General features: G+C 49.2%; 84 non-coding genes and 13 pseudogenes across 84 annotated transcripts; 40 read left to right on the plus strand and 57 right to left on the minus strand.

The window, feature by feature from the left end:
• The first annotated feature begins 135 nt into the window (after window positions 1-135).
• On the plus strand, window positions 136-323 carry LOC137503500 (U2 spliceosomal RNA). The gene has a single exon (XR_011019183.1). It is a non-coding gene; the product is annotated as a U2 spliceosomal RNA (small nuclear RNA).
• Window positions 324-1,184: 861 nt separating this feature from the next.
• LOC137503541 (U1 spliceosomal RNA) lies at window positions 1,185-1,346 on the minus strand. Its single transcript, XR_011019211.1, has one exon. It is a non-coding gene; the product is annotated as a U1 spliceosomal RNA (small nuclear RNA).
• A 591-nt stretch (window positions 1,347-1,937) lies between these two features.
• LOC137503475 (U2 spliceosomal RNA) lies at window positions 1,938-2,130 on the plus strand. Its single transcript, XR_011019158.1, has one exon. It is a non-coding gene; the product is annotated as a U2 spliceosomal RNA (small nuclear RNA).
• An 862-nt stretch (window positions 2,131-2,992) lies between these two features.
• Window positions 2,993-3,154, minus strand: LOC137503542 (U1 spliceosomal RNA). Its single transcript, XR_011019212.1, has one exon. It is a non-coding gene; the product is annotated as a U1 spliceosomal RNA (small nuclear RNA).
• Window positions 3,155-3,745: 591 nt separating this feature from the next.
• Window positions 3,746-3,951, plus strand: LOC137503507 (U2 spliceosomal RNA; annotated as a pseudogene).
• Window positions 3,952-4,093: 142 nt separating this feature from the next.
• Window positions 4,094-4,268, plus strand: LOC137503502 (U2 spliceosomal RNA; annotated as a pseudogene).
• An 861-nt stretch (window positions 4,269-5,129) lies between these two features.
• On the minus strand, window positions 5,130-5,291 carry LOC137503543 (U1 spliceosomal RNA). The gene has a single exon (XR_011019213.1). It is a non-coding gene; the product is annotated as a U1 spliceosomal RNA (small nuclear RNA).
• Window positions 5,292-5,882: 591 nt separating this feature from the next.
• Window positions 5,883-6,075, plus strand: LOC137503476 (U2 spliceosomal RNA). The gene has a single exon (XR_011019159.1). It is a non-coding gene; the product is annotated as a U2 spliceosomal RNA (small nuclear RNA).
• An 861-nt stretch (window positions 6,076-6,936) lies between these two features.
• Window positions 6,937-7,098, minus strand: LOC137503544 (U1 spliceosomal RNA). Its single transcript, XR_011019214.1, has one exon. It is a non-coding gene; the product is annotated as a U1 spliceosomal RNA (small nuclear RNA).
• Window positions 7,099-9,175: 2,077 nt separating this feature from the next.
• LOC137503477 (U2 spliceosomal RNA) lies at window positions 9,176-9,368 on the plus strand. The gene has a single exon (XR_011019160.1). It is a non-coding gene; the product is annotated as a U2 spliceosomal RNA (small nuclear RNA).
• An 861-nt stretch (window positions 9,369-10,229) lies between these two features.
• LOC137503545 (U1 spliceosomal RNA) lies at window positions 10,230-10,391 on the minus strand. The gene has a single exon (XR_011019215.1). It is a non-coding gene; the product is annotated as a U1 spliceosomal RNA (small nuclear RNA).
• A 6,892-nt stretch (window positions 10,392-17,283) lies between these two features.
• LOC137503501 (U2 spliceosomal RNA) lies at window positions 17,284-17,472 on the plus strand. The gene has a single exon (XR_011019184.1). It is a non-coding gene; the product is annotated as a U2 spliceosomal RNA (small nuclear RNA).
• An 861-nt stretch (window positions 17,473-18,333) lies between these two features.
• On the minus strand, window positions 18,334-18,495 carry LOC137503547 (U1 spliceosomal RNA). The gene has a single exon (XR_011019217.1). It is a non-coding gene; the product is annotated as a U1 spliceosomal RNA (small nuclear RNA).
• A 591-nt stretch (window positions 18,496-19,086) lies between these two features.
• Window positions 19,087-19,290, plus strand: LOC137503506 (U2 spliceosomal RNA; annotated as a pseudogene).
• A 142-nt stretch (window positions 19,291-19,432) lies between these two features.
• On the plus strand, window positions 19,433-19,622 carry LOC137503496 (U2 spliceosomal RNA). The gene has a single exon (XR_011019179.1). It is a non-coding gene; the product is annotated as a U2 spliceosomal RNA (small nuclear RNA).
• An 861-nt stretch (window positions 19,623-20,483) lies between these two features.
• LOC137503548 (U1 spliceosomal RNA) lies at window positions 20,484-20,645 on the minus strand. Its single transcript, XR_011019218.1, has one exon. It is a non-coding gene; the product is annotated as a U1 spliceosomal RNA (small nuclear RNA).
• Window positions 20,646-21,236: 591 nt separating this feature from the next.
• On the plus strand, window positions 21,237-21,429 carry LOC137503478 (U2 spliceosomal RNA). Its single transcript, XR_011019161.1, has one exon. It is a non-coding gene; the product is annotated as a U2 spliceosomal RNA (small nuclear RNA).
• An 862-nt stretch (window positions 21,430-22,291) lies between these two features.
• Window positions 22,292-22,453, minus strand: LOC137503549 (U1 spliceosomal RNA). The gene has a single exon (XR_011019219.1). It is a non-coding gene; the product is annotated as a U1 spliceosomal RNA (small nuclear RNA).
• Window positions 22,454-23,044: 591 nt separating this feature from the next.
• LOC137503479 (U2 spliceosomal RNA) lies at window positions 23,045-23,237 on the plus strand. The gene has a single exon (XR_011019162.1). It is a non-coding gene; the product is annotated as a U2 spliceosomal RNA (small nuclear RNA).
• Window positions 23,238-24,098: 861 nt separating this feature from the next.
• Window positions 24,099-24,260, minus strand: LOC137503550 (U1 spliceosomal RNA). Its single transcript, XR_011019220.1, has one exon. It is a non-coding gene; the product is annotated as a U1 spliceosomal RNA (small nuclear RNA).
• A 591-nt stretch (window positions 24,261-24,851) lies between these two features.
• On the plus strand, window positions 24,852-25,044 carry LOC137503480 (U2 spliceosomal RNA). The gene has a single exon (XR_011019163.1). It is a non-coding gene; the product is annotated as a U2 spliceosomal RNA (small nuclear RNA).
• An 860-nt stretch (window positions 25,045-25,904) lies between these two features.
• Window positions 25,905-26,066, minus strand: LOC137503551 (U1 spliceosomal RNA). The gene has a single exon (XR_011019221.1). It is a non-coding gene; the product is annotated as a U1 spliceosomal RNA (small nuclear RNA).
• A 591-nt stretch (window positions 26,067-26,657) lies between these two features.
• On the plus strand, window positions 26,658-26,850 carry LOC137503481 (U2 spliceosomal RNA). Its single transcript, XR_011019164.1, has one exon. It is a non-coding gene; the product is annotated as a U2 spliceosomal RNA (small nuclear RNA).
• Window positions 26,851-27,695: 845 nt separating this feature from the next.
• LOC137503552 (U1 spliceosomal RNA) lies at window positions 27,696-27,857 on the minus strand. The gene has a single exon (XR_011019222.1). It is a non-coding gene; the product is annotated as a U1 spliceosomal RNA (small nuclear RNA).
• Window positions 27,858-28,448: 591 nt separating this feature from the next.
• Window positions 28,449-28,641, plus strand: LOC137503482 (U2 spliceosomal RNA). The gene has a single exon (XR_011019165.1). It is a non-coding gene; the product is annotated as a U2 spliceosomal RNA (small nuclear RNA).
• An 861-nt stretch (window positions 28,642-29,502) lies between these two features.
• LOC137503553 (U1 spliceosomal RNA) lies at window positions 29,503-29,664 on the minus strand. Its single transcript, XR_011019223.1, has one exon. It is a non-coding gene; the product is annotated as a U1 spliceosomal RNA (small nuclear RNA).
• A 591-nt stretch (window positions 29,665-30,255) lies between these two features.
• LOC137503484 (U2 spliceosomal RNA) lies at window positions 30,256-30,448 on the plus strand. Its single transcript, XR_011019167.1, has one exon. It is a non-coding gene; the product is annotated as a U2 spliceosomal RNA (small nuclear RNA).
• An 861-nt stretch (window positions 30,449-31,309) lies between these two features.
• LOC137503554 (U1 spliceosomal RNA) lies at window positions 31,310-31,471 on the minus strand. The gene has a single exon (XR_011019224.1). It is a non-coding gene; the product is annotated as a U1 spliceosomal RNA (small nuclear RNA).
• A 591-nt stretch (window positions 31,472-32,062) lies between these two features.
• LOC137503485 (U2 spliceosomal RNA) lies at window positions 32,063-32,255 on the plus strand. Its single transcript, XR_011019168.1, has one exon. It is a non-coding gene; the product is annotated as a U2 spliceosomal RNA (small nuclear RNA).
• An 861-nt stretch (window positions 32,256-33,116) lies between these two features.
• LOC137503555 (U1 spliceosomal RNA) lies at window positions 33,117-33,278 on the minus strand. Its single transcript, XR_011019225.1, has one exon. It is a non-coding gene; the product is annotated as a U1 spliceosomal RNA (small nuclear RNA).
• A 591-nt stretch (window positions 33,279-33,869) lies between these two features.
• Window positions 33,870-34,062, plus strand: LOC137503486 (U2 spliceosomal RNA). Its single transcript, XR_011019169.1, has one exon. It is a non-coding gene; the product is annotated as a U2 spliceosomal RNA (small nuclear RNA).
• Window positions 34,063-34,922: 860 nt separating this feature from the next.
• On the minus strand, window positions 34,923-35,084 carry LOC137503556 (U1 spliceosomal RNA). The gene has a single exon (XR_011019226.1). It is a non-coding gene; the product is annotated as a U1 spliceosomal RNA (small nuclear RNA).
• Window positions 35,085-35,675: 591 nt separating this feature from the next.
• Window positions 35,676-35,881, plus strand: LOC137503508 (U2 spliceosomal RNA; annotated as a pseudogene).
• A 142-nt stretch (window positions 35,882-36,023) lies between these two features.
• LOC137503503 (U2 spliceosomal RNA) lies at window positions 36,024-36,198 on the plus strand (annotated as a pseudogene).
• Window positions 36,199-37,059: 861 nt separating this feature from the next.
• On the minus strand, window positions 37,060-37,221 carry LOC137503558 (U1 spliceosomal RNA). Its single transcript, XR_011019228.1, has one exon. It is a non-coding gene; the product is annotated as a U1 spliceosomal RNA (small nuclear RNA).
• Window positions 37,222-37,812: 591 nt separating this feature from the next.
• On the plus strand, window positions 37,813-38,005 carry LOC137503487 (U2 spliceosomal RNA). The gene has a single exon (XR_011019170.1). It is a non-coding gene; the product is annotated as a U2 spliceosomal RNA (small nuclear RNA).
• Window positions 38,006-38,866: 861 nt separating this feature from the next.
• On the minus strand, window positions 38,867-39,028 carry LOC137503559 (U1 spliceosomal RNA). Its single transcript, XR_011019229.1, has one exon. It is a non-coding gene; the product is annotated as a U1 spliceosomal RNA (small nuclear RNA).
• Window positions 39,029-39,619: 591 nt separating this feature from the next.
• Window positions 39,620-39,777, plus strand: LOC137503513 (U2 spliceosomal RNA; annotated as a pseudogene).
• Window positions 39,778-45,613: 5,836 nt separating this feature from the next.
• Window positions 45,614-45,798, plus strand: LOC137503499 (U2 spliceosomal RNA). Its single transcript, XR_011019182.1, has one exon. It is a non-coding gene; the product is annotated as a U2 spliceosomal RNA (small nuclear RNA).
• Window positions 45,799-46,655: 857 nt separating this feature from the next.
• Window positions 46,656-46,817, minus strand: LOC137503560 (U1 spliceosomal RNA). Its single transcript, XR_011019230.1, has one exon. It is a non-coding gene; the product is annotated as a U1 spliceosomal RNA (small nuclear RNA).
• A 591-nt stretch (window positions 46,818-47,408) lies between these two features.
• On the plus strand, window positions 47,409-47,601 carry LOC137503488 (U2 spliceosomal RNA). The gene has a single exon (XR_011019171.1). It is a non-coding gene; the product is annotated as a U2 spliceosomal RNA (small nuclear RNA).
• Window positions 47,602-48,462: 861 nt separating this feature from the next.
• On the minus strand, window positions 48,463-48,624 carry LOC137503561 (U1 spliceosomal RNA). The gene has a single exon (XR_011019231.1). It is a non-coding gene; the product is annotated as a U1 spliceosomal RNA (small nuclear RNA).
• A 591-nt stretch (window positions 48,625-49,215) lies between these two features.
• LOC137503489 (U2 spliceosomal RNA) lies at window positions 49,216-49,408 on the plus strand. Its single transcript, XR_011019172.1, has one exon. It is a non-coding gene; the product is annotated as a U2 spliceosomal RNA (small nuclear RNA).
• Window positions 49,409-50,269: 861 nt separating this feature from the next.
• Window positions 50,270-50,431, minus strand: LOC137503562 (U1 spliceosomal RNA). The gene has a single exon (XR_011019232.1). It is a non-coding gene; the product is annotated as a U1 spliceosomal RNA (small nuclear RNA).
• A 591-nt stretch (window positions 50,432-51,022) lies between these two features.
• Window positions 51,023-51,215, plus strand: LOC137503490 (U2 spliceosomal RNA). Its single transcript, XR_011019173.1, has one exon. It is a non-coding gene; the product is annotated as a U2 spliceosomal RNA (small nuclear RNA).
• An 861-nt stretch (window positions 51,216-52,076) lies between these two features.
• LOC137503467 (U1 spliceosomal RNA) lies at window positions 52,077-52,238 on the minus strand. The gene has a single exon (XR_011019150.1). It is a non-coding gene; the product is annotated as a U1 spliceosomal RNA (small nuclear RNA).
• Window positions 52,239-52,829: 591 nt separating this feature from the next.
• LOC137503491 (U2 spliceosomal RNA) lies at window positions 52,830-53,022 on the plus strand. The gene has a single exon (XR_011019174.1). It is a non-coding gene; the product is annotated as a U2 spliceosomal RNA (small nuclear RNA).
• An 861-nt stretch (window positions 53,023-53,883) lies between these two features.
• LOC137503468 (U1 spliceosomal RNA) lies at window positions 53,884-54,045 on the minus strand. The gene has a single exon (XR_011019151.1). It is a non-coding gene; the product is annotated as a U1 spliceosomal RNA (small nuclear RNA).
• A 591-nt stretch (window positions 54,046-54,636) lies between these two features.
• LOC137503492 (U2 spliceosomal RNA) lies at window positions 54,637-54,829 on the plus strand. The gene has a single exon (XR_011019175.1). It is a non-coding gene; the product is annotated as a U2 spliceosomal RNA (small nuclear RNA).
• An 861-nt stretch (window positions 54,830-55,690) lies between these two features.
• Window positions 55,691-55,852, minus strand: LOC137503469 (U1 spliceosomal RNA). Its single transcript, XR_011019152.1, has one exon. It is a non-coding gene; the product is annotated as a U1 spliceosomal RNA (small nuclear RNA).
• Window positions 55,853-56,443: 591 nt separating this feature from the next.
• Window positions 56,444-56,601, plus strand: LOC137503510 (U2 spliceosomal RNA; annotated as a pseudogene).
• A 5,910-nt stretch (window positions 56,602-62,511) lies between these two features.
• Window positions 62,512-62,699, plus strand: LOC137503497 (U2 spliceosomal RNA). The gene has a single exon (XR_011019180.1). It is a non-coding gene; the product is annotated as a U2 spliceosomal RNA (small nuclear RNA).
• Window positions 62,700-63,547: 848 nt separating this feature from the next.
• LOC137503470 (U1 spliceosomal RNA) lies at window positions 63,548-63,709 on the minus strand. The gene has a single exon (XR_011019153.1). It is a non-coding gene; the product is annotated as a U1 spliceosomal RNA (small nuclear RNA).
• Window positions 63,710-64,300: 591 nt separating this feature from the next.
• LOC137503493 (U2 spliceosomal RNA) lies at window positions 64,301-64,493 on the plus strand. Its single transcript, XR_011019176.1, has one exon. It is a non-coding gene; the product is annotated as a U2 spliceosomal RNA (small nuclear RNA).
• Window positions 64,494-65,348: 855 nt separating this feature from the next.
• Window positions 65,349-65,510, minus strand: LOC137503471 (U1 spliceosomal RNA). Its single transcript, XR_011019154.1, has one exon. It is a non-coding gene; the product is annotated as a U1 spliceosomal RNA (small nuclear RNA).
• A 3,400-nt stretch (window positions 65,511-68,910) lies between these two features.
• On the plus strand, window positions 68,911-69,103 carry LOC137503495 (U2 spliceosomal RNA). The gene has a single exon (XR_011019178.1). It is a non-coding gene; the product is annotated as a U2 spliceosomal RNA (small nuclear RNA).
• Window positions 69,104-69,955: 852 nt separating this feature from the next.
• LOC137503473 (U1 spliceosomal RNA) lies at window positions 69,956-70,117 on the minus strand. Its single transcript, XR_011019156.1, has one exon. It is a non-coding gene; the product is annotated as a U1 spliceosomal RNA (small nuclear RNA).
• A 591-nt stretch (window positions 70,118-70,708) lies between these two features.
• Window positions 70,709-70,866, plus strand: LOC137503511 (U2 spliceosomal RNA; annotated as a pseudogene).
• A 5,910-nt stretch (window positions 70,867-76,776) lies between these two features.
• Window positions 76,777-76,964, plus strand: LOC137503498 (U2 spliceosomal RNA). The gene has a single exon (XR_011019181.1). It is a non-coding gene; the product is annotated as a U2 spliceosomal RNA (small nuclear RNA).
• Window positions 76,965-77,816: 852 nt separating this feature from the next.
• Window positions 77,817-77,978, minus strand: LOC137503474 (U1 spliceosomal RNA). Its single transcript, XR_011019157.1, has one exon. It is a non-coding gene; the product is annotated as a U1 spliceosomal RNA (small nuclear RNA).
• Window positions 77,979-78,569: 591 nt separating this feature from the next.
• On the plus strand, window positions 78,570-78,727 carry LOC137503512 (U2 spliceosomal RNA; annotated as a pseudogene).
• Window positions 78,728-84,415: 5,688 nt separating this feature from the next.
• LOC137503504 (U2 spliceosomal RNA) lies at window positions 84,416-84,603 on the plus strand. The gene has a single exon (XR_011019185.1). It is a non-coding gene; the product is annotated as a U2 spliceosomal RNA (small nuclear RNA).
• A 19,285-nt stretch (window positions 84,604-103,888) lies between these two features.
• Window positions 103,889-104,046, minus strand: LOC137503517 (U2 spliceosomal RNA; annotated as a pseudogene).
• A 6,327-nt stretch (window positions 104,047-110,373) lies between these two features.
• On the minus strand, window positions 110,374-110,562 carry LOC137503509 (U2 spliceosomal RNA). Its single transcript, XR_011019187.1, has one exon. It is a non-coding gene; the product is annotated as a U2 spliceosomal RNA (small nuclear RNA).
• Window positions 110,563-111,233: 671 nt separating this feature from the next.
• Window positions 111,234-111,395, plus strand: LOC137503466 (U1 spliceosomal RNA). The gene has a single exon (XR_011019149.1). It is a non-coding gene; the product is annotated as a U1 spliceosomal RNA (small nuclear RNA).
• Window positions 111,396-118,509: 7,114 nt separating this feature from the next.
• On the minus strand, window positions 118,510-118,646 carry LOC137503515 (U2 spliceosomal RNA; annotated as a pseudogene).
• Window positions 118,647-124,460: 5,814 nt separating this feature from the next.
• LOC137503524 (U1 spliceosomal RNA) lies at window positions 124,461-124,622 on the plus strand. The gene has a single exon (XR_011019194.1). It is a non-coding gene; the product is annotated as a U1 spliceosomal RNA (small nuclear RNA).
• A 7,835-nt stretch (window positions 124,623-132,457) lies between these two features.
• On the plus strand, window positions 132,458-132,619 carry LOC137503535 (U1 spliceosomal RNA). Its single transcript, XR_011019205.1, has one exon. It is a non-coding gene; the product is annotated as a U1 spliceosomal RNA (small nuclear RNA).
• Window positions 132,620-144,398: 11,779 nt separating this feature from the next.
• Window positions 144,399-144,560, minus strand: LOC137503546 (U1 spliceosomal RNA). The gene has a single exon (XR_011019216.1). It is a non-coding gene; the product is annotated as a U1 spliceosomal RNA (small nuclear RNA).
• A 1,836-nt stretch (window positions 144,561-146,396) lies between these two features.
• LOC137503557 (U1 spliceosomal RNA) lies at window positions 146,397-146,558 on the minus strand. Its single transcript, XR_011019227.1, has one exon. It is a non-coding gene; the product is annotated as a U1 spliceosomal RNA (small nuclear RNA).
• A 1,837-nt stretch (window positions 146,559-148,395) lies between these two features.
• LOC137503472 (U1 spliceosomal RNA) lies at window positions 148,396-148,557 on the minus strand. The gene has a single exon (XR_011019155.1). It is a non-coding gene; the product is annotated as a U1 spliceosomal RNA (small nuclear RNA).
• Window positions 148,558-151,938: 3,381 nt separating this feature from the next.
• LOC137503483 (U1 spliceosomal RNA) lies at window positions 151,939-152,100 on the minus strand. Its single transcript, XR_011019166.1, has one exon. It is a non-coding gene; the product is annotated as a U1 spliceosomal RNA (small nuclear RNA).
• Window positions 152,101-153,940: 1,840 nt separating this feature from the next.
• Window positions 153,941-154,102, minus strand: LOC137503494 (U1 spliceosomal RNA). Its single transcript, XR_011019177.1, has one exon. It is a non-coding gene; the product is annotated as a U1 spliceosomal RNA (small nuclear RNA).
• A 1,838-nt stretch (window positions 154,103-155,940) lies between these two features.
• On the minus strand, window positions 155,941-156,102 carry LOC137503505 (U1 spliceosomal RNA). The gene has a single exon (XR_011019186.1). It is a non-coding gene; the product is annotated as a U1 spliceosomal RNA (small nuclear RNA).
• A 7,251-nt stretch (window positions 156,103-163,353) lies between these two features.
• On the minus strand, window positions 163,354-163,515 carry LOC137503516 (U1 spliceosomal RNA). Its single transcript, XR_011019188.1, has one exon. It is a non-coding gene; the product is annotated as a U1 spliceosomal RNA (small nuclear RNA).
• Window positions 163,516-165,355: 1,840 nt separating this feature from the next.
• LOC137503519 (U1 spliceosomal RNA) lies at window positions 165,356-165,517 on the minus strand. The gene has a single exon (XR_011019189.1). It is a non-coding gene; the product is annotated as a U1 spliceosomal RNA (small nuclear RNA).
• Window positions 165,518-167,357: 1,840 nt separating this feature from the next.
• On the minus strand, window positions 167,358-167,519 carry LOC137503520 (U1 spliceosomal RNA). Its single transcript, XR_011019190.1, has one exon. It is a non-coding gene; the product is annotated as a U1 spliceosomal RNA (small nuclear RNA).
• A 1,840-nt stretch (window positions 167,520-169,359) lies between these two features.
• On the minus strand, window positions 169,360-169,521 carry LOC137503521 (U1 spliceosomal RNA). The gene has a single exon (XR_011019191.1). It is a non-coding gene; the product is annotated as a U1 spliceosomal RNA (small nuclear RNA).
• Window positions 169,522-170,146: 625 nt separating this feature from the next.
• Window positions 170,147-170,304, plus strand: LOC137503514 (U2 spliceosomal RNA; annotated as a pseudogene).
• Window positions 170,305-177,367: 7,063 nt separating this feature from the next.
• On the minus strand, window positions 177,368-177,529 carry LOC137503522 (U1 spliceosomal RNA). The gene has a single exon (XR_011019192.1). It is a non-coding gene; the product is annotated as a U1 spliceosomal RNA (small nuclear RNA).
• Window positions 177,530-184,457: 6,928 nt separating this feature from the next.
• On the minus strand, window positions 184,458-184,619 carry LOC137503523 (U1 spliceosomal RNA). Its single transcript, XR_011019193.1, has one exon. It is a non-coding gene; the product is annotated as a U1 spliceosomal RNA (small nuclear RNA).
• Window positions 184,620-186,459: 1,840 nt separating this feature from the next.
• On the minus strand, window positions 186,460-186,621 carry LOC137503525 (U1 spliceosomal RNA). The gene has a single exon (XR_011019195.1). It is a non-coding gene; the product is annotated as a U1 spliceosomal RNA (small nuclear RNA).
• Window positions 186,622-188,461: 1,840 nt separating this feature from the next.
• LOC137503526 (U1 spliceosomal RNA) lies at window positions 188,462-188,623 on the minus strand. Its single transcript, XR_011019196.1, has one exon. It is a non-coding gene; the product is annotated as a U1 spliceosomal RNA (small nuclear RNA).
• A 1,840-nt stretch (window positions 188,624-190,463) lies between these two features.
• On the minus strand, window positions 190,464-190,625 carry LOC137503527 (U1 spliceosomal RNA). The gene has a single exon (XR_011019197.1). It is a non-coding gene; the product is annotated as a U1 spliceosomal RNA (small nuclear RNA).
• Window positions 190,626-197,557: 6,932 nt separating this feature from the next.
• On the minus strand, window positions 197,558-197,719 carry LOC137503528 (U1 spliceosomal RNA). Its single transcript, XR_011019198.1, has one exon. It is a non-coding gene; the product is annotated as a U1 spliceosomal RNA (small nuclear RNA).
• Window positions 197,720-199,559: 1,840 nt separating this feature from the next.
• On the minus strand, window positions 199,560-199,721 carry LOC137503529 (U1 spliceosomal RNA). Its single transcript, XR_011019199.1, has one exon. It is a non-coding gene; the product is annotated as a U1 spliceosomal RNA (small nuclear RNA).
• A 5,506-nt stretch (window positions 199,722-205,227) lies between these two features.
• LOC137503530 (U1 spliceosomal RNA) lies at window positions 205,228-205,389 on the minus strand. Its single transcript, XR_011019200.1, has one exon. It is a non-coding gene; the product is annotated as a U1 spliceosomal RNA (small nuclear RNA).
• A 1,840-nt stretch (window positions 205,390-207,229) lies between these two features.
• LOC137503531 (U1 spliceosomal RNA) lies at window positions 207,230-207,391 on the minus strand. Its single transcript, XR_011019201.1, has one exon. It is a non-coding gene; the product is annotated as a U1 spliceosomal RNA (small nuclear RNA).
• A 6,928-nt stretch (window positions 207,392-214,319) lies between these two features.
• Window positions 214,320-214,481, minus strand: LOC137503532 (U1 spliceosomal RNA). Its single transcript, XR_011019202.1, has one exon. It is a non-coding gene; the product is annotated as a U1 spliceosomal RNA (small nuclear RNA).
• A 1,840-nt stretch (window positions 214,482-216,321) lies between these two features.
• On the minus strand, window positions 216,322-216,483 carry LOC137503533 (U1 spliceosomal RNA). Its single transcript, XR_011019203.1, has one exon. It is a non-coding gene; the product is annotated as a U1 spliceosomal RNA (small nuclear RNA).
• A 1,840-nt stretch (window positions 216,484-218,323) lies between these two features.
• On the minus strand, window positions 218,324-218,485 carry LOC137503534 (U1 spliceosomal RNA). Its single transcript, XR_011019204.1, has one exon. It is a non-coding gene; the product is annotated as a U1 spliceosomal RNA (small nuclear RNA).
• Window positions 218,486-220,326: 1,841 nt separating this feature from the next.
• On the minus strand, window positions 220,327-220,488 carry LOC137503536 (U1 spliceosomal RNA). Its single transcript, XR_011019206.1, has one exon. It is a non-coding gene; the product is annotated as a U1 spliceosomal RNA (small nuclear RNA).
• Window positions 220,489-221,152: 664 nt separating this feature from the next.
• Window positions 221,153-221,310, plus strand: LOC137503518 (U2 spliceosomal RNA; annotated as a pseudogene).
• Window positions 221,311-228,740: 7,430 nt separating this feature from the next.
• LOC137503537 (U1 spliceosomal RNA) lies at window positions 228,741-228,902 on the minus strand. The gene has a single exon (XR_011019207.1). It is a non-coding gene; the product is annotated as a U1 spliceosomal RNA (small nuclear RNA).
• A 1,840-nt stretch (window positions 228,903-230,742) lies between these two features.
• On the minus strand, window positions 230,743-230,904 carry LOC137503538 (U1 spliceosomal RNA). The gene has a single exon (XR_011019208.1). It is a non-coding gene; the product is annotated as a U1 spliceosomal RNA (small nuclear RNA).
• Window positions 230,905-232,744: 1,840 nt separating this feature from the next.
• Window positions 232,745-232,906, minus strand: LOC137503539 (U1 spliceosomal RNA). Its single transcript, XR_011019209.1, has one exon. It is a non-coding gene; the product is annotated as a U1 spliceosomal RNA (small nuclear RNA).
• A 1,840-nt stretch (window positions 232,907-234,746) lies between these two features.
• On the minus strand, window positions 234,747-234,908 carry LOC137503540 (U1 spliceosomal RNA). Its single transcript, XR_011019210.1, has one exon. It is a non-coding gene; the product is annotated as a U1 spliceosomal RNA (small nuclear RNA).
• Window positions 234,909-239,885: the final 4,977 nt, after the last annotated feature.

Consider the following 239,885-nt stretch of genomic DNA (forward strand, 5'->3'; position numbering starts at 1 on the left):
ACTATATATTTTTCTCTCTTTGTACATACAAATATATTTTTATATATTAATGCGGCCACACCAAGAAGACATAGACTTTGAACTGATAACGGCCAGTTATGACAAATTTATCTACTCTTAAACTACGCTTGAAATGTAAATTTTATTATTTGTGAATAAAACACTTTAATCTGTTCTTATCAGCTTAATATCTGATACGTCGTGCATCGCACGACCAGAATATTAAACTTATTTTTGGAAATCGACGGAGTGCTAGGGGCTTGCTCCACCTCTGTCACGGGTTGGCCCGGCATTGCAGTACAGTCGGGATCGGCCCACCCTAAAAGAAAAAAGCAAAAATAAGTTCAATATTCTGGTACTTGTTCATTTTATTACTTGTTTATTAAAATGTTGTATTATAATAATAATAATAATATTATTATTATTATGTATCGATGTAAGATATGTACTGTGGCCTATGTCTTTGTTTATTTCCTTGTATGTTTGTTGGTCTGACTTTTTTCTCACTACTGTAATGTTAAACACGTATTCTGTGTACCCTAATTATTATAATGTTATGTATATATGTATGTATGTATGTATGTATGTATGTATGTATGTATGTAATAATAAAATATGTATGTTTGTGGTTGTTTTTCATTGTCACCACTCCTGCCCTCAAGCTCTTGTGGGTAAGTCACCAAATAATAATAATAATAATAATAATTATTATTATTATTATTATTATTATAATAATAAGAAGAAGCTCTTGTAATGGTCGCGGACATAGGTTCATACTTATTTATGCATGTATGTCTGTCTCTCCGTCTCTCTCTGTGTGTGTGTGTGTGTGTGTGTGTGAGAGAGAGAGAGAGAGACGTTTACCTTGCAGGGGAAGACAAAATAGTCAAAACACTCGTCCCTATCGGAATAGTCAGTAAAGTGGGAGGGAGGATGTATTTCTTTCTTTTTCTTTTTTTTTTTTTTTTTAAGGGTAACCCCCGCTCTGCTACGTTATGAGAAAGGACCTTTCCGTAACTTAGCAACAGGAGTATACCCTCATGCACCGTACAGCTCAAGGACATTGTTCGGAAGTTTCAGCAAAACAAGGGAAAGTGTAAAAATCACAAGCTTTATTTCTCTTCACTAAACAATTACCAAAACGAACCCCTTCGTCACAAATTTTTGTTTCTTTACTAAAAAGTCCGGGACAGCGCGAACGCAGTCCCGACTACCAAAAATTACGCGCCCGAGATACCCACATTTGGGGTATTCGCAGGGGTCAACCCAAGCGAAGTGCAATGCAAGGGCCTCACCCTGGGGGAACCGCCTTGTTGATCACGGTAACCCCTACGCCAGGTAAGTATGACGAGCCCCGGTTATACGACTTGCCAAACCTATAAGGGGCCGCATATCGACAGGGGGAGCCTACAGCCTCTCCTCTATGCCCCATTTTACCAACGGTCAAAAGCGGCGACTTCCCTCGGACGAACACCACTACCCTGCACTTTCGGTTCAAACTACTCGCAGCCCTCTCCATCTCGACACTCGGTTCACTGCTACCCCTGAGTATGGCGTCAAATGGGCCTAGGCAACGGACCACGCCGTCCGCACCTCTGCTTCCTCAAACCGCCAACAGAGCGCGCGGGTGTCACAAACAGTCAAATGGGACAGGCTCCTTTCTTCTTCTCCTCAGCAGATGGCTCCTCACGCAACTCTCGGACGCCATTCTACCCTTACCTGTACTACTACTCCGCACTATGCGATGCCGTGTGACCTTGGGACTATTGCTCAACTACCACCCCTAGCGCCTCCACAAGCCCAAGACGATACAAAGAGTACTACAAGTTTCCCGCCAATTTCTACTTTCGCAACGTCCTTCCGGGGTAAGATGGCGTGTGTACCTCGCCTAGGCACCCCTTTGGACTACTATCAAACGCTTTTTGCGTCGCGACGCTATCGCTTCTCGGCCTCTTGGCTAAGATCAAAGTGTAGTATCTGTTCTTATCAGCTTAATATCTGATACGTCGTGCATCGCACGACCAGAATATTAAACTTATTTTTGGAAATCGACGGAGTGCTAGGGGCTTGCTCCACCTCTGTCACGGGTTGGCCCGGCATTGCAGTACAGTCGGGATCGGCCCACCCTAAAAGAAAAAAGCAAAAATAAGTTCAATATTCTGGTACTTGTTCATTTTATTACTTGTTTATTAAAATGTTGTATTATAATAATAATAATAATATTATTATTATTATGTATCGATGTAAGATATGTACTGTGGCCTATGTCTTTGTTTATTTCCTTGTATGTTTGTTGGTCTGACTTTTTTCTCACTACTGTAATGTTAAACACGTATTCTGTGTACCCTAATTATTATAATGTTATGTATATATGTATGTATGTATGTATGTATGTATGTATGTATGTATGTAATAATAAAATATGTATGTTTGTGGTTGTTTTTCATTGTCACCACTCCTGCCCTCAAGCTCTTGTGGGTAAGTCACCAAATAATAATAATAATAATAATATATTATTATTATTATTATTATTATTATAATAATAAGAAGAAGCTCTTGTAATGGTCGCGGACATAGGTTCATACTTATTTATGCATGTATGTCTGTCTCTCCGTCTCTCTCTGTGTGTGTGTGTGTGTGTGTGTGTGAGAGAGAGAGAGAGAGACGTTTACCTTGCAGGGGAAGACAAAATAGTCAAAACACTCGTCCCTATCGGAATAGTCAGTAAAGTGGGAGGGAGGATGTATTTCTTTCTTTTTCTTTTTTTTTTTTTTTTTAAGGGTAACCCCCGCTCTGCTACGTTATGAGAAAGGACCTTTCCGTAACTTAGCAACAGGAGTATACCCTCATGCACCGTACAGCTCAAGGACATTGTTCGGAAGTTTCAGCAAAACAAGGGAAAGTGTAAAAATCACAAGCTTTATTTCTCTTCACTAAACAATTACCAAAACGAACCCCTTCGTCACAAATTTTTGTTTCTTTACTAAAAAGTCCGGGACAGCGCGAACGCAGTCCCGACTACCAAAAATTACGCGCCCGAGATACCCACATTTGGGGTATTCGCAGGGGTCAACCCAAGCGAAGTGCAATGCAAGGGCCTCACCCTGGGGGAACCGCCTTGTTGATCACGGTAACCCCTACGCCAGGTAAGTATGACGAGCCCCGGTTATACGACTTGCCAAACCTATAAGGGGCCGCATATCGACAGGGGGAGCCTACAGCCTCTCCTCTATGCCCCATTTTACCAACGGTCAAAAGCGGCGACTTCCCTCGGACGAACACCACTACCCTGCACTTTCGGTTCAAACTACTCGCAGCCCTCTCCATCTCGACACTCGGTTCACTGCTACCCCTGAGTATGGCGTCAAATGGGCCTAGGCAACGGACCACGCCGTCCGCACCTCTGCTTCCTCAAACCGCCAACAGAGCGCGCGGGTGTCACAAACAGTCAAATGGGACAGGCTCCTTTCTTCTTCTCCTCAGCAGATGGCTCCTCACGCAACTCTCGGACGCCATTCTACCCTTACCTGTACTACTACTCCGCACTATGCGATGCCGTGTGACCTTGGGACTATTGCTCAACTACCACCCCTAGCGCCTCCACAAGCCCAAGACGATACAAAGAGTACTACAAGTTTCCCGCCAATTTCTACTTTCGCAACGTCCTTCCGGGGTAAGATGGCGTGTGTACCTCGCCTAGGCACCCCTTTGGACTACTATCAAACGCTTTTTGCGTCGCGACGCTATCGCTTCTCGGCCTCTTGGCTAAGATCAAAGTGTAGTATCTGTTCTTATCAGCTTAATGCTGTTATAGTCACCTTAATGGGGGCTTCGTGCCGGTGGTGTCGAACGGAACTATGCTTTGACTTGGCCTAGAGCGGGTACAACCCATGGGCGAAGTTTGTCATCGGTTCGGTATCCATTGCGTGTTACCGGATTTGACAAACCAAGGGGGAATGGCCACCCCAGGGCCATATACCAGCCCCGATGACGCCTATGTCGCTAATACCCCAGGCCAAAACCTATTTTTGACTGGGGTGACCAATCGGCATAGTGGATGACATCTTCGCTCTTGGTTGAACAGACCGAGCAAACATTTTTTTGAAAAACATACTCTGTTCTTATCAGCTTAATATCTGATACGTCGTGCATCGCACGACCAGAATATTAAACTTATTTTTGGAAATCGACGGAGTGCTAGGGGCTTGCTCCACCTCTGTCACGGGTTGGCCCGGCATTGCAGTACAGTCGGGATCGGCCCACCCTAAAAGAAAAAAGCAAAAATAAGTTCAATATTCTGGTACTTGTTCATTTTATTACTTGTTTATTAAAATGTTGTATTATAATAATAATAATAATATTATTATTATTATGTATCGATGTAAGATATGTACTGTGGCCTATGTCTTTGTTTATTTCCTTGTATGTTTGTTGGTCTGACTTTTTTCTCACTACTGTAATGTTAAACACGTATTCTGTGTACCCTAATTATTATAATGTTATGTATATATGTATGTATGTATGTATGTATGTATGTATGTATGTATGTAATAATAAAATATGTATGTTTGTGGTTGTTTTTCATTGTCACCACTCCTGCCCTCAAGCTCTTGTGGGTAAGTCACCAAATAATAATAATAATAATAATAATTATTATTATTATTATTATTATTATAATAATAAGAAGAAGCTCTTGTAATGGTCGCGGACATAGGTTCATACTTATTTATGCATGTATGTCTGTCTCTCCGTCTCTCTCTGTGTGTGTGTGTGTGTGTGTGTGTGAGAGAGAGAGAGAGAGACGTTTACCTTGCAGGGGAAGACAAAATAGTCAAAACACTCGTCCCTATCGGAATAGTCAGTAAAGTGGGAGGGAGGATGTATTTCTTTCTTTTTCTTTTTTTTTTTTTTTTTAAGGGTAACCCCCGCTCTGCTACGTTATGAGAAAGGACCTTTCCGTAACTTAGCAACAGGAGTATACCCTCATGCACCGTACAGCTCAAGGACATTGTTCGGAAGTTTCAGCAAAACAAGGGAAAGTGTAAAAATCACAAGCTTTATTTCTCTTCACTAAACAATTACCAAAACGAACCCCTTCGTCACAAATTTTTGTTTCTTTACTAAAAAGTCCGGGACAGCGCGAACGCAGTCCCGACTACCAAAAATTACGCGCCCGAGATACCCACATTTGGGGTATTCGCAGGGGTCAACCCAAGCGAAGTGCAATGCAAGGGCCTCACCCTGGGGGAACCGCCTTGTTGATCACGGTAACCCCTACGCCAGGTAAGTATGACGAGCCCCGGTTATACGACTTGCCAAACCTATAAGGGGCCGCATATCGACAGGGGGAGCCTACAGCCTCTCCTCTATGCCCCATTTTACCAACGGTCAAAAGCGGCGACTTCCCTCGGACGAACACCACTACCCTGCACTTTCGGTTCAAACTACTCGCAGCCCTCTCCATCTCGACACTCGGTTCACTGCTACCCCTGAGTATGGCGTCAAATGGGCCTAGGCAACGGACCACGCCGTCCGCACCTCTGCTTCCTCAAACCGCCAACAGAGCGCGCGGGTGTCACAAACAGTCAAATGGGACAGGCTCCTTTCTTCTTCTCCTCAGCAGATGGCTCCTCACGCAACTCTCGGACGCCATTCTACCCTTACCTGTACTACTACTCCGCACTATGCGATGCCGTGTGACCTTGGGACTATTGCTCAACTACCACCCCTAGCGCCTCCACAAGCCCAAGACGATACAAAGAGTACTACAAGTTTCCCGCCAATTTCTACTTTCGCAACGTCCTTCCGGGGTAAGATGGCGTGTGTACCTCGCCTAGGCACCCCTTTGGACTACTATCAAACGCTTTTTGCGTCGCGACGCTATCGCTTCTCGGCCTCTTGGCTAAGATCAAAGTGTAGTATCTGTTCTTATCAGCTTAATATCTGATACGTCGTGCATCGCACGACCAGAATATTAAACTTATTTTTGGAAATCGACGGAGTGCTAGGGGCTTGCTCCACCTCTGTCACGGGTTGGCCCGGCATTGCAGTACAGTCGGGATCGGCCCACCCTAAAAGAAAAAAGCAAAAATAAGTTCAATATTCTGGTACTTGTTCATTTTATTACTTGTTTATTAAAATGTTGTATTATAATAATAATAATAATATTATTATTATTATGTATCGATGTAAGATATGTACTGTGGCCTATGTCTTTGTTTATTTCCTTGTATGTTTGTTGGTCTGACTTTTTTCTCACTACTGTAATGTTAAACACGTATTCTGTGTACCCTAATTATTATAATGTTATGTATATATGTATGTATGTATGTATGTATGTATGTATGTATGTATGTAATAATAAAATATGTATGTTTGTGGTTGTTTTTCATTGTCACCACTCCTGCCCTCAAGCTCTTGTGGGTAAGTCACCAAATAATAATAATAATAATAATAATTATTATTATTATTATTATTATTATAATAATAAGAAGAAGCTCTTGTAATGGTCGCGGACATAGGTTCATACTTATTTATGCATGTATGTCTGTCTCTCCGTCTCTCTCTGTGTGTGTGTGTGTGTGTGTGTGTGAGAGAGAGAGAGAGAGACGTTTACCTTGCAGGGGAAGACAAAATAGTCAAAACACTCGTCCCTATCGGAATAGTCAGTAAAGTGGGAGGGAGGATGTATTTCTTTCTTTTTCTTTTTTTTTTTTTTTTTAAGGGTAACCCCCGCTCTGCTACGTTATGAGAAAGGACCTTTCCGTAACTTAGCAACAGGAGTATACCCTCATGCACCGTACAGCTCAAGGACATTGTTCGGAAGTTTCAGCAAAACAAGGGAAAGTGTAAAAATCACAAGCTTTATTTCTCTTCACTAAACAATTACCAAAACGAACCCCTTCGTCACAAATTTTTGTTTCTTTACTAAAAAGTCCGGGACAGCGCGAACGCAGTCCCGACTACCAAAAATTACGCGCCCGAGATACCCACATTTGGGGTATTCGCAGGGGTCAACCCAAGCGAAGTGCAATGCAAGGGCCTCACCCTGGGGGAACCGCCTTGTTGATCACGGTAACCCCTACGCCAGGTAAGTATGACGAGCCCCGGTTATACGACTTGCCAAACCTATAAGGGGCCGCATATCGACAGGGGGAGCCTACAGCCTCTCCTCTATGCCCCATTTTACCAACGGTCAAAAGCGGCGACTTCCCTCGGACGAACACCACTACCCTGCACTTTCGGTTCAAACTACTCGCAGCCCTCTCCATCTCGACACTCGGTTCACTGCTACCCCTGAGTATGGCGTCAAATGGGCCTAGGCAACGGACCACGCCGTCCGCACCTCTGCTTCCTCAAACCGCCAACAGAGCGCGCGGGTGTCACAAACAGTCAAATGGGACAGGCTCCTTTCTTCTTCTCCTCAGCAGATGGCTCCTCACGCAACTCTCGGACGCCATTCTACCCTTACCTGTACTACTACTCCGCACTATGCGATGCCGTGTGACCTTGGGACTATTGCTCAACTACCACCCCTAGCGCCTCCACAAGCCCAAGACGATACAAAGAGTACTACAAGTTTCCCGCCAATTTCTACTTTCGCAACGTCCTTCCGGGGTAAGATGGCGTGTGTACCTCGCCTAGGCACCCCTTTGGACTACTATCAAACGCTTTTTGCGTCGCGACGCCATCGCTCTTCCAACTTCGGAAACCGATCTATGCCACTTTTTACTACGGCTAGGGAACACTCCAGTCTCCAATTCGTACCCTAGCCGTGACAAGAAAGCATAATCAGGCCAAGACACCAAACTGGAAGTCGGCCTCCCTCCAACATGCCCAACTGCATAATTCCTGGCGTAGATCACTCCTTCACCGACGCTGCCTTATTCGGGTACCTCAAAAACAAAGGAGTACCAGTATTAAACCTAAGCCGTATTCTGGTGGATTTTATACCCACCGACCGAGTCCTGATCCAACTTCCCACAGAAGAAGCTGTCCAAAATGCCATAAGAAGGGGCATCTACATAAATGGAAGACCACACTACGCAGAACCATGCCCAGCCTACATGGAAAATGACTTCGAACCGATCCCGAGAGCCCAGCCACCCCAGCAACTCCAACCTCCATTACCACGGCCACCACCTCCATACACCCCTCCACGCTATCCGTTGACCTATCCGCACACCACCACAACTACCACTATCACCACCACCATTGCTACCTCTCCCCTCCGCCCCACCACCCCCATAACTTCCACAGTGATGACACACTCCTCACCCATAATGATGTCCCCTCAACCCACCAAGCAGCCTGATCCAGTAAACCTACAGCCCGAAGAAGAAGACGCCACCAGCGTCACCATGGAAACTAGAAGAGCAACACCACCACCAGCTCCCGAGTCCAACGAAGCAACTCCGCCGACACCACCACCAGCGCCTCAGTCCATTGCCAGTTGCGTTATTAGAGGAATCAATCCAGCCATTCCACAGGAAATCATCACACAGGAACTTCAGCGATCGGGACTCAACCTGAAGAAAGCAGCCAGGATCCACAACACGGCCGGGCCCACCTACATGGTGCGGCTCCTTCTCCACCAACCCGAAGATGCTCAAAGACTAATACAGCAAGGGATTCAGCTCTTCGGAAAACAGCACCGGGTGGAACCCTCTCGCTCTAACCCTCAACCATCCACCCGCCCTAACACCAACCCACCCCGGAACCAACCCCGCCTCCCCCACCATCGCAGCCCACCTACTAACTCTAACCTTCTCGTCCTACTACTCACTTCCCTTGTTAACATCACCTCCTTCTATCAACAAACCATTCACCTTCTCCTATCCAACAACAATACTATTAATTAAAATCTGTGTAACTTGTAAACCAATACTGTAATCATCCAAAATTTGTAAATCTGTACTGTAATCTTCCAAAATTGTAAACCATTGTAACAAGAACCAATAAAAAGCAAAAGAGCAGATGCTACACCCTTAGCAAAGAGGCCAATCCCCCACATCACCAAATAAAAGCACCCTCCCTCTCTCTCATTTAACCAATTAAATCCCCAAACCCCGCTGAATCTCCTGGCCAGAGAGAAGGCGTTACCTTCTAGGTGGCCCGCCCCTCCCCTTCGGGGAGGGGAATGAAAACATCCCCCTTGGTCCTTGGTCGCGACGCTATCGCTTCTCGGCCTCTTGGCTAAGATCAAAGTGTAGTATCTGTTCTTATCAGCTTAATATCTGATACGTCGTGCATCGCACGACCAGAATATTAAACTTATTTTTGGAAATCGACGGAGTGCTAGGGGCTTGCTCCACCTCTGTCACGGGTTGGCCCGGCATTGCAGTACAGTCGGGATCGGCCCACCCTAAAAGAAAAAAGCAAAAATAAGTTCAATATTCTGGTACTTGTTCATTTTATTACTTGTTTATTAAAATGTTGTATTATAATAATAATAATAATATTATTATTATTATGTATCGATGTAAGATATGTACTGTGGCCTATGTCTTTGTTTATTTCCTTGTATGTTTGTTGGTCTGACTTTTTTCTCACTACTGTAATGTTAAACACGTATTCTGTGTACCCTAATTATTATAATGTTATGTATATATGTATGTATGTATGTATGTATGTATGTATGTATGTATGTAATAATAAAATATGTATGTTTGTGGTTGTTTTTCATTGTCACCACTCCTGCCCTCAAGCTCTTGTGGGTAAGTCACCAAATAATAATAATAATAATAATAATAATTATTATTATTATTATTATTATAATAATAAGAAGAAGCTCTTGTAATGGTCGCGGACATAGGTTCATACTTATTTATGCATGTATGTCTGTCTCTCCGTCTCTCTCTGTGTGTGTGTGTGTGTGTGTGTGTGAGAGAGAGAGAGAGAGACGTTTACCTTGCAGGGGAAGACAAAATAGTCAAAACACTCGTCCCTATCGGAATAGTCAGTAAAGTGGGAGGGAGGATGTATTTCTTTCTTTTTCTTTTTTTTTTTTTTTTTAAGGGTAACCCCCGCTCTGCTACGTTATGAGAAAGGACCTTTCCGTAACTTAGCAACAGGAGTATACCCTCATGCACCGTACAGCTCAAGGACATTGTTCGGAAGTTTCAGCAAAACAAGGGAAAGTGTAAAAATCACAAGCTTTATTTCTCTTCACTAAACAATTACCAAAACGAACCCCTTCGTCACAAATTTTTGTTTCTTTACTAAAAAGTCCGGGACAGCGCGAACGCAGTCCCGACTACCAAAAATTACGCGCCCGAGATACCCACATTTGGGGTATTCGCAGGGGTCAACCCAAGCGAAGTGCAATGCAAGGGCCTCACCCTGGGGGAACCGCCTTGTTGATCACGGTAACCCCTACGCCAGGTAAGTATGACGAGCCCCGGTTATACGACTTGCCAAACCTATAAGGGGCCGCATATCGACAGGGGGAGCCTACAGCCTCTCCTCTATGCCCCATTTTACCAACGGTCAAAAGCGGCGACTTCCCTCGGACGAACACCACTACCCTGCACTTTCGGTTCAAACTACTCGCAGCCCTCTCCATCTCGACACTCGGTTCACTGCTACCCCTGAGTATGGCGTCAAATGGGCCTAGGCAACGGACCACGCCGTCCGCACCTCTGCTTCCTCAAACCGCCAACAGAGCGCGCGGGTGTCACAAACAGTCAAATGGGACAGGCTCCTTTCTTCTTCTCCTCAGCAGATGGCTCCTCACGCAACTCTCGGACGCCATTCTACCCTTACCTGTACTACTACTCCGCACTATGCGATGCCGTGTGACCTTGGGACTATTGCTCAACTACCACCCCTAGCGCCTCCACAAGCCCAAGACGATACAAAGAGTACTACAAGTTTCCCGCCAATTTCTACTTTCGCAACGTCCTTCCGGGGTAAGATGGCGTGTGTACCTCGCCTAGGCACCCCTTTGGACTACTATCAAACGCTTTTTGCGTCGCGACGCGGGATCAACTCAACACCTGTATTTTTTTCGGCTGGGGTGCCCTCAACTCAAAAATCGCAACCCAGTCGGCCCACACAAGCAGAAATAGGCAGACTCCTAGTTGGTTGTCGCCTCCCCACAAAATCATGTATTATCTCTCCCTCATCACAGGTGTAGAAACCAGCCTATCAGAACATGTCATCAGGACCCAATTACGGAAAGCCGGCCTCCGAGTCTACGATGTCCGCAGACTCCTGGACAGCGCTACTTCTCAACCGTCTACGCAAGTCCTGGTCTACCTTAGAAATGACGTTGACGCATCAGTTATGGAAGTCGACGGAGCAAGAATAAACAACAGGATATACACAGTGGTACCAACACCGGACTATATAATGCAGCAACTGGATGAAAACCCCAACACTCTTCCCACTGTCATAGAAAATCAACCCGCAACCCAGGAACCCCCACCACCTCCCTCCGCCATTTCGTCCATATCAATAACCACTACCACTACTACCATCACTACCTCGGCCATCACTCCTACCCACACCTCTATCATTACTACCACCACTTCCATGCACCCCTCTCCCATAATGTCAATACCCATCACCCCCCTCAGTCCCTCACAACCTAGCACCCAGCAATCCCCTGTCAACAGAGTAGACGCAACCATCACACCTCAAGAAGAAACAACGCCCAACCAAGTAGAACCAACCAGCACTGCTCAGCCAGTCATACAACAAGAAGAAGCAACTGCCACTCCACCAGCACCCCAGCAGCCAGCACCGAGTTGTGTCATCCGGGGCATTGACCCTTCAATAACCACAAGCGACATCCTCGAGCAACTCAAAACAGCAGGCATCCCAGCCCTCAGAGCATTCAGAATATTCAACAGGAACGGCCCGACATACATGGTCCGCATCCATCTCCCTGCTGAAGAAGATGTACACCACCTCGTCACCACCGGCGTCCGAGTCAACTCTCAGTACCACCGAGTAGAGCAGTCCCGCTCCCCACCCCCACCCACCCGTATACCTTCTAACAACTCCCACCGCCGCCCACGCCCACCGCCACCCCCAACCCCACCACCAGTCATCCATCCACCCATTCCTCAAACCAACTACTTTATACCACCCCTCCCAATACTAGACCTTCTCCGACTATTAGCCACCTCCATCACCAACATCACAACAACCCTCCACTTCCTAACATCCCAAACCTACCTTAACACCACGTCCAACCCGCAACAATACCACCACTTTATGTAAAATCTCATTGTAATCTCTATATGTATCTGTAATCTCATTTATATTGTAAACCAAACATGTATTGTAACAAAATGTATCTTTAGTAAAAATTCAATAAAAAGCACAAGAGCAGGTACTGCACCCTTAGCCAGGAGGCCAAACACCCCCACCTCACAAAAACCTAACACCGCCCCTCTCTAACTTCAAACCACTCCAAATCCCCGAACCCCGCCAAATCTCCTGGCCAGAGAGAAGGCGTTACCTTCTAGGTGGCCCGCCCCTCCCCTTCGGGGAGGGGAATGAAAACATCCCCCTTGGTTGGTCGCGACGCTATCGCTTCTCGGCCTCTTGGCTAAGATCAAAGTGTAGGAGGCCGTGAAGATCTTGTGTAGTTTCGCTCTGTGATTTTAGTGTGCTTTCTACGTGATCTTGGTGTTATTTCATAGTTTCCAGGGAGTATTTGTGTAGTTTTAAGTGTCTTCTATTGCGTTTAGTGTTATCTTGTTCGTGTGTGGTGGTTTTATTTATCTTTTAAGGGTTTAAATTGGTTTATTTTGCTTGCCCTAAGTCCGCCATATTCTTTGTTTACATTAAATTCCATAGATAACTTGCGTTGCTTAGGAACTCGCTTGTCCTAAGAGTCTCCCTTTTTGGTTTAATTTCAGATACCATGGAAACTATGAATTAGATGGTGCACTAAAGGTGTTGCTAAGTTACCTAGCAGCCGGACCATTAAGGCAGCCATTGCCTTGCCTGGTAGTGCACTCCACCCGCACGAGGTTGCCTGGTAACGGCCTTCGACTTTGATATTCCAACTACATGATGCTGTGGTCTGTATTGTATCGTTCTTTTTCACTATAATTTTTATTTCTTTTACTTTATGAGTGATTTCCAGGATCGTGCTAATGATGTTCACCCAGATGATGACATTCTCCTTCCTGTGCGGCGCCGGGAAGCTACTCTGATTGTCCGCCATCCACCTGCGGACTTTTTTGACTGTACTGAATTTAATTGCAGGTCCACGTTCAAAGCCAAGGACTGGACGGCCACACGGAGGTCCCTGGAGAGGCACTTGGAGCGGAACCATGGCATCCGTATCACTTCTACAATTAATATTTGTTGTAAATGTAGTAGTGAGTTAGGCCTCCGTCCTACAAGTCACTCGTGTAGATCTTCTACTCCACAGGCATTACGGCGTGCACGTGAAAGTGTTACCATCTTCGCCTATGCCTGCAAGGAGTGTGAGAAGACGTTCCCGACCACCGGGGGACTTAGGAACCATCTGCAGTGGCACCGGGACCAGCAACTACGCAGTCAGAATGAGGTGGCCCTCCCGAAGCCGGCTACGAGGAAAACAAGGAGAACGAGAGGTGGTGGTGGCCAAGCTCCAGATCGGGTTGATGATCCAGCTGTGCCCGCACCGGTGATGGCAGATCGGGTTGATGATCCTGCTGTGCCCGCACCGGTGGTTGCTGTACGGGTTGACGATCCAGCTGTGCCCGCACCGGTGGTTGCAGTACGGGTTGATGATCCTGCTGTGCCCGCACCGGTGACTTCTGATCGGGTTGATGATCCAGCTGAGCCCGCACCGAGGACTGAGGAACGGGTAGACGATCCAGCTGTGCCCGCACCGGAACAGGCTGTGGTCCCTGCTGTGCCTGCTACGGAACGGGCTGTAGTTCGAGCTGTGCCCGCACCAATCCCGAGCCCATCCAATCTTGTGGACATCGGGTCGGGCGACGTTCCTGTGGCTCTGCCTCCACAGAAGGGCTGTGTTGGAGACAGCCACCCGGTGCCGACAATGTCTGGGCCGGCCACGGCTCCCTCAGTTGACTCCATTATTGGTCATGATGATGATCTTATTTTGAATACCACTCCTGATATTGACTTTATGATCAGTAACTCAGATAATTCCATCTCCTTTGAGACTGATTCAATGATGAGGGAGTTGCGTGGTACACCTCCCGAGTCCCTGACTCTCCAATCTTCCTGTGCCACCGAGGAGAACGCCTTGCCTCGAGAGGGTTTAGACCCTTTGGTTGATATTGAGATTGTTCAAGATCCCATCGGTGACGATCAGCCAGGCCAGGAAGATATTGCTATTATTGATGTGGATGATAAGTCACCTCTCCATATCCATGTTCCGGCGTTAGATGCTATACTTCGGGAAGGAATCTCCCATACCAACTGGCAGAGATTTGAAGGGATTCTATGTAAAGTCACCGAGGATGCTCAAAATATTGTTAAAATCCCTATTCACCAAGGCGACTCATCTCAGAAGAAAAAGGACCCCGACGACCCGAAGTATATTCAATCTTTATACAGGAACAATAGAAGGAAAGCAGTGCGGCTTATCCTCGGAGAGGACGGGCGGAGGTGTAACATCGATAACGAGATTGTGACTGCCCACTTCAAGAAAACTGCTGAAAGTAAAAGGAGCGACTTATCAGACTTTAATTCTCGGCCACCAGAGAATACTCCTTGCGTGAACACCTCTAGGATCACGCCTATAGAAGTTCAAAGTCGCCTCCAAAAATGTGAAAACACAGCTCCAGGGGACGACCGTCTAACTTATAAACACTGGAAGATGGTTGATCCAGCCTGTACACTGCTGGCTCGAATTTTTAACATCTGCATGAAATATGAAAAGATCCCCAGCGACTGGAAGAAATCAGTCACAATCTTAATTTATAAGAAAGGTGATCCGCAGGACATTACCAACTGGCGTCCTATTGCCATCATGCGGACTATTTATAAACTATATTCAGGTGTTTTAGCTAAGAGGATTACCACCTGGATGATGGATAATAAAATTCTAGCGCCAGCGCAGAAGGGTTTTCTGCCACATGACGGAGTTTTTGAGCATAACTTCACGCTCAAAACAAAATTTGATAAAGCAAGATGTGAGAAAGGACAGTTCTTGGCAGCTTGGCTGGACTTCTCAAATGCATTTGGCTCCGTGCCGCACGACGCTATCTTTGCGGCGCTTGACAGAAGTGGTGCTGGCGCTAAATTGAAGAAGATAATTAAGGATATGTATACGGGCTCTTCCACCCGTGTACAGACTTGCAATGGGGTCACAGAAAATATTTCCATCGAGTGTGGTGTAAGACAAGGTTGCCCAATGAGCGGTCTTCTCTTCAACCTTGTGATTGACCCCATTATAAGAAGTATTCAGAGCGAGAACTCAGAACATCAGATTCTCGCTTATGCTGATGACATTGTCCTTTTGTCAGACGATCCGACGAAACTGCAAGATAATATTAATGTCATCGATACTTTATCCAAGAAAATTAACATCAAACTAAAAGCATCGAAGTCCTTCAGTTTACATCTGTCTGGAGAGACCCCAGTTGGAACGAGAAATTCTGTGTTTAAAATAGGAGATGAAGAAATTAGAGCACTTCAAGATGGTGAATTTGAAAAGTTCCTGGGGAAACCGGTTGGATTCCACATCTCATCCAACACCAAGGAGCTTGCTGATGTCATCTTAATTGCACAGAAGTTACTACAATCTAAGCTAGCTCCTTGGCAACGAATTGATGCCTTGAAGGCCTTTTTCTATCCTTCATTACAATTTATAATGAGGAATGCACAACACAATAAGGGTGAGTGGTCGAAACTTGACAGTTTTATTAAGGCCGAAGTAAAGAAGACCTTATACTTATCTCAAGAGGCCTCTAACGACTACCTCTATGGCCCTACTAAGTCAGGATGCATTGGGTTGCCTGTAGCAGAAAATGATTCCGACTTCCATCTCATCGATAATGCTTTTAAGCTGTTAACCTCTACTGATCGGTGCACTGCTGAGCTTGCACTAGAGGACCTCAAGATCTTGGTCCAGAAGAGGATTGGAAGACCAACTAGAGATGATGATCTTTCTGCGTACTTGAATGGCAACAATGAAGGTGAGTTCAGACGGAACTCTAATCCTCTTCAATCCGTCTGGACTCAAGCTAGAAAGGCATCGGCGAGAAACCAAGTCACATGGAAAATGGAGGACTTCGTCCCAAGCATTAAAATCAATGATAAGACCTTGTACGGTAATGACCGTCATAAGGTGCTGAAGACCCTCAGAACAAACCTTCAGTCGAAGCACCTTAATAGACTGGTCAATTTGCCCAATCAAGGAAAAGTTATGGATTGCGTAGCCGCTGACTCATCCAGCTCCCACTTCTTGAGGACCGGTCTGTACACCAGATTTGCAGACTGGAGATTTATCCACCGAGCTAGGCTAAACCTTCTACCGCTCAATGGGAGTCGCCGATCTACATCTGATGGCAACAAGAAGTGTAGGAGATGCGGTTACGAAAATGAAACCCTGCCTCATGTAGCCAATCATTGCATGAGATACTCTGCACTCTATCAGCAGAGACACAATGCTGTAGTCAACAGGGTTAAAAGGGCAGCCGCTACAAGGTTCAATATCCTCAGTGAGAACCAGGTGGTACACGACAACTTACGACCAGACCTGGTTATCGTCAAAAACGGAAAAGCTCTCATTTTGGATATATCAATCCCATTTGATAATAGAAGATCTGCTTTTGAAGATGCCAGACAGGCCAAAAGAGAGAAATACGCTACCTTGGCGACGGCTCTTCGTGCTCGTTTTGAATCGGTGGAGATTGATGCCATCTTAGTTGGGTCTTTGGGATCTTGGGACCCAGCTAATGACAAAGTGCTGCGTTCCATCTGCAGCAAAAGATACCTGAATCTCTTCAAGAAACTATGTGTGTCGGACACAATTAGCTTCACTCGCGACATCTATGTGGAGCACATCACCGGTGTCCGACAGAGATGACCAAGTACCCTGACTGGGGTTTTCCCACGGTTTCCCTCAGCCTCTCAAGGTGAATACCGGGGTAGTAAGGTCACATGAGGCCGTGGTTGTGACAGTGAGGCAGAAAGAGACTGCTTTACCGATTATGACGGACTACAGCGATGTAGTGAGTTTGTAGTGTGTGTAGTGAAGTGCAGTATAGTGTAGTGATCATAATATAAAAGAACAGTCCTGGACATTTTTATGCCAGTTTTTATATTATGGAATTGTTGTGTAGTTTGTTATTTTCTTTGTAAATTTTCTTAAAACATTGTTTAATAAAAAAAAAATTTCTGTTCTTATCAGCTTAATATCTGATACGTCGTGCATCGCACGACCAGAATATTAAACTTATTTTTGGAAATCGACGGAGTGCTAGGGGCTTGCTCCACCTCTGTCACGGGTTGGCCCGGCATTGCAGTACAGTCGGGATCGGCCCACCCTAAAAGAAAAAAGCAAAAATAAGTTCAATATTCTGGTACTTGTTCATTTTATTACTTGTTTATTAAAATGTTGTATTATAATAATAATAATAATATTATTATTATTATGTATCGATGTAAGATATGTACTGTGGCCTATGTCTTTGTTTATTTCCTTGTATGTTTGTTGGTCTGACTTTTTTCTCACTACTGTAATGTTAAACACGTATTCTGTGTACCCTAATTATTATAATGTTATGTATATATGTATGTATGTATGTATGTATGTATGTATGTATGTATGTAATAATAAAATATGTATGTTTGTGGTTGTTTTTCATTGTCACCACTCCTGCCCTCAAGCTCTTGTGGGTAAGTCACCAAATAATAATAATAATAATAATAATTATTATTATTATTATTATTATTATAATAATAAGAAGAAGCTCTTGTAATGGTCGCGGACATAGGTTCATACTTATTTATGCATGTATGTCTGTCTCTCCGTCTCTCTCTGTGTGTGTGTGTGTGTGTGTGTGTGAGAGAGAGAGAGAGAGACGTTTACCTTGCAGGGGAAGACAAAATAGTCAAAACACTCGTCCCTATCGGAATAGTCAGTAAAGTGGGAGGGAGGATGTATTTCTTTCTTTTTCTTTTTTTTTTTTTTTTTAAGGGTAACCCCCGCTCTGCTACGTTATGAGAAAGGACCTTTCCGTAACTTAGCAACAGGAGTATACCCTCATGCACCGTACAGCTCAAGGACATTGTTCGGAAGTTTCAGCAAAACAAGGGAAAGTGTAAAAATCACAAGCTTTATTTCTCTTCACTAAACAATTACCAAAACGAACCCCTTCGTCACAAATTTTTGTTTCTTTACTAAAAAGTCCGGGACAGCGCGAACGCAGTCCCGACTACCAAAAATTACGCGCCCGAGATACCCACATTTGGGGTATTCGCAGGGGTCAACCCAAGCGAAGTGCAATGCAAGGGCCTCACCCTGGGGGAACCGCCTTGTTGATCACGGTAACCCCTACGCCAGGTAAGTATGACGAGCCCCGGTTATACGACTTGCCAAACCTATAAGGGGCCGCATATCGACAGGGGGAGCCTACAGCCTCTCCTCTATGCCCCATTTTACCAACGGTCAAAAGCGGCGACTTCCCTCGGACGAACACCACTACCCTGCACTTTCGGTTCAAACTACTCGCAGCCCTCTCCATCTCGACACTCGGTTCACTGCTACCCCTGAGTATGGCGTCAAATGGGCCTAGGCAACGGACCACGCCGTCCGCACCTCTGCTTCCTCAAACCGCCAACAGAGCGCGCGGGTGTCACAAACAGTCAAATGGGACAGGCTCCTTTCTTCTTCTCCTCAGCAGATGGCTCCTCACGCAACTCTCGGACGCCATTCTACCCTTACCTGTACTACTACTCCGCACTATGCGATGCCGTGTGACCTTGGGACTATTGCTCAACTACCACCCCTAGCGCCTCCACAAGCCCAAGACGATACAAAGAGTACTACAAGTTTCCCGCCAATTTCTACTTTCGCAACGTCCTTCCGGGGTAAGATGGCGTGTGTACCTCGCCTAGGCACCCCTTTGGACTACTATCAAACGCTTTTTGCGTCGCGACGCTATCGCTTCTCGGCCTCTTGGCTAAGATCAAAGTGTAGTATCTGTTCTTATCAGCTTAATGCTGATAGCCACCTTAATGGGGGCTTCGTGCCGGTGGTGTCGAGCGGAACTATGCTTTGACTTGGCCTAGAGCGGGTTTAACCCATGGGCGAAGTTTGTCATCGGTTCGGTATCCATCGCGTGTTACCGGATTTGACAAACCAAGGGGGAATGGCCACCCCAGGGCCATATACCAGCCCCGATGACGCCTATGTCGCTAATACCCCAGGCCAAAACTTCATTTTGACTGGGGTGACCAATCGGCATAGTGGATGACATCTTCGCTCTTGGTTGAACAGACCGAGCAAATATTTTTTTTGAAACACCTTTTTTGAAACAAGAAATCTGTTCTTATCAGCTTAATATCTGATACGTCGTGCATCGCACGACCAGAATATTAAACTTATTTTTGGAAATCGACGGAGTGCTAGGGGCTTGCTCCACCTCTGTCACGGGTTGGCCCGGCATTGCAGTACAGTCGGGATCGGCCCACCCTAAAAGAAAAAAGCAAAAATAAGTTCAATATTCTGGTACTTGTTCATTTTATTACTTGTTTATTAAAATGTTGTATTATAATAATAATAATAATATTATTATTATTATGTATCGATGTAAGATATGTACTGTGGCCTATGTCTTTGTTTATTTCCTTGTATGTTTGTTGGTCTGACTTTTTTCTCACTACTGTAATGTTAAACACGTATTCTGTGTACCCTAATTATTATAATGTTATGTATATATGTATGTATGTATGTATGTATGTATGTATGTATGTATGTAATAATAAAATATGTATGTTTGTGGTTGTTTTTCATTGTCACCACTCCTGCCCTCAAGCTCTTGTGGGTAAGTCACCAAATAATAATAATAATAATAATAATTATTATTATTATTATTATTATTATAATAATAAGAAGAAGCTCTTGTAATGGTCGCGGACATAGGTTCATACTTATTTATGCATGTATGTCTGTCTCTCCGTCTCTCTCTGTGTGTGTGTGTGTGTGTGTGTGTGAGAGAGAGAGAGAGAGACGTTTACCTTGCAGGGGAAGACAAAATAGTCAAAACACTCGTCCCTATCGGAATAGTCAGTAAAGTGGGAGGGAGGATGTATTTCTTTCTTTTTCTTTTTTTTTTTTTTTTTAAGGGTAACCCCCGCTCTGCTACGTTATGAGAAAGGACCTTTCCGTAACTTAGCAACAGGAGTATACCCTCATGCACCGTACAGCTCAAGGACATTGTTCGGAAGTTTCAGCAAAACAAGGGAAAGTGTAAAAATCACAAGCTTTATTTCTCTTCACTAAACAATTACCAAAACGAACCCCTTCGTCACAAATTTTTGTTTCTTTACTAAAAAGTCCGGGACAGCGCGAACGCAGTCCCGACTACCAAAAATTACGCGCCCGAGATACCCACATTTGGGGTATTCGCAGGGGTCAACCCAAGCGAAGTGCAATGCAAGGGCCTCACCCTGGGGGAACCGCCTTGTTGATCACGGTAACCCCTACGCCAGGTAAGTATGACGAGCCCCGGTTATACGACTTGCCAAACCTATAAGGGGCCGCATATCGACAGGGGGAGCCTACAGCCTCTCCTCTATGCCCCATTTTACCAACGGTCAAAAGCGGCGACTTCCCTCGGACGAACACCACTACCCTGCACTTTCGGTTCAAACTACTCGCAGCCCTCTCCATCTCGACACTCGGTTCACTGCTACCCCTGAGTATGGCGTCAAATGGGCCTAGGCAACGGACCACGCCGTCCGCACCTCTGCTTCCTCAAACCGCCAACAGAGCGCGCGGGTGTCACAAACAGTCAAATGGGACAGGCTCCTTTCTTCTTCTCCTCAGCAGATGGCTCCTCACGCAACTCTCGGACGCCATTCTACCCTTACCTGTACTACTACTCCGCACTATGCGATGCCGTGTGACCTTGGGACTATTGCTCAACTACCACCCCTAGCGCCTCCACAAGCCCAAGACGATACAAAGAGTACTACAAGTTTCCCGCCAATTTCTACTTTCGCAACGTCCTTCCGGGGTAAGATGGCGTGTGTACCTCGCCTAGGCACCCCTTTGGACTACTATCAAACGCTTTTTGCGTCGCGACGCTATCGCTTCTCGGCCTCTTGGCTAAGATCAAAGTGTAGTATCTGTTCTTATCAGCTTAATATCTGATACGTCGTGCATCGCACGACCAGAATATTAAACTTATTTTTGGAAATCGACGGAGTGCTAGGGGCTTGCTCCACCTCTGTCACGGGTTGGCCCGGCATTGCAGTACAGTCGGGATCGGCCCACCCTAAAAGAAAAAAGCAAAAATAAGTTCAATATTCTGGTACTTGTTCATTTTATTACTTGTTTATTAAAATGTTGTATTATAATAATAATAATAATATTATTATTATTATGTATCGATGTAAGATATGTACTGTGGCCTATGTCTTTGTTTATTTCCTTGTATGTTTGTTGGTCTGACTTTTTTCTCACTACTGTAATGTTAAACACGTATTCTGTGTACCCTAATTATTATAATGTTATGTATATATGTATGTATGTATGTATGTATGTATGTATGTATGTATGTAATAATAAAATATGTATGTTTGTGGTTGTTTTTCATTGTCACCACTCCTGCCCTCAAGCTCTTGTGGGTAAGTCACCAAATAATAATAATAATAATAATAATTATTATTATTATTATTATTATTATAATAATAAGAAGAAGCTCTTGTAATGGTCGCGGACATAGGTTCATACTTATTTATGCATGTATGTCTGTCTCTCCGTCTCTCTCTGTGTGTGTGTGTGTGTGTGTGTGTGAGAGAGAGAGAGAGAGACGTTTACCTTGCAGGGGAAGACAAAATAGTCAAAACACTCGTCCCTATCGGAATAGTCAGTAAAGTGGGAGGGAGGATGTATTTCTTTCTTTTTCTTTTTTTTTTTTTTTTTTAAGGGTAACCCCCGCTCTGCTACGTTATGAGAAAGGACCTTTCCGTAACTTAGCAACAGGAGTATACCCTCATGCACCGTACAGCTCAAGGACATTGTTCGGAAGTTTCAGCAAAACAAGGGAAAGTGTAAAAATCACAAGCTTTATTTCTCTTCACTAAACAATTACCAAAACGAACCCCTTCGTCACAAATTTTTGTTTCTTTACTAAAAAGTCCGGGACAGCGCGAACGCAGTCCCGACTACCAAAAATTACGCGCCCGAGATACCCACATTTGGGGTATTCGCAGGGGTCAACCCAAGCGAAGTGCAATGCAAGGGCCTCACCCTGGGGGAACCGCCTTGTTGATCACGGTAACCCCTACGCCAGGTAAGTATGACGAGCCCCGGTTATACGACTTGCCAAACCTATAAGGGGCCGCATATCGACAGGGGGAGCCTACAGCCTCTCCTCTATGCCCCATTTTACCAACGGTCAAAAGCGGCGACTTCCCTCGGACGAACACCACTACCCTGCACTTTCGGTTCAAACTACTCGCAGCCCTCTCCATCTCGACACTCGGTTCACTGCTACCCCTGAGTATGGCGTCAAATGGGCCTAGGCAACGGACCACGCCGTCCGCACCTCTGCTTCCTCAAACCGCCAACAGAGCGCGCGGGTGTCACAAACAGTCAAATGGGACAGGCTCCTTTCTTCTTCTCCTCAGCAGATGGCTCCTCACGCAACTCTCGGACGCCATTCTACCCTTACCTGTACTACTACTCCGCACTATGCGATGCCGTGTGACCTTGGGACTATTGCTCAACTACCACCCCTAGCGCCTCCACAAGCCCAAGACGATACAAAGAGTACTACAAGTTTCCCGCCAATTTCTACTTTCGCAACGTCCTTCCGGGGTAAGATGGCGTGTGTACCTCGCCTAGGCACCCCTTTGGACTACTATCAAACGCTTTTTGCGTCGCGACGCTATCGCTTCTCGGCCTCTTGGCTAAGATCAAAGTGTAGTATCTGTTCTTATCAGCTTAATATCTGATACGTCGTGCATCGCACGACCAGAATATTAAACTTATTTTTGGAAATCGACGGAGTGCTAGGGGCTTGCTCCACCTCTGTCACGGGTTGGCCCGGCATTGCAGTACAGTCGGGATCGGCCCACCCTAAAAGAAAAAAGCAAAAATAAGTTCAATATTCTGGTACTTGTTCATTTTATTACTTGTTTATTAAAATGTTGTATTATAATAATAATAATAATATTATTATTATTATGTATCGATGTAAGATATGTACTGTGGCCTATGTCTTTGTTTATTTCCTTGTATGTTTGTTGGTCTGACTTTTTTCTCACTACTGTAATGTTAAACACGTATTCTGTGTACCCTAATTATTATAATGTTATGTATATATGTATGTATGTATGTATGTATGTATGTATGTATGTATGTAATAATAAAATATGTATGTTTGTGGTTGTTTTTCATTGTCACCACTCCTGCCCTCAAGCTCTTGTGGGTAAGTCACCAAATAATAATAATAATAATAATTATTATTATTATTATTATTATTATTATAATAATAAGAAGAAAGCTCTTGTAATGGTCGCGGACATAGGTTCATACTTATTTATGCATGTATGTCTGTCTCTCCGTCTCTCTCTGTGTGTGTGTGTGTGTGTGTGTGTGAGAGAGAGAGAGAGAGACGTTTACCTTGCAGGGGAAGACAAAATAGTCAAAACACTCGTCCCTATCGGAATAGTCAGTAAAGTGGGAGGGAGGATGTATTTCTTTCTTTTTCTTTTTTTTTTTTTTTTTAAGGTAACCCCCGCTCTGCTACGTTATGAGAAAGGACCTTTCCGTAACTTAGCAACAGGAGTATACCCTCATGCACCGTACAGCTCAAGGACATTGTTCGGAAGTTTCAGCAAAACAAGGGAAAGTGTAAAAATCACAAGCTTTATTTCTCTTCACTAAACAATTACCAAAACGAACCCCTTCGTCACAAATTTTTGTTTCTTTACTAAAAAGTCCGGGACAGCGCGAACGCAGTCCCGACTACCAAAAATTACGCGCCCGAGATACCCACATTTGGGGTATTCGCAGGGGTCAACCCAAGCGAAGTGCAATGCAAGGGCCTCACCCTGGGGGAACCGCCTTGTTGATCACGGTAACCCCTACGCCAGGTAAGTATGACGAGCCCCGGTTATACGACTTGCCAAACCTATAAGGGGCCGCATATCGACAGGGGGAGCCTACAGCCTCTCCTCTATGCCCCATTTTACCAACGGTCAAAAGCGGCGACTTCCCTCGGACGAACACCACTACCCTGCACTTTCGGTTCAAACTACTCGCAGCCCTCTCCATCTCGACACTCGGTTCACTGCTACCCCTGAGTATGGCGTCAAATGGGCCTAGGCAACGGACCACGCCGTCCGCACCTCTGCTTCCTCAAACCGCCAACAGAGCGCGCGGGTGTCACAAACAGTCAAATGGGACAGGCTCCTTTCTTCTTCTCCTCAGCAGATGGCTCCTCACGCAACTCTCGGACGCCATTCTACCCTTACCTGTACTACTACTCCGCACTATGCGATGCCGTGTGACCTTGGGACTATTGCTCAACTACCACCCCTAGCGCCTCCACAAGCCCAAGACGATACAAAGAGTACTACAAGTTTCCCGCCAATTTCTACTTTCGCAACGTCCTTCCGGGGTAAGATGGCGTGTGTACCTCGCCTAGGCACCCCTTTGGACTACTATCAAACGCTTTTTGCGTCGCGACGCTATCGCTTCTCGGCCTCTTGGCTAAGATCAAAGTGTAGTATCTGTTCTTATCAGCTTAATATCTGATACGTCGTGCATCGCACGACCAGAATATTAAACTTATTTTTGGAAATCGACGGAGTGCTAGGGGCTTGCTCCACCTCTGTCACGGGTTGGCCCGGCATTGCAGTACAGTCGGGATCGGCCCACCCTAAAAGAAAAAAGCAAAAATAAGTTCAATATTCTGGTACTTGTTCATTTTATTACTTGTTTATTAAAATGTTGTATTATAATAATAATAATAATATTATTATTATTATGTATCGATGTAAGATATGTACTGTGGCCTATGTCTTTGTTTATTTCCTTGTATGTTTGTTGGTCTGACTTTTTTCTCACTACTGTAATGTTAAACACGTATTCTGTGTACCCTAATTATTATAATGTTATGTATATATGTATGTATGTATGTATGTATGTATGTATGTATGTATGTAATAATAAAATATGTATGTTTGTGGTTGTTTTTCATTGTCACCACTCCTGCCCTCAAGCTCTTGTGGGTAAGTCACCAAATAATAATAATAATAATAATAATTATTATTATTATTATTATTATTATAATAATAAGAAGAAGCTCTTGTAATGGTCGCGGACATAGGTTCATACTTATTTATGCATGTATGTCTGTCTCTCCGTCTCTCTCTGTGTGTGTGTGTGTGTGTGTGTGTGAGAGAGAGAGAGAGAGACGTTTACCTTGCAGGGGAAGACAAAATAGTCAAAACACTCGTCCCTATCGGAATAGTCAGTAAAGTGGGAGGGAGGATGTATTTCTTTCTTTTTCTTTTTTTTTTTTTTTTAAGGGTAACCCCCGCTCTGCTACGTTATGAGAAAGGACCTTTCCGTAACTTAGCAACAGGAGTATACCCTCATGCACCGTACAGCTCAAGGACATTGTTCGGAAGTTTCAGCAAAACAAGGGAAAGTGTAAAAATCACAAGCTTTATTTCTCTTCACTAAACAATTACCAAAACGAACCCCTTCGTCACAAATTTTTGTTTCTTTACTAAAAAGTCCGGGACAGCGCGAACGCAGTCCCGACTACCAAAAATTACGCGCCCGAGATACCCACATTTGGGGTATTCGCAGGGGTCAACCCAAGCGAAGTGCAATGCAAGGGCCTCACCCTGGGGGAACCGCCTTGTTGATCACGGTAACCCCTACGCCAGGTAAGTATGACGAGCCCCGGTTATACGACTTGCCAAACCTATAAGGGGCCGCATATCGACAGGGGGAGCCTACAGCCTCTCCTCTATGCCCCATTTTACCAACGGTCAAAAGCGGCGACTTCCCTCGGACGAACACCACTACCCTGCACTTTCGGTTCAAACTACTCGCAGCCCTCTCCATCTCGACACTCGGTTCACTGCTACCCCTGAGTATGGCGTCAAATGGGCCTAGGCAACGGACCACGCCGTCCGCACCTCTGCTTCCTCAAACCGCCAACAGAGCGCGCGGGTGTCACAAACAGTCAAATGGGACAGGCTCCTTTCTTCTTCTCCTCAGCAGATGGCTCCTCACGCAACTCTCGGACGCCATTCTACCCTTACCTGTACTACTACTCCGCACTATGCGATGCCGTGTGACCTTGGGACTATTGCTCAACTACCACCCCTAGCGCCTCCACAAGCCCAAGACGATACAAAGAGTACTACAAGTTTCCCGCCAATTTCTACTTTCGCAACGTCCTTCCGGGGTAAGATGGCGTGTGTACCTCGCCTAGGCACCCCTTTGGACTACTATCAAACGCTTTTTGCGTCGCGACGCTATCGCTTCTCGGCCTCTTGGCTAAGATCAAAGTGTAGTATCTGTTCTTATCAGCTTAATATCTGATACGTCGTGCATCGCACGACCAGAATATTAAACTTATTTTTGGAAATCGACGGAGTGCTAGGGGCTTGCTCCACCTCTGTCACGGGTTGGCCCGGCATTGCAGTACAGTCGGGATCGGCCCACCCTAAAAGAAAAAAGCAAAAATAAGTTCAATATTCTGGTACTTGTTCATTTTATTACTTGTTTATTAAAATGTTGTATTATAATAATAATAATAATATTATTATTATTATGTATCGATGTAAGATATGTACTGTGGCCTATGTCTTTGTTTATTTCCTTGTATGTTTGTTGGTCTGACTTTTTTCTCACTACTGTAATGTTAAACACGTATTCTGTGTACCCTAATTATTATAATGTTATGTATATATGTATGTATGTATGTATGTATGTAATAATAAAATATGTATGTTTGTGGTTGTTTTTCATTGTCACCACTCCTGCCCTCAAGCTCTTGTGGGTAAGTCACCAAATAATAATAATAATAATAATTATTATTATTATTATTATTATTATTATAATAATAAGAAGAAGCTCTTGTAATGGTCGCGGACATAGGTTCATACTTATTTATGCATGTATGTCTGTCTCTCCGTCTCTCTCTGTGTGTGTGTGTGTGTGTGTGTGTGAGAGAGAGAGAGAGAGACGTTTACCTTGCAGGGGAAGACAAAATAGTCAAAACACTCGTCCCTATCGGAATAGTCAGTAAAGTGGGAGGGAGGATGTATTTCTTTCTTTTTCTTTTTTTTTTTTTTTTTAAGGGTAACCCCCGCTCTGCTACGTTATGAGAAAGGACCTTTCCGTAACTTAGCAACAGGAGTATACCCTCATGCACCGTACAGCTCAAGGACATTGTTCGGAAGTTTCAGCAAAACAAGGGAAAGTGTAAAAATCACAAGCTTTATTTCTCTTCACTAAACAATTACCAAAACGAACCCCTTCGTCACAAATTTTTGTTTCTTTACTAAAAAGTCCGGGACAGCGCGAACGCAGTCCCGACTACCAAAAATTACGCGCCCGAGATACCCACATTTGGGGTATTCGCAGGGGTCAACCCAAGCGAAGTGCAATGCAAGGGCCTCACCCTGGGGGAACCGCCTTGTTGATCACGGTAACCCCTACGCCAGGTAAGTATGACGAGCCCCGGTTATACGACTTGCCAAACCTATAAGGGGCCGCATATCGACAGGGGGAGCCTACAGCCTCTCCTCTATGCCCCATTTTACCAACGGTCAAAAGCGGCGACTTCCCTCGGACGAACACCACTACCCTGCACTTTCGGTTCAAACTACTCGCAGCCCTCTCCATCTCGACACTCGGTTCACTGCTACCCCTGAGTATGGCGTCAAATGGGCCTAGGCAACGGACCACGCCGTCCGCACCTCTGCTTCCTCAAACCGCCAACAGAGCGCGCGGGTGTCACAAACAGTCAAATGGGACAGGCTCCTTTCTTCTTCTCCTCAGCAGATGGCTCCTCACGCAACTCTCGGACGCCATTCTACCCTTACCTGTACTACTACTCCGCACTATGCGATGCCGTGTGACCTTGGGACTATTGCTCAACTACCACCCCTAGCGCCTCCACAAGCCCAAGACGATACAAAGAGTACTACAAGTTTCCCGCCAATTTCTACTTTCGCAACGTCCTTCCGGGGTAAGATGGCGTGTGTACCTCGCCTAGGCACCCCTTTGGACTACTATCAAACGCTTTTTGCGTCGCGACGCTATCGCTTCTCGGCCTCTTGGCTAAGATCAAAGTGTAGTATCTGTTCTTATCAGCTTAATATCTGATACGTCGTGCATCGCACGACCAGAATATTAAACTTATTTTTGGAAATCGACGGAGTGCTAGGGGCTTGCTCCACCTCTGTCACGGGTTGGCCCGGCATTGCAGTACAGTCGGGATCGGCCCACCCTAAAAGAAAAAAGCAAAAATAAGTTCAATATTCTGGTACTTGTTCATTTTATTACTTGTTTATTAAAATGTTGTATTATAATAATAATAATAATATTATTATTATTATGTATCGATGTAAGATATGTACTGTGGCCTATGTCTTTGTTTATTTCCTTGTATGTTTGTTGGTCTGACTTTTTTCTCACTACTGTAATGTTAAACACGTATTCTGTGTACCCTAATTATTATAATGTTATGTATATATGTATGTATGTATGTATGTATGTATGTATGTATGTATGTAATAATAAAATATGTATGTTTGTGGTTGTTTTTCATTGTCACCACTCCTGCCCTCAAGCTCTTGTGGGTAAGTCACCAAATAATAATAATAATAATAATAATTATTATTATTATTATTATTATTATAATAATAAGAAGAAGCTCTTGTAATGGTCGCGGACATAGGTTCATACTTATTTATGCATGTATGTCTGTCTCTCCGTCTCTCTCTGTGTGTGTGTGTGTGTGTGTGTGTGAGAGAGAGAGAGAGAGACGTTTACCTTGCAGGGGAAGACAAAATAGTCAAAACACTCGTCCCTATCGGAATAGTCAGTAAAGTGGGAGGGAGGATGTATTTCTTTCTTTTTCTTTTTTTTTTTTTTTTTAAGGGTAACCCCCGCTCTGCTACGTTATGAGAAAGGACCTTTCCGTAACTTAGCAACAGGAGTATACCCTCATGCACCGTACAGCTCAAGGACATTGTTCGGAAGTTTCAGCAAAACAAGGGAAAGTGTAAAAATCACAAGCTTTATTTCTCTTCACTAAACAATTACCAAAACGAACCCCTTCGTCACAAATTTTTGTTTCTTTACTAAAAAGTCCGGGACAGCGCGAACGCAGTCCCGACTACCAAAAATTACGCGCCCGAGATACCCACATTTGGGGTATTCGCAGGGGTCAACCCAAGCGAAGTGCAATGCAAGGGCCTCACCCTGGGGGAACCGCCTTGTTGATCACGGTAACCCCTACGCCAGGTAAGTATGACGAGCCCCGGTTATACGACTTGCCAAACCTATAAGGGGCCGCATATCGACAGGGGGAGCCTACAGCCTCTCCTCTATGCCCCATTTTACCAACGGTCAAAAGCGGCGACTTCCCTCGGACGAACACCACTACCCTGCACTTTCGGTTCAAACTACTCGCAGCCCTCTCCATCTCGACACTCGGTTCACTGCTACCCCTGAGTATGGCGTCAAATGGGCCTAGGCAACGGACCACGCCGTCCGCACCTCTGCTTCCTCAAACCGCCAACAGAGCGCGCGGGTGTCACAAACAGTCAAATGGGACAGGCTCCTTTCTTCTTCTCCTCAGCAGATGGCTCCTCACGCAACTCTCGGACGCCATTCTACCCTTACCTGTACTACTACTCCGCACTATGCGATGCCGTGTGACCTTGGGACTATTGCTCAACTACCACCCCTAGCGCCTCCACAAGCCCAAGACGATACAAAGAGTACTACAAGTTTCCCGCCAATTTCTACTTTCGCAACGTCCTTCCGGGGTAAGATGGCGTGTGTACCTCGCCTAGGCACCCCTTTGGACTACTATCAAACGCTTTTTGCGTCGCGACGCTATCGCTTCTCGGCCTCTTGGCTAAGATCAAAGTGTAGTATCTGTTCTTATCAGCTTAATATCTGATACGTCGTGCATCGCACGACCAGAATATTAAACTTATTTTTGGAAATCGACGGAGTGCTAGGGGCTTGCTCCACCTCTGTCACGGGTTGGCCCGGCATTGCAGTACAGTCGGGATCGGCCCACCCTAAAAGAAAAAAGCAAAAATAAGTTCAATATTCTGGTACTTGTTCATTTTATTACTTGTTTATTAAAATGTTGTATTATAATAATAATAATAATATTATTATTATTATGTATCGATGTAAGATATGTACTGTGGCCTATGTCTTTGTTTATTTCCTTGTATGTTTGTTGGTCTGACTTTTTTCTCACTACTGTAATGTTAAACACGTATTCTGTGTACCCTAATTATTATAATGTTATGTATATATGTATGTATGTATGTATGTATGTATGTATGTATGTATGTAATAATAAAATATGTATGTTTGTGGTTGTTTTTCATTGTCACCACTCCTGCCCTCAAGCTCTTGTGGGTAAGTCACCAAATAATAATAATAATAATAATAATTATTATTATTATTATTATTATTATAATAATAAGAAGAAGCTCTTGTAATGGTCGCGGACATAGGTTCATACTTATTTATGCATGTATGTCTGTCTCTCCGTCTCTCTCTGTGTGTGTGTGTGTGTGTGTGTGTGAGAGAGAGAGAGAGAGACGTTTACCTTGCAGGGGAAGACAAAATAGTCAAAACACTCGTCCCTATCGGAATAGTCAGTAAAGTGGGAGGGAGGATGTATTTCTTTCTTTTTCTTTTTTTTTTTTTTTTTAAGGGTAACCCCCGCTCTGCTACGTTATGAGAAAGGACCTTTCCGTAACTTAGCAACAGGAGTATACCCTCATGCACCGTACAGCTCAAGGACATTGTTCGGAAGTTTCAGCAAAACAAGGGAAAGTGTAAAAATCACAAGCTTTATTTCTCTTCACTAAACAATTACCAAAACGAACCCCTTCGTCACAAATTTTTGTTTCTTTACTAAAAAGTCCGGGACAGCGCGAACGCAGTCCCGACTACCAAAAATTACGCGCCCGAGATACCCACATTTGGGGTATTCGCAGGGGTCAACCCAAGCGAAGTGCAATGCAAGGGCCTCACCCTGGGGGAACCGCCTTGTTGATCACGGTAACCCCTACGCCAGGTAAGTATGACGAGCCCCGGTTATACGACTTGCCAAACCTATAAGGGGCCGCATATCGACAGGGGGAGCCTACAGCCTCTCCTCTATGCCCCATTTTACCAACGGTCAAAAGCGGCGACTTCCCTCGGACGAACACCACTACCCTGCACTTTCGGTTCAAACTACTCGCAGCCCTCTCCATCTCGACACTCGGTTCACTGCTACCCCTGAGTATGGCGTCAAATGGGCCTAGGCAACGGACCACGCCGTCCGCACCTCTGCTTCCTCAAACCGCCAACAGAGCGCGCGGGTGTCACAAACAGTCAAATGGGACAGGCTCCTTTCTTCTTCTCCTCAGCAGATGGCTCCTCACGCAACTCTCGGACGCCATTCTACCCTTACCTGTACTACTACTCCGCACTATGCGATGCCGTGTGACCTTGGGACTATTGCTCAACTACCACCCCTAGCGCCTCCACAAGCCCAAGACGATACAAAGAGTACTACAAGTTTCCCGCCAATTTCTACTTTCGCAACGTCCTTCCGGGGTAAGATGGCGTGTGTACCTCGCCTAGGCACCCCTTTGGACTACTATCAAACGCTTTTTGCGTCGCGACGCTATCGCTTCTCGGCCTCTTGGCTAAGATCAAAGTGTAGTATCTGTTCTTATCAGCTTAATATCTGATACGTCGTGCATCGCACGACCAGAATATTAAACTTATTTTTGGAAATCGACGGAGTGCTAGGGGCTTGCTCCACCTCTGTCACGGGTTGGCCCGGCATTGCAGTACAGTCGGGATCGGCCCACCCTAAAAGAAAAAAGCAAAAATAAGTTCAATATTCTGGTACTTGTTCATTTTATTACTTGTTTATTAAAATGTTGTATTATAATAATAATAATAATATTATTATTATTATGTATCGATGTAAGATATGTACTGTGGCCTATGTCTTTGTTTATTTCCTTGTATGTTTGTTGGTCTGACTTTTTTCTCACTACTGTAATGTTAAACACGTATTCTGTGTACCCTAATTATTATAATGTTATGTATATATGTATGTATGTATGTATGTATGTATGTATGTATGTATGTAATAATAAAATATGTATGTTTGTGGTTGTTTTTCATTGTCACCACTCCTGCCCTCAAGCTCTTGTGGGTAAGTCACCAAATAATAATAATAATAATAATAATTATTATTATTATTATTATTATTATAATAATAAGAAGAAGCTCTTGTAATGGTCGCGGACATAGGTTCATACTTATTTATGCATGTATGTCTGTCTCTCCGTCTCTCTCTGTGTGTGTGTGTGTGTGTGTGTGTGAGAGAGAGAGAGAGAGACGTTTACCTTGCAGGGGAAGACAAAATAGTCAAAACACTCGTCCCTATCGGAATAGTCAGTAAAGTGGGAGGGAGGATGTATTTCTTTCTTTTTCTTTTTTTTTTTTTTTTTAAGGGTAACCCCCGCTCTGCTACGTTATGAGAAAGGACCTTTCCGTAACTTAGCAACAGGAGTATACCCTCATGCACCGTACAGCTCAAGGACATTGTTCGGAAGTTTCAGCAAAACAAGGGAAAGTGTAAAAATCACAAGCTTTATTTCTCTTCACTAAACAATTACCAAAACGAACCCCTTCGTCACAAATTTTTGTTTCTTTACTAAAAAGTCCGGGACAGCGCGAACGCAGTCCCGACTACCAAAAATTACGCGCCCGAGATACCCACATTTGGGGTATTCGCAGGGGTCAACCCAAGCGAAGTGCAATGCAAGGGCCTCACCCTGGGGGAACCGCCTTGTTGATCACGGTAACCCCTACGCCAGGTAAGTATGACGAGCCCCGGTTATACGACTTGCCAAACCTATAAGGGGCCGCATATCGACAGGGGGAGCCTACAGCCTCTCCTCTATGCCCCATTTTACCAACGGTCAAAAGCGGCGACTTCCCTCGGACGAACACCACTACCCTGCACTTTCGGTTCAAACTACTCGCAGCCCTCTCCATCTCGACACTCGGTTCACTGCTACCCCTGAGTATGGCGTCAAATGGGCCTAGGCAACGGACCACGCCGTCCGCACCTCTGCTTCCTCAAACCGCCAACAGAGCGCGCGGGTGTCACAAACAGTCAAATGGGACAGGCTCCTTTCTTCTTCTCCTCAGCAGATGGCTCCTCACGCAACTCTCGGACGCCATTCTACCCTTACCTGTACTACTACTCCGCACTATGCGATGCCGTGTGACCTTGGGACTATTGCTCAACTACCACCCCTAGCGCCTCCACAAGCCCAAGACGATACAAAGAGTACTACAAGTTTCCCGCCAATTTCTACTTTCGCAACGTCCTTCCGGGGTAAGATGGCGTGTGTACCTCGCCTAGGCACCCCTTTGGACTACTATCAAACGCTTTTTGCGTCGCGACGCTATCGCTTCTCGGCCTCTTGGCTAAGATCAAAGTGTAGTATCTGTTCTTATCAGCTTAATATCTGATACGTCGTGCATCGCACGACCAGAATATTAAACTTATTTTTGGAAATCGACGGAGTGCTAGGGGCTTGCTCCACCTCTGTCACGGGTTGGCCCGGCATTGCAGTACAGTCGGGATCGGCCCACCCTAAAAGAAAAAAGCAAAAATAAGTTCAATATTCTGGTACTTGTTCATTTTATTACTTGTTTATTAAAATGTTGTATTATAATAATAATAATAATATTATTATTATTATGTATCGATGTAAGATATGTACTGTGGCCTATGTCTTTGTTTATTTCCTTGTATGTTTGTTGGTCTGACTTTTTTCTCACTACTGTAATGTTAAACACGTATTCTGTGTACCCTAATTATTATAATGTTATGTATATATGTATGTATGTATGTATGTATGTATGTATGTATGTATGTAATAATAAAATATGTATGTTTGTGGTTGTTTTTCATTGTCACCACTCCTGCCCTCAAGCTCTTGTGGGTAAGTCACCAAATAATAATAATAATAATAATAATTATTATTATTATTATTATTATTATAATAATAAGAAGAAGCTCTTGTAATGGTCGCGGACATAGGTTCATACTTATTTATGCATGTATGTCTGTCTCTCCGTCTCTCTCTGTGTGTGTGTGTGTGTGTGTGTGTGAGAGAGAGAGAGAGAGACGTTTACCTTGCAGGGGAAGACAAAATAGTCAAAACACTCGTCCCTATCGGAATAGTCAGTAAAGTGGGAGGGAGGATGTATTTCTTTCTTTTTCTTTTTTTTTTTTTTTTAAGGGTAACCCCCGCTCTGCTACGTTATGAGAAAGGACCTTTCCGTAACTTAGCAACAGGAGTATACCCTCATGCACCGTACAGCTCAAGGACATTGTTCGGAAGTTTCAGCAAAACAAGGGAAAGTGTAAAAATCACAAGCTTTATTTCTCTTCACTAAACAATTACCAAAACGAACCCCTTCGTCACAAATTTTTGTTTCTTTACTAAAAAGTCCGGGACAGCGCGAACGCAGTCCCGACTACCAAAAATTACGCGCCCGAGATACCCACATTTGGGGTATTCGCAGGGGTCAACCCAAGCGAAGTGCAATGCAAGGGCCTCACCCTGGGGGAACCGCCTTGTTGATCACGGTAACCCCTACGCCAGGTAAGTATGACGAGCCCCGGTTATACGACTTGCCAAACCTATAAGGGGCCGCATATCGACAGGGGGAGCCTACAGCCTCTCCTCTATGCCCCATTTTACCAACGGTCAAAAGCGGCGACTTCCCTCGGACGAACACCACTACCCTGCACTTTCGGTTCAAACTACTCGCAGCCCTCTCCATCTCGACACTCGGTTCACTGCTACCCCTGAGTATGGCGTCAAATGGGCCTAGGCAACGGACCACGCCGTCCGCACCTCTGCTTCCTCAAACCGCCAACAGAGCGCGCGGGTGTCACAAACAGTCAAATGGGACAGGCTCCTTTCTTCTTCTCCTCAGCAGATGGCTCCTCACGCAACTCTCGGACGCCATTCTACCCTTACCTGTACTACTACTCCGCACTATGCGATGCCGTGTGACCTTGGGACTATTGCTCAACTACCACCCCTAGCGCCTCCACAAGCCCAAGACGATACAAAGAGTACTACAAGTTTCCCGCCAATTTCTACTTTCGCAACGTCCTTCCGGGGTAAGATGGCGTGTGTACCTCGCCTAGGCACCCCTTTGGACTACTATCAAACGCTTTTTGCGTCGCGACGCTATCGCTTCTCGGCCTCTTGGCTAAGATCAAAGTGTAGTATCTGTTCTTATCAGCTTAATGCTGTTATAGTCACCTTAATGGGGGCTTCGTGCCGGTGGTGTCGAACGGAACTATGCTTTGACTTGGCCTAGAGCGGGTACAACCCATGGGCGAAGTTTGTCATCGGTTCGGTATCCATTGCGTGTTACCGGATTTGACAAACCAAGGGGGAATGGCCACCCCAGGGCCATATACCAGCCCCGATGACGCCTATGTCGCTAATACCCCAGGCCAAAACCTATTTTTGACTGGGGTGACCAATCGGCATAGTGGATGACATCTTCGCTCTTGGTTGAACAGACCGAGCAAACATTTTTTTGAAAAACATACTCTGTTCTTATCAGCTTAATATCTGATACGTCGTGCATCGCACGACCAGAATATTAAACTTATTTTTGGAAATCGACGGAGTGCTAGGGGCTTGCTCCACCTCTGTCACGGGTTGGCCCGGCATTGCAGTACAGTCGGGATCGGCCCACCCTAAAAGAAAAAAGCAAAAATAAGTTCAATATTCTGGTACTTGTTCATTTTATTACTTGTTTATTAAAATGTTGTATTATAATAATAATAATAATATTATTATTATTATGTATCGATGTAAGATATGTACTGTGGCCTATGTCTTTGTTTATTTCCTTGTATGTTTGTTGGTCTGACTTTTTTCTCACTACTGTAATGTTAAACACGTATTCTGTGTACCCTAATTATTATAATGTTATGTATATATGTATGTATGTATGTATGTATGTATGTATGTATGTATGTAATAATAAAATATGTATGTTTGTGGTTGTTTTTCATTGTCACCACTCCTGCCCTCAAGCTCTTGTGGGTAAGTCACCAAATAATAATAATAATAATAATAATTATTATTATTATTATTATTATTATAATAATAAGAAGAAGCTCTTGTAATGGTCGCGGACATAGGTTCATACTTATTTATGCATGTATGTCTGTCTCTCCGTCTCTCTCTGTGTGTGTGTGTGTGTGTGTGTGTGAGAGAGAGAGAGAGAGACGTTTACCTTGCAGGGGAAGACAAAATAGTCAAAACACTCGTCCCTATCGGAATAGTCAGTAAAGTGGGAGGGAGGATGTATTTCTTTCTTTTTCTTTTTTTTTTTTTTTTTAAGGGTAACCCCCGCTCTGCTACGTTATGAGAAAGGACCTTTCCGTAACTTAGCAACAGGAGTATACCCTCATGCACCGTACAGCTCAAGGACATTGTTCGGAAGTTTCAGCAAAACAAGGGAAAGTGTAAAAATCACAAGCTTTATTTCTCTTCACTAAACAATTACCAAAACGAACCCCTTCGTCACAAATTTTTGTTTCTTTACTAAAAAGTCCGGGACAGCGCGAACGCAGTCCCGACTACCAAAAATTACGCGCCCGAGATACCCACATTTGGGGTATTCGCAGGGGTCAACCCAAGCGAAGTGCAATGCAAGGGCCTCACCCTGGGGGAACCGCCTTGTTGATCACGGTAACCCCTACGCCAGGTAAGTATGACGAGCCCCGGTTATACGACTTGCCAAACCTATAAGGGGCCGCATATCGACAGGGGGAGCCTACAGCCTCTCCTCTATGCCCCATTTTACCAACGGTCAAAAGCGGCGACTTCCCTCGGACGAACACCACTACCCTGCACTTTCGGTTCAAACTACTCGCAGCCCTCTCCATCTCGACACTCGGTTCACTGCTACCCCTGAGTATGGCGTCAAATGGGCCTAGGCAACGGACCACGCCGTCCGCACCTCTGCTTCCTCAAACCGCCAACAGAGCGCGCGGGTGTCACAAACAGTCAAATGGGACAGGCTCCTTTCTTCTTCTCCTCAGCAGATGGCTCCTCACGCAACTCTCGGACGCCATTCTACCCTTACCTGTACTACTACTCCGCACTATGCGATGCCGTGTGACCTTGGGACTATTGCTCAACTACCACCCCTAGCGCCTCCACAAGCCCAAGACGATACAAAGAGTACTACAAGTTTCCCGCCAATTTCTACTTTCGCAACGTCCTTCCGGGGTAAGATGGCGTGTGTACCTCGCCTAGGCACCCCTTTGGACTACTATCAAACGCTTTTTGCGTCGCGACGCTATCGCTTCTCGGCCTCTTGGCTAAGATCAAAGTGTAGTATCTGTTCTTATCAGCTTAATATCTGATACGTCGTGCATCGCACGACCAGAATATTAAACTTATTTTTGGAAATCGACGGAGTGCTAGGGGCTTGCTCCACCTCTGTCACGGGTTGGCCCGGCATTGCAGTACAGTCGGGATCGGCCCACCCTAAAAGAAAAAAGCAAAAATAAGTTCAATATTCTGGTACTTGTTCATTTTATTACTTGTTTATTAAAATGTTGTATTATAATAATAATAATAATATTATTATTATTATGTATCGATGTAAGATATGTACTGTGGCCTATGTCTTTGTTTATTTCCTTGTATGTTTGTTGGTCTGACTTTTTTCTCACTACTGTAATGTTAAACACGTATTCTGTGTACCCTAATTATTATAATGTTATGTATATATGTATGTATGTATGTATGTATGTATGTATGTATGTATGTAATAATAAAATATGTATGTTTGTGGTTGTTTTTCATTGTCACCACTCCTGCCCTCAAGCTCTTGTGGGTAAGTCACCAAATAATAATAATAATAATAATAATTATTATTATTATTATTATTATTATAATAATAAGAAGAAGCTCTTGTAATGGTCGCGGACATAGGTTCATACTTATTTATGCATGTATGTCTGTCTCTCCGTCTCTCTCTGTGTGTGTGTGTGTGTGTGTGTGTGAGAGAGAGAGAGAGAGACGTTTACCTTGCAGGGGAAGACAAAATAGTCAAAACACTCGTCCCTATCGGAATAGTCAGTAAAGTGGGAGGGAGGATGTATTTCTTTCTTTTTCTTTTTTTTTTTTTTTTTAAGGGTAACCCCCGCTCTGCTACGTTATGAGAAAGGACCTTTCCGTAACTTAGCAACAGGAGTATACCCTCATGCACCGTACAGCTCAAGGACATTGTTCGGAAGTTTCAGCAAAACAAGGGAAAGTGTAAAAATCACAAGCTTTATTTCTCTTCACTAAACAATTACCAAAACGAACCCCTTCGTCACAAATTTTTGTTTCTTTACTAAAAAGTCCGGGACAGCGCGAACGCAGTCCCGACTACCAAAAATTACGCGCCCGAGATACCCACATTTGGGGTATTCGCAGGGGTCAACCCAAGCGAAGTGCAATGCAAGGGCCTCACCCTGGGGGAACCGCCTTGTTGATCACGGTAACCCCTACGCCAGGTAAGTATGACGAGCCCCGGTTATACGACTTGCCAAACCTATAAGGGGCCGCATATCGACAGGGGGAGCCTACAGCCTCTCCTCTATGCCCCATTTTACCAACGGTCAAAAGCGGCGACTTCCCTCGGACGAACACCACTACCCTGCACTTTCGGTTCAAACTACTCGCAGCCCTCTCCATCTCGACACTCGGTTCACTGCTACCCCTGAGTATGGCGTCAAATGGGCCTAGGCAACGGACCACGCCGTCCGCACCTCTGCTTCCTCAAACCGCCAACAGAGCGCGCGGGTGTCACAAACAGTCAAATGGGACAGGCTCCTTTCTTCTTCTCCTCAGCAGATGGCTCCTCACGCAACTCTCGGACGCCATTCTACCCTTACCTGTACTACTACTCCGCACTATGCGATGCCGTGTGACCTTGGGACTATTGCTCAACTACCACCCCTAGCGCCTCCACAAGCCCAAGACGATACAAAGAGTACTACAAGTTTCCCGCCAATTTCTACTTTCGCAACGTCCTTCCGGGGTAAGATGGCGTGTGTACCTCGCCTAGGCACCCCTTTGGACTACTATCAAACGCTTTTTGCGTCGCGACGCTATCGCTTCTCGGCCTCTTGGCTAAGATCAAAGTGTAGTATCTGTTCTTATCAGCTTAATTTTGTGACCCTGAATAAGCAGGAAAAGCAGGGTTCTCGCTTTTTGAGCTGAGTATTGGGCTGATAGGGACGGCGCTCGCTTGGGTTGCTAAGAACGATTAGCGATCTAACGTGTGGTTCGCCTGCCACCAGGAGCGTGCCAATGATCTGGCCACTGCGGGCTTAGTGACGACCTAGCCCGCGCTTATCAAGGTCCAGTGAGGCGGCCAAGGCTCCTGGTGGTTGAGGGTCTCACCCTAGGGCTGCCCACATAGTTTAGTGGAGCGAGTGTGTGTGTGTGTGAGTGCGGGAGTGCGTGCGAGAGTGGTAGGGGGAGTGAGAGGTGAGTGAGTGCGAGTGTGACTGAGGGCTCCTAAGCGGCCCGGGTGGTCCAGTGGTGCACCGGCCCGGGTGGTTTAGGGGACTGAGTGAAAGTAGTTGGGCACGAGTGTGGGAGTGGCAGGGGGAGTGGACGGTGTGTGAATCCGGGTGCGAGCAAGTGTCCTAGGCGGCTCGGGTGGTCCAGTGGCGCGACGGCCCGGGTGGCTTAGGGGACCGAGTGCGAGGAGTGACTTGAGCGTGGGAGTGCGTGAGTCTGAGTGCAAGTGAGGGCCCTAGGCGGCTCGGGTGGTCCAGTGGTGCACCGGCCCGGGTAGTTTAGGGGGTCCGAGTGTGAGCGGGTGTGAACGGCGAGTGAATGTGGGAGCGACTGCGGGAGTGGAAGCGAAGGTCGAACCCGGCTGCGCGTTCGGAGCCAAGTGACCAGTGAAGCTCAGTGACACAAGAGTCAAGGCCGGGTAGCCTAGTGGTGCGAGTGCTCCTGTACGAGTGAGACTGTGTGAGGGCCTGTCCAGTAATTTGGCCGTGTGAGTGCGTGAATCAGTGCAGCCTTGTTGTGTGAGGATAGGAGCGGGAGTGAGTACTTGAGTGTGTCTGGGATCGACTGTTGAGCGTGTTGGAACTGTGCAGTGGCGCGATGAACATCACGAGGAGCTCCGATGATGATGTGGGTGAGACCCTGGATGTGAGTGGTGCGGGGACGCTCCCCAGTCTGCGTGGCAGGCTTAGTCACCCTACCTCCACCCCGGTGCCTCACCCGGATATGAACCCCGACGCTGCTGTTTTTGTTCCTGTTGCAGGTGGGGAACAGCGCGTTGGGACACAGATCATCTTCAGGCTACCATACACCACCACGAGATGGCTCTGCCCTGCCTGCACTGCACCACAAAAAACGTTCAAGCGCCAGGAGGATCTGATCAAACATACAAAGAGGTTTCACCTGGCGCGAGGATGTACGCTGGAGGTGGTTTTTGAATGCTGTGGCCTGCAATTCTCAACTTCTGTCAACAGATACGCGAAGAAGCAGGCCAACAAGCACTGGGGAGAGGCACACCCTGACCAGTCCATTGACTCCGTGACGCAAGGAAGATGTCGCCTCACGATCTACGGTGACACCAACAGAGTCTACACGACGCCTGGCCCCTCTCCCCGACGCTCGATCCTGTCATCACCACCAGATATCCGTGCGTCCCCTCGTCCTTCCCCGTCGGTCCCTACCACCTCCACACCGCTACCCCCAGGCAGACAGCGGCCAAGAAGAGCTCCGGCCAACCCACCACCGCGCCCGGCCTCCGCCAACCGCCTCCAGAGGGTGACTCCAACAGATGAAGAGCCTCCCCACCACCACGATGAGCGTCGCCCCACCATCTGCGGCGACGTGAGGCCCCAACAGGAGCTGCCTGACAACCCTCCCGGGAAGGCTACTCCTATCGAAAATCAACTGTGCCTCCTTTCTCCCCAGGCTCCCCCCCTGGACGTCCCTACCTCTGGTTCACCACCACCCTCAGGCAGCTCACTGGCCGAAACTGCTACCGATCCTCCTGGCAGACACACTCTGAGAACATCGACTTCCAACACCGGCCCGACCAGGCAACACGATGGAGACCCAGTGGCCCCACCTCCGGACACCAGAGCCACGGACCAGCACTCCACCTTAACTGACACGACAACACCGAGCGAGCCCGAAGATATATCGACGCTCAGAGCGGCATCCCCGACACGGGTCAACGATGGCGGCCTCAACGGGACTGAACATGACACCTCTGACGCTGGAGAATCCTCAACCACTCCGACAAGTCCATCTAGCCAGAACAACAACGGCCCACCCGCTGGCACACTACAACCAAGCCAGTTCCAACAAGAATGGATGGAGAGATTCCAACTCATCGATGACTGGGAGGTCTTTGAGACGGCCTGTGGTGATCTCACCGAAGCCGTTCGCAGCAGAACTCATAAAACACCGACCGCTGCGGACGTACAGAGGAATGAAGAGAACCGACGGCAGAACCGGGACCCCTCATTCAACCGTCGACGACGCAGGGGTGTCCCCCAATTTGACCCCAAAGAGGCCGCCAAGATTCAGCGTCTGTACCGCGTGGACCGGCGCAAAGCGATGAGGCAGATTCTGGGACAGGAATCCCCCTACTGCATGGCCCCCCAAGAAGAGCTGGAGGAGCACTTCGTGGGAGTTCATCGGGCCAGGGACGGCTGTTCCACCGACCCAGCTGCAGAAAGAGTACCGAAGCTACCAAGAATCGAGGACCCCATTACCATCGACAACATCCGACCAGAAGAGGTGGCCCTCAAGTTATCCAAGGCCCCTAGCACTGCACCTGGGCCTGATGGTATTACATACCAGCAATGGAGGCAGGTCGACAAGGATGGATCTCTACTTGCGACCATATTCAACGTGTGCCTTCGGTACTCTAGAGTCCCCGCATCCTGGAAGCAAAGCAGGACAGTGCTTATTTTCAAGAAAGGCGACCAGGATGATCTGTCAAACTGGAGACCTATAGCCCTTTCCAACACCATCGGAAAGATCTACTGCAGCATCATCGCAGCTAGGCTGGGTTCGGTTGCAGCGGCCAACAACATCATCTCACCCCAGCAGAAGGGATTCATGCCAGCAGAAGGCTGCATCGAGCACAACTTTGTGCTTCAAGAAATCCTGGTGGATGCTCGAAGAACAGGAAGAGAAGTCGTCATCGCCTGGCTTGACCTTGCTAATGCCTTCGGGTCAGTGCCCCACTCCACCATCCTTCGGGCACTGACCGACATCAATGCAGGCTCTCACCTCGTCAACATAGTGAGCGATTTATACACCGGTAGCACCACCAGGATCCGGTCCACGACGGGTGACACCAACCCCATCCCCTTCAACGCGGGAGTCCGGCAAGGCTGCCCGCTATCACCGATCCTCTTCAATATCGTGATGGAATACCTCCTTCGCACCGCCACCGACGTTAGTAAGACTCATGGATACGACATCAGAGGCTACACCGCATCTGTCCTGGCCTTTGCAGACGACATCGCCCTAATAGCCAGGTCAGAGGAGCACATGAGATCCATGCTCGAGAGGATGGGCAGTACCGCGCGCTGGCTCGGCCTCGAATTCAAGCCGCAAAAATGTGCCACACTCCACATGAGGAAGAAGACCACTCTCGCCACGGGATTCACCATCTCCGGGGGAGCCATGGACACTCTTCGAGAAGGGGACTCATACCAACACCTTGGAGTCCCAACGGGTTTGAAAGTGGACCAAACCCCGAATAAAGCCATCGAGCGGATTGAAGGAGAGGTCGACGCAGTCTTCAATAGCCTCCTCGCACCGTGGCAAAAACTCGACGCCCTGCGCACCTTTATCATCCCGCAGCTCGAGTTTACGCTACGGTCGTCCCGAGTGAAGAAAACCCTGTTCCACCAGCTAGACAGGAAAATCAAGACCGGCGCTAAAACTGTCCTCAACCTACCGCAGCGTGCAAGTGCTGAGATCGTGTTCATCCCAACGCGTCAAGGCGGTGCTGGACTTCCACCGATAGCCGACATCTCAGACTTGGCAGCCATTAATCACATCTTTAGGCTGCTAAGTTCTAACGATGAAAGCATCGCGAAGCTCGCGCTGGAGGGCCTCCGTACCACCGTAAAGAAGAGGATCCTGCAGGATCCATCACCGAGGGATATGGCCACCTACCTCTCCGGGTCCATGGAGGAGCCTTTCGACAGGGACTCGGGAGACGTAGGCACACTCTGGTCATACGCGAGGTCGGCAACCCGCCGGATGCAGAAGAGGATCCCAGGACTACGATGGGGATGGGCTGAGACGCTCAAGAGGTGGGAGCTTCACCTCCCCCACCCAGTGACCGTCACTAGCGTCGCTGATGAAGGATCGCGTCGCGACATGGCAGCACTCCTCCGCTCATGCCTCACGGAGCACTATCGCCATCAACTGACATCGAAACCAGATCAGGGAAAGATTATACGAACCTCGTCCCAGAACATCCCATCTAATCACTTCTTACAGTCTGGGAGGTATACGAGATTCGCCGACTGGCGGTTCATACACCGTGCCCGCCTGGGAGTGCTGCCCCTCAACGGATGCTGGAGATACGACAGGGCTAACAACGACCGCCGTTGCCGCAAGTGTGGCGAATTAGAGGAGACGACGGCCCATGTTATGAACCACTGCCGTCCACATCTAGCCACTATGACAAGGAGGCACGACGCGATCCTTGACAGAGTTGCCAAAGCCGTACCTGCCAGGTCGGGAGCATGCCGCAAGAACCAACAGGTTCCCTTCGACGAGCTCACCGGGTCAGGCACTAACATCCCTCAGGACATCAGAGCTCAAAGACCTGACCTGGTAGTCATCAACAAGGAAAAGAAGGTGATAACAATAGTCGACGTCACTATCCCGTTTGATGATGGGTACGAGTCGCTACAGAAGGCACGCGATTCGAAGAAAACCAAGTACGAGCCAACTGCGAGGATTTTACGTGACGCCGGCTACACTGTGAATCTGGACGCCTTCATTGTGGGCTCGCTCGGTACCTGGGACGGTGCCAACAGTAAGACGCTACAGTACTTGGGCATCAGCAAGTCCTACTCTAAGATGATGGCCAACCTGTGCGTGTCTGACTCAGTTCGATGGTCCAGAGACATCTACGTCGAGCACGTGACTGGCCACCGGCAATACACCTGAGCGGCTGCAGTGTGGTGCTGAACACTCCAAGCGTGGTGACAGTGCGTGTGTTAGTGATCTGTGTCAGTGTTGTGAAGTGAAAGTGGAGCGCCCTTGCGCAACTGAATGAACGAATCTCCACTAGTGAACGAGTGCTTTCTTATACTCATTGTATATACCTGTATATAATTATTTTATGTGGCTGTGTATTATTGTATGTATTATAGGTAGTGTACATCTGTGTATATCAGTGGGTGTGCAAGGAAGCAATGAATGCTGTTAGAATGTGAGATCGAATGAAGTACGTCTGTTAGTATGGACGAGTGCATTGTATGTCTGCTAGTATGGATGAGTGCGAGTACGAAGCCAAACACTTACAAGTCCATTGTAATAAGCTGACCTGTAAATACTATCTCTTATCTTATTGTGTATTGTATGCATGAATGGATGAGCAAATGATAGGCAACATCAGGGTCGTGTCAACTAGGAATTAATTTAGCTCAGGCCAAATGCCTAGCGCACTGGAAGGGTCCAACTAACATATGGTCCTAGGTTAACAGTGGGCAGGGCACCTCCACCCAACCTCAATCCCACTTAGGCCTGTAAGGGGGTCACGGGGACTCAAGGGTGGGAGAACGTTGGACCACTTCCAGATGCCTTTACATCTTAGAACAGAACACCAAGTGAAACGCGACACTGATGACCTAAGCTGAAAGAGTGCGCGAATGAACAGTGGCATGCCTAGTTCCGGGTTAAACCCAAGTATTATAATCTAGATTATTTTATACTTAGCACCTACCAGCAAGAGCCACACGGACTCAAACAATTGATATAATAGTGGACTCACCAGCAACCAAATCATATTGCATTGTAAATACCTATGTTCAACTCTACCAGCAGCCTTTTCTATATATTGTATATGTCAACGCTTGAAATGTAAATATTTAAATATTTAATAAAAAAACATTTAATCTGTTCTTATCAGCTTAATATCTGATACGTCGTGCATCGCACGACCAGAATATTAAACTTATTTTTGGAAATCGACGGAGTGCTAGGGGCTTGCTCCACCTCTGTCACGGGTTGGCCCGGCATTGCAGTACAGTCGGGATCGGCCCACCCTAAAAGAAAAAAGCAAAAATAAGTTCAATATTCTGGTACTTGTTCATTTTATTACTTGTTTATTAAAATGTTGTATTATAATAATAATAATAATATTATTATTATTATGTATCGATGTAAGATATGTACTGTGGCCTATGTCTTTGTTTATTTCCTTGTATGTTTGTTGGTCTGACTTTTTTCTCACTACTGTAATGTTAAACACGTATTCTGTGTACCCTAATTATTATAATGTTATGTATATATGTATGTATGTATGTATGTATGTATGTATGTATGTAATAATAAAATATGTATGTTTGTGGTTGTTTTTCATTGTCACCACTCCTGCCCTCAAGCTCTTGTGGGTAAGTCACCAAATAATAATAATAATAATAATTATTATTATTATTATTATTATTATTATAATAATAAGAAGAAGCTCTTGTAATGGTCGCGGACATAGGTTCATACTTATTTATGCATGTATGTCTGTCTCTCCGTCTCTCTCTGTGTGTGTGTGTGTGTGTGTGTGTGAGAGAGAGAGAGAGAGACGTTTACCTTGCAGGGGAAGACAAAATAGTCAAAACACTCGTCCCTATCGGAATAGTCAGTAAAGTGGGAGGGAGGATGTATTTCTTTCTTTTTCTTTTTTTTTTTTTTTTTAAGGGTAACCCCCGCTCTGCTACGTTATGAGAAAGGACCTTTCCGTAACTTAGCAACAGGAGTATACCCTCATGCACCGTACAGCTCAAGGACATTGTTCGGAAGTTTCAGCAAAACAAGGGAAAGTGTAAAAATCACAAGCTTTATTTCTCTTCACTAAACAATTACCAAAACGAACCCCTTCGTCACAAATTTTTGTTTCTTTACTAAAAAGTCCGGGACAGCGCGAACGCAGTCCCGACTACCAAAAATTACGCGCCCGAGATACCCACATTTGGGGTATTCGCAGGGGTCAACCCAAGCGAAGTGCAATGCAAGGGCCTCACCCTGGGGGAACCGCCTTGTTGATCACGGTAACCCCTACGCCAGGTAAGTATGACGAGCCCCGGTTATACGACTTGCCAAACCTATAAGGGGCCGCATATCGACAGGGGGAGCCTACAGCCTCTCCTCTATGCCCCATTTTACCAACGGTCAAAAGCGGCGACTTCCCTCGGACGAACACCACTACCCTGCACTTTCGGTTCAAACTACTCGCAGCCCTCTCCATCTCGACACTCGGTTCACTGCTACCCCTGAGTATGGCGTCAAATGGGCCTAGGCAACGGACCACGCCGTCCGCACCTCTGCTTCCTCAAACCGCCAACAGAGCGCGCGGGTGTCACAAACAGTCAAATGGGACAGGCTCCTTTCTTCTTCTCCTCAGCAGATGGCTCCTCACGCAACTCTCGGACGCCATTCTACCCTTACCTGTACTACTACTCCGCACTATGCGATGCCGTGTGACCTTGGGACTATTGCTCAACTACCACCCCTAGCGCCTCCACAAGCCCAAGACGATACAAAGAGTACTACAAGTTTCCCGCCAATTTCTACTTTCGCAACGTCCTTCCGGGGTAAGATGGCGTGTGTACCTCGCCTAGGCACCCCTTTGGACTACTATCAAACGCTTTTTGCGTCGCGACGCTATCGCTTCTCGGCCTCTTGGCTAAGATCAAAGTGTAGTATCTGTTCTTATCAGCTTAATATCTGATACGTCGTGCATCGCACGACCAGAATATTAAACTTATTTTTGGAAATCGACGGAGTGCTAGGGGCTTGCTCCACCTCTGTCACGGGTTGGCCCGGCATTGCAGTACAGTCGGGATCGGCCCACCCTAAAAGAAAAAAGCAAAAATAAGTTCAATATTCTGGTACTTGTTCATTTTATTACTTGTTTATTAAAATGTTGTATTATAATAATAATAATAATATTATTATTATTATGTATCGATGTAAGATATGTACTGTGGCCTATGTCTTTGTTTATTTCCTTGTATGTTTGTTGGTCTGACTTTTTTCTCACTACTGTAATGTTAAACACGTATTCTGTGTACCCTAATTATTATAATGTTATGTATATATGTATGTATGTATGTATGTATGTATGTATGTATGTATGTAATAATAAAATATGTATGTTTGTGGTTGTTTTTCATTGTCACCACTCCTGCCCTCAAGCTCTTGTGGGTAAGTCACCAAATAATAATAATAATAATAATAATTATTATTATTATTATTATTATTATAATAATAAGAAGAAGCTCTTGTAATGGTCGCGGACATAGGTTCATACTTATTTATGCATGTATGTCTGTCTCTCCGTCTCTCTCTGTGTGTGTGTGTGTGTGTGTGTGTGAGAGAGAGAGAGAGAGACGTTTACCTTGCAGGGGAAGACAAAATAGTCAAAACACTCGTCCCTATCGGAATAGTCAGTAAAGTGGGAGGGAGGATGTATTTCTTTCTTTTTCTTTTTTTTTTTTTTTTTAAGGGTAACCCCCGCTCTGCTACGTTATGAGAAAGGACCTTTCCGTAACTTAGCAACAGGAGTATACCCTCATGCACCGTACAGCTCAAGGACATTGTTCGGAAGTTTCAGCAAAACAAGGGAAAGTGTAAAAATCACAAGCTTTATTTCTCTTCACTAAACAATTACCAAAACGAACCCCTTCGTCACAAATTTTTGTTTCTTTACTAAAAAGTCCGGGACAGCGCGAACGCAGTCCCGACTACCAAAAATTACGCGCCCGAGATACCCACATTTGGGGTATTCGCAGGGGTCAACCCAAGCGAAGTGCAATGCAAGGGCCTCACCCTGGGGGAACCGCCTTGTTGATCACGGTAACCCCTACGCCAGGTAAGTATGACGAGCCCCGGTTATACGACTTGCCAAACCTATAAGGGGCCGCATATCGACAGGGGGAGCCTACAGCCTCTCCTCTATGCCCCATTTTACCAACGGTCAAAAGCGGCGACTTCCCTCGGACGAACACCACTACCCTGCACTTTCGGTTCAAACTACTCGCAGCCCTCTCCATCTCGACACTCGGTTCACTGCTACCCCTGAGTATGGCGTCAAATGGGCCTAGGCAACGGACCACGCCGTCCGCACCTCTGCTTCCTCAAACCGCCAACAGAGCGCGCGGGTGTCACAAACAGTCAAATGGGACAGGCTCCTTTCTTCTTCTCCTCAGCAGATGGCTCCTCACGCAACTCTCGGACGCCATTCTACCCTTACCTGTACTACTACTCCGCACTATGCGATGCCGTGTGACCTTGGGACTATTGCTCAACTACCACCCCTAGCGCCTCCACAAGCCCAAGACGATACAAAGAGTACTACAAGTTTCCCGCCAATTTCTACTTTCGCAACGTCCTTCCGGGGTAAGATGGCGTGTGTACCTCGCCTAGGCACCCCTTTGGACTACTATCAAACGCTTTTTGCGTCGCGACGCTATCGCTTCTCGGCCTCTTGGCTAAGATCAAAGTGTAGTATCTGTTCTTATCAGCTTAATATCTGATACGTCGTGCATCGCACGACCAGAATATTAAACTTATTTTTGGAAATCGACGGAGTGCTAGGGGCTTGCTCCACCTCTGTCACGGGTTGGCCCGGCATTGCAGTACAGTCGGGATCGGCCCACCCTAAAAGAAAAAAGCAAAAATAAGTTCAATATTCTGGTACTTGTTCATTTTATTACTTGTTTATTAAAATGTTGTATTATAATAATAATAATAATATTATTATTATTATGTATCGATGTAAGATATGTACTGTGGCCTATGTCTTTGTTTATTTCCTTGTATGTTTGTTGGTCTGACTTTTTTCTCACTACTGTAATGTTAAACACGTATTCTGTGTACCCTAATTATTATAATGTTATGTATATATGTATGTATGTATGTATGTATGTATGTATGTATGTATGTAATAATAAAATATGTATGTTTGTGGTTGTTTTTCATTGTCACCACTCCTGCCCTCAAGCTCTTGTGGGTAAGTCACCAAATAATAATAATAATAATAATAATTATTATTATTATTATTATTATTATAATAATAAGAAGAAGCTCTTGTAATGGTCGCGGACATAGGTTCATACTTATTTATGCATGTATGTCTGTCTCTCCGTCTCTCTCTGTGTGTGTGTGTGTGTGTGTGTGTGAGAGAGAGAGAGAGAGACGTTTACCTTGCAGGGGAAGACAAAATAGTCAAAACACTCGTCCCTATCGGAATAGTCAGTAAAGTGGGAGGGAGGATGTATTTCTTTCTTTTTCTTTTTTTTTTTTTTTTTAAGGGTAACCCCCGCTCTGCTACGTTATGAGAAAGGACCTTTCCGTAACTTAGCAACAGGAGTATACCCTCATGCACCGTACAGCTCAAGGACATTGTTCGGAAGTTTCAGCAAAACAAGGGAAAGTGTAAAAATCACAAGCTTTATTTCTCTTCACTAAACAATTACCAAAACGAACCCCTTCGTCACAAATTTTTGTTTCTTTACTAAAAAGTCCGGGACAGCGCGAACGCAGTCCCGACTACCAAAAATTACGCGCCCGAGATACCCACATTTGGGGTATTCGCAGGGGTCAACCCAAGCGAAGTGCAATGCAAGGGCCTCACCCTGGGGGAACCGCCTTGTTGATCACGGTAACCCCTACGCCAGGTAAGTATGACGAGCCCCGGTTATACGACTTGCCAAACCTATAAGGGGCCGCATATCGACAGGGGGAGCCTACAGCCTCTCCTCTATGCCCCATTTTACCAACGGTCAAAAGCGGCGACTTCCCTCGGACGAACACCACTACCCTGCACTTTCGGTTCAAACTACTCGCAGCCCTCTCCATCTCGACACTCGGTTCACTGCTACCCCTGAGTATGGCGTCAAATGGGCCTAGGCAACGGACCACGCCGTCCGCACCTCTGCTTCCTCAAACCGCCAACAGAGCGCGCGGGTGTCACAAACAGTCAAATGGGACAGGCTCCTTTCTTCTTCTCCTCAGCAGATGGCTCCTCACGCAACTCTCGGACGCCATTCTACCCTTACCTGTACTACTACTCCGCACTATGCGATGCCGTGTGACCTTGGGACTATTGCTCAACTACCACCCCTAGCGCCTCCACAAGCCCAAGACGATACAAAGAGTACTACAAGTTTCCCGCCAATTTCTACTTTCGCAACGTCCTTCCGGGGTAAGATGGCGTGTGTACCTCGCCTAGGCACCCCTTTGGACTACTATCAAACGCTTTTTGCGTCGCGACGCTATCGCTTCTCGGCCTCTTGGCTAAGATCAAAGTGTAGTATCTGTTCTTATCAGCTTAATATCTGATACGTCGTGCATCGCACGACCAGAATATTAAACTTATTTTTGGAAATCGACGGAGTGCTAGGGGCTTGCTCCACCTCTGTCACGGGTTGGCCCGGCATTGCAGTACAGTCGGGATCGGCCCACCCTAAAAGAAAAAAGCAAAAATAAGTTCAATATTCTGGTACTTGTTCATTTTATTACTTGTTTATTAAAATGTTGTATTATAATAATAATAATAATATTATTATTATTATGTATCGATGTAAGATATGTACTGTGGCCTATGTCTTTGTTTATTTCCTTGTATGTTTGTTGGTCTGACTTTTTTCTCACTACTGTAATGTTAAACACGTATTCTGTGTACCCTAATTATTATAATGTTATGTATATATGTATGTATGTATGTATGTATGTATGTATGTATGTATGTAATAATAAAATATGTATGTTTGTGGTTGTTTTTCATTGTCACCACTCCTGCCCTCAAGCTCTTGTGGGTAAGTCACCAAATAATAATAATAATAATAATAATTATTATTATTATTATTATTATTATAATAATAAGAAGAAGCTCTTGTAATGGTCGCGGACATAGGTTCATACTTATTTATGCATGTATGTCTGTCTCTCCGTCTCTCTCTGTGTGTGTGTGTGTGTGTGTGTGTGAGAGAGAGAGAGAGAGACGTTTACCTTGCAGGGGAAGACAAAATAGTCAAAACACTCGTCCCTATCGGAATAGTCAGTAAAGTGGGAGGGAGGATGTATTTCTTTCTTTTTCTTTTTTTTTTTTTTTTTAAGGGTAACCCCCGCTCTGCTACGTTATGAGAAAGGACCTTTCCGTAACTTAGCAACAGGAGTATACCCTCATGCACCGTACAGCTCAAGGACATTGTTCGGAAGTTTCAGCAAAACAAGGGAAAGTGTAAAAATCACAAGCTTTATTTCTCTTCACTAAACAATTACCAAAACGAACCCCTTCGTCACAAATTTTTGTTTCTTTACTAAAAAGTCCGGGACAGCGCGAACGCAGTCCCGACTACCAAAAATTACGCGCCCGAGATACCCACATTTGGGGTATTCGCAGGGGTCAACCCAAGCGAAGTGCAATGCAAGGGCCTCACCCTGGGGGAACCGCCTTGTTGATCACGGTAACCCCTACGCCAGGTAAGTATGACGAGCCCCGGTTATACGACTTGCCAAACCTATAAGGGGCCGCATATCGACAGGGGGAGCCTACAGCCTCTCCTCTATGCCCCATTTTACCAACGGTCAAAAGCGGCGACTTCCCTCGGACGAACACCACTACCCTGCACTTTCGGTTCAAACTACTCGCAGCCCTCTCCATCTCGACACTCGGTTCACTGCTACCCCTGAGTATGGCGTCAAATGGGCCTAGGCAACGGACCACGCCGTCCGCACCTCTGCTTCCTCAAACCGCCAACAGAGCGCGCGGGTGTCACAAACAGTCAAATGGGACAGGCTCCTTTCTTCTTCTCCTCAGCAGATGGCTCCTCACGCAACTCTCGGACGCCATTCTACCCTTACCTGTACTACTACTCCGCACTATGCGATGCCGTGTGACCTTGGGACTATTGCTCAACTACCACCCCTAGCGCCTCCACAAGCCCAAGACGATACAAAGAGTACTACAAGTTTCCCGCCAATTTCTACTTTCGCAACGTCCTTCCGGGGTAAGATGGCGTGTGTACCTCGCCTAGGCACCCCTTTGGACTACTATCAAACGCTTTTTGCGTCGCGACGCTATCGCTTCTCGGCCTCTTGGCTAAGATCAAAGTGTAGTATCTGTTCTTATCAGCTTAATATCTGATACGTCGTGCATCGCACGACCAGAATATTAAACTTATTTTTGGAAATCGACGGAGTGCTAGGGGCTTGCTCCACCTCTGTCACGGGTTGGCCCGGCATTGCAGTACAGTCGGGATCGGCCCACCCTAAAAGAAAAAAGCAAAAATAAGTTCAATATTCTGGTACTTGTTCATTTTATTACTTGTTTATTAAAATGTTGTATTATAATAATAATAATAATATTATTATTATTATGTATCGATGTAAGATATGTACTGTGGCCTATGTCTTTGTTTATTTCCTTGTATGTTTGTTGGTCTGACTTTTTTCTCACTACTGTAATGTTAAACACGTATTCTGTGTACCCTAATTATTATAATGTTATGTATATATGTATGTATGTATGTATGTATGTATGTATGTATGTATGTAATAATAAAATATGTATGTTTGTGGTTGTTTTTCATTGTCACCACTCCTGCCCTCAAGCTCTTGTGGGTAAGTCACCAAATAATAATAATAATAATAATAATTATTATTATTATTATTATTATTATAATAATAAGAAGAAGCTCTTGTAATGGTCGCGGACATAGGTTCATACTTATTTATGCATGTATGTCTGTCTCTCCGTCTCTCTCTGTGTGTGTGTGTGTGTGTGTGTGTGAGAGAGAGAGAGAGAGACGTTTACCTTGCAGGGGAAGACAAAATAGTCAAAACACTCGTCCCTATCGGAATAGTCAGTAAAGTGGGAGGGAGGATGTATTTCTTTCTTTTTCTTTTTTTTTTTTTTTTTAAGGGTAACCCCCGCTCTGCTACGTTATGAGAAAGGACCTTTCCGTAACTTAGCAACAGGAGTATACCCTCATGCACCGTACAGCTCAAGGACATTGTTCGGAAGTTTCAGCAAAACAAGGGAAAGTGTAAAAATCACAAGCTTTATTTCTCTTCACTAAACAATTACCAAAACGAACCCCTTCGTCACAAATTTTTGTTTCTTTACTAAAAAGTCCGGGACAGCGCGAACGCAGTCCCGACTACCAAAAATTACGCGCCCGAGATACCCACATTTGGGGTATTCGCAGGGGTCAACCCAAGCGAAGTGCAATGCAAGGGCCTCACCCTGGGGGAACCGCCTTGTTGATCACGGTAACCCCTACGCCAGGTAAGTATGACGAGCCCCGGTTATACGACTTGCCAAACCTATAAGGGGCCGCATATCGACAGGGGGAGCCTACAGCCTCTCCTCTATGCCCCATTTTACCAACGGTCAAAAGCGGCGACTTCCCTCGGACGAACACCACTACCCTGCACTTTCGGTTCAAACTACTCGCAGCCCTCTCCATCTCGACACTCGGTTCACTGCTACCCCTGAGTATGGCGTCAAATGGGCCTAGGCAACGGACCACGCCGTCCGCACCTCTGCTTCCTCAAACCGCCAACAGAGCGCGCGGGTGTCACAAACAGTCAAATGGGACAGGCTCCTTTCTTCTTCTCCTCAGCAGATGGCTCCTCACGCAACTCTCGGACGCCATTCTACCCTTACCTGTACTACTACTCCGCACTATGCGATGCCGTGTGACCTTGGGACTATTGCTCAACTACCACCCCTAGCGCCTCCACAAGCCCAAGACGATACAAAGAGTACTACAAGTTTCCCGCCAATTTCTACTTTCGCAACGTCCTTCCGGGGTAAGATGGCGTGTGTACCTCGCCTAGGCACCCCTTTGGACTACTATCAAACGCTTTTTGCGTCGCGACGCTATCGCTTCTCGGCCTCTTGGCTAAGATCAAAGTGTAGTATCTGTTCTTATCAGCTTAATATCTGATACGTCGTGCATCGCACGACCAGAATATTAAACTTATTTTTGGAAATCGACGGAGTGCTAGGGGCTTGCTCCACCTCTGTCACGGGTTGGCCCGGCATTGCAGTACAGTCGGGATCGGCCCACCCTAAAAGAAAAAAGCAAAAATAAGTTCAATATTCTGGTACTTGTTCATTTTATTACTTGTTTATTAAAATGTTGTATTATAATAATGTTGTATTATAATAATAATAATAATATTATTATTATTATGTATCGATGTAAGATATGTACTGTGGCCTATGTCTTTGTTTATTTCCTTGTATGTTTGTTGGTCTGACTTTTTTCTCACTACTGTAATGTTAAACACGTATTCTGTGTACCCTAATTATTATAATGTTATGTATATATGTATGTATGTATGTATGTATGTAATAATAAAATATGTATGTTTGTGGTTGTTTTTCATTGTCACCACTCCTGCCCTCAAGCTCTTGTGGGTAAGTCACCAAATAATAATAATAATAATAATTATTATTATTATTATTATTATTATTATAATAATAAGAAGAAGCTCTTGTAATGGTCGCGGACATAGGTTCATACTTATTTATGCATGTATGTCTGTCTCTCCGTCTCTCTCTGTGTGTGTGTGTGTGTGTGTGTGTGAGAGAGAGAGAGAGAGACGTTTACCTTGCAGGGGAAGACAAAATAGTCAAAACACTCGTCCCTATCGGAATAGTCAGTAAAGTGGGAGGGAGGATGTATTTCTTTCTTTTTCTTTTTTTTTTTTTTTTTAAGGGTAACCCCCGCTCTGCTACGTTATGAGAAAGGACCTTTCCGTAACTTAGCAACAGGAGTATACCCTCATGCACCGTACAGCTCAAGGACATTGTTCGGAAGTTTCAGCAAAACAAGGGAAAGTGTAAAAATCACAAGCTTTATTTCTCTTCACTAAACAATTACCAAAACGAACCCCTTCGTCACAAATTTTTGTTTCTTTACTAAAAAGTCCGGGACAGCGCGAACGCAGTCCCGACTACCAAAAATTACGCGCCCGAGATACCCACATTTGGGGTATTCGCAGGGGTCAACCCAAGCGAAGTGCAATGCAAGGGCCTCACCCTGGGGGAACCGCCTTGTTGATCACGGTAACCCCTACGCCAGGTAAGTATGACGAGCCCCGGTTATACGACTTGCCAAACCTATAAGGGGCCGCATATCGACAGGGGGAGCCTACAGCCTCTCCTCTATGCCCCATTTTACCAACGGTCAAAAGCGGCGACTTCCCTCGGACGAACACCACTACCCTGCACTTTCGGTTCAAACTACTCGCAGCCCTCTCCATCTCGACACTCGGTTCACTGCTACCCCTGAGTATGGCGTCAAATGGGCCTAGGCAACGGACCACGCCGTCCGCACCTCTGCTTCCTCAAACCGCCAACAGAGCGCGCGGGTGTCACAAACAGTCAAATGGGACAGGCTCCTTTCTTCTTCTCCTCAGCAGATGGCTCCTCACGCAACTCTCGGACGCCATTCTACCCTTACCTGTACTACTACTCCGCACTATGCGATGCCGTGTGACCTTGGGACTATTGCTCAACTACCACCCCTAGCGCCTCCACAAGCCCAAGACGATACAAAGAGTACTACAAGTTTCCCGCCAATTTCTACTTTCGCAACGTCCTTCCGGGGTAAGATGGCGTGTGTACCTCGCCTAGGCACCCCTTTGGACTACTATCAAACGCTTTTTGCGTCGCGACGCTATCGCTTCTCGGCCTCTTGGCTAAGATCAAAGTGTAGTATCTGTTCTTATCAGCTTAATTTTGTGACCCTGAATAAGCAGGAAAAGCAGGGTTCTCGCTTTTCGAGCTGAGTATTGGGCTGATAGGGACTGCGCTCGCTTGGGTTGCTAAGAACGATTAGCGATCTAACGTGTGGTTCGCCTGCCACCAGGAGCGTGCCAATGATCTGGCCACTGCGGGCTTAGTGACGACCTAGCCCGCGCTTATCAAGGTCCAGTGAGGCGGCCAAGGCTCCTGGTGGTTGAGGGTCTCACCCTAGGGCTGCCCACATAGTTTAGTGGAGTGCGAGTGAGTGTGTGTGTGAGTGCGGGAGTGAGTGCGGGAGTGGTAGGGGGAGTGATAGGTGAGTGAGTGCGAGTGTGACTGAGGGCTCCTAAGCGGCCCGGGTGGTCCAGTGGTGCACCGGCCCGGGTAGTTTAGGGGGCTGAGTGGAAGTAGTTGAGTACGAGTGTGGGAGTGGCAGGGGGAGTGGACGGTGTGTGAATCCGGGTGCGAGCAAGAGTCCTAGGCGGCTCGGGTGGTCCAGTGGTGCGACGGCCCGAGTGGCTTAGGGGACCGTGTGTACCTGAGAGTGTGTGGGATTGCGTGGGATTGATTGTACCTGAACGCGTGTGTGCCTGTGAGTGTGTGGGATAGTGTGGGATTGCGTGGGATTGATTGTACCTGAACGCGTGTGTACCTGAGAGTGTGTGGGATAGTGTGGGATTGCGTGGGATAGTGTGGGACTGCGTGTAATTGATTGTACCTGAATGCGTGTGTGCCTGTGAGTGTGTGGGATAGTGTGGGATTGCGTGGGATAGTGTGGGATTGCGTGGGATTGATTGTACCTGATTGTACCTGAATGCGTGTGTGCCTGTGAGTGTATGGGATAGTGTGGGATTGCGTGGGATAGTGTGGGATTGCGTGGGATTGATTGTACCTGAACGTGTGAGTCCGAGCGCTGAAGTGGGACTGCGTGTTAGTGGCACTGTGTGTGAGCAACAGGTGTGGGATTGTGCAGACCTGATAGAACGAGTATCTGCGAGTGCTGATACCTGTGCTGTAGTGTGATCAGTGTGTGTGTGTGGTCCATCAAATATACGGTCGACTGTCATGGACAGAGTGAGCGGTGGCATTATGAATGCTAACTCGGACTCGGGTGAGTGCTCGGGTGTGGCCGGTGCGGGGGCGTCCCCCAGTCTGTCTGGCAGGCTCAGTCACGCGGATTCTACCCCTGCTTCGCCCCCGGGTCTGAACGCCGATGCTTCTGTTTTTCTGCCTGTTTCAGGTGCGGAGAAGTTTATCGGCTCCCAGCTTCACGTCATGCTGCCGTACACAACGGGAAAGTGGCCATGTCCGACCTGCACTGCGCCGCAGAAATCCTTTAAGAGATACGAAGATCTGGTCAAACACGTCAAGAAATTTCATGTGGTGCAGGGAGGGTCATTGGACGTCATCTTTGAGTGCTGCGACCTGGTGTTTCAGACATCGAAGAATCGTTACGCAAAAAAGTTGGTCAGCAAGCACTGGGAGGCAAAACATCCAGACGAGCCCATTTCATCGGATGCTCCAGCCAGGTGCCGTCTCACCATCTTCGACGCTGCAACTACGCCTGGTACCCCTCCTCGCCGATCTTTCCTGTCTACACTTCGAAGGATCCTTACACCCACACGTCCTTCCCAGACAGTCCCAACCGTAGTCGTACCATCACCCCCAGGCTCTCCGACAAGTGTAGGAATTCCAGCCAGCCTCCCAGGGCAGTCAACCTCCAGTGGCCAACTCCAAGAAGCGCCAACTGCATGCGCCGATGCTACACGTGAGCAAGAAGGACGCCGCCCTTCCACCTCAGGCGACGTCGAGGATCAAACCGCGATGCTTGGAACCCTTCCCCAGAGTTCATCCACCCCTCTCAGCCATTCTCGCATCCCTACTAACCCCTCCCCCACTCCGACAATCCTCGCCCCTGTCTCTCCAACACCCCCAAGCATCCCAACATCGGACTCTGCATCGGCCTACCCTCCCGACCACCAGACTTCTGGCGACTGTCCCCAAGGAGCACCATCAGCCGACTACGACCCGGACCTTCCTTGCGGCGGAGATGTGAGCCCAACGTCACCGAATGAAGCCCAGACCACAGGAACCCAGCACCCCACGACTCATGACGCACGAGCACCACCGAGCGCCTCAACACCGAGTGAGCCCCACGAATACAACACGACATTGACGACGACGGCTACGACTGGCGATCACGGCAGCCTACCTGTGGTAGAAAGCAACGCCCAAGACGCCTCCAGCCAACACGACAACTCACAGAACGGCCGTACCAACCTGAGCCGATTCCAGCAAGAATGGCTGGACGTCTTCAGCACGATTGAGAATTGGGAAGGCTTCGAGAAAGCCTGCGAAGACCTTACTGAGGCCGTCCGTAGGATCACTTCTAAACCTACCACCACTGCGGACGAGCCAAGGGAATTGGGAAATCGTCAGACAGCTCGGAATCCGACCAATCGACGTCGACGCAGAGGAGCGCCGCAATTCGACCCACAGGAGGCTGCCAAGATACAGCGTCTCTACAGAACCGACCGCAGGAAGGCAATGAGGCAGATCCTCAAGCAGGAGTCTCCCTTCTGTAAGGCCCCAAACGAAGAGCTGGAGTTGCACTTCGTGGGAATACATCGGGCCAGGGATGGCTGCAACGATCCGGCACCGGTGGCTAAGCCGACGCTACCAAGGATTGAGGACTCCATCGTTATTGACGACATTTCGCCAGACGAGGTAGCATCAAAACTGGCAAAGGCAGCTAACACCGCGCCTGGACCTGACGCCATTACCTACTCTAACTGGCGCCAGGTTGACAAGAATGGAGTACTGCTAGCCACCGTATTCAACTGGTGCCTCAAATTCGAAAGGGTCCCGTCGTCCTGGAAACAGAGTAGGACGGTCCTAATCTTCAAGAAAGGGAACCAGGACGACCTATCCAACTGGAGGCCCATCGCCCTCTCCAACACCCTAGGGAAGATCTACTGCGCCATCCTTGCTCAAAGGCTGGGAAGAATCGCCGCCGACAACAACATCATCTCCCCAGCCCAGAAGGGATTCATGCCTGTTGAGGGTTGCCTAGAGCACAACTTCGTCCTGCAAGAGATCCTCGTGGATGCGAGAAGAAATGGAAAGGAAGTCGTAGTCGCTTGGCTCGACCTTGCCAATGCCTTTTCATCTGTGCCCCATCCTACCATCTTTAGGGCACTTGAGGAAATTGGAATAGGTCCCCAATTCCTGAACATCGTCAGGGACCTCTACACAGGAAGCTCCACGAGGATCAGATCAGCAACTGGTGAGACGAACCCCATCCCCTTCGACGCGGGAGTTAGGCAGGGCTGCCCATTGTCGCCGATCCTTTTTAACTTCGTTATGGAGTTCCTCCTACGAACAGCTTCTTCCACCGAGGGATATACCCTAAGAGGTCACACCACCTCCATCCTAGCGTTTGCCGATGACATAGCTCTTGTGGCCAAGTCACCGGCCAGCATGAAGACCTTGCTGGATAGAGTGGGCACTACGGCTAATTGGCTTGGTCTCCAATTTAAACCGCAGAAATGCGCGTCATTGCACATCAGGAAGAAGGCCGCTGCAGACACCGCATTCAACATCGGCGGAGGAGCCATGAGGATTCTTCGCGACGGAGACCCCTACCAACACCTTGGGGTCCCTACCGGGTTGCGCATCGACCAGACGCCGAACGACGCCATTCTGCGAATCGAGAGCGAAGTCGACGCCATTCTTGAAAGCCTCTTGGCGCCTTGGCAAAAGCTCGATGCCCTGCGAACTTTTATCCACCCGCAGCTCGAGTTTACGCTGAGGACGTCAAGAGTGAAGAAGACGCTCTTCTACCAGCTTGATCGCAAAATCAAGAATGGAGCCAAGGCCACTCTTAAACTTCCACAGCGTGCTAGCCCAGAGGTGGTGTACCTCCCAACGCGACAAGGTGGAGCAGGACTACCTCCACTGGCAGACATCGCTGACTTAGCAGCCATCAACCACGTCTTCAGGCTGCTAAGTTCTCCAGATGCGAACATCGCCAGACTGGCGCTGGGAGGACTCCAGACGGCTGTGAGGAAGAGGATCGGAAAGGATCCTACGCCGGGGGAGATGGCAACCTACCTCTCCGGGTCCATGGAGGAGCCTTTCAACAGGGACTCCGGAGATGTGGGGACACTATGGTCCCACGCGAGATCCGCGACTCGGCGACTTCAAGCTCGGATCCCAGGACTTCGGTGGGGATGGGCGGATACCTTGAAGAGATGGGAGCTCCATCTTCCCCATCCCGAAAAATCCACCAGCGTAGCCGATCAGCAATCGCGTCGTGACATGGCGGCAATCTTACGGAACTGCTTGACGGAGCACTACCGAAACAAGCTAGCCCAGAAACCAGACCAGGGCAAAGTCGTGCGAACCTCGTCCCAGAATGCAGCATCAAACCATTTTATGCAGTATGGTAAATATACGAGGTTCGCCGACTGGAACTTCATCCACCGTGCCCGGCTAGGAGTGCTCCCACTCAACGGTTGCCGTAGATTCGACAATGGAAGGAACGACCGACGGTGCCGGAAGTGTGGTGATCCAGCAGAGACCACGGCACACGTACTTAACCATTGCCGCCCCCACTACGTAACTTTCCAACGAAGACACGACGCGATCCTGGAAAGACTTGCGAAGGCTGTTCCCTTGAGAACTGGAACCTGCAGGAAGAACCAGCAAGTCCCTTTCCAGGAGCTGATTGGATCAGGCCCAGGCGACATCCCCGAGGACATCAAGACCCTCAGGCCTGACCTCGTCGTCATCAACGAGAGCAGTAAGACAGTAGCCATCGTCGACGTCACTATTCCATTTGAAGACGGATACCAGTCATTGCAGAAGGCTCGTGACCTGAAGATCACGAAGTACGAGCCAACTGCCAAACTACTACGGGACGCTGGCTACACTGTCAAACTTGAGGCTTTTGTCGTGGGCTCACTCGGCACCTGGGACGGCGCCAACACCAGGGCCATTCACTGTCTGGGCATCTCCAAGACCTACGCTAGGATGATGGCCAATCTCTGCGTGTCCGACTCGATTAGATGGTCAAGGGACATCTACATTGAGCATGTTACGGGACATCGCCAATACACCTAAGGCGTCTGCGGCGGAGTGCAGTGTAGTGACTGTGTGTGCGTGTGCCTTGTGAAGTGTAGTGTAAAGAACACACAACTGTTCAACTGCACAATTGCTCAAATGTTATTACTGTGTCCTTGTCTCGAGTGTTTTATTATCATATTATTTACATATTAATTGTAGCTGGGTATTATTATGCAATATCGTAGTGAGTGAATGTTATGCGTGCTAGTGTAGGTTGAGTGGAGACGGACGAATCTGAGAGCGCCAGGCCTAGATTGACTTAAATATTGTCTGTAAATAGCTAGGTAATCACCAGTAACTCAGTTCACTGAATAATTAGGACTCTATGTAATCACCTCGCATATTTTATTGTGGATTATAGGAATGAGTGATTGAGAGAATGGGGGGATGATGACAGTGCCACACACTAGCTTAATGTACACCAGGCCAACCACCTGTCACTCTCTGGAAGGGCCCAACTAACGTATTAACTGATAGGCACTAAGTGGGCGGAACCTTTACCCTTACCCCCTTCCCCCTTAGGCCTGTAAGGGGTCCCATTGAATGGGTGGGAGAACGTTGGGCATCTCCCAGTTGAGATGTTTAGTTACACCACCTTGTTAATAACTTACGGCACTGGCACCACCCTAGTATGAACATAGATGAATGGTGATGATTGTTGATGTAAGGATGCGGCGTGTGCCTAGTTCCTGGGTTAGACCCCAAATTATCATTAGATCGTAAGTTCAAGCGAGCCACACGGCCATGTATTCACTAACAAGCCAGTTAAGCTTAATCATAATAGTAATACTATCTTATTGTAATGTGCTATAATACCATAAGTCAAACTATGTATGCCAGTCCTGAAAACTCTGTAATTGCTTAAACTGCTATGTAATGATTTTAAAGTATTTAATAAAAAACATTTTATCTGTTCTTATCAGCTTAATATCTGATACGTCGTGCATCGCACGACCAGAATATTAAACTTATTTTTGGAAATCGACGGAGTGCTAGGGGCTTGCTCCACCTCTGTCACGGGTTGGCCCGGCATTGCAGTACAGTCGGGATCGGCCCACCCTAAAAGAAAAAAGCAAAAATAAGTTCAATATTCTGGTACTTGTTCATTTTATTACTTGTTTATTAAAATGTTGTATTATAATAATAATAATAATATTATTATTATTATGTATCGATGTAAGATATGTACTGTGGCCTATGTCTTTGTTTATTTCCTTGTATGTTTGTTGGTCTGACTTTTTTCTCACTACTGTAATGTTAAACACGTATTCTGTGTACCCTAATTATTATAATGTTATGTATATATGTATGTATGTATGTATGTATGTATGTATGTAATAATAAAATATGTATGTTTGTGGTTGTTTTTCATTGTCACCACTCCTGCCCTCAAGCTCTTGTGGGTAAGTCACCAAATAATAATAATAATAATAATAATTATTATTATTATTATTATTATAATAATAAGAAGAAGCTCTTGTAATGGTCGCGGACATAGGTTCATACTTATTTATGCATGTATGTCTGTCTCTCCGTCTCTCTCTGTGTGTGTGTGTGTGTGTGTGTGAGAGAGAGAGAGAGAGACGTTTACCTTGCAGGGGAAGACAAAATAGTCAAAACACTCGTCCCTATCGGAATAGTCAGTAAAGTGGGAGGGAGGATGTATTTCTTTCTTTTTCTTTTTTTTTTTTTTTTTAAGGGTAACCCCCGCTCTGCTACGTTATGAGAAAGGACCTTTCCGTAACTTAGCAACAGGAGTATACCCTCATGCACCGTACAGCTCAAGGACATTGTTCGGAAGTTTCAGCAAAACAAGGGAAAGTGTAAAAATCACAAGCTTTATTTCTCTTCACTAAACAATTACCAAAACGAACCCCTTCGTCACAAATTTTTGTTTCTTTACTAAAAAGTCCGGGACAGCGCGAACGCAGTCCCGACTACCAAAAATTACGCGCCCGAGATACCCACATTTGGGGTATTCGCAGGGGTCAACCCAAGCGAAGTGCAATGCAAGGGCCTCACCCTGGGGGAACCGCCTTGTTGATCACGGTAACCCCTACGCCAGGTAAGTATGACGAGCCCCGGTTATACGACTTGCCAAACCTATAAGGGGCCGCATATCGACAGGGGGAGCCTACAGCCTCTCCTCTATGCCCCATTTTACCAACGGTCAAAAGCGGCGACTTCCCTCGGACGAACACCACTACCCTGCACTTTCGGTTCAAACTACTCGCAGCCCTCTCCATCTCGACACTCGGTTCACTGCTACCCCTGAGTATGGCGTCAAATGGGCCTAGGCAACGGACCACGCCGTCCGCACCTCTGCTTCCTCAAACCGCCAACAGAGCGCGCGGGTGTCACAAACAGTCAAATGGGACAGGCTCCTTTCTTCTTCTCCTCAGCAGATGGCTCCTCACGCAACTCTCGGACGCCATTCTACCCTTACCTGTACTACTACTCCGCACTATGCGATGCCGTGTGACCTTGGGACTATTGCTCAACTACCACCCCTAGCGCCTCCACAAGCCCAAGACGATACAAAGAGTACTACAAGTTTCCCGCCAATTTCTACTTTCGCAACGTCCTTCCGGGGTAAGATGGCGTGTGTACCTCGCCTAGGCACCCCTTTGGACTACTATCAAACGCTTTTTGCGTCGCGACGCTATCGCTTCTCGGCCTCTTGGCTAAGATCAAAGTGTAGTATCTGTTCTTATCAGCTTAATATCTGATACGTCGTGCATCGCACGACCAGAATATTAAACTTATTTTTGGAAATCGACGGAGTGCTAGGGGCTTGCTCCACCTCTGTCACGGGTTGGCCCGGCATTGCAGTACAGTCGGGATCGGCCCACCCTAAAAGAAAAAAGCAAAAATAAGTTCAATATTCTGGTACTTGTTCATTTTATTACTTGTTTATTAAAATGTTGTATTATAATAATAATAATAATATTATTATTATTATGTATCGATGTAAGATATGTACTGTGGCCTATGTCTTTGTTTATTTCCTTGTATGTTTGTTGGTCTGACTTTTTTCTCACTACTGTAATGTTAAACACGTATTCTGTGTACCCTAATTATTATAATGTTATGTATATATGTATGTATGTATGTATGTATGTATGTATGTATGTAATAATAAAATATGTATGTTTGTGGTTGTTTTTCATTGTCACCACTCCTGCCCTCAAGCTCTTGTGGGTAAGTCACCAAATAATAATAATAATAATAATAATAATTATTATTATTATTATTATTATAATAATAAGAAGAAGCTCTTGTAATGGTCGCGGACATAGGTTCATACTTATTTATGCATGTATGTCTGTCTCTCCGTCTCTCTCTGTGTGTGTGTGTGTGTGTGTGTGAGAGAGAGAGAGAGAGACGTTTACCTTGCAGGGGAAGACAAAATAGTCAAAACACTCGTCCCTATCGGAATAGTCAGTAAAGTGGGAGGGAGGATGTATTTCTTTCTTTTTCTTTTTTTTTTTTTTTTTAAGGGTAACCCCCGCTCTGCTACGTTATGAGAAAGGACCTTTCCGTAACTTAGCAACAGGAGTATACCCTCATGCACCGTACAGCTCAAGGACATTGTTCGGAAGTTTCAGCAAAACAAGGGAAAGTGTAAAAATCACAAGCTTTATTTCTCTTCACTAAACAATTACCAAAACGAACCCCTTCGTCACAAATTTTTGTTTCTTTACTAAAAAGTCCGGGACAGCGCGAACGCAGTCCCGACTACCAAAAATTACGCGCCCGAGATACCCACATTTGGGGTATTCGCAGGGGTCAACCCAAGCGAAGTGCAATGCAAGGGCCTCACCCTGGGGGAACCGCCTTGTTGATCACGGTAACCCCTACGCCAGGTAAGTATGACGAGCCCCGGTTATACGACTTGCCAAACCTATAAGGGGCCGCATATCGACAGGGGGAGCCTACAGCCTCTCCTCTATGCCCCATTTTACCAACGGTCAAAAGCGGCGACTTCCCTCGGACGAACACCACTACCCTGCACTTTCGGTTCAAACTACTCGCAGCCCTCTCCATCTCGACACTCGGTTCACTGCTACCCCTGAGTATGGCGTCAAATGGGCCTAGGCAACGGACCACGCCGTCCGCACCTCTGCTTCCTCAAACCGCCAACAGAGCGCGCGGGTGTCACAAACAGTCAAATGGGACAGGCTCCTTTCTTCTTCTCCTCAGCAGATGGCTCCTCACGCAACTCTCGGACGCCATTCTACCCTTACCTGTACTACTACTCCGCACTATGCGATGCCGTGTGACCTTGGGACTATTGCTCAACTACCACCCCTAGCGCCTCCACAAGCCCAAGACGATACAAAGAGTACTACAAGTTTCCCGCCAATTTCTACTTTCGCAACGTCCTTCCGGGGTAAGATGGCGTGTGTACCTCGCCTAGGCACCCCTTTGGACTACTATCAAACGCTTTTTGCGTCGCGACGCCATCTCCTCGCCAGCCAGCGATTCTCACCAGCCAGCGCTTCCTAGCGACCCGGAGAAGAACCGCCAGCCAGCGACATCCACCCGGCAGAGCAACCTAGTGGAGCAGCAGGTACCACCTCTCCAACACCGGTAAGCTGCCTCTTTCTTTTTCTCTCCGTCCAGCGAGGGCCCCTACACCGTAAGCCGGTGCGACTCCCCAGTGGAGTTTAAAAAAGCATACGGACAGGTGGACGAAGCGGCACTCGAGGGGTTTCACCCCAGGACTGTTTGGTTTGGTGTAGGGGCCCACGGAGGGCAGCTAGAGGTGTCTCCCGGCTCGACTGGGAGCACCCACCGACCTCCAGGAGTGCCAACACCTAGTAGCACTAACAAGTGACAGACATTTAGATCTAGAGATAAGAAGCGCAAATAGCAGTGCTGAAAATAGTGCATAGTGCTAGTGCCATACAGTGCTAAGTGAACTAATTAACATCAGTGTACAGTGCACTGTGACTGAATAACTATTTTTACTGAGTGGACAAGATGGATATAAGCACGGCAGTTACTTCCACCACTACCTACACCACTACGACCACCACCATCTCCCAAGCCGGCATGGACCAGCTTTTATACAGCCAAGCACATAACTCAGTAATGTGCCCAACCAGCTCAAGCACTAGATACCACCAACTACCCATAAATCCAGCTCCTACCCGTGAGTCCTCCCACCCAGTATCCAAGCGACACCTCACCAGCCCCTCAGACAACAGTGAACCTAGAACCAAAATTCAAGCGACAGAACAGGAAATCATCAGGAACAACCCCCCCCCTCCCCCACCCATTACCTTTACCAACCAAGAACCCTCCGCCCCCCTCTCCGGTGCAAGACGACCCATTTCCAACTCCCGGACCCTTCAAAAACCCCCCACTGGAACCCACGCCTTTCTTATCAAGGAACCAGCTCCAGAATTTAAAAACCCCCAAAAAATCTTTGCCAAACTTCTACATTTTAACTTCCAACGAGAAGAAATCGCCGATATTCGTCCAACAAACAACGGGGTCATCCTCAAGCTCATAGGGGAGGACGCCGCACGACGGCTCATGGGCTCAGTGGGTGCAGCCCAATTCGGCTCATCCGAACCCCTGAAACCCCTATCCCCACCCACAATAAAAAACCCACCCGCACCACCTCGTCACAGCTTACTAAGCTGCGTAATCCGTGGGGTGGACCCCGACATCCCAGACGATGTGATAGTCCAAGAACTAAACGAGGAAGGTATCCCCGTCCAAAAAGCATTCAGAATAAAAAACAACACGGGGCCCACCTACATGGTAAGAATCTTGCTCCCAACCTCCCAGGATGTCGACCGAGTACTAACTAATGGAGTATCTATTTTTAGACACCACCATCGGGTGGAACCCTCCCGAGCACCAGCGCCCCAACCCATCCGATGTGAGCGCTGCCTGTCATATAATAAGCATGACACAGCACACTGCAACTCCGTAAAACCAGTGTGCAGCCACTGCTCACAGCAGCACACCACCTCCCGATGCCCAAACACCCAGCTCCCCCCGAAATGTAACACCTGCGGAGAACCCCACCCCACCTACTCCCTCAAGTGCAAATCCCGCCCTCAACCACCCGAAAACCGCCCAGAATTAGTAGCCCCATTCCGCACCATAGACCCCCCTACCCCATCAAACCAGTCCCTCTTCCCTCCCCCATCCCTCGAGGACATAATCCGTTTTGTAGCTCTATCCCTCATGAACATCCACCCATACCACAGACCACTGGTCATAGCCCAACTCCAGGCAGCAGCCAATCAAACCCTTAACGCCCACTTCCAACCCACCCACTCCGGACTGAATACCCACTTCCACTTCACCCGGCTTGAAACATTAGTATAAGAAGCACCCACAAACTACCCGAGTAAAAATCTTCCCACTACACCAACCCTAGGCTAGCACTCCCACCCATCATCGCTCCCACACCCCCACCCGATGGCGGCAACACGTAACGAAGATAAGCTGTGACACCCCACCCGCCACAGAATTACCGTCACCCCAACCCTTGTAACCCCTAATCCTACCCAAACCACAACCCAACCAACCTCTCCCCAATTAAAGCCCCACGAGCCCTCGTCGGACCCCTCCCCCTCATAACAGAAGTATACAATACATGTACTAATACTTTTCTCATATGTTTCAGAAGGAGAGCACCCCCAACAAAAAGCAAGAAGATATTATTGTAAAATTTAAATTAAAACCAGAAAATGTAATTAAGACAAAACATGTAAATATCTATGTCAACAACCATGTAAATATCCATGTAAATATCCATGTAAATATCCATGTAAATATCAAGAATCTGTAAATAATGTAAATCATGTAAAATAAGTAAAGCATCTATTGTAAATATCCTGACAGCCCCCCAATAAACTTAAACAATCAAACCGGGGGCAAGGGATATATTTCCATTTTTTAACTGTAAAAACAATACGCTGGAAACAAATCTCTTACCCAACAGCAAGAAGACCGGAAGCATCCAAACAAGACTTATAATGTTCAAAAAGCAAATGTAAAAACACCAAAATTGTAAATTGTAATTATTCTGTACAAAATGGAAAATCAATAAATACTTAGCCAAGAGGTCGAAACCCCCTCCCAACTCCTTCACAGAATCAAACCTATCCCCCCCGCCCACAAACCTAATCAATCCTCCAAACCCGCCAAATCTCCTGGCCAGAGAGAAGGCGTTACCTTCTAGGTGGCCCGCCCCTCCCCTTCGGGGAGGGGAATGAAAACTTTCCCCTAGTCCTAGTCGCGACGCTATCGCTTCTCGGCCTCTTGGCTAAGATCAAAGTGTAGTATCTGTTCTTATCAGCTTAATATCTGATACGTCGTGCATCGCACGACCAGAATATTAAACTTATTTTTGGAAATCGACGGAGTGCTAGGGGCTTGCTCCACCTCTGTCACGGGTTGGCCCGGCATTGCAGTACAGTCGGGATCGGCCCACCCTAAAAGAAAAAAGCAAAAATAAGTTCAATATTCTGGTACTTGTTCATTTTATTACTTGTTTATTAAAATGTTGTATTATAATAATAATAATAATATTATTATTATTATGTATCGATGTAAGATATGTACTGTGGCCTATGTCTTTGTTTATTTCCTTGTATGTTTGTTGGTCTGACTTTTTTCTCACTACTGTAATGTTAAACACGTATTCTGTGTACCCTAATTATTATAATGTTATGTATATATGTATGTATGTATGTATGTATGTATGTATGTATGTAATAATAAAATATGTATGTTTGTGGTTGTTTTTCATTGTCACCACTCCTGCCCTCAAGCTCTTGTGGGTAAGTCACCAAATAATAATAATAATAATAATAATTATTATTATTATTATTATTATAATAATAAGAAGAAGCTCTTGTAATGGTCGCGGACATAGGTTCATACTTATTTATGCATGTATGTCTGTCTCTCCGTCTCTCTCTGTGTGTGTGTGTGTGTGTGTGTGAGAGAGAGAGAGAGAGACGTTTACCTTGCAGGGGAAGACAAAATAGTCAAAACACTCGTCCCTATCGGAATAGTCAGTAAAGTGGGAGGGAGGATGTATTTCTTTCTTTTTCTTTTTTTTTTTTTTTTTAAGGGTAACCCCCGCTCTGCTACGTTATGAGAAAGGACCTTTCCGTAACTTAGCAACAGGAGTATACCCTCATGCACCGTACAGCTCAAGGACATTGTTCGGAAGTTTCAGCAAAACAAGGGAAAGTGTAAAAATCACAAGCTTTATTTCTCTTCACTAAACAATTACCAAAACGAACCCCTTCGTCACAAATTTTTGTTTCTTTACTAAAAAGTCCGGGACAGCGCGAACGCAGTCCCGACTACCAAAAATTACGCGCCCGAGATACCCACATTTGGGGTATTCGCAGGGGTCAACCCAAGCGAAGTGCAATGCAAGGGCCTCACCCTGGGGGAACCGCCTTGTTGATCACGGTAACCCCTACGCCAGGTAAGTATGACGAGCCCCGGTTATACGACTTGCCAAACCTATAAGGGGCCGCATATCGACAGGGGGAGCCTACAGCCTCTCCTCTATGCCCCATTTTACCAACGGTCAAAAGCGGCGACTTCCCTCGGACGAACACCACTACCCTGCACTTTCGGTTCAAACTACTCGCAGCCCTCTCCATCTCGACACTCGGTTCACTGCTACCCCTGAGTATGGCGTCAAATGGGCCTAGGCAACGGACCACGCCGTCCGCACCTCTGCTTCCTCAAACCGCCAACAGAGCGCGCGGGTGTCACAAACAGTCAAATGGGACAGGCTCCTTTCTTCTTCTCCTCAGCAGATGGCTCCTCACGCAACTCTCGGACGCCATTCTACCCTTACCTGTACTACTACTCCGCACTATGCGATGCCGTGTGACCTTGGGACTATTGCTCAACTACCACCCCTAGCGCCTCCACAAGCCCAAGACGATACAAAGAGTACTACAAGTTTCCCGCCAATTTCTACTTTCGCAACGTCCTTCCGGGGTAAGATGGCGTGTGTACCTCGCCTAGGCACCCCTTTGGACTACTATCAAACGCTTTTTGCGTCGCGACGCTATCGCTTCTCGGCCTCTTGGCTAAGATCAAAGTGTAGTATCTGTTCTTATCAGCTTAATTTTGTGACCCTGAATAAGCAGGAAAAGCAGGGTTCTCGCTTTTCGAGCTGAGTATTGGGCTGATAGGGACTGCGCTCGCTTGGGTTGCTAAGAACGATTAGCGATCTAACGTGTGGTTCGCCTGCCACCAGGAGCGTGCCAATGATCTGGCCACTGCGGGCTTAGTGACGACCTAGCCCGCGCTTATCAAGGTCCAGTGAGGCGGCCAAGGCTCCTGGTGGTTGAGGGTCTCACCCTAGGGCTGCCCACATAGTTTAGTGGAGTGCGAGTGAGTGTGTGTGTGAGTGCGGGAGTGAGTGCGGGAGTGGTAGGGGGAGTGATAGGTGAGTGAGTGCGAGTGTGACTGAGGGCTCCTAAGCGGCCCGGGTGGTCCAGTGGTGCACCGGCCCGGGTAGTTTAGGGGGCTGAGTGGAAGTAGTTGAGTACGAGTGTGGGAGTGGCAGGGGGAGTGGACGGTGTGTGAATCCGGGTGCGAGCAAGAGTCCTAGGCGGCTCGGGTGGTCCAGTGGTGCGACGGCCCGAGTGGCTTAGGGGACCGTGTGTACCTGAGAGTGTGTGGGATTGCGTGGGATTGATTGTACCTGAACGCGTGTGTGCCTGTGAGTGTGTGGGATAGTGTGGGATTGCGTGGGATTGATTGTACCTGAACGCGTGTGTACCTGAGAGTGTGTGGGATAGTGTGGGATTGCGTGGGATAGTGTGGGACTGCGTGTAATTGATTGTACCTGAATGCGTGTGTGCCTGTGAGTGTGTGGGATAGTGTGGGATTGCGTGGGATAGTGTGGGATTGCGTGGGATTGATTGTACCTGATTGTACCTGAATGCGTGTGTGCCTGTGAGTGTATGGGATAGTGTGGGATTGCGTGGGATAGTGTGGGATTGCGTGGGATTGATTGTACCTGAACGTGTGAGTCCGAGCGCTGAAGTGGGACTGCGTGTTAGTGGCACTGTGTGTGAGCAACAGGTGTGGGATTGTGCAGACCTGATAGAACGAGTATCTGCGAGTGCTGATACCTGTGCTGTAGTGTGATCAGTGTGTGTGTGTGGTCCATCAAATATACGGTCGACTGTCATGGACAGAGTGAGCGGTGGCATTATGAATGCTAACTCGGACTCGGGTGAGTGCTCGGGTGTGGCCGGTGCGGGGGCGTCCCCCAGTCTGTCTGGCAGGCTCAGTCACGCGGATTCTACCCCTGCTTCGCCCCCGGGTCTGAACGCCGATGCTTCTGTTTTTCTGCCTGTTTCAGGTGCGGAGAAGTTTATCGGCTCCCAGCTTCACGTCATGCTGCCGTACACAACGGGAAAGTGGCCATGTCCGACCTGCACTGCGCCGCAGAAATCCTTTAAGAGATACGAAGATCTGGTCAAACACGTCAAGAAATTTCATGTGGTGCAGGGAGGGTCATTGGACGTCATCTTTGAGTGCTGCGACCTGGTGTTTCAGACATCGAAGAATCGTTACGCAAAAAAGTTGGTCAGCAAGCACTGGGAGGCAAAACATCCAGACGAGCCCATTTCATCGGATGCTCCAGCCAGGTGCCGTCTCACCATCTTCGACGCTGCAACTACGCCTGGTACCCCTCCTCGCCGATCTTTCCTGTCTACACTTCGAAGGATCCTTACACCCACACGTCCTTCCCAGACAGTCCCAACCGTAGTCGTACCATCACCCCCAGGCTCTCCGACAAGTGTAGGAATTCCAGCCAGCCTCCCAGGGCAGTCAACCTCCAGTGGCCAACTCCAAGAAGCGCCAACTGCATGCGCCGATGCTACACGTGAGCAAGAAGGACGCCGCCCTTCCACCTCAGGTGACGTCGAGGATCAAACCGCGATGCTTGGAACCCTTCCCCAGAGTTCATCCACCCCTCTCAGCCATTCTCGCATCCCTACTAACCCCTCCCCCACTCCGACAATCCTCGCCCCTGTCTCTCCAACACCCCCAAGCATCCCAACATCGGACTCTGCATCGGCCTACCCTCCCGACCACCAGACTTCTGGCGACTGTCCCCAAGGAGCACCATCAGCCGACTACGACCCGGACCTTCCTTGCGGCGGAGATGTGAGCCCAACGTCACCGAATGAAGCCCAGACCACAGGAACCCAGCACCCCACGACTCATGACGCACGAGCACCACCGAGCGCCTCAACACCGAGTGAGCCCCACGAATACAACACGACATTGACGACGACGGCTACGACTGGCGATCACGGCAGCCTACCTGTGGTAGAAAGCAACGCCCAAGACGCCTCCAGCCAACACGACAACTCACAGAACGGCCGTACCAACCTGAGCCGATTCCAGCAAGAATGGCTGGACGTCTTCAGCACGATTGAGAATTGGGAAGGCTTCGAGAAAGCCTGCGAAGACCTTACTGAGGCCGTCCGTAGGATCACTTCTAAACCTACCACCACTGCGGACGAGCCAAGGGAATTGGGAAATCGTCAGACAGCTCGGAATCCGACCAATCGACGTCGACGCAGAGGAGCGCCGCAATTCGACCCACAGGAGGCTGCCAAGATACAGCGTCTCTACAGAACCGACCGCAGGAAGGCAATGAGGCAGATCCTCAAGCAGGAGTCTCCCTTCTGTAAGGCCCCAAACGAAGAGCTGGAGTTGCACTTCGTGGGAATACATCGGGCCAGGGATGGCTGCAACGATCCGGCACCGGTGGCTAAGCCGACGCTACCAAGGATTGAGGACTCCATCGTTATTGACGACATTTCGCCAGACGAGGTAGCATCAAAACTGGCAAAGGCAGCTAACACCGCGCCTGGACCTGACGCCATTACCTACTCTAACTGGCGCCAGGTTGACAAGAATGGAGTACTGCTAGCCACCGTATTCAACTGGTGCCTCAAATTCGAAAGGGTCCCGTCGTCCTGGAAACAGAGTAGGACGGTCCTAATCTTCAAGAAAGGGAACCAGGACGACCTATCCAACTGGAGGCCCATCGCCCTCTCCAACACCCTAGGGAAGATCTACTGCGCCATCCTTGCTCAAAGGCTGGGAAGAATCGCCGCCGACAACAACATCATCTCCCCAGCCCAGAAGGGATTCATGCCTGTTGAGGGTTGCCTAGAGCACAACTTCGTCCTGCAAGAGATCCTCGTGGATGCGAGAAGAAATGGAAAGGAAGTCGTAGTCGCTTGGCTCGACCTTGCCAATGCCTTTTCATCTGTGCCCCATCCTACCATCTTTAGGGCACTTGAGGAAATTGGAATAGGTCCCCAATTCCTGAACATCGTCAGGGACCTCTACACAGGAAGCTCCACGAGGATCAGATCAGCAACTGGTGAGACGAACCCCATCCCCTTCGACGCGGGAGTTAGGCAGGGCTGCCCATTGTCGCCGATCCTTTTTAACTTCGTTATGGAGTTCCTCCTACGAACAGCTTCTTCCACCGAGGGATATACCCTAAGAGGTCACACCACCTCCATCCTAGCGTTTGCCGATGACATAGCTCTTGTGGCCAAGTCACCGGCCAGCATGAAGACCTTGCTGGATAGAGTGGGCACTACGGCTAATTGGCTTGGTCTCCAATTTAAACCGCAGAAATGCGCGTCATTGCACATCAGGAAGAAGGCCGCTGCAGACACCGCATTCAACATCGGCGGAGGAGCCATGAGGATTCTTCGCGACGGAGACCCCTACCAACACCTTGGGGTCCCTACCGGGTTGCGCATCGACCAGACGCCGAACGACGCCATTCTGCGAATCGAGAGCGAAGTCGACGCCATTCTTGAAAGCCTCTTGGCGCCTTGGCAAAAGCTCGATGCCCTGCGAACTTTTATCCACCCGCAGCTCGAGTTTACGCTGAGGACGTCAAGAGTGAAGAAGACGCTCTTCTACCAGCTTGATCGCAAAATCAAGAATGGAGCCAAGGCCACTCTTAAACTTCCACAGCGTGCTAGCCCAGAGGTGGTGTACCTCCCAACGCGACAAGGTGGAGCAGGACTACCTCCACTGGCAGACATCGCTGACTTAGCAGCCATCAACCACGTCTTCAGGCTGCTAAGTTCTCCAGATGCGAACATCGCCAGACTGGCGCTGGGAGGACTCCAGACGGCTGTGAGGAAGAGGATCGGAAAGGATCCTACGCCGGGGGAGATGGCAACCTACCTCTCCGGGTCCATGGAGGAGCCTTTCAACAGGGACTCCGGAGATGTGGGGACACTATGGTCCCACGCGAGATCCGCGACTCGGCGACTTCAAGCTCGGATCCCAGGACTTCGGTGGGGATGGGCGGATACCTTGAAGAGATGGGAGCTCCATCTTCCCCATCCCGAAAAATCCACCAGCGTAGCCGATCAGCAATCGCGTCGTGACATGGCGGCAATCTTACGGAACTGCTTGACGGAGCACTACCGAAACAAGCTAGCCCAGAAACCAGACCAGGGCAAAGTCGTGCGAACCTCGTCCCAGAATGCAGCATCAAACCATTTTATGCAGTATGGTAAATATACGAGGTTCGCCGACTGGAACTTCATCCACCGTGCCCGGCTAGGAGTGCTCCCACTCAACGGTTGCCGTAGATTCGACAATGGAAGGAACGACCGACGGTGCCGGAAGTGTGGTGATCCAGCAGAGACCACGGCACACGTACTTAACCATTGCCGCCCCCACTACGTAACTTTCCAACGAAGACACGACGCGATCCTGGAAAGACTTGCGAAGGCTGTTCCCTTGAGAACTGGAACCTGCAGGAAGAACCAGCAAGTCCCTTTCCAGGAGCTGATTGGATCAGGCCCAGGCGACATCCCCGAGGACATCAAGACCCTCAGGCCTGACCTCGTCGTCATCAACGAGAGCAGTAAGACAGTAGCCATCGTCGACGTCACTATTCCATTTGAAGACGGATACCAGTCATTGCAGAAGGCTCGTGACCTGAAGATCACGAAGTACGAGCCAACTGCCAAACTACTACGGGACGCTGGCTACACTGTCAAACTTGAGGCTTTTGTCGTGGGCTCACTCGGCACCTGGGACGGCGCCAACACCAGGGCCATTCACTGTCTGGGCATCTCCAAGACCTACGCTAGGATGATGGCCAATCTCTGCGTGTCCGACTCGATTAGATGGTCAAGGGACATCTACATTGAGCATGTTACGGGACATCGCCAATACACCTAAGGCGTCTGCGGCGGAGTGCAGTGTAGTGACTGTGTGTGCGTGTGCCTTGTGAAGTGTAGTGTAAAGAACACACAACTGTTCAACTGCACAATTGCTCAAATGTTATTACTGTGTCCTTGTCTCGAGTGTTTTATTATCATATTATTTACATATTAATTGTAGCTGGGTATTATTATGCAATATCGTAGTGAGTGAATGTTATGCGTGCTAGTGTAGGTTGAGTGGAGACGGACGAATCTGAGAGCGCCAGGCCTAGATTGACTTAAATATTGTCTGTAAATAGCTAGGTAATCACCAGTAACTCAGTTCACTGAATAATTAGGACTCTATGTAATCACCTCGCATATTTTATTGTGGATTATAGGAATGAGTGATTGAGAGAATGGGGGGATGATGACAGTGCCACACACTAGCTTAATGTACACCAGGCCAACCACCTGTCACTCTCTGGAAGGGCCCAACTAACGTATTAACTGATAGGCACTAAGTGGGCGGAACCTTTACCCTTACCCCCTTCCCCCTTAGGCCTGTAAGGGGTCCCATTGAATGGGTGGGAGAACGTTGGGCATCTCCCAGTTGAGATGTTTAGTTACACCACCTTGTTAATAACTTACGGCACTGGCACCACCCTAGTATGAACATAGATGAATGGTGATGATTGTTGATGTAAGGATGCGGCGTGTGCCTAGTTCCTGGGTTAGACCCCAAATTATCATTAGATCGTAAGTTCAAGCGAGCCACACGGCCATGTATTCACTAACAAGCCAGTTAAGCTTAATCATAATAGTAATACTATCTTATTGTAATGTGCTATAATACCATAAGTCAAACTATGTATGCCAGTCCTGAAAACTCTGTAATTGCTTAAACTGCTATGTAATGATTTTAAAGTATTTAATAAAAAACATTTTATCTGTTCTTATCAGCTTAATATCTGATACGTCGTGCATCGCACGACCAGAATATTAAACTTATTTTTGGAAATCGACGGAGTGCTAGGGGCTTGCTCCACCTCTGTCACGGGTTGGCCCGGCATTGCAGTACAGTCGGGATCGGCCCACCCTAAAAGAAAAAAGCAAAAATAAGTTCAATATTCTGGTACTTGTTCATTTTATTACTTGTTTATTAAAATGTTGTATTATAATAATAATAATAATATTATTATTATTATGTATCGATGTAAGATATGTACTGTGGCCTATGTCTTTGTTTATTTCCTTGTATGTTTGTTGGTCTGACTTTTTTCTCACTACTGTAATGTTAAACACGTATTCTGTGTACCCTAATTATTATAATGTTATGTATATATGTATGTATGTATGTATGTATGTATGTATGTATGTAATAATAAAATATGTATGTTTGTGGTTGTTTTTCATTGTCACCACTCCTGCCCTCAAGCTCTTGTGGGTAAGTCACCAAATAATAATAATAATAATAATAATTATTATTATTATTATTATTATAATAATAAGAAGAAGCTCTTGTAATGGTCGCGGACATAGGTTCATACTTATTTATGCATGTATGTCTGTCTCTCCGTCTCTCTCTGTGTGTGTGTGTGTGTGTGTGTGAGAGAGAGAGAGAGAGACGTTTACCTTGCAGGGGAAGACAAAATAGTCAAAACACTCGTCCCTATCGGAATAGTCAGTAAAGTGGGAGGGAGGATGTATTTCTTTCTTTTTCTTTTTTTTTTTTTTTTTAAGGGTAACCCCCGCTCTGCTACGTTATGAGAAAGGACCTTTCCGTAACTTAGCAACAGGAGTATACCCTCATGCACCGTACAGCTCAAGGACATTGTTCGGAAGTTTCAGCAAAACAAGGGAAAGTGTAAAAATCACAAGCTTTATTTCTCTTCACTAAACAATTACCAAAACGAACCCCTTCGTCACAAATTTTTGTTTCTTTACTAAAAAGTCCGGGACAGCGCGAACGCAGTCCCGACTACCAAAAATTACGCGCCCGAGATACCCACATTTGGGGTATTCGCAGGGGTCAACCCAAGCGAAGTGCAATGCAAGGGCCTCACCCTGGGGGAACCGCCTTGTTGATCACGGTAACCCCTACGCCAGGTAAGTATGACGAGCCCCGGTTATACGACTTGCCAAACCTATAAGGGGCCGCATATCGACAGGGGGAGCCTACAGCCTCTCCTCTATGCCCCATTTTACCAACGGTCAAAAGCGGCGACTTCCCTCGGACGAACACCACTACCCTGCACTTTCGGTTCAAACTACTCGCAGCCCTCTCCATCTCGACACTCGGTTCACTGCTACCCCTGAGTATGGCGTCAAATGGGCCTAGGCAACGGACCACGCCGTCCGCACCTCTGCTTCCTCAAACCGCCAACAGAGCGCGCGGGTGTCACAAACAGTCAAATGGGACAGGCTCCTTTCTTCTTCTCCTCAGCAGATGGCTCCTCACGCAACTCTCGGACGCCATTCTACCCTTACCTGTACTACTACTCCGCACTATGCGATGCCGTGTGACCTTGGGACTATTGCTCAACTACCACCCCTAGCGCCTCCACAAGCCCAAGACGATACAAAGAGTACTACAAGTTTCCCGCCAATTTCTACTTTCGCAACGTCCTTCCGGGGTAAGATGGCGTGTGTACCTCGCCTAGGCACCCCTTTGGACTACTATCAAACGCTTTTTGCGTCGCGACGCTATCGCTTCTCGGCCTCTTGGCTAAGATCAAAGTGTAGTATCTGTTCTTATCAGCTTAATTTTGTGTCCCTGAATAAGCAGGAAAAGCAGGGTTCTCGCTTTTTGAGCTGAGTATTGGGCTGATAGGGACAGCGCTCGCTTGGGTTGCTAAGAACGATTAGCGATCTAACGTGTGGTTCGCCTGCCACCAGGAGCGTGCCAATGATCTGGCCACTGCGGGCTTAGTGACGACCTAGCCCGCGCTTATCAAGGTCCAGTGAGGCGGCCAAGGCTCCTGGTGGTTGAGGGTCTCACCCTAGGGCTGCCCACATAGTTTAGTGGAGTGCGAGTGAGTGTGTGTGTGAGTGCGGGAGTGAGTGCGAGAGTGGTAGGGGGAGTGAGAGGTGAGTGAGTGCGAGTGTGACTGAGGGCTCCTAAGCGGCCCGGGTGGTCCAGTGGTGCACCGGCCCGGGTAGTTTAGGGGACTGAGTGGAAGTAGTTGAGTACGAGTGTGGGAGTGGCAGGGGGAGTGGACGGTGTGTGAATCCGGGTGCGAGCAAGAGTCCTAGGCGGCTCGGGTGGTCCAGTGGTGTGACGGCCCGAGTGGTTTAGGGGACTGAGTTGAGTGAGTGCGCGGGAGCGAGAGTGAGTGCGTGTCTGAGTGTGATTGAGGACCCTTAGGCGGTCCGGGTGGTACAGTGGTACGCCGGCCCGGGTGGCTCAGGGGTGCGAGTGCTAGTGAGTGTGCACGAGCGTGAGAGGCTGCGAGTCCGAGTTGTGTGAAGGTCCCGGCGGCACGTGTGGTCCAGTGGCTTGGGTGCGGTGCGAGTGCGAGCGTGCGTGTGGTGTGCACGGGAGCGACTGTTGAGTGTGCGGTATGGACAGCATGAGGAGCTTTGAGGGCGAACTGGGTGAGGGCCTGGATGTGAGCGGTGCGGGGACGGTCCCCAGTCTGCGTGGCAGGCCCAGTCACCATACCTCCACCCCGGTACCTCGCCCTGACACGGACCCGGATGCTGCTGTATTTGTGCCTGTTGCAGGTGGAGAACAGCGCGTCGGCTCACGGATAGTCTTCCAGCTCCCATACACCACCACTAGATGGCTCTGTCCAGCATGCACTGCGCCGCAGAAGACGTTTAAGCGCCAGGAGGATCTTATCAAACACACCAAGAAGTTTCACCTGGCGCGAGGATGCACTCTGGAGGTGGTCTTTGAATGCTGTGGCCTGCAGTTCTCTACATCTACCAACCGATATGCCAAGAAGCAGGCCAACAAGCACTGGGGGGAGAAACATCCAGACCAGTCTATTGACTCTGTCGCACAGGGGAGGTGTCGCCTCACCATCTACGGCGACACCGAGAGAACTTACGCAACGCCTGGTCCCTCTCCCCGACGTTCGATTCCATCTACTCCACCAACCATCCGTGCATCCCCACGTCCTGCCCCGCCAGTCCTTTCCACCTCTACACCACTACCCCCAGGCAGACCACGGCCAAGGAGAGCCCCCACCAACCCCCCAGCACCGACCTCCGCCAACCGCCGCCAGAGTGAGTCGCCACTAGAGGTAGACCAGCCGCAACGCCGAGAGGAACGTCGCTCCACCACCCGCAGCGACGCAGTGATTCAGCGTGAGTTGCCTGACCACCCTTCCGAGAAGATATCTCCTGTCAGCAACCACTCTTATATCCTGTCTACCCAGGCTCCTCCCCCGGCTATCCCTGCCTCTGTCCGACCGATACCCTCAGGCACCTCATCGGAAACAACAGCACGGTCGGATCCTCCTGGCGGGAACAACCTGGAGGCCCAGACGCCCACCCCCGGCAAGGACTACCTACCTGATGGAGATCCAGGTACCCCACCGCCGGACACCGCCCAGACTGTCGACCAGCATTTCAGCCCGGAGACCCGCAACGCCTCGACACCGAGCGAGCCCCACCGACACGACGACGCCACCATGACGACGACGACGACGACGACAACGGCGACGACTGGCAGTAATCTCGGCTTCCGAGGAGAAGAACTTGGCACCCCCAGCGCTATTGACCACGATCCCGTCACTACGACTAATGAGCAAGACAACGACGCTTCCATGACTGGCAACCACCAGCTTAGCCAGTTCCAGACAGAATGGCTGGATAGATTTAATGGGATCAGCAACTGGGATGAGTTCGAGATAGCTTGCGAAGACCTCGTTGCAGCCGTTCGCAGCGCTACCACTAAACCTGCTACTGCTGCGAATGTGCGGAATGACGGGAATCAACGGCCGAATCGAAACCAACCGAATCGCCAGCGACGAAGAGCGGTGCCACAGTTCGACCCCGAGGAAGCAGCAAGAATACAGCGCCTCTACCGGCAAGACCGAAGGAAAGCCATGAGAAAAATCCTCGACCAGGAGTCTCCCTTCTGTGCGGCCCCCAAAGAAGAGCTAGAGTCGCACTTCGTGGGAGTCCACCGGGCCAGGGATGGCTGCAATGATGAGGCACCAGCGGCTGTACCAACTCTGCCAAAACTAGAAGACTCCATCACCATGGATGACATCACTCCGGAGGAAGTCATGTCGAAACTATCCAAGGCACCCAACACCGCACCTGGGCCAGATGCCATCACCTACTTGAACTGGCGCCAGATGGATAAGAATGGAGTCCTCCTAGCTGCTGTGTACAACATCTGCCTCAAACACTCGAAGGTCCCGTCGTCCTGGAAACAGAGCAAGACCGTCCTCATATTCAAGAAGGGGAACCAGGACGACCTGTCAAATTGGAGGCCTATAGCGTTGTCCAACACCATTGGCAAACTATATTGCGCCATCCTCGCTGTCAGGCTGGGGAGAATTGCGGCTGATAACAACATCATCTCCCCAGCCCAGAAGGGATTCATGCCGGTCGAGGGTTGCATGGAGCATAACTTCGTGTTGCAAGAGATCCTCGTGGATGCTCGACGTAACGGGAAGGAAGTCACAGTCGCCTGGCTGGACCTGGCCAACGCCTTCTCGTCAGTGCCTCACAACACCATCCTGAAGGCACTGAAGGATATCAACGTCGGCCCACATCTGCTGGATATTGTGAAAGACCTCTACACCGACAGCACCACGAGGATCAGATCCACTTCGGGGGAGACCGACTCCATACCGTTCAACGCCGGAGTCAGACAGGGGTGCCCACTGTCACCCATTCTTTTCAACATTGTGATGGAGTACCTCTTGCGTACAGCACCTTCCACCGAGGGATACACCATCAGGGGATATACTACCTCCATACTGGCCTTCGCCGATGACATCACTCTTGTGGCTAAGTCGGCGGAGAGCATGAACATCCTGCTAGACAGGGTTGGCACTACGGCGAGGTGGCTTGGCCTGCAGTTCAAGCCGCAGAAATGTGCGTCCCTCCACATCCGCAAGAAGAAGGCCGCCAACACCGAGTTCCTCATCAACGGGGGAGCCATGAGAGTCCTCCACGACGGCGACCCTTACCAACATCTTGGGGTACCCACCGGCCTGCATGTGGACCAGACGCCAAACGACACCATCCTGCGGCTTGAAAAGGAAGTGGACGCCATCCTGGAGAGCCTCTTGGCGCCGTGGCAAAAACTCGACGCTCTGCGGACATTCATCCATCCGCAACTCGAGTTCACGCTGCGGACGTCAAGAGTGAAGAAAACTTTGTTCTTCGAACTCGACCGCAAGATCAGGAATGGGGCCAAAGCCACTCTGAATCTTCCCCAGCGTGCCAGCCCGGAGGTGGTATACCTCCCGACGTGCCAAGGAGGCGCAGGTCTTCCTCCGCTCGCGGACTTATCGGACTTGGCAGCTATTAATCACGTATTTAGACTGTTAAGTTCCGCTGATGTACGCATTGCCGAGCTTGCGCAAGAGGGCTTGAGACTGGCGGTAAAGAAGAGGATTGGAACAGATCCTACTCCGAGGGAGATGGCCACCTACCTCTCCGGGTCCATGGAGGAGCCATTCAACAGGGACTCTGGGGACGTAGGAACCCTGTGGTCATACGCCAGATCCGCCACTCGAAGACTCCAAGCACGCATCCCGGGACTCCAGTGGGGTTGGGCAGAAACCCTGAAGAGATGGGAGCTCCATCTTCCCCATCCGGATAAGAACGCCAGCGTCGCTGATCAAGAATCACGCCGTAAGATGTCTGCATTACTCCGTAGTTGTCTGACAGAGCACTACCGGGCGAAACTCTGCCGGAAACCCGACCAGGGCAAAATATGGCGAACCTCGTACCAGAACGTCGCATCTAACCATTTTCTTCAGGCTGGACGGTACACGAGGTTCGCCGATTGGAAATTCGTCCATCGTGCCCGGCTCGGTGTGCTCCCCCTTAACGGGTGCAGACGCTTCGACGACGGCAGAAACGATCGACGGTGCCGCAAGTGTGGAGATCCCAGTGAGACCACGGCACATGTAATCAACCACTGCCGCCCACACCTTGCGGCGATCCAGCGGAGGCATGACGCAATCTTGGAGAGGCTTGTGAAGGCTGTCCCAGGAAGGATGGGTGTGTGTAGGAAGAACCAGCAAGTCCCTCTCCAAGAACTGGTCGGATCAAGCCCAGGCGACATCCCCCAAGACATCGTCACGCTGAGGCCTGATCTAGTCGTCGTCGGTCACAATGACAGCAAGACCATCACAATCGTGGATGTGACCATACCATTTGAGGACGGGTATGAGTCCCTGCAGTCAGCTCGCAACCTCAAATTGATCAAGTACGAGCCAGTCGCTAAGATCTTACGAGATGCAGGCTACGCTGTTAAATTGGAAGCATTCGTGGTGGGCTCGCTCGGTACGTGGGATGGAGCAAACTCGAGAACCCTGCAGTACCTGGGTATCTCCAGGAGATACTCAAAGGTTATGGCCAACTTGTGTGTGTCCGACGCCATAAAATGGTCTAGAGACATCTACGTCGAGCACCTAACTGGGCATCGCCAATACACCTAAGGCGGCTGCAGTGCAATGCACCGAGTGTTAGTGACAGAGTGACCATGACTGGAGTGATAGTGAGTGTCAGTGATAGTGTGAAGCTCAATACCGTGTGCCTGTGTGAGCGCAAAGCGCAACTGTTGATTGTGTTGTATGCAGTGCACCCTATTTTTATTCAGTGTAGCTGTGTATTATTGTGATATTATAGGGGGTACATGCGGGTGAATGGACGTGTGAATGAGTGCGTAAGTGGGTGCTGAATCGGAGAATGAAAGTACACCACAAGAATTGGATTGTAATTGAGTGCATTTGAGTGATAGAATTAATTATCTAGTGTTAACCTATTATATATTATCGTGGTTTATACGGGTGAATGGGCTTATGACTGACGAGTGACGCCAAGGTCGCTGATCCGGAAATTAATACAGGCCAACAGCCTAGTGCGCTGGAAGTGTCCAACCAACCCTGTCTAGGTATCAGTGGGCGGGCCCTCCTCCTAACCTCCATCCTAATTAGGCCTTTAAGGGGATCACAGGGAAGCGGGAGGGAGAACGTTGGACCACTTCCAGACGCCTTCAACTCCCCACAGTCAGCTCACCTGACAGACAGTAGCGACTCTGGCTCCACTCCGAATGAATGCTAGCATGCGTACTGGTGAGTGAGAGTGTAAATGTGGTGAGCGCCTAGTTCGGGGTCTCCCCAGCTATCACTATTATCTGTAAATATTTCTATCTTGATATACGAACCACATGTATGTATATACTAGTTGCTATATTTACTTTATACAGATGCCAGCAAGAGACTATATACCAAGGACAATTACTTGCAAACGCCAGCCCTAATTAGCTTATTGTATATAGTAGGACCTAGGTTTGAAATGCCAGCCAATTCCGATATTGTAATACTCTGATATTGTAAATAACTACATTTATTGTACATTATTGAAATATTCAATAAAGAAAAAATTAATCTGTTCTTATCAGCTTAATATCTGATACGTCGTGCATCGCACGACCAGAATATTAAACTTATTTTTGGAAATCGACGGAGTGCTAGGGGCTTGCTCCACCTCTGTCACGGGTTGGCCCGGCATTGCAGTACAGTCGGGATCGGCCCACCCTAAAAGAAAAAAGCAAAAATAAGTTCAATATTCTGGTACTTGTTCATTTTATTACTTGTTTATTAAAATGTTGTATTATAATAATAATAATAATATTATTATTATTATGTATCGATGTAAGATATGTACTGTGGCCTATGTCTTTGTTTATTTCCTTGTATGTTTGTTGGTCTGACTTTTTTCTCACTACTGTAATGTTAAACACGTATTCTGTGTACCCTAATTATTATAATGTTATGTATATATGTATGTATGTATGTATGTATGTATGTATGTATGTAATAATAAAATATGTATGTTTGTGGTTGTTTTTCATTGTCACCACTCCTGCCCTCAAGCTCTTGTGGGTAAGTCACCAAATAATAATAATAATAATAATAATTATTATTATTATTATTATTATAATAATAAGAAGAAGCTCTTGTAATGGTCGCGGACATAGGTTCATACTTATTTATGCATGTATGTCTGTCTCTCCGTCTCTCTCTGTGTGTGTGTGTGTGTAAGATCGTAAGAGTATCTCTTTCTCCCTGTTCACAGACGTTTCCATTCGGATGAGTGTGAGAACCTTTTTTTTTTTTTTTCGTGTAAAAGAAAGGTGATACATACCGCTATGACCCTTAGAGAGATTATTTTTCGTTTCCTCTTTTCTTCTGAAAAAAAAAAATTCTTTCTCATTCTTCTTCTAACTGGTAATATTTATAACCTACAAAAGAGCTACAGAGGAAGAATTGAGGCCAGGAATAGAACAAACGCATGCATGGATATGGATTTATTATTTTATTATTATTATTATTATTATTATTATTATTATTAATTTCTACTTCTAAGAAACAAAAAGGTTACCAGAATATTCGACTTAGTTTTTGCTTTTATCTTGTTTCAGGGTGGACCGAACCAGACTATACTAAACTCTGGCCAATGGAAGATTACGCTCAAGACCAAGTCAAAGCGTAGTTCTGCTCGTGACAGCGGTCAGAGGCCCCATTAAGCTGATAAGAAACACATGTACACTTTGATCTCGGCGAAAAAAGCCGAGAAGCGGTAGCGCCGGCACCTAGGCTGAGAAAGGTTCCCTCGGCCAGTACGTTTGATGGAGTTAGAGGAGAGTGAGGGGGGGGGGGGGGGTCGCGTCGGCCCTTCGGCTAAGTGCCTCAAATTGTACATTTAGAATTTACAAGGTTTAAAATTATTCTGATTACAAGTTCAGTTTCCACTTTAAAATCTGGTTGCATGAAGTGCGTCCTTTTTTTTCATTTTTATTTTTCACCACTCAGCCACGTGAGCCGTCAAGGGCTTGACATTATACCACCGAGGGCTTTGGCCGTCTCACCGGACCGTGATAAGCGCAGGCCTCAACGTCTTGAGACTCGCAGTGGCCAGATCACTGACACGCCCTCAGTAGCAGGCGAGCGACACCTAGCGACCACCGAACTTACCATCTTGCTCGAGTTGTCGCTAAGAACAGATTAATGTTTTTTTATTAAATATTTTCAAAATACATTACAAGTTCTCAAGATTATATACAAGTTATATGCTGGTAGGATACATTAAGTGCTAAAAAGTATGTACAATGTAGTACGAGCAGTACCATGCTGGTGTCCTTCGCCATGTTCAATTCAAATGTCCGAAGTTTGCTGGTATTGTACAAGGTAAGTTTTCCACGCACATAATGAGTGGTTCGCAATTTGTAATTAAGTATATACAGTAGATAGTTGGGGTTATCCCGGAACTAGGCTCTCATCACTTTCACTCGTGGACATTCACTATCATTCATTCTGGGGTGGCATCGGTGTCTTAGGAAGCACATGTACGGTGGTGGGAACTAGCTAGGAGGCTACTGGAAGTGATCCAACGTTCTCCCCCCCGCATACCCCGTGATCCCCTTACAGGCCTAGTGGGAGAGGGTTAGGAGGAGGGTCCCGCCCACAAGTTGTCTAATATCGGTTAGTTGGACACTTCCAGAGCACTGACAGACGGCCTGATCTGCTGGGACATGGTCGCGACACCGATGCCATCCCTCATTCATTATCTCACACATACCTACAATGCACAATAGAAATAGTAGAGTTACAAATTAGATTAACGCTGGTGAACATTATAAATTTAACTAACTTACACACATACATTCATACGGTTCATACACTCTGGCACTCTCTCATTCATTCTTAGATTCTCTCACTGATACGCACCACACTTGTCCTCAAACATTCTCACATGCACGCACCTACAATATTTACATTGATACACAGCTACAATAAATAAAAATATGGGTATATATACAAACACATTCACTGAACACTGCACACTGTCAATAGTCACCCAGGCACTCACTATCACTCACATTTCACTGGCACTTATCACTCGCACTCAGGTACCTGCACTACACCGCAGTCGCCTAGATGTACTGGCGATAACCTGTGATGTGTTCGATGTAAAGGTCTCTCGACCACCTGATGGCGTCCGAGGTACACAGGTTGGCCATGACTTTGCCATAGCTTTTGGCGATGCCCAATCGGCGGAGGACGTTCACGTTGGCATTGTCCCAGGTCCCGAGTGAGCCCACCACGAATGCGTCCAGGTTGACATTGTAGCCAGCGCCACGGAGAATGTTTGCAGTTGGCTCGTATTTAGATATTTTGGCATTGCGAGCCTTCTGCAGAGATTCATAACCATCCTCGAAGGGGATGGTGGCGTCGACGATCGTGACTGTCTTGTTGTTGTTGTTGATGACGACGAGATCTGGTCGCAGGGATTTCATTTCCTCACTGAGGGTATGAGCTGCTGTGGCCCCTATGAGCTGTTCGAAGGGGACCCGTTGATTTTTCCTGAGCGCCCCTGATCTACTCGGAACTGCGTTGGCAAGGCGGTCCAGGATCGCGTCGTGCCGCCTCTGGATGGTGACGAGGTGTGGGTGACAATGGTTGAGGACGTGAGCCGTCGTCTCTTCAGGATTGCCACACTTGCGGCAACGACGGTCGTTGTTCCCAGTGTTCCATCTTCTGCAACCGTTGAGAGGGAGCACTCCCAGTCGTGCTCGGTGTATAAACCGCCAGTCGGCAAACCTGGTGTACCTCCCGGACTGAAGGAAGTGGTTTGACGGTACATTCCGGGAGGAAGCGAGGAAGACCTTGCCTTGGTCAGGTTTGTTGAGGAGCCGGTGCTTGTAGTGCTCCGTCAAGCAGTTGCGCAGAAGTTTCGCCATGTCACGGCGCGATCCCAGATCAGCGGTGCTTTCGTTGAGCTCTGGGTGGGGTAGGTGGAGTTCCCACCTCCGTAGCGTCTCAGCCCATCCCCATCGGATGCCCGGTGTTCTAGCTTGGAGTCTTCTCGTCGCCGATCTGACGTGAGACCACAGTGTTCCTACGTCTCCCGAGTCCCTGCCAAATGGTTGTTCCATGGACCCGGAGAGATATGTGGCCATGTCCCACGGTGTCGGATCCCGAAGGATCCTCTTCTTCACGGCGACTCGTAGTCCCTCCTGCGCCAGCGATGCTATGCTGGCATCCGGTGAGGTCAGCAGTCTGAAGCCATGGTTGATGACTGCGAGATCCGAAATGTCAGCCAGCGGAGGAAGACCTGCGCCCCCTTGGCGCATCGGGAGATAGACCACTTCCGCGCTAGCACGTTGTGGGAGGTTCAGGGCAGCTTTGGCTCCGGACTTGATCTTCTGGTCCAGTCTCTTAAACGTGGTCTTCTTCACCCTCGAAGTCCGCAGGGTAAACTCTAGCTGTGGGACAGAGAACGTCCGCACAGCGTCCAGCTTCTGCCACGGAGCTAGGAGGCTGTCGAAGATGGCGTCGACCTCCCGTTCAATTCGCTCAATGGCGTCGTTCGGCGTCTGGTCTACTCTCATTCCCGTGGGCACCCCAAGGTGTTGATAGGGCTCACCATCACGGAGAATCTTCATCGGTCCCCCGGAGATACAATACTCTGTGTTGAGAGTAGTCTTCTTCCTGACGTGTAAAGACGCGCATTTTTGCGGCTTGAACCGCAGGCCCAGCCAGTTAGCCGTGCTGCCCATCTTCTCAAGTAGCCTCTTCATGCTAGCTTCCGACTTTGCCACTAGGGCAATGTCGTCTGCGAATGCTAGGATGGAGGTAGCGTGGCCCATGATGTTATAGCCGTCGGTGTCGCAGGTCGCCGTAGCCGTCCGCAGGAGGTACTCCATGACCAGATTAAATAGCAGTGGAGAAAGTGGGCAGCCTTGCCGCACTCCTGCGTTGAAGGGGATGGGCTTAGTGTCTCCCGCGGTGGATCGGATTCTGGTCGAGCTGTCCGTGTAGAGGTCCTTAATGATATCGTAGAAGTGAGGACCTGCCTGGATGTCCTGTAGAGCCCGCAGGATGGTAGAGTGGGGTACAGAACCAAAGGCGTTGGCTAGATCTAGCCAGACGATCACCACCTCTCTTCCGGAGCGTCTGGCGTCCACCAAGATCTCCTGGAGGACAAAGTTGTGCTCCAGGCAGCCCTCCGTAGGCATGAACCCCTTCTGTTGCGGGGAGATGATGTTGTTCCCCGCAGCGAGTTTTCCCAGCCTGGCAGCAAGAATGGCGCAGTAGACTTTCCCGATGGTGTTGGAGAGAGCTATCGGTCGCCAGTTGGAGAGATCGTCCTGGTTACCCTTCTTGAAGATGAGTACAGTTCGGCTCTCCTTCCAGGACGATGGTACCCGAGAAAACCGAAGGCAGACGTTGAACACTGCGGCGAGGAGGACTCCGTTCCTATCGACCTGTCTCCAGTTGTTGTATGACAGGGAGTCAGGTCCCGGCGCGGTGTTCGGAGCCTTCATGAGTCGAGCAGCGACTTCCTCTGGGGTGATTTCATCGATGCTGACGGGGTCCTCAATTGTCGGTAGTCTCGGGATCTCTGTTGCTGGGTCGGTCGTGCATCCATCCCTGGCCCGGTGGACTCCCTCGAAGTGCGTTTCCAGCTCTTCTTTGGGGGCCGAACAGAAGGGGGATTCTTGCTGGAGGATCTGCCTCATTGCCTTCCTCCGATCCACGCGGTACAATTTCTGAATTCTAGCGGCCTCCTCGGCGTCGTACTGAGGGGTCCCTCGACGTCGGCGCTGGGGTGGTCGGTTACGAGGTCGCCTGTTTGGGTCCTCGACCCTCTTCTGCGCGTTCGTAGATGTTCGTTGTTCATCTACCCTTCTACGAACGGCTTCAGTGAGTTCGGCGCAAGTTCTCTCGAAAACCTCCCACTCGTCTATAGATCTGAATCTCTCCAGCCATTCAGTCTGGAACTGGCTGAGTTCTTGGTTGCCAGCTGCTGGTAAGGCGCCGTCTTCCGTATCCGGAGCGTGTTGGGGCTCAATTGCTTCTCCTTGGGGGCCGCTAGAATTTATGTCATTCAGGGGCGCTCTGGTCGTCGTCGTCGTCGTCGTCGTCGGTACAGTTAGGTGGGGCTCACTCGGTGGCGTCGGTGTGTAGCTCGTGGCGTCGCCGGTGTTCGTTCTTGGTTGGCCGGTGGTGTTCTGCGGCTCGTCCTGGATTTGGTCTTCCGTACCTCGGGCACTTCCTCCGGCAGGATCGTACGGTGATCTATCGATGTGCTGATCCATAGGGGTGTGGTGCTCGGGCAGGTCATCCTGTTCCTCTTCCGATAGTCCAAGGCCTGGAGGTGTTGGGGAGGCTGTGGTTGGGACTAACGGGGTTGAGGAAAGGTTCGGGAGGACCGTAGAGTGACTGTGGTGGAAGGATGCACTCGGGAGAGAGGATCCAGGCGTCGCAGGTTGGCGTTCAGTGCCGCTGCAGGTGGTAGGGCGGCCTGTATCTCGGCGGCGGGTTGCGTCATCATTCACAGTTAGCACCTCTCGTGGGTTGGCAGTGGGTGCTGGTTGCACTGGGAGGTTGACTGTGTCTTCGTTAGTCACAGGTGAGCCTGGGGGTGGTGGACCAGTTGTGGTGAGGACTCGCTGGGAAGGACGTGGGGGTGTGAGGATCCTTCTTAGAGTGGACAGGAGGCTTCTGCGAGGAGGGGTACCAGGCGTCGCTTGGTTCTCGCTGGTGTCGCCGTGGATGGTGAGGTGGCATCTCGTTGGAGCGTCAGATGTTATGGGCTCCTCTGGGTGTTCTGCCTCCCAGTGCTTGTTCACCAGTTTCTTGGCGTACCTGTTCTCGGAAGTTTTAAACGTCAGGCCGCAACATTCGAATACCACATCGAAGGAACCTCCCGGCACCACGTGGAATTTCTTAACGTGCTTCACCAGGTCCTCGTAGCGCTTGAAGGTCTTTTGCGGTATAGTGCAGGACGGGCATGACCATTTCCCCGATGTGTAGGGTAGCCGGATGTGCAGCTGGGTGCCGACGAATGATTCCGCGCCTGTAACAGGTAGAAATACAGTAGCGTCGGCATTCAGACTCGGGGGGGGAACAGGGGTAGAGGCTCGGTGGCTAAGCCTGCCAGACAGGCTGGGGGACGCCCCCGCACCGGCCACACCCGAGCACTCACCCGAGTCAGAAGCAGCACTCATCCTACCACCGTCCATGCCGTCCGTTCGCTCACTACCACTCACCCGCACTAGCAGCTCAGTCAACTCCCACTCTGCGACGCTAGGTCACACTCGCGCTCAGCCACTAAACTACACGGGCCGCTTGTACCCGACACACAATCGCGCTCACACACACACACACGTGTTCACACTTGACCACTAAGCCACCCGGGCCGGCACACCACTATACCGCCCGGACCGCCTGGGGGTCCTCACTCACACTCCGATGTACACCCGCTCCCACTCCCGCACACTCGCACCCACTCGATCCCCTAAGCCACCCGGGCCGTCGCACCACTGGACCACCTGGGCGCCTAGGCACTCACTCGCGCTCAGATACACACTTCCCTTCCTCTCCCTCTCAAGTACGCACTCAATCGTGTTCCGTCCCCTAAGCTACCCGGGCCGACACGCCACTCAGCTACCCGAGCCGCCTAGGAAACACGCTCACTCAATCGCTCCACTCACACACTTAATTGCACTCGTCCCCTAAACCACCCGGGCCGGCACACCACTGGACCACCCGGGCCGCTCAGGAGTCTCACTCACTCCCCTCGCACTCCTACTACCACTCGCACACAATTCCCTCACTGACGCTCTGTCCCCTAAACCACCCGGGCCGGCACACCACTGGACCACCCGGGCCGCCTAGGAGCCCTCAGCCACACTCGCACTCACTCACCTCTCGCACACCACCCACTCCCGCACTCACTCCCACACACTCACTCGCACTCCACTAAGCTAAGTGGGCAGCCTAGGGTGAAACCCTGTACCACCAGGAGCCTTGGCCGCCTCACTGGACCTTGATAAGCGCGGTAAGCTAAACGTCTTTAGCCCCGCAGTGGCCAGATCATTGGCACGCTCCTGGTGGCAGGCGAACCACACTTTTTGATCACTAGTCGAGCTTAGCAATCAAAGCGAGCGCTGTCCTTACCAGCTCGAATTCAGCTTTAAAAAGCGAAAACCCTGCTTTTCCTGAATTACAGGGACACAAAATTAAGCTGATAAGAACAGATTAATTTTTTCTTTATTGAATATTTCAATAGTGTACAATATATGTAGTTATTTACAATAACAAAGTATTACAATATCAGAATTGGCTGGCATTTCACACATAAGTCCTACTATATCCAATTACTAAATTAGGGCTGGCGTTGCAAGTAGTTGTCTTTTGATATATAGTCTCTTGCTGGCATCTGTATAAAGTAAATATAGCAACTAGTATATACATACATGTGGTTCGTATATCGAGATAGTAATATCACAGATAATAGTGATAGCTGGGGAGACCCCGAACTAGGCGCTCACCACATTTACACTCTCACTCACCAGTACGCATGCTAACATTCATTCGGAGTGGAGCCAGAGTCGCTACTGTCTGTCAGGTGAGCTGACTGTGGGGAGTTGAAGGCGTCTGGAAGTGGTCCAACGTTCTCCCTCCCGCTTCCCTGTGATCCCCTTAAAGGCCTAATTAGGATGGAGGTTAGGAGGAGGGCCCGCCCACTGATACCTAGACAGGGTTGGTTGGACACTTCCAGCGCACTAGGCTGTTGGCCTGTATTAATTTCCGGATCAGCGACCTTGGCGTCACTCGTCAGTCATAAGCCCATTCACCCGTATAAACCACGATAATATATAATAGGTTAACACTAGATAATTAATTCTATCACTCAAATGCACTCAATTACAATCCAATTCTTGTGGTGTACTTTCATTCTCCGATTCAGCACCCACTTACGCACTCATTCACACGTCCATTCACCCGCATGTACCCCCTATAATATCACAATAATACACAGCTACACTGAATAAAAATAGGGTGCACTGCATACAACACAATCAACAGTTGCGCTTTGCGCTCACACAGGCACACGGTATTGAGCTTCACACTATCACTGACACTCACTATCACTCCAGTCATGGTCACTCTGTCACTAACACTCGGTGCATTGCACTGCAGCCGCCTTAGGTGTATTGGCGATGCCCAGTTAGGTGCTCGACGTAGATGTCTCTAGACCATTTTATGGCGTCGGACACACACAAGTTGGCCATAACCTTTGAGTATCTCCTGGAGATACCCAGGTACTGCAGGGTTCTCGAGTTTGCTCCATCCCACGTACCGAGCGAGCCCACCACGAATGCTTCCAATTTAACAGCGTAGCCTGCATCTCGTAAGATCTTAGCGACTGGCTCGTACTTGATCAATTTGAGGTTGCGAGCTGACTGCAGGGACTCATACCCGTCCTCAAATGGTATGGTCACATCCACGATTGTGATGGTCTTGCTGTCATTGTGACCGACGACGACTAGATCAGGCCTCAGCGTGACGATGTCTTGGGGGATGTCGCCTGGGCTTGATCCGACCAGTTCTTGGAGAGGAACTTGCTGGTTCTTCCTACACACACCCATCCTTCCTGGGACAGCCTTCACAAGCCTCTCCAAGATTGCGTCATGCCTCCGCTGGATCGCCGCAAGGTGTGGGCGGCAGTGGTTGATTACATGTGCCGTGGTCTCACTGGGATCTCCACACTTGCGGCACCGTCGATCGTTTCTGCCGTCGTCGAAGCGTCTGCACCCGTTAAGGGGGAGCACACCGAGCCGGGCACGATGGACGAATTTCCAATCGGCGAACCTCGTGTACCGTCCAGCCTGAAGAAAATGGTTAGATGCGACGTTCTGGTACGAGGTTCGCCATATTTTGCCCTGGTCGGGTTTCCGGCAGAGTTTCGCCCGGTAGTGCTCTGTCAGACAACTACGGAGTAATGCAGACATCTTACGGCGTGATTCTTGATCAGCGACGCTGGCGTTCTTATCCGGATGGGGAAGATGGAGCTCCCATCTCTTCAGGGTTTCTGCCCAACCCCACTGGAGTCCCGGGATGCGTGCTTGGAGTCTTCGAGTGGCGGATCTGGCGTATGACCACAGGGTTCCTACGTCCCCAGAGTCCCTGTTGAATGGCTCCTCCATGGACCCGGAGAGGTAGGTGGCCATCTCCCTCGGAGTAGGATCTGTTCCAATCCTCTTCTTTACCGCCAGTCTCAAGCCCTCTTGCGCAAGCTCGGCAATGCGTACATCAGCGGAACTTAACAGTCTAAATACGTGATTAATAGCTGCCAAGTCCGATAAGTCCGCGAGCGGAGGAAGACCTGCGCCTCCTTGGCACGTCGGGAGGTATACCACCTCTGGGCTGGCACGCTGGGGAAGATTCAAAGTGGCTTTGGCCCCATTCCTGATCTTGCGGTCGAGTTCGAAGAACAAAGTTTTCTTCACTCTTGACGTCCGCAGCGTGAACTCGAGTTGCGGATGGATGAATGTCCGCAGAGCGTCGAGCTTTTGCCACGGCGCCAAGAGGCTTTCCAGGATGGCGTCCACTACCTTTTCAAGCCGCAGGATGGTGTCGTTTGGCGTCTGGTCCACATGCAGGCCGGTGGGTACCCCAAGATGTTGGTAAGGGTCGCCGTCGTGGAGGACTCTCATGGCTCCCCCGTTGATGAGGAACTCGGTGTTGGCAGCCTTCTTCTTGCGGATGTGGAGGGACGCACATTTCTGCGGCTTGAACTGCAGGCCAAGCCACCTCGCCGTAGTGCCAACCCTGTCTAGCAGGATGTTCATGCTCTCCGCCGACTTAGCCACAAGAGTGATGTCATCGGCGAAGGCCAGTATGGAGGTAGTATATCCCCTGATGGTGTATCCCTCGGTGGAAGGTGCTGTACGCAAGAGGTACTCCATCACAATGTTGAAAAGAATGGGTGACAGTGGGCATCCCTGTCTGACTCCGGCGTTGAACGGTATGGGGTCGGTCTCCCCCGAAGTGGTTCTGATCCTCGTGGTGCTGTCGGTGTAGAGGTCTTTCACAATATCCAGCAGATGTGGGCCGACGTTGATATCCTTCAGTGCCTTCAGGATGGTGTTGTGAGGCACTGACGAGAAGGCGTTGGCCAGGTCCAGCCAGGCGACTGTGACTTCCTTCCCGTTACGTCGAGCATCCACGAGGATCTCTTGCAACACGAAGTTATGCTCCATGCAACCCTCGACCGGCATGAATCCCTTCTGGGCTGGGGAGATGATGTTGTTATCAGCCGCAATTCTCCCCAGCCTGACAGCGAGGATGGCGCAATATAGTTTGCCAATGGTGTTGGACAACGCTATAGGCCTCCAATTTGACAGGTCGTCCTGGTTCCCCTTCTTGAATATGAGGACGGTCTTGCTCTGTTTCCAGGACGACGGGACCTTCGAGTGTTTGAGGCAGATGTTGTACACAGCGGCTAGGAGGACTCCATTCTTATCCATCTGGCGCCAGTTCAAGTAGGTGATGGCATCTGGCCCAGGTGCGGTGTTGGGTGCCTTGGATAGTTTCGACATGACTTCCTCCGGAGTGATGTCATCCATGGTGATGGAGTCTTCTAATTTTGGCAGAGTTGGTACAGCCGCTGGTGCCTCATCATTGCAGCCATCCCTGGCCCGGTGAACTCCCACGAAGTGCGACTCTAGCTCTTCTTTTGGGGCCGCACAGAAGGGAGACTCCTGGTCGAGGATTTTTCTCATGGCTTTCCTTCGGTCTTGCCGGTAAAGACGCTGTATTCTTGCGGCTTCCTCGGGGTCGAACTGTGGCACCGCTCTTCGTCGCTGGCGATTCGGTTGGTTTCGATTCGGCCGTTGATTCCCATCATTCCGCACGTTCGCAGCAGTAGCAGGTTTAGTGGTAGCGCTGCGAACGGCTGCAACGAGGTCTTCGCAAGCTATCTCGAACTCATCCCAGTTGCTGATCCCATTAAATCTATCCAGCCATTCTGTCTGGAACTGGCTAAGCTGGTGGTTGCCAGTCATGGAAGCGTCGTTGTCTTGCTCATTAGTCGTAGTGACGGGATCGTGGTCAATAGCGCTGGGGGTGCCAAGTTCTTCTCCTCGGAAGCCGAGATTACTGCCAGTCGTCGCCGTTGTCGTCGTCGTCGTCGTCATGGTGGCGTCGTCGTGTCGGTGGGGCTCGCTCGGTGTTGAGGCGTTGCGGGTCTCCGGGCTGAAGTGCTGGTCGACAGTCTGGACGGTGTCCGGCGGTGGGGTACCTGGATCTCCATCAGGTAGGTAGTCCTTGCCGGGGGTGGACGTCTGGGCCTCCAAGTTGTTCCCGCCAGGAGGATCCGACCGTGCTGTTGTTTCCGATGAGGTGCCTGAGGGTGTCGGTCGGACAGAGGCAGGGATAGCCGGGGGAGGAGCCTGGGTAGACAGGATATAAGAGTGGTTGCTGACAGGAGATATCTTCTCGGAAGGGTGGTCAGGCAACTCACGCTGAATCACTGCGTCGCTGCGGGTGGTGGAGCGACGTTCCTCTCGGCGTTGCGGCTGGTCTACCTCTAGTGGCGACTCACTCTGGCGGCGGTTGGCGGAGGTCGGTGCTGGGGGGTTGGTGGGGGCTCTCCTTGGCCGTGGTCTGCCTGGGGGTAGTGGTGTAGAGGTGGAAAGGACTGGCGGGGCAGGACGTGGGGATGCACGGATGGCTGGTGGAGTAGATGGAGTCGAACGTCGGGGAGAGGGACCAGGCGTTGCGTAAGTTCTCTCGGTGTCGCCGTAGATGGTGAGGCGACACCTCCCCTGTGCGACAGAGTCAATAGACTGGTCTGGATGTTTCTCCCCCCAGTGCTTGTTGGCCTGCTTCTTGGCATATCGGTTGGTAGATGTAGAGAACTGCAGGCCACAGCATTCAAAGACCACCTCCAGAGTGCATCCTCGCGCCAGGTGAAACTTCTTGGTGTGTTTGATAAGATCCTCCTGGCGCTTGAACGTCTTCTGCGGCGCAGTGCATGCTGGACAGAGCCATCTAGTGGTGGTGTATGGGAGCTGGAAGACTATCCGTGAGCCGACGCGCTGTTCTCCACCTGCAACAGGCACAAATACAGCAGCATCCGGGTCCGTGTCAGGGCGAGGTACCGGGGTGGAGGTATGGTGACTGGGCCTGCCACGCAGACTGGGGACCGTCCCCGCACCGCTCACATCCAGGCCCTCACCCAGTTCGCCCTCAAAGCTCCTCATGCTGTCCATACCGCACACTCAACAGTCGCTCCCGTGCACACCACACGCACGCTCGCACTCGCACCGCACCCAAGCCACTGGACCACACGGGCCGCCGGGACCTTCACACAACTCGGACTCGCAGCCTCTCACGCTCGTGCACACTCACTAGCACTCGCACCCCTGAGCCACCCGGGCCGGCGTACCACTGTACCACCCGGGCCGCCTAAGGGTCCTCAATCACACTCAGACACGCACTCACTCTCGCTCCCGCGCACTCACTCAACTCAGTCCCCTAAACCACTCGGGCCGTCACACCACTGGACCACCCGAGCCGCCTAGGACTCTTGCTCGCACCCGGATTCACACACCGTCCACTCCCCCTGCCACTCCCACACTCGTACTCAACTACTTCCACTCAGTCCCCTAAACTACCCGGGCCGGTGCACCACTGGACCACCCGGGCCGCTTAGGAGCCCTCAGTCACACTCGCACTCACTCACCTCTCACTCCCCCTACCACTCTCGCACTCACTCCCGCACTCACACACTCACTCGCACTCCACTAAACTATGTGGGCAGCCCTAGGGTGAGACCCTCAACCACCAGGAGCCTTGGCCGCCTCACTGGACCTTGGTAAGCGCGGGCTAGGTCGTCACTAAGCCCGCAGTGGCCAGATCATTGGCACGCTCCTGGTGGCAGGCGAACCACACGTTAGATCGCTAATCGTTCTTAGCAACCCAAGCGAGCGCCGTCCCTATCAGCCTAAAACTCAGCTCAAAAAGCGAGAACCCTGCTTTTCCTGCTTATACAGGGACACAAAATTAAGCTGATAAGAACAGATAAAATGTTTTTTATTAAATACTTTAAAATCATTACATAGCAGTTTAAGCAATTACAGAGTTTTCAGGACTGGCATACATAGTTTGACTTATGGTATTATAGCACATTACAATAAGATAGTATTACTATTATGATTAAGCTTAACTGGCTTGTTAGTGAATACATGGCCGTGTGGCTCGCTTGAACTTACGATCTAATGATAATTTGGGGTCTAACCCAGGAACTAGGCACACGCCGCATCCTTACATCAACAATCATCACCATTCATCTATGTTCATACTAGGGTGGTGCCAGTGCCGTAAGTTATTAACAAGGTGGTGTAACTAAACATCTCAACTGGGAGATGCCCAACGTTCTCCCACCCATTCAATGGGACCCCTTACAGGCCTAAGGGGGAAGGGGGTAAGGGTAAAGGTTCCGCCCACTTAGTGCCTATCAGTTAATACGTTAGTTGGGCCCTTCCAGAGAGTGACAGGTGGTTGGCCTGGTGTACATTAAGCTAGTGTGTGGCACTGTCATCATCCCCCCATTCTCTCAATCACTCATTCCTATAATCCACAATAAAATATGCGAGGTGATTACATAGAGTCCTAATTATTCAGTGAACTGAGTTACTGGTGATTACCTAGCTATTTACAGACAATATTTAAGTCAATCTAGGCCTGGCGCTCTCAGATTCGTCCGTCTCCACTCAACCTACACTAGCACGCATAACATTCACTCACTACGATATTGCATAATAATACCCAGCTACAATTAATATGTAAATAATATGATAATAAAACACTCGAGACAAGGACACAGTAATAACATTTGAGCAATTGTGCAGTTGAACAGTTGTGTGTTCTTTACACTACACTTCACAAGGCACACGCACACACAGTCACTACACTGCACTCCGCCGCAGACGCCTTAGGTGTATTGGCGATGTCCCGTAACATGCTCAATGTAGATGTCCCTTGACCATCTAATCGAGTCGGACACGCAGAGATTGGCCATCATCCTAGCGTAGGTCTTGGAGATGCCCAGACAGTGAATGGCCCTGGTGTTGGCGCCGTCCCAGGTGCCGAGTGAGCCCACGACAAAAGCCTCAAGTTTGACAGTGTAGCCAGCGTCCCGTAGTAGTTTGGCAGTTGGCTCGTACTTCGTGATCTTCAGGTCACGAGCCTTCTGCAATGACTGGTATCCGTCTTCAAATGGAATAGTGACGTCGACGATGGCTACTGTCTTACTGCTCTCGTTGATGACGACGAGGTCAGGCCTGAGGGTCTTGATGTCCTCGGGGATGTCGCCTGGGCCTGATCCAATCAGCTCCTGGAAAGGGACTTGCTGGTTCTTCCTGCAGGTTCCAGTTCTCAAGGGAACAGCCTTCGCAAGTCTTTCCAGGATCGCGTCGTGTCTTCGTTGGAAAGTTACGTAGTGGGGGCGGCAATGGTTAAGTACGTGTGCCGTGGTCTCTGCTGGATCACCACACTTCCGGCACCGTCGGTCGTTCCTTCCATTGTCGAATCTACGGCAACCGTTGAGTGGGAGCACTCCTAGCCGGGCACGGTGGATGAAGTTCCAGTCGGCGAACCTCGTATATTTACCATACTGCATAAAATGGTTTGATGCTGCATTCTGGGACGAGGTTCGCACGACTTTGCCCTGGTCTGGTTTCTGGGCTAGCTTGTTTCGGTAGTGCTCCGTCAAGCAGTTCCGTAAGATTGCCGCCATGTCACGACGCGATTGCTGATCGGCTACGCTGGTGGATTTTTCGGGATGGGGAAGATGGAGCTCCCATCTCTTCAAGGTATCCGCCCATCCCCACCGAAGTCCTGGGATCCGAGCTTGAAGTCGCCGAGTCGCGGATCTCGCGTGGGACCATAGTGTCCCCACATCTCCGGAGTCCCTGTTGAAAGGCTCCTCCATGGACCCGGAGAGGTAGGTTGCCATCTCCCCCGGCGTAGGATCCTTTCCGATCCTCTTCCTCACAGCCGTCTGGAGTCCTCCCAGCGCCAGTCTGGCGATGTTCGCATCTGGAGAACTTAGCAGCCTGAAGACGTGGTTGATGGCTGCTAAGTCAGCGATGTCTGCCAGTGGAGGTAGTCCTGCTCCACCTTGTCGCGTTGGGAGGTACACCACCTCTGGGCTAGCACGCTGTGGAAGTTTAAGAGTGGCCTTGGCTCCATTCTTGATTTTGCGATCAAGCTGGTAGAAGAGCGTCTTCTTCACTCTTGACGTCCTCAGCGTAAACTCGAGCTGCGGGTGGATAAAAGTTCGCAGGGCATCGAGCTTTTGCCAAGGCGCCAAGAGGCTTTCAAGAATGGCGTCGACTTCGCTCTCGATTCGCAGAATGGCGTCGTTCGGCGTCTGGTCGATGCGCAACCCGGTAGGGACCCCAAGGTGTTGGTAGGGGTCTCCGTCGCGAAGAATCCTCATGGCTCCTCCGCCGATGTTGAATGCGGTGTCTGCAGCGGCCTTCTTCCTGATGTGCAATGACGCGCATTTCTGCGGTTTAAATTGGAGACCAAGCCAATTAGCCGTAGTGCCCACTCTATCCAGCAAGGTCTTCATGCTGGCCGGTGACTTGGCCACAAGAGCTATGTCATCGGCAAACGCTAGGATGGAGGTGGTGTGACCTCTTAGGGTATATCCCTCGGTGGAAGAAGCTGTTCGTAGGAGGAACTCCATAACGAAGTTAAAAAGGATCGGCGACAATGGGCAGCCCTGCCTAACTCCCGCGTCGAAGGGGATGGGGTTCGTCTCACCAGTTGCTGATCTGATCCTCGTGGAGCTTCCTGTGTAGAGGTCCCTGACGATGTTCAGGAATTGGGGACCTATTCCAATTTCCTCAAGTGCCCTAAAGATGGTAGGATGGGGCACAGATGAAAAGGCATTGGCAAGGTCGAGCCAAGCGACTACGACTTCCTTTCCATTTCTTCTCGCATCCACGAGGATCTCTTGCAGGACGAAGTTGTGCTCTAGGCAACCCTCAACAGGCATGAATCCCTTCTGGGCTGGGGAGATGATGTTGTTGTCGGCGGCGATTCTTCCCAGCCTTTGAGCAAGGATGGCGCAGTAGATCTTCCCTAGGGTGTTGGAGAGGGCGATGGGCCTCCAGTTGGATAGGTCGTCCTGGTTCCCTTTCTTGAAGATTAGGACCGTCCTACTCTGTTTCCAGGACGACGGGACCCTTTCGAATTTGAGGCACCAGTTGAATACGGTGGCTAGCAGTACTCCATTCTTGTCAACCTGGCGCCAGTTAGAGTAGGTAATGGCGTCAGGTCCAGGCGCGGTGTTAGCTGCCTTTGCCAGTTTTGATGCTACCTCGTCTGGCGAAATGTCGTCAATAACGATGGAGTCCTCAATCCTTGGTAGCGTCGGCTTAGCCACCGGTGCCGGATCGTTGCAGCCATCCCTGGCCCGATGTATTCCCACGAAGTGCAACTCCAGCTCTTCGTTTGGGGCCTTACAGAAGGGAGACTCCTGCTTGAGGATCTGCCTCATTGCCTTCCTGCGGTCGGTTCTGTAGAGACGCTGTATCTTGGCAGCCTCCTGTGGGTCGAATTGCGGCGCTCCTCTGCGTCGACGTCGATTGGTCGGATTCCGAGCTGTCTGACGATTTCCCAATTCCCTTGGCTCGTCCGCAGTGGTGGTAGGTTTAGAAGTGATCCTACGGACGGCCTCAGTAAGGTCTTCGCAGGCTTTCTCGAAGCCTTCCCAATTCTCAATCGTGCTGAAGACGTCCAGCCATTCTTGCTGGAATCGGCTCAGGTTGGTACGGCCGTTCTGTGAGTTGTCGTGTTGGCTGGAGGCGTCTTGGGCGTTGCTTTCTACCACAGGTAGGCTGCCGTGATCGCCAGTCGTAGCCGTCGTCGTCAATGTCGTGTTGTATTCGTGGGGCTCACTCGGTGTTGAGGCGCTCGGTGGTGCTCGTGCGTCATGAGTCGTGGGGTGCTGGGTTCCTGTGGTCTGGGCTTCATTCGGTGACGTTGGGCTCACATCTCCGCCGCAAGGAAGGTCCGGGTCGTAGTCGGCTGATGGTGCTCCTTGGGGACAGTCGCCAGAAGTCTGGTGGTCGGGAGGGTAGGCCGATGCAGAGTCCGATGTTGGGATGCTTGGGGGTGTTGGAGAGACAGGGGCGAGGATTGTCGGAGTGGGGGAGGGGTTAGTAGGGATGCGAGAATGGCTGAGAGGGGTGGATGAACTCTGGGGAAGGGTTCCAAGCATCGCGGTTTGATCCTCGACGTCGCCTGAGGTGGAAGGGCGGCGTCCTTCTTGCTCACGTGTAGCATCGGCGCATGCAGTTGGCGCTTCTTGGAGTTGGCCACTGGAGGTTGACTGCCCTGGGAGGCTGGCTGGAATTCCTACACTTGTCGGAGAGCCTGGGGGTGATGGTACGACTACGGTTGGGACTGTCTGGGAAGGACGTGTGGGTGTAAGGATCCTTCGAAGTGTAGACAGGAAAGATCGGCGAGGAGGGGTACCAGGCGTAGTTGCAGCGTCGAAGATGGTGAGACGGCACCTGGCTGGAGCATCCGATGAAATGGGCTCGTCTGGATGTTTTGCCTCCCAGTGCTTGCTGACCAACTTTTTTGCGTAACGATTCTTCGATGTCTGAAACACCAGGTCGCAGCACTCAAAGATGACGTCCAATGACCCTCCCTGCACCACATGAAATTTCTTGACGTGTTTGACCAGATCTTCGTATCTCTTAAAGGATTTCTGCGGCGCAGTGCAGGTCGGACATGGCCACTTTCCCGTTGTGTACGGCAGCATGACGTGAAGCTGGGAGCCGATAAACTTCTCCGCACCTGAAACAGGCAGAAAAACAGAAGCATCGGCGTTCAGACCCGGGGGCGAAGCAGGGGTAGAATCCGCGTGACTGAGCCTGCCAGACAGACTGGGGGACGCCCCCGCACCGGCCACACCCGAGCACTCACCCGAGTCCGAGTTAGCATTCATAATGCCACCGCTCACTCTGTCCATGACAGTCGACCGTATATTTGATGGACCACACACACACACTGATCACACTACAGCACAGGTATCAGCACTCGCAGATACTCGTTCTATCAGGTCTGCACAATCCCACACCTGTTGCTCACACACAGTGCCACTAACACGCAGTCCCACTTCAGCGCTCGGACTCACACGTTCAGGTACAATCAATCCCACGCAATCCCACACTATCCCACGCAATCCCACACTATCCCATACACTCACAGGCACACACGCATTCAGGTACAATCAGGTACAATCAATCCCACGCAATCCCACACTATCCCACGCAATCCCACACTATCCCACACACTCACAGGCACACACGCATTCAGGTACAATCAATTACACGCAGTCCCACACTATCCCACGCAATCCCACACTATCCCACACACTCTCAGGTACACACGCGTTCAGGTACAATCAATCCCACGCAATCCCACACTATCCCACACACTCACAGGCACACACGCGTTCAGGTACAATCAATCCCACGCAATCCCACACACTCTCAGGTACACACGGTCCCCTAAGCCACTCGGGCCGTCGCACCACTGGACCACCCGAGCCGCCTAGGACTCTTGCTCGCACCCGGATTCACACACCGTCCACTCCCCCTGCCACTCCCACACTCGTACTCAACTACTTCCACTCAGCCCCCTAAACTACCCGGGCCGGTGCACCACTGGACCACCCGGGCCGCTTAGGAGCCCTCAGTCACACTCGCACTCACTCACCTATCACTCCCCCTACCACTCCCGCACTCACTCCCGCACTCACACACACACTCACTCGCACTCCACTAAACTATGTGGGCAGCCCTAGGGTGAGACCCTCAACCACCAGGAGCCTTGGCCGCCTCACTGGACCTTGATAAGCGCGGGCTAGGTCGTCACTAAGCCCGCAGTGGCCAGATCATTGGCACGCTCCTGGTGGCAGGCGAACCACACGTTAGATCGCTAATCGTTCTTAGCAACCCAAGCGAGCGCAGTCCCTATCAGCCCAATACTCAGCTCGAAAAGCGAGAACCCTGCTTTTCCTGCTTATTCAGGGTCACAAAATTAAGCTGATAAGAACAGATACTACACTTTGATCTTAGCCAAGAGGCCGAGAAGCGCACACAATTCCCTCACTGACGCTCTGTCCCCTAAACCACCCGGGCCGGCACACCACTGGACCACCCGGGCCGCCTAGGAGCCCTCAGCCACACTCGCACTCACTCACCTCTCGCACACCACCCACTCCCGCACTCACTCCCACACACTCACTCGCACTCCACTAAGCTAAGTGGGCAGCCTAGGGTGAAACCCTGTACCACCAGGAGCCTTGGCCGCCTCACTGGACCTTGATAAGCGCGGTAAGCTAAACGTCTTTAGCCCCGCAGTGGCCAGATCATTGGCACGCTCCTGGTGGCAGGCGAACCACACTTTTTGATCACTAGTCGAGCTTAGCAATCAAAGCGAGCGCTGTCCTTACCAGCTCGAATTCAGCTTTAAAAAGCGAAAACCCTGCTTTTCCTGAATTACAGGGACACAAAATTAAGCTGATAAGAACAGATTAATGTTTTTTTTATTAAATATTTTCAAAATACATTACAAGTTCTCAAGATTATATACAAGTTATATGCTGGTAGGATACATTAAGTGCTAAAAGTATGTACAGTGTAGTACGAGCAGTACCATGCTGGTGTCCTTCGCCATGTTCAATTCAAATGTCCGAAGTTTGCTGGTATTGTACAAGGTAAGTTTTCCACGCACATAATGAGTGGTTCGCAATTTGTAATTAAGTATATACAGTAGATAGTTGGGGTTACCCCGGAACTAGGCGCTCATCACTTTCACTCGTGGACATTCACTATCATTCATTCTGGGGTGGCATCGGTGTCTTAGGGAGCACATGTACGGTGGTGGGAACTAGCTAGGAGGCTACTGGAAGTGGTCCAACGTTCTCCCCCCCGCATACCCCATGATCCCCTTACAGGCCTAGTGGGAGAGGGTTAGGAGGAGGGTCCCGCCCACAAGTTGTCTAATATCGGTTAGTTGGACACTTCCAGAGCACTGACAGACGGCCTGATCTGCTGGGACATGGTCGCGACACCGATGCCATCCCTCATTCATTATCTCACACATACCTACAATGCACAATAGAAATAGTAGAGTTACAAATTAGATTAACGCTGGTGAACATTATAAAATTAACTAACTTACACACATACATTCATACGGTTCATACACTCTGGCACTCTCTCATTCATTCTTAGATTCTCTCACTGATACGCACCACACTTGTCCTCAAACATTCTCACATGCACGCACCTACAATATTTACATTGATACACAGCTACAATAAATAAAAATATGGGTATATATACAAACACATTCACTGAACACTGCACACTGTCAATAGTCACCCAGGCACTCACTATCACTCACATTTCACTGGCACTTATCACTCGCACTCAGGTACCTGCACTACACCGCAGTCGCCTAGATGTACTGGCGATAACCTGTGATGTGTTCGATGTAAAGGTCTCTCGACCACCTGATGGCGTCCGAGGTACACAGGTTGGCCATGACTTTGCCATAGCTTTTGGCGATGCCCAATCGGCGGAGGACGTTCACGTTGGCATTGTCCCAGGTCCCGAGTGAGCCCACCACGAATGCGTCCAGGTTGACATTGTAGCCAGCGCCACGGAGAATGTTTGCAGTTGGCTCGTATTTAGATATTTTGGCATTGCGAGCCTTCTGCAGAGATTCATAACCATCCTCGAAGGGGATGGTGGCGTCGACGATCGTGACTGTCTTGTTGTTGTTGTTGATGACGACGAGATCTGGTCGCAGGGATTTCATTTCCTCACTGAGGGTATGAGTTGCTGTGGCCCCTATGAGCTGTTCGAAGGGGACCCGTTGGTTTTTCCTGAGCGCCCCTGATCTACTCGGAACTGCGTTGGCAAGGCGGTCCAGGATCGCGTCGTGCCGCCTCTGGATGGTGACGAGGTGTGGGTGACAATGGTTGAGGACGTGAGCCGTCGTCTCTTCAGGGTTGCCACACTTGCGGCAACGACGGTCGTTGTTCCCAGTGTTCCATCTTCTGCAACCGTTGAGAGGGAGCACTCCCAGTCGTGCTCGGTGTATAAACCGCCAGTCGGCAAACCTGGTGTACCTCCCGGACTGAAGGAAGTGGTTTGACGGTACATTCCGGGAGGAAGCGAGGAAGACCTTGCCTTGGTCAGGTTTGTTGAGGAGCCGGTGCTTGTAGTGCTCCGTCAAGCAGTTGCGCAGAAGTTTCGCCATGTCACGGCGCGATCCCAGATCAGCGGTGCTTTCGTTGAGCTCTGGGTGGGGTAGGTGGAGTTCCCACCTCCGTAGCGTCTCAGCCCATCCCCATCGGATGCCCGGTGTTCTAGCTTGGAGTCTTCTCGTCGCCGATCTGACGTGAGACCACAGTGTTCCTACGTCTCCCGAGTCCCTGCCAAATGGTTGTTCCATGGACCCGGAGAGATATGTGGCCATGTCCCACGGTGTCGGATCCCGAAGGATCCTCTTCTTCACGGCGACTCGTAGTCCCTCCTGCGCCAGCGATGCTATGCTGGCATCCGGTGAGGTCAGCAGTCTGAAGCCATGGTTGATGACTGCGAGATCCGAAATGTCAGCCAGCGGAGGAAGACCTGCGCCCCCTTGGCGCATCGGGAGATAGACCACTTCCGCGCTAGCACGTTGTGGGAGGTTCAGGGCAGCTTTGGCTCCGGACTTGATCTTCTGGTCCAGTCTCTTAAACGTGGTCTTCTTCACCCTCGAAGTCCGCAGGGTAAACTCTAGCTGTGGGACAGAGAACGTCCGCACAGCGTCCAGCTTCTGCCACGGAGCTAGGAGGCTGTCGAAGATGGCGTCGACCTCCCGTTCAATTCGCTCAATGGCGTCGTTCGGCGTCTGGTCTACTCTCATTCCCGTGGGCACCCCAAGGTGTTGATAGGGCTCACCATCACGGAGAATCTTCATCGGTCCCCCGGAGATACAATACTCTGTGTTGAGAGTAGTCTTCTTCCTGACGTGTAAAGACGCGCATTTTTGCGGCTTGAACCGCAGGCCCAGCCAGTTAGCCGTGCTGCCCATCTTCTCAAGTAGCCTCTTCATGCTAGCTTCCGACTTTGCCACTAGGGCAATGTCGTCTGCGAATGCTAGGATGGAGGTAGCGTGGCCCATGATGTTATAGCCGTCGGTGTCGCAGGTCGCCGTAGCCGTCCGCAGGAGGTACTCCATGACCAGATTAAATAGCAGTGGAGAAAGTGGGCAGCCTTGCCGCACTCCTGCGTTGAAGGGGATGGGCTTAGTGTCTCCCGCGGTGGATCGGATTCTGGTCGAGCTGTCCGTGTAGAGGTCCTTAATGATCTCGTAGAAGTGAGGACCTGCCTGGATGTCCTGTAGAGCCCGCAGGATGGTAGAGTGGGGTACAGAACCAAAGGCGTTGGCTAGATCTAGCCAGACGATCACCACCTCTCTTCCGGAGCGTCTGGCGTCCACCAAGATCTCCTGAAGGACAAAGTTGTGCTCCAGGCAGCCCTCCGTAGGCATGAACCCCTTCTGTTGCGGGGAGATGATGTTGTTCCCCGCAGCGAGTTTTCCCAGCCTGGCAGCAAGAATGGCGCAGTAGACTTTCCCGATGGTGTTGGAGAGAGCTATCGGTCGCCAGTTGGAGAGATCGTCCTGGTTACCCTTCTTGAAGATGAGTACAGTTCGGCTCTCCTTCCAGGACGATGGTACCCGAGAAAACCGAAGGCAGACGTTGAACACTGCGGCGAGGAGGACTCCGTTCCTATCGACCTGTCTCCAGTTGTTGTATGACAGGGAGTCAGGTCCCGGCGCGGTGTTAGGAGCCTTCATGAGTCGAGCAGCGACTTCCTCTGGGGTGATTTCATCGATGCTGACGGGGTCCTCAATTGTCGGTAGTCTCGGGATCTCTGTTGCTGGGTCGGTCGTGCATCCATCCCTGGCCCGGTGGACTCCCTCGAAGTGCGTTTCCAGCTCTTCTTTGGGGGCCGAACAGAAGGGGGATTCTTGCTGGAGGATCTGCCTCATTGCCTTCCTCCGATCCACGCGGTACAATTTCTGAATTCTAGCGGCCTCCTCGGCGTCGTACTGAGGGGTCCCTCGACGTCGGCGCTGGGGTGGTCGGTTACGAGGTCGCCTGTTTGGGTCCTCGACCCTCTTCTGCGCGTTCGTAGATGTTCGTTGTTCATCTACCCTTCTACGAACGGCTTCAGTGAGTTCGGCGCAGGTTCTCTCGAAAACCTCCCACTCGTCTATAGATCTGATTCTCTCCAGCCATTCAGTCTGGAACTGGCTGAGTTCATGGTTGCCAGCTGCTGGTAAAGCGCCGTCTTCCGTATCCGGAGCGTGTTGGGGCTCAATTGCTTCTCCTTGGGGGCCGCTAGAATTTATGTCATTCAGGGGCGCTCTGGTCGTCGTCGTCGTCGTCGTCGTCGTCGGTACAGTTAGGTGGGGCTCACTCGGTGGCGTCGGTGTGTAGCTCGTGGCGTCGCCGGTGTTCGTTCTTGGTTGGCCGGTGGTGTTCTGCGGCTCGTCCTGGATTTGGTCTTCCGTACCTCGGGCACTTCCTCCGGCAGGATCGTACGGTGATCTATCGATGTGCTGATCCATAGGGGTGTGGTGCTCGGGCAGGTCATCCTGTTCCTCTTCCGATAGTCCAAGGCCTGGAGGTGTTGGGGAGGCTGTGGTTGGGACTAACGGGGTTGAGGAAAGGTTCGGGAGGACCGTAGAGTGACTGTGGTGGAAGGATGCACTCGGGAGAGGGGATCCAGGCGTCGCAGGTTGGCGTTCAGTGCCGCTGCAGGTGGTAGGGCGGCCTGTATCTCGGCGGCGGGTTGCGTCATCATTCACAGTTGGCACCTCTCGTGGGTTGGCAGTGGGTGCTGGTTGCACTGGGAGGTTGACTGTGTCTTCGTTAGTCGCAGGTGAGCCTGGGGGTGGTGGACCAGTTGTGGTGAGGACTCGCTGGGAAGGACGTGGGGGTGTGAGGATCCTTCTTAGAGTGGACAGGAGGCTTCTGCGAGGAGGGGTACCAGGCGTCGCTTGGTTCTCGCTGGTGTCGCCGTGGATGGTGAGGCGGCATCTCGTTGGAGCATCAGATGTTATAGGCTCCTCTGGGTGTTCTGCCTCCCAGTGCTTGTTCACCAGTTTCTTGGCGTACCTGTTCTCAGAAGTTTTAAACGTCAGGCCGCAACATTCGAATACCACATCGAAGGAACCTCCCGGCACCACGTGGAATTTCTTAACGTGCTTCACCAGGTCCTCGTAGCGCTTGAAGGTCTTTTGCGGTATAGTGCAGGACGGGCATGACCATTTCCCCGATGTGTAGGGTAGCCGGATGTGCAGCTGGGTGCCGACGAATGATTCCGCGCCTGTAACAGGTAGAAATACAGTAGCGTCGGCATTCAGACTCGGGGGGGGAACAGGGGTAGAAGCTCGGTGGCTAAGCCTGCCAGACAGGCTGGGGGACGCCCCCGCACCGGCCACACCCGAGCACTCACCCGAGTCAGAAGCAGCACTCATCCTACCACCGTCCATGCCGTCCGTTCGCTCACTACCACTCACCCGCACTAGCAGCTCAGTCAACTCCCACTCTGCGACGCTAGGTCACACTCGCGCTCAGCCACTAAACTACACGGGCCGCTTGTACCCGACACACAATCGCGCTCACACACACACACGTGTTCACACTTGACCACTAAGCCACCCGGGCCGGCACACCACTATGCCGCCCGGACCGCCTGGGGGTCCTCACTCACACTCCGATGTACACCCGCTCCCACTCCCGCACACTCGCACCCACTCGATCCCCTAAGCCACCCGGGCCGTCGCAACACTGGACCACCTGGGCACCTAGGCACTCACTCGCGCTCAGATACACACTTCCCTTCCTCTCCCTCTCAAGTACGCACTCAATCGTGTTCCGTCCCCTAAGCTACCCGGGCCGACACGCCACTCAGCTACCCGAGCCGCCTAGGAAACACGCTCACTCAATCGCTCCACACACTTAATTGCACTCGTCCCCTAAACCACCCGGGCCGGCACACCACTGGACCACCCGGGCCGCTCAGGAGTCTCACTCACTCCCCTCGCACTCCTACTACCACTCGCACACAATTCCCTCACTGACGCTCTATCCCCTAAACCACCCGGGCCGGCACACCACTGGACCACCCGGGCCGCCTAGGAGCCCTCAGCCACACTCGCACTCACTCACCTCTCGCGCACCACCCACTCCCGCACTCACTCCCACACACTCACTCGCACTCCACTAAGCTAAGTGGGCAGCCTAGGGTGAAACCCTGTACCACCAGGAGCCTTGGCCGCCTCACTGGACCTTGATAAGCGCGGTAAGCTAAACGTCTTTAGCCCCGCAGTGGCCAGATCATTGGCACGCTCCTGGTGGCAGGCGAACCACACTTTTTGATCACTAGTCGAGCTTAGCAATCAAAGCGAGCGCTGTCCTTACCAGCTCGAATTCAGCTTTAAAAAGCGAAAACCCTGCTTTTCCTGAATTACAGGGACACAAAATTAAGCTGATAAGAACAGATACTACACTTTGATCTTAGCCAAGAGGCCGAGAAGCGCTAAGAACATAGTACACATCGATCTTAGCCAAGAGGCCGAGAAGCGAACACTTTGATCTTGGCCACATGGCCGAGAAGTGGTAGCGGGGCGCGTTAAAAAGCCTCTAATAGTAATCGAATGGGGTGCCTGGGCGAGGTACACACGGCAGCATTTCCTGGGAAGACGTTTCTAAAGTAAATATTGGCGGAAAACTTGTAGTTCGTTTGTTTTGGACTTTGGCTTGTGTTGGCGCTAGGGGTGATAGTTGAGCAGTAGTTTCAATGGCACATGGCATCGCATAGTGCGGAGTAGTAGTACAGGTAAGGGCAAGGCGGCGTCAGAGATTTGCGTGAAGTGCCACCTGCTGGGGAGAAAAGGAAGAAAGGAGCCTGCCCCATTTGACATTCGGTTACATTTGCGCGCTCTGTCGGCGGTTTGCGCAAGCTGCGACCCGGGCGGCGAGGCTCGTTGCTTGGGCCCATTTGACGCCAGGAGTGAAATGAGTGTCGAGTTGGAGATAGCGGTATCCTGTGTCTTAGTCGTGCGTTTAGGGATGTGATCCTCTCGACCTAGAGAGGTGCGCCCTATTAGACCGTAGGTTAATGTATTCAAACCATCACGGGCTGGTTGTAGTCTCTCCCTGTAGTTTTGCAGCCCCTTTTCGGTTTGCCGAGACGAAGCGGCGCACTCCTCATACTTACCTGGCGTAGGGGTTACCGTGATCAAGAAGGCGGTTCCCCCAGGGTGAGGCCCTTGCATTGCACTTCGCTTGGGTTGACCCCTGCGAATATCCCTAATGTGGATATCTCGGGCGCGTAATTTTTGGTAGTCGGGACTGCGTTCGCGCTGTCCCGGACTTTTTAGTAATAAACCAAAGAATTGTGACTGGAAGGGGTTCGATACCCCAAGGGGTCGGTTTATGTACTTGTAATTGTTTACAGGAGAGAAATAAAGGTTTGTGATTTTTGCACTTCCCCATGTTTTTGCTGAAACAATTCCAAACAATATCCTTGAGCTGTACGGTGTGAGGGCATACTCCTGCCTGCTGTTAAGAAACGGAAAGCCCGTTTCTTGTAACGTAGCAGAGCGGAGGTTACCCTTCAGATCGTAAGAGTATCTCTTTCTCCCTGTTCACAGACGTTTCCATTCGGATGAGTGTGAGAACCTTTTTTTTTTTTTTTCGTGTAAAAAAAAGGTGATACATACCGCTATGACCCTTAGAGAGATTATTTTTCGTTTCCTCTTTTCTTCTGAAAAAAAAAAATTCTTTCTCATTCTTCTTCTAACTGGTAATATTTATAACCTACAAAAGAGCTACAGAGGAAGAATTGAGGCCAGGAATAGAACAAACGCATGCATGGATATGGATTTATTATTTTATTATTATTATTATTATTATTATTATTATTATTAATTTCTACTTCTAAGAAACAAAAAGGTTACCAGAATATTCGACTTAGTTTTTGCTTTTATCTTGTTTCAGGGTGGACCGAACCAGACTATACTAAACTCTGGCCAATGGAAGATTACGCTCAAGACCAAGTCAAAGCGTAGTTCTGCTCGTGACAGCGGTCAGAGGCCCCATTAAGCTGATAAGAAACACATGTACACTTTGATCTCGGCGAAAAAAGCCGAGAAGCGGTAGCGCCGGCACCTAGGCTGAGAAAGGTTCCCTCGGCCAGTACGTTTGATGGAGTTAGAGGAGAGTGAGGGGGGGGGGGGGGGTCGCGTCGGCCCTTCGGCTAAGTGCCTCAAATTGTACATTTAGAATTTACAAGGTTTAAAATTATTCTGATTACAAGTTCAGTTTCCACTTTAAAATCTGGTTGCATGAAGTGCGTCCTTTTTTTTCATTTTTATTTTTCACCACTCAGCCACGTGAGCCGTCAAGGGCTTGACATTATACCACCGAGGGCTTTGGCCGTCTCACCGGACCGTGATAAGCGCAGGCCTCAACGTCTTGAGACTCGCAGTGGCCAGATCACTGACACGCCCTCAGTAGCAGGCGAGCGACACCTAGCGACCACCGAACTTACCATCTTGCTCGAGTTGTCGCTAAGAACATATTAAATGTTTTTTTATTAAATATTTAAATATTTACATTTCAAGCGTTGACATATACAATATATAGACAGGCTGCTGGTAGAGTTGAACATAGGTATTTACAATGCAATATGACTTGGTTGCTGGTGAGTCCACTATTATATCAATTGTTTGAGTCCGTGTGGCTCTTGCTGGTAGGTGCTAAGTATAAAATAATCTAGATTATAATACTTGGGTTTAACCCGGAACTAGGCATGCCACTGTTCATTCGCGCACTCTTTCAGCTTAGGTCATCAGTGTCGCGTTTCACTTGGTGTTCTGTTCTAAGATGTAAAGGCATCTGGAAGTGGTCCAACGTTCTCCCACCCTTGAGTCCCCGTGACCCCCTTACAGGCCTAAGTGGGATTGAGGTTGGGTGGAGGTGCCCTGCCCACTGTTAACCTAGGACCATGTGTTAGTTGGACCCTTCCAGTGCGCTAGGCATTTGGCCTGAGCTAAATTGATTCCTAGTTGACACGACCCTGATGTTGCCTATCATTTGCTCATCCATTCATGCATACAATACACAATAAAATAAGAGATAGTATTTACAGGTCAGCTTATTACAATGGACTTGTAAGTGTTTGGCTTCGTACTCGCACTCATCCATACTAACAGACATACAATGCACTCGTCCATACTAACAGACGTACTTCATTCGATCTCACATTCTAACAGCATTCATTGCTTCCTTGCACACCCACTGATATACACAGATGTACACTACCTATAATACATACAGTAATACACAGCCACATAAAATAATTATATACAGGTATATACAATTAGCATAAGAAAACACTCGTTCACTAGTGGAGATTCATTCATTCAGTTGCGCAAGGGCGCTCCACTTTCACTTCACAACACTGACACAGATCACTAACACACGCACTGTCACCACACTTGGAGTGTTCAGCACCACACTGCAGCCGCTCAGGTGTATTGCCGGTGGCCAGTCACGTGCTCGACGTAAATGTCTCTGGACCATCGAACTGAGTCAGACACGCACAGGTTGGCCATCATCTTAGAGTAGGACTTGCTGATGCCCAAGTACTGTAGCGTCTTACTGTTGGCACCGTCCCAGGTACCGAGCGAGCCCACAATGAAGGCGTCCAGATTCACAGTGTAGCCGGCGTCACGTAAAATCCTCGCAGTTGGCTCGTACTTGGTTTTCTTCGACTCACGTGCCTTCTGTAGCGACTCGTACCCATCATCAAACGGGATAGTGACGTCGACTATTGTTATCACCTTCTTTTCCTTGTTGATGACTACCAGGTCAGGTCTTTGAGCTCTGATGTCCTGAGGGATGTTAGTGCCTGACCCGGTGAGCTCGTCGAAGGGAACCTGTTGGTTCTTGCGGCATGCTCCCGACCTGGCAGGTACGGCTTTGGCAACTCTGTCAAGGATCGCGTCGTGCCTCCTTGTCATAGTGGCTAGATGTGGACGGCAGTGGTTCATAACATGGGCCGTCGTCTCCTCTAATTCGCCACACTTGCGGCAACGGCGGTCGTTGTTAGCCCTGTCGTATCTCCAGCATCCGTTGAGGGGCAGCACTCCCAGGCGGGCACGGTGTATGAACCGCCAGTCAGCGAATCTCGTATATCTCCCAGACTGTAAGAAGTGATTAGATGGGATGTTCTGGGACGAGGTTCGTATAATCTTTCCCTGATCAGGTTTCGATGTCAGTTGATGGCGATAGTGCTCCGTGAGGCATGAGCGGAGGAGTGCTGCCATGTCGCGACGCGATCCTTCATCAGCGACGCTAGTGACGGTCTCTGGGTGGGGGAGGTGAAGCTCCCATCTCTTGAGCGTCTCTGCCCATCCCCATCGTAGTCCTGGGATCCTCTTCTGCATCCGGCGGGTTGCCGACCTCGCGTATGACCAGAGTGTGCCTACGTCTCCCGAGTCCCTGTCGAAAGGTTCCTCCATGGACCCGGAGAGGTAGGTGGCCATATCCCTCGGTGATGGATCCTGCAGGATCCTCTTCTTTACGGTGGTACGGAGGCCCTCCAGCGCGAGCTTCGCGATGCTTTCATCGTTAGAACTTAGCAGCCTAAAGATGTGATTAATGGCTGCCAAGTCTGAGATGTCGGCTATCGGTGGAAGTCCAGCACCGCCTTGACGCGTTGGGATGAACACGATCTCAGCACTTGCACGCTGCGGAAGGTTGAGGACAGTTTTAGCGCCGGTCTTGATTTTCCTGTCTAGCTGGTGGAACAGGGTTTTCTTCACTCGGGACGACCGTAGCGTAAACTCGAGCTGCGGGATGATAAAGGTGCGCAGGGCGTCGAGTTTTTGCCACGGTGCGAGGAGGCTATTGAAGACTGCGTCGACCTCTCCTTCAATCCGCTCGATGGCTTTATTCGGGGTTTGGTCCACTTTCAAACCCGTTGGGACTCCAAGGTGTTGGTATGAGTCCCCTTCTCGAAGAGTGTCCATGGCTCCCCCGGAGATGGTGAATCCCGTGGCGAGAGTGGTCTTCTTCCTCATGTGGAGTGTGGCACATTTTTGCGGCTTGAATTCGAGGCCGAGCCAGCGCGCGGTACTGCCCATCCTCTCGAGCATGGATCTCATATGCTCCTCTGACCTGGCTATTAGGGCGATGTCGTCTGCAAAGGCCAGGACAGATGCGGTGTAGCCTCTGATGTCGTATCCATGAGTCTTACTAACGTCGGTGGCGGTGCGAAGGAGGTATTCCATCACGATATTGAAGAGGATCGGTGATAGCGGGCAGCCTTGCCGGACTCCCGCGTTGAAGGGGATGGGGTTGGTGTCACCCGTCGTGGACCGGATCCTGGTGGTGCTACCGGTGTATAAATCGCTCACTATGTTGACGAGGTGAGAGCCTGCATTGATGTCGGTCAGTGCCCGAAGGATGGTGGAGTGGGGCACTGACCCGAAGGCGTTAGCAAGGTCAAGCCAGGCGATGACGACTTCTCTTCCTGTTCTTCGAGCATCCACCAGGATTTCTTGAAGCACAAAGTTGTGCTCGATGCAGCCTTCTGCTGGCATGAATCCCTTCTGCTGGGGTGAGATGATGTTGTTGGCCGCTGCAACCGAACCCAGCCTAGCTGCGATGATGCTGCAGTAGATCTTTCCGATGGTGTTGGAAAGGGCTATAGGTCTCCAGTTTGACAGATCATCCTGGTCGCCTTTCTTGAAAATAAGCACTGTCCTGCTTTGCTTCCAGGATGCGGGGACTCTAGAGTACCGAAGGCACACGTTGAAGATGGTCGCGAGTAGAGACCCATCCTTGTCGACCTGCCTCCATTGCTGGTATGTAATACCATCGGGCCCAGGTGCAGTGCTAGGGGCCTTGGATAACTTGAGGGCCACCTCTTCTGGACGGATGTTGTCGATGGTAATGGGGTCCTCGATTCTTGGTAGCTTCGGTACTCTTTCTTCAGCTGGGTCGGTGGAACAGCCGTCCCTGGCCCGATGAACTCCCACGAAGTGCTCCTCCAGCTCTTCTTGGGGGGCCATGCAGTAGGGGGATTCCTGTCCCAGAACCTGCCTCATCGCTTTGCGCCGGTCCACGCGGTACAGACGCTGAATCTTGGCGGCCTCTTTGGGGTCAAATTGGGGAACACCCCTGCGTCGTCGACGATTGAATGAGGGGTCCCGGTTCTGCCGTCGGTTCTCTTCATTCCTCTGTACGTCCGCAGCGGTCGGTGTTTTATGAGTTCTGCTGCGAACGGCTTCGGTGAGATCACCACAGGCCGTCTCAAAGACCTCCCAGTCATCGATGAGTTGGAATCTCTCCATCCATTCTTGTTGGAACTGGCTTGGTTGTAGTGTGCCAGCGGGTGGGCCATTGTTGTTCTGGCTAGATGGACTTGTCGGAGTGGTTGAGGATTCTCCAGCGTCAGAGGTGTCATGTTCAATCCCGTAGAGGCCGCCATCGTTGCTCCGTGTCGGGGATGCCGCTCTGAGCGTCGATATATCTTCGGGCTCGCTCGGTGTTGTCGTGGTGGTCGTGTCAGCTAAGGTGGAGTGCTGGTCCGTGGCTCTGGTGTCCGGAGGTGGGGCCACTGGGTCTCCATCGTGTTGCCTGGTCGGGCCGGTGTTGGAAGTCGATGTTCTCAGAGTGTGTCTGCCAGGAGGATCGGTAGCAGTTTCGGCCAGTGAGCTGCCTGAGGGTGGTGGTGAACCAGAGGTAGGGACGTCCAGGGGGGGAGCCTGGGGAGAAAGGAGGCACAATTGATTTTCGATAGGAGTAGCCTTCCCGGGAGGGTTGTCAAGCAGCTCCTGTTGGGGCCTCACGTCGCTGCAGATGGTGGGGCGACGCTCATCGTGGTGGCGGGGAGGCTCTTCATCTGTTGGAGTCACCCTCTGGAGGCGGTTGGTGGAGGCCGGGCGCGGTGGTGGGTTGGCCGGAGCTCTTCTTGGCCGCTGTCTGCCTGGGGGTAGCGGTGTGGAGGTGGTAGGGACCGACGGGGAAGGACGAGGGGACGCACGGATAGTTGGTGGTGATGACAGGATCGAGCGTCGGGGAGAGGGGCCAGGCGTCGTGTAGACTCTGTTGGTGTCACCGTAGATGGTGAGGCGACATCTTCCTTGCGTCACGGAGTCGATGGACTGGTCAGGGTGTGCCTCTCCCCAGTGCTTGTTGGCCTGCTTCTTCGCGTATCTGTTGACAGAAGTTGAGAATTGCAGGCCACAGCATTCAAAAACCACCTCCAGCGTACATCCTCGTGCCAGGTGAAACCTCTTCGTATGTTTGATCAGATCCTCCTGGCGCTTGAACGTTTTTTGTGGTGCAGTGCAGGCAGGGCAGAGCCATCTCGTGGTGGTGTATGGTAGCCTGAAGATGATCTGTGTCCCAACGCGCTGTTCGCCACCTGCAACAGGAACAAAAACAGCAGCGTCGGGGTTCATATCCGGGTGAGGCACCGGGGTGGAGGTAGGGTGACTAAGCCTGCCACGCAGACTGGGGAGCGTCCCCGCACCACTCACATCCAGGGTCTCACCCACATTATCATCGGAGCTCCTCGTGATGTTCATCGCGCTACTGCACAGTTCCAAAACGCTCAACAGTCGATCCCAGACACACTCAAGTACTCACTCCCGCTCCTATCCTCACACAACAAGGCTGAACTGACTCACGCACTCACACGGCCAAATTACTGGACTACACAGGCCCTCACACAGTCTCACTCGTACAGAAGCACTCGCACCACTAGGCTACCCGGCCTTGACACTTGTGTCACTGAGCTACACTGGTCACTTGGCTCCGAACGCGCAGCCGGGTTCAACCTTCGCTTCCACTCCCGCAGTCGCTCCCACTTTCACTCGCCGTTCACACCCGCTCACACTCGGACCCCTAAACTACCCGGGCCGGTGCACCACTGGACCACCCGAGCCGCCTAGGGCCCTCACTTGCACTCAGACTCACTCACTCCCACGCTCAAGTCACTCTTCGCACTCGGTCCCCTAAGCCACCCGGGCCGTCGCGCCACTGGACCACCCGAGCCGCCTAGGACACTTGCTCGCACCCGGATTCACACACCGTCCACTCCCCCTGCCACTCCCACACTCGTGCCAAACTACTTCCACTCAGTCCCCTAAACTACCCGGGCCGGTGCACCACTGGACCACCCGGGCCGCTTAGGAGCCCTCAGTCACACTCGCACTCACTCACCTCTCACTCCCCCTACCACTCTCGCACTCACTCCCGCACTCACACACACACTCACTCGCACTCCACTAAACTATGTGGGCAGCCCTAGGGTGAAACCCTCAACCACCAGGAGCCTTGGCCGCCTCACTGGACCTTGATAAGCGCGGGCTAGGTCGTCACTAAGCCCGCAGTGGCCAGATCATTGGCACGCTCCTGGTGGCAGGCGAACCACACGTTAGATCGCTAATCGTTCCTAGCGACCCAAGCGAGCGCTGTCCTTACCAGCCCAATATTCAGCTTAAAAAAGCGAGAACCCTGCTTTTCCTGCTTATTCAGGGTCACAAAATTAAGCTGATAAGAACAGATACTACACTTTGATCTTAGCCAAGAGGCCGAGAACTTACCATCTTGCTCGAGTTGTCGCTAAGAACATAGTACACATCGATCTTAGCCAAGAGGCCGAGAAGCGAACACTTTGATCTTGGCCACATGGCCGAGAAGTGGTAGCGGGGCGCGTTAAAAAGCCTCTAATAGTAATCGAATGGGGTGCCTGGGCGAGGTACACACGGCAGCATTTCCTGGGAAGACGTTTCTAAAGTAAATATTGGCGGAAAACTTGTAGTTCGTTTGTTTTGGACTTTGGCTTGTGTTGGCGCTAGGGGTGATAGTTGAGCAGTAGTTTCAATGGCACATGGCATCGCATAGTGCGGAGTAGTAGTACAGGTAAGGGCAAGGCGGCGTCAGAGATTTGCGTGAAGTGCCACCTGCTGGGGAGAAAAGGAAGAAAGGAGCCTGCCCCATTTGACATTCGGTTACATTTGCGCGCTCTGTCGGCGGTTTGCGCAAGCTGCGACCCGGGCGGCGAGGCTCGTTGCTTGGGCCCATTTGACGCCAGGAGTGAAATGAGTGTCGAGTTGGAGATAGCGGTATCCTGTGTCTTAGTCGTGCGTTTAGGGATGTGATCCTCTCGACCTAGAGAGGTGCGCCCTATTAGACCGTAGGTTAATGTATTCAAACCATCACGGGCTGGTTGTAGTCTCTCCCTGTAGTTTTGCAGCCCCTTTTCGGTTTGCCGAGACGAAGCGGCGCACTCCTCACCCTATATATTGTCGATTAGTGGATGACTTCGCGTGTTTCTTCGGATTATTCTAGAATCTTCGAGTATCTTCTAGTGGAAGCTTCGGCATCTTCTCAAGAACATTGGCGACTTCCTTTCTTCACTGGGACTCTTCCAGACCTTTCGATGGCTTCAGCTTCGTTACCGCCTCCGTCGCCTGAGATGGAATCAGAACAAATTAAACAAGCTCGTCGTCTTTCTCCTGAACCTCTGGGAGAACGGAAAAAGATCTGTGGAACAACCGTGGCTTCTCAGTCTTCTGATTCCACCTACACTGGTTCCAGTTCGGCCGATACTCATGTTTCAGGCATTAAACGCTTGGCTTCACCGGAGAGACGTGCCACGGCACCTCTTTCTCCTACACCATCACTTCTGCAATCGCCTCTGGACTCTTATCGGCCTCCCAATGTTCGCAGTTATTCTCACGCATTGCAGAACCCGGCTATTGCACCCAATATTCGTCAACGGAGTTTCGAGCATCACACCCATACACCACCACCTACGTTCTACCTCATGAAACTGTCTAACATAGATACTGCTAAGGCCAACACCCGCTCTATTTATCAGATTCTCATGAGATTCACCCCAAAGCATTTGGACTATGATATCGAGATTCAACGCACCCGTCAAGGGGCCTTTCATATCAAGACGAACAAACCTTACTTCCAATATTTCATGTCGTCTGTTGGACCGGCCCAGTTTGGCAGTGGCGCAGAAGCCACTAATATGCCGCACCGGACACCACCTCGCCGCCCCACGCTGCCCGCCCGTCGGCCACCATCCTATTCTGTTGTGGCTTATGGCGTCGATCGGGATTGGACGGATGGTGAGATCTTCTCCCAACTTCAACTTGGGGGCCACTTGGTGGAAAAGGCGATACGTATCAAGAACGCCCGCGGACCTACCAGCCTCGTCCGCATTATAGCCACCGAACTTGCTACCATCAACAACCTCCTGTGCGATGGCGTCGTTCTCTATGGTCGTCGTCACCGCATCGAGCCCTCCCGTGCGGCGCCGCCGCAACGCATACGATGTAACCGGTGCCAGCGTTACGACCACCCTCCTGGCCAGTCCTGTCAGCATCCTCAGGTATGTGCAATTTGCAGCCAGGAACATTCAACTGATAGTTGTTCTAATAAGGGTTCTCCCAAGTGTCTTACGTGTTCCCAACCTCATCCTACCTTTTCCTACAAATGTAAATCCCGTCCTGCTCCCGAGCCCTCCCAACCTGAATCTGTTATTCCTGTTGTTTCCCAGGACCTCCCCACTCCCTCCCAGCACACCCGGCTTCCTGAACCTAGTTCTGAGAACGTCATTCGTTTTGTAACGATGGTGCTCCAGAATATCCTTCCCTTTCACCGCCCTCTTATCCTCAGTCAGGTCCAACTTGCCGCGCGAATGGTTTTCAACACCCATCTGGATGTCACATATGCGGGGAACAAGATGCATTTTGCATTTTTTCCCCTTATTGATGTTCCCTTAGTGGAATGACATCTTCACTCTTTATTTTACTAACATTTGTTCTTTGAATTCCAATCGTGCGCTTTTGGACCTTTCCCTCAACCTGTATGACCCGGACATCTTTGTCTTAAATGAAACATTTCTCAACCCCACTCATCGCCTTCATTTCCCTAAGTATATTCTTCATCGTGCTGACCGCATATATGAAACTCGTGGTGGCGTTGCCATTGGCATACGACGTCACATTACCACTAAACGCCATTATTATAACTTTAGTGATAATTTCCGGGAATACCTTATTCTTGAAACCTTTCTCCCGAACCACTCCCCTATAACTATAGTAACGCTTTATTTGCCCCCTCGCACTCCTCCTCCTATAGACTTTCTCCATCATATCGATTCGACCTTTCCGCACTATATCTTTATTGCCGATATTAATATTCATTCTTATAATGTTACTCAATCTCATGCTTTTACCACGTTACTATCCGAAATCCGGGGCATACAGGTTCCTTTTCCTTTCCCCACCCGCCCCATCTCCCAAACCACTCCCGATGCCCTTGTCCTGTCCCCTTCCTTGTCCCCTTTCCCTCAAATTGATAAATGTCTCTATATTGATTCTGATCATCTTCCTGCTCTTCTTACTTTTTCTAATCTTTCATATTTCACCCATCTCCCCCCTCCCCGCCCCCCTCCTACCCGTCGATTCACTCATGTCAACTGGTCCGCCTATCGTACTACCATTACTAACCTCCTTCATGACCTTCCTCCTCCCACGTCCATGCCCACTTTACTCTCGTTCATTACCCACGTCGAACATGCCCTTCAGGTTGCAGATCACCTACATATTCCCCGTCGTTCTTATCATCCTACCAAGCCCCCTATTCCTCCCAAAGCACTTGCCCTCTTACAACTTGCCCATGATTACCACTTTTCCTATCTTCGAACTCGGGACCCTACCACCCTCCTTGAACACCGTCGTACACTTCGCCATGCCCGTTCGTATATAAAAGCCCTCAAACGAAAATACTGGATTACTGCCTGTTCTTCTTTCCCTGACTTGCAAGATTCCCGTGCCTTTTGGACCACTTTTCATCGTTTAACAAAAACCCATAAACCTCTGCCTACTTACCCAATTCATACTCCCACTACTACTCCCCTTACTAACAAAGATAAAGCTGACACATTTGCTGACTATTATTCTCAGGTCTTTTCTCCCTCCCCTTCTCCCCAGTTCACTCACCCTGATGAACCTACGATACTGCAACTTTTTAACTCTGACCTCCCTCAACTTCAACCCTCTTTTGTACATTTTGGTGATGTGGACTATACTCACCCCCTCAATGTCCCCATTACCCCCCATGAACTTCATTCTTACCTTAGTCATAAACGCAATACTGCCCCCGGTTCTGATCAAATTACTTATCGCCATATCCGCGAAGCCCCTCTTGCTCTCCACAATGCTCTGTGTACCATTTATAACACTCTTCTCTATACGGGTTTTTACCCTACCCACTGGGGGCATGCTCTCATTCTCCTCTTTTTAAAACCTCATAAACCCCCCTCCGCCGTCACATCTTATCGCCCTATCTCACTCCTCCCTGTCATCTCTAAGATCTTTGAAGGCATTCTGTGTCGTCGGCTTTCTCGTTATCTTCATTCCCTCCGTCTTCTCCCTTCTTCTCAAACCGGATTCCGTCCTCACTTCTCTACTCATGATAACCTCTTTCATATCACATCTTCACTTTCCGCCTATCTTCCTACCCACCGCCCGGCGGCTCTGGTTTGTCTAGATGTCACTAAGGCCTTTGATTCTGTTTGGCATGCCGGTCTTCTTTACAAACTCCGTCACCTCCCTCTTCCTATCACGATTATTCGTCTCTTATTTAATTACCTTCATTGTCGTACAGCAACAATTCTTATCCGTGGTGCTCGATCTTATACTTTCCCTCTCACTTCCGGTGTTGCTCAAGGTTCTCCTCTTTCCCCCCTCCTCTATATCTTGTATACTTATGATCTTCCTCATCCTTCCCCTCCCCTTCGTTTATATCAATATGCGGACGATCTGGCCATTCTGGCCTTCTGTCGTACATTTACTTCTCTTACTACTCGTCTTCAAACATATCTTAATACATTGGTGTCTTGGTTTAACTCCTGGCACCTCACCCTTAACCCCCATAAAACTCAATTTATTGTTTTTCGTTCTAAAGCTCGCCTTCGTCCCATTAGTAATCGTGTCCGCTTGACCTTGTATAACGTTCCTCTTGTAGAAACTAAACTACTTACTTATCTCGGTATTACTTTTCAAAATAATTTTCGTTGGAATCATCACCTTGATGCTCTTCACCGTAAAGCCCTCTCTCGTTTTCGTGCGCTTCGTTCCTTAACTGGCCCTTCGTGGGGCTTGAAGCCCCGCCATCTCCTTACCATTTACAAATCGTTTATTCGCCCCCTTATTACCTACGCTTCCCTAACATGGCTTACTGCCTCTTCTACCGAGTATGCCGGTTTACCCCGTTATGATCGCCACGCACTCCGTATTGCCTACCGTCTTCCCTTTGACACTCCTTCTGCGCATTTTCAACCTCTATATAGCTTTCCTTCTATCCTTACTCATCTTCACACTCTCCGTCTCACTTATATCACTTCTGGTCTTTCCCACCATAACCCTCTCGTTACCGAAGCCCTTACACTCTCCCCTTTAGCCACTGCTATTTATAATGATACTCGTCTGCCTACTCATGATTTTCTTTTTCCTACTGCTGTTCCTTAGCTTCCACCCTCTCCTCTCCGCCGCGCCTTTACCTCGTTATTATTTGTCTTGCTCTATTAAATATGCTGAACTTGATGTTCCTGGCTGCGGCTGCACATTTCTGCACCCACATCGACAATTGCGCCACCAGCGCTTTCTGTGTAGTGTTACCAGTGCTGTGTACCGTAACTACTCTACAGTCATACTTTTCCACGTTCTTTCTTTTTCTTCGTTTTACCGATAACTTCTCGTTTTTCGTAGTTCACAGGATTTCCTTCAGTTCGATCTCGTGTGTTCTTGAGTGAATGTTTTTGTCTTTCTACCCAATACTTACCTGACTTTTTCGTCGTTAATGCATATTTGCTGTCATTTAGTGTATTACGTGCCGTTCTGTGTTTTCTTGTCGCACTCTGTTTTTGTACTATGGTGTACCTTTCTTGTTTATTCATGTCTTGCTACTTTTTACCCGTTTCTCTTATTTTATTTTTCATGTGGACTATAGACTTTCTATTATCACTCACAGCATACGGACAGTTCACAGAAGATATATTTTCCACCTTTGTATTTGCTCCTTTTGTATGACAGTGCATTTTTCATGTCTGTACCTACTTTCTTTTGTTAATAAATGGGTGTTTGTTGGGGTTTGCTTCTTGGGGGGTGTGGTGTGGGTCTCCCTTGGGGGTCCGCCTGTTGCTCGCCTAACTCTTGCGCCGTCCTTTGCAGATCTTTTTTCCGGTATGTACGATACATACACCACTGCATTACAGGTTCTTTCTCTTCTCTTAATTATCCGCAGGCCGAAGAGCTCCTCGTTGAGCTGATGGCCCGCCCACCCCCTGCAGGTGGGAATGAAATAACTTATTGAACGAACGAACGAACGCACTCCTCATACTTACCTGGCGTAGGGGTTACCGTGATCAAGAAGGCGGTTCCCCCAGGGTGAGGCCCTTGCATTGCACTTCGCTTGGGTTGACCCCTGCGAATATCCCTAATGTGGATATCTCGGGCGCGTAATTTTTGGTAGTCGGGACTGCGTTCGCGCTGTCCCGGACTTTTTAGTAATAAACCAAAGAATTGTGACTGGAAGGGGTTCGATACCCCAAGGGGTCGGTTTATGTACTTGTAATTGTTTACAGGAGAGAAATAAAGGTTTGTGATTTTTGCACTTCCCCATGTTTTTGCTGAAACAATTCCAAACAATATCCTTGAGCTGTACGGTGTGAGGGCATACTCCTGCCTGCTGTTAAGAAACGGAAAGCCCGTTTCTTGTAACGTAGCAGAGCGGAGGTTACCCTTCAGATCGTAAGAGTATCTCTTTCTCCCTGTTCACAGACGTTTCCATTCGGATGAGTGTGAGAACCTTTTTTTTTTTTTTCGTGTAAAAAAAAGGTGATACATACCGCTATGACCCTTAGAGAGATTATTTTTCGTTTCCTCTTTTCTTCTGAAAAAAAAAAATTCTTTCTCATTCTTCTTCTAACTGGTAATATTTATAACCTACAAAAGAGCTACAGAGGAAGAATTGAGGCCAGGAATAGAACAAACGCATGCATGGATATGGATTTATTATTTTATTATTATTATTATTATTATTATTATTATTATTAATTTCTACTTCTAAGAAACAAAAAGGTTACCAGAATATTCGACTTAGTTTTTGCTTTTATCTTGTTTCAGGGTGGACCGAACCAGACTATACTAAACTCTGGCCAATGGAAGATTACGCTCAAGACCAAGTCAAAGCGTAGTTCTGCTCGTGACAGCGGTCAGAGGCCCCATTAAGCTGATAAGAAACACATGTACACTTTGATCTCGGCGAAAAAAGCCGAGAAGCGGTAGCGCCGGCACCTAGGCTGAGAAAGGTTCCCTCGGCCAGTACGTTTGATGGAGTTAGAGGAGAGTGAGGGGGGGGGGGGGGGGTCGCGTCGGCCCTTCGGCTAAGTGCCTCAAATTGTACATTTAGAATTTACAAGGTTTAAAATTATTCTGATTACAAGTTCAGTTTCCACTTTAAAATCTGGTTGCATGAAGTGCGTCCTTTTTTTTCATTTTTATTTTTCACCACTCAGCCACGTGAGCCGTCAAGGGCTTGACATTATACCACCGAGGGCTTTGGCCGTCTCACCGGACCGTGATAAGCGCAGGCCTCAACGTCTTGAGACTCGCAGTGGCCAGATCACTGACACGCCCTCAGTAGCAGGCGAGCGACACCTAGCGACCACCGAACTTACCATCTTGCTCGAGTTGTCGCTAAGAACATATTAAATGTTTTTTTATTAAATATTTAAATATTTACATTTCAAGCGTTGACGTATACAATATATAAGAAAGGCTGCTGGTAGAGTTGAACATAGGTATTTACAATGCAATATGATTTGGTTGCTGGTGAGTCCACTATTATATCAATTGTTTGAGTCCGTGTGGCTCTTGCTGGTAGGTGCTAAGTATAATATAATAATCTAGACTATAATACTTGGGTTTAACCCGGAACTAGGCATGCCACTGTTCATTCGCGCACTCTTTCAGCTTAGGTCATCAGTGTCGTGTTTCACTTGGTGTTCTGTTCTAAGATGTAGAGGCATCTGGAAGTGGTCCAACGTTCTCCCACCCTTGAGTCCCCGTGACCCCCTTACAGGCCTAAGTGGGATTGAGGTTGGGTGGAGGTACCCTGCCCACTGTTCATCTAGGACCATATGTTAGTTGGACCCTTCCAGTGCGCTAGGCATTTGGCCTGAGCTAAATTAATTTCTAGTTGACACGACCCTGATGTTGCCTATCATTTGCTCATCCATTCATGCTTACAGTACACAATAAAATAAGAGATAGTATTTACAGGTCAGCTTATTACAATGGACTTATAAGTGTTGGCTTCGTACTCGCACTCATCCATACTAACAGACATACAATGCACTCGTCCATACTAACATACATACTTCATTCGATCTCACATTCTTACAGCATTCATTACTTCCTTGCACACCCACTGATATACCCAGATGTACACTACCTATAATACATACAATAATACACAGCCACATGAAATAATTATATACAGGTATATACAATTAGCATAAGAAAGCACTCGTTCACTAGTGGAGATTCATTCATTCAGTTGCGCAAGGGCGCTCCACTTTCACTTCACAACACTGACACAGATCACTAACACACGCACTGTCACCACTCTTGGAGTGTTCAGCACCACACTGCAGCCGCTCAGGTGTATTGCCGGTGGCCAGTCACGTGCTCGACGTAAATGTCTCTGGACCATCGCACTGAGTCAGACACGCACAGGTTGGCCATCATCTTAGAGTAGGACTTGCTGATGCCCAAGTACTGTAGCGTTTTACTGTTGGCACCGTCCCAGGTACCGAGCGAGCCCACAATGAAGGCGTCCAGATTCACAGTGTAGCCGGCGTCACGTAAAATCCTCGCAGTTGGCTCGTACTTGGTTTTCTTCGAGTCGCGTGCCTTCTGTAGAGACTCGTATCCATCATCGAACGGGATAGTGACGTCGACTATTGTTATCACCTTCTTTTCCTTGTTGATGACTACCAGGTCAGGTCTTTGAGCTCTGATATCCTGAGGGATGTTAGTGCCTGACCCGGTGAGCTCGTCGAAGGGAACCTGTTGGTTCTTGCGGCATGCTCCCGACCTGGCAGGTACGGCTTTGGCAACTCTGTCAAGGATCGCGTCGTGCCTCCTTGTCATTGTGGCTAGATGTGGACGGCAGTGATTCATAACATGGGCCGTCGTCTCCTCTAATTCGCCACACTTGCGGCAACGGCGGTCGTTATTAGCCCTGTCGTATCTCCAGCATCCGTTGAGGGGCAGCACTCCCAGGCGAGCACGGTGTATGAATCGCCAGTCAGCGAATCTCGTATACCTCCCAGACTGTAAGAAGTGATTAGATGGGGTGTTCTGGGACGAGGTTCGTAGAATCTTTCCCTGATCAGGTTTTGATGTCAGCTGATGGCGATAGTGCTCCGTGAGGCATGAGCGGAGGAGTGCTGCCATGTCGCGACGCGATCCTTCATCAGCGACGCTAGTGACGGTCTCTGGGTGGGGGAGGTGAAGCTCCCATCTCTTGAGCGTCTCGGCCCATCCCCAACGTAGTCCTGGGATCCTCTTCTGCATCCGGCGGGTTGCTGACCTCGCGTATGACCAGAGTGTGCCTACGTCTCCCGAGTCCCTGTCGAAAGGCTCCTCCATGGACCCGGAGAGGTAGGTGGCCATATCCCTCGGTGATGGATCCTGCAGGATCCTCTTCTTTACGGTGGTACGGAGGCCCTCCAGCGCGAGCTTCGCGATGCTTTCATCGTTAGAACTTAGCAGCCTAAAGATGTGATTAATGGCTGCCAAGTCTGAGATGTCGGCTATCGGTGGAAGTCCAGCACCGCCTTGACGCGTTGGGATGAACACGATCTCAGCACTTGCACGCTGCGGTAGGTTGAGGACAGTTTTAGCGCCGGTCTTGATTTTCCTGTCTAGCTGGTGGAACAGGGTTTTCTTCACTCGTGACGACCGTAGCGTAAACTCGAGCTGCGGGATGATAAAGGTGCGCAGGGCGTCGAGTTTTTGCCACGGTGCGAGGAGGCTATTGAAGACTGCGTCGACCTCTCCTTCAATCCGCTCGATGGCTTTATTCGGGGTTTGGTCCACTTTCAAACCCGTTGGGACTCCAAGGTGTTGGTATGAGTCCCCTTCTCGAAGAGTGTCCATGGCTCCCCCGGAGATGGTGAATCCCGTGGCGAGAGTGGTCTTCTTCCTCATGTGGAGTGTGGCACATTTTTGCGGCTTGAATTCGAGGCCGAGCCAGCGCGCGGTACTGCCCATCCTCTCGAGCATGGATCTCATGTGCTCCTCTGACCTGGCTATTAGGGCGATGTCGTCTGCAAAGGCCAGGACAGATGCGGTGTAGCCTCTGATGTCGTATCCATGAGTCCTACTAACGTCGGTGGCGGTGCGAAGGAGGTATTCCATCACGATATTGAAGAGGATCGGTGATAGCGGGCAGCCTTGCCGGACTCCCGCGTTGAAGGGGATGGGGTTGGTGTCACCCGTCGTGGACCGGATCCTGGTGGTGCTACCGGTGTATAAATCGCTCACTATGTTGACGAGGTGAGAGCCTGCATTGATGTCGGTCAGTGCCCGAAGGATGGTGGAGTGGGGCACTGACCCGAAGGCGTTAGCAAGGTCAAGCCAGGCGATGACGACTTCTCTTCCTGTTCTTCGAGCATCCACCAGGATTTCTTGAAGCACAAAGTTGTGCTCGATGCAGCCTTCTGCTGGCATGAATCCCTTCTGCTGGGGTGAGATGATGTTGTTGGCCGCTGCAACCGAACCCAGCCTAGCTGCAATGATGCTGCAGTAGATCTTTCCGATGGTGTTGGAAAGGGCTATAGGTCTCCAGTTTGACAGATCATCCTGGTCGCCTTTCTTGAAAATAAGCACTGTCCTGCTTTGCTTCCAGGATGCGGGGACTCTAGAGTACCGAAGGCACACGTTGAAGATGGTCGCGAGTAGAGACCCATCCTTGTCGACCTGCCTCCATTGCTGGTATGTAATACCATCGGGCCCAGGTGCAGTGCTAGGGGCCTTGGATAACTTGAGGGCCACCTCTTCTGGTCGGATGTTGTCGATGGTAATGGGGTCCTCGATTCTTGGTAGCTTCGGTACTCTTTCTTCAGCTGGGTCGGTGGAACAGCCGTCCCTGGCCCGATGAACTCCCACGAAGTGCTCCTCCAGCTCTTCTTGGGGGGCCGTGCAGTAGGGGGATTCCTGTCCCAGAATCTGCCTCATCGCTTTGCGCCGGTCCACGCGGTACAGACGCTGAATCTTGGCGGCCTCTTTGGGGTCAAATTGGGGAACACCCCTGCGTCGTCGACGATTGAATGAGGGATCCCGGTTCTGCCGTCGGTTCTCTTCATTCCTCTGTACGTCCGCAGCGGTCGGTGTTTTATGAGTTCTGCTGCGAACGGCTTCGGTGAGATCACCACAGGCCGTCTCAAAGACCTCCCAGTCATCGATGAGTTGGAATCTCTCCATCCATTCTTGTTGGAACTGGCTTGGTTGTAATGTGCCAGCGGGTGGGCCGTTGTTGTTCTGGCTAGATGGACTTGTCGGAGTGGTTGAGGATTCTCCAGCGTCAGAGGTGTCATGTTCGGTCCCGTTGAGGCCGCCATCGTTGCTCCGTGTCGGGGATGCCGCTCTGAGCGTCGATATATCTTCGGGCTCGCTCGGTGTTGTCGTGGTGGTCGTGCCAGTTAGGGTGGAGTGCTGGTCCGTGGCTCTGGTGTCCGGAGGTGGGGCCACTGGGTCTCCATCGTGTTGCCTGGTCGGGCCGGTGTTGGAAGTCGATGTTCTCAGAGTGTGTCTGCCAGGAGGATCGGTAGCAGTTTCGGCCAGTGAGCTGCCTGAGGGTGGTGGTGAACCAGAGGTAGGGACGTCCAGGGGGGGAGCCTGGGGAGAAAGGAGGCACAATTGGTTTTCGATAGGAGTAGCCTTCACGGGAGGGTTGTCAAGCAGCTCCTGTTGGGGCCTCACGTCGCCGCAGATGGTGGGGCGACGCTCATCGTGGTGGTGGGGAGGCTCTTCATCTGTTGGAGTCACCCTCTGGAGGCGGTTGGCGGAGGCCGGGCGCGGTGGTGGGTTGGCCGGAGCTCTTCTTGGCCGCTGTCTGCCTGGGGGTAGCGGTGTGGAGGTGGTAGGGACCGACGGGGAAGGACGAGGGGACGCACGGAAAGCTGGTGGTGATGACAGGATCGAGCGTCGGGGAGAGGGGCCAGGCGTCGTGTAGACTCTGTTGGTGTCACCGTAGATCGTGAGGCGACATCTTCCTTGCGTCACGGAGTCAATGGACTGGTCAGGGTGTGCCTCTCCCCAGTGCTTGTTGGCCTGCTTCTTCGCGTATCTGTTGACAGAAGTTGAGAATTGCAGGCCACAGCATTCAAAAACCACCTCCAGCGTACATCCTCGTGCCAGGTGAAACCTCTTCGTATGTTTGATCAGATCCTCCTGGCGCTTGAACGTTTTTTGTGGTGCAGTGCAGGCAGGGCAGAGCCATCTCGTGGTGGTGTATGGTAGCCTGAAGATGATCTGTGTCCCAACGCGCTGTTCCCCACCTGCAACAGGAACAAAAACAGCAGCGTCGGGGTTCATATCCGGGTGAGGCACCGGGGTGGAGGTAGGGTGACTAAGCCTGCCACGCAGACTGGGGAGCGTCCCCGCACCACTCACATCCAGGGTCTCACCCACATCATCATCGGAGCTCCTCGTGATGTTCATCGCACTACTGCACAGTTCCAGTACGCTCAACAGTCAATCCCAGACACACTCAAGTACTCACTCCCGCTCCTATCCTCACACAACAAGGCTGTACTGACTCACGCACTCACACGGCCAAATTACTGGACTACACAGGCCCTCACACAGTCTCACTCGTACAGAAGCACTCGCACCACTAGGCTACCCGGCCTTGATACTTGTGTCACTGAGCTACACTGGTCACTTGGCTCCGAACGCGCAGCCGGGTTCAACCTTCGCTTCCACTCCCGCAGTCGCTCCCACTTTCACTCGCCGTTCACACCCGCTCACACTCGGACCCCTAAACTACCCGGGCCGGTGCACCACTGGACCACCCGAGCCGCCTAGGGCCCTCACTTGCACTCAGACTCACTCACTCCCACGCTCAAGTCACTCCTCGCACTCGGTCCCCTAAACCACCCGGGCCGTCGCGCCACTGGACCACCCGAGCCGCCTAGGACACTTGCTCGCACCCGGATTCACACACCGTCCACTCCCCCTGCCACTCCCACACTCGTGCCCAACTACTTTCACTCAGTCCCCTAAACTACCCGGGCCGGTGCACCACTGGACCACCCGGGCCGCTTAGGAGCCCTCAGTCACACTCGCACTCACTCACCTCTCACTCCCCCTACCACTCTCGCACGCACTCCCGCACTCACCCGCACACGCACTCACACACACTCACTCCACTAAACTATGTGGGCAGCCCTAGGGTGAAACCCTCAACCACCAGGAGCTTTGGCCGCCTCACTGGACCTTGATAAGCGCGGGCTAGGTCGTCACTAAGCCCGCAGTGGCCAGATCATTGGCACGCTCCTGGTGGCAGGCGAACCACACTGACACGCCCTCAGTAGCAGGCGAGCGACACCTAGCGACCACCGAACTTACCATCTTGCTCGAGTTGTCGCTAAGAACATAGTACACATCGATCTTAGCCAAGAGGCCGAGAAGCGAACACTTTGATCTTGGCCACATGGCCGAGAAGTGGTAGCGGGGCGCGTTAAAAAGCCTCTAATAGTAATCGAATGGGGTGCCTGGGCGAGGTACACACGGCAGCATTTCCTGGGAAGACGTTTCTAAAGTAAATATTGGCGGAAAACTTGTAGTTCGTTTGTTTTGGACTTTGGCTTGTGTTGGCGCTAGGGGTGATAGTTGAGCAGTAGTTTCAATGGCACATGGCATCGCATAGTGCGGAGTAGTAGTACAGGTAAGGGCAAGGCGGCGTCAGAGATTTGCGTGAAGTGCCACCTGCTGGGGAGAAAAGGAAGAAAGGAGCCTGCCCCATTTGACATTCGGTTACATTTGCGCGCTCTGTCGGCGGTTTGCGCAAGCTGCGACCCGGGCGGCGAGGCTCGTTGCTTGGGCCCATTTGACGCCAGGAGTGAAATGAGTGTCGAGTTGGAGATAGCGGTATCCTGTGTCTTAGTCGTGCGTTTAGGGATGTGATCCTCTCGACCTAGAGAGGTGCGCCCTATTAGACCGTAGGTTAATGTATTCAAACCATCACGGGCTGGTTGTAGTCTCTCCCTGTAGTTTTGCAGCCCCTTTTCGGTTTGCCGAGACGAAGCGGCGCACTCCTCATACTTACCTGGCGTAGGGGTTACCGTGATCAAGAAGGCGGTTCCCCCAGGGTGAGGCCCTTGCATTGCACTTCGCTTGGGTTGACCCCTGCGAATATCCCTAATGTGGATATCTCGGGCGCGTAATTTTTGGTAGTCGGGACTGCGTTCGCGCTGTCCCGGACTTTTTAGTAATAAACCAAAGAATTGTGACTGGAAGGGGTTCGATACCCCAAGGGGTCGGTTTATGTACTTGTAATTGTTTACAGGAGAGAAATAAAGGTTTGTGATTTTTGCACTTCCCCATGTTTTTGCTGAAACAATTCCAAACAATATCCTTGAGCTGTACGGTGTGAGGGCATACTCCTGCCTGCTGTTAAGAAACGGAAAGCCCGTTTCTTGTAACGTAGCAGAGCGGAGGTTACCCTTCAGATCGTAAGAGTATCTCTTTCTCCCTGTTCACAGACGTTTCCATTCGGATGAGTGTGAGAACCTTTTTTTTTTTTTTTCGTGTAAAAAAAAGGTGATACATACCGCTATGACCCTTAGAGAGATTATTTTTCGTTTCCTCTTTTCTTCTGAAAAAAAAAAATTCTTTCTCATTCTTCTTCTAACTGGTAATATTTATAACCTACAAAAGAGCTACAGAGGAAGAATTGAGGCCAGGAATAGAACAAACGCATGCATGGATATGGATTTATTATTTTATTATTATTATTATTATTATTATTATTATTATTAATTTCTACTTCTAAGAAACAAAAAGGTTACCAGAATATTCGACTTAGTTTTTGCTTTTATCTTGTTTCAGGGTGGACCGAACCAGACTATACTAAACTCTGGCCAATGGAAGATTACGCTCAAGACCAAGTCAAAGCGTAGTTCTGCTCGTGACAGCGGTCAGAGGCCCCATTAAGCTGATAAGAAACACATGTACACTTTGATCTCGGCGAAAAAAGCCGAGAAGCGGTAGCGCCGGCACCTAGGCTGAGAAAGGTTCCCTCGGCCAGTACGTTTGATGGAGTTAGAGGAGAGTGAGGGGGGGGGGGGGGGTCGCGTCGGCCCTTCGGCTAAGTGCCTCAAATTGTACATTTAGAATTTACAAGGTTTAAAATTATTCTGATTACAAGTTCAGTTTCCACTTTAAAATCTGGTTGCATGAAGTGCGTCCTTTTTTTTCATTTTTATTTTTCACCACTCAGCCACGTGAGCCGTCAAGGGCTTGACATTATACCACCGAGGGCTTTGGCCGTCTCACCGGACCGTGATAAGCGCAGGCCTCAACGTCTTGAGACTCGCAGTGGCCAGATCACTGACACGCCCTCAGTAGCAGGCGAGCGACACCTAGCGACCACCGAACTTACCATCTTGCTCGAGTTGTCGCTAAGAACATATCAAGCGTTGACATATACAATATATAGAAAAGGCTGCTGGTAGAGTTGAACATAGGTATTTACAATGCAATATGATTTGGTTGCTGGTGAGTCCACTATTATATCAATTGTTTGAGTCCGTGTGGCTCTTGCTGGTAGGTGCTAAGTATAAAATAATCTAGATTATAATACTTGGGTTTAACCCGGAACTAGGCATGCCACTGTTCATTCGCGCACTCTTTCAGCTTAGGTCATCAGTGTCGCGTTTCACTTGGTGTTCTGTTCTAAGATGTAAGGGCATCTGGAAGTGGTCCAACGTTCTCCCACCCTTGAGTCCCCGTGACCCCCTTACAGGCCTAAGTGGGATTGAGGTTGGGTGGAGGTGCCCTGCCCACTGTTAACCTAGGACCATATGTTAGTTGGACCCTTCCAGTGCGCTAGGCATTTGGCCTGAGTTAAATTAATTCCTAGTTGACACGACCCTGATGTTGCCTATCATTTGCTCATCCATTCATGCATACAATACACAATAAAATAAGAGATAGTATTTACAGGTCAGCTTATTACAATGGACTTATAAAAGTTGGCTTCGTACTCGCACTCATCCATACTAACAGATATACAATGCACTCGTCCATACTAACAGACATACTTCATTCGATCTCACATTCTAACAGCATTCATTGCTTCCTTGCACACCCACTGATATACACAGATGTACACTACCTATAATACATACAATAATACACAGCCACATAAAATAATTATATACAGGTATATACAATTAGCATAGGAAAACACTCGTTCACTAGTGGAGATTCATTCATTCAGTTGCGCAAGGGCGCTCCACTTTCACTTCACAACACTGACACAGATCACTAACACACGCACTGTCACCACTCTTGGAGTGTTCAGCACCACACTGCAGCCGCTCAGGTGTATTGCCGGTGGCCAGTCACGTGCTCGACGTAAATGTCTCTGGACCATCGAACTGAGTCAGACACGCACAGGTTGGCCATCATCTTAGAGTAGGATTTACTGATGCCCAAGTACTGTAGCGTTTTACTGTTGGCACCGTCCCAGGTACCGAGCGAGCCCACAATGAAGGCGTCCAGGTTCACAGTGTAGCCGGCGTCACGTAAAATCCTCGCAGTTGGCTCGTACTTGGTTTTCTTCGAGTCGCGTGCCTTCTGTAGAGACTCGTACCCATCATCGAACGGGATAGTGACGTCGACTATTGTTACCACCTTCTTTTCCTTGTTGATGACTACCAGGTCAGGTCTTTGAGCTCTGATATCCTGAGGGATGTTAGTGCCTGACCCGGTGAGCTCGTCAAAGGGAACCTGTTGGTTCTTGCGGCATGCTCCCGACCTGGCAGGTACGGCTTTGGCAACTCTGTCAAGGATCGCGTCGTGCCTCCTTGTCATTGTGGCTAGATGTGGACGGCAGTGATTCATAACATGGGCCGTCGTCTCCTCTAATTCGCCACACTTGCGGCAACGGCGGTCGTTATTAGCCCTGTCGTATCTCCAGCATCCGTTGAGGGGCAGCACTCCCAGGCGAGCACGATGTATGAATCGCCAGTCAGCGAATCTCGTATACCTCCCAGACTGTAAGAAGTGATTAGATGGGATGTTCTGGGACGAGGTTCGTATAATCTTTCCCTGATCAGGTTTTGATGTCAGTTGATGGCGATAGTGCTCCGTGAGGCATGAGCGGAGGAGTGCTGCCATGTCGCGACGCGATCCTTCATCAGCGACGCTAGTGACGGTCACTGGGTGGGGGAGGTGAAGCTCCCACCTCTTGAGCGTCTCGGCCCATCCCCATCGTAGTCCTGGGATCCTCTTCTGCATCCGGCGGGTTGCCGACCTCGCGTATGACCAGAGTGTGCCTACGTCTCCCGAGTCCCTGTCGAAAGGCTCCTCCATGGACCCGGAGAGGTAGGTGGCCATATCCCTCGGTGATGGATCCTGCAGGATCCTCTTCTTTACGGTGGTACGGAGGCCCTCCAGCGCGAGCTTCGCGATGCTTTCATCGTTAGAACTTAGCAGCCTAAAGATGTGATTAATGGCTGCCAAGTCTGAGATGTCGGCTATCGGTGGAAGTCCAGCACCGCCTTGACGCGTTGGGATGAACACGATCTCAGCACTTGCACGCTGCGGTAGGTTGAGGACAGTTTTAGCGCCGGTCTTGATTTTCCTGTCTAGCTGGTGGAACAGGGTTTTCTTCACTCGGGATGACCGTAGCGTAAACTCGAGCTGCGGGATGATAAAGGTGCGCAGGGCGTCGAGTTTTTGCCACGGTGCGAGGAGGCTATTGAAGACTGCGTCGACCTCTCCTTCAATCCGCTCGATGGCTTTATTCGGGGTTTGGTCCACTTTCAAACCCGTTGGGACTCCAAGGTGTTGGTATGAGTCCCCTTCTCGAAGAGTGTCCATGGCTCCCCCGGAGATGGTGAATCCCGTGGCGAGAGTGGTCTTCTTCCTCATGTGGAGTGTAGCACATTTTTGCGGCTTGAATTCGAGGCCGAGCCAGCGCGCGGTACTGCCCATCCTCTCGAGCATGGATCTCATATGCTCCTCTGACCTGGCTATTAGGGCGATGTCGTCTGCAAAGGCCAGGACAGATGCGGTGTAGCCTCTGATGTCGTATCCATGAGTCTTACTAACGTCGGTGGCGGTGCGAAGGAGGTATTCCATCACGATATTGAAGAGGATCGGTGATAGCGGGCAGCCTTGCCGGACTCCCGCATTGAAGGGGATGGGGTTGGTGTCACCCGTCGTGGACCGGATCCTGGTGGTGCTACCGGTGTATAAATCGCTCACTATGTTGACGAGGTGAGAGCCTGCGTTGATGTCGGTCAGTGCCCGAAGGATGGTGGAGTGGGGCACTGACCCAAAGGCATTAGCAAGGTCAAGCCAGGCGATGACGACTTCTCTTCCTGTTCTTCGAGCATCCACCAGGATTTCTTGAAGCACAAAGTTGTGCTCGATGCAGCCTTCTGCTGGCATGAATCCCTTCTGCTGGGGTGAGATGATGTTGTTGGCCGCTGCAACCGAACCCAGCCTAGCTGCGATGATGCTGCAGTAGATCTTTCCGATGGTGTTGGAAAGGGCTATAGGTCTCCAGTTTGACAGATCATCCTGGTCGCCTTTCTTGAAAATAAGCACTGTCCTGCTTTGCTTCCAGGATGCGGGGACTCTAGAGTACCGAAGGCACACGTTGAAAATGGTCGCGAGTAGAGACCCATCCTTGTCGACCTGCCTCCATTGCTGGTATGTAATACCATCGGGCCCAGGTGCAGTGCTAGGGGCCTTGGATAACTTGAGGGCCACCTCTTCTGGTCGGATGTTGTCGATGGTAATGGGGTCCTCGATTCTTGGTAGCTTCGGTACTCTTTCTTCAGCTGGGTCGGTGGAACAGCCGTCCCTGGCCCGATGAACTCCCACGAAGTGCTCCTCCAGCTCTTCTTGGGGGGCCATGCAGTAGGGGGATTCCTGTCCCAGAATTTGCCTCATCGCTTTGCGCCGGTCCACGCGGTACAGACGCTGAATCTTGGCGGCCTCTTTGGGGTCAAATTGGGGAACACCCCTGCGTCGTCGACGATTGAATGAGGGGTCCCGGTTCTGCCGTCGGTTCTCTTCATTCCTCTGTACGTCCGCAGCGGTCGGTGTTTTATGAGTTCTGCTGCGAACGGCTTCGGTGAGATCACCACAGGCCGTCTCAAAGACCTCCCAGTCATCGATGAGTTGGAATCTCTCCATCCATTCTTGTTGGAACTGGCTTGGTTGTAGTGTGCCAGCGGGTGGGCCGTTGTTGTTCTGGCTAGATGGACTTGTCGGAGTGGTTGAGGATTCTCCAGCGTCAGAGGTGTCATGTTCAGTCCCGCTGAGGCCGCCATCGTTGCTCCGTGTCGGGGATGCCGCTCTGAGCGTCGATATATCTTCGGGCTCGCTCGGTGTTGTCGTGGTGGTCGTGTCAGCTAAGGTGGAGTGCTGGTCCGTGGCTCTGGTGTCCGGAGGTGGGGCCACTGGGTCTCCATCGTGTTGCCTGGTCGGGCCGGTGTTGGAAGTCGATGTTCTCAGAGTGTGTCTGCCAGGAGGATCGGTAGCAGTTTCGGCCAGTGAGCTGCCTGAGGGTGGTGGTGAACCAGAGGTAGGGACGTCCAGGGGGGGAGCCTGGGGAGAAAGGAGGCACAATTGATTTTCGATAGGAGTAGCCTTCCCGGGAGGGTTGTCAAGCAGCTCCTGTTGGGGCCTCACGTCGCTGCAGATGGTGGGGCGACGCTCATCGTGGTGGTGGGGAGGCTCTTCATCTGTTGGAGTCACCCTCTGGAGGCGGTTGGCGGAGGCCGGGCGCGGTGGTGGGTTGGCCGGAGCTCTTCTTGGCCGCTGTCTGCCTGGGGGTAGCGGTGTGGAGGTGGTAGGGACCGACGGGGAAGGACGAGGGGACGCACGGATAGTTGGTGGTGATGACGGGATCGAGCGTCGGGGAGAGGGGCCAGGCGTCGTGTAGACTCTGTTGGTGTCACCGTAGATCGTGAGGCGACATCTTCCTTGCGTCACGGAGTCGATGGACTGGTCAGGGTGTGCCTCTCCCCAGTGCTTGTTGGCCTGCTTCTTCGCGTATCTGTTGACAGAAGTTGAGAATTGCAGGCCACAGCATTCAAAAACCACCTCCAGCGTACATCCTCGTGCCAGGTGAAACCTCTTTGTATGTTTGATCAGGTCCTCCTGGCGCTTGAACGTTTTTTGTGGTGCAGTGCAGGCAGGGCAGAGCCATCTCGTGGTGGTGTATGGTAGCCTGAAGATGATCTGTGTCCCAACGCGCTGTTCCCCACCTGCAACAGGAACAAAAACAGCAGCGTCGGGGTTCATATCCGGGTGAGGCACCGGGGTGGAGGTAGGGTGACTAAGCCTGCCACGCAGACTGGGGAGCGTCCCCGCACCACTCACATCCAGGGTCTCACCCACATCATCATCGGAGCTCCTCGTGATGTTCATCGCGCTACTGCACAGTTCCAACACGCTCAACAGTCAATCCCAGACACGCTCAAGTACTCACTCCCGCTCCTATCCTCACACAACAAGGCTGCACAGACTCACGCACTCGCACGGCCAAATTACTGGACTACACAGGCCCTCACACAGTCTCACTCGTACAGAAGCACTCGCACCACTAGGCTACCCGGCTTGTCACTTGTGTCACTGAGCTGGTCACTGGTCACTTGGCTCCGAACGCGCAGCCGGGTTCGACCTTCGCTTCCACTCCCGCAATCGCTCCCACTTTCACTCGCCGTTCACACCCGCTCACACTCGGACCCCTAAACTACCCGGGCCGGTGCACCACTGGACCACCCGAGCCGCCTAGGGCCCTCACTTGCACTCAGACTCACTCACTCCCACGCTCAAGTCACTCCTCGCACTCGGTCCCCTAAGCCACCCGGGCCGTCGCGCCACTGGACCACCCGAGCCGCCTAGGACACTTGCTCGCACCCGGATTCAAACACCGTCCACTCCCCCTGCCACTCCCACACTCATGCCCAACTACTTTCACTCAGTCCCCTAAACTACCCGGGCCGGTGCACCACTGGACCACCCGGGCCGCTTAGGAGCCCTCAGTCACACTCGCACTCACTCACCTCTCACTCCCCCTACCACTCTCGCACTCACTCCCGCACTCACCCGCACACGCACTCACACACACTCACTCCACTAAACTATGTGGGCAGCCCTAGGGTGAGACCCTCAACCACCAGGAGCTTTGGCCGCCTCACTGGACCTTGATAAGCGCGGGCTAGGTCGTCACTAAGCCCGCAGTGGCCAGATCATTGGCACGCTCCTGGTGGCAGGCGAACCACACGTTAGATCGCTAATCGTTCCTAGCGACCCAAGCGAGCGCTGTCCCTATCAGCCCAATATTCAGCTTAAAAAAGCGAGAACCCTGCTTTTCCTGCTTATTCAGGGACACAAAATTAAGCTGATAAGAACAGATCGCTTCTCGGCCTCTTGGCTAAGATCAATCTTGTGGACATCGGGTCGGGCGACGTTCCTGTGGCTCTGCCTCCACAGAAGGGCTGTGTTGGAGACAGCCACCCGGTGCCGACAATGTCTGGGCCGGCCACGGCTCCCTCAGTTGACTCCATTATTGGCCATGATGATGATCTTATTTTGAATACCACTCCTGATATTGACTTTATGATCAGTAACTCAGATAATTCCATCTCCTCTGAGACTGATTCAATGATGAGGGAGTTGCGTGGTACACCTCCCGAGTCCCTGACTCTCCAATCTTCCTGTGCCACCGAGGAGAACGCCTTGCCTCGAGAGGGTTTAGACCCTTTGGTTGATATTGAGATTGTTCAAGATCCCATCGGTGACGATCAGCCAGGCCAGGAAGATATTGCTATTATTGATGTGGATGATAAGTCACCTCTCCATATCCATGTTCCGGCGTTAGATGCTATACTTCGGGAAGGAATCTCTCATACCAACTGGCAGAGATTCGAAGGGATTCTATGTAAAGTCACCGAGGATGCTCAAAATATTGTTAAAATCCCTATTCACCAAGGCGACTCATCTCAGAAGAAAAAGGACCCCGACGACCCGAAGTATATTCAATCTTTATACAGGAACAATAGAAGGAAAGCCGTGAGGCTTATCCTTGGAGATGACGGGCGGAGGTGTAACATCGACAACGAGATTGTGACTGCTCACTTCAAGAAAACTGCTGAAAGTAAAAGGAGCGACTTATCAGACTTTAATTCTCGGCCACCAGAGAATACTCCTTGCGTGAACACCTCTAGGATCACGCCTATAGAAGTTCAAAGTCGCCTCCAAAAATGTGAAAACACAGCTCCAGGGCAAGATCTTCACGGCCTCCTACACTGGAAGATGGTTGATCCAGCCTGTACACTGCTGGCTCGAATTTTTAACATCTGCATGAAGTATGAAAAGATCCCCAGCGACTGGAAGAAATCAGTCACAATCTTAATTTATAAGAAAGGCGATCCGCAGGACATTACCAACTGGCGTCCTATTGCCATCATGCGGACTATTTATAAACTATATTCAGGTGTTTTAGCTAAGAGGATTACCACCTGGATGATGGATAATAAAATTCTAGCGCCAGCGCAGAAGGGTTTTCTGCCACATGACGGAGTTTTTGAGCATAACTTCACGCTCAAAACAAAATTCGATAAAGCAAGATGTGAGAAAGGACAGTTCTTGGCAGCTTGGCTGGACTTCTCAAATGCATTTGGCTCCGTGCCGCACGACGCTATCTTTGCGGCGCTTGACAGAAGTGGTGCTGGCGCTAAATTGAAGAAGATAATTAAGGATATGTATACGGGCTCTTCCACCCGTGTACAGACTTGTAATGGGGTCACAGAAAATATTTCCATCGAGTGTGGTGTAAGACAAGGTTGCCCAATGAGCGGTCTTCTCTTCAACCTTGTGATTGACCCCATTATAAGAAGTATTCAGAGCGAGAACTCAGAACACCAGATTCTCGCTTATGCTGATGACATTGTCCTTTTGTCAGACGATCCGACGAAACTGCAAGATAATATTAATGTCATCGATACTTTATCCAAGAAAATTAACATCAAACTAAAAACATCGAAGTCCTTCAGTTTACATCTGTCTGGAGAGACCCCAGTTGGAACGAGAAATTCTATGTTTAAAATAGGAGATGAAGAAATTAGAGCACTTCAAGATGGTGAGTTTGAAAAGTTCCTGGGGAAACCGGTTGGATTCCACATCTCATCCAACACCAAGGAGCTTGCTGATGTCATCTTAATTGCACAGAAGCTACTACAATCTAAGCTAGCTCCTTGGCAACGAATTGATGCCTTGAAGGCCTTTTTCTATCCTTCATTACAATTTATAATGAGGAATGCACAACACAATAAGGGTGAGTGGTCGAAACTCGACAGTTTTATTAAGGCCGAAGTAAAGAAGACCTTATACTTATCTCAAGAGGCCTCTAACGACTACCTCTATGGCCCTACTAAGTCAGGATGCATTGGGTTGCCTGTAGCAGAAAATGATTCCGACTTCCATCTCATCGATAATGCTTTTAAGCTGTTAACCTCTACTGATCGGTGCACTGCTGAGCTTGCACTAGAGGACCTCAAGATCTTGGTCCAGAAGAGGATTGGAAGACCAACTAGAGATGATGATCTTTCTGCGTACTTGAATGGCAACAATGAAGGTGAGTTCAGACGGAACTCTAATCCTCTTCAATCCGTCTGGACTCAAGCTAGAAAGGCATCGGCGAGAAACCAAGTCACATGGAAAATGGAGGACTTCGTTCCAAGCATTAAAATCAATGATAAGACCTTGTACGGTAATGACCGTCATAAGGTGCTGAAGACCCTCAGAATAAACCTTCAGTCGAAGCACCTTAATAGACTGGTCAATTTGCCCAATCAAGGAAAAGTTATGGATTGCGTAGCCGCTGACTCATCCAGCTCCCACTTCTTGAGGACCGGTCTGTACACCAGATTTGCAGACTGGAGATTTATCCACCGAGCTAGGCTAAACCTTCTACCGCTCAATGGGAGTCGCCGATCTACATCTGATGGCAATAAGAAGTGTAGGAGATGCGGTTACGAAAATGAAACCCTGCCTCATGTAGCCAATCATTGCATGAGATACTCTGCACTCTATCAGCAGAGACACAATGCTGTAGTCAACAGGGTTAAAAGGGCAGCCGCTACAAGGTTCAATATCTTCAGTGAGAACCAGGTGGTACACGACAACTTGCGACCAGACCTGGTTATCGTCAAAAACGGAAAAGCTCTCATTTTGGATATATCAATCCCATTTGATAATAGAAGATCTGCTTTTGAAGATGCCAGACAGGCCAAAAGAGAGAAATACGCTACCTTGGCGACGGCTCTTCGTGCTCGCTTTGAATCGGTGGAGATTGATGCCATCTTAGTTGGGTCTTTGGGATCTTGGGACCCAGCTAATGACAAAGTGCTGCGTTCCATCTGCAGCAAAAGATACCTGAATCTCTTCAAGAAATTATGTGTGTCGGACACAATTAGCTTCACTCGCGACATCTATGTGGAGCACATCACCGGTGTCCGACAGAGATGACCAAGTACCCTGACTGGGGTTTTCCCACGGTTTCCCTCAGCCTCTCAAGGTGAATACCGGGGTAGTAAGGTCACATGAGGCCGTGGTTGTGACAGTGAGGCAGAAAGAGACTGCTTTACCGATTATGACGGACTACAGCGATGTAGTGAGTTTGTAGTGTGTGTAGTGAAGTGCAGTATAGTGTAGTGATCATAATATAAAAGAACAGTCCTGGACATTTTTATGCCAGTTTTTATATTATGGAATTGTTGTGTAGTTTGTTATTTTCTTTGTAAATTTTCTTAAAACATTGTTTAATAAAAAAAAATTTCTGTTCTTTGCGACAACTCTAGCAAGCTGGTAAGTTCGGTGGTCGCTAGGTGTCGCTCGCCTGCTACTGAGGGCGTGTCAGTGATCTGGCCACTGCGAGTCTCAAGACGTTGAGGCCTGCGCTTATCACGGTCCGGTGAGACGGCCAAAGCCCTCGGTGGTATAATGTCAAGCCCTTGACGGCTCACGTGGCTGAGTGGTGCAAAATTAAAAAAGGACACACTTTATGCAACCAGATTTTAAAGTGGAAATTGAACTTGTAATCAGAATAATTTTAAACCTTGTAAATTCTACATGTACAATTTGAGGCACGCGACGACCCCCCCCCCCCCCAACTCTCCTCTAACTCCATCAAATACTGGCCGAGGGAACCTTTCTCAGCCTAGGTGCCGGCGCTACCGCTTCTCGGCTTTTTTTCGCCGAGATCAAAGTGTACGTGTGTTTCTTATCAGCTTAATGGGGCCTCTGACCGCTGTCACGAGCAGAACTACGCTTTGACTCGGTCTTGAGCGTGCTCTTCCATTGGCCAGAATTTAGTATAGTCTGGTTCGGTCCACCCTGAAACAAGATAAAAGCAAAAACTAAGTCGAATATTCTGGTAACTTTTTGTTTCTTAGAAGTAGAAATAATAATAATAATAATAATAATAATAATAATAAAAAATCCATATCCATGCATGCGTTTGTTTTATTCCTGGTCTCAATTCTTCCTCTGTAGCTCTTTTGTAGGTTATAAATATTGCCAATTAGAAGAAGAAAGATTTTTTTTTTTCAGAAGAAAAGAGGAAACGAAAAATAATCTCTCTAAGGGTCCTAGCGGTATGTATGACCTTTTATACACGAAAAAAAAAAAAAAGGAAAAAAAGTTCACACACTCATCCGAATGGAAACGTCTGTGAACAGGGAGAAAGAGATACTCTTACGATCTGAAGGGTAACCTCCGCTCTGCTACGTTACAAGAAACGGGCTTTCCGTTTCTTAACAGCAGGCAGGAGTATGCCCTCACACCGTACAGCTCAAGGATATTGTTTGGAATTGTTTCAGCAAAACATGGGGAAGTGCAAAAATCACAAACCTTTATTTCTCTCCTGTAAACAATTACAAGTACATAAACCGACCCCTTGGGGTATCGAACCCCTTCCAGTCACAATTCTTTGGTTTATTTCTAAAATGTCCGGGACAGCGCGAACGCAGTCCCGACTACCAAAAATTACGCGCCCGAGATATCCACATTAGGGATATTCGCAGGGGTCAACCCAAGCGAAGTGCAATGCAAGGGCCTCACCCTGGGGGAACCGCCTTCTTGATCACGGTAACCCCTACGCCAGGTAAGTATGAGGAGTGCGCCGCTTCGTCTCGCCAAACCGAAAAGGGGCTGCAAAACTACAGGGAGAGTCTACAACCAGCCCGTGATGGTTTTAATACATTAACCTACGGTCTAATAGGGCGCACCTCTCTAGGACGAGAGGATCACATCCCTAAACGCACGACTAAGACACAGGATACCGCTATCTCACACTCGACACTCATTTCACTCCTGGCGTCAAATGGGCCCAAGCAACGAGCCTCGCCGCCCGGGTCGCAGCTTGCGCAAACCGCCAACAGAGCGCGCACACGTAACCGAAAGTCAAATGGAGCAGGCTCCTTTCTTCCTCTTCTCCCCAGCAGGTGGCACGTCACGCAAATCTCTGACGCCGTCTTGCCCTTACCTGTACTACTACTGCGCACTATGCGATGCCATGTGACATTGAAACTACTGCTCACCTATCACCCCTAGCGCCAACACAAGCCGAAGTCCTAAACAAACGAACTACTAGTTTTCCGCCAATATTTACTTTAGAAACGTCTTCCCAGGAAATGCTGCCGTGCGTACCACGCCCAGGCACCCCATTCGACTACTATTAAAGGCTTTTTAACGCGCCCCGCTACCACTTCTCGGCCATGTGGCCAAGATCAAAGTGTTCGCTTCTCGGCCTCTTGGCTAAGATCGAAGTGTACTATGTTCTTTGCGACAACTCTAGCAAGCTGGTAAGTTCGGTGGTCGCTAGGTGTCGCTCGCCTGCTACTGAGGGCGTGTCAGTGATCTGGCCACTGCGAGTCTCAAGACGTTGAGGCCTGCGCTTATCACGGTCCGGTGAGACGGCCAAAGCCCTCGGTGGTATAATGTCAAGCCCTTGACGGCTCACGTGGCTGAGTGGTGCAAAATTAAAAAAGGACACACTTTATGCAACCAGATTTTAAAGTGGAAATTGAACTTGTAATCAGAATAATTTTAAACCTTGTAAATTCTACATGTACAATTTGAGGCACGCGACGACCCCCCCCCCCCCCCAACTCTCCTCTAACTCCATCAAATACTGGCCGAGGGAACCTTTCTCAGCCTAGGTGCCGGCGCTACCGCTTCTCGGCTTTTTTTCGCCGAGATCAAAGTGTACGTGTGTTTCTTATCAGCTTAATGGGGCCTCTGACCGCTGTCACGAGCAGAACTACGCTTTGACTCGGTCTTGAGCGTGCTCTTCCATTGGCCAGAATTTAGTATAGTCTGGTTCGGTCCACCCTGAAACAAGATAAAAGCAAAAACTAAGTCGAATATTCTGGTAACTTTTTGTTTCTTAGAAGTAGAAATAATAATAATAATAATAATAATAATAATAATAAAAAATCCATATCCATGCATGCGTTTGTTTTATTCCTGGTCTCAATTCTTCCTCTGTAGCTCTTTTGTAGGTTATAAATATTGCCAATTAGAAGAAGAAAGATTTTTTTTTTTCAGAAGAAAAGAGGAAACGAAAAATAATCTCTCTAAGGGTCCTAGCGGTATGTATGACCTTTTATACACGAAAAAAAAAAAAAAGGAAAAAAAGTTCACACACTCATCCGAATGGAAACGTCTGTGAACAGGGAGAAAGAGATACTCTTACGATCTGAAGGGTAACCTCCGCTCTGCTACGTTACAAGAAACGGGCTTTCCGTTTCTTAACAGCAGGCAGGAGTATGCCCTCACACCGTACAGCTCAAGGATATTGTTTGGAATTGTTTCAGCAAAACATGGGGAAGTGCAAAAATCACAAACCTTTATTTCTCTCCTGTAAACAATTACAAGTACATAAACCGACCCCTTGGGGTATCGAACCCCTTCCAGTCACAATTCTTTGGTTTATTTCTAAAATGTCCGGGACAGCGCGAACGCAGTCCCGACTACCAAAAATTACGCGCCCGAGATATCCACATTAGGGATATTCGCAGGGGTCAACCCAAGCGAAGTGCAATGCAAGGGCCTCACCCTGGGGGAACCGCCTTCTTGATCACGGTAACCCCTACGCCAGGTAAGTATGAGGAGTGCGCCGCTTCGTCTCGCCAAACCGAAAAGGGGCTGCAAAACTACAGGGAGAGTCTACAACCAGCCCGTGATGGTTTTAATACATTAACCTACGGTCTAATAGGGCGCACCTCTCTAGGACGAGAGGATCACATCCCTAAACGCACGACTAAGACACAGGATACCGCTATCTCACACTCGACACTCATTTCACTCCTGGCGTCAAATGGGCCCAAGCAACGAGCCTCGCCGCCCGGGTCGCAGCTTGCGCAAACCGCCAACAGAGCGCGCACACGTAACCGAAAGTCAAATGGAGCAGGCTCCTTTCTTCCTCTTCTCCCCAGCAGGTGGCACGTCACGCAAATCTCTGACGCCGTCTTGCCCTTACCTGTACTACTACTGCGCACTATGCGATGCCATGTGACATTGAAACTACTGCTCACCTATCACCCCTAGCGCCAACACAAGCCGAAGTCCTAAACAAACGAACTACTAGTTTTCCGCCAATATTTACTTTAGAAACCTCTTCCCAGGAAATGCTGCCGTGCGTACCACGCCCAGGCACCCCATTCGACTACTATTAAAGGCTTTTTAACGCGCCCCGCTACCACTTCTCGGCCATGTGGCCAAGATCAAAGTGTTCGCTTCTCGGCCTCTTGGCTAAGATCGAAGTGTACTATGTTCTTTGCGACAACTCTAGCAAGCTGGTAAGTTCGGTGGTCGCTAGGTGTCGCTCGCCTGCTACTGAGGGCGTGTCAGTGATCTGGCCACTGCGAGTCTCAAGACGTTGAGGCCTGCGCTTATCACGGTCCGGTGAGACGGCCAAAGCCCTCGGTGGTATAATGTCAAGCCCTTGACGGCTCACGTGGCTGAGTGGTGCAAAATTAAAAAAGGACACACTTTATGCAACCAGATTTTAAAGTGGAAATTGAACTTGTAATCAGAATAATTTTAAACCTTGTAAATTCTACATGTACAATTTGAGGCACGCGACGACCCCCCCCCCCCCCCCAACTCTCCTCTAACTCCATCAAATACTGGCCGAGGGAACCTTTCTCAGCCTAGGTGCCGGCGCTACCGCTTCTCGGCTTTTTTTCGCCGAGATCAAAGTGTACGTGTGTTTCTTATCAGCTTAATGGGGCCTCTGACCGCTGTCACGAGCAGAACTACGCTTTGACTCGGTCTTGAGCGTGCTCTTCCATTGGCCAGAATTTAGTATAGTCTGGTTCGGTCCACCCTGAAACAAGATAAAAGCAAAAACTAAGTCGAATATTCTGGTAACTTTTTGTTTCTTAGAAGTAGAAATAATAATAATAATAATAATAATAATAATAATTAAAAATCCATATCCATGCATGCGTTTGTTTTATTCCTGGTCTCAATTCTTCCTCTGTAGCTCTTTTGTAGGTTATAAATATTGCCAATTAGAAGAAGAAAGATTTTTTTTTTTTCAGAAGAAAAGAGGAAACGAAAAATAATCTCTCTAAGGGTCCTAGCGGTATGTATGACCTTTTATACACGAAAAAAAAAAAAAGGAAAAAAAGTTCACACACTCATCCGAATGGAAACGTCTGTGAACAGGGAGAAAGAGATACTCTTACGATCTGAAGGGTAACCTCCGCTCTGCTACGTTACAAGAAACGGGCTTTCCGTTTCTTAACAGCAGGCAGGAGTATGCCCTCACACCGTACAGCTCAAGGATATTGTTTGGAATTGTTTCAGCAAAACATGGGGAAGTGCAAAAATCACAAACCTTTATTTCTCTCCTGTAAACAATTACAAGTACATAAACCGACCCCTTGGGGTATCGAACCCCTTCCAGTCACAATTCTTTGGTTTATTTCTAAAATGTCCGGGACAGCGCGAACGCAGTCCCGACTACCAAAAATTACGCGCCCGAGATATCCACATTAGGGATATTCGCAGGGGTCAACCCAAGCGAAGTGCAATGCAAGGGCCTCACCCTGGGGGAACCGCCTTCTTGATCACGGTAACCCCTACGCCAGGTAAGTATGAGGAGTGCGTTCGTTCGTTCGTTCAATAAGTTATTTCATTCCCACCCTCAAGGGGTGGGCGGGCCATCAGCTCAACTAGGAGCTCTTCGGCCTGCGGTAGGGAAGAAAGTGTGAGAAAAACGTTCCACAGGGTGGTATGTATCGTACATACCTGACAAAGTGTAAAAGTATGAGAGAGGCGCGGGGCACTACGACCAACAAGGCAGAACCCAGGGAGGACCCGCACGGCCCCCGCCCAGGCAGACCCCAGGAACACAAGAGACGAGAAAACGGAATGAAGACTGCTAGGTAGCTCGGGCGCGCATTACAGAATCGGAAAGTAGTATAGCCAAATACAAAAGATTTACAAAAGATTTACAGATGTTGTTGAGGAACAGTGAGTGGGGTCGGAAAGTAGGTATAAGTGGAAGGACACGGGTAGTATTGAAGAAGGAGATAGTACAGATTGGTGGTGATATTAGTAATGGAGGTAGCTAGGAGACGGAGAAGTTCTAGGATTGAGAGTGGCGGGAGGTTAAATTGAGAGTGGGGAACAGGGGGATGAATGGTAGGTGGCGGTGGGGTGGGTGGTGTCTCGGGACGAGTGCGAGGAGGGGGAGAACGGGGCGGAGAAGGTACATCACGGGGTGGGGAACGGGAAGGTTCCACTCGATAAGTCCGCCGATGGAGTTGAACGCCAGCGAGAAGCAAACGTTGAACATCTTCGGAGTTGGAGAATTGTAGGCGAATCATGTATGTCGGGCCGGAGGCGTTGAAAATGCGAAATGCTCGCCGAGCCGGAACGCCGGCCTGGTGAAGATCGGCCAGGAGATCTTGTACAGCAATGGTAGGATCGACGCCCCGAAGAACACAACTATAAGAGGATGGTGGACCAGAAGCTGCAGTTTCGCCAGTCTCACGAACTGTGACTGGGGGAGCACTGGCGGCGGTAGAAGGCAGCGGGGAAGGTGGAAGGGCAGGAGACACGGAAAGACTAGGGGTAGACATAATCGGAGAGGGGTGACTAGACGTCAAAGTGGATGGAGAATGGGAGGAAGAACTAAGAGCAACAGTAGTGAACGTGGTGGTAGTGGCAGTGGTGATTGTGGTCGTAGTGACAGGAGAAGGAATGGTGCAAGGGAAGGAGTCACGAATGCGAATAGGGAAATCAGGATCGGAGGCCAACGTGCGTAGAATATGTTCAGGCGTGGGGAGGGCTACATGAACTTTATCAAAGAGGAAGATGTCGCCTCGAGCAATGAAGGCTTCTGCGGCTTCCCGGTAACGAAAGAAGGCCACTACGTCTGGAGATGGTTGCCCGGAAAGAGCATCCTGAAGGCGAAGGATCAGTTGGGTATTGACGCCATAATCACATAACCAGGTGCGAATATCTTCTGGAGAACAGGCATTGTCCACATTCTTGATGAGGCAGGAGAACGTCGGCATGGGAAGGCGACAACCAACGAGGCGTCTGCCCAGTTCTTGTTCCTTAGGACGGTTGAGCGAGCGAAAGAGATGGTGAGAAGAGCACCACCCAACCGAAAAAATATGTGGACAGAAGGATGAGGAGTGCGCCGCTTCGTCTCGCCAAACCGAAAAGGGGCTGCAAAACTACAGGGAGAGTCTACAACCAGCCCGTGATGGTTTTAATACATTAACCTACGGTCTAATAGGGCGCACCTCTCTAGGACGAGAGGATCACATCCCTAAACGCACGACTAAGACACAGGATACCGCTATCTCACACTCGACACTCATTTCACTCCTGGCGTCAAATGGGCCCAAGCAACGAGCCTCGCCGCCCGGGTCGCAGCTTGCGCAAACCGCCAACAGAGCGCGCACACGTAACCGAAAGTCAAATGGAGCAGGCTCCTTTCTTCCTCTTCTCCCCAGCAGGTGGCACGTCACGCAAATCTCTGACGCCGTCTTGCCCTTACCTGTACTACTACTGCGCACTATGCGATGCCATGTGACATTGAAACTACTGCTCACCTATCACCCCTAGCGCCAACACAAGCCGAAGTCCTAAACAAACGAACTACTAGTTTTCCGCCAATATTTACTTTAGAAACGTCTTCCCAGGAAATGCTGCCGTGCGTACCACGCCCAGGCACCCCATTCGACTACTATTAAAGGCTTTTTAACGCGCCCCGCTACCACTTCTCGGCCATGTGGCCAAGATCAAAGTGTTCGCTTCTCGGCCTCTTGGCTAAGATCGAAGTGTACTATGTTCTTTGCGACAACTCTAGCAAGCTGGTAAGTTCGGTGGTCGCTAGGTGTCGCTCGCCTGCTACTGAGGGCGTGTCAGTGATCTGGCCACTGCGAGTCTCAAGACGTTGAGGCCTGCGCTTATCACGGTCCGGTGAGACGGCCAAAGCCCTCGGTGGTATAATGTCAAGCCCTTGACGGCTCACGTGGCTGAGTGGTGCAAAATTAAAAAAGGACACACTTTATGCAACCAGATTTTAAAGTGGAAATTGAACTTGTAATCAGAATAATTTTAAACCTTGTAAATTCTACATGTACAATTTGAGGCACGCGACGACCCCCCCCCCCCCCCCAACTCTCCTCTAACTCCATCAAATACTGGCCGAGGGAACCTTTCTCAGCCTAGGTGCCGGCGCTACCGCTTCTCGGCTTTTTTTCGCCGAGATCAAAGTGTACGTGTGTTTCTTATCAGCTTAATGGGGCCTCTGACCGCTGTCACGAGCAGAACTACGCTTTGACTCGGTCTTGAGCGTGCTCTTCCATTGGCCAGAATTTAGTATAGTCTGGTTCGGTCCACCCTGAAACAAGATAAAAGCAAAAACTAAGTCGAATATTCTGGTAACTTTTTGTTTCTTAGAAGTAGAAATAATAATAATAATAATAATAATAATAATAATAAAAAATCCATATCCATGCATGCGTTTGTTTTATTCCTGGTCTCAATTCTTCCTCTGTAGCTCTTTTGTAGGTTATAAATATTGCCAATTAGAAGAAGAAAGATTTTTTTTTTTTCAGAAGAAAAGAGGAAACGAAAAATAATCTCTCTAAGGGTCCTAGCGGTATGTATGACCTTTTATACACGAAAAAAAAAAAAAGGAAAAAAAGTTCACACACTCATCCGAATGGAAACGTCTGTGAACAGGGAGAAAGAGATACTCTTACGATCTGAAGGGTAACCTCCGCTCTGCTACGTTACAAGAAACGGGCTTTCCGTTTCTTAACAGCAGGCAGGAGTATGCCCTCACACCGTACAGCTCAAGGATATTGTTTGGAATTGTTTCAGCAAAACATGGGGAAGTGCAAAAATCACAAACCTTTATTTCTCTCCTGTAAACAATTACAAGTACATAAACCGACCCCTTGGGGTATCGAACCCCTTCCAGTCACAATTCTTTGGTTTATTTCTAAAATGTCCGGGACAGCGCGAACGCAGTCCCGACTACCAAAAATTACGCGCCCGAGATATCCACATTAGGGATATTCGCAGGGGTCAACCCAAGCGAAGTGCAATGCAAGGGCCTCACCCTGGGGGAACCGCCTTCTTGATCACGGTAACCCCTACGCCAGGTAAGTATGAGGAGTGCGCCGCTTCGTCTCGCCAAACCGAAAAGGGGCTGCAAAACTACAGGGAGAGTCTACAACCAGCCCGTGATGGTTTTAATACATTAACCTACGGTCTAATAGGGCGCACCTCTCTAGGACGAGAGGATCACATCCCTAAACGCACGACTAAGACACAGGATACCGCTATCTCACACTCGACACTCATTTCACTCCTGGCGTCAAATGGGCCCAAGCAACGAGCCTCGCCGCCCGGGTCGCAGCTTGCGCAAACCGCCAACAGAGCGCGCACACGTAACCGAAAGTCAAATGGAGCAGGCTCCTTTCTTCCTCTTCTCCCCAGCAGGTGGCACGTCACGCAAATCTCTGACGCCGTCTTGCCCTTACCTGTACTACTACTGCGCACTATGCGATGCCATGTGACATTGAAACTACTGCTCACCTATCACCCCTAGCGCCAACACAAGCCGAAGTCCTAAACAAACGAACTACTAGTTTTCCGCCAATATTTACTTTAGAAACGTCTTCCCAGGAAATGCTGCCGTGCGTACCACGCCCAGGCACCCCATTCGACTACTATTAAAGGCTTTTTAACGCGCCCCGCTACCACTTCTCGGCCATGTGGCCAAGATCAAAGTGTTCGCTTCTCGGCCTCTTGGCTAAGATCGAAGTGTACTATGTTCTTTGCGACAACTCTAGCAAGCTGGTAAGTTCGGTGGTCGCTAGGTGTCGCTCGCCTGCTACTGAGGGCGTGTCAGTGATCTGGCCACTGCGAGTCTCAAGACGTTGAGGCCTGCGCTTATCACGGTCCGGTGAGACGGCCAAAGCCCTCGGTGGTATAATGTCAAGCCCTTGACGGCTCACGTGGCTGAGTGGTGCAAAATTAAAAAAGGACACACTTTATGCAACCAGATTTTAAAGTGGAAATTGAACTTGTAATCAGAATAATTTTAAACCTTGTAAATTCTACATGTACAATTTGAGGCACGCGACGACCCCCCCCCCCCCCCCCCAACTCTCCTCTAACTCCATCAAATACTGGCCGAGGGAACCTTTCTCAGCCTAGGTGCCGGCGCTACCGCTTCTCGGCTTTTTTTCGCCGAGATCAAAGTGTACGTGTGTTTCTTATCAGCTTAATGGGGCCTCTGACCGCTGTCACGAGCAGAACTACGCTTTGACTCGGTCTTGAGCGTGCTCTTCCATTGGCCAGAATTTAGTATAGTCTGGTTCGGTCCACCCTGAAACAAGATAAAAGCAAAAACTAAGTCGAATATTCTGGTAACTTTTTGTTTCTTAGAAGTAGAAATAATAATAATAATAATAATAATAATAATAATAAAAAATCCATATCCATGCATGCGTTTGTTTTATTCCTGGTCTCAATTCTTCCTCTGTAGCTCTTTTGTAGGTTATAAATATTGCCAATTAGAAGAAGAAAGATTTTTTTTTTTTCAGAAGAAAAGAGGAAACGAAAAATAATCTCTCTAAGGGTCCTAGCGGTATGTATGACCTTTTATACACGAAAAAAAAAAAAAAGGAAAAAAAGTTCACACACTCATCCGAATGGAAACGTCTGTGAACAGGGAGAAAGAGATACTCTTACGATCTGAAGGGTAACCTCCGCTCTGCTACGTTACAAGAAACGGGCTTTCCGTTTCTTAACAGCAGGCAGGAGTATGCCCTCACACCGTACAGCTCAAGGATATTGTTTGGAATTGTTTCAGCAAAACATGGGGAAGTGCAAAAATCACAAACCTTTATTTCTCTCCTGTAAACAATTACAAGTACATAAACCGACCCCTTGGGGTATCGAACCCCTTCCAGTCACAATTCTTTGGTTTATTTCTAAAATGTCCGGGACAGCGCGAACGCAGTCCCGACTACCAAAAATTACGCGCCCGAGATATCCACATTAGGGATATTCGCAGGGGTCAACCCAAGCGAAGTGCAATGCAAGGGCCTCACCCTGGGGGAACCGCCTTCTTGATCACGGTAACCCCTACGCCAGGTAAGTATGAGGAGTGCGCCGCTTCGTCTCGCCAAACCGAAAAGGGGCTGCAAAACTACAGGGAGAGTCTACAACCAGCCCGTGATGGTTTTAATACATTAACCTACGGTCTAATAGGGCGCACCTCTCTAGGACGAGAGGATCACATCCCTAAACGCACGACTAAGACACAGGATACCGCTATCTCACACTCGACACTCATTTCACTCCTGGCGTCAAATGGGCCCAAGCAACGAGCCTCGCCGCCCGGGTCGCAGCTTGCGCAAACCGCCAACAGAGCGCGCACACGTAACCGAAAGTCAAATGGAGCAGGCTCCTTTCTTCCTCTTCTCCCCAGCAGGTGGCACGTCACGCAAATCTCTGACGCCGTCTTGCCCTTACCTGTACTACTACTGCGCACTATGCGATGCCATGTGACATTGAAACTACTGCTCACCTATCACCCCTAGCGCCAACACAAGCCGAAGTCCTAAACAAACGAACTACTAGTTTTCCGCCAATATTTACTTTAGAAACGTCTTCCCAGGAAATGCTGCCGTGCGTACCACGCCCAGGCACCCCATTCGACTACTATTAAAGGCTTTTTAACGCGCCCCGCTACCACTTCTCGGCCATGTGGCCAAGATCAAAGTGTTCGCTTCTCGGCCTCTTGGCTAAGATCGAAGTGTACTATGTTCTTTGCGACAACTCTAGCAAGCTGGTAAGTTCGGTGGTCGCTAGGTGTCGCTCGCCTGCTACTGAGGGCGTGTCAGTGATCTGGCCACTGCGAGTCTCAAGACGTTGAGGCCTGCGCTTATCACGGTCCGGTGAGACGGCCAAAGCCCTCGGTGGTATAATGTCAAGCCCTTGACGGCTCACGTGGCTGAGTGGTGCAAAATTAAAAAAGGACACACTTTATGCAACCAGATTTTAAAGTGGAAATTGAACTTGTAATCAGAATAATTTTAAACCTTGTAAATTCTACATGTACAATTTGAGGCACGCGACGACCCCCCCCCCCCCCCCAACTCTCCTCTAACTCCATCAAATACTGGCCGAGGGAACCTTTCTCAGCCTAGGTGCCGGCGCTACCGCTTCTCGGCTTTTTTTCGCCGAGATCAAAGTGTACGTGTGTTTCTTATCAGCTTAATGGGGCCTCTGACCGCTGTCACGAGCAGAACTACGCTTTGACTCGGTCTTGAGCGTGCTCTTCCATTGGCCAGAATTTAGTATAGTCTGGTTCGGTCCACCCTGAAACAAGATAAAAGCAAAAACTAAGTCGAATATTCTGGTAACTTTTTGTTTCTTAGAAGTAGAAATAATAATAATAATAATAATAATAATAATAATAAAAAATCCATATCCATGCATGCGTTTGTTTTATTCCTGGTCTCAATTCTTCCTCTGTAGCTCTTTTGTAGGTTATAAATATTGCCAATTAGAAGAAGAAAGATTTTTTTTTTTTCAGAAGAAAAGAGGAAACGAAAAATAATCTCTCTAAGGGTCCTAGCGGTATGTATGACCTTTTATACACGAAAAAAAAAAAAAAGGAAAAAAAGTTCACACACTCATCCGAATGGAAACGTCTGTGAACAGGGAGAAAGAGATACTCTTACGATCTGAAGGGTAACCTCCGCTCTGCTACGTTACAAGAAACGGGCTTTCCGTTTCTTAACAGCAGGCAGGAGTATGCCCTCACACCGTACAGCTCAAGGATATTGTTTGGAATTGTTTCAGCAAAACATGGGGAAGTGCAAAAATCACAAACCTTTATTTCTCTCCTGTAAACAATTACAAGTACATAAACCGACCCCTTGGGGTATCGAACCCCTTCCAGTCACAATTCTTTGGTTTATTTCTAAAATGTCCGGGACAGCGCGAACGCAGTCCCGACTACCAAAAATTACGCGCCCGAGATATCCACATTAGGGATATTCGCAGGGGTCAACCCAAGCGAAGTGCAATGCAAGGGCCTCACCCTGGGGGAACCGCCTTCTTGATCACGGTAACCCCTACGCCAGGTAAGTATGAGGAGTGCGCCGCTTCGTCTCGCCAAACCGAAAAGGGGCTGCAAAACTACAGGGAGAGTCTACAACCAGCCCGTGATGGTTTTAATACATTAACCTACGGTCTAATAGGGCGCACCTCTCTAGGACGAGAGGATCACATCCCTAAACGCACGACTAAGACACAGGATACCGCTATCTCACACTCGACACTCATTTCACTCCTGGCGTCAAATGGGCCCAAGCAACGAGCCTCGCCGCCCGGGTCGCAGCTTGCGCAAACCGCCAACAGAGCGCGCACACGTAACCGAAAGTCAAATGGAGCAGGCTCCTTTCTTCCTCTTCTCCCCAGCAGGTGGCACGTCACGCAAATCTCTGACGCCGTCTTGCCCTTACCTGTACTACTACTGCGCACTATGCGATGCCATGTGACATTGAAACTACTGCTCACCTATCACCCCTAGCGCCAACACAAGCCGAAGTCCTAAACAAACGAACTACTAGTTTTCCGCCAATATTTACTTTAGAAACGTCTTCCCAGGAAATGCTGCCGTGCGTACCACGCCCAGGCACCCCATTCGACTACTATTAAAGGCTTTTTAACGCGCCCCGCTACCACTTCTCGGCCATGTGGCCAAGATCAAAGTGTTCGCTTCTCGGCCTCTTGGCTAAGATCGAAGTGTACTATGTTCTTGTGTACTATGTTTCTTGAGAGGGAGAGGAAGGGAAGTGTGTATCTGAGCGCGAGTGAGTGCCTAGGTGCCCAGGTGGTCCAGTGGTGCGACGGCCCGGGTGGCTTAGGGGATTGAGTGGGTGCGAGTGTGCGGGAGTGGGAGCGGGTGTACATCGGAGTGTGAGTGAGGACCCCCAGGCGGTCCGGGCGGTATAGTGGTGTGCCGGCCCGGGTGGCTTAGTGGTCAAGTGTGAACACGTGTGTGTGCGTGAGCGCGATTGTGTGTCGGGTACAAGCGGCCCGTGTAGTTTAGTGGCTGAGCGCGAGTGTGACCTAGCGTCGCAGAGTGGGAGTTGACTGAGCTGCGAGTGCGGGTGAGTGGTAGTGAGCGAACGGACGGCATGGACGGTGGTAGGATGAGTGCTGCTTCTGACTCGGGTGAGTGCTCGGGTGTGGCCGGTGCGGGGGCGTCCCCCAGCCTGTCTGGCAGGCTTAGCCACCGAGCTTCTACCCCTGTTCCCCCCCCGAGTCTGAATGCCGACGCTACTGTATTTCTACCTGTTACAGGCGCGGAATCATTCGTCGGCACCCAGCTGCACATCCGGCTACCCTACACATCGGGGAAATGGTCATGCCCGTCCTGCACTATACCGCAAAAGACCTTTAAGCGCTACGAGGACCTGGTGAAGCACGTTAAGAAATTCCACGTGGTGCCGGGAGGTTCCTTCGATGTGGTATTTGAATGTTGCGGCCTGACGTTTAAAACTTCTGAGAACAGGTACGCCAAGAAACTGGTGAACAAGCACTGGGAGGCAGAACACCCAGAGGAGCCCATAACATCTGATGCTCCAACGAGATGCCGCCTCACCATCCACGGCGACACCAGCGAGAACCAAGCGACGCCTGGTACCCCTCCTCGCAGAAGCCTCCTGTCCACTCTAAGAAGGATCCTCACACCCCCACGTCCTTCCCAGCGAGTCCTCACCACAACTGGTCCACCACCCCCAGGCTCACCTGTGACTAACGAAGACACAGTCAACCTCCCAGTGCAACCAGCACCCACTGCCAACCCACGAGAGGTGCCAACTGTGAATGATGACGCAACCCGCCGCCGAGATACAGGCCGCCCTACCACCTGCAGCGGCACTGAACGCCAACCTGCGACGCCTGGATCCCCTCTCCCGAGTGCATCCTTCCACCACAGTCACTCTACGGTCCTCCCGAACCTCTCCTCAACCCCGTTAGTCCCAACCACAGCCTCCCCAACACCTCCAGGCCTTGGACTATCGGAAGAGGAACAGGATGACCTGCCCGAGCACCACACCCCTATGGATCAGCACATCGATAGATCACCGTACGATCCTGCCGGAGGAAGTGCCCGAGGTACGGAAGACCAAATCCAGGACGAGCCGCAGAACACCACCGGCCAACCAAGAACGAACACCGGCGACGCCACGAGCTACACACCGACGCCACCGAGTGAGCCCCACCTAACTGTACCGACGACGACGACGACGACGACGACGACCAGAGCGCCCCTGAATGACATAAATTCTAGCGGCCCCCAAGGAGAAGCAATTGAGCCCCAACACGCTCCGGATACGGAAGACGGCGCCTTACCAGCAGCTGGCAACCATGAACTCAGCCAGTTCCAGACTGAATGGCTGGAGAGAATCAGATCTATAGACGAGTGGGAGGTTTTCGAGAGAACCTGCGCCGAACTCACTGAAGCCGTTCGTAGAAGGGTAGATGAACAACGAACATCTACGAACGCGCAGAAGAGGGTCGAGGACCCAAACAGGCGACCTCGTAACCGACCACCCCAGCGCCGACGTCGAGGGACCCCCCAGTACGACGCCGAGGAGGCCGCTAGAATTCAGAAATTGTACCGCGTGGATCGGAGGAAGGCAATGAGGCAGATCCTCCAGCAAGAATCCCCCTTCTGTTCGGCCCCCAAAGAAGAGCTGGAAACGCACTTCGAGGGAGTCCACCGGGCCAGGGATGGATGCACGACCGACCCAGCAACAGAGATCCCGAGACTACCGACAATTGAGGACCCCGTCAGCATCGATGAAATCACCCCAGAGGAAGTCGCTGCTCGACTCATGAAGGCTCCTAACACCGCGCCGGGACCTGACTCCCTGTCATACAACAACTGGAGACAGGTCGATAGGAACGGAGTCCTCCTCGCCGCAGTGTTCAACGTCTGCCTTCGGTTTTCTCGGGTACCATCGTCCTGGAAGGAGAGCCGAACTGTACTCATCTTCAAGAAGGGTAACCAGGACGATCTCTCCAACTGGCGACCGTTAGCTCTCTCCAACACCATCGGGAAAGTCTACTGCGCCATTCTTGCTGCCAGGCTGGGAAAACTCGCTGCGGGGAACAACATCATCTCCCCGCAACAGAAGGGGTTCATGCCTACGGAGGGCTGCCTGGAGCACAACTTTGTCCTTCAGGAGATCTTGGTGGACGCCAGACGCTCCGGAAGAGAGGTGGTGATCGTCTGGCTAGATCTAGCCAACGCCTTTGGTTCTGTACCCCACTCTACCATCCTGCGGGCTCTACAGGACATCCAGGCAGGTCCTCACTTCTACGATATCATTAAGGACCTCTACACGGACAGCTCGACCAGAATCCGATCCACCGCGGGAGACACTAAGCCCATCCCCTTCAACGCAGGAGTGCGGCAAGGCTGCCCACTTTCTCCACTGCTATTTAATCTGGTCATGGAGTACCTCCTGCGGACGGCTACGGCGACCTGCGACACCGACGGCTATAACATCATGGGCCACGCTACCTCCATCCTAGCATTCGCAGACGACATTGCCCTAGTGGCAAAGTCGGAAGCTAGCATGAAGAGGCTACTTGAGAAGATGGGCAGCACGGCTAACTGGCTGGGCCTGCGGTTCAAGCCGCAAAAATGCGCGTCTTTACACGTCAGGAAGAAGACTACTCTCAACACAGAGTATTGTATCTCCGGGGGACCGATGAAGATTCTCCGTGATGGTGAGCCCTATCAACACCTTGGGGTGCCCACGGGAATGAGAGTAGACCAGACGCCGAACGACGCCATTGAGCGAATTGAACGGGAGGTCGACGCCATCTTCGACAGCCTCCTAGCTCCGTGGCAGAAGCTGGACGCTGTGCGGACGTTCTCCGTCCCACAGCTAGAGTTTACCCTGCGGACTTCGAGGGTGAAGAAGACCACGTTTAAGAGACTGGACCAGAAGATCAAGTCCGGCGCCAAAGCTGCCCTGAACCTCCCACAACGTGCTAGCGCGGAAGTGGTCTATCTCCCGATGCGCCAAGGGGGCGCAGGTCTTCCTCCGCTGGCTGACATTTCGGATCTCGCAGTCATCAACCATGGCTTCAGACTGCTGACCTCACCGGATGCCAGCATAGCATCGCTGGCGCAGGAGGGACTACGAGTCGCCGTGAAGAAGAGGATCCTTCGGGATCCGACACCGTGGGACATGGCCACATATCTCTCCGGGTCCATGGAACAACCATTTGGCAGGGACTCGGGAGACGTAGGAACACTGTGGTCTCACGTCAGATCGGCGACGAGAAGACTCCAAGCTAGAACACCGGGCATCAGATGGGGATGGGCTGAGACGCTACGGAGGTGGGAACTCCACCTACCCCACCCAGAGCTCAACGAAAGCACCGCTGATCTGGGATCGCGCCGTGACATGGCGAAACTTCTGCGCAACTGCTTGACGGAGCACTACAAGCACCGGCTCCTCAACAAACCTGACCAAGGCAAGGTCTTCCTCGCTTCCTCCCGGAATGTACCGTCGAACCACTTTCTTCAGTCCGGGAGGTACACCAGGTTTGCCGACTGGCGGTTTATACACCGAGCACGACTGGGAGTGCTCCCTCTCAACGGTTGCAGAAGATGGAATACTGGGAACAACGACCGTCGTTGCCGCAAGTGTGGCAATCCTGAAGAGACGACGGCTCACGTCCTCAACCATTGTCACCCACACCTCGTCACCATCCAGAGGCGGCACGACGCGATCCTGGACCGCCTTGCCAACGCAGTTCCGAGTAGATCAGGGGCGCTCAGGAAAAACCAACGGGTCCCCTTCGAACAGCTCATAGGGGCCACAGCAGCTCATACCCTCAGTGAGGAAATGAAATCCCTGCGACCAGATCTCGTCGTCATCAACAACAACAACAAGACAGTCACGATCGTCGACGCCACCATCCCCTTCGAGGATGGTTATGAATCTCTGCAGAAGGCTCGCAATGCCAAAATATGTAAATACGAGCCAACTGCAAACATTCTCCGTGGCGCTGGCTACAACGTCAACCTGGACGCATTCGTGGTGGGCTCACTCGGGACCTGGGACAATGCCAACGTGAACGTCCTCCGCCGATTTGGCATCGCCAAAAGCTATGGCAAAGTCATGGCCAACCTGTGTACCTCGGACGCCATCAGGTGGTCGAGAGACCTTTACATCGAACACATCACAGGTTATCGCCAGTACATCTAGGCGACTGCGGTGTAGTGCAGGTACCTGAGTGCGAGTGATAAGTGCCAGTGAAATGTGAGTGATAGTGAGTGCCTGGGTGACTATTGACAGTGTGCAGTGTTCAGTGAATGTGTTTGTATATATACCAATATTTTTATTTATTGTAGCTGTGTATCAATGTAAATATTGTAGGTGCGTGCATGTGAGAGTGTTTGAGGACAAGTGTGGTGCGTATCAGTGAGAGAATCTAAGAATGAATGAGAGAGTGCCAGAGTGTATGAACCGTATGAATGTATGTGTGTAAGTTAGTTAATTTTATAATGTTCACCAGCGTTAATCTAACTTGTAACTCTACTATTTCTATTGTGCATTGTAGGTATGTGTGGGATAATGAATGAGGGATGGCATCGGTGTCGCGACCATGTCCCAGCAGATCAGGCCGTCTGTCAGTGCTCTGGAAGTGTCCAACTAACCGGTATTAGACAACTGTGGGCGGGACCCTCCTCCTAACCCTTTCCCACTAGGCCTGTAAGGGGATCACGGGGTATGCGGGGGGGAGAACGTTGGACCACTTCCAGTAGCCTCCTAGCTAGTTCCCACCACCGTACATGTGCTCCCTAAGGCACCGATGCCACCCCAGAATGAATGATAGTGAATGACCACGAGTGAAAGTGATGAACGCCTAGTTCCGGGGTAACCCCAACTATCTACTGTATATACTTAATTACAAATTGCGAACCACTCATTATGTGCGTGGAAAACTTACCTTGTACAATACCAGCAAACTTCGGACATTTGAATTGAACATGGCGAAGGACACCAGCATGGTACTGCTCGTACTACACTGTACATACTTTTTAGCACTTAATGTATCCTACCAGCATATAACTTGTATATAATCTTGAGAACTTGTAATGTATTTTGAAAATATTTAATAAAAAAACATTAATCTGTTCTTTGCGACAACTCTAGCAAGCTGGTAAGTTCGGTGGTCGCTAGGTGTCGCTCGCCTGCTACTGAGGGCGTGTCAGTGATCTGGCCACTGCGAGTCTCAAGACGTTGAGGCCTGCGCTTATCACGGTCCGGTGAGACGGCCAAAGCCCTCGGTGGTATAATGTCAAGCCCTTGACGGCTCACGTGGCTGAGTGGTGCAAAATTAAAAAAGGACACACTTTATGCAACCAGATTTTAAAGTGGAAATTGAACTTGTAATCAGAATAATTTTAAACCTTGTAAATTCTACATGTACAATTTGAGGCACGCGACGACCCCCCCCCCCCCCAACTCTCCTCTAACTCCATCAAATACTGGCCGAGGGAACCTTTCTCAGCCTAGGTGCCGGCGCTACCGCTTCTCGGCTTTTTTTCGCCGAGATCAAAGTGTACGTGTGTTTCTTATCAGCTTAATGGGGCCTCTGACCGCTGTCACGAGCAGAACTACGCTTTGACTCGGTCTTGAGCGTGCTCTTCCATTGGCCAGAATTTAGTATAGTCTGGTTCGGTCCACCCTGAAACAAGATAAAAGCAAAAACTAAGTCGAATATTCTGGTAACTTTTTGTTTCTTAGAAGTAGAAATAATAATAATAATAATAATAATAATAATAATAAAAAATCCATATCCATGCATGCGTTTGTTTTATTCCTGGTCTCAATTCTTCCTCTGTAGCTCTTTTGTAGGTTATAAATATTGCCAATTAGAAGAAGAAAGATTTTTTTTTTTTCAGAAGAAAAGAGGAAACGAAAAATAATCTCTCTAAGGGTCCTAGCGGTATGTATGACCTTTTATACACGAAAAAAAAAAAAAAGGAAAAAAAGTTCACACACTCATCCGAATGGAAACGTCTGTGAACAGGGAGAAAGAGATACTCTTACGATCTGAAGGGTAACCTCCGCTCTGCTACGTTACAAGAAACGGGCTTTCCGTTTCTTAACAGCAGGCAGGAGTATGCCCTCACACCGTACAGCTCAAGGATATTGTTTGGAATTGTTTCAGCAAAACATGGGGAAGTGCAAAAATCACAAACCTTTATTTCTCTCCTGTAAACAATTACAAGTACATAAACCGACCCCTTGGGGTATCGAACCCCTTCCAGTCACAATTCTTTGGTTTATTTCTAAAATGTCCGGGACAGCGCGAACGCAGTCCCGACTACCAAAAATTACGCGCCCGAGATATCCACATTAGGGATATTCGCAGGGGTCAACCCAAGCGAAGTGCAATGCAAGGGCCTCACCCTGGGGGAACCGCCTTCTTGATCACGGTAACCCCTACGCCAGGTAAGTATGAGGAGTGCGCCGCTTCGTCTCGCCAAACCGAAAAGGGGCTGCAAAACTACAGGGAGAGTCTACAACCAGCCCGTGATGGTTTTAATACATTAACCTACGGTCTAATAGGGCGCACCTCTCTAGGACGAGAGGATCACATCCCTAAACGCACGACTAAGACACAGGATACCGCTATCTCACACTCGACACTCATTTCACTCCTGGCGTCAAATGGGCCCAAGCAACGAGCCTCGCCGCCCGGGTCGCAGCTTGCGCAAACCGCCAACAGAGCGCGCACACGTAACCGAAAGTCAAATGGAGCAGGCTCCTTTCTTCCTCTTCTCCCCAGCAGGTGGCACGTCACGCAAATCTCTGACGCCGTCTTGCCCTTACCTGTACTACTACTGCGCACTATGCGATGCCATGTGACATTGAAACTACTGCTCACCTATCACCCCTAGCGCCAACACAAGCCGAAGTCCTAAACAAACGAACTACTAGTTTTCCGCCAATATTTACTTTAGAAACGTCTTCCCAGGAAATGCTGCCGTGCGTACCACGCCCAGGCACCCCATTCGACTACTATTAAAGGCTTTTTAACGCGCCCCGCTACCACTTCTCGGCCATGTGGCCAAGATCAAAGTGTTCGCTTCTCGGCCTCTTGGCTAAGATCGAAGTGTACTATGTTCTTTGCGACAACTCTAGCAAGCTGGTAAGTTCGGTGGTCGCTAGGTGTCGCTCGCCTGCTACTGAGGGCGTGTCAGTGATCTGGCCACTGCGAGTCTCAAGACGTTGAGGCCTGCGCTTATCACGGTCCGGTGAGACGGCCAAAGCCCTCGGTGGTATAATGTCAAGCCCTTGACGGCTCACGTGGCTGAGTGGTGCAAAATTAAAAAAGGACACACTTTATGCAACCAGATTTTAAAGTGGAAATTGAACTTGTAATCAGAATAATTTTAAACCTTGTAAATTCTACATGTACAATTTGAGGCACGCGACGACCCCCCCCCCCCCCCCCCAACTCTCCTCTAACTCCATCAAATACTGGCCGAGGGAACCTTTCTCAGCCTAGGTGCCGGCGCTACCGCTTCTCGGCTTTTTTTCGCCGAGATCAAAGTGTACGTGTGTTTCTTATCAGCTTAATGGGGCCTCTGACCGCTGTCACGAGCAGAACTACGCTTTGACTCGGTCTTGAGCGTGCTCTTCCATTGGCCAGAATTTAGTATAGTCTGGTTCGGTCCACCCTGAAACAAGATAAAAGCAAAAACTAAGTCGAATATTCTGGTAACTTTTTGTTTCTTAGAAGTAGAAATAATAATAATAATAATAATAATAATAATAATAAAAAATCCATATCCATGCATGCGTTTGTTTTATTCCTGGTCTCAATTCTTCCTCTGTAGCTCTTTTGTAGGTTATAAATATTGCCAATTAGAAGAAGAAAGATTTTTTTTTTTTCAGAAGAAAAGAGGAAACGAAAAATAATCTCTCTAAGGGTCCTAGCGGTATGTATGACCTTTTATACACGAAAAAAAAAAAAAAGGAAAAAAAGTTCACACACTCATCCGAATGGAAACGTCTGTGAACAGGGAGAAAGAGATACTCTTACGATCTGAAGGGTAACCTCCGCTCTGCTACGTTACAAGAAACGGGCTTTCCGTTTCTTAACAGCAGGCAGGAGTATGCCCTCACACCGTACAGCTCAAGGATATTGTTTGGAATTGTTTCAGCAAAACATGGGGAAGTGCAAAAATCACAAACCTTTATTTCTCTCCTGTAAACAATTACAAGTACATAAACCGACCCCTTGGGGTATCGAACCCCTTCCAGTCACAATTCTTTGGTTTATTTCTAAAATGTCCGGGACAGCGCGAACGCAGTCCCGACTACCAAAAATTACGCGCCCGAGATATCCACATTAGGGATATTCGCAGGGGTCAACCCAAGCGAAGTGCAATGCAAGGGCCTCACCCTGGGGGAACCGCCTTCTTGATCACGGTAACCCCTACGCCAGGTAAGTATGAGGAGTGCGCCGCTTCGTCTCGCCAAACCGAAAAGGGGCTGCAAAACTACAGGGAGAGTCTACAACCAGCCCGTGATGGTTTTAATACATTAACCTACGGTCTAATAGGGCGCACCTCTCTAGGACGAGAGGATCACATCCCTAAACGCACGACTAAGACACAGGATACCGCTATCTCACACTCGACACTCATTTCACTCCTGGCGTCAAATGGGCCCAAGCAACGAGCCTCGCCGCCCGGGTCGCAGCTTGCGCAAACCGCCAACAGAGCGCGCACACGTAACCGAAAGTCAAATGGAGCAGGCTCCTTTCTTCCTCTTCTCCCCAGCAGGTGGCACGTCACGCAAATCTCTGACGCCGTCTTGCCCTTACCTGTACTACTACTGCGCACTATGCGATGCCATGTGACATTGAAACTACTGCTCACCTATCACCCCTAGCGCCAACACAAGCCGAAGTCCTAAACAAACGAACTACTAGTTTTCCGCCAATATTTACTTTAGAAACGTCTTCCCAGGAAATGCTGCCGTGCGTACCACGCCCAGGCACCCCATTCGACTACTATTAAAGGCTTTTTAACGCGCCCCGCTACCACTTCTCGGCCATGTGGCCAAGATCAAAGTGTTCGCTTCTCGGCCTCTTGGCTAAGATCGAAGTGTACTATGTTCTTTGCGACAACTCTAGCAAGCTGGTAAGTTCGGTGGTCGCTAGGTGTCGCTCGCCTGCTACTGAGGGCGTGTCAGTGATCTGGCCACTGCGAGTCTCAAGACGTTGAGGCCTGCGCTTATCACGGTCCGGTGAGACGGCCAAAGCCCTCGGTGGTATAATGTCAAGCCCTTGACGGCTCACGTGGCTGAGTGGTGCAAAATTAAAAAAGGACACACTTTATGCAACCAGATTTTAAAGTGGAAATTGAACTTGTAATCAGAATAATTTTAAACCTTGTAAATTCTACATGTACAATTTGAGGCACGCGACGACCCCCCCCCCCCCCCCCCAACTCTCCTCTAACTCCATCAAATACTGGCCGAGGGAACCTTTCTCAGCCTAGGTGCCGGCGCTACCGCTTCTCGGCTTTTTTTCGCCGAGATCAAAGTGTACGTGTGTTTCTTATCAGCTTAATGGGGCCTCTGACCGCTGTCACGAGCAGAACTACGCTTTGACTCGGTCTTGAGCGTGCTCTTCCATTGGCCAGAATTTAGTATAGTCTGGTTCGGTCCACCCTGAAACAAGATAAAAGCAAAAACTAAGTCGAATATTCTGGTAACTTTTTGTTTCTTAGAAGTAGAAATAATAATAATAATAATAATAATAATAATAATAAAAAATCCATATCCATGCATGCGTTTGTTTTATTCCTGGTCTCAATTCTTCCTCTGTAGCTCTTTTGTAGGTTATAAATATTGCCAATTAGAAGAAGAAAGATTTTTTTTTTTTCAGAAGAAAAGAGGAAACGAAAAATAATCTCTCTAAGGGTCCTAGCGGTATGTATGACCTTTTATACACGAAAAAAAAAAAAAAGGAAAAAAAGTTCACACACTCATCCGAATGGAAACGTCTGTGAACAGGGAGAAAGAGATACTCTTACGATCTGAAGGGTAACCTCCGCTCTGCTACGTTACAAGAAACGGGCTTTCCGTTTCTTAACAGCAGGCAGGAGTATGCCCTCACACCGTACAGCTCAAGGATATTGTTTGGAATTGTTTCAGCAAAACATGGGGAAGTGCAAAAATCACAAACCTTTATTTCTCTCCTGTAAACAATTACAAGTACATAAACCGACCCCTTGGGGTATCGAACCCCTTCCAGTCACAATTCTTTGGTTTATTTCTAAAATGTCCGGGACAGCGCGAACGCAGTCCCGACTACCAAAAATTACGCGCCCGAGATATCCACATTAGGGATATTCGCAGGGGTCAACCCAAGCGAAGTGCAATGCAAGGGCCTCACCCTGGGGGAACCGCCTTCTTGATCACGGTAACCCCTACGCCAGGTAAGTATGAGGAGTGCGCCGCTTCGTCTCGCCAAACCGAAAAGGGGCTGCAAAACTACAGGGAGAGTCTACAACCAGCCCGTGATGGTTTTAATACATTAACCTACGGTCTAATAGGGCGCACCTCTCTAGGACGAGAGGATCACATCCCTAAACGCACGACTAAGACACAGGATACCGCTATCTCACACTCGACACTCATTTCACTCCTGGCGTCAAATGGGCCCAAGCAACGAGCCTCGCCGCCCGGGTCGCAGCTTGCGCAAACCGCCAACAGAGCGCGCACACGTAACCGAAAGTCAAATGGAGCAGGCTCCTTTCTTCCTCTTCTCCCCAGCAGGTGGCACGTCACGCAAATCTCTGACGCCGTCTTGCCCTTACCTGTACTACTACTGCGCACTATGCGATGCCATGTGACATTGAAACTACTGCTCACCTATCACCCCTAGCGCCAACACAAGCCGAAGTCCTAAACAAACGAACTACTAGTTTTCCGCCAATATTTACTTTAGAAACGTCTTCCCAGGAAATGCTGCCGTGCGTACCACGCCCAGGCACCCCATTCGACTACTATTAAAGGCTTTTTAACGCGCCCCGCTACCACTTCTCGGCCATGTGGCCAAGATCAAAGTGTTCGCTTCTCGGCCTCTTGGCTAAGATCGAAGTGTACTATGTTCTTTGCGACAACTCTAGCAAGCTGGTAAGTTCGGTGGTCGCTAGGTGTCGCTCGCCTGCTACTGAGGGCGTGTCAGTGATCTGGCCACTGCGAGTCTCAAGACGTTGAGGCCTGCGCTTATCACGGTCCGGTGAGACGGCCAAAGCCCTCGGTGGTATAATGTCAAGCCCTTGACGGCTCACGTGGCTGAGTGGTGCAAAATTAAAAAAGGACACACTTTATGCAACCAGATTTTAAAGTGGAAATTGAACTTGTAATCAGAATAATTTTAAACCTTGTAAATTCTACATGTACAATTTGAGGCACGCGACGACCCCCCCCCCCCCCCCCCAACTCTCCTCTAACTCCATCAAATACTGGCCGAGGGAACCTTTCTCAGCCTAGGTGCCGGCGCTACCGCTTCTCGGCTTTTTTTCGCCGAGATCAAAGTGTACGTGTGTTTCTTATCAGCTTAATGGGGCCTCTGACCGCTGTCACGAGCAGAACTACGCTTTGACTCGGTCTTGAGCGTGCTCTTCCATTGGCCAGAATTTAGTATAGTCTGGTTCGGTCCACCCTGAAACAAGATAAAAGCAAAAACTAAGTCGAATATTCTGGTAACTTTTTGTTTCTTAGAAGTAGAAATAATAATAATAATAATAATAATAATAATAATAAAAAATCCATATCCATGCATGCGTTTGTTTTATTCCTGGTCTCAATTCTTCCTCTGTAGCTCTTTTGTAGGTTATAAATATTGCCAATTAGAAGAAGAAAGATTTTTTTTTTTTCAGAAGAAAAGAGGAAACGAAAAATAATCTCTCTAAGGGTCCTAGCGGTATGTATGACCTTTTATACACGAAAAAAAAAAAAAAGGAAAAAAAGTTCACACACTCATCCGAATGGAAACGTCTGTGAACAGGGAGAAAGAGATACTCTTACGATCTGAAGGGTAACCTCCGCTCTGCTACGTTACAAGAAACGGGCTTTCCGTTTCTTAACAGCAGGCAGGAGTATGCCCTCACACCGTACAGCTCAAGGATATTGTTTGGAATTGTTTCAGCAAAACATGGGGAAGTGCAAAAATCACAAACCTTTATTTCTCTCCTGTAAACAATTACAAGTACATAAACCGACCCCTTGGGGTATCGAACCCCTTCCAGTCACAATTCTTTGGTTTATTTCTAAAATGTCCGGGACAGCGCGAACGCAGTCCCGACTACCAAAAATTACGCGCCCGAGATATCCACATTAGGGATATTCGCAGGGGTCAACCCAAGCGAAGTGCAATGCAAGGGCCTCACCCTGGGGGAACCGCCTTCTTGATCACGGTAACCCCTACGCCAGGTAAGTATGAGGAGTGCGCCGCTTCGTCTCGCCAAACCGAAAAGGGGCTGCAAAACTACAGGGAGAGTCTACAACCAGCCCGTGATGGTTTTAATACATTAACCTACGGTCTAATAGGGCGCACCTCTCTAGGACGAGAGGATCACATCCCTAAACGCACGACTAAGACACAGGATACCGCTATCTCACACTCGACACTCATTTCACTCCTGGCGTCAAATGGGCCCAAGCAACGAGCCTCGCCGCCCGGGTCGCAGCTTGCGCAAACCGCCAACAGAGCGCGCACACGTAACCGAAAGTCAAATGGAGCAGGCTCCTTTCTTCCTCTTCTCCCCAGCAGGTGGCACGTCACGCAAATCTCTGACGCCGTCTTGCCCTTACCTGTACTACTACTGCGCACTATGCGATGCCATGTGACATTGAAACTACTGCTCACCTATCACCCCTAGCGCCAACACAAGCCGAAGTCCTAAACAAACGAACTACTAGTTTTCCGCCAATATTTACTTTAGAAACGTCTTCCCAGGAAATGCTGCCGTGCGTACCACGCCCAGGCACCCCATTCGACTACTATTAAAGGCTTTTTAACGCGCCCCGCTACCACTTCTCGGCCATGTGGCCAAGATCAAAGTGTTCGCTTCTCGGCCTCTTGGCTAAGATCAAAGTGTAGTATCTGTTCTTATCAGCTTAATTTTTTGACCCTGAATAAGCAGGAAAAGCAGGGTTCTCGCCTTTTGAGCTGAGTATTGGGCTGATAGGGACGGCGCTCGCTTGGGTTGCTAAGAACGATTAGCGATCTAACGTGTGGTTCGCCTGCCACCAGGAGCGTGCCAATGATCTGGCCACTGCGGGCTTAGTGACGACCTAGCCCGCGCTTATCAAGGTCCAGTGAGGCGGCCAAGGCTCCTGGTGGTTGAGGGTCTCACCCTAGGGCTGCCCACATAGTTTAGTGGAGTGAGTGTGTGTGCGTGTGCGGGTGAGTGAGTGCGGGAGTGAGTGCGAGAGTGGTAGGGGGAGTGAGAGGTGAGTGAGTGCGAGTGTGACTGAGGGCTCCTAAGCGGCCCGGGTGGTCCAGTGGTGCACCGGCCCGGGTAGTTTAGGGGACTGAGTGAAAGTAGTTGGGCACGAGTGTGGGAGTGGCAGGGGGAGTGGACGGTGTGTGAATCCGGGTGCGAGCAAGTGTCCTAGGCGGCTCGGGTGGTCCAGTGGCGCGACGGCCCGGGTGGCTTAGGGGACCGAGTGCGAGGAGTGACTTGAGCGTGGGAGTGAGTGAGTCTGAGTGCAAGTGAGGGCCCTGGGCGGCTCGGGTGGTCCAGTGGTGCACCGGCCCGGGTAGTTTAGGGGTCCGATTGTGAGCGGGTGTGAACGGCGAGTGAAAGTGGGAGCGACTGCGGGAGTGGAAGCGAAGGTCGAACCCGGCTGCGCGTTCGGAGCCAAGTGACCAGTGTAGCTCAGTGACACAAGTGTCAAGGCCGGGTAGCCTAGTGGTGCGAGTGCTTCTGTACGAGTGAGACTGTGTAAGGGCTTGTGTAGTCCAGTAATTTGGCCGTGTGAGTGCGTGAGTCAGTGCAGCCTTGTTGTGTGAGGATAGGAGCGGGAGTGAGTACTTGAGTGCGTCTGGGATTGACTGTTGAGCGTGTTGGAACTGTGCAGTAGCGCGATGAACATCACGAGGAGCTCCGATGATGATGTGGGTGAGACCCTGGATGTGAGTGGTGCGGGGACGCTCCCCAGTCTGCGTGGCAGGCTTAGTCACCCTACCTCCACCCCGGTGCCTCACCCGGATATGAACCCCGACGCTGCTGTTTTTGTTCCTGTTGCAGGTGGGGAACAGCGCGTTGGGACACAGATCATCTTCAGGCTACCATACACCACCACGAGATGGCTCTGCCCTGCCTGCACTGCACCACAAAAAACGTTCAAGCGCCAGGAGGATCTGATCAAACATACAAAGAGGTTTCACCTGGCACGAGGATGTACGCTGGAGGTGGTTTTTGAATGCTGTGGCCTGCAATTCTCAACTTCTGTCAACAGATACGCGAAGAAGCAGGCCAACAAGCACTGGGGAGAAGCACACCCTGACCAGTCCATTGACTCCGTGACGCAAGGAAGATGTCGCCACACGATCTACGGTGACACCAACAGAGTCTACACGACGCCTGGCCCCTCTCCCCGACGCTCGATCCTGTCATCACCACCAGCTATCCGTGCGTCCCCTCGTCCTTCCCCGTCGGTCCCTACCACCTCCACACCGCTACCCCCAGGCAGACAGCGGCCAAGAAGAGCTCCGGCCAACCCACCACCGCGCCCGGCCTCCGCCAACCGCCTCCAGAGGGTGACTCCAACAGATGAAGAGCCTCCCCACCACCACGATGAGCGTCGCCCCACCATCTGCGGCGACGTGAGGCCCCAACAGGAGCTGCCTGACAACCCTCCCGGGAAGGCTACTCCTATCGAAAATCAACTGTGCCTCCTTTCTCCCCAGGCTCCCCCCCTGGACGTCCCTACCTCTGGTTCACCACCACCCTCAGGCAGCTCACTGGCCGAAACTGCTACCGATCCTCCTGGCAGACACACTCTGAGAACATCGACTTCCAACACCGGCCCGACCAGGCAACACGATGGAGACCCAGTGGCCCCACCTCCGGACACCAGAGCCACGGACCAGCACTCCACCTTAGCTGACACGACCATCACGACAACACCGAGCGAGCCCGAAGATATATCGACGCTCAGAGCGGCATCCCCGACACGGAGCAACGATGGCGGCCTCAACGGGACTGAACATGACACCTCTGACGCTGGAGAATCCTCAATCACTCCGACAAGTCCATCTAGCCAGAACAACAACGGCCCACCCGCTGGCACACTACAACCAAGCCAGTTCCAACAAGAATGGATGGAGAGATTCCAACTCATCGATGACTGGGAGGTCTTTGAGACGGCCTGTGGTGATCTCACCGAAGCCGTTCGCAGCAGAACTCATAAAACACCGACCGCTGCGGACGTACAGAGGAATGAAGAGAACCGACGGCAGAACCGGGACCCCTCATTCAACCGTCGACGACGCAGGGGTGTCCCCCAATTTGACCCCAAAGAGGCCGCCAAGATTCAGCGTCTGTACCGCGTGGACCGGCGCAAAGCGATGAGGCAGATTCTGGGACAGGAATCCCCCTACTGCATGGCCCCCCAAGAAGAGCTGGAGGAGCACTTCGTGGGAGTTCATCGGGCCAGGGACGGCTGTTCCACCGACCCAGCTGAAGAAAGAGTACCGAAGCTACCAAGAATCGAGGACCCCATTACCATCGACAACATCCGACCAGAAGAGGTGGCCCTCAAGTTATCCAAGGCCCCTAGCACTGCACCTGGGCCCGATGGTATTACATACCAGCAATGGAGGCAGGTCGACAAGGATGGGTCTCTACTCGCGACCATCTTCAACGTGTGCCTTCGGTACTCCAGAGTCCCCGCATCCTGGAAGCAAAGCAGGACAGTGCTTATTTTCAAGAAAGGCGACCAGGATGATCTGTCAAACTGGAGACCTATAGCCCTTTCCAACACCATCGGAAAGATCTACTGCAGCATCATTGCAGCTAGGCTGGGTTCGGTGGCAGCGGCGAACAACATCATCTCACCCCAGCAGAAGGGATTCATGCCAGCAGAAGGCTGCATCGAGCACAACTTTGTGCTTCAAGAAATCCTGGTGGATGCTCGAAGAACAGGAAGAGAAGTCGTCATCGCCTGGCTTGACCTTGCTAACGCCTTCGGGTCAGTGCCCCACTCCACCATCCTTCGGGCACTGACCGACATCAACGCAGGCTCTCACCTCGTCAACATAGTGAGCGATTTATACACCGGTAGCACCACCAGGATCCGGTCCACGACGGGTGACACCAACCCCATCCCCTTCAACGCGGGAGTCCGGCAAGGCTGCCCGCTATCACCGATCCTCTTCAATATCGTGATGGAGTACCTCCTTCGCACCGCCACCGACGTTAGTAAGACTCATGGATACGACATCAGAGGCTACACCGCATCTGTCCTGGCCTTTGCAGACGACATCGCCCTAATAGCCAGGTCAGAGGAGCACATGAGATCTATGCTCGAGAGGATGGGCAGTACCGCGCGCTGGCTCGGCCTCGAATTCAAGCCGCAAAAATGTGCCACACTCCACATGAGGAAGAAGACCACTCTCGCCACGGGATTCACCATCTCCGGGGGAGCCATGGACACTCTTCGAGAAGGGGACTCATACCAACACCTTGGAGTCCCAACGGGTTTGAAAGTGGACCAAACCCCGAATAAAGCCATCGAGCGGATTGAAGGAGAGGTCGACGCAGTCTTCAATAGCCTCCTCGCACCGTGGCAAAAACTCGACGCCCTGCGCACCTTTATCATCCCGCAGCTCGAGTTTACGCTACGGTCGTCCCGAGTGAAGAAAACCCTGTTCCACCAGCTAGACAGGAAAATCAAGACCGGCGCTAAAACTGTCCTCAACCTACCGCAGCGTGCAAGTGCTGAGATCGTGTTCATCCCAACGCGTCAAGGCGGTGCTGGACTTCCACCGATAGCCGACATCTCAGACTTGGCAGCAATTAATCACATCTTTAGGCTGCTAAGCTCTAACGATGAAAGCATCGCGAAGCTTGCGCTGGAGGGCCTCCGTGCCACCGTAAAGAAGAGGATCCTGCAGGATCCATCACCGAGGGATATGGCCACCTACCTCTCCGGGTCCATGGAGGAGCCTTTCGACAGGGACTCGGGAGACGTAGGCACACTCTGGTCATACGCGAGGTCGGCAACCCGCCGGATGCAGAAGAGGATCCCAGGACTACGATGGGGATGGGCCGAGACGCTCAAGAGATGGGAGCTTCACCTCCCCCACCCAGAGACCGTCACTAGCGTCGCTGATGAAGGATCGCGTCGCGACATGGCAGCACTCCTCCGCTCATGCCTCACGGAGCACTATCGCCATCAACTGACATCAAAACCTGATCAGGGAAAGATTCTACGAACCTCGTCCCAGAACATCCCATCTAATCACTTCTTACAGTCTGGGAGGTATACGAGATTCGCTGACTGGCGATTCATACACCGTGCTCGCCTGGGAGTGCTGCCCCTCAACGGATGCTGGAGATACGACAGGGCTAACAACGACCGCCGTTGCCGCAAGTGTGGCGAATTGGAGGAGACGACGGCCCATGTTATGAATCACTGCCGTCCACATCTAACCACAATGACAAGGAGGCACGACGCGATCCTTGACAGAGTTGCCAAAGCCGTACCTGCCAGGTCGGGAGCATGCCGCAAGAACCAACAGGTTCCCTTCGACGAGCTCACCGGGTCAGGCACTAACATCCCTCAGGACATCCGAGCTCAAAGACCTGACCTGGTAGTCATCAACAAGGAAAAGAAGGTGGTAACAATAGTCGACGTCACTATCCCGTTCGATGATGGATACGAGTCCCTACAGAAGGCACGCGACTCGAAGAAGACCAAGTACGAGCCAACTGCGAGGATTTTACGTGACGCCGGCTACACTGTGAATCTGGACGCCTTCATTGTGGGCTCGCTCGGTACCTGGGACGGTGCCAACAGTAAAACGCTACAGTACTTGGGCATCAGCAAGTCCTACTCTAAGATGATGGCCAACCTGTGCGTGTCTGACTCAGTTCGATGGTCCAGAGACATCTACGTCGAGCACGTGACTGGCCACCGGCAATACACCTGAGCGGCTGCAGTGTGGTGCTGAACACTCCAAGAGTGGTGACAGTGCGTGTGTTAGTGATCTGTGTCAGTGTTGTGAAGTGAAAGTGGAGCGCCCTTGCGCAACTGAATGAATGAATCTCCACTAGTGAACGAGTGTTTTCTTATGCTAATTGTATATACCTGTATATAATTATTTCATGTGGCTGTGTATTATTGTATGTATTATAGGTAGTGTACATCTGGGTGTATCAGTGGGTGTGCAAGGAAGTAATGAATGCTGCAAGAATGTGAGATCGAATGAAGTATGTCTGTTAGTATGGACGAGTGCATTGTATGTCTGTTAGTATGGATGAGTGCGAGTACGAAGCCAACACTTATAAGTCCATTGTAATAAGCTGGCCTGTAAATACTATCTCTTATTTTATTGTGTATTGTATGCATGAATGGATGAGCAAATGATAGGCAACATCAGGGTCGTGTCAACTAGAAATTAATTTAGCTCAGGCCAAATGCCTAGCGCACTGGAAGGGTCCAACTAACATATGGTCCTAGTTGAACAGTGGGCAGGGCACCTCCACCCCACCTCAATCCCACTTAGGCCTGTAAGGGGGTCACGGGGACTCAAGGGTGGGAGAACGTTGGACCACTTCCAGATGCCTCTACATCTTAGAACAGAACACCAAGTGAAACACGACACTGATGACCTAAGTTGAAAGAGTGCGCGAATGTACAGTGGCATGCCTAGTTCCGGGTTAAACCCAAGTATTATAATCTAGATTATTTTATACTTAGCACCTACCAGCAAGAGCCACACGGACTCAAACAATTGATATAATAGTGGACTCACCAGCAGCCAAATCATATTGCATTGTAAATACCTATGTTCAACTCTACCAGCAGCCTTTTATATATATTGTATACGTCAACGCTTGAAATGTAAATATTTAAATATTTAATAAAAAAACATTTTATCTGTTCTTTGCGACAACTCTAGCAAGCTGGTAAGTTCGGTGGTCGCTAGGTGTCGCTCGCCTGCTACTGAGGGCGTGTCAGTGATCTGGCCACTGCGAGTCTCAAGACGTTGAGGCCTGCGCTTATCACGGTCCGGTGAGACGGCCAAAGCCCTCGGTGGTATAATGTCAAGCCCTTGACGGCTCACGTGGCTGAGTGGTGCAAAATTAAAAAAGGACACACTTTATGCAACCAGATTTTAAAGTGGAAATTGAACTTGTAATCAGAATAATTTTAAACCTTGTAAATTCTACATGTACAATTTGAGGCACGCGACGACCCCCCCCCCCCCCAACTCTCCTCTAACTCCATCAAATACTGGCCGAGGGAACCTTTCTCAGCCTAGGTGCCGGCGCTACCGCTTCTCGGCTTTTTTTCGCCGAGATCAAAGTGTACGTGTGTTTCTTATCAGCTTAATGGGGCCTCTGACCGCTGTCACGAGCAGAACTACGCTTTGACTCGGTCTTGAGCGTGCTCTTCCATTGGCCAGAATTTAGTATAGTCTGGTTCGGTCCACCCTGAAACAAGATAAAAGCAAAAACTAAGTCGAATATTCTGGTAACTTTTTGTTTCTTAGAAGTAGAAATAATAATAATAATAATAATAATAATAATAATAAAAAATCCATATCCATGCATGCGTTTGTTTTATTCCTGGTCTCAATTCTTCCTCTGTAGCTCTTTTGTAGGTTATAAATATTGCCAATTAGAAGAAGAAAGATTTTTTTTTTTTCAGAAGAAAAGAGGAAACGAAAAATAATCTCTCTAAGGGTCCTAGCGGTATGTATGACCTTTTATACACGAAAAAAAAAAAAAAGGAAAAAAAGTTCACACACTCATCCGAATGGAAACGTCTGTGAACAGGGAGAAAGAGATACTCTTACGATCTGAAGGGTAACCTCCGCTCTGCTACGTTACAAGAAACGGGCTTTCCGTTTCTTAACAGCAGGCAGGAGTATGCCCTCACACCGTACAGCTCAAGGATATTGTTTGGAATTGTTTCAGCAAAACATGGGGAAGTGCAAAAATCACAAACCTTTATTTCTCTCCTGTAAACAATTACAAGTACATAAACCGACCCCTTGGGGTATCGAACCCCTTCCAGTCACAATTCTTTGGTTTATTTCTAAAATGTCCGGGACAGCGCGAACGCAGTCCCGACTACCAAAAATTACGCGCCCGAGATATCCACATTAGGGATATTCGCAGGGGTCAACCCAAGCGAAGTGCAATGCAAGGGCCTCACCCTGGGGGAACCGCCTTCTTGATCACGGTAACCCCTACGCCAGGTAAGTATGAGGAGTGCGTAGCGTAGCGTAGAGTCGGTTATGTTCATTCTTTCCCCAGAAGGGGGAAAGCGGGCCATCAGCTCAACAAAGGAGCTCTTCAGCCGAAGAAGAAAAGAATACATGTGAAAAAACAACATGAGAAGGCATGTTTCGTACACGCCAGGAAGAGAAAGGTACCGGATGAGATTGACTGGCGCAGGGGAAAACGCAACCACAAGAGGCACCCCAGTGAGAGACCCCCACCCCACCCCGAGAGGGAAACACCCCCACTAGACCCCGTTTATTGAAAAAGTCAGAAAATACAGTACAAACAATATATAAAATTAGAACAGTATCCAAACAGGGGCAAAGAAAAAATTCAGAGAAAATGTCCATAAAAGACGAGTAAGAAATTGAAATATTGTCCATCTTGCGGTATAGAGAAAAACATTGGTACACCAAACACAGCAAAAGTAATGAACATGATCTTGAACATGAAAAGAGACAAATACGAGAGGGTACAGTATATCAGAAGATATCTGCACAAGTGTAAGGAGTCATTATAAAGTCTGTGCCGATGAGCAAGAAAACAAGACACAAACGAAGAAATACTTGAGGTACGACGAACAACACTAATTAAGTACGAGAATAACGAAAAACAAAAAGCACTAGTGAAGAGAAAAAGCGAGAAAAGGAACACAAACACTATATTACACAACACAAACTTTGTCGAGCGCATATGGCGCTATTGTCGAAGTGTGGCAGAAGTATGCGCGACCTGAGCCAGGAGCAATGAACTTTTCCAAAGCTTAAAGGAGATAGCTGTAACGAAAGTAGGTCGCAACGTGCGAAGGGAGTGGATATTAAAGAGGAACGGGTGGAAAAAGATGAGCAGTGTGCGGGGTTCGAGTATTATGCAGTATAGAGGTAGCAAGAGGAGAAAGTGGAAGTGCTTCGGTAATAATAGGGTGACGGAAATGATGACCAGTTTGAAGATAGGTAAGACGGAGAGAATGAAGATGAGTAAGAATATGCGGGAAGTCATAGTACGGTAAGAAGTGAGCAGAAGGGGTGTCATAAGGAAGGCGGTACGCGATACGAATGGCATGTCTGTCAAGTCGAGCGAGGCGAGCATATTCTGTAGGATGGGCTGTAATCCAGGTTAAGGAGGCATAAGTTAATAAAGGGCGGATAAAGGTTTTATAGAGGGTTAGAATATGGGGAGGTTTCAGTCCCCATGTGGACCCAGTTAAGGTACGAAGGGCGCGAAAACGGTATAAGGCTTTACGATGTATCGAAGCTAAGTGATAGGACCATTTAAAATTATTTTGAAATTGGATACCGAGATAGGTGAGGAGTTTTGTCTCTACGAGAGGAACATTATAAAGGGTAATATGAAGACGATGACTAACAGGACGGAGACGGGTTTTAGAACGGAAAGTCAGGAATTGAGTTTTAGTGGTATTAACGGTGAGGTGCCAAGAATTGAGCCAGGTTTCAAGGGCGGTGAAATAAGTTTGTATCTTACGGGAAAGTGACGTAAAAGTAGGGGCAAAAGCAAGGATGGCAAGGTCATCTGCGTACTGATACAGTCGAAGAGGAGGATCAGGGTGAGGGATATCATACGTATAGAGAATATAGAGGAGAGGGGAGAGGGGGGAACCCTGAGCTACGCCAGATGTGATAGGAAATACATAGGAATGAGAACCCTGGATAGAAATCATGGCAGTGCGGCATTTAAGATAGTTATAAAGTAGACGAAGAATAGTAAGTGGGAGTGGAAGATGAGATAATTTATAGTAAAGGCCAGCATGCCAAACAGAATCAAAGGCTTTATCAACATCTAAGCAAATGAAAGCAGCCGGTCGATGAGTGCGGAGATAAGTGTCCAGGGAGGCAGTGATATGAAAGAGATGATCATGAGTAGAAAAGTGGGGTCGGAAGCCAGCTTGAGAAGTAGGGATGAGATGGAGTGAGTGGAGGTAACGGGAGATGCGGTGACTAAGAATACCTTCAAAAATCTTGGAAAGGACTGAGAGGAGAGAAATGGGACGGTAGGAACGAGGGTCGGAGAGGGGTTTATGAGGTTTAGGAAAAAGAAGGATGATGGCCTGGCCCCAATGGGCAGGAAAGAAGCCAGTATAGAGCAAAGTATTATAGATGGTACAAAGATGATAAATAAGAAGTAAAGGAGCTTCACGAATGTGACGATAAGTAATGCGATCGGAACCAGGAGCAGTATTACGTTTATGGCGGACGTAAGTGAGGATTTCATGGGGGGTGATAGGCGTATTTAAAGGGTGAGTGTAATCAACTGTACCATAATGGGAGAAGGACGGTTGAAGATGAGGATGGGTGGGATCGTTATGGTGAAGAATAGTAGGTTCATCAGGATGTTGATAGTGTGGGGGGTGAGAGGGGGAAAAAACAGTAGAAAAATAGTCCGCGAAAGCATCTGCCTTTTCTTTAGGTGTAGATGGAGGAGTATTAGCAGTAAGTATGGGGTAGGTAGGGGAGGGGGTGCCAGTTTTAGTAAGTCTACGGAAAGTCGTCCAGAATTTGTGTGAGTCATGTGTGGCAGTTAAGTTGTTACAAGCGTCAGTCCAGTGTTTCTTCTTGATGGCTTTGATATAGGAACGTGCATGGCGAAGGGTGCGTCTGTGAGCAAGGAGGGTGGTCGGATCACGGGTACGAATATAGGAATGGTAATAATCGTGAGCAAGGCGAAGGAGGGAGAGGGCTTTAGGAGGGATAGGAGGTTTGGAGGGATGATAGGAGTGACGAGGGATATGGAGATGGTCAGCAGTTTGTAGGGCGTGTTCGACCTGAGTGATGAGGGCATTAAGAGATGCGAAAGTAGTGGGAGGGGGTGAAGCAGGAAGGAGGTTGGTAATAGTGGTGCGGTAATTAGCCCAGTTAGTTTGAGAATAACGACGGGTAGGAGGAGGGCGATTGGGGGAAGTAGGAGTCAGATAGGAGACAGAGGGAATAGTAAGTAATGCTGGGAGATGATCGGAGTCAATCAGAAGAAGTTTATCAATGGTCAAGTGGGTGGAAAGGGAGGGGGAAAGGAGTAAGGCATCAGGGGTGGTATTGGAAATAGGACGAGTGGGGAAAGGGAAAGGAACTTGTATAGCCCGGATGTCATTAACTAAGCGAGAGAAAGTTTGAGTTTGAGTGACATTATACGAATAAATATTAATATCCGCGATCAGAATATAAGTGGAAAATTTGGAATCAAGAAACGTAATAAAGTCAACTGGGGGAGGGGTACGAGGCGGTAAATAGAGGGTAGCAATAGCAAGGGAGGATCCATTAGCAAGAAAAGTTTCTAGAATAAGGTATTCAAAAGGAGTAGTAGTAAAAGTATAAGAATGCAGACGACTGGTAATATGACGTTTAAGACCGATAGCTACACCGCCACGAGCCTCGCCGATGCGATCGGCGCGGTAGAAACGGTATTTCGGAAAACGAGGATGGTGAGCAGGCGTGAGGAAAGTTTCATTAAGAACAAAGACATCCGGGTCATACAAAGACAAGGAAAGGTTCAAGAGGTCTCCATGGGCTGGTAGTGAACAGATGTTAGCATAGTATAAGCGTAACGTTTAACTCATAAAGGGGGAAGCAGCAAGGGGAAAAAATGCAAAATGCATCTTCGTCCCCGAATAAGCTACGTCAACATGAGTATTAAATACCAGCCGGGAGGCCAATTGAACCTGTTGCAGGATAAAAGGACGGTGGAAAGGAAGGATATTTTGAAGCAGCATAGTAACGAACCGGATGATATTTTCCAGGTGAAAGGTAGGAGTGGAAAAGGAGGGGTGGGTGGGAAGATCCTGGGAAATCACAGGAGTGACAGTTTCTGGGTGTTCTGGATCGGGAGCTGGACGGGATTTACATTTATAGGAATAGGAAGGATGAGGTTGGGAACAATTGACACACTTGGGATGCAACTTATTAGGACAATTATTAGTCAAGTGCTCCTGGCTACTACAAATGGCGCATACCTGTGCCGACGGACACGATGTTCCAGCGTGGTCGTAGCGCTGACAGCGTCCACAGCGGATCTTCTGCGGTGGTGCCAGGCGAGACGGCTCCACACGGTGACGGATGCCGTAGATAACAACACCATCACGCAGGAGGGCGTCCAGAGTGTTGACATCCTGGGATACAATCCTGATGAGAGTGGTCGGTCCTTGAGCATTTTTGATGCGGACCACCCGATGAATCTGGTGGTTGGCCAGTTGTAGTTGGTCAGTAATTTCAGCATCCGACCAGTCTCTCGATACCCGATAAGCCACCACAGAGTGGAAGGGTGGTGAACGGGATGATGAAGCAGGAGTACGTACAGGAGGTCGACGAGTGATGTCCGTGGCAGTGGCACCTTTGCCAAAGTAGGCCAGTCCAACTTTGTTTTTGAAGTCAGTGATGAAGGCATGAGTCGTCTTAATATTGAGAGAGCCATCTCGAGTCGGTTGTAGTTCCAGGTCGTAGTAAGAGAGGTTTGGCATGTATTGGCAGAGAATGCGATAAACGCGTTGTGGAGCTATTTGATCGGGTTCTTTACTCGTAAGCTTGGTGAGAAAGAATACAGGCGGTAGCTGAGGAGCAGAAGTAAGCACACTGCGCTGGCGGATGGTGGGAGCCAAGGCCGGATTTTTCGCAGCTTGGGCATAGCTACGAGGCTGGGCCGGCGAGTAATGCGCAGGAGTCGATGGAAGTGGTGCTGGTAAAGATTGCTGCTCAGTATCAGCGTCCAGGAGATTCAAGCGGCTAATGCCGGAAACCTGAGTGGGAGTAGAGCTGGGTGACGTGAGTGTAGATCCAGACGAACTGGAGCCGGCCGGCTGGCCGCACAATTTCTTACGGTCCGTCTCAGATTCCGGAGAGAGAGGACGACCCGTCTTGATGTTCTCGGCGTCCATATTGGGCGAGCCCGGCGGAGGTTGAGCAGAGGCCATCGAAGCGTCGCGACGAGAAAGAAAGGCAATGACGACAACAGAGAGAGAACTCGAACCTTCTTGAAGGAAGAGAAGAGAAACCACTCGAAGCTGCTCGAAAGTTCTAGAAGTATAAATCACTGCATCGAGAAACATCCACGAACCGACAATATATAGGAGGAGTGCGCCGCTTCGTCTCGCCAAACCGAAAAGGGGCTGCAAAACTACAGGGAGAGTCTACAACCAGCCCGTGATGGTTTTAATACATTAACCTACGGTCTAATAGGGCGCACCTCTCTAGGACGAGAGGATCACATCCCTAAACGCACGACTAAGACACAGGATACCGCTATCTCACACTCGACACTCATTTCACTCCTGGCGTCAAATGGGCCCAAGCAACGAGCCTCGCCGCCCGGGTCGCAGCTTGCGCAAACCGCCAACAGAGCGCGCACACGTAACCGAAAGTCAAATGGAGCAGGCTCCTTTCTTCCTCTTCTCCCCAGCAGGTGGCACGTCACGCAAATCTCTGACGCCGTCTTGCCCTTACCTGTACTACTACTGCGCACTATGCGATGCCATGTGACATTGAAACTACTGCTCACCTATCACCCCTAGCGCCAACACAAGCCGAAGTCCTAAACAAACGAACTACTAGTTTTCCGCCAATATTTACTTTAGAAACGTCTTCCCAGGAAATGCTGCCGTGCGTACCACGCCCAGGCACCCCATTCGACTACTATTAAAGGCTTTTTAACGCGCCCCGCTACCACTTCTCGGCCATGTGGCCAAGATCAAAGTGTTCGCTTCTCGGCCTCTTGGCTAAGATCGAAGTGTACTATGTTCTTTGCGACAACTCTAGCAAGCTGGTAAGTTCGGTGGTCGCTAGGTGTCGCTCGCCTGCTACTGAGGGCGTGTCAGTGATCTGGCCACTGCGAGTCTCAAGACGTTGAGGCCTGCGCTTATCACGGTCCGGTGAGACGGCCAAAGCCCTCGGTGGTATAATGTCAAGCCCTTGACGGCTCACGTGGCTGAGTGGTGCAAAATTAAAAAAGGACACACTTTATGCAACCAGATTTTAAAGTGGAAATTGAACTTGTAATCAGAATAATTTTAAACCTTGTAAATTCTACATGTACAATTTGAGGCACGCGACGACCCCCCCCCCCCCCCCCCAACTCTCCTCTAACTCCATCAAATACTGGCCGAGGGAACCTTTCTCAGCCTAGGTGCCGGCGCTACCGCTTCTCGGCTTTTTTTCGCCGAGATCAAAGTGTACGTGTGTTTCTTATCAGCTTAATGGGGCCTCTGACCGCTGTCACGAGCAGAACTACGCTTTGACTCGGTCTTGAGCGTGCTCTTCCATTGGCCAGAATTTAGTATAGTCTGGTTCGGTCCACCCTGAAACAAGATAAAAGCAAAAACTAAGTCGAATATTCTGGTAACTTTTTGTTTCTTAGAAGTAGAAATAATAATAATAATAATAATAATAATAATAATAAAAAATCCATATCCATGCATGCGTTTGTTTTATTCCTGGTCTCAATTCTTCCTCTGTAGCTCTTTTGTAGGTTATAAATATTGCCAATTAGAAGAAGAAAGATTTTTTTTTTTTCAGAAGAAAAGAGGAAACGAAAAATAATCTCTCTAAGGGTCCTAGCGGTATGTATGACCTTTTATACACGAAAAAAAAAAAAAAGGAAAAAAAGTTCACACACTCATCCGAATGGAAACGTCTGTGAACAGGGAGAAAGAGATACTCTTACGATCTGAAGGGTAACCTCCGCTCTGCTACGTTACAAGAAACGGGCTTTCCGTTTCTTAACAGCAGGCAGGAGTATGCCCTCACACCGTACAGCTCAAGGATATTGTTTGGAATTGTTTCAGCAAAACATGGGGAAGTGCAAAAATCACAAACCTTTATTTCTCTCCTGTAAACAATTACAAGTACATAAACCGACCCCTTGGGGTATCGAACCCCTTCCAGTCACAATTCTTTGGTTTATTTCTAAAATGTCCGGGACAGCGCGAACGCAGTCCCGACTACCAAAAATTACGCGCCCGAGATATCCACATTAGGGATATTCGCAGGGGTCAACCCAAGCGAAGTGCAATGCAAGGGCCTCACCCTGGGGGAACCGCCTTCTTGATCACGGTAACCCCTACGCCAGGTAAGTATGAGGAGTGCGCCGCTTCGTCTCGCCAAACCGAAAAGGGGCTGCAAAACTACAGGGAGAGTCTACAACCAGCCCGTGATGGTTTTAATACATTAACCTACGGTCTAATAGGGCGCACCTCTCTAGGACGAGAGGATCACATCCCTAAACGCACGACTAAGACACAGGATACCGCTATCTCACACTCGACACTCATTTCACTCCTGGCGTCAAATGGGCCCAAGCAACGAGCCTCGCCGCCCGGGTCGCAGCTTGCGCAAACCGCCAACAGAGCGCGCACACGTAACCGAAAGTCAAATGGAGCAGGCTCCTTTCTTCCTCTTCTCCCCAGCAGGTGGCACGTCACGCAAATCTCTGACGCCGTCTTGCCCTTACCTGTACTACTACTGCGCACTATGCGATGCCATGTGACATTGAAACTACTGCTCACCTATCACCCCTAGCGCCAACACAAGCCGAAGTCCTAAACAAACGAACTACTAGTTTTCCGCCAATATTTACTTTAGAAACGTCTTCCCAGGAAATGCTGCCGTGCGTACCACGCCCAGGCACCCCATTCGACTACTATTAAAGGCTTTTTAACGCGCCCCGCTACCACTTCTCGGCCATGTGGCCAAGATCAAAGTGTTCGCTTCTCGGCCTCTTGGCTAAGATCGAAGTGTACTATGTTCTTTGCGACAACTCTAGCAAGCTGGTAAGTTCGGTGGTCGCTAGGTGTCGCTCGCCTGCTACTGAGGGCGTGTCAGTGATCTGGCCACTGCGAGTCTCAAGACGTTGAGGCCTGCGCTTATCACGGTCCGGTGAGACGGCCAAAGCCCTCGGTGGTATAATGTCAAGCCCTTGACGGCTCACGTGGCTGAGTGGTGCAAAATTAAAAAAGGACACACTTTATGCAACCAGATTTTAAAGTGGAAATTGAACTTGTAATCAGAATAATTTTAAACCTTGTAAATTCTACATGTACAATTTGAGGCACGCGACGACCCCCCCCCCCCCCCCCCAACTCTCCTCTAACTCCATCAAATACTGGCCGAGGGAACCTTTCTCAGCCTAGGTGCCGGCGCTACCGCTTCTCGGCTTTTTTTCGCCGAGATCAAAGTGTACGTGTGTTTCTTATCAGCTTAATGGGGCCTCTGACCGCTGTCACGAGCAGAACTACGCTTTGACTCGGTCTTGAGCGTGCTCTTCCATTGGCCAGAATTTAGTATAGTCTGGTTCGGTCCACCCTGAAACAAGATAAAAGCAAAAACTAAGTCGAATATTCTGGTAACTTTTTGTTTCTTAGAAGTAGAAATAATAATAATAATAATAATAATAATAATAATAAAAAATCCATATCCATGCATGCGTTTGTTTTATTCCTGGTCTCAATTCTTCCTCTGTAGCTCTTTTGTAGGTTATAAATATTGCCAATTAGAAGAAGAAAGATTTTTTTTTTTTCAGAAGAAAAGAGGAAACGAAAAATAATCTCTCTAAGGGTCCTAGCGGTATGTATGACCTTTTATACACGAAAAAAAAAAAAAAGGAAAAAAAGTTCACACACTCATCCGAATGGAAACGTCTGTGAACAGGGAGAAAGAGATACTCTTACGATCTGAAGGGTAACCTCCGCTCTGCTACGTTACAAGAAACGGGCTTTCCGTTTCTTAACAGCAGGCAGGAGTATGCCCTCACACCGTACAGCTCAAGGATATTGTTTGGAATTGTTTCAGCAAAACATGGGGAAGTGCAAAAATCACAAACCTTTATTTCTCTCCTGTAAACAATTACAAGTACATAAACCGACCCCTTGGGGTATCGAACCCCTTCCAGTCACAATTCTTTGGTTTATTTCTAAAATGTCCGGGACAGCGCGAACGCAGTCCCGACTACCAAAAATTACGCGCCCGAGATATCCACATTAGGGATATTCGCAGGGGTCAACCCAAGCGAAGTGCAATGCAAGGGCCTCACCCTGGGGGAACCGCCTTCTTGATCACGGTAACCCCTACGCCAGGTAAGTATGAGGAGTGCGCCGCTTCGTCTCGCCAAACCGAAAAGGGGCTGCAAAACTACAGGGAGAGTCTACAACCAGCCCGTGATGGTTTTAATACATTAACCTACGGTCTAATAGGGCGCACCTCTCTAGGACGAGAGGATCACATCCCTAAACGCACGACTAAGACACAGGATACCGCTATCTCACACTCGACACTCATTTCACTCCTGGCGTCAAATGGGCCCAAGCAACGAGCCTCGCCGCCCGGGTCGCAGCTTGCGCAAACCGCCAACAGAGCGCGCACACGTAACCGAAAGTCAAATGGAGCAGGCTCCTTTCTTCCTCTTCTCCCCAGCAGGTGGCACGTCACGCAAATCTCTGACGCCGTCTTGCCCTTACCTGTACTACTACTGCGCACTATGCGATGCCATGTGACATTGAAACTACTGCTCACCTATCACCCCTAGCGCCAACACAAGCCGAAGTCCTAAACAAACGAACTACTAGTTTTCCGCCAATATTTACTTTAGAAACGTCTTCCCAGGAAATGCTGCCGTGCGTACCACGCCCAGGCACCCCATTCGACTACTATTAAAGGCTTTTTAACGCGCCCCGCTACCACTTCTCGGCCATGTGGCCAAGATCAAAGTGTTCGCTTCTCGGCCTCTTGGCTAAGATCGAAGTGTACTATGTTCTTTGCGACAACTCTAGCAAGCTGGTAAGTTCGGTGGTCGCTAGGTGTCGCTCGCCTGCTACTGAGGGCGTGTCAGTGATCTGGCCACTGCGAGTCTCAAGACGTTGAGGCCTGCGCTTATCACGGTCCGGTGAGACGGCCAAAGCCCTCGGTGGTATAATGTCAAGCCCTTGACGGCTCACGTGGCTGAGTGGTGCAAAATTAAAAAAGGACACACTTTATGCAACCAGATTTTAAAGTGGAAATTGAACTTGTAATCAGAATAATTTTAAACCTTGTAAATTCTACATGTACAATTTGAGGCACGCGACGACCCCCCCCCCCCCCCCCCAACTCTCCTCTAACTCCATCAAATACTGGCCGAGGGAACCTTTCTCAGCCTAGGTGCCGGCGCTACCGCTTCTCGGCTTTTTTTCGCCGAGATCAAAGTGTACGTGTGTTTCTTATCAGCTTAATGGGGCCTCTGACCGCTGTCACGAGCAGAACTACGCTTTGACTCGGTCTTGAGCGTGCTCTTCCATTGGCCAGAATTTAGTATAGTCTGGTTCGGTCCACCCTGAAACAAGATAAAAGCAAAAACTAAGTCGAATATTCTGGTAACTTTTTGTTTCTTAGAAGTAGAAATAATAATAATAATAATAATAATAATAATAATAAAAAATCCATATCCATGCATGCGTTTGTTTTATTCCTGGTCTCAATTCTTCCTCTGTAGCTCTTTTGTAGGTTATAAATATTGCCAATTAGAAGAAGAAAGATTTTTTTTTTTTCAGAAGAAAAGAGGAAACGAAAAATAATCTCTCTAAGGGTCCTAGCGGTATGTATGACCTTTTATACACGAAAAAAAAAAAAAAGGAAAAAAAGTTCACACACTCATCCGAATGGAAACGTCTGTGAACAGGGAGAAAGAGATACTCTTACGATCTGAAGGGTAACCTCCGCTCTGCTACGTTACAAGAAACGGGCTTTCCGTTTCTTAACAGCAGGCAGGAGTATGCCCTCACACCGTACAGCTCAAGGATATTGTTTGGAATTGTTTCAGCAAAACATGGGGAAGTGCAAAAATCACAAACCTTTATTTCTCTCCTGTAAACAATTACAAGTACATAAACCGACCCCTTGGGGTATCGAACCCCTTCCAGTCACAATTCTTTGGTTTATTTCTAAAATGTCCGGGACAGCGCGAACGCAGTCCCGACTACCAAAAATTACGCGCCCGAGATATCCACATTAGGGATATTCGCAGGGGTCAACCCAAGCGAAGTGCAATGCAAGGGCCTCACCCTGGGGGAACCGCCTTCTTGATCACGGTAACCCCTACGCCAGGTAAGTATGAGGAGTGCGCCGCTTCGTCTCGCCAAACCGAAAAGGGGCTGCAAAACTACAGGGAGAGTCTACAACCAGCCCGTGATGGTTTTAATACATTAACCTACGGTCTAATAGGGCGCACCTCTCTAGGACGAGAGGATCACATCCCTAAACGCACGACTAAGACACAGGATACCGCTATCTCACACTCGACACTCATTTCACTCCTGGCGTCAAATGGGCCCAAGCAACGAGCCTCGCCGCCCGGGTCGCAGCTTGCGCAAACCGCCAACAGAGCGCGCACACGTAACCGAAAGTCAAATGGAGCAGGCTCCTTTCTTCCTCTTCTCCCCAGCAGGTGGCACGTCACGCAAATCTCTGACGCCGTCTTGCCCTTACCTGTACTACTACTGCGCACTATGCGATGCCATGTGACATTGAAACTACTGCTCACCTATCACCCCTAGCGCCAACACAAGCCGAAGTCCTAAACAAACGAACTACTAGTTTTCCGCCAATATTTACTTTAGAAACGTCTTCCCAGGAAATGCTGCCGTGCGTACCACGCCCAGGCACCCCATTCGACTACTATTAAAGGCTTTTTAACGCGCCCCGCTACCACTTCTCGGCCATGTGGCCAAGATCAAAGTGTTCGCTTCTCGGCCTCTTGGCTAAGATCGAAGTGTACTATGTTCTTTGCGACAACTCTAGCAAGCTGGTAAGTTCGGTGGTCGCTAGGTGTCGCTCGCCTGCTACTGAGGGCGTGTCAGTGATCTGGCCACTGCGAGTCTCAAGACGTTGAGGCCTGCGCTTATCACGGTCCGGTGAGACGGCCAAAGCCCTCGGTGGTATAATGTCAAGCCCTTGACGGCTCACGTGGCTGAGTGGTGCAAAATTAAAAAAGGACACACTTTATGCAACCAGATTTTAAAGTGGAAATTGAACTTGTAATCAGAATAATTTTAAACCTTGTAAATTCTACATGTACAATTTGAGGCACGCGACGACCCCCCCCCCCCCCCCCCAACTCTCCTCTAACTCCATCAAATACTGGCCGAGGGAACCTTTCTCAGCCTAGGTGCCGGCGCTACCGCTTCTCGGCTTTTTTTCGCCGAGATCAAAGTGTACGTGTGTTTCTTATCAGCTTAATGGGGCCTCTGACCGCTGTCACGAGCAGAACTACGCTTTGACTCGGTCTTGAGCGTGCTCTTCCATTGGCCAGAATTTAGTATAGTCTGGTTCGGTCCACCCTGAAACAAGATAAAAGCAAAAACTAAGTCGAATATTCTGGTAACTTTTTGTTTCTTAGAAGTAGAAATAATAATAATAATAATAATAATAATAATAATAAAAAATCCATATCCATGCATGCGTTTGTTTTATTCCTGGTCTCAATTCTTCCTCTGTAGCTCTTTTGTAGGTTATAAATATTGCCAATTAGAAGAAGAAAGATTTTTTTTTTTTCAGAAGAAAAGAGGAAACGAAAAATAATCTCTCTAAGGGTCCTAGCGGTATGTATGACCTTTTATACACGAAAAAAAAAAAAAAGGAAAAAAAGTTCACACACTCATCCGAATGGAAACGTCTGTGAACAGGGAGAAAGAGATACTCTTACGATCTGAAGGGTAACCTCCGCTCTGCTACGTTACAAGAAACGGGCTTTCCGTTTCTTAACAGCAGGCAGGAGTATGCCCTCACACCGTACAGCTCAAGGATATTGTTTGGAATTGTTTCAGCAAAACATGGGGAAGTGCAAAAATCACAAACCTTTATTTCTCTCCTGTAAACAATTACAAGTACATAAACCGACCCCTTGGGGTATCGAACCCCTTCCAGTCACAATTCTTTGGTTTATTTCTAAAATGTCCGGGACAGCGCGAACGCAGTCCCGACTACCAAAAATTACGCGCCCGAGATATCCACATTAGGGATATTCGCAGGGGTCAACCCAAGCGAAGTGCAATGCAAGGGCCTCACCCTGGGGGAACCGCCTTCTTGATCACGGTAACCCCTACGCCAGGTAAGTATGAGGAGTGCGTATCGTATCGTATATCAGTTATGTTCACTCTTTCCCCAGAAGGGGGAAAGCGGGCCATCAGCTCAACAAAGGAGCTCTTCAGCCGAAGAATAAAAAGAATACACGTGAAAAAGTAACATGGGAAGGCATGTTTCGTACACGCCAGGAAGAGGAAGGTACATAATGAGAATGTTTGGCGCAGGGGAAGACGCGACCACAAGAGGCACCCCAGCGAGAGACCCGCACCCCACCCCGAGAGGGCAAAACCCCCACTAGACCCCGTTTATTGAAAATATCAGAAAATACAATACAAATAATATACATATGGTGAACAGTATCCAAGAATGGGCAATGAAAGATTTTAGAGAAAATGTCCGTAGAGTACTATTTGCAAAAGAGTAAAGTGTCCATCTTGCTGGATAAAGAAAAACATTGGTACACCAATCACAGCAAAAGAAATTAACATGATCGTTAACATGAAAGGAGAAAAATACAAGAGGGTACAGTATATCAAAAGATATTTGCACACGTAAAAGGAGTCATTATAAAGTCTGTGCCGATGAACAAGAAAGGAGAGCACAAATAAGGAAAAGCAGGGGGTACGACGAACAACACAAATTAGGTACGAGAATAACGAAAAACGAAAAAGCACTAGTGAAGAGAAAATTCGAGAAAAGGAACACAAACACTATATTGCACAACACAAACTTTGTCGAGCGCATAAGGCGCTATTGTCGAAGTGTGGCAGAGGTATGCGCGACCTAAGCCAGGAGCAATGAACTCTTCCTAAACTTAAAGGAGATAGCTGAATCGAAAGTAGGTCGCGACGTTCGAAGGGAGTGGATATTAAAGAGGAGCAGGTGGAAAAAGGTGAGCAGTATGCGGGGTTCGAGTATTATTCAGGATAGAGGTAGCGAGAGGAGAGAGGGAAAGTGCTTCAGTAATAATAGGGTGACGGTAATGATGACCAGTTTGAAGATATTTAAGGCGAAGAGAATGAAGATGAGTGAGAATATGAGGAAAGTCATAGTACGGTAAAAAGTGAGCGGAAGGGGTGTCGTAAGGAAGACGATACGCGATACGAATGGCATGTCTATCAAGGCGAGAGAGGTGAACATATTCAGTAGGATGGGCTGTAATCCAGGTTAAGGAGGCATATGTTAATAAGGGGCGGATGAAGGTTTTATAGAGGGTTAGAATATGATGAGGTTTCAGGCCCCATGTGGATCCTGTTAAGGTACGAAGGGCGCGAAAACGATATAAGGCTTTACGGTGTATTGAAGCTAAATGGTGGGACCATTTAAAATTGTTTTGAAATTGGATACCGAGATAGGTAAGGAGTTTAGTTTCTACAAGAGGAGCATTATAGAGGGTAATAGGAAGACGATGACTAACAGGACGGAGACGGGCTTTAGAGCGGAAAGTGAGGAATTGGGTTTTAGTGGTATTAACGGTGAGGTGCCAGGAATTAAGCCAGGTTTCAAGGGCGGTGAAATAAGTTTGTATCTTACGGGAAAGTGACGTAAAAGTTGGTGCAAAAGCAAGGATTGCAAGGTCGTCGGCGTACTGATACAGTCGAAGAGGGGGATCAGGGTGGGGTATATCATAAGTATAGAGTATATAAAGGAGAGGGGAGAGAGGGGAACCCTGAGCTACGCCAGACAGGATAGGGAAGACATAGGAATGAGAACCCTGGATAGAAATCATGGCAGTGCGGCATTTAAGATAGTTATAAAGGAGACGAAGAATAGTAAGTGGGAGTGGAAGATGAGATAACTTATAATAAAGGCCAGCATGCCAAACAGAATCAAAGGCTTTATCAACATCTAAGCAAATGAAGGCAGCCGGTCGATGAGTGCGGAGATAAGTGTCCAGAGAGGCAGTGATATGAAAGAGATGATCATGAGTAGAAAAGTGGGGTCGGAAGCCAGCTTGAGAAGTAGGAATGAGATGGAGTGAGTGGAGGTAACGGGAGATGCGTTGACTAAGGATACCTTCAAAAATCTTGGAGAGAACTGAGAGGAGAGAAATAGGACGGTAGGAACGAGGGTCGGAGAGGGGTTTATGAGGTTTAGGAAAAAGAAGGATGATGGCTTGGCCCCAGTGGGCAGGAAAGAAGCCAGTATAGAGCAAAGTATTATAGATGGTACAAAGATGATAAATAAGAAGTATAGGGGCTTCACGAATGTGACGATAAGTAATACGATCGGAACCAGGAGCGGTATTACGCTTATGGCGGACGTAAGTGAGGATTTCATGGGGGGTGATAGGCTTATTTAAAGGGTGGGAGTAATCAACGGTACAATAATGGGAGAATGACGGTTGAAGATGATGATGGGTGGGATCGTTATGGTGAAGAATAGTAGGTTCATCAGGATGTTGATAGTGTGGGGGGTGAGAGGGGGAAAAAACAGTAGAAAAATAGTCCGCGAAAGCATCTGCCTTTTCTTTGGGTGTAGTAGGAGGAGTAGAAGCAGTAAGTATGGGATAGGTAGGGGAGGGAGTGCCAGTTTTAGTAAGTCTACGGAAAGTCGTCCAGAATTTATGTGAGTCATGTGTGGCAGTTAAGTTGTTACAAGCGTCAGTCCAATGTTTCTTCTTAATGGCTTTGATATAGGAACGGGCATGACGAAGGGTGCGTCTGTGAGCAAGGAGGGTGGTCGGATCACGAGTACGAATATAAGAATGGTAATAATCATGAGCCAGTCGAAGAAGGGAGAGGGCTTTAGGAGGGATAGGAGGTTTGGTGGGATGATAGGAATGACGAGGGATATGGAGATGGTCAGCAGTTTGGAGGGCGTGTTCGACCTGAGTAATAAGAGCATTAAGAGATGCAAAAGTAGTGGGAGGGGGTGAAGCAGGAAGGAGATTGGTAATAGTGGTGCGGTAATGAGCCCAGTTTGTTTGAGAATAACGGCGGGTAGGAGGGGGACGAGGAGGGGAAGTAGGAAGCAAATAGGAGACAGAAGGAAGAGTAAGTAAAGCTGGAAGATGATCTGAATCAATCAGAAGAAGTTTATCGATGGTCAAATAGGGGGAAAGGGAGGGGGAAAGGATTAAGGCATCAGGGGTGGAATTGGAAATAGGACGAGTGGGAAAAGGAAAAGGAACTTGTATAGCCCGGATGTCGTTAACTAAGCGAGTGAAAGTTTGATTTTGGGTGACATTATACGAAGAGATATTAATATCGGCAATCAGAATATAAGTGGAAAATTTAGAGTCAAGATACGTAATAAAGTCGACGGGAGGAGGGGTACGAGGCGGTAAATAGAGGGTAGCAATAGCAAGAGAGGATCCATTAGCAAGAAAGGTTTCAAGAATAAGATATTCGAAAGGAATAGTAGTAAAAGTATAAGAGTGCAAACGGCTGGTAACATGGCGTTTAAGACCGATAGCTACACCGCCACGAGCCTCGCCGATACGATCGGCGCGGTAGAAACGGTATTTCGAAAAACGGGGATGGTGAAGGGGTGTGAGGAAAGTTTCATTAAGAACAAAGACATCCGGATCATACAAAGACAAGGAAAGGTTCAACAGGTCTCCATGGGCTGGTAGGGAACAGATATTAGCGTAGTATAAACGTAACGTTTAACTCATAAAGGGGGAAGCAGCAAGGGGAAAAAATGCAAAATGCATCTTCGTCCCCGAATATGCTACGTCAACATGAGTATTAAACACCAGCCGGGAGGCCAATTGAACCTGTTGGAGGATAAAAGGACGGTGGAAGGGAAGGATATTTTGAAATAACATAGTAACGAACCGGATGAGGTTTTCCAGGTGAAAGGTAGGAGATTGAAAGGAGGCGTGGGTGGGAAGATCCTGGGAAATCACTGGAGTGACAGTTTCGGGATGGGCGGGGTCGGGAGCTGGACGGGATTTACATTTATAGGAAAAGGAAGGATGCGATTGGGAACAATTGACACACTTAGGATGAGACCTATTGGGGCAGTTATTAGTCAAGTGCTCCTGGCTACTACAGATGGCGCATACCTGTGCTGACGGACATGATGTTTCAGCGTGGTCGTAGCGCTGGCAGCGTCCACAACGGATCTTCTGCGGGGGTGCCAGACGAGATGGTTCCACACGGTGACGGATGCCGTAGATAACAACACCATCACGCAGGAAGGCGTCCAAGGTGGTAATATCCTGGGAGACAATCCGGATGAGAGTAGTCGGTCCTTGTGCATTTTTGATACGAACCACCCGATAAATCTGGTGGTTGGCCGAACGTAGGTGGGCAGTAATCTCGTCATCCGACCAGTCTCTGGATACCCGATAGGCCACCACTGAATGGAAGGGTGGCGAGCGGGATGATGACGTAGGAGGACGTACAGGAGGTCGACGAGTAATGTCCGTAACAGTAGCACTGTCGCCAAAGTATTCCAGGCCAACTTTGTTTTTAAAATCAGTGATGAAGGCATGAGATGTCTTGATATTGATAGAGCCATCTCTAGTCGGTTGTAGTTCCAGGTTATAATAAGGCAAGTTTGGCATGTACACACTGAGCATATGATGAACGTGCCGTGGAGTTAATTTAGTGGGGTCCTTACTCGTAAGCTTGGTGAGGAAGAAAGCAGGCGGTGGTTGAGGTGTAGAAGTAATCACACTGCGCTGGCGGATGGTGGGAGCCAGGGCCGGATTTTTCGCAGCTTGAGCATAACTACGAGACGTAGCCGGCGAGTAGTGCGCAGGGGTGGACTGAAGTGGTGCTGGTAGAGACTGCTGTCCATTTGCGTCGTCCTGGGGGTTTAAGCGGCTAATGCCGGAAACCTGAGTGTTAGTAGAACTAGGTGATGTAAGTGTGGATCCAGACGAGCTGGAACCGGCCAGCTGGCCGCACAATTTCTTACGATCTGCCTCAGATTCCGGAGAAAGTGGACGACCCACTTTGATGTTCTCAGCGTCCATATTGGGCGAGCCCGGCGGAGAGATAGCAGAGGCCATCGAAGCGTCGCGACGAGAACGAAGATCAATCACAACGTTGGAGAAAGAACTCGAACCTTCTGGAAGCAAGAAGTGAAAAACCACTCGAAACTGCTCGAAACTTCTAGAAATACCAAATACGTAACATAGAAACATCCACGAGCCGACAATATATAGGAGGAGGAGTGCGCCGCTTCGTCTCGCCAAACCGAAAAGGGGCTGCAAAACTACAGGGAGAGTCTACAACCAGCCCGTGATGGTTTTAATACATTAACCTACGGTCTAATAGGGCGCACCTCTCTAGGACGAGAGGATCACATCCCTAAACGCACGACTAAGACACAGGATACCGCTATCTCACACTCGACACTCATTTCACTCCTGGCGTCAAATGGGCCCAAGCAACGAGCCTCGCCGCCCGGGTCGCAGCTTGCGCAAACCGCCAACAGAGCGCGCACACGTAACCGAAAGTCAAATGGAGCAGGCTCCTTTCTTCCTCTTCTCCCCAGCAGGTGGCACGTCACGCAAATCTCTGACGCCGTCTTGCCCTTACCTGTACTACTACTGCGCACTATGCGATGCCATGTGACATTGAAACTACTGCTCACCTATCACCCCTAGCGCCAACACAAGCCGAAGTCCTAAACAAACGAACTACTAGTTTTCCGCCAATATTTACTTTAGAAACGTCTTCCCAGGAAATGCTGCCGTGCGTACCACGCCCAGGCACCCCATTCGACTACTATTAAAGGCTTTTTAACGCGCCCCGCTACCACTTCTCGGCCATGTGGCCAAGATCAAAGTGTTCGCTTCTCGGCCTCTTGGCTAAGATCGAAGTGTACTATGTTCTTTGCGACAACTCTAGCAAGCTGGTAAGTTCGGTGGTCGCTAGGTGTCGCTCGCCTGCTACTGAGGGCGTGTCAGTGATCTGGCCACTGCGAGTCTCAAGACGTTGAGGCCTGCGCTTATCACGGTCCGGTGAGACGGCCAAAGCCCTCGGTGGTATAATGTCAAGCCCTTGACGGCTCACGTGGCTGAGTGGTGCAAAATTAAAAAAGGACACACTTTATGCAACCAGATTTTAAAGTGGAAATTGAACTTGTAATCAGAATAATTTTAAACCTTGTAAATTCTACATGTACAATTTGAGGCACGCGACGACCCCCCCCCCCCCCCCCCAACTCTCCTCTAACTCCATCAAATACTGGCCGAGGGAACCTTTCTCAGCCTAGGTGCCGGCGCTACCGCTTCTCGGCTTTTTTTCGCCGAGATCAAAGTGTACGTGTGTTTCTTATCAGCTTAATGGGGCCTCTGACCGCTGTCACGAGCAGAACTACGCTTTGACTCGGTCTTGAGCGTGCTCTTCCATTGGCCAGAATTTAGTATAGTCTGGTTCGGTCCACCCTGAAACAAGATAAAAGCAAAAACTAAGTCGAATATTCTGGTAACTTTTTGTTTCTTAGAAGTAGAAATAATAATAATAATAATAATAATAATAATAATAAAAAATCCATATCCATGCATGCGTTTGTTTTATTCCTGGTCTCAATTCTTCCTCTGTAGCTCTTTTGTAGGTTATAAATATTGCCAATTAGAAGAAGAAAGATTTTTTTTTTTTCAGAAGAAAAGAGGAAACGAAAAATAATCTCTCTAAGGGTCCTAGCGGTATGTATGACCTTTTATACACGAAAAAAAAAAAAAAGGAAAAAAAGTTCACACACTCATCCGAATGGAAACGTCTGTGAACAGGGAGAAAGAGATACTCTTACGATCTGAAGGGTAACCTCCGCTCTGCTACGTTACAAGAAACGGGCTTTCCGTTTCTTAACAGCAGGCAGGAGTATGCCCTCACACCGTACAGCTCAAGGATATTGTTTGGAATTGTTTCAGCAAAACATGGGGAAGTGCAAAAATCACAAACCTTTATTTCTCTCCTGTAAACAATTACAAGTACATAAACCGACCCCTTGGGGTATCGAACCCCTTCCAGTCACAATTCTTTGGTTTATTTCTAAAATGTCCGGGACAGCGCGAACGCAGTCCCGACTACCAAAAATTACGCGCCCGAGATATCCACATTAGGGATATTCGCAGGGGTCAACCCAAGCGAAGTGCAATGCAAGGGCCTCACCCTGGGGGAACCGCCTTCTTGATCACGGTAACCCCTACGCCAGGTAAGTATGAGGAGTGCGCCGCTTCGTCTCGCCAAACCGAAAAGGGGCTGCAAAACTACAGGGAGAGTCTACAACCAGCCCGTGATGGTTTTAATACATTAACCTACGGTCTAATAGGGCGCACCTCTCTAGGACGAGAGGATCACATCCCTAAACGCACGACTAAGACACAGGATACCGCTATCTCACACTCGACACTCATTTCACTCCTGGCGTCAAATGGGCCCAAGCAACGAGCCTCGCCGCCCGGGTCGCAGCTTGCGCAAACCGCCAACAGAGCGCGCACACGTAACCGAAAGTCAAATGGAGCAGGCTCCTTTCTTCCTCTTCTCCCCAGCAGGTGGCACGTCACGCAAATCTCTGACGCCGTCTTGCCCTTACCTGTACTACTACTGCGCACTATGCGATGCCATGTGACATTGAAACTACTGCTCACCTATCACCCCTAGCGCCAACACAAGCCGAAGTCCTAAACAAACGAACTACTAGTTTTCCGCCAATATTTACTTTAGAAACGTCTTCCCAGGAAATGCTGCCGTGCGTACCACGCCCAGGCACCCCATTCGACTACTATTAAAGGCTTTTTAACGCGCCCCGCTACCACTTCTCGGCCATGTGGCCAAGATCAAAGTGTTCGCTTCTCGGCCTCTTGGCTAAGATCGAAGTGTACTATGTTCTTTGCGACAACTCTAGCAAGCTGGTAAGTTCGGTGGTCGCTAGGTGTCGCTCGCCTGCTACTGAGGGCGTGTCAGTGATCTGGCCACTGCGAGTCTCAAGACGTTGAGGCCTGCGCTTATCACGGTCCGGTGAGACGGCCAAAGCCCTCGGTGGTATAATGTCAAGCCCTTGACGGCTCACGTGGCTGAGTGGTGCAAAATTAAAAAAGGACACACTTTATGCAACCAGATTTTAAAGTGGAAATTGAACTTGTAATCAGAATAATTTTAAACCTTGTAAATTCTACATGTACAATTTGAGGCACGCGACGACCCCCCCCCCCCCCCCCCAACTCTCCTCTAACTCCATCAAATACTGGCCGAGGGAACCTTTCTCAGCCTAGGTGCCGGCGCTACCGCTTCTCGGCTTTTTTTCGCCGAGATCAAAGTGTACGTGTGTTTCTTATCAGCTTAATGGGGCCTCTGACCGCTGTCACGAGCAGAACTACGCTTTGACTCGGTCTTGAGCGTGCTCTTCCATTGGCCAGAATTTAGTATAGTCTGGTTCGGTCCACCCTGAAACAAGATAAAAGCAAAAACTAAGTCGAATATTCTGGTAACTTTTTGTTTCTTAGAAGTAGAAATAATAATAATAATAATAATAATAATAATAATAAAAAATCCATATCCATGCATGCGTTTGTTTTATTCCTGGTCTCAATTCTTCCTCTGTAGCTCTTTTGTAGGTTATAAATATTGCCAATTAGAAGAAGAAAGATTTTTTTTTTTTCAGAAGAAAAGAGGAAACGAAAAATAATCTCTCTAAGGGTCCTAGCGGTATGTATGACCTTTTATACACGAAAAAAAAAAAAAAGGAAAAAAAGTTCACACACTCATCCGAATGGAAACGTCTGTGAACAGGGAGAAAGAGATACTCTTACGATCTGAAGGGTAACCTCCGCTCTGCTACGTTACAAGAAACGGGCTTTCCGTTTCTTAACAGCAGGCAGGAGTATGCCCTCACACCGTACAGCTCAAGGATATTGTTTGGAATTGTTTCAGCAAAACATGGGGAAGTGCAAAAATCACAAACCTTTATTTCTCTCCTGTAAACAATTACAAGTACATAAACCGACCCCTTGGGGTATCGAACCCCTTCCAGTCACAATTCTTTGGTTTATTTCTAAAATGTCCGGGACAGCGCGAACGCAGTCCCGACTACCAAAAATTACGCGCCCGAGATATCCACATTAGGGATATTCGCAGGGGTCAACCCAAGCGAAGTGCAATGCAAGGGCCTCACCCTGGGGGAACCGCCTTCTTGATCACGGTAACCCCTACGCCAGGTAAGTATGAGGAGTGCGCCGCTTCGTCTCGCCAAACCGAAAAGGGGCTGCAAAACTACAGGGAGAGTCTACAACCAGCCCGTGATGGTTTTAATACATTAACCTACGGTCTAATAGGGCGCACCTCTCTAGGACGAGAGGATCACATCCCTAAACGCACGACTAAGACACAGGATACCGCTATCTCACACTCGACACTCATTTCACTCCTGGCGTCAAATGGGCCCAAGCAACGAGCCTCGCCGCCCGGGTCGCAGCTTGCGCAAACCGCCAACAGAGCGCGCACACGTAACCGAAAGTCAAATGGAGCAGGCTCCTTTCTTCCTCTTCTCCCCAGCAGGTGGCACGTCACGCAAATCTCTGACGCCGTCTTGCCCTTACCTGTACTACTACTGCGCACTATGCGATGCCATGTGACATTGAAACTACTGCTCACCTATCACCCCTAGCGCCAACACAAGCCGAAGTCCTAAACAAACGAACTACTAGTTTTCCGCCAATATTTACTTTAGAAACGTCTTCCCAGGAAATGCTGCCGTGCGTACCACGCCCAGGCACCCCATTCGACTACTATTAAAGGCTTTTTAACGCGCCCCGCTACCACTTCTCGGCCATGTGGCCAAGATCAAAGTGTTCGCTTCTCGGCCTCTTGGCTAAGATCGAAGTGTACTATATCTACGAACGCGCAGAAGAGGGTCGAGGACCCAAACAGGCGACCTCGTAACCGACCACCCCAGCGCCGACGTCGAGGGACCCCTCAGTACGACGCCGAGGAGGCCGCTAGAATTCAGAAATTGTACCGCGTGGATCGGAGGAAGGCAATGAGGCAGATCCTCCAGCAAGAATCCCCCTTCTGTTCGGCCCCCAAAGAAGAGCTGGAAACGCACTTCGAGGGAGTCCACCGGGCCAGGGATGGATGCACGACCGACCCAGCAACAGAGATCCCGAGACTACCGACAATTGAGGACCCCGTCAGCATCGATGAAATCACCCCAGAGGAAGTCGCTGCTCGACTCATGAAGGCTCCTAACACCGCGCCGGGACCTGACTCCCTGTCATACAACAACTGGAGACAGGTCGATAGGAACGGAGTCCTCCTCGCCGCAGTGTTCAACGTCTGCCTTCGGTTTTCTCGGGTACCATCGTCCTGGAAGGAGAGCCGAACTGTACTCATCTTCAAGAAGGGTAACCAGGACGATCTCTCCAACTGGCGACCGATAGCTCTCTCCAACACCATCGGGAAAGTCTACTGCGCCATTCTTGCTGCCAGGCTGGGAAAACTCGCTGCGGGGAACAACATCATCTCCCCGCAACAGAAGGGGTTCATGCCTACGGAGGGCTGCCTGGAGCACAACTTTGTCCTTCAGGAGATCTTGGTGGACGCCAGACGCTCCGGAAGAGAGGTGGTGATCGTCTGGCTAGATCTAGCCAACGCCTTTGGTTCTGTACCCCACTCTACCATCCTGCGGGCTCTACAGGACATCCAGGCAGGTCCTCACTTCTACGATATCATTAAGGACCTCTACACGGACAGCTCGACCAGAATCCGATCCACCGCGGGAGACACTAAGCCCATCCCCTTCAACGCAGGAGTGCGGCAAGGCTGCCCACTTTCTCCTCTGCTATTTAATCTGGTCATGGAGTACCTCCTGCGGACGGCTACGGCGACCTGCGACACCGACGGCTATAACATCATGGGCCACGCTACCTCCATCCTAGCATTCGCAGACGACATTGCCCTAGTGGCAAAGTCGGAAGCTAGCATGAAGAGGCTACTTGAGAAGATGGGCAGCACGGCTAACTGGCTGGGCCTGCGGTTCAAGCCGCAAAAATGCGCGTCTTTACACGTCAGGAAGAAGACTACTCTCAACACAGAGTATTGTATCTCCGGGGGACCGATGAAGATTCTCCGTGATGGTGAGCCCTATCAACACCTTGGGGTGCCCACGGGAATGAGAGTAGACCAGACGCCGAACGACGCCATTGAGCGAATTGAACGGGAGGTCGACGCCATCTTCGACAGCCTCCTAGCTCCGTGGCAGAAGCTGGACGCTGTGCGGACGTTCTCTGTCCCACAGCTAGAGTTTACCCTGCGGACTTCGAGGGTGAAGAAGACCACGTTTAAGAGACTGGACCAGAAGATCAAGTCCGGAGCTAAAGCTGCCCTGAACCTCCCACAACGTGCTAGCGCGGAAGTGGTCTATCTCCCGATGCGCCAAGGGGGCGCAGGTCTTCCTCCGCTGGCTGACATTTCGGATCTCGCAGTCATCAACCATGGCTTCAGACTGCTGACCTCACCGGATGCCAGCATAGCATCGCTGGCGCAGGAGGGACTACGAGTCGCCGTGAAGAAGAGGATCCTTCGGGATCCGACACCGTGGGATATGGCCACATATCTCTCCGGGTCCATGGAACAACCATTTGGCAGGGACTCGGGAGACGTAGGAACACTGTGGTCTCACGTCAGATCGGCGACGAGAAGACTCCAAGCTAGAACACCGGGCATCCGATGGGGATGGGCTGAGACGCTACGGAGGTGGGAACTCCACCTACCCCACCCAGAGCTCAACGAAAGCACCGCTGATCTGGGATCGCGCCGTGACATGGCGAAACTTCTGCGCAACTGCTTGACGGAGCACTACAAGCACCGGCTCCTCAACAAACCTGACCAAGGCAAGGTCTTCCTCGCTTCCTCCCGGAATGTACCGTCAAACCACTTCCTTCAGTCCGGGAGGTACACCAGGTTTGCCGACTGGCGGTTTATACACCGAGCACGACTGGGAGTGCTCCCTCTCAACGGTTGCAGAAGATGGAACACTGGGAACAACGACCGTCGTTGCCGCAAGTGTGGCAATCCTGAAGAGACGACGGCTCACGTCATCAACCATTGTCACCCACACCTCGTCACCATCCAGAGGCGGCACGACGCGATCCTGGACCGCCTTGCCAACGCAGTTCCGAGTAGATCAGGGGCGCTCAGGAAAAACCAACGGGTCCCCTTCGAACAGCTCATAGGGGCTACAGCAGCTCATACCCTCAGTGAGGAAATGAAATCCCTGCGACCAGATCTCGTCGTCATCAACAACAACAACAAGACAGTCACGATCGTCGACGCCACCATCCCCTTCGAGGATGGTTATGAATCTCTGCAGAAGGCTCGCAATGCCAAAATATCTAAATACGAGCCAACTGCAAACATTCTCCGTGGCGCTGGCTACAATGTCAACCTGGACGCATTCGTGGTGGGCTCACTCGGGACCTGGGACAATGCCAACGTGAACGTCCTCCGCCGATTGGGCATCGCCAAAAGCTATGGCAAAGTCATGGCCAACCTGTGTACCTCGGACGCCATCAGGTGGTCGAGAGACCTTTACATCGAACACATCACAGGTTATCGCCAGTACATCTAGGCGACTGCGGTGTAGTGCAGGTACCTGAGTGCGAGTGATAAGTGCCAGTGAAATGCGAGTGATAGTGAGTGCCTGGGTGACTATTGACAGTGTGCAGTGTTCAGTGAATGTGTTTGTATATATACCCATATTTTTATTTATTGTAGCTGTGTATCAATGTAAATATTGTAGGTGCGTGCATGTGAGAATGTTTGAGGACAAGTGTGGTGCGTATCAGTGAGAGAATCTAAGAATGAATGAGAGAGTGCCAGAGTGTATGAACCGTATGAATGTATGTGTGTAAGTTAGTTAATTTTATAATGTTTACCAGCGTTAATCTAATTTGTAACTCTACTATTTCTATTGTGCATTGTAGGTATGTGTGAGATAATGAATGAGGGATGGCATCGGTGTCGCGACCATGTCCCAGCAGATCAGGCCGTCTGTCAGTGCTCTGGAAGTGTCCAACTAACCGATATTAGACAACTTGTGGGCGGGACCCTCCTCCTAACCCTCTCCCACTAGGCCTGTAAGGGGATCACGGGGTATGCGGGGGGGAGAACGTTGGACCACTTCCAGTAGCCTCCTAGCTAGCTCCCACCACCGTACATGTGCTCCCTAAGGCTCCGATGCCACCCCAGAATGAATGATGGTGAATGACCACGAGTGAAAGTGATGAGCGCCTAGTTCCGGGGTAACCCCAACTATCTAATGTATATACTTAATTACAAATTGCGAACCACTCATTATGTGCGTGGAAAACTTACCTTGTACAATACCAGCAAACTTCGGACATTTGAATTGAACATGGCGAAGGACACCAGCATGGTACTGCTCGTACTACACTGTACATACTTTTTAGCACTTAATGTATCCTACCAGCATATAACTTGTATATAATCTTGAGAACTTGTAATGTATTTTGAAAATATTTAATAAAAAAACATAATCTGTTCTTTGCGACAACTCTAGCAAGCTGGTAAGTTCGGTGGTCGCTAGGTGTCGCTCGCCTGCTACTGAGGGCGTGTCAGTGATCTGGCCACTGCGAGTCTCAAGACGTTGAGGCCTGCGCTTATCACGGTCCGGTGAGACGGCCAAAGCCCTCGGTGGTATAATGTCAAGCCCTTGACGGCTCACGTGGCTGAGTGGTGCAAAATTAAAAAAGGACACACTTTATGCAACCAGATTTTAAAGTGGAAATTGAACTTGTAATCAGAATAATTTTAAACCTTGTAAATTCTACATGTACAATTTGAGGCACGCGACGACCCCCCCCCCCCCCCCAACTCTCCTCTAACTCCATCAAATACTGGCCGAGGGAACCTTTCTCAGCCTAGGTGCCGGCGCTACCGCTTCTCGGCTTTTTTTCGCCGAGATCAAAGTGTACGTGTGTTTCTTATCAGCTTAATGGGGCCTCTGACCGCTGTCACGAGCAGAACTACGCTTTGACTCGGTCTTGAGCGTGCTCTTCCATTGGCCAGAATTTAGTATAGTCTGGTTCGGTCCACCCTGAAACAAGATAAAAGCAAAAACTAAGTCGAATATTCTGGTAACTTTTTGTTTCTTAGAAGTAGAAATAATAATAATAATAATAATAATAATAATAATAAAAAATCCATATCCATGCATGCGTTTGTTTTATTCCTGGTCTCAATTCTTCCTCTGTAGCTCTTTTGTAGGTTATAAATATTGCCAATTAGAAGAAGAAAGATTTTTTTTTTTTCAGAAGAAAAGAGGAAACGAAAAATAATCTCTCTAAGGGTCCTAGCGGTATGTATGACCTTTTATACACGAAAAAAAAAAAAAAGGAAAAAAAGTTCACACACTCATCCGAATGGAAACGTCTGTGAACAGGGAGAAAGAGATACTCTTACGATCTGAAGGGTAACCTCCGCTCTGCTACGTTACAAGAAACGGGCTTTCCGTTTCTTAACAGCAGGCAGGAGTATGCCCTCACACCGTACAGCTCAAGGATATTGTTTGGAATTGTTTCAGCAAAACATGGGGAAGTGCAAAAATCACAAACCTTTATTTCTCTCCTGTAAACAATTACAAGTACATAAACCGACCCCTTGGGGTATCGAACCCCTTCCAGTCACAATTCTTTGGTTTATTTCTAAAATGTCCGGGACAGCGCGAACGCAGTCCCGACTACCAAAAATTACGCGCCCGAGATATCCACATTAGGGATATTCGCAGGGGTCAACCCAAGCGAAGTGCAATGCAAGGGCCTCACCCTGGGGGAACCGCCTTCTTGATCACGGTAACCCCTACGCCAGGTAAGTATGAGGAGTGCGCCGCTTCGTCTCGCCAAACCGAAAAGGGGCTGCAAAACTACAGGGAGAGTCTACAACCAGCCCGTGATGGTTTTAATACATTAACCTACGGTCTAATAGGGCGCACCTCTCTAGGACGAGAGGATCACATCCCTAAACGCACGACTAAGACACAGGATACCGCTATCTCACACTCGACACTCATTTCACTCCTGGCGTCAAATGGGCCCAAGCAACGAGCCTCGCCGCCCGGGTCGCAGCTTGCGCAAACCGCCAACAGAGCGCGCACACGTAACCGAAAGTCAAATGGAGCAGGCTCCTTTCTTCCTCTTCTCCCCAGCAGGTGGCACGTCACGCAAATCTCTGACGCCGTCTTGCCCTTACCTGTACTACTACTGCGCACTATGCGATGCCATGTGACATTGAAACTACTGCTCACCTATCACCCCTAGCGCCAACACAAGCCGAAGTCCTAAACAAACGAACTACTAGTTTTCCGCCAATATTTACTTTAGAAACGTCTTCCCAGGAAATGCTGCCGTGCGTACCACGCCCAGGCACCCCATTCGACTACTATTAAAGGCTTTTTAACGCGCCCCGCTACCACTTCTCGGCCATGTGGCCAAGATCAAAGTGTTCGCTTCTCGGCCTCTTGGCTAAGATCGAAGTGTACTATGTTCTTTGCGACAACTCTAGCAAGCTGGTAAGTTCGGTGGTCGCTAGGTGTCGCTCGCCTGCTACTGAGGGCGTGTCAGTGATCTGGCCACTGCGAGTCTCAAGACGTTGAGGCCTGCGCTTATCACGGTCCGGTGAGACGGCCAAAGCCCTCGGTGGTATAATGTCAAGCCCTTGACGGCTCACGTGGCTGAGTGGTGCAAAATTAAAAAAGGACACACTTTATGCAACCAGATTTTAAAGTGGAAATTGAACTTGTAATCAGAATAATTTTAAACCTTGTAAATTCTACATGTACAATTTGAGGCACGCGACGACCCCCCCCCCCCCCCCCCCAACTCTCCTCTAACTCCATCAAATACTGGCCGAGGGAACCTTTCTCAGCCTAGGTGCCGGCGCTACCGCTTCTCGGCTTTTTTTCGCCGAGATCAAAGTGTACGTGTGTTTCTTATCAGCTTAATGGGGCCTCTGACCGCTGTCACGAGCAGAACTACGCTTTGACTCGGTCTTGAGCGTGCTCTTCCATTGGCCAGAATTTAGTATAGTCTGGTTCGGTCCACCCTGAAACAAGATAAAAGCAAAAACTAAGTCGAATATTCTGGTAACTTTTTGTTTCTTAGAAGTAGAAATAATAATAATAATAATAATAATAATAATAATAAAAAATCCATATCCATGCATGCGTTTGTTTTATTCCTGGTCTCAATTCTTCCTCTGTAGCTCTTTTGTAGGTTATAAATATTGCCAATTAGAAGAAGAAAGATTTTTTTTTTTTCAGAAGAAAAGAGGAAACGAAAAATAATCTCTCTAAGGGTCCTAGCGGTATGTATGACCTTTTATACACGAAAAAAAAAAAAAGGAAAAAAAGTTCACACACTCATCCGAATGGAAACGTCTGTGAACAGGGAGAAAGAGATACTCTTACGATCTGAAGGGTAACCTCCGCTCTGCTACGTTACAAGAAACGGGCTTTCCGTTTCTTAACAGCAGGCAGGAGTATGCCCTCACACCGTACAGCTCAAGGATATTGTTTGGAATTGTTTCAGCAAAACATGGGGAAGTGCAAAAATCACAAACCTTTATTTCTCTCCTGTAAACAATTACAAGTACATAAACCGACCCCTTGGGGTATCGAACCCCTTCCAGTCACAATTCTTTGGTTTATTTCTAAAATGTCCGGGACAGCGCGAACGCAGTCCCGACTACCAAAAATTACGCGCCCGAGATATCCACATTAGGGATATTCGCAGGGGTCAACCCAAGCGAAGTGCAATGCAAGGGCCTCACCCTGGGGGAACCGCCTTCTTGATCACGGTAACCCCTACGCCAGGTAAGTATGAGGAGTGCGTATATATATATCAGTTATGTTCACTCTTTCCCCAGAAGGGGGAAAGCGGGCCATCAGCTCAACAAAGGAGCTCTTCAGCCGAAGAATAAAAAGAATACACGTGAAAAAGTAACATGGGAAGGCATGTTTCGTACACGCCAGGAAGAGGAAGGTACATAATGAGAATGTTTGGCGCAGGGGAAGACGCGACCACAAGAGGCACCCCAGCGAGAGACCCGCACCCCACCCCGAGAGGGCAAAACCCCCACTAGACCCCGTTTATTGAAAATATCAGAAAATACAATACAAATAATATACATATGGTGAACAGTATCCAAGAATGGGCAATGAAAGATTTTAGAGAAAATGTCCGTAGAGTACTATTTGCAAAAGAGTAAAGTGTCCATCTTGCTGGATAAAGAAAAACATTGGTACACCAATCACAGCAAAAGAAATTAACATGATCGTTAACATGAAAGGAGAAAAATACAAGAGGGTACAGTATATCAAAAGATATTTGCACACGTAAAAGGAGTCATTATAAAGTCTGTGCCGATGAACAAGAAAGGAGAGCACAAATAAGGAAAAGCAGGGGGTACGACGAACAACACAAATTAGGTACGAGAATAACGAAAAACGAAAAAGCACTAGTGAAGAGAAAATTCGAGAAAAGGAACACAAACACTATATTGCACAACACAAACTTTGTCGAGCGCATAAGGCGCTATTGTCGAAGTGTGGCAGAGGTATGCGCGACCTAAGCCAGGAGCAATGAACTCTTCCTAAACTTAAAGGAGATAGCTGAATCGAAAGTAGGTCGCGACGTTCGAAGGGAGTGGATATTAAAGAGGAGCAGGTGGAAAAAGGTGAGCAGTATGCGGGGTTCGAGTATTATTCAGGATAGAGGTAGCGAGAGGAGAGAGGGAAAGTGCTTCAGTAATAATAGGGTGACGGTAATGATGACCAGTTTGAAGATATTTAAGGCGAAGAGAATGAAGATGAGTGAGAATATGAGGAAAGTCATAGTACGGTAAAAAGTGAGCGGAAGGGGTGTCGTAAGGAAGACGATACGCGATACGAATGGCATGTCTATCAAGGCGAGAGAGGTGAACATATTCAGTAGGATGGGCTGTAATCCAGGTTAAGGAGGCATATGTTAATAAGGGGCGGATGAAGGTTTTATAGAGGGTTAGAATATGATGAGGTTTCAGGCCCCATGTGGATCCTGTTAAGGTACGAAGGGCGCGAAAACGATATAAGGCTTTACGGTGTATTGAAGCTAAATGGTGGGACCATTTAAAATTGTTTTGAAATTGGATACCGAGATAGGTAAGGAGTTTAGTTTCTACAAGAGGAGCATTATAGAGGGTAATAGGAAGACGATGACTAACAGGACGGAGACGGGCTTTAGAGCGGAAAGTGAGGAATTGGGTTTTAGTGGTATTAACGGTGAGGTGCCAGGAATTAAGCCAGGTTTCAAGGGCGGTGAAATAAGTTTGTATCTTACGGGAAAGTGACGTAAAAGTTGGTGCAAAAGCAAGGATTGCAAGGTCGTCGGCGTACTGATACAGTCGAAGAGGGGGATCAGGGTGGGGTATATCATAAGTATAGAGTATATAAAGGAGAGGGGAGAGAGGGGAACCCTGAGCTACGCCAGACAGGATAGGGAAGACATAGGAATGAGAACCCTGGATAGAAATCATGGCAGTGCGGCATTTAAGATAGTTATAAAGGAGACGAAGAATAGTAAGTGGGAGTGGAAGATGAGATAACTTATAATAAAGGCCAGCATGCCAAACAGAATCAAAGGCTTTATCAACATCTAAGCAAATGAAGGCAGCCGGTCGATGAGTGCGGAGATAAGTGTCCAGAGAGGCAGTGATATGAAAGAGATGATCATGAGTAGAAAAGTGGGGTCGGAAGCCAGCTTGAGAAGTAGGAATGAGATGGAGTGAGTGGAGGTAACGGGAGATGCGTTGACTAAGGATACCTTCAAAAATCTTGGAGAGAACTGAGAGGAGAGAAATAGGACGGTAGGAACGAGGGTCGGAGAGGGGTTTATGAGGTTTAGGAAAAAGAAGGATGATGGCTTGGCCCCAGTGGGCAGGAAAGAAGCCAGTATAGAGCAAAGTATTATAGATGGTACAAAGATGATAAATAAGAAGTATAGGGGCTTCACGAATGTGACGATAAGTAATACGATCGGAACCAGGAGCGGTATTACGCTTATGGCGGACGTAAGTGAGGATTTCATGGGGGGTGATAGGCTTATTTAAAGGGTGGGAGTAATCAACGGTACAATAATGGGAGAATGACGGTTGAAGATGATGATGGGTGGGATCGTTATGGTGAAGAATAGTAGGTTCATCAGGATGTTGATAGTGTGGGGGGTGAGAGGGGGAAAAAACAGTAGAAAAATAGTCCGCGAAAGCATCTGCCTTTTCTTTGGGTGTAGTAGGAGGAGTAGAAGCAGTAAGTATGGGATAGGTAGGGGAGGGAGTGCCAGTTTTAGTAAGTCTACGGAAAGTCGTCCAGAATTTATGTGAGTCATGTGTGGCAGTTAAGTTGTTACAAGCGTCAGTCCAATGTTTCTTCTTAATGGCTTTGATATAGGAACGGGCATGACGAAGGGTGCGTCTGTGAGCAAGGAGGGTGGTCGGATCACGAGTACGAATATAAGAATGGTAATAATCATGAGCCAGTCGAAGAAGGGAGAGGGCTTTAGGAGGGATAGGAGGTTTGGTGGGATGATAGGAATGACGAGGGATATGGAGATGGTCAGCAGTTTGGAGGGCGTGTTCGACCTGAGTAATAAGAGCATTAAGAGATGCAAAAGTAGTGGGAGGGGGTGAAGCAGGAAGGAGATTGGTAATAGTGGTGCGGTAATGAGCCCAGTTTGTTTGAGAATAACGGCGGGTAGGAGGGGGACGAGGAGGGGAAGTAGGAAGCAAATAGGAGACAGAAGGAAGAGTAAGTAAAGCTGGAAGATGATCTGAATCAATCAGAAGAAGTTTATCGATGGTCAAATAGGGGGAAAGGGAGGGGGAAAGGATTAAGGCATCAGGGGTGGAATTGGAAATAGGACGAGTGGGAAAAGGAAAAGGAACTTGTATAGCCCGGATGTCGTTAACTAAGCGAGTGAAAGTTTGATTTTGGGTGACATTATACGAAGAGATATTAATATCGGCAATCAGAATATAAGTGGAAAATTTAGAGTCAAGATACGTAATAAAGTCGACGGGAGGAGGGGTACGAGGCGGTAAATAGAGGGTAGCAATAGCAAGAGAGGATCCATTAGCAAGAAAGGTTTCAAGAATAAGATATTCAAAAGGAATAGTAGTAAAAGTATAAGAGTGCAAACGGCTGGTAACATGGCGTTTAAGACCGATAGCTACACCGCCACGAGCCTCGCCGATACGATCGGCGCGGTAGAAACGGTATTTCGAAAAACGGGGATGGTGAAGGGGTGTGAGGAAAGTTTCATTAAGAACAAAGACATCCGGATCATACAAAGACAAGGAAAGGTTCAACAGGTCTCCATGGGCTGGTAGGGAACAGATATTAGCGTAGTATAAACGTAACGTTTAACTCATAAAGGGGGAAGCAGCAAGGGGAAAAAATGCAAAATGCATCTTCGTCCCCGAATATGCTACGTCAACATGAGTATTAAACACCAGCCGGGAGGCCAATTGAACCTGTTGGAGGATAAAAGGACGGTGGAAGGGAAGGATATTTTGAAATAACATAGTAACGAACCGGATGAGGTTTTCCAGGTGAAAGGTAGGAGATTGAAAGGAGGCGTGGGTGGGAAGATCCTGGGAAATCACTGGAGTGACAGTTTCGGGATGGGCGGGGTCGGGAGCTGGACGGGATTTACATTTATAGGAAAAGGAAGGATGCGATTGGGAACAATTGACACACTTAGGATGAGACCTATTGGGGCAGTTATTAGTCAAGTGCTCCTGGCTACTACAGATGGCGCATACCTGTGCTGACGGACATGATGTTTCAGCGTGGTCGTAGCGCTGGCAGCGTCCACAACGGATCTTCTGCGGGGGTGCCAGACGAGATGGTTCCACACGGTGACGGATGCCGTAGATAACAACACCATCACGCAGGAAGGCGTCCAAGGTGGTAATATCCTGGGAGACAATCCGGATGAGAGTAGTCGGTCCTTGTGCATTTTTGATACGAACCACCCGATAAATCTGGTGGTTGGCCGAACGTAGGTGGGCAGTAATCTCGTCATCCGACCAGTCTCTGGATACCCGATAGGCCACCACTGAATGGAAGGGTGGCGAGCGGGATGATGACGTAGGAGGACGTACAGGAGGTCGACGAGTAATGTCCGTAACAGTAGCACTGTCGCCAAAGTATTCCAGGCCAACTTTGTTTTTAAAATCAGTGATGAAGGCATGAGATGTCTTGATATTGATAGAGCCATCTCTAGTCGGTTGTAGTTCCAGGTTATAATAAGGCAAGTTTGGCATGTACACACTGAGCATATGATGAACGTGCCGTGGAGTTAATTTAGTGGGGTCCTTACTCGTAAGCTTGGTGAGGAAGAAAGCAGGCGGTGGTTGAGGTGTAGAAGTAATCACACTGCGCTGGCGGATGGTGGGAGCCAGGGCCGGATTTTTCGCAGCTTGAGCATAACTACGAGACGTAGCCGGCGAGTAGTGCGCAGGGGTGGACTGAAGTGGTGCTGGTAGAGACTGCTGTCCATTTGCGTCGTCCTGGGGGTTTAAGCGGCTAATGCCGGAAACCTGAGTGTTAGTAGAACTAGGTGATGTAAGTGTGGATCCAGACGAGCTGGAACCGGCCAGCTGGCCGCACAATTTCTTACGATCTGCCTCAGATTCCGGAGAAAGTGGACGACCCACTTTGATGTTCTCAGCGTCCATATTGGGCGAGCCCGGCGGAGAGATAGCAGAGGCCATCGAAGCGTCGCGACGAGAACGAAGATCAATCACAACGTTGGAGAAAGAACTCGAACCTTCTGGAAGCAAGAAGTGAAAAACCACTCGAAACTGCTCGAAACTTCTAGAAATACCAAATACGTAACATAGAAACATCCACGAGCCGACAATATATAGGAGGAGGAGTGCGCCGCTTCGTCTCGCCAAACCGAAAAGGGGCTGCAAAACTACAGGGAGAGTCTACAACCAGCCCGTGATGGTTTTAATACATTAACCTACGGTCTAATAGGGCGCACCTCTCTAGGACGAGAGGATCACATCCCTAAACGCACGACTAAGACACAGGATACCGCTATCTCACACTCGACACTCATTTCACTCCTGGCGTCAAATGGGCCCAAGCAACGAGCCTCGCCGCCCGGGTCGCAGCTTGCGCAAACCGCCAACAGAGCGCGCACACGTAACCGAAAGTCAAATGGAGCAGGCTCCTTTCTTCCTCTTCTCCCCAGCAGGTGGCACGTCACGCAAATCTCTGACGCCGTCTTGCCCTTACCTGTACTACTACTGCGCACTATGCGATGCCATGTGACATTGAAACTACTGCTCACCTATCACCCCTAGCGCCAACACAAGCCGAAGTCCTAAACAAACGAACTACTAGTTTTCCGCCAATATTTACTTTAGAAACGTCTTCCCAGGAAATGCTGCCGTGCGTACCACGCCCAGGCACCCCATTCGACTACTATTAAAGGCTTTTTAACGCGCCCCGCTACCACTTCTCGGCCATGTGGCCAAGATCAAAGTGTTCGCTTCTCGGCCTCTTGGCTAAGATCGAAGTGTACTATGTTCTTTGCGACAACTCTAGCAAGCTGGTAAGTTCGGTGGTCGCTAGGTGTCGCTCGCCTGCTACTGAGGGCGTGTCAGTGATCTGGCCACTGCGAGTCTCAAGACGTTGAGGCCTGCGCTTATCACGGTCCGGTGAGACGGCCAAAGCCCTCGGTGGTATAATGTCAAGCCCTTGACGGCTCACGTGGCTGAGTGGTGCAAAATTAAAAAAGGACACACTTTATGCAACCAGATTTTAAAGTGGAAATTGAACTTGTAATCAGAATAATTTTAAACCTTGTAAATTCTACATGTACAATTTGAGGCACGCGACGACCCCCCCCCCCCCCCCCCAACTCTCCTCTAACTCCATCAAATACTGGCCGAGGGAACCTTTCTCAGCCTAGGTGCCGGCGCTACCGCTTCTCGGCTTTTTTTCGCCGAGATCAAAGTGTACGTGTGTTTCTTATCAGCTTAATGGGGCCTCTGACCGCTGTCACGAGCAGAACTACGCTTTGACTCGGTCTTGAGCGTGCTCTTCCATTGGCCAGAATTTAGTATAGTCTGGTTCGGTCCACCCTGAAACAAGATAAAAGCAAAAACTAAGTCGAATATTCTGGTAACTTTTTGTTTCTTAGAAGTAGAAATAATAATAATAATAATAATAATAATAATAATAAAAAATCCATATCCATGCATGCGTTTGTTTTATTCCTGGTCTCAATTCTTCCTCTGTAGCTCTTTTGTAGGTTATAAATATTGCCAATTAGAAGAAGAAAGATTTTTTTTTTTTCAGAAGAAAAGAGGAAACGAAAAATAATCTCTCTAAGGGTCCTAGCGGTATGTATGACCTTTTATACACGAAAAAAAAAAAAAAGGAAAAAAAGTTCACACACTCATCCGAATGGAAACGTCTGTGAACAGGGAGAAAGAGATACTCTTACGATCTGAAGGGTAACCTCCGCTCTGCTACGTTACAAGAAACGGGCTTTCCGTTTCTTAACAGCAGGCAGGAGTATGCCCTCACACCGTACAGCTCAAGGATATTGTTTGGAATTGTTTCAGCAAAACATGGGGAAGTGCAAAAATCACAAACCTTTATTTCTCTCCTGTAAACAATTACAAGTACATAAACCGACCCCTTGGGGTATCGAACCCCTTCCAGTCACAATTCTTTGGTTTATTTCTAAAATGTCCGGGACAGCGCGAACGCAGTCCCGACTACCAAAAATTACGCGCCCGAGATATCCACATTAGGGATATTCGCAGGGGTCAACCCAAGCGAAGTGCAATGCAAGGGCCTCACCCTGGGGGAACCGCCTTCTTGATCACGGTAACCCCTACGCCAGGTAAGTATGAGGAGTGCGCCGCTTCGTCTCGCCAAACCGAAAAGGGGCTGCAAAACTACAGGGAGAGTCTACAACCAGCCCGTGATGGTTTTAATACATTAACCTACGGTCTAATAGGGCGCACCTCTCTAGGACGAGAGGATCACATCCCTAAACGCACGACTAAGACACAGGATACCGCTATCTCACACTCGACACTCATTTCACTCCTGGCGTCAAATGGGCCCAAGCAACGAGCCTCGCCGCCCGGGTCGCAGCTTGCGCAAACCGCCAACAGAGCGCGCACACGTAACCGAAAGTCAAATGGAGCAGGCTCCTTTCTTCCTCTTCTCCCCAGCAGGTGGCACGTCACGCAAATCTCTGACGCCGTCTTGCCCTTACCTGTACTACTACTGCGCACTATGCGATGCCATGTGACATTGAAACTACTGCTCACCTATCACCCCTAGCGCCAACACAAGCCGAAGTCCTAAACAAACGAACTACTAGTTTTCCGCCAATATTTACTTTAGAAACGTCTTCCCAGGAAATGCTGCCGTGCGTACCACGCCCAGGCACCCCATTCGACTACTATTAAAGGCTTTTTAACGCGCCCCGCTACCACTTCTCGGCCATGTGGCCAAGATCAAAGTGTTCGCTTCTCGGCCTCTTGGCTAAGATCGAAGTGTACTATGTTCTTTGCGACAACTCTAGCAAGCTGGTAAGTTCGGTGGTCGCTAGGTGTCGCTCGCCTGCTACTGAGGGCGTGTCAGTGATCTGGCCACTGCGAGTCTCAAGACGTTGAGGCCTGCGCTTATCACGGTCCGGTGAGACGGCCAAAGCCCTCGGTGGTATAATGTCAAGCCCTTGACGGCTCACGTGGCTGAGTGGTGCAAAATTAAAAAAGGACACACTTTATGCAACCAGATTTTAAAGTGGAAATTGAACTTGTAATCAGAATAATTTTAAACCTTGTAAATTCTACATGTACAATTTGAGGCACGCGACGACCCCCCCCCCCCCCCCCCAACTCTCCTCTAACTCCATCAAATACTGGCCGAGGGAACCTTTCTCAGCCTAGGTGCCGGCGCTACCGCTTCTCGGCTTTTTTTCGCCGAGATCAAAGTGTACGTGTGTTTCTTATCAGCTTAATGGGGCCTCTGACCGCTGTCACGAGCAGAACTACGCTTTGACTCGGTCTTGAGCGTGCTCTTCCATTGGCCAGAATTTAGTATAGTCTGGTTCGGTCCACCCTGAAACAAGATAAAAGCAAAAACTAAGTCGAATATTCTGGTAACTTTTTGTTTCTTAGAAGTAGAAATAATAATAATAATAATAATAATAATAATAATAAAAAATCCATATCCATGCATGCGTTTGTTTTATTCCTGGTCTCAATTCTTCCTCTGTAGCTCTTTTGTAGGTTATAAATATTGCCAATTAGAAGAAGAAAGATTTTTTTTTTTTCAGAAGAAAAGAGGAAACGAAAAATAATCTCTCTAAGGGTCCTAGCGGTATGTATGACCTTTTATACACGAAAAAAAAAAAAAAGGAAAAAAAGTTCACACACTCATCCGAATGGAAACGTCTGTGAACAGGGAGAAAGAGATACTCTTACGATCTGAAGGGTAACCTCCGCTCTGCTACGTTACAAGAAACGGGCTTTCCGTTTCTTAACAGCAGGCAGGAGTATGCCCTCACACCGTACAGCTCAAGGATATTGTTTGGAATTGTTTCAGCAAAACATGGGGAAGTGCAAAAATCACAAACCTTTATTTCTCTCCTGTAAACAATTACAAGTACATAAACCGACCCCTTGGGGTATCGAACCCCTTCCAGTCACAATTCTTTGGTTTATTTCTAAAATGTCCGGGACAGCGCGAACGCAGTCCCGACTACCAAAAATTACGCGCCCGAGATATCCACATTAGGGATATTCGCAGGGGTCAACCCAAGCGAAGTGCAATGCAAGGGCCTCACCCTGGGGGAACCGCCTTCTTGATCACGGTAACCCCTACGCCAGGTAAGTATGAGGAGTGCGCCGCTTCGTCTCGCCAAACCGAAAAGGGGCTGCAAAACTACAGGGAGAGTCTACAACCAGCCCGTGATGGTTTTAATACATTAACCTACGGTCTAATAGGGCGCACCTCTCTAGGACGAGAGGATCACATCCCTAAACGCACGACTAAGACACAGGATACCGCTATCTCACACTCGACACTCATTTCACTCCTGGCGTCAAATGGGCCCAAGCAACGAGCCTCGCCGCCCGGGTCGCAGCTTGCGCAAACCGCCAACAGAGCGCGCACACGTAACCGAAAGTCAAATGGAGCAGGCTCCTTTCTTCCTCTTCTCCCCAGCAGGTGGCACGTCACGCAAATCTCTGACGCCGTCTTGCCCTTACCTGTACTACTACTGCGCACTATGCGATGCCATGTGACATTGAAACTACTGCTCACCTATCACCCCTAGCGCCAACACAAGCCGAAGTCCTAAACAAACGAACTACTAGTTTTCCGCCAATATTTACTTTAGAAACGTCTTCCCAGGAAATGCTGCCGTGCGTACCACGCCCAGGCACCCCATTCGACTACTATTAAAGGCTTTTTAACGCGCCCCGCTACCACTTCTCGGCCATGTGGCCAAGATCAAAGTGTTCGCTTCTCGGCCTCTTGGCTAAGATCGAAGTGTACTATGTTCTTTGCGACAACTCTAGCAAGCTGGTAAGTTCGGTGGTCGCTAGGTGTCGCTCGCCTGCTACTGAGGGCGTGTCAGTGATCTGGCCACTGCGAGTCTCAAGACGTTGAGGCCTGCGCTTATCACGGTCCGGTGAGACGGCCAAAGCCCTCGGTGGTATAATGTCAAGCCCTTGACGGCTCACGTGGCTGAGTGGTGCAAAATTAAAAAAGGACACACTTTATGCAACCAGATTTTAAAGTGGAAATTGAACTTGTAATCAGAATAATTTTAAACCTTGTAAATTCTACATGTACAATTTGAGGCACGCGACGACCCCCCCCCCCCCCCCCCAACTCTCCTCTAACTCCATCAAATACTGGCCGAGGGAACCTTTCTCAGCCTAGGTGCCGGCGCTACCGCTTCTCGGCTTTTTTTCGCCGAGATCAAAGTGTACGTGTGTTTCTTATCAGCTTAATGGGGCCTCTGACCGCTGTCACGAGCAGAACTACGCTTTGACTCGGTCTTGAGCGTGCTCTTCCATTGGCCAGAATTTAGTATAGTCTGGTTCGGTCCACCCTGAAACAAGATAAAAGCAAAAACTAAGTCGAATATTCTGGTAACTTTTTGTTTCTTAGAAGTAGAAATAATAATAATAATAATAATAATAATAATAATAAAAAATCCATATCCATGCATGCGTTTGTTTTATTCCTGGTCTCAATTCTTCCTCTGTAGCTCTTTTGTAGGTTATAAATATTGCCAATTAGAAGAAGAAAGATTTTTTTTTTTTCAGAAGAAAAGAGGAAACGAAAAATAATCTCTCTAAGGGTCCTAGCGGTATGTATGACCTTTTATACACGAAAAAAAAAAAAAAGGAAAAAAAGTTCACACACTCATCCGAATGGAAACGTCTGTGAACAGGGAGAAAGAGATACTCTTACGATCTGAAGGGTAACCTCCGCTCTGCTACGTTACAAGAAACGGGCTTTCCGTTTCTTAACAGCAGGCAGGAGTATGCCCTCACACCGTACAGCTCAAGGATATTGTTTGGAATTGTTTCAGCAAAACATGGGGAAGTGCAAAAATCACAAACCTTTATTTCTCTCCTGTAAACAATTACAAGTACATAAACCGACCCCTTGGGGTATCGAACCCCTTCCAGTCACAATTCTTTGGTTTATTTCTAAAATGTCCGGGACAGCGCGAACGCAGTCCCGACTACCAAAAATTACGCGCCCGAGATATCCACATTAGGGATATTCGCAGGGGTCAACCCAAGCGAAGTGCAATGCAAGGGCCTCACCCTGGGGGAACCGCCTTCTTGATCACGGTAACCCCTACGCCAGGTAAGTATGAGGAGTGCGCCGCTTCGTCTCGCCAAACCGAAAAGGGGCTGCAAAACTACAGGGAGAGTCTACAACCAGCCCGTGATGGTTTTAATACATTAACCTACGGTCTAATAGGGCGCACCTCTCTAGGACGAGAGGATCACATCCCTAAACGCACGACTAAGACACAGGATACCGCTATCTCACACTCGACACTCATTTCACTCCTGGCGTCAAATGGGCCCAAGCAACGAGCCTCGCCGCCCGGGTCGCAGCTTGCGCAAACCGCCAACAGAGCGCGCACACGTAACCGAAAGTCAAATGGAGCAGGCTCCTTTCTTCCTCTTCTCCCCAGCAGGTGGCACGTCACGCAAATCTCTGACGCCGTCTTGCCCTTACCTGTACTACTACTGCGCACTATGCGATGCCATGTGACATTGAAACTACTGCTCACCTATCACCCCTAGCGCCAACACAAGCCGAAGTCCTAAACAAACGAACTACTAGTTTTCCGCCAATATTTACTTTAGAAACGTCTTCCCAGGAAATGCTGCCGTGCGTACCACGCCCAGGCACCCCATTCGACTACTATTAAAGGCTTTTTAACGCGCCCCGCTACCACTTCTCGGCCATGTGGCCAAGATCAAAGTGTTCGCTTCTCGGCCTCTTGGCTAAGATCGAAGTGTACTATGTTCTTTGCGACAACTCTAGCAAGCTGGTAAGTTCGGTGGTCGCTAGGTGTCGCTCGCCTGCTACTGAGGGCGTGTCAGTGATCTGGCCACTGCGAGTCTCAAGACGTTGAGGCCTGCGCTTATCACGGTCCGGTGAGACGGCCAAAGCCCTCGGTGGTATAATGTCAAGCCCTTGACGGCTCACGTGGCTGAGTGGTGCAAAATTAAAAAAGGACACACTTTATGCAACCAGATTTTAAAGTGGAAATTGAACTTGTAATCAGAATAATTTTAAACCTTGTAAATTCTACATGTACAATTTGAGGCACGCGACGACCCCCCCCCCCCCCCCCCCAACTCTCCTCTAACTCCATCAAATACTGGCCGAGGGAACCTTTCTCAGCCTAGGTGCCGGCGCTACCGCTTCTCGGCTTTTTTTCGCCGAGATCAAAGTGTACGTGTGTTTCTTATCAGCTTAATGGGGCCTCTGACCGCTGTCACGAGCAGAACTACGCTTTGACTCGGTCTTGAGCGTGCTCTTCCATTGGCCAGAATTTAGTATAGTCTGGTTCGGTCCACCCTGAAACAAGATAAAAGCAAAAACTAAGTCGAATATTCTGGTAACTTTTTGTTTCTTAGAAGTAGAAATAATAATAATAATAATAATAATAATAATAATAAAAAATCCATATCCATGCATGCGTTTGTTTTATTCCTGGTCTCAATTCTTCCTCTGTAGCTCTTTTGTAGGTTATAAATATTGCCAATTAGAAGAAGAAAGATTTTTTTTTTTTCAGAAGAAAAGAGGAAACGAAAAATAATCTCTCTAAGGGTCCTAGCGGTATGTATGACCTTTTATACACGAAAAAAAAAAAAAAGGAAAAAAAGTTCACACACTCATCCGAATGGAAACGTCTGTGAACAGGGAGAAAGAGATACTCTTACGATCTGAAGGGTAACCTCCGCTCTGCTACGTTACAAGAAACGGGCTTTCCGTTTCTTAACAGCAGGCAGGAGTATGCCCTCACACCGTACAGCTCAAGGATATTGTTTGGAATTGTTTCAGCAAAACATGGGGAAGTGCAAAAATCACAAACCTTTATTTCTCTCCTGTAAACAATTACAAGTACATAAACCGACCCCTTGGGGTATCGAACCCCTTCCAGTCACAATTCTTTGGTTTATTTCTAAAATGTCCGGGACAGCGCGAACGCAGTCCCGACTACCAAAAATTACGCGCCCGAGATATCCACATTAGGGATATTCGCAGGGGTCAACCCAAGCGAAGTGCAATGCAAGGGCCTCACCCTGGGGGAACCGCCTTCTTGATCACGGTAACCCCTACGCCAGGTAAGTATGAGGAGTGCGCCGCTTCGTCTCGCCAAACCGAAAAGGGGCTGCAAAACTACAGGGAGAGTCTACAACCAGCCCGTGATGGTTTTAATACATTAACCTACGGTCTAATAGGGCGCACCTCTCTAGGACGAGAGGATCACATCCCTAAACGCACGACTAAGACACAGGATACCGCTATCTCACACTCGACACTCATTTCACTCCTGGCGTCAAATGGGCCCAAGCAACGAGCCTCGCCGCCCGGGTCGCAGCTTGCGCAAACCGCCAACAGAGCGCGCACACGTAACCGAAAGTCAAATGGAGCAGGCTCCTTTCTTCCTCTTCTCCCCAGCAGGTGGCACGTCACGCAAATCTCTGACGCCGTCTTGCCCTTACCTGTACTACTACTGCGCACTATGCGATGCCATGTGACATTGAAACTACTGCTCACCTATCACCCCTAGCGCCAACACAAGCCGAAGTCCTAAACAAACGAACTACTAGTTTTCCGCCAATATTTACTTTAGAAACGTCTTCCCAGGAAATGCTGCCGTGCGTACCACGCCCAGGCACCCCATTCGACTACTATTAAAGGCTTTTTAACGCGCCCCGCTACCACTTCTCGGCCATGTGGCCAAGATCAAAGTGTTCGCTTCTCGGCCTCTTGGCTAAGATCGAAGTGTACTATGTTCTTCTCGGCCTCTTGGCTAAGATCAAAGTGTAGTATCTGTTCTTATCAGCTTAATTTTGTGACCCTGAATAAGCAGGAAAAGCAGGGTTCTCGCTTTTTGAGCTGAGTATTGGGCTGATAGGGACGGCGCTCGCTTGGGTTGCTAAGAACGATTAGCGATCTAACGTGTGGTTCGCCTGCCACCAGGAGCGTGCCAATGATCTGGCCACTGCGGGCTTAGTGACGACCTAGCCCGCGCTTATCAAGGTCCAGTGAGGCGGCCAAGGCTCCTGGTGGTTGAGGGTCTCACCCTAGGGCTGCCCACATAGTTTAGTGGAGTGCGAGTGAGTGTGTGTGTGAGTGCGGGAGTGAGTGCGGGAGTGGTAGGGGGAGTGATAGGTGAGTGAGTGCGAGTGTGACTGAGGGCTCCTAAGCGGCCCGGGTGGTCCAGTGGTGCACCGGCCCGGGTAGTTTAGGGGACTGAGTGAAAGTAGTTGGGCACGAGTGTAGGAGTGACAGGGGGAGTGGACGGTGTGTGAATCCGGGTGCGAGCAAGTATCCTAGGCGGCTCGGGTGGTCCAGTGGTGCGACGGCCCGAGTGGCTTAGGGGACCGTGTGTACCTGAGAGTGTGTGGGATTGCGTGGGATAGTGTGGGATTGCGTGGGATTGATTGTACCTGAACGCGTGTGTGCCTGTGAGTGTGTGGGATTGCGTGGGATAGTGTGGGATTGCGTGGGATAGTGTGGGATTGCGTGGGATTGATTGTACCTGAACGCGTGTGTACCTGAGAGTGTGTGGGATTGCGTGGGATAGTGTGGGATTGCGTGTAATTGATTGTACCTGAACGCGTGTGTACCTGAGAGTTCCCACGGTTGCCTCCCCAGTGTGTGGGATAGTGTGGGATAGTGTGAGCTTGTGTGAGATTGATTGCGTCTGCTTCAGCGAGTGCCTGAGTGCCCCTACGTGTGACCTCTGAGCGTGTGGGATTGTGTGGGAAACCTGACTTGAGTGTGACCGAGCCCGACTGACTCGACGAGTGCACGAGCGTGCCTGATTGTGACCCCTGAGTGTGTTAGACGGTGTGGGATTGGTGGGATTGTGTGGGAACAACTGTAGAGTGTGAATTCAGTGGAGCGAGCGAAAGGACCTGAGATGAATGACGGTGTGAGTGACAACCACGATGGGAGCGTCCTCTCGGAGGCGACAGGAGCGGGGGCGCCCCCCAGCCAACCTGACGGGCTTAGCCTCCTGAACACCTCCCTGGACGCTGCCCTATCGACGCTGGACCCCGATGCTGCTGCTTTTCTCCCTGTTGCAGGTGGTGAACAGCGAACGGGAACCCAGCTATTCATCGAGCTGCCTCTCACAAGCACCAGATGGTTGTGCCCGGCATGCACTGCGCCACAGAAGACCTTTCGGCGTTATGAGGACTTCGTCAAACACCTCAAGAAGCTCCACGTAGAGAAGGGGTGCGGCTTAGAGGTAGTCTTCGAATGCTGCGGTGAGCAATACTCCACCCTCGCACACAGATATGCCAAAAAGATCGCCAGGAAGCACTGGGGAGACAAACATCCTGAAGAATCATTTGAGGAAGAAAAGGATGGTAGATGTCGCCTTGTCATCCACGGCGACAACTTGAGACAATTCGCGACACCTGGACCCCTTCCCAGGCACTTGGTCCCGTCGACCCCACTGTCTGTCCGTCTCTCACCTGATCCTACCCTGGCAATCCCGACCAGCGTCTCACCTCGACCCCCAGGTGTAGAATCTTCTTCAGAGTCATCAGCGACCTCCCCAGCGCGTGCAACTGCCGGCCTTCAACCCGCAGCAACTCCCTCAGCACGCCCTGACGCAGCTCACCCCCGTCGCCGCAAGAAATCTACCTCTCCAGCGATCGCGACCTCCTCCACACGGGACCAGCCCTCCATCTCTACTGGTCCTTCGCTTGATAAGCATCCCGTTGAAACACCTGGAGACACATTGGACGCCAGACGCTGCCCGGTCACCCAGAACGTCTTCTCTCAGGGAACCACGACATCTGGCCCCTCTCCCGGACATTCTATCCCGTCCGCTCTGCCATCTGTCCGTCTCTCACCTGATCCTGCCCAGATGGTCCCGTCCAGTACCTCACCGCACCCCCCAGGTGTTGAGCCTCGTCAATCCCTGAGGTTATCGGTGACGACTTCAATGCGAGCAGCCCCCAACCGACAGCCTGAAGATGACGAACCTGCACGTGTTGGCCCGGCCCGCAATCGTCGCCGCAAGAAAGGAGCCCCAGCGATGAACGAGACCCACCCCGGGCGGCTCCAGCCCTCCATCCCAGCTGGACTACTGGACGAAGCAACAACGCCGAGCGAGCCCCACCGACCTACGACGACAACATCGACACCAACGACGACATCAACGACGACACCAACGACGACACTCGTTGAGATCACCTGCGACCAAGAAGACGACTGTGGCACCCCGAACGCCTCGCCACCTTGCGCTATGCCTGGCCCCTCTTCCCGGAATTCACTCCCTCCTTTCCCATCGCCAATCCTCCCATCCCCCAATCCCGCCCCGCTCGTCCCAACCACTACTCAACCCCTACCCCCAGGCACTGAACATCTCTCCACCCCCAGCCAAAACAACGCTCGTCACACAGGGCAACACCAACTTAGCCCGTTTCAAGAGGAATGGCTGGAGAAATTCCGCGCGATCAACGATTGGGAGTCCTTCGAAGAAGCTTGTGGAGACCTAACCGAAGCTGTCCGTGACATCACTACTAAACAACAAGCTGCCACGGGCGAGCAGAGGCACAACGGCGACCAGCAGCGGATTCGAGACCCCTCGTTCAACCGACGCCCCCGTAGAGGGGTGCCACAGTTCGACGCCCAGGAAGCAAGCAAGATCCAACGACTGTACCGAGTAGACCGGAGGAAAGCTATGAGGCAAATCCTCAAGCAAGAATCCCCCTTCTGCACCGCCACCCATGAAGAGCTGGAGGAGCACTTCGTGGGAGTCCACAGAACCAGAGATGGTTGCAGCACGGAGCCACCTCAGGCAACCGCGAAACTTCCGAGTCTAGAGGATCCCTACACCATTGACGACGTCCTTCCTGAGGAAGTTGCCAGGAAATTATCCAAAGCTCCGAAGACCGCACCTGGACCTGACTCCCTAACTTACTCTAACTGGAGTCAGGTTGACAAGAACGGGATCCTCCTAGCTACAATCTTCAACGTCTGCCTGAGGTTCTCTAGAGTACCAGCATCGTGGAAGGAGAGCCGCACCGTCTTGATCTTCAAGAAGGGCAATAGAAACGACCTGACCAACTGGCGGCCCATCGCGCTCTCCAACACAATTGGGAAGATATTCTGCTCCATCCTGGCCTCGCGACTTGGCTCACTTGCTGCGGAGAACAAGATCATCTCTCCACAACAGAAGGGGTTCATGCCGTCCGAGGGTTGCCTTGAGCATAACTTCGTCCTCCAGGAAATCCTGGTAGATGCTAGGAGGACAGGAAAAGAAGCCGTCTTAGTTTGGCTTGACCTCGCGAATGCATTTGGTTCAGTGCCTCACACAACAATCTTTAAGGCACTCCAAGACGTCAATGCTGGATCCCATTTCATCAACATCATCAGGGACCTATACACCGGCAGCACTACCAGGATCCGGTCTACCTCGGGAGACACTCGGCCCATTCCGTTCAATGCAGGAGTACGGCAAGGATGCCCGCTGTCGCCGATACTCTTCAACATTGTAATGGAGTACCTCATCCGCACCGTCACCTCCACCAGCGACACCCATGGCTACGTCATCAGGGACTACACGGCATCGGTACTGGCCTTCGCCGACGATATAGCGCTAATTGCTAAGTCCGAAGCGCACATGAAGACCATGCTGAGGAACATCGAGGACACTGCGCGCTGGCTCGGACTCAACTTCAAACCGCAGAAATGTGCGTCACTCCATCTGAAGAAGAGAGCTGCCCTCCCTACACAGTTCTCCATCGCCGGGGGAACCATGACCGTTCTGCGTGATGGGGACCCCTACCAACACCTTGGGGTCCCCACAGGTCTTAGAGTGGACCAGACACCGAGTGAAGCCATCAAGCGGTTGGAAGAAGAGGTCGACGCCATCCTTGATAGCCTTCTTGCGCCCTGGCAAAAGCTGGATGCTGTGCGTACTTTTATAGTTCCCCAGCTCGAGTTTACGCTAAGGTCCGCCCGCGTCAAGAAGACCCTCCTGGAGAACTTGGACAAAAAGATCAAGGCCGGCGCTAAGTCCATCATGAACCTCCCTCAGCGTGCCAGTCCTGAAATTGTGTTCCTGCCGACGCGACAGGGTGGTGCTGGATTGCCACCGATAGCTGACATCGCTGACTTGGCAGCAGTAAACCATGCCTTCAGGCTGCTGAGCTCTTCTGATGACACCATCGCAAGCCTGGCTTTGAGCGGACTCCATTCAGTGGTCAGGAAGAAGACCCTACGAGAACCATCGTCGAGGGACGTCACCTCATATCTCTCGGGTTCCATGGATGAACCCTTCAACCGGGACTCGGGAGACGTGGGTACGATCTGGTCCCACGCGCGATCAGCCACTCGCCGACTTCAAGCCAGAATACCTGGCCTCCGCTGGGGATGGGCCGAGTCACTGAAGAGGTGGGAGCTCCACCTTCCCCACCCAGTCAACACAACGAGTGTCGCCGACGAAAAATCGCGTCATCGGATGGCAGGTCTCCTCCGTAGCTGCTTGACTGAGCATTACAGGGAAAAGCTCTCAAGGAAACCAGACCAAGGAAAAGTCATGCGAACCTCATCCAACAATCTATCCTCAAATCACTTCGTCCAAACCGGAAGATACACAAGGTTCGCTGACTGGCGCTTTATACATCGTGCGCGCCTTGGAGTCCTCCCGCTCAACGGCTGCCGGAGGTTCAACAGTGGAAACAACGACCGTCGCTGTAGACGCTGTGGGAACTTTGACGAGACGACGGCCCATGTTCTGAACCACTGCCATCCGCACCTCGTCACAATGCAGAGACGCCATGACGCGATTCTCGAGAGGCTTGCTAAGGCTGTTCCTGCCAGATCAGGCACCTGCAGGAGGAACCAGCAAGTCCCCTACGAGGAGCTAATCGGGCCGGAGTCTGCCAACATCTCCGAAGACATCCGCACCATGAGGCCCGACCTAGTCGTCGTAAATGAAGCGTCAAAGACAATAGCCATCGTCGACGTGACTGTCGCATTTGAGGACGGCTACCAGTCTCTACAGAGGGCTCGAGACCTCAAGATTGCCAAATACGAGCCCTCTGCTAAACTACTCCGCGATGCTGGCTACAACGTCAAGCTCGACGCACTCGTCATGGGCTCGCTCGGCACCTGGGACAGCGCCAACTCGAGAACTCTCCACTGTCTGGGAATCTCTAACACCTACGGAAAACTGATGTCCAAGTTGTGTGTCTCCGACACCATAAGGTGGTCCCGAGACATCTACGTGGAGCACGTTACAAACCACCGCCAATACATCTAAGGCGGCTGTGGTGCAGTGCCTCTGTGAAGTGTAAGTGTGTGTTGTGTTGTGAATGCAGTGTGATACTAGGCATTAACGTTACTGTGAGCGCATTGCGCAACTGTGGTGATGGTTTCTCTGAGTGAAGTTCCTGTATGTAGTGCGTGTATTGATATTAAATGTGGCTGAGTATTATTGTAACTATTATAGGTTGAATGATGTGAGTGTGTGCCTGTGTGTATGCCTGTGCGTATGAACATCAACCTTGTATATGTGCAGCCGAATGTTTGAATGGACGGTAGAGTGAGTGACTGCTTGCTTGAACCCCAGGATGCCTGATTATGCATGTTTGAGGCAAATTAAAAGAACGACTTCTAGTTCTGTAAACTATTAGGTAATGCTCTGTTAAAACCAATATTTTATTGTGCTTTATATGGACGCTAGGTCGCGAGATTGTGGGGTGTAGCATGCCATGAGCCATTTGTTAGGATAGCTAGGTCTGCTACCCAGCTCTGGAAGCGCCCCATTCAATATTAGGCTAGTCAAAAACGGGTGGGACCCACTCAACCTCACCCTATCCCTCTAGGCCTTTAAGGGGTCCTTCGGGTAGGACGGGGAGGGAACCTATGGGACAGCTTCCAGCAGCTAGCCAGTTAACTTGCAATGTCACCTGCAGCCCGGCCATGGTATAGCTACCACCCAAGTATGACTGAGCTGAGAAACTGCACGCGCGCTTGAGACGAATGCCTAGTTCAGGGTGAAACCCCACTATATATTTCTCTCTTTGTACATACAAATATATTTTTATATATTAATGCGGCCACACCAAGAAGACATAGACTTTGAACTGATAACGGCCAGTTATGACAAATTTATCTACTCTTAAACTACGCTTGAAATGTAAATTTTATTATTTGTGAATAAAACACTTTAATCTGTTCTTTGCGACAACTCTAGCAAGCTGGTAAGTTCGGTGGTCGCTAGGTGTCGCTCGCCTGCTACTGAGGGCGTGTCAGTGATCTGGCCACTGCGAGTCTCAAGACGTTGAGGCCTGCGCTTATCACGGTCCGGTGAGACGGCCAAAGCCCTCGGTGGTATAATGTCAAGCCCTTGACGGCTCACGTGGCTGAGTGGTGCAAAATTAAAAAAGGACACACTTTATGCAACCAGATTTTAAAGTGGAAATTGAACTTGTAATCAGAATAATTTTAAACCTTGTAAATTCTACATGTACAATTTGAGGCACGCGACGACCCCCCCCCCCCCCCCCAACTCTCCTCTAACTCCATCAAATACTGGCCGAGGGAACCTTTCTCAGCCTAGGTGCCGGCGCTACCGCTTCTCGGCTTTTTTTCGCCGAGATCAAAGTGTACGTGTGTTTCTTATCAGCTTAATGGGGCCTCTGACCGCTGTCACGAGCAGAACTACGCTTTGACTCGGTCTTGAGCGTGCTCTTCCATTGGCCAGAATTTAGTATAGTCTGGTTCGGTCCACCCTGAAACAAGATAAAAGCAAAAACTAAGTCGAATATTCTGGTAACTTTTTGTTTCTTAGAAGTAGAAATAATAATAATAATAATAATAATAATAATAATAAAAAATCCATATCCATGCATGCGTTTGTTTTATTCCTGGTCTCAATTCTTCCTCTGTAGCTCTTTTGTAGGTTATAAATATTGCCAATTAGAAGAAGAAAGATTTTTTTTTTTTCAGAAGAAAAGAGGAAACGAAAAATAATCTCTCTAAGGGTCCTAGCGGTATGTATGACCTTTTATACACGAAAAAAAAAAAAAAGGAAAAAAAGTTCACACACTCATCCGAATGGAAACGTCTGTGAACAGGGAGAAAGAGATACTCTTACGATCTGAAGGGTAACCTCCGCTCTGCTACGTTACAAGAAACGGGCTTTCCGTTTCTTAACAGCAGGCAGGAGTATGCCCTCACACCGTACAGCTCAAGGATATTGTTTGGAATTGTTTCAGCAAAACATGGGGAAGTGCAAAAATCACAAACCTTTATTTCTCTCCTGTAAACAATTACAAGTACATAAACCGACCCCTTGGGGTATCGAACCCCTTCCAGTCACAATTCTTTGGTTTATTTCTAAAATGTCCGGGACAGCGCGAACGCAGTCCCGACTACCAAAAATTACGCGCCCGAGATATCCACATTAGGGATATTCGCAGGGGTCAACCCAAGCGAAGTGCAATGCAAGGGCCTCACCCTGGGGGAACCGCCTTCTTGATCACGGTAACCCCTACGCCAGGTAAGTATGAGGAGTGCGCCGCTTCGTCTCGCCAAACCGAAAAGGGGCTGCAAAACTACAGGGAGAGTCTACAACCAGCCCGTGATGGTTTTAATACATTAACCTACGGTCTAATAGGGCGCACCTCTCTAGGACGAGAGGATCACATCCCTAAACGCACGACTAAGACACAGGATACCGCTATCTCACACTCGACACTCATTTCACTCCTGGCGTCAAATGGGCCCAAGCAACGAGCCTCGCCGCCCGGGTCGCAGCTTGCGCAAACCGCCAACAGAGCGCGCACACGTAACCGAAAGTCAAATGGAGCAGGCTCCTTTCTTCCTCTTCTCCCCAGCAGGTGGCACGTCACGCAAATCTCTGACGCCGTCTTGCCCTTACCTGTACTACTACTGCGCACTATGCGATGCCATGTGACATTGAAACTACTGCTCACCTATCACCCCTAGCGCCAACACAAGCCGAAGTCCTAAACAAACGAACTACTAGTTTTCCGCCAATATTTACTTTAGAAACGTCTTCCCAGGAAATGCTGCCGTGCGTACCACGCCCAGGCACCCCATTCGACTACTATTAAAGGCTTTTTAACGCGCCCCGCTACCACTTCTCGGCCATGTGGCCAAGATCAAAGTGTTCGCTTCTCGGCCTCTTGGCTAAGATCGAAGTGTACTATGTTCTTTGCGACAACTCTAGCAAGCTGGTAAGTTCGGTGGTCGCTAGGTGTCGCTCGCCTGCTACTGAGGGCGTGTCAGTGATCTGGCCACTGCGAGTCTCAAGACGTTGAGGCCTGCGCTTATCACGGTCCGGTGAGACGGCCAAAGCCCTCGGTGGTATAATGTCAAGCCCTTGACGGCTCACGTGGCTGAGTGGTGCAAAATTAAAAAAGGACACACTTTATGCAACCAGATTTTAAAGTGGAAATTGAACTTGTAATCAGAATAATTTTAAACCTTGTAAATTCTACATGTACAATTTGAGGCACGCGACGACCCCCCCCCCCCCCCCCCAACTCTCCTCTAACTCCATCAAATACTGGCCGAGGGAACCTTTCTCAGCCTAGGTGCCGGCGCTACCGCTTCTCGGCTTTTTTTCGCCGAGATCAAAGTGTACGTGTGTTTCTTATCAGCTTAATGGGGCCTCTGACCGCTGTCACGAGCAGAACTACGCTTTGACTCGGTCTTGAGCGTGCTCTTCCATTGGCCAGAATTTAGTATAGTCTGGTTCGGTCCACCCTGAAACAAGATAAAAGCAAAAACTAAGTCGAATATTCTGGTAACTTTTTGTTTCTTAGAAGTAGAAATAATAATAATAATAATAATAATAATAATAATAAAAAATCCATATCCATGCATGCGTTTGTTTTATTCCTGGTCTCAATTCTTCCTCTGTAGCTCTTTTGTAGGTTATAAATATTGCCAATTAGAAGAAGAAAGATTTTTTTTTTTTCAGAAGAAAAGAGGAAACGAAAAATAATCTCTCTAAGGGTCCTAGCGGTATGTATGACCTTTTATACACGAAAAAAAAAAAAAAGGAAAAAAAGTTCACACACTCATCCGAATGGAAACGTCTGTGAACAGGGAGAAAGAGATACTCTTACGATCTGAAGGGTAACCTCCGCTCTGCTACGTTACAAGAAACGGGCTTTCCGTTTCTTAACAGCAGGCAGGAGTATGCCCTCACACCGTACAGCTCAAGGATATTGTTTGGAATTGTTTCAGCAAAACATGGGGAAGTGCAAAAATCACAAACCTTTATTTCTCTCCTGTAAACAATTACAAGTACATAAACCGACCCCTTGGGGTATCGAACCCCTTCCAGTCACAATTCTTTGGTTTATTTCTAAAATGTCCGGGACAGCGCGAACGCAGTCCCGACTACCAAAAATTACGCGCCCGAGATATCCACATTAGGGATATTCGCAGGGGTCAACCCAAGCGAAGTGCAATGCAAGGGCCTCACCCTGGGGGAACCGCCTTCTTGATCACGGTAACCCCTACGCCAGGTAAGTATGAGGAGTGCGCCGCTTCGTCTCGCCAAACCGAAAAGGGGCTGCAAAACTACAGGGAGAGTCTACAACCAGCCCGTGATGGTTTTAATACATTAACCTACGGTCTAATAGGGCGCACCTCTCTAGGACGAGAGGATCACATCCCTAAACGCACGACTAAGACACAGGATACCGCTATCTCACACTCGACACTCATTTCACTCCTGGCGTCAAATGGGCCCAAGCAACGAGCCTCGCCGCCCGGGTCGCAGCTTGCGCAAACCGCCAACAGAGCGCGCACACGTAACCGAAAGTCAAATGGAGCAGGCTCCTTTCTTCCTCTTCTCCCCAGCAGGTGGCACGTCACGCAAATCTCTGACGCCGTCTTGCCCTTACCTGTACTACTACTGCGCACTATGCGATGCCATGTGACATTGAAACTACTGCTCACCTATCACCCCTAGCGCCAACACAAGCCGAAGTCCTAAACAAACGAACTACTAGTTTTCCGCCAATATTTACTTTAGAAACGTCTTCCCAGGAAATGCTGCCGTGCGTACCACGCCCAGGCACCCCATTCGACTACTATTAAAGGCTTTTTAACGCGCCCCGCTACCACTTCTCGGCCATGTGGCCAAGATCAAAGTGTTCGCTTCTCGGCCTCTTGGCTAAGATCGAAGTGTACTATGTTCTTTGCGACAACTCTAGCAAGCTGGTAAGTTCGGTGGTCGCTAGGTGTCGCTCGCCTGCTACTGAGGGCGTGTCAGTGATCTGGCCACTGCGAGTCTCAAGACGTTGAGGCCTGCGCTTATCACGGTCCGGTGAGACGGCCAAAGCCCTCGGTGGTATAATGTCAAGCCCTTGACGGCTCACGTGGCTGAGTGGTGCAAAATTAAAAAAGGACACACTTTATGCAACCAGATTTTAAAGTGGAAATTGAACTTGTAATCAGAATAATTTTAAACCTTGTAAATTCTACATGTACAATTTGAGGCACGCGACGACCCCCCCCCCCCCCCCCCAACTCTCCTCTAACTCCATCAAATACTGGCCGAGGGAACCTTTCTCAGCCTAGGTGCCGGCGCTACCGCTTCTCGGCTTTTTTTCGCCGAGATCAAAGTGTACGTGTGTTTCTTATCAGCTTAATGGGGCCTCTGACCGCTGTCACGAGCAGAACTACGCTTTGACTCGGTCTTGAGCGTGCTCTTCCATTGGCCAGAATTTAGTATAGTCTGGTTCGGTCCACCCTGAAACAAGATAAAAGCAAAAACTAAGTCGAATATTCTGGTAACTTTTTGTTTCTTAGAAGTAGAAATAATAATAATAATAATAATAATAATAATAATAAAAAATCCATATCCATGCATGCGTTTGTTTTATTCCTGGTCTCAATTCTTCCTCTGTAGCTCTTTTGTAGGTTATAAATATTGCCAATTAGAAGAAGAAAGATTTTTTTTTTTTCAGAAGAAAAGAGGAAACGAAAAATAATCTCTCTAAGGGTCCTAGCGGTATGTATGACCTTTTATACACGAAAAAAAAAAAAAAGGAAAAAAAGTTCACACACTCATCCGAATGGAAACGTCTGTGAACAGGGAGAAAGAGATACTCTTACGATCTGAAGGGTAACCTCCGCTCTGCTACGTTACAAGAAACGGGCTTTCCGTTTCTTAACAGCAGGCAGGAGTATGCCCTCACACCGTACAGCTCAAGGATATTGTTTGGAATTGTTTCAGCAAAACATGGGGAAGTGCAAAAATCACAAACCTTTATTTCTCTCCTGTAAACAATTACAAGTACATAAACCGACCCCTTGGGGTATCGAACCCCTTCCAGTCACAATTCTTTGGTTTATTTCTAAAATGTCCGGGACAGCGCGAACGCAGTCCCGACTACCAAAAATTACGCGCCCGAGATATCCACATTAGGGATATTCGCAGGGGTCAACCCAAGCGAAGTGCAATGCAAGGGCCTCACCCTGGGGGAACCGCCTTCTTGATCACGGTAACCCCTACGCCAGGTAAGTATGAGGAGTGCGCCGCTTCGTCTCGCCAAACCGAAAAGGGGCTGCAAAACTACAGGGAGAGTCTACAACCAGCCCGTGATGGTTTTAATACATTAACCTACGGTCTAATAGGGCGCACCTCTCTAGGACGAGAGGATCACATCCCTAAACGCACGACTAAGACACAGGATACCGCTATCTCACACTCGACACTCATTTCACTCCTGGCGTCAAATGGGCCCAAGCAACGAGCCTCGCCGCCCGGGTCGCAGCTTGCGCAAACCGCCAACAGAGCGCGCACACGTAACCGAAAGTCAAATGGAGCAGGCTCCTTTCTTCCTCTTCTCCCCAGCAGGTGGCACGTCACGCAAATCTCTGACGCCGTCTTGCCCTTACCTGTACTACTACTGCGCACTATGCGATGCCATGTGACATTGAAACTACTGCTCACCTATCACCCCTAGCGCCAACACAAGCCGAAGTCCTAAACAAACGAACTACTAGTTTTCCGCCAATATTTACTTTAGAAACGTCTTCCCAGGAAATGCTGCCGTGCGTACCACGCCCAGGCACCCCATTCGACTACTATTAAAGGCTTTTTAACGCGCCCCGCTACCACTTCTCGGCCATGTGGCCAAGATCAAAGTGTTCGCTTCTCGGCCTCTTGGCTAAGATCGAAGTGTACTATGTTCTTTGCGACAACTCTAGCAAGCTGGTAAGTTCGGTGGTCGCTAGGTGTCGCTCGCCTGCTACTGAGGGCGTGTCAGTGATCTGGCCACTGCGAGTCTCAAGACGTTGAGGCCTGCGCTTATCACGGTCCGGTGAGACGGCCAAAGCCCTCGGTGGTATAATGTCAAGCCCTTGACGGCTCACGTGGCTGAGTGGTGCAAAATTAAAAAAGGACACACTTTATGCAACCAGATTTTAAAGTGGAAATTGAACTTGTAATCAGAATAATTTTAAACCTTGTAAATTCTACATGTACAATTTGAGGCACGCGACGACCCCCCCCCCCCCCCCCCAACTCTCCTCTAACTCCATCAAATACTGGCCGAGGGAACCTTTCTCAGCCTAGGTGCCGGCGCTACCGCTTCTCGGCTTTTTTTCGCCGAGATCAAAGTGTACGTGTGTTTCTTATCAGCTTAATGGGGCCTCTGACCGCTGTCACGAGCAGAACTACGCTTTGACTCGGTCTTGAGCGTGCTCTTCCATTGGCCAGAATTTAGTATAGTCTGGTTCGGTCCACCCTGAAACAAGATAAAAGCAAAAACTAAGTCGAATATTCTGGTAACTTTTTGTTTCTTAGAAGTAGAAATAATAATAATAATAATAATAATAATAATAATAAAAAATCCATATCCATGCATGCGTTTGTTTTATTCCTGGTCTCAATTCTTCCTCTGTAGCTCTTTTGTAGGTTATAAATATTGCCAATTAGAAGAAGAAAGATTTTTTTTTTTTCAGAAGAAAAGAGGAAACGAAAAATAATCTCTCTAAGGGTCCTAGCGGTATGTATGACCTTTTATACACGAAAAAAAAAAAAAAGGAAAAAAAGTTCACACACTCATCCGAATGGAAACGTCTGTGAACAGGGAGAAAGAGATACTCTTACGATCTGAAGGGTAACCTCCGCTCTGCTACGTTACAAGAAACGGGCTTTCCGTTTCTTAACAGCAGGCAGGAGTATGCCCTCACACCGTACAGCTCAAGGATATTGTTTGGAATTGTTTCAGCAAAACATGGGGAAGTGCAAAAATCACAAACCTTTATTTCTCTCCTGTAAACAATTACAAGTACATAAACCGACCCCTTGGGGTATCGAACCCCTTCCAGTCACAATTCTTTGGTTTATTTCTAAAATGTCCGGGACAGCGCGAACGCAGTCCCGACTACCAAAAATTACGCGCCCGAGATATCCACATTAGGGATATTCGCAGGGGTCAACCCAAGCGAAGTGCAATGCAAGGGCCTCACCCTGGGGGAACCGCCTTCTTGATCACGGTAACCCCTACGCCAGGTAAGTATGAGGAGTGCGTATCGTATCGTATATCAGTTATGTTCACTCTTTCCCCAGAAGGGGGAAAGCGGGCCATCAGCTCAACAAAGGAGCTCTTCAGCCGAAGAATAAAAAGAATACACGTGAAAAAGTAACATGGGAAGGCATGTTTCGTACACGCCAGGAAGAGGAAGGTACATAATGAGAATGTTTGGCGCAGGGGAAGACGCGACCACAAGAGGCACCCCAGCGAGAGACCCGCACCCCACCCCGAGAGGGCAAAACCCCCACTAGACCCCGTTTATTGAAAATATCAGAAAATACAATACAAATAATATACATATGGTGAACAGTATCCAAGAATGGGCAATGAAAGATTTTAGAGAAAATGTCCGTAGAGTACTATTTGCAAAAGAGTAAAGTGTCCATCTTGCTGGATAAAGAAAAACATTGGTACACCAATCACAGCAAAAGAAATTAACATGATCGTTAACATGAAAGGAGAAAAATACAAGAGGGTACAGTATATCAAAAGATATTTGCACACGTAAAAGGAGTCATTATAAAGTCTGTGCCGATGAACAAGAAAGGAGAGCACAAATAAGGAAAAGCAGGGGGTACGACGAACAACACAAATTAGGTACGAGAATAACGAAAAACGAAAAAGCACTAGTGAAGAGAAAATTCGAGAAAAGGAACACAAACACTATATTGCACAACACAAACTTTGTCGAGCGCATAAGGCGCTATTGTCGAAGTGTGGCAGAGGTATGCGCGACCTAAGCCAGGAGCAATGAACTCTTCCTAAACTTAAAGGAGATAGCTGAATCGAAAGTAGGTCGCGACGTTCGAAGGGAGTGGATATTAAAGAGGAGCAGGTGGAAAAAGGTGAGCAGTATGCGGGGTTCGAGTATTATTCAGGATAGAGGTAGCGAGAGGAGAGAGGGAAAGTGCTTCAGTAATAATAGGGTGACGGTAATGATGACCAGTTTGAAGATATTTAAGGCGAAGAGAATGAAGATGAGTGAGAATATGAGGAAAGTCATAGTACGGTAAAAAGTGAGCGGAAGGGGTGTCGTAAGGAAGACGATACGCGATACGAATGGCATGTCTATCAAGGCGAGAGAGGTGAACATATTCAGTAGGATGGGCTGTAATCCAGGTTAAGGAGGCATATGTTAATAAGGGGCGGATGAAGGTTTTATAGAGGGTTAGAATATGATGAGGTTTCAGGCCCCATGTGGATCCTGTTAAGGTACGAAGGGCGCGAAAACGATATAAGGCTTTACGGTGTATTGAAGCTAAATGGTGGGACCATTTAAAATTGTTTTGAAATTGGATACCGAGATAGGTAAGGAGTTTAGTTTCTACAAGAGGAGCATTATAGAGGGTAATAGGAAGACGATGACTAACAGGACGGAGACGGGCTTTAGAGCGGAAAGTGAGGAATTGGGTTTTAGTGGTATTAACGGTGAGGTGCCAGGAATTAAGCCAGGTTTCAAGGGCGGTGAAATAAGTTTGTATCTTACGGGAAAGTGACGTAAAAGTTGGTGCAAAAGCAAGGATTGCAAGGTCGTCGGCGTACTGATACAGTCGAAGAGGGGGATCAGGGTGGGGTATATCATAAGTATAGAGTATATAAAGGAGAGGGGAGAGAGGGGAACCCTGAGCTACGCCAGACAGGATAGGGAAGACATAGGAATGAGAACCCTGGATAGAAATCATGGCAGTGCGGCATTTAAGATAGTTATAAAGGAGACGAAGAATAGTAAGTGGGAGTGGAAGATGAGATAACTTATAATAAAGGCCAGCATGCCAAACAGAATCAAAGGCTTTATCAACATCTAAGCAAATGAAGGCAGCCGGTCGATGAGTGCGGAGATAAGTGTCCAGAGAGGCAGTGATATGAAAGAGATGATCATGAGTAGAAAAGTGGGGTCGGAAGCCAGCTTGAGAAGTAGGAATGAGATGGAGTGAGTGGAGGTAACGGGAGATGCGTTGACTAAGGATACCTTCAAAAATCTTGGAGAGAACTGAGAGGAGAGAAATAGGACGGTAGGAACGAGGGTCGGAGAGGGGTTTATGAGGTTTAGGAAAAAGAAGGATGATGGCTTGGCCCCAGTGGGCAGGAAAGAAGCCAGTATAGAGCAAAGTATTATAGATGGTACAAAGATGATAAATAAGAAGTATAGGGGCTTCACGAATGTGACGATAAGTAATACGATCGGAACCAGGAGCGGTATTACGCTTATGGCGGACGTAAGTGAGGATTTCATGGGGGGTGATAGGCTTATTTAAAGGGTGGGAGTAATCAACGGTACAATAATGGGAGAATGACGGTTGAAGATGATGATGGGTGGGATCGTTATGGTGAAGAATAGTAGGTTCATCAGGATGTTGATAGTGTGGGGGGTGAGAGGGGGAAAAAACAGTAGAAAAATAGTCCGCGAAAGCATCTGCCTTTTCTTTGGGTGTAGTAGGAGGAGTAGAAGCAGTAAGTATGGGATAGGTAGGGGAGGGAGTGCCAGTTTTAGTAAGTCTACGGAAAGTCGTCCAGAATTTATGTGAGTCATGTGTGGCAGTTAAGTTGTTACAAGCGTCAGTCCAATGTTTCTTCTTAATGGCTTTGATATAGGAACGGGCATGACGAAGGGTGCGTCTGTGAGCAAGGAGGGTGGTCGGATCACGAGTACGAATATAAGAATGGTAATAATCATGAGCCAGTCGAAGAAGGGAGAGGGCTTTAGGAGGGATAGGAGGTTTGGTGGGATGATAGGAATGACGAGGGATATGGAGATGGTCAGCAGTTTGGAGGGCGTGTTCGACCTGAGTAATAAGAGCATTAAGAGATGCAAAAGTAGTGGGAGGGGGTGAAGCAGGAAGGAGATTGGTAATAGTGGTGCGGTAATGAGCCCAGTTTGTTTGAGAATAACGGCGGGTAGGAGGGGGACGAGGAGGGGAAGTAGGAAGCAAATAGGAGACAGAAGGAAGAGTAAGTAAAGCTGGAAGATGATCTGAATCAATCAGAAGAAGTTTATCGATGGTCAAATAGGGGGAAAGGGAGGGGGAAAGGATTAAGGCATCAGGGGTGGAATTGGAAATAGGACGAGTGGGAAAAGGAAAAGGAACTTGTATAGCCCGGATGTCGTTAACTAAGCGAGTGAAAGTTTGATTTTGGGTGACATTATACGAAGAGATATTAATATCGGCAATCAGAATATAAGTGGAAAATTTAGAGTCAAGATACGTAATAAAGTCGACGGGAGGAGGGGTACGAGGCGGTAAATAGAGGGTAGCAATAGCAAGAGAGGATCCATTAGCAAGAAAGGTTTCAAGAATAAGATATTCGAAAGGAATAGTAGTAAAAGTATAAGAGTGCAAACGGCTGGTAACATGGCGTTTAAGACCGATAGCTACACCGCCACGAGCCTCGCCGATACGATCGGCGCGGTAGAAACGGTATTTCGAAAAACGGGGATGGTGAAGGGGTGTGAGGAAAGTTTCATTAAGAACAAAGACATCCGGATCATACAAAGACAAGGAAAGGTTCAACAGGTCTCCATGGGCTGGTAGGGAACAGATATTAGCGTAGTATAAACGTAACGTTTAACTCATAAAGGGGGAAGCAGCAAGGGGAAAAAATGCAAAATGCATCTTCGTCCCCGAATATGCTACGTCAACATGAGTATTAAACACCAGCCGGGAGGCCAATTGAACCTGTTGGAGGATAAAAGGACGGTGGAAGGGAAGGATATTTTGAAATAACATAGTAACGAACCGGATGAGGTTTTCCAGGTGAAAGGTAGGAGATTGAAAGGAGGCGTGGGTGGGAAGATCCTGGGAAATCACTGGAGTGACAGTTTCGGGATGGGCGGGGTCGGGAGCTGGACGGGATTTACATTTATAGGAAAAGGAAGGATGCGATTGGGAACAATTGACACACTTAGGATGAGACCTATTGGGGCAGTTATTAGTCAAGTGCTCCTGGCTACTACAGATGGCGCATACCTGTGCTGACGGACATGATGTTTCAGCGTGGTCGTAGCGCTGGCAGCGTCCACAACGGATCTTCTGCGGGGGTGCCAGACGAGATGGTTCCACACGGTGACGGATGCCGTAGATAACAACACCATCACGCAGGAAGGCGTCCAAGGTGGTAATATCCTGGGAGACAATCCGGATGAGAGTAGTCGGTCCTTGTGCATTTTTGATACGAACCACCCGATAAATCTGGTGGTTGGCCGAACGTAGGTGGGCAGTAATCTCGTCATCCGACCAGTCTCTGGATACCCGATAGGCCACCACTGAATGGAAGGGTGGCGAGCGGGATGATGACGTAGGAGGACGTACAGGAGGTCGACGAGTAATGTCCGTAACAGTAGCACTGTCGCCAAAGTATTCCAGGCCAACTTTGTTTTTAAAATCAGTGATGAAGGCATGAGATGTCTTGATATTGATAGAGCCATCTCTAGTCGGTTGTAGTTCCAGGTTATAATAAGGCAAGTTTGGCATGTACACACTGAGCATATGATGAACGTGCCGTGGAGTTAATTTAGTGGGGTCCTTACTCGTAAGCTTGGTGAGGAAGAAAGCAGGCGGTGGTTGAGGTGTAGAAGTAATCACACTGCGCTGGCGGATGGTGGGAGCCAGGGCCGGATTTTTCGCAGCTTGAGCATAACTACGAGACGTAGCCGGCGAGTAGTGCGCAGGGGTGGACTGAAGTGGTGCTGGTAGAGACTGCTGTCCATTTGCGTCGTCCTGGGGGTTTAAGCGGCTAATGCCGGAAACCTGAGTGTTAGTAGAACTAGGTGATGTAAGTGTGGATCCAGACGAGCTGGAACCGGCCAGCTGGCCGCACAATTTCTTACGATCTGCCTCAGATTCCGGAGAAAGTGGACGACCCACTTTGATGTTCTCAGCGTCCATATTGGGCGAGCCCGGCGGAGAGATAGCAGAGGCCATCGAAGCGTCGCGACGAGAACGAAGATCAATCACAACGTTGGAGA

Source organism: Anabrus simplex, unplaced genomic scaffold (assembly GCF_040414725.1).
Source record: "Anabrus simplex isolate iqAnaSimp1 unplaced genomic scaffold, ASM4041472v1 ctg00000130.1, whole genome shotgun sequence".
NCBI lineage: Eukaryota > Metazoa > Arthropoda > Insecta > Orthoptera > Tettigoniidae > Anabrus > Anabrus simplex.